Source organism: Poecilia reticulata, chromosome 7, assembly GCF_904066995.2.
Source record: "Poecilia reticulata chromosome 7, P_reticulata-male-v2, whole genome shotgun sequence".
Taxonomy (NCBI): Eukaryota; Metazoa; Chordata; class Actinopteri; order Cyprinodontiformes; family Poeciliidae; genus Poecilia; species Poecilia reticulata.
In genome coordinates, this window is record NC_088836.1 from 11855843 (window position 1) to 12131772 (window position 275930).

Genomic DNA, 275930 nt, shown 5'->3' on the forward strand with positions numbered 1-275930 from the left:
AGACTGAGGAACAAGACAGAGTGTGGGGATGTGGCTGGTAGCTACTTTTTTCTGTGTTTCTGGAGACTTTGGTAACAACATGTGAAAGTACAGTGAGTTAAAGCTCAAATGGCTTCAGCACACATGGTAAACATGAGGTCAAAGTGAAACTAGGTTATTCCTGTGATCAGTAATTTATTTTTCATCCAAAAAACAAAATTAAGACAATTGTGGCATATCACATGCAGGAAAATCCTTACACAGATTTATGGTTGATCGCTACTGACGTGAGGCAGAAAACGAGCGTCTAAAAAGGATATTCTTTGTGTAACTGTATTTGCTAATACTAAGATCACATTTACATTTAAGTTCAAAAAAATATTTATTCAAAATTATTATAACCTTTAGATATGTTTTGATAAGAAAGCTTGAATTTACTTTTGCCCATTTGAAAATTTACTTTTCTGAAAAGATATTTTGACCTGAGAACAAATTTTGTCTTGTTTTTTTTATTATAGTTTTTGCATGATACTAGTTAACATTTTGTGTCATTTTGTCTGTTTTAGCGCAAGAGGCTAAGCTGAAGGAGTTGGAATTGCAAAAAATTGAGTTGGACAAGCTAAAGCTGGAGTACCAAGGTAGCTTAGTTATAATTATTTCGGTGTCCAAATCCATCCATTTTCTTACACCCTGGTCCCCTAGTGGGGTCGGGAGGGTTGTTGGTGCCTATCTCCAGCTAACGTTCCGGGCGAGAGGCGGGGTTCACCCTGGACAGGTCGCCAGTCTGTCACAGGGCAACACAGAGACACACAGGACAAACAACCATGCACACACACACGCGCACCAAGTGAGAATTAAGAGAAACCAATTAACCTTACAGTCATGTTTTTGAACTGTGGGAGGAAGACTGAGGACCCAGAGAGAACCCACGCATGCACAGGGAGAACATGCAAACTCCATGCAGAAAGATTGAAGGCTGGGAATTGAACACATAATCTTCTTGCTGGAAGGCAACTGCTCTACCAACTGTGCCACTGCGCAGCCCAGTGTCCAAATCAAATATTAAAAACAAAGAGAACAATTAGGATTTTCTTCCATCTTTACAATATCTAAGCTATTTTTCATTTGGTGTACCAGGGTAAAGTTTTTCATTTTAATTGTGGTGCTGGTAAATTTTCCATAAAACAACATTACTTGCAGTAAATTCACTGATTTATTTCTCAGTACCTTTTATCATTCTCATTCCAGTACAGGGGGACGAACTGCAGCAAATTAAGATCAGGACAAACTTAACACAAAAGCAGGTGGAGGTTCTGAAGAGAGAAGGAGAAGGTTTGTTCAAGTTCTGACAGTCATATCACTGGAGCAAACTCATAACTGTCTCTAGAGCTGTTGTACACAACAATATTTTTCCTCTTCAGTGAGACAAGTGGCTTTCTCAGCCTCCTTACTGGCCTCAGGTAGAGCGGACATTGGACCTTTCAATGCATACACTTCTTTGGTCTTCAGAAATGTTGTCTCAAATATTGGGAATGCCTACAACCCAAATACAGGTATTGCAATTTTATTAACAAAACACTTATTTATGCAATATTAACATCAAAGTGAACTGAATTTAAAATAAAATACAATTTCCTACAGGGTTTTTCACAGCTCCAGTTAGAGGCGTCTACCACTTTAATTACCACATCTATGGACATGGACATCCTTCACATGGTTCAGGTGCTGTGCTGGTCAAGAATGGGAAGTTCATTTACATGGCATATGAACATCAAACTACATACGGCGCTAACTCTGCTAATACTGTCACAATGCTGTTAGAGGTTGGAGATGTTGTACATTTGCTTCAAAGGGAACACTCAAGGATTTATGATGATCAGTTACATTATACCACGTTCAGTGGTCTTCTACTTTTTCCTTTGTGCAATGATGCATGCTAAGTGATTTGGAGAAGTGTTAAAGTGCAGTGTAACGCAAACGATAAACATACTGCTCAGAAGACAAAATGGCAGAAATAAAATGTATATTCACTTTACAAAAAGGTGTTTTCTGCAGAGAACTTTTATATCATCAGAATGACAAAATATTCATCTTAAATCATGTACATCAAAGTATAACTCACTATAACAGTGGGACTTTTGTACTGCATGCTGTATTTGATTGAATTTGAAATAAATTGCATTAATGATTGAATTAAAAAAATTAAAATGGGCTGACTTTCTCAATGGTCACACTGAGCTTGATCTGGAGGGAAGGTTGATCTGTGTACAAATATGAACAACACACACAACGTTCACTTTAAAGCAAGACTGACATGTTTGAACACAACTGACTCCTTTTGAAAACTGAAAACTGAACTTACCGTGATATTTAATACCCAGTAGTTCAGTTAATCCTTTGATGAAACCATTCAAACAAAACGAGTTGCCTCAGAAAAGTAACATACGGACCTGGAGAGCAGCAGGACACTGTGAATTCTATACCATTAATTTCCAGCACATTTTAACTTTAACACTGGAAGCATATCAGAAGCAAAACTCAGAAACCTGACAGGAATTAGCAATCTACAGAATATCTTTCATTTCCTCACCTTTTGACCCACATAAAGGGGATTTTCTCAAAACCCTAGCGTGCATTGCAAGATAGGAAATGGTGAGACAGCAGCTTTTTAAATATACATAAAGGACAATAACCAGGGACTAAATATGTGCCAAACAATTGGTCAGCCTGTGAACAACTCCTTAACCTGTGGAGAAGAAATAGCTAGCATTCAAACAGAGCAGGTCATAAAGGCTGTTAACACTTACAGCTACATTTGCTTACAACCATATAAAATATACAATTCTACAAAAGTGCAGCTTGATTTTTAGGAAAACAAGTATGACCAACTCAGACTTAAAAAAAATTAGTACTTAGATGATCTGACTTTATTAGATACTTCTGCAATATGACATTTATTTTTAAATCATTTTACCTCTGAATCAAAAGACTATAATTAAATTAAAGTATGTTATAAATTCCCTGGTCCAAAAGGTTTATTGTCTACTTTTAAGAATCTAGAATTAAAAGCATCACAAATCGTAAAAAGCACACAGGTTTTATTGCATATCAATTTCATGTATAAATTCTTCATAGCATTGGAAAGATTACATTTGGTATACATTGCTATTCTACAGAATTAACATCAGAGTCATATCTTTTCAATGAAATTTCTCTAAAGTACATCTGCAATAATCACAAGCATCAAAAGAACTGCAATTCCAGAATTGTTCAATATTATTCTACAATCCTTTATTGTTTTTCATTAGGTCTTCTCCCGTGAGTCGTTTCTATGTCTTTCAGAACCTGCCCACACATCTGCCAGGCAGTCAGAACTTGAAGTCAAACCTACTAACCTAAACACATTTACAATAAGTGCATCTACAATTTTTTTTTTCTCTTACTTTTTTTTTCTGTTTTTGAATTGATACACATTTCACAAATGGACATCATTATGACTGCTAAACACGTCATGCACGATAACTTTTTTTTTTTCATTTGTTTTCAATAAACATAACAGAGGCGATATACAACTCAGATTTTAAACAAAACAAGCACCATCCATTAAAACCCATATTTTTCAAAGGTTTTTTTTTTCTTCTTCAGACAAATGCACCATTGTTTTTCATTCTTTAAAATACTATACAGTTAAAAAGAAACCGTGTATTTTTTTTTTTTTGACTTTCTTCTGTAACAGTTGGGCAAAGAGCAACCATGTTTTATTACGCTGAAAAAAAGAGAAAAATTTCAGTGACCAGAACATTTTGTGAAGTTGCCAAAATGGAATACTTCAACGCTTTCAATTCAGTTGCTTCGCACAGCGCGTGATTATTACAGTAGTCCATGACATGAATAACTACACATAGTCAACCAAAAACCTTAGTGACCCAAGTCTTTACATTTTCTAAGCACAAATTGAAAAATAATGTGTTTACAATGAATGGAATTTCATTCAGTAGAATTATATATATGTATATATAAAAGAGACTTTAGTCTTAAGAAAATGAGATGACGCAGCAGTCCTAGCATCACACTACCACCTGCTGTTGTGAATAAAAATTACAGTGCTTTAGTTTTATTCTCATCTCTCCTTGTTGAGTCCAGCTGGCTCATCTATTGAAAGTCAAATCAGCTTTAAAAAAAATTGATCTGGAATCTAAGTTTAACCAAAAGACCAAACTATATCCAGTTGACGGTCTGGTCCCAGTTGCTTTAAGTGCTTGTAAAAAAAAGAGAGAAAAAAACAGCATCAGGCCTGATTATGAAAGTCTAGAAGGGATGAAAAGTGATCCATAAGGCTAAAACCCAGCTGCCTTCAAGTACCGACTGTTAATGTTTTCTGCTGTCTATGACACAGCCGTCTTCGCAGACTTAACAGAATGGGGGTCTCAAAGCAATTTATATGGAGTCTAACAAGTCTGACCAACAAATTTCAGGATGACCACTCTGCTCTTTAACAATCACGAGTCAAATCTCTTCATATATAATCAGTGACACTGTCACCTTCACGCCGTTTTGACTGGATGCTGTGAGAATTTCCGACCAGACATCTAACCTGAGACAAAATCATTTTAAGATGACAACTTGCAGGCTAAGCTACAAGCGATGCATGCCAAAAAGAAAAAAAATTAATATAACATGAGCCGACGGTGGAAGAAATCCAGATTCAGTAATGATAACGTAATGCCCTTTAACTGACATTCAAAATGATATTTGTACAATTATGCCACTAGGCAGAGAGGGAAAGAAAACAGCATATTGAGTTAACTGTTAAAGTGAAACAGTAAAAGGAAAACCAGGGTTAACCTGCCCACTATGTTCCAATGCCAAACAGGACTCTAAAACTAACTACACTTGCATTTAACTATAAATAATAACAATAAAAAAAAACAACTAATTAACTCGTGGGGTCTTTTAATTTTGGCACACTAATCCGTCAAAACCAGAGATTCAGAATCTCCCCCTGTGCTTTGACAGGCGATCCTTTTTCCTTCTTCAAGAAAAACAGGGATGAAAAGACCTTTTCTGTTTCTTCATTTTCTCTTCTTGAGTCTCAACAAAACAACATAGAAATAAATACATGCACACACTTCTGAAATTAAACATATAATGTTATTAGGGAAAAAGAAACGTGACAGCAAATGTGAGGCCTCTTGGAAATGAAATGATTGTCAAAGAAAAGAAAAAGACTTCTAGCGGTTATTTGGCACATACCACTCTGAATATGAACGTCTAGGCTATTATCATTTTTACATCATGTGACAGCAAATTTGGTCCTTCTCTAAAAGTAATTAAATTAATAGTTGAGTACTCTTGTGCCTAAAAAGAAGCAATACTGTGGTATCTATAGTAAAGAAAGTAAATACATTTAATTGATGATGCAATAAACAAAACAGAAAAACACACTCTTTTTTTTAGTATAATTTAAATTTCAACATGAACAAATTTAGTAGCCAATTTAATAGTTATTGGCCCACATAGCTCATTACATCATCACATTTGAACGTTGGACATCATTCTCCATGTAATCAGTGAAAAATCAACAGTCTACTGGTTCTGAGGATTTGTTTATTTTGTCTGGTGCTTTTGATTCTGAAATTAAATAAAAATGTAAAAAAAAATAAAAAATAAAAATAGTCGCCATGACTGGTGGAGGGAAAAAACAAACAAACCTGGAGAGAATCACTCACGAGTCCTCTATTTCTGCTGAAACAGTGCCACCTGGTGGACATGCAGTGCCAGTGCTGCAATGCTTGCGTCGGGCATTGTGCACAGACTTTAGAGACATTATCAGTTCAGTAAGTGTCTTTTAGGGAGCCGTTTTACAGGGTGACTGTGATGCTGCTGGGAGCATTGTGCACTGGGGGGAGGATCAGAGTGACGCAGAGTTTCAATGCTCTGGAGAAGCATTCATCATGTCCTTCACATCAACAGGAGCTTCGCAGTGCTTTCTCTTCGACAGTCTTGCAGGACGCCTCACAGGGGGACACGTCCCCCCAACCCACTCTCCTCCTCCGTCGTACTCGCACAAACACATAACATGTGAACACAGGCGTAGCCGCGCAAACTCGTCCGCTCTGCCTTGAATGTGTGTGACAATGAAATCCTTCACGGCCTTTCTCGTCTTCCCGATGTCCAGCCGGTCTCTTGTTTCTGTCTGTTTGTGAGACTAAATGTTCCCCCTACTTTTCCTTCCGTCTTTCCCCGGCCTCTCTTTGCCTAGATATGGTTGAGTGGGTGAAAGCTGCTCGTCTCAGACGGTCCGCCTCCCATGCTCAGCCAAGCGTCCAGAGAGTTCTGAGAGGGTGCGTGCAAAGGGTTGTTCTCCGAGAGAGACAGCATCATTGCATAAGCCTGCAAACGAACAACAGTTGGATATTAATTAAGAGAAAATCTGCAAGGTTTGCCTACATGGACATGTTTAGCAATCTCTCTCTTTCCCACATAGTTTCTCATTTTCAGAGATTGTGTTTGACATTCATGAAATAATATATAATACAGTGATAAACGTTGCTGACTAATTTAGGAACAACTACTTAAGAAAATGCAGCAACCTTAAACATGACTAATGTTTGTGCTTCATGATTTGACACAATTCACTTCAGTCATCTGGGGAAAATCACAAAACTCTGCATCTATTTACAAATGATAAAAAATATTTTTCTTAATTTTATAATTGGTACTTTTTCAAAATGTTGCTTTACACTTTGGGCTTTTTTCAGAACTCCACAAATCGTCCCTTACACTAAGGCGTATGGCCCACTGCAGTTTTATACCCCCTTCACAATATTGTACATGGACATCTAGATTTAATTCTAACTCAAGTATTGCCTTTCTACATGCTCTTTGGATGACAATATGACCTGCTGCAGCATGTTTTATGTCACTTGTTGAAGGTTTCCTGGACTAAGTTTTGCAGCTCAAAGATGCCATTTACAGGACTCTGGTAATGTGTTTTCCACCTTAAAGATTTCTTCTTTTTCTGATCCTTTTGTCACACTTCTATGCTCCAGATCATATAACTAATGTTAATATCGGATAAAAATAACTTTAGTAAAAACAAAACATTTCCAAATGATGTTTCTCATATAAACATTTAACACATGTATAAATGAGCCCTTGTAAAATCCCTATTTATATTTGACTAACCACATTATTTTTGGTTTATTGTTATAAGCCACAACCAGGCTGGATTACAATAGACCCACTGAATTAAGAAACCACTTAAATAGAATTTATCTAAAAATATAAAATAGGTTAGAAAGTCTCACAAAAAACAAACAAAAAAACAATTTAAATAAATTTAAGAACAAATAAAAAGCAAACTTGTTCACAACTACATGTTTGGAAAGGGTTACAAAGTTCCACTTCTGTGGGAATTTAGCAAGCCACGGTGAGAACCATTATTCACTAATGCAAGAGAAACATGAAACCGTGGTAAACTTTCAGAGGAGATGTGAACCAAACATAAAGTTCCCCCAGAAACAACTACTGTACAACTACTGTAAAAATGTACTCATTTTTAATTTTTTTTACACTTCTCTGAATATATTATGTCGTGTTGTTTCAAATGATTTCACTTCAATTTTTAGAGTTATTATTTTTAGGAAAACAAAGCCCATCTAGGGACAAGTGCTGCGAATTAGCTGTTGCTATTGCACCATGATGCTAACATGGGACTGCTGTTTCATTCAGTTTGTCTATGTAAATGTGTGTCTGTCCCTATCAAATAAACTTTGAAAAAAAAAAAAACTTGCTAAGCTTGGTGGTTGGGTGCCAGGGAGGTCATTCATCCAGTGGCCCATCATGTTTTTGAGTTAAAATTTTTTTAAAGTTGACAGGACATTTGAAAATATCACTTGATTACTATGTGTTACTGAAATATTGGAAGATTAATACCTGAACACCAACTATAACATCTTAAAAAAATGTAAACATTTTAAAAAGACTTAAATAAATAAGCAATGCTTAGCCTGATGGGGGCACAAGTAAAGCCTGGTGGCCCGTCAGGCTTATAATACACTGGAGGAAACCCTGAAACAAAATTACTCAAACAGCTCATTGATGACTTATCCAGGAGGTCACAAATGGACTCCACAGCAAATCGTCACAGACAAGGGGAGTCTTCATGGTTCAACGATAAGATAGAGACTGGGCACAACGGTCCATGTTAGATTTGTCAATCTTGATGATCCCAAGATTATCAAGGAAATATTTTGTGGGTTGACAAGTCCCATTTCATCTACTGCAAAAAGAAAACTAACAGCATTTCAGGAAAAAAAATGCAATTCTGAGACTGAGTCAAACCTGGAGGTGGCAGTGTGATGGTTGAAAATCGCTTTGCTGCTTTAGGACCTTCATGACTTCATGACCATAATTAACAGAACCATGAATTCTGCTCTATCAGAAAATAATAGGAGAATGTTTGACCATAAGTTAAGCTCATGTGGAACAATGTTCCAAGGTACACAGACAATTTCACTCATGAAAGGCTAAAATGAAAAATGAAAAATGAAAGATTTCTGAACAACCTACTCTGAGATCAAATTTAAACTTGACTGAATGCGTTTAGCACAACCTAAAATAGGTTTTGTGTGGTTGAACCCGCCCTGTACTATGATCTGAAACATTTAAGTGTGACAAAAAACAATACATATGATATAAATAACCAGGAAATATCATAAACAACACAAACAATGAATACAAGTCACAGGAAATGGCATGGTATAGTATACACTTTGTTTCTTGAAACCTAAACTTGTGTATGTTGATGGTCTCAAAGTCCCATCCCTATTTTAAACAGATAACCCAAAATCCAGCAACATACCTGGGTTTTAGCCTGCCTGTACAATGTTTCTTTCAATGCTTCAGACTCTAGTGAAGTGTTAAATATGTCTTTAACGTCAAAGGACTGCTCATCAATGGCTGCTTTACGTAAACCGTCCAGGCTCTTAGGGAAGCTGGGCAGACCCTCCAGATCCAAGAGAGAGCCCTCCTCCTCTATACACCTGCACACCGACCCAGGGGTGAATGAAAGGATGGAGCAGTATGGAGGGATTGGATGGATGGATGGATGGATGAGTAAAAGGAGGAAAAGACAAAGATTTGGATGAGACGGAGGGAGCGTTAATGGGATTTGAGAAGGGGGAAATGTTACAAACAGGAAGTAAAATGGGGAAAGGTGAGGTGGAGATAAACAGAAGAAAGGTACAGTTAATTAAAGGTTAGAAAGGCAGACGGGACAAACTGACAAAGTAATAAAAAGCTTTAGGGAAAAGATAGGAAGCTGACCTAACATGAATAAAAGAGGAAGTGAAGCTAAAGAGAATCTGAAACTCAAGCCCGTCTCCCCCTCCATACCTTATAAACAAATTCATATCCCTTACACTTTTTCCACATTTTGTCACATTATACTGGATATCCCAATATATTTTGGGAGGATTCTACTGTACGTACTACTAGACCAACACAAAATAAGGCACATTTATAACATGGGAAAAAAAGTATAACTTGTTAAGTTTATTTGTATACAAAAATCTGAAAAGTGTGGCAGGCATGTGTTTTCAGCTGTCTTTACTTTAATACACCCAAATCAATTTCAAAACAGACGTTTTTAGCCGAATTGCAAAATGCTTGTCTTTGGGGAAAACAAACGGAATGCAACACAAGAAAATGAAAAAAATGAGAGGCAGCAAAAAGACTTGAATAAAAAAGTAAGTAGGACTGGTGAAAACATGTTCGAAATACTTCCAGCTATTATTGAAGCCAATGTGGTTCTGCTGACTTTTAGGTTTTTTTTTATTTGTGAGAAATGTTACTTATGCACAGACATGTACAGTTTAAAGCACTGTATGTAGCAGTTTTAGTAGTTGAATAAATTGTTTTGCAGTGCTTGAAATAATAACCATGGACATTAACTGAATGAATTCTTTGTTTTGTTCAGTTTTGTTTTTGCTCAGGTTACTAAACACCTACCTGCGAGTGTGTTCATAGCTCATAGCTAACGGAGCCGTCTCCGTGTCTTCCTCTTCCTCGTCCTCCTCGTAGACTCCCGTCGTGACTGGAGATGGGGACTCCGGCGCCTCGTCGTGCGACTTCTCCGTCAGGCTGCCTTCTTCCTCCTCCTCGTCGTCCCCTTCCACCTCCTCTTCCTCTTCCTCCAGCCCTTGCAACCCTAGTTTGGAGTTGGACAAACTGTGGCTGGGCGGGCGCTCCTCTTCGGGCTGCTCTGACCTGCGGCGTTAGGAGAAGTGAGAAAATGTTGCTAGCTTCAACTTTTATAAGCTTATGTTGTCAAAGCAGAATATAGTTTTGCTTTTTCTATGTAGAAGAGGGAAAAAAAAAACCCTTTCAATCATAGTTTGAAAATATTTCTCACATTCTGAGAAGTAGATTAAAACATTTACTCGTTCCAAGAGCTTTGGATGCTTTTTTTTGTTGCTAATTTTAGTTGTTATAAAAATATGACACAAACAGTCTGGCCCTGGTTACTGTTACCAATTTCCTACCCGTCCAAAAGCATGACTCATCTTTCAGAAAAAGACGTAATCTGATGACAACGTGAACAGTACAACTCCAGTGTCCACACAAACAACATGGGTGCCGACAGTTTGCCCGGAGCTCTTTTCAAACAACCCGGCAGATGATTAATTGGCCAGCAACCCCCCAAACAGAGACGGAGACGGCCCCACCTCAGACCCGGTCCTCCACAAGCCGCTTCACACCGTAATGGTGGAATGTAAGCTGGCGTGGCTGAGGGAAGATGTCGGCTCGGCTGTGAACGGACTATCAGCACGCTACCATTACAGACTGCCATCTGTACATTTTCCAGCCTGCGTCTCAACAACGTGCCGTTCCTCCATCACCCCCCAACCACAATGTCATGGCTCATGATATCATTTCCTTTGGGATGGCAAATTTACCCTTTGCATTTTTTTTTTTCGCCGAACTGCGGACATTCATCAAATCGGACAGGGTTACCTCTGGGAAGGGGCGCACGGGGAGAGGATTGGGTCACACGCAGAGGGTCGGTCCAAGCGGGTCGAGAGGCTTTAGGGGGAGAAAAGTTCTTCTCTTTCAATCTAGATTAAATATCACCATAATCAAATTGCAGAGCTACTCGGCGGCGCTTGTGAATGGGGAAAGAAGCGTAGCTCGAACACAGGGGGGGGCCTGGGTTTTGTCATTTAGTCTAAACACGTCAGTTGGGTGTTTGTGTTAGTGGGCTGGGGGTATGGGTACCGCAGGCAGATTGGGGGAAGAGCTCAATCATCGGTGGATCTCCCAGATAAATGCCTAAACCAAATTCCCCCTCAGGGTCCTCTCTGTCGTAGACAAGAAACCAGACCCGATTGGGTTTTATCCAACTCTAAAGCCAAAGCCGTGACCTGAGGATTAAGGTATGGAGGTAACTTCCTTCCCCCTAAAAGATGCCTTGCTGGACATATATCCATGAAGATCCATACTCTGTTATGGTTGTTTCAAACTTTTGCCTCGGAATCAGCAGCATCTCCAACATGGAAACACTTCAAAAGTTTTCATGAGCTTCCAGGAATTCTTGTTTTGACTGGCTGGAGTTTTGAAGGAAGGGGAACTACGGTTGCTGGGGCGGTTAAAAATGATTACAAATAGCCATCCATAAATGTGTGTTTGTGTTCCCAGTTTTGCTTCAGTCACTCAGAGGGAGAATAAACAGCAGGCTGTCTGGTAGGAGGACAGAAAGCATAACACATAGTCTGAATTACAGATATTAAAATGTCAGGCCATGGCTGTTGTAGATGAGACTCTGTATTGATCCCAGATGGCAGAGGGGGCTAATTTGCCACTGGGCCTGCTGGACGTAATGTGTGTTGACAAGAAGAAAACGGGGAGGGGGGTTTATATGATGGAAGAATGGAAAGACAAAATGTGAGACTGCCAGAAGGGAATTCACAGCAAGAATGAAAGTGAGAGAGTCAATAAAAGAAGGCAAACCACTGATTAAGAGAAAACATTTCATCCCTTCTATTTTTTCTGTCAGTCAGTCTTTGGAAGAGTCCCACAAACTGAGCATTGGTAATCTAGAAGTCGATCCAACGTGACATTTGTGGGTGGAGATAGACGGATGGGCCTTAAAAAAACTGTGATTGAGCTAAAGCAACAGATCTGCAAAAGATCTTAACAATATGGGAACAAATTTGAAGAACATATGGCAGATACAGCTTTGAAGGTGATGGAGACTAATGGCAGACATGTTTAAACCACTAGGGAGCACTGTGTACCCAATGCTAACACTGATAGCGTCTTCCAAAAGTATGTATACCCCCTGAACCTGTTCACAGAATGTTACAATTGCAGAATTCTTTGAATTATATTAAGGTATAATGTGACAGATTGACATAAATAGCATGATCGTAAAGAAGAAAAGGGACACATGGCTTCAGTGTTTCCTTTTACGTATAAAAAAGCAACTGAAAGAGTGACATGATTGTATCTATTGTACTTTAATTTGTTGAACCTCCAAAAAGCCATTCAAACAAACTACTTGAGAAGTTTATTATTTATTAAACAGAGTATGCCTACGGGTAATTTCATTCTCAAATGAACATAGTTGCTCTGTGAAGGCCTCAGAGAATGATTAGAAGACATTTGCGAAGAAGCAGCATCACAAAGACTAAGGGACACATCAGAAATGTCAGGGAATAAAAGTTATGAAGCAGTTTAAAGCAGAGTTATGTTAGAAAAACAATGTTTCATATTTTAAACATATCACAGGGGAACATTTAATAGAGTAAGGCACAATTGATCATACATGCCCATGAACTGAACTGAACTGAATAATTTATTTTATTATAAATTTTATTAGAACATGTACAATAAAGGTGTGTAATTCCGCAAGGCGCACAACCGTAAGGCAGAAGACCTAAAACAGCTCCATTACTCTGTTTAAATTACTACTTCTCTTTTTCTTTCTTCAAATTTAAATCCACAGCTATCTGTACATGTAAATAAATTAAGAGCGATCACAACATGTAAAACACACGGTGTAAATGAAATAAGTATACTTTTGTCTAACCTTTTATCTGTGGAGCTGGAGGCCTGGTTCATCTCACTGTTGGAAATAAAGTTGCGAATTTCAGAGAAGTACGAGTCCTCCTTCTCGTCTAAAAGTGCGTGATTGTCTGGCTCGGAGTTTGGAGAGGAGATGGTGGTTCCTAGGTTGGAAAGCATCCCGGACTGCTGGCTGACTGTGACGGAAAAAAGAAAAAAAAATTCATGTTCAAAGGTAAAACTAAGAAGTTTGACAAAGAAAAGAAACAGCTGCTGAAGAAATGTGTAATTCGTTTAAAAAATGTCAGTGTGAAAGCCTTAGTATATTTTGCCAGAAGGAAATACGATATTTTTAACGAGGAACGCCATTTTCAATCTGAAAAAAACAACTATTTCAAAAGGCTTATAAAATTATATAACATTGTTCTATTCCAGTTTTACACTCTTATTGGGCAACAGTGGTTGAGATACAGCAAATAGAAGTATAAGTTATTATGATCCTTAAAAACTGATCAATGCTTACTAGCTTCATGTAAACTTGGTCAAAGTGGTAAAAGCTCGTTGCATTGTCTCCTTTCAGGTTGTCATATTAACCACATATTAAATCATGTGTAATTTAGATGTTAACGCAAACAGGCATTTGCTCCTTTCATAATGTTTGTATTCCTTCTATAATCAGTGGCATACCACCACACTACACAGCAAGCCCCTCTTTCAATAGGTTTTACCCATTTCAAATCATTCAAACATTTATCTGGGTGATGATTTTAAATTTCTGCACATGTTATGGTGAGCCATTTATCATTCGAAACCTTTAGCCAAGCGGTCCCTGTTTACTAACTACTTTCAACGTGCTTTGCCTCGGTTTTGTCAGAGAAGCAGCCGCAGATGTGGCAGCCTCACCAGGAATGTTCTCGTGCTCGTGCTTCTTGAGATGGCGGTCGAGGTTGGTTTGCTGACCGAAGCAGCGGTTGCACAGGTGACACTTGAAGGGTTTTTCCTTGTTGTGGATGTTGCGGACGTGACGCTGAAGGTTCGAGGAGATGCTGAATGAGCGGTCACAGTATTTACACCTGCCAAAGACCAACAGAGTCATTGAAATACAGGTTAGAGGTGCAGCAGCGCGATCGGGACGCTTCATTCAAATGATGCAGTCAGAATTGTTACTGTCATTTTTATAAATGTATCTGCTTAAGTGGGAAGGGAATAAAACAAACAGTAAATTGTTCTTGTTTCAGACATAAGATTTACGGTTTTAGATAAATAATGTGTTTAAAGTAAAAAATGGATCATTTCTAAAAGAAGGGTATTTGAAGAATAAGAATACTCTAAACCATGAGCTAAAACTATATGAAAAATAAGAAAACAGAAACAACAACAATAAATAGATAAAAAATAGAAACCTGTAGGGCTGCTCCCCTGTGTGTGTCCGCAAGTGCCTGGTGAGGTTTGCTGAGCGGGGAAAAATCTTCCCACAGTACCTGAAGGGAAGGATGGATATTGAAGGCACATTATCATTATAAAAGAGTTAATTTTTACCTTCATAACCAGCGCAACATCCATGGTGTACTAACCTGCAAGCATAACGTTCCTTGCCCTTTCGAAGGATTGCTTCTGAGAGGGAAGGTGGTGGTGAGCGGAAATTGAACAGTGGATGGGTTGGGTGTTGCAGCGTATTGGGCGGCATGTCCAGTTTTAGGGCACCAAAACTCTCCAGCTTCTCTGTCATATTTTCCATGGCTGACATCTGAAATATGTCAAAAGAATACGTTTTTTTTTTTTTTTTAAATGCATTTAGTTGGATGCTATTTTGTATTTGGCTCAACGCCCATGAATAATGTATAGTAGATCATTACATGCATATTTATGATAAATTTTACACCAGGATTTTTTGATGTGAGATTCCATGTTCAGTTAATGTCTTTCCTGTTCATAAACCTTTAAGCTGTTATCACATTTTCATGGGAAAGCCAATTAGACAGAAGACACAACATGGAGGTGATGATCCTTCTGTATGGAAGATGAACTGAGAACAGAACTGAGAATGTGAGGTTTTTACCATTAAATACCAAAGCCAAAAGCAGTCCAGACTGAAATTACAAAAATGGGCACAAGTTCACCTGAACTTGTGCAGGTGAACAAGTTCAGTCTTTTTTGTCCCTTTTAAGCCATTCCCAACTCCATGACCAATTAAAAATCTAAACTGACAATTTAACTATGTATCTTTTGTCATCCCTTGTTTGTATTTGTTAAAGTTGCAGAGCAAGTTTCTGAAATCAATTGTGTGTCACCTAGCAACTAACTCACAAAACAGGTTAAGTGAACTTTAGACCATGTCTGTTTAAAAATGTGGTCAGTGTGGTCATTGCCTAATTTGTAAAAGTGCCTTCTTGTGGTCAAACAATAATACTGCTGGTAGCAGTCAATATACAGGAGATGCAGAGTAACATATGGGTAGAACCAAGTTTTCCCTTCATACAGGAGACTGATGTCCTGGTTAAAACTAGGCAGTTAGCAACCAAGTTATAATAACTAATAAAAACATGAAAGAGTTATGTACCTGAAGCATTGCCAAGGGTATAATATTGTTGTTTCTAAAGACCACTAACCCAACTGACTTAAGCGCCCCTTCTCCTTTGAATCAATTTAAACCAGTGTTTTGTTCTTTACCTCTTACTTTTTGTGACAAAGCTGCTGTTTTAGACTAGCAAACTAGCAAACAATATAGTTTGTGATACCCCCTGCTGATAGCTGCTTTCCTTCCCCCTAGAAGCCTGCGAACAAAAGAGGCCAGCCACGTAGAAGTTTATTTGCCAAAACAGGCTTACATCCTTCCTTTTATTAGTGAATATGGGATGGGAGAGACACGGGGACAGACACTCCGTCGCTATGTGTTTATTCGTAGTCTGAGAAACGGGTATAGGGGGTGTGGGGAGATTCCGTCATGCGACTGAATTAGAGGTGGCATTGTGTTTGGATCGCTGGGAGGATCACAGCTGGGACACTCCCATATGAGAAGTTTTTACGTGGAGGCCTGTGAAAACATTTTATCAGGGGTATAGCAATAAATTACGAGGCGATGTATTCAAATGGGAGCCAGGGAAATCCCTGTTGTAGACTTAAATCGTAATCCCACAGGAATAGCAATTTGCTCGCAAATTTAATCAAGAGCAGTACATTTATAGTACGTGTAAATATATATGGATCTATCTGGATATTTACGAGATGAGAGTATTGCAAAGTCATGCTTAATAGAGGACACAGATTTCCAGGTCAGATTAAACTGCTTCCCCAATGAGAGGCCCCTATTCTCCTGGACACAAACACAGGATGTCCTTGATGGACACAGTGCTATTATCTAGCCAGCCAGCCAGTCACTGAGAAAAACTCCTGAAGGGTATTGACTTATTGGCTGGCCTTTGGACTCTCAGTACATAAAACAATGCCACGAATAACAGTGGCATGGCCAACTGAGGCAATCTGTTCAATTCAAGCGGGTATTTTACTTTATTAATAATATTATCATTCTTTGTAATCAAGATTTGTAGAGGTGGGGAAGGTCTTGAGACAGTCAAACAATGTTGCTGATTATCAAAGGACGTGCTATAACACACCGTGTCTTCTGAGAAAAAAAAAAACAAAAACGTGAAGTTGACAAAGTACACAGGCGCCATTTGGTAAACAAAGGAAGAAATCACAGAACCCTTGAGAAAATACATGAGCACAGAGGAGTGACGGAGCAAAGGGGCTTATTAATTCTGGTTCTGTGTTGTGGGAGGCAGAAGCTCAGTATTTCAATGTAATTCAAGTTAAACACCTTCTTATTTAAGACACAATATAAAATAAATAAAAGTTAATCCCTTCCAGGAACAATATGTTCATTTGTAACATGTTTAGGCCATTTGCTTGCTTTGATGTCAGCGTGTTGAAATCTCTCTCTCCAATAAGGTACGTACAACATATTGAGTCTAGTTTACCTGTGGATGGAAGAGTGGTGGGGAGGGCCTCAGGATCTTCTCCTTCAGAGCTCCAACCGGATCAAGTAGCTTCCTCTTCTCCACCCTGCTGGACCAACAACAAGGCAGAGGGTTACGTACCAAGGTCAGAGTTTCCTTAATGTCTTTAAACCTGACATCAAGTTCTACCTTGTTGATTATGTGGAAATGTTAGGTCCTGGTCTAATTGGGGCTGAAATACCTGTAGATGGGATCCATGAAGAATGCGGAGGGCTTGGCATAGTGCAGTGGCGGAGGCTGATGCGGCTGTGCCTGCGGCTGCTGGTGCTGGGTTATGGAGGGTTGGTGCAATGACTGCGAGTGAGGATGAAGGAATCCCACCGAGGTTTCGTCTTTATGGGAGATCACCTTGCCGGTGCCAAAGATATGATTCTTTCGATTTTGGGGCTCAACTGGCAGGCCGTTGTGACCACTTCGATTTCTGCTGCCAATGCTGAGGTCCAGTGGCTGCTCTTCATTGTTAGATATCACTACAGGACCACTGCTGTTCCCAGTGCTGCTTGGGTTGGATGGGTTTGTTGGAGCGGGAGGAGTTAACTTGACCTCCTTGGGTTTCGTTGTGAGATCAAAAGGTGACTCTGTGGTGGGAGCAGGAGCTGTGGGGGAACTTGAAACCATCTTGTGCAGCTGTTCACGAGGGGATTTGGGCTCTGCCTTCAGGAATATGCTAGGATTGAGAGTGCCTCGATCAGCGCCGAAAGGGTAAAGGGAGTTGTGGAAGTTGGGTAGAAACTGAAAGGGAAACATGGAATGGTAGGGCAGTGGACCCATCTTTTTCTCCTGATGAAGTCCCATCAAAGCAGGACCGAAATATTTCTCAGCAATGTTAGCAATTGCTTTAATGGAATCGGTGGTGACTGCATTGGCATTTGTGGTGGTAGGAGGCAGGGCTTGCTCATCAGGTGGAGGAAAGAAGGAGTGCTGGGAAGAAGCAGGATGAAAAGGGCGATCTATAGAAAGTGTTCCTGAACTAGACACTGCTGATATCAATGCGCTACTTGAGTCCTCTAGCTGGTTTCCATCTTGACTCGACACAGTGCCAGACGGCTTCCTCCTTTTACCACTCCTCTCACGTTCACTATCACCTTCGCTCTCCAGGTCAGAACCGTCACCTGAAACAGTACCAGTGGTGGTGTCCAAATCTGTTCCACTTGTGGTATTAACATCTTCAAGGTCACTTCCATCCGACATGTCTGCCAGTTTAGATTTAGGTTTAGTTTCTCCACTAGAAGACAAATCAAACTTACTGTCCTTTTCCTTGTCTTCCAGTGGACTCAAACCACTAATGCCGTTGCTGTTTGTGGAGTTGACAAGTGACAATGGTGGGGCATCTAAGGGGCTCCGAGGGAGCTTAACCTCCTGACTGCTGCCTGCTAGTGGGCTCTTTAATAAAGGACTGGGAGGTAATAAAGGTGGCCGTGGATAAAGCGTAGGGGGAAAGATACCTGGGAACCCATGTGGGAGGGACGGGAAGCCATGAGGTCCTGTGGAGAAGGGCAAGCCGGCATGAGGGTGAGGTCTCGAGGGAAAGTAGTCAGTGAAGCCTAAACCTGACTGGTTCAGTCCAGATAGGTGGGGATGGTGGGACTTGGCTTTAGCCATGATGGGGCTAGAGCTCATGGCAATTCCAGGGGTGAACATCCCAGCTGGAGTGCCGTAATGATTTTTGCCCTCGCAAAAGCGCCGATGCTTGTTGAGGGAGGAGGTAGTGCTGAATAACTGCCCACAGTCCTTACACTTGATCTGGGTACGACAGTCAGCATGCATTCTCTTGTGACGGCAGAGGTTGGAGAACTGGGTGTAGGATTTGTGGCACACCTCACCTGGGGACGCAAAAAGACGTAGCCCATCAGGGCCTGGTTAAACCCATTTTAACACTGTCTCTAACTATGCATACCAAATCAATAGCATACAACACAGACTACAGATGCAACACTAACAACAAATTGTAGTTTTTTTAGTTTGTTTTGTACAGCATCAGTCACTTGGCGTGTCTTATTTCCAATTAATAAAAAATATGTATCAAACAGATTGTAAAAAGATGCAAATATGTAATAACTACATGATTGGAACCTTAATCCCTTATTTTGCTCTTGATTATAACTATTCATGACCTAGGCTGACATAGATTTAAGACAATATTTGAATATTGCCTTGTTTCTTCTGACTGGACTTAATATTAGCATTTTGGAGACCCAGTCAGAGACTTTGATCTAATACAGAATATCTGGGAGGAAGTTCAGGATTAGAGGCTTTCCAACTTCAAACACATGGAGCCCATCACCAGAGATAAATTAAGAAAACATAGAGGAAACCTGGGAAAAGCTGGTCAGCGTTTATATTAAGGGTTTTATTTCTGCAATGCTGACAAAGATTTTCATGCTTAAGTGTAAGAAAGTCTACAACATGACTTTAAAGATTGTTCACCTAAAAAAAGAAAAGTAGTTCATGTTATTTTCAACCACTGATTCATTTAACGTCCAACAAACGTTAAATAAAAAAAAAATCTTGCTTCAGAAATAAAAGTTGATTAATTGAGATTAAGTAATTACAAAACCTCTAATCAAATTGATATTTGTTGAAGGAGACAATCCAAATGAAAAACAATAGTGTCACCAGCTGATATCCAACACTATTACATATGTAAACAACTCAGTTAAATCCCAACACATATGAAATCCCAGGGCCTTTACGATTGGGTCGCAAGTTGTACATTAAGACCCACAGACCATATGGGGATGATCTATTAAAATATAAGGGGAAAAAAAGTGTAAAATAAATTAACTATTAGAAATTTTGATATATGCCATAAGCTCTTACTTACAGATAAAAGGTTTGACACTGCTGTGGATGTGCTTATGCTGTTTGAGTCCTGACGAGGTGGCAAAGGTCTTGCCACATTCAGGACACGTGTGAGCCCGCGCTCCCACGTGCTGGGAGCGGATGTGCCGCTGAAGGTTACTGGGATCTGTGAACACCTGAAAATGCAAAATAAGAGCATGACAACACAATGTTTGCCATCGCCGAAGCCACAAAATATGTATATCCATTGAAATATGGCTTGCTGTCTGAATGACCAAAAACTGTGTATAGTACAATAAAGATTTAGCTCAAACAGGTCAAAACAGAAAAAAAAAGCCTGTGTGTCCAGTGCACAACTTACGTGCCGGGTATGCTGTACCTTATCACAGTTTTCACACTCAAAGCGCTTGCCACTGTCATGAGACATCTGGTGGCGGATGAGGTTCGATTTCCAGTTGAAGGCTTTGGGACACTGGTCACACTTGTACTCCCTCTCCTCTGTGTGGACTATCATGTGTTGCCCCAGACTTTAGTTTAAAAAAAAAATAACAAGGATTTGAATGCATCAGATGTGCAATATATGTTTTTTTCTGAAAAAAATAAAATAAATAAAAAAAGAAGAGCATCCTGTGCACCTGTACTCGTTTGGGAAGATCTTTTCGCAGTCCTTGCACTCGTGGATGGGCTCATCGCTGTCCTCCCGCTCCTGTTTGAAGTCCTCTCTCAGCGCATCAAAGATGGATCCTGCACTCGAGCAGGAGTACTTCTGATGCCGTCGCAACTCAAGGGTTGAGGAGAACAGCTCATCGCAGTCTTCACAGCGGTACATTTGCTCGTCTGCAAAAGCACATTTAGACAGACATTTTCAGATACAATTTAAAAATGTAACCGTAATCAAATCTGAAGTATGAAGTGGTAGGATTTCTTTTTCCAGATTCCTTTTTTCTACTGAAATACAACAGTAGAGTGTACAGACTCGTGTTATATTAAAAGCTTTTCTGCATGTCATTTTATAAATTACTGAAACATACATTTTTTTTTATATTTATAAAGAATAAATATGAAATCTATTTGTTTCTGGGTTTATGCAAGTGCTTGGCTGTGCACAAAGTACCAGCGTTTAGTACCTATCGAGGCTCTCAAGGATCCGAAAAAAAAGTATCTATTTCCACCTTTAAAAATTGCTCTCGTTACTCATCAAGAAACCTATGCTGTTTTGCGCTTTAGTTACAGCTAAACAAACTTGTTTTTCCCAAAAGGTAAATGTAAACAATCCTGCAATTGACAGCTACATAAAATGGAAATCAATTACCAGTAAAATGTGGGCTTCATTAACACACTTAATTACTCATTGAACTAAGTGTTCGCCTCAGACTGCAAGGGTAATAGCACGCAGGGGAAACAATGGGGGCAGGTCTTCCTCTTCCATGCTGATAACCTTTACAATACTTCTCACAGGCAAGGTCAAACACATAAAACCTAGACCACCTTTCTCAACAGCCAATTCCTGAGTCGGACGCCAAGTTCAACAGACAGAAAGCCCAGCGGAGGGACTTTGTGCATGGACGTGTGAATGCGTGCGCGAGCCTTTGCTCCTGTGAACATTTTCCAAAGTGAGCCGCGAGGAGCGGAGTGTAAGCAGGGCCGCGGCGGCGCCAGCCCAGTGGTGATTTCAGCGTCAACCTGCCATGCCTTCTTTGCCATGACACCGAGCACCCGCTGCCCACGTCGCCCCTCAACCCCCTTTTCCCTTTCCTCCAATATGCCACACGCACTCATCCATCAGTTCAAGCCCTGCTAAATGAGTTTATCCAAAATGACTTACAGTGCATGGCTCACCTGCTTTCTACTCCATGTGACCGTTTATCCAGCTGGAACTTCTTGGAAACATTAAAAGAGCATTAGAGCACCGACATCCAGTGTTTCTAACCTTCACGAGATGCATGAGTGACCGTCTGGTCAATGGAGCATTACGCCAAGCTCAAACGCCACACTAACTAGCTCGCTTCTGACACTGATGTGTGCATGTACACCTTAAAGAATGGATATAAAAACGCCTCACCGTTTAGGTGATTTCAGAGTGGAAAATGTTGAAAAAACATGACTGGCGTCCACTCGCGTTAGACTTTGGAGGATCTTAATAGGTGGAAAAGCTTCTGTTTATGTTAAAGGTAGTGAAACAGGCGCTCTGGTAAAAGCAACACAAGTGTCCATTGTGAGAGCGGGTCTGTGTGTCAGAATAGGCATAAACAAAGGCGTTTGCTCGGTGCATATCAGTGTACATGTGTTTTTTCAGTTAGTCTGCTGTGTGCGAGTGGGCTGGGGTGGGATTGGGGTGGTGGAGGTTATAAAGTGGAGACTAATAGCTCTCTGGGAGACGAAGGGAGGCACAATTATGTGCAGTTTAGCAGCTAATCTGGGAGCATGGGTGAGGTCTCGGGGGACTCCTCAAGTCCTTTACTTCAAATTCCTTCTTCGATAAGCCAGACGCAGAGAGCAGGGCTGCACTGCCAGGCGCTGCCTTTCTGTCTCAGTCACACAAACAAGGGGAGACCAGAACACAGAACGTCTTGGAAGGTGGACTTTGTCTGTGTCCTCCTTCTAGTTGTCTCAAAATAAAGTATTTTCCAATAAAAATGCACCTGTAATATATTGTTTCAGCTTCAATCCTTCTCTCACACCAATACACAAAGCCATAGGTTTTAGCTTTTATGCACATATTTTGGCAGGCTACCTCATTCTTATATCTTGTATTCTGTCTGTACACACACACACACACATACAGACACAGATGAAAAGAACAAATATCTATGCCCACTTAATCTTTGACCTCCACTTAAAGCACACCGGTTTCCCTCTTTACAACAATCAAACTGTTTTGAGTCGTTATTTCCCTCACTTAATTTGGCAACGACGTCTCTGTACATCACGGAGACATGGAAACTTAATGAGCTGCAGAACATCTTACAAACATCCTGTTCTCCCTTCAGCAAAGCGATGTAAAATCATTGATGAGTAAAAGGTGTCTTTTCTTTTAAAATCCAAACAAAACAAAAACAAAACAATGTTACCTGACAACAGCGCTTCACTACAATAAGTCCAAGATGTTCAAAGAGGAAGAAAAAAGGCCAAGTTCTACACCAAATAAAGCGGTCTAAATTAGATTATGAGAGAAAGTACTGGACATGTTTACTCTGATGCACAGCACAGTTCAAAGGAATGGCAAGATCTCAAGGAACATCAAGACAAAAATATAAGGGAATATCAGGATTTTCTTTTCACAACTTACAATTTATGTCGGAAATGAAGTCTAAATAAAAAGTAGAGATGATTGTATTTTTGAAATCATAATAAAAACAAAATGTTGTAACATAAGCAATAAGCTTGATTCAATAACTAAATGCAATGTGTGTCCATAGCACACAGAAGAAACAGAACGAGAGAACATAAATACACCATAAGCAGCAAAAAATGATTTATTGCAAAGGTTTGGCTCAACCTGTTGATTGGATTTTTTTTTTGAGGGATTAAAGGCTACAAGCTGCAAGTTTAAAACAATTTAAATGTAAAACTGTGCTTTAGTTTCAGCTTTTATTGAAAAAAAAATCTTATAGAAAACATAAATAATCATGTTTCATTGTAAAATTGCTGTATTAATTTATAGCACTTCTTTGGTTTGAAGTTATGAAGGCCTCAGTGTGGTACTGAGAAGGTTTGCAGTAAAACCCAACGTCGTCAGCAATTCAGTAGCTTATAATCGGTTCACACTTTGATACAGTAAATTTTCAATGTATCCCAGAAAACAAATAAAAAGGACTGGAACGTGCATTAGAGTGATTATTTATTGCAGTTTATGCTGTCTTTTCAGTATTGGGCCTGTAAATTAATATTGGCCAATTTTATTGTAATACTGCAGTAGTACAGTAGTTAGCTGTACAGTCCTGATGTTTTAATGTTTGTTAGTTTGACTTTAATTTGACTAAAAACTGAGATACTATGTTTTCAGAGAGATGTACAACACAATTCTTATCATTCATAATATTATTGTCACTATCATTAACAAAAATTTCACATGAAATAATAGATATTTTGTATTTATTGTAATTATTACGTAATGCAGGTATCAGATGTAAAGACATAATGGATAGTTTCACCAAACATGATTGGATCAGAATTGAAGCCGTCCTGAATAAATGCTTTTATTACTTCTCCCTCTCTGTTTTTGTTTAAAAAGTGTTTCACAATGTGGTTTCGATATGCGGCGCTACCGAACAGGCAGGTTCCAATTTCACACAGGGTTTCCTTACAAAAAGGAAAAAAAAAAAAAGGGTCAATTGACGCCCCAGTGTTCCGGCAGAGAGCTGAAGTTTTTTTTTTTTGTTTTTTTTTTTTGCAGTGCATTACAATAAAAGATCAGACCAGACCTCTCCATGTTCTGCCTGTTGTTATTTTAAATTAAAGTTCCTTTAAGTATAAGTGATTCATTAGTTTTTATCCCCATCATTGACATTAATTATTTTTTCAGAAATTCACATTGATTGAGGACAGAAGAATATTTTGGAAGGAGACAATGTGTGTTTTTTTTAAATATTTTTTTCCCTCTCTCTCCTTCTTTTTTGGTCCGTTAGGGAGTCGTGAAAGCAGCACAGGATGCGAGTTGGAGTTTGTTTAAAGTGTGCTCTAATGACGCGCATTAATCTTACCTTGTAGGTTGGGTGCCATGGATCCCTCGGGGAAAATCCCGTCCTTCATATACACCAGGAGCTCCTCCCCTGCTTCAATATCCCGAACAGCTTTATAATAAATCTAAGGAGAGGAGGGGGGATAAGGGGAAAAAAAAACACAGAGGGAGACTTTAAGTTCCGGTCAAGATGAAATAAATGAAAAATACATTTCTGAAAATTATTTTTTTTCTTTTCCTTTACCTGTTCCAATTTGCATATCAGCAAGATTAGACATCCCATTGAGGCAATTGTTTAATTTTAATCTTACTCGTTAGAAGAATAAAATGGAATAAATTGACTAAGCCGTTTTACTCCTGAAAAAACTAGATTTTCTGAAAAAAAAATTAACAGATGATAAAATGTAGTTTTACCGCTAGAAAACAAATAAAATGTAAAAAAAAAAAAAAAGAAGTCGACACTCATATTCATTCATAGATAAAAAGTGAGAAAAAAAACATAAGCCACAGATGTCAAGCTGAGAGAAGAGAGAGAGCACGTTACGTTAATATCAACGTATTAAATGCTGATTAAATTAATCGATCGAATTTGTTTTCGACATGCTCATTGTTATTACTAAAAGCATAAAAAAGAAGATGAAGAACGTCACAGACAAAGGCCGTTCTGATCCGAGGCCTTATTTCTTAGATCTACCAGGTGAAATAGTCTCACAGACTAATTGACAATTTCATAAAAATTACAAACATAACGAAAAATAATCATTCATGTGATATTATAAAAAGTAAAACAAATATACTACTTTTAAACAACACCGTATCCAATCACACATGCTGATTACAATGATTTTGACCACATGGGGGCGCTCTGCACCAAGTGAAACTGCAGCGCAGCAAGGCAGCCGAAAACTCCCCTTCATACACACACACATACACACACACACACACACGCACACACACACAGCACAAAGCTATATAGGTAACAGAGGCTGGACAACTCAACTCTCAAGTTTTAGTTCGTTTAACATAGAAAACAAAGAGAAGAAAATTATTATTATTATTATTATTATTATTATTATTATTATTATTATTAGGGCTTACTTCTTCTATTTCTTTTGTTTTTTTACAACACTTAGATAACACACACACACACACACATAATCTCTGCGGGAGCCTCGCGACGCGGTTTTCGGCCTGACCTTTCTTTTCTCCGTGAGACGAAAGAGTTGAGAAAGTTGCGCGGCGCTGCGGAGAGCCTCCAGCTGCAGTAGCACTTCAGTCCCGGAGGAGTTGGCGACGCAACCCATAGTAAGTTTACCGCAGAGGGAGAGTGGGAGAGCGAGAGAGGGAGAGGGAAAGGGGAGACAGAGCGGGACGCTGCTGCGGCTAGGGCCGGGAACAGCAGGTCGCGGGTCGGCCGGCGGCGCTGAGTTCGCTCGGTGTTGATTCCCTCCGGCTGGGTGGGTGAAGCCTCGACGCTCCTCTGCTGGGTTACTCTCTAATCTAGTCACCGAGCGCGTCTTTGATGATGATGATGATGAGCCTCTCTCTCTCTCTTTCTCTCTCTCTCTTTCTCTTTTACTCTCTCTCTGTTTCAGACTCCCTCCTCTCTCTCTCTCATTAGTGATTCCCCATTGCCCCTTGGTGCTCTCTCGGTTACCCGTCGGCCACTCCTCCTCGTCTTATCTCCAGCCAAAAGGATTGAGGGATCTGCGGCGCAGACCCCTCCCCGCATCTTCCAACTCAGTGGCCGCTTCGGCCGCCTGATAAATCTGTTACTGATGTAAATAATGGATAAAGAAGCCCGACCAGACTTGAACTCACTCTATCAGGCATTCACACCAATAACACACACACTCACACGCACACACACACACACGTTATGTAGGCCAGAAATGAAAAAGGCCTTTTTGCTATTCGAACTTTCTTTCCCAGGAGGCGATATTATTTCTCTCGCTTTCGGATCAGCTGTTCATAGAGGTATTGTGTCTTGAAACTCAATAAAATTATTTGGCATTGTAGATAAACAATTATTAACATTATTAACATTATTTTTTTTCCCCCAACAAAAGAATTTGTCTCCTACTTGAAACAATTATAATAATTTGCACATATTTCATTTTTCTCCAAATCAAACAAACAAAAAAAATAAATACTTGGCATTACTTAAATACTGTGATTACATAGATATTTTAAAACGAGCATTATTTGTAATTATTCTATAATATATCTTTGGCCCCATTTTTTTTTTTTTTTACAAAAACAAACAAAAGTGATTATTTAATAAAACGAGATGAAATGTAACATTTTATGAATTCCATCAAGCAAATTTCTTTCTTTTTTTAAAAACCTTTAGTGAATATTAAAAATCAAAAATAAATTACAATGTAAGCAAATATCAGGCTAGATTTTCCTTTAAATAAACACAGCCAGCTGCTAATCAAATGATCTCCATTATATATGCTTAATTTTTACTGTAATAAAACATATTGGAGCATGGACTTGTTTGGATTCTACATTAAGACCTCAACCCTCTCTTGACTTCTTCCCTTCACTGTCCAGTGTTTAGGAGACAGATGCCTCATCGATCAATGCCAGCCCGTGGGGCCTGCAATAATCTCCTACTGTGGCCTCACACACACACACACGCACACACGCGGACGCACACGCACACACACACACACACACACACACCCTCGCAACAGTCTGTACGAATTGATGGATCCATCCGAGGGTAGAAGGGCAGATCAAACAGCGCCAGAAAGGGCCTCCACTTCGAAACACAAAAGATGAAGGGTTGACAAGAAGGTGGACAAGGTTCATCTTCTCTTTAAAGCCCCATCAACTCTTAACCCAACACACACAGACACACACACACGCAGACACACACACACACACACACACACACACACACACACACACACACACACACACACACACACACACACACGCACCCACGCACACTAGTAGCACTCATTGCACTCTCTCAGGCGTATAAATCACTAGATGCAACTGGGCCTTATGCGGCCCCTGAATGGGCTCACTTGCACACCATGTTTTGTGCATCTATTTGGCATTCTGAGTAGATCTCAACTCATTCATTTGAAGCGAAACACACACACAATCACCTACACAATCGTAGGAAACTGTTAATTTCTTTTGTTTGTTTTGCCATCATTTAAAAGTGTGTGAATATTGCATGAGAATACAATTGCAAGCTGACTTAAGTGAGAAAAGTTGCTTGACATAAGTGTGTGGAAAATTGAGCAAATGCTCTCCCACCACATCCACGCAAACACGCATACACACACACACGCACGCACTAACCTTGCTGGAAATTTTTTTCACAAACTCCGCATTGTTTCTTGCTCCACGAAACAATGCCAAATCACCACCTGATAAATATCTAAATGATGCATGATTGTGCACACGTGTGTTCCTATCTTACATCATTAATGACAAACAAATAAATTTGCAGCTTCCCTTTTAAAAGGCCACTGGCAGCGTTTGAAGTTGCTTTGTGCGCACATATTTCCATAAATCCTCATGCATTGTGCATGTCGATACAGGAAAAAAGAGAGAAAAAAAAAAAGGGAAAATAAAAATTGCGGAATGGCCTCTTAAATTATATATTTTACCACTAAGTGGCTGCATGTACGTGAGTGTGTGCATGTGTGGTTGGGCTATGTTTGTAAATAAATTATAGGGTCATACCAGCAAGCCTCTATCCCAAGCAACTGGTCAGGCAAACAAAAGCAAAGCCTTTTCGATAAGAACAAACAAGTGCAAAACACATCAAAAAGCAATGGAGCACGTGGGCCCCTTTCTTTCGCCAATAATTCTCCACAATTTTCTCCGGTGCCCTGATTCTTTCTTTGACATTACGTGGCAGTAACAGGGGGCACCGATGTGAAAATCTTTAAAGGATTAGGCGGGTTGGTGTTGCCAGCCTATTGGTGCTTGTCAATCTTGGGAGGCCCCAAGATTGCGTTCCGCCCCCCCCCTCCCGGTCTCTTTTGCGTGGTCTCTTTTCTTCACTGGTCAGACTTTAGTGTCTAAGGCCTTAGTGGAAGCTCTGGCCTGTTCCCCCCGGTGTGTCACAGTGACAAGCGGCAGATCAAGACATGAAGACGGAGGGAAGTCAACAAGTAGCAGGCGACGAGAGGCTGCGACAGGAAGGGGAGTGAGCCATGTAGGCAGGGATTAGAAAACAAATAAGAGTGGAGTGACAGGAATGAAGGAACACAAAGCCAAGTCATATGGATTCATTTGGCTACTGTCATGCGGTTGTCACTTATTATTTTCCACTCTGTTGTCATATATATATATATATATATATATATATATATATATATATATATATATATATATATATATATAATTACTTTTTTTTGCCTTACTCACACAAGCTTCAAAGTAAGATTCCTCAATCCCATTTAACATAAGCCACTAATGGTGTGTTCAAGTGAAAATGGAAATTGACCCGAAAAGGCAGACGCAGAGCAAAGGCAGAGTAATACCGTCAGTGTGTCAGCACAGATATGCTAATCCATTGCAGCAGTAAGTTGCGATCCACACATTGCATGGGGTTATTGTTAGTGCCTAGTTAAGCAGTTGGAGTTTTATGGGCAATGGCTGGGCATCTATCCAAAAACATCCACTGTGCCTTGGCCAAGTTTCTTTAAACAGAAACTCCTCATAAAGAAAGAGCACGCCTTGAATAATGGTTATCATGGAAATCAGGAGTGTCTTAATATTCCTTAGCCTCTTCAGTCGGGTAATTTCTTCACAGCTTTGGCAACTGGCCCAGCTTTAGACTAACAAAGCAATCTGTGGTCATTACAGCACACACACACGAGTGTGCTCACTCACACACATCAACCCCACAATTAATGGACTGAAAGCTTTAACTGCTTCTCCCCCCCCCTACTCGCTGCTTTCCAGTGAAATGTTTTTTTTTTTGTCTGTTTTTTGTTTTTTACATGAAGACGAACAGAGATTCAAGCAGAACAACTCTGGAATGCGACTTACCTGGTCTCCTGTGAGGTGACAGGCGGTGAGGTTCTGCTCCTCAAACGACGGCGCTGAGCGGACGTACTTGAGCCAGCTGTTGCTGGTCGCGTCTGGGCCAGTGTCCAACGCAAACTTGACATTGCCCATGTCGTCCACCACCTGTTAAAGAGTACAAGTTCAGACCATTACAGAAAGCGCTAAGAATTTACCTGACGATTTTAACTGAAACCGGATTTTACATCAAAACAGGATTGTTTTGGTTTGGTCTAGGATCATACAACAGATTGGTGTAAAATGGATTAAAATTGATAAGCCACCACATAGAGACACAAAATTGCTAAAAAAGTGATAAAATAATTGCAACAATACAACAAGCATTATCCTGCAAGAAAGTTGTGTATCAGTCTGACGTATTTAAAAGCTAATTCTACTACACAGGTTTAAACACAGGGAAATAAGAGGAGTTTTTATTCCTTGATTCATGAGATCATCTGCTTCACCTTCATTCTGAATAGCTCAGGTCTATTGGGATCAAGAGTGAGAAACTCACAGTGAACCACCAGGATGGGGTGCATTACTTTGCTGTGATGTGACTATTTTGTTTTAATATATATATATATATATATATATATATATATATATATATATATATATATACACGAGATCAGCACACTGTCTAGGAATGAAATTATAATGTACTTTGTGTGTCCCCAAACAGTCAAGTAATTATGTGTCAAATTACTCAGAGATTTGGTCAAGCAGTTACTTTCACTTTCAGTTTTAGGCATCATACGCGCTGAGATGAGTGAATCCTTACATGTGCAAACAGCGTAGCATAGAATGAGATCAAATCACGATATTATAGGGTAAGTTGTGCAATATTGCAGTAAAATAATATGCTGATTCTAGTAGATTCTTGTGATTCTGTATAGCAGTGGCACACATCTGTGCTACATATGACTTGTGAGAGCTGTTGTGCTAATGTGGTAGAATTTTTGAACATATTAAAAAAATAAATAAAAATAAAAAATCCCAAGCAGCCTGCCTTATCTGGGGATCGAATTGCATGTCAAATGCATAGCTAGGTCTTTTTGGAGCATTATTATCATATCGCATTTGTTCTTCCAGCATTGGGGAGGGAAAAAAGTCAGATGTGCAATAGTTTTTAAGAAAACTTAATTTTGTTTTTGAGCTAAAAAGAATAATCCTTCCAAAACCACAGTGTGGAGATTAAGATGGCAGTTGAACATTTAAGTTGCAGAGAGCCAACATGTCAATGGGTGTTAAGGCCAGCTAACGTTGCTGGTCCTAACAAGGGAAGGAAAGACGATAAGGAGGAGGGAGTATACAAACTGGGGCTTCTTTCACTTGTCTAATGACTTTCTCTGGCATGTATTGATCACCCTTTGTAACCCCTGTAGCCCCCAGAGACTCAGAGAACGGGTTTCAAGTTACCCGCTTTCATAGAGAATGGAGGCGGACGTAAGGTTGCGGCGAAGGAGGAAGAGCAGAAGAATAGAAGAAGGCCTTATTGTTAGCTGAGAAGCGTACAGATAAGTACAACCTTGTTCTCAACCTGCAACATCTCTGACTAATATTCTGAGTGATAAATTTACAAAAGAGTAATTTGGAACTTTTTGCAACTTGACAACACAGAATGCCAAAGGTATAGCGCATTTATCAGAGGGAGATAGCGGCGAGTTTGGAGTGAGCTAAACCACCTTGGGATCTGAGTCTTCAGCAATTTGGGCTCTGATTTCGCTCCGCTACTGCTGCTGATACTGATACCGGGGAGCCAGCGTGAATCCTCTGGGGGAGAACTGGCCTGAGACAGAGCAAAACTCCTCTAATTACAACAACCAATCAACCTCGTCTGAATGCAGCGCTGACCTTTGGCTTGACTCTCTGCACTCCTAATCACAGTCAAATGTCTGCGTAAGGAAGTCGAGGTGCGATGGAGAAGAACCAACGAGCCAGCTGACATTTTTAGACGTGCAAAGTTTGTGAACTTCTCCGGCTTGGCGAAGGCACGGTCACGTTTTGTTTATTTTCAACCGCTCGTAAAGTGTGAATGACCGCGTTCTTGCTTTTTGAGTTAGCATGTGCAGAAGGTGCTTTTTTTTTTTTTTTTTTTTTGTGGGTGGGTACAGGTGCCAAGTTTAGTGAGTAAATATGTTCTGGGTCTGGATCAAGGTGTGGAAGCGTGGCTTGCATAAGAGCGGCAACAGTTTGGGGCGAAGGCAGGCACGCATGGTTGAAGTAATAACAGCGTTGTGCCTCTTTTGAGCCGAGGTGTGAGCTTACCCGCCTTGTTAGCGGGGCGTTTTTTTTAGAATAACAATGTCTCCTGGAACTTTGGGTAAAAATAATTGTTCAACCCTTCAACAAGTGATGAAAAACCCCAACCAAAGTGGGAAAAAAAGGTCAGATTCTGCTTGTGCACATCCATTTGCTGATCTTCAAACCAAACCTGTAGGCAAATTGGCTCCTTCCTTTGTGTTTTCCCTGAATCCATTTAGATATGTTTAAAGGCTTATAACGGGGTGTAGCCCCACATCCCTCACACCTCTGCCCACTGTCCATTCTGCTCCCAATTTTACAACCCAGCCTGATAAAGTCCAGACCTTTTTTTTATGTGCTAAAACAGACTCTGAAAACTAACCAGGCAGACCCTCTCAACACACACATGCTCACCCACTCCTTAGCCTAATATCCTCTCTGCAGCTGGTGGAGTCAGAGTGCACTTGTCATATCGTTACTGGGGAGCTACAACAGGTATTATAGATATTTTATTAACATATGTTAAAAATGAAGCTAAGCTCCAGATGGAGACTGGGTGCACACACTTTTATGTAGTTAAGCCAACATACTAGCTTTGGATTTTCCACACACTCTTATTTTACCTCCTCCTACCAGCAAAGCTCTTGTCCGATGTTTCTTAACATGAACTTAATGAGCAGCAGACCGGTGCTTGGTTGTGTGCTTTCTTTTTTTTTTTTTTTGTATCTTGGTTGGCACACGTGTGTCTTACTCTGCGTGTGTGTGTGTGTGTGTGTTGTCTCGGAGGCCCACTAACACCCTGTCTCTGGTTGGAAACCTGATTTATAAGGCCTTAAATGAGGGGCAACAGAGAAGGAGAGCCAGAACAAGCTTGTGGCTGATTGTTTGTTTATTTACCTTTACCTTTTTTTTTTCATTCACTCCACCTCCCTCCGTCTACACATGTCACATGGAGCAGGAGAAGGAGGAGAACCCGGCTGGAAATCATCAGCTCTCCATGTGTAAAAGGGTTTTTAACAAAAGTAAACTTAGCTACCCTGAATTTTACACCCCCCCCCAGCCGCTCAAACTTTACAGACTGGAAATAAAACCTGAAACTGAAATATCCTGTTAGTAAAAGAACTCACCATCAAGTTCATATTTTTGTCCCGTTGCAGCTTTAAGCTTGGATATATTTTGGGAGGATTTTATGCCATAGCAACACCAGACGTGACGTGTGGGTTGCATTTGTACTCAGCCTTCCTGAGTCAGTTTTTTTTAGATCCATCTTTTGCTGCAATTGTGGCGGCAAGTCTTTGAGGAATGTCTGTATCAACTTTGCGCAACCAGATCAAATATTGCCAATACGTCTTTGCAAATAGCTCCAGCTCAGTCAGATTTGGATGGATCTGACTGATCCATCCAAATCGGATGTGCATCTTTCCACATATTCCTCTTTGGGTGTTGGTGTGAACTTTAACTTTGAGCGGGACTTGTTTTTTTTCCTACGCAATTTCCTTTTTCTCACCAGAGTTATCTTACCCCACTTGTCTTCGTATGCTTGGAAGCATGCTATTCTCTCTTAATGTTCAGATGACCGATTCAACAGTTCTTTCCAAAATAAACAGATAATTTAATCCTGTTCTAAAACTCTCCACAACCGTATCCCTGACCTGTCAGGTGTTCCTCACCCTTTGTTTTGCTGTATGTTCACTAATGTTCTCTCGGCCTCCACAAATAGGTAGAGGTATTAACACTGCCACCACAAACCTGAGGCAGTGCTAATACTAACACTGCCTCAGGTGGAGCCTATTAAATAACTAGAGAACATCTGAAGGCAACTGATTGCACTAAAGTTTATTAAGGGGTGTTAACGTAAAGACAGCTTGATGCAGGTAGCATTGAATATAGCTTCAATAACCAGTGGAGCTGCAACAGACTGGTGACCTGTCCAGGGTGAACCCCGCCTCTCGCCTGGAACGTTAGCTGGAGATGGGCACCAGCAACCCTCCTCACCCCACTAAGGGATAAGACTGTAAAGAAGATGGATGGATGGATGGATGGATGGATGGATGGATGGATGGATGGATAACCAGTGGAGATGGTCACCAGATCCCCTGTGACCCCGCAAGGAAAGAAAGACATTGACTGGACGCTTTTTCGGATACTTGTTGTTCATTATACTTTAATTTGTCAAATGTTCTTGTTATTACATGACCAAATTCAACAGAAAGTAGAAGCAGCATGAATCCTTTTGGAGCAGGCTGTAATATTAAAGCCATTTCTGTCTTCAGCTTGCTAAAATTCTCTTCTTTTATTCCCCCCAAAGGAGTCGATTTCCTCATTCTTGTTCTGCACACTGAGGTTAAACATTCATTTAGATCTTATTTTTAAGCATCAGTTTGCCAAGCTCTGTCATTCTTGCCTTCCCACTAAATTTAAAACATAATCAACGTGACAATCACTGGGATCAACAGCTCACATCAGTCAAAGTTAATTACTTAGATCTAAACCCACAAACAACTTTGAAAGGTCAAGACACAGCAGTGCTCAAGCGATTATGGAGGGTTTTATTCAGACGCACTGTGGGACAGGAAGGTAAACAGAAGTTGCATATTTCAAATCATATTTTCTCTTTTTAAATGAGCTCGTCTCCCCGATTTTCACCAAGCAGACTCGCAAGCGTCGTCGTTGTGTCACAAACGAGAAAACAAAAGACAAGAAAAATGGATGAGAGTCAATGAAATGAAGAAGTTTATTTACCATCCTCCTTTTCTATTTCAAAACTTGATCTGTAGTTTGGCTTGATTAAACACAGTCAAAAAATATGACTCACTTGACATTACACACACGCACACCCTCAGAGACGTACCATTGCGCACACACAACCACACACACGCACACACACATACACTCGCACAAAGACACAATAAGATTTCTCTGAAAGAGGAGCGGCTCTAAGTGGACAGGATGCAGAGCAAACTCCACAGGAAGCCCTGATAAGAGCACGACACTTATATCGCCCCTCACAACACAAAGGGGAACCTTTGACAGCTAGGAACCTTTAATGGCTGTCTCGGCATGCCCTCTCCTCCGCCAGTTATATCTGACGGATGTCTGTGGAGCGCTGGGCTGAATTAGTAGAGCGAAGTTGCCTGTACGGGTAGACATTGGTGACAAGGTACATATTATTTTCCCTTTGACGGAGGGCAGAAAATGGAAATGGCTGCTCGGAGCGTCGCGGTGATTGTGATTTTGATGGGAGATGAAGATAGGAGCAGACTTATAGCATCTGAGACGTAACTGCCAGGTTATTGTGTGTGTGAGGGAATATTTTTATAAGGTGTGATCGTGGCGCTTTTGTTGTACAAGCCTCAGTTTTTCAATGTGTGAACACACCCTAGTTTGCATTCATTTGTATACATGTGGGGTAGAGAGCAAAGCAGGTTTTGTCATTTTAAGAAGGGACTGCTTTGAGTATCGTAGAGTGAAACAAAGAGAAAATATGCTTTTTAACAGGAAATATCATGGAGAATGTGAAAAAAGAAGCATTTTCTTCTAGTGAAAAACAGGAAATAGAGCTAAGAAAACATGCAGAGGGAAAACTTATTCTGCCCCGGTTTACCTGAACGTATCCTGGGGAAGCAGCAGACTAATAAAATATGTTATTTGGAGATGGAAGAGAACAATGGAGAAATGTTTATTTTTTTATACCAAGACTTTTTGATTTTTTTTTTTTTATTCTAGCTTCAGCACATTTGCAAAGTAAACCCCCAAAAAAGAGAGAGAGAAAAAAACAATAAAACTGGCGGTTGCAGGACGGGATGCATTTCCTTTTAAGGGAGCCAGGGGGCAGCCTGGCATGAGAACTCCTCAGAGGTGGGAAATGAAACTTCCCTTGCTCTCTGCAGCTGCAGACTTATACTGTAAATATACATAAACACAAGGCCGGTGTGGCTGTGTAGAGAATATATGAGAGTGGCTGTTGGAGAATGGCATGCACTCACACATACACACGCACACACACACTCGTACACTGTGTTCTACCTCGGCCCAAAAAGACAGACATGGAAACGCGGCAGCGACAGTGACAGATTGAGTGGCTGTGAAGCGGGCTGCAGAGTTGGTTGTTAGAAGTGTTGCAAATTAAGGTGCAGCGCGACTGAAAGGAAATAAAGAGGTGTGTGTTGGAGTTTGTATCCTTTCTGGAAATGGCTCTGTTTCCAGTTGGGAGGCCCCTTTAACATGCTCACACGCGTGCACACACACACACACACACACACACACACGCACGCACGCACGCATGCATACACACCCACAGGCAGACTAATAAAGAGACTGATAGAGTGCAGATCATGAAAACACTCCAGTGTGTTTGTAAGTCCTCATTCGGATGAGTGTGTGTATGTGTGTGTGATGGATGGGGTCCTGCAGAGAAGACCATAGCCCCACCATATCACTCAGCAGTCTAAATGAGTGTGTCTTTGCACTCATTTGTGTATGTGCGTGCGTTTGTGTGCGCGTGTGCGTGTGTGGAGGTGAGAGGTGGACGGGCTCACAAGGGGTCCTGCCATTAAAGTTTGTCCCACAGAAACTGGAGGGGAAGGCGGCATAAAGGAGATTATTCTTATTTTAATAACTTTAGTGGACTGTAGCTCTGATTAAAGGTGACATGGAAAGGATGTAAATTATGACTGGATGATGTAAAAGAGAATGATGGGGAAAAAAAGTGTGCTAAGGGGAAAATGCCTGAAGAAAATGGTTAAATGTTTTGCATCAGCAATTTGCTTTATTTCTGCACCGGATTCACTTGGCATGTTGAACGAGGAGCATCAGTTCACAAACACGCTCATCAGGTTGCAGTCTGGACAACATGAGGTCCTGACCTGATGGGGTATTCCTCAAAACTTTAGGTAAAACAGCAGGAACTGTCTCTAAACAGCTTTTCAAAATAAATAAGAAGCATTTCAATTTGTAGAAAAAAACAAAAACAACGAAATGATGCATCCCTTTAATGATTAATTCCAAGATTTAAAAAAAAACATATATTGAAATAAAAGATGCATAAAATTTCCAGGGTTGTACAAAGAAATTGTCACGTGAAAAGGTTTACAATTGCATACATTTAATCTCCCTTTAAAATATTTATGCTTCTATTACAGGAAGTGATATCAGATGGTGGAAGATGGTGAACTTGACCTTCACTGAAATCACTTGATGTGTTTTTATTTTCTTCTGCTCAGAAATGACAATCGGAAGAAACATTTTTTTTCACACAAATTTATTTAAATAAGGACTTTTGTGAATTCATCCTGATGCAATTTTTGGAAGCTTTTGAAACTACGTGTTCAATGTTAATACTTGTGAACGAAACTGATTGTACAGGCATGTATAAATGACTAATAACAGGTGATAAATATGAGCTTATAAAACAGGATGATAAAGCATCTTTTATGGTGTGACGCAGACAAAACTGGTAATATCGGTTGTAAATTATAGGTCATATTTATTCCAGTGAACTCTAAAAACAAATAGATATATAAACTGTGATTAAGCCTTTAAGATAACACCGAAGGGAGAAATTGCTAAAAAATTACAACCTCACAGCCAACTCTGTTTTATCATTTAACAAAAAAAAAATGCTTCATGTACAACCATATACCTTCTTTCATTGTAGTTGCTAAAAGAGAAACTGGACGCAACAAGAAAGGATGGTCAAAGCTCTACAAAAACTGTAGATCGGAAATTGTAGCTCAAAACTGACTGGCACACCTCTGCTGCCTTCACACCTGTACCGGGTTTCATCTTTCATACATGTTTATTTACGCACTTTAACATTCAAATATTGTTGTTTAGCTGGATCCTTGGCCTTACTCTGAAATCAGTGAAAACACATTGAGTCCAAATAAAGAGAATGAGCAGCTGAGTTAAAGTGTTTCATCAGGAGGAGTCACGCTGCGAGGAACGATTGGACCTTTAAAAATAAAGTGGATCGGAATATGTGTGTGTGTGTGTGTGCGCGTGCGTGTGTGTGTGTGAGTATAAAGCCTATTACTAATGCTGGTAACAGTACACCTGTGTAGCCATGTCTGGCAGTCTAATGACAGCTAAAAAGGAAGCAGGCTGTAAATCCACACACAGTCGCACACACACACACACCAGCACAGCTCAAACACACACATCACAGGGGCAACGGTGATTAGGTTAAAATATATAACCCGTTTACCGTTTGTCTCTGTGAAATACTGCGACGAAAGCTCCGTGTCTTCCTTTTCCATTGTCAAGCAGATAAAGTAGATGCACGCAAGGTGACTGAGAGGGTATGCGGCGTGAGGGTGAAGGTGAGTGAAGGCGTGTTAAACGTGACCCATTTTATCAGACCAGGGCAGCCTTCGACATAATTAAAACCCAGGCAGGGAGGCGGGCGGGCGGGCCGGGGAGGGCCTTGTAAAAGCCATCTGGGTTGTTGCATGAGTGTGAATGTGCTTGCAAACGTGTGTCTACACACTGAACCGAGAGTGTCAGAATGCGGCCTCGCTCACTAATGACACAACTCCTTTAACTCATATTAGATGAGAGTGGCACAGCTACCATCTCTGGTGAGTGCACTGAAAACAGGCTTGTCAAACACACCACGCCACCGTCAGTAAAAGTTTCATTAGGAGTTTTTAAGTTTTGCTTGATATAGCCAGCTATGAAATATCATCTTTTAAAAGAAATCGAGCGATCTTTTTATGTAATACAAAAGCAAATTAACCTGCAGCCGATGCGGGTTAGTTTTAGCGTCGTGCTTCTGCATCCACCTGAAGATCGTCTGAAAGAGCAGGTTGCCATGTGCAGAGTTGCCAGGTTGGGGTAACTTACAACAGGAAGTGTGTGGGCTTTAAGGGAGGAGAGTCGGAGAGTTTTTAGGCTGGACCTCGTTAATGAAATGGCTTTGTGTTATTTACAGCCTCCTGTTAAAAGGCTGGACAAGTGTGTGCAGGAGTGTTTGCGTGTGTGTGTGTGTATGCTTTTTTTAGAGGAAATTTATTTTATTCTGTGACAGCAAGCACACGAACGATACTTGAAGTGTATGTATGTGCCTTCTGCTTATTATGTGTGATACTTTTAATTAAAAAAAATATATATATACATATATGTACATATAGATGCCGCCATGGCCTATATCTGTTTTACCATTCCTCCTGCTTTTACAGGCAGGTTTTTATGATATGTATTCAAGGCAATTAGTGAGCAGATATATTGGCTCATTATACTGAAACAGGTGCAGTGTAAATGGGGAAATATGAACTGTACATCAGGGTCACATACACACTCTAACCGCAGTGTTTGAAGTGGAACAACCAGATTTATAAGTGTGACAAAAAAAGTCACTCAAAGCCAAAATAAGGCCCTACTTCTGACTTGAATGAAGGCCTTTTTTCTGAAAATCAAAGTTATAACTGAGAAATTTAAACTGCAAAAAAAAAAAAAGTCTTTAATTGTTACCATGCTCAACACTCTAAGTGGTGACAAAATAAACTCTATTCCTTAAGTTCTTTTAATGTTACCAACATTTTTACAAGGAACAAAGTTATTGGCTGTCCTAGAAGTTTATTTAAATCCATAGATGATGTCATAAATGATAATGTACATAGCTGTAATGGAGACTTTGGTAAAGAAGAAATGATGCCACCAGATCCATTGACTACCATTGACCATTATTGTGTTGATTTGTGTTTATATTTAATGTCACCAGTAAACTTGCTAAATGACTGCTTACTATAATAAAACATTTATTATTTCAAGACCTTTAACACATATTTAGCAGTGAAGTCAACAAATGCGAACCGTGTTACATTTGCCTAAATAAACACATGGTTACATAGATTTATGTTGTCTCATCTAATGAAACTACAGGCATGCTGATAGAATTTTACAAGTTTAAGAAGCTTTATTCAAGCGTAGTTTCAAATTAAACAAAAATGAAACTATTCATCCAACACCACAAAACGAGAACAGCAAAACACGTTTCTTTAAAGTTGAGCCTATAAAAACGCAGCGCTCATCGCAATGTTCCTCTCTGGCTCTTGCACGGCGCTGAAAACACAAAGCAACATTTCCTGCGCTCAGGCAAAGGGGCTAAATCACTCAAGTTGCACGAATCCAGTCCATGAGTAATGACAAATAATAATGAGGCGAGGAAGCACACATTCAACGCCGACACAACTTGACCTCCACTCTGCTCGACTGACATGAGAAGGGAGACACAGAGAGGGACAATTCCTGGAACTGTGCAAAAACAAACAGAGAAGTAGAAGTGCTGCTCGGGACAACGTTGCAAAAGAATGCAACTCTGACAATTATTTATTAATATTCAAGTGTAGGAGAGCTTCTGAAGCTGGCCACAGAACGAGGAGATGTGAAAAACAATGTTATGTTGGGAGCTTTTAACGGAGTGCCGCAAATGAAAACATCCTCATTTTGCTGTTTAGGGCAGAATGAAAAGTGGCAGAAGGTAGGAGAAGTAAATCTATTTATGGTCATATGATCCAAATTCACCATGCTTAACATAAATTCCAAAAGATCCATTTTGAATCTCGGAGATGTGCGTCGGCATAAAACAGAAGATGTCGCATCAACCTTCAGTGATCCTCCTTAGATTTTATACTTAGCAATAAGAAGTTGCTGAAACGAGATCAAACACATGAACTCTGCGATGTGCAGAACGTGCCACTCAAAGCCGAGGCGGTCAGAAAACGACAGCTACACACATTCCTCCTCTCGTCTTCGTAGCTCTTATCTCGGTTCTGATCACCTGTAGTCCTCCCAAGTTTCTGCAGGGGACTTAAATTCGAGACGTAGAATGAACAAGAAATGCTAAGTGGTTGAATTTGGTGCCAAGAAAAGGGATTGTAGTGTGGTTGGGCAGGACAGCATGTGGCAGAGCCCCTGCATGGCTGCAGGCTGGGAGGCTTATTGGAACCATCTGAGCAGAAGGTTTCATTATAAAAACCAGACTCCGCTTTTTCCTCTTTCTCTCTCTGTCTCTCTCTCTCCCTCCATCTCCTCTTCTTGCTCTGCCATGGCATATGGCCAGCAGTTACTGATGACCCGAGATTAAAAGATTTACCTCTGAATGAAATGACTTTAAAAAGTCAAATGTCTCGTTATTTAATGATAGTGCAACTCTTAGTATTCAAAGAGTTGCGACATGTATAGCGACGTATAGCGACAGAAAAAGAGAAACATTTTTGTTTTAAAGCCTTTCTTACTTGAAACTTTTTGTTATTGTAAAACTGTTATTGAAAAATTGTTCATACCTTATAATTGTTTTCACATTTTGTGATGATATTTTGTTAAGCCTTTTTGTGACAGACCAACAAAAAATCTACATAATTGTGAAGTGAATGAAAAATTATCCACTTTTTTAAAACGCTTTACACTAAAGTTTGGAAAGTTTGTATTCACCCTGTTTACTATGTTTCAGGTAAATAAATGTCGCAAGCCATGTAGGAAACAAAGCAAACATTTGGTAAGAAGCTGTTATTGTTAGAAAAAGTGAAAGGAAACGATACAAGATATTTTTATATCTCATATTGGAGCTATTGCTAAATATTCGTAAGCTGTACAAAACTTATTGGTATACCCACAGAGTAGATCGAGCTCCCAAGACAAAACACTTTATTATGAGAAAAAGTATTTCTAGCAAAGTAACAAAGGAAGAAAGTAGTAAATAAATTCTGCCCCAAAACGTTCTGGAATATATGACATGCAATTTTAATTAGACCTCTAAACTCAGAGGCCCCTAAATAAATGCCAGTGCCTTCATAAAGGATATGAAGGCACCAAAGTGGTGCTACCTGTATATTATTCAAACTCTGTCTGAATACCGTTTCGGTTAAGTGAGCTTTCCACTACATCACCATGCTTCCTGCAGGTGGAGGTGATATTAATGTTTTCCTGCTGGAGAATCTGCAGGGGGAACTGAAGCTTAAGACTTCCAACATCAAATACTTGAAGTTTATTGGCAAAGATAAATCATCGAAATACAGGTTCAAACATACAAAAAGCTGCCCTGCTGTCATGAAAAGAGTTGACAAGATGTTTTATCCTGAAGTTTAAAAATAACTTTTGCCATTCTCTCTGCTAAAATCTAGACAAAACGGAGCAATTAAAAAATTGTTTTTCCATCATCTTTTGGGAGAAGTCTGGTTCGTCTACTATTTTAAACAAACGTTTTGGATAAATGTATATATTTTAACTCTTAAACTGTTAACAGTATCAGTATTTTTGAGCATAACTCTGCATATTTTGTTTGCTGAACAGTGAAGTTTTTAGATAACATTTGAAGTAAAAGCCATAAGTATTTAAATTACTTCCTTGCAACATTTGAGAAAAAATATATTTTTTGTAAGGTAAAAACAGATGTACAAATAGAGTTGTTTTACTCAAACTGAAGGCTTGTATTTACTGATGAGACTCCTACTTTCACCTACATTGTCATTGCACTTGTATACTATAGAAATGAGTGATTTCTATAGGATACAAGGCTTCTTATTTTATATGAGACTGTTTATTTTGACAAGTTGTAGAAGCCAAATGTGTTAATATTTTTCATCAATTCTATGTCAACAAGATGAAATGCAAGAAACCAAAACAACAAAAAAAGAACTAATAACAACCTTCCATTTAACTAATTTTACAGAAAATGCAATCTATATTTTTTCCTGTGTAGAAATATTTATTGAAAATAACTTATTTGTCTCTGGTAGATGTGTGTGGGACAGCTTGATTAGGTATAAATTAACTGCATATATGATGAGCTTCAGCTCATTCTGAAATGGATGTAAACTTTTAGAAAAGTCTGTCGTCTGTTCTCTGTATAAAATTAGCATGATGGCTAAACGTGCTGCATGTGTTTCTGAGCATGTGCACTCCACCTCTTCTTCTCCCCCACCACGGCCTGCGATTAGCCAGGACACGAGGGCCAGTAAAGCTCTCTCTTTTAAGGCCTGCTGGGAAGAAAAGAGGAAAAGCCCTATTTCACTGTTGTGTAAACCATTGTTTCATTTCCACACTTCTCTCTACCTCTCTTGGCTCAAATACTTCACAGGCTTTTTGGCTCCCGTTCAAGTGTGAACACAATGCAGCCATAGAGATCACAGTTCGCACCTCTCGGCCGGCGAGGAGCACCCACAGCTACCGCTTTTTGGTCAGACTATGATTACAGCCATCACAACAACCATAACTACCGCTTTCTGTTCTGTAATCTTAATTTGTACAGACGACACTGTACAGATGGTCACTGCTGGGATCCATCCTACATCCCATCGTCTGAACCTTTGCCCTTACTTTGGCTCTCTGGGTCCCCAATGTGTCAGTAATGGATCCTGCTTGAATACTCTCCCTCTACCACCAAGGGGCCTATATGTCTAACGTTTAATTAGGAAAGCTCATCCCCTGTCCTGAGAAAGAGGTAAATGGTTGGGGTACCTATAGGGAAAGAGTGTGTATGCGTGTGTGTGTGTGCGTGTCACTGGAGAGGTCCTCATCCATCTGGTTTGTGTTAAACTGAATGTTATGAGTGTCAGTGGCCAAGGCCTGCTTGATGGCTATCAATCTGGCTTTTAATGTATGGAGAAATGAATGCATATGGGATTCCTTTGGTGAAGGTAACAACTCAGCAAGCACATTTAGGTGATTAAGGCATGTGGATGAAATGAGGCCCATGTGGAGCAACAAAAGGACCTCATGGGCTCTCTGTAAACAGCACTTATTAGTGTTTATGACAATTTATACGCTGCATAAAGATTTTGCTCAAATAAGATATAGACCTGTCAAACGAGAATGACTCAACCACAGATGAGAGTAATTAAACGCGGGGCTTGGTGTCGTGCGACGTAAATGAGACAGAGGAGGAGATGAGGTGACGGAAGAAGACGAATGGCAAAGAGGAGCAGCTGTTGACACAGGCCTTCCCCTCTCTGTCAGATAAGAGATAACCAGGCTGCCTGTGTTTACGTACTCCATTAGTGGCGTCATCAATCACGCCAGCTCGCATCCGCGCTCAAAGCGAGGGGTGCGGAGGATTACTGGAGGGTGACTCCACACGGTGCTCCATCACTGGTTCGAGCATCTCCTTTTCTCCACTCTGAGGCCATATTGAGTGGCATCTGTAACATGCAGTGCCCAATTATTTGCTCCCCGATTAAAGCATCCACAGCATGAATGATTGTGGAGGGAATGATGGCCCAAAATGCTCTGCTTTGCTGCAGTTTGCCAACACTGAGCTTTGGAGATTTTTGTGTCCCGCCTGTCATATTCCCAGCTGGGCACATTGGCAAGAAATTACTGGGTCCTTCTTTGGCCCTATCCATCAAAGTTTCGTCAATCTATTTGGAGAAACCTCAACTACAACCAGTGATAATTCAGTGCAGGGTTGACCTACTGATATAGACTCAAAAAGTATTTTTCTGTGTTTAATTAATTTCCAGCTAAACAAAAAAATTAAGATTTTGAACTAGTAATATGCAGCCCAGTCTCCCTAAAGAACACAGAAAAGGGCCCCTTTAATTTAATCAATCAATCAAATTTTATTTGTATAGCACATTTCAGAAGCAAGGCATTTCGAGGTGCTTTACATAACTAAAGAAAAAATAAAAACAGCATGTGACATTGAATAAACAGTAAGAAAGAGAAAGAGATTTTGAAAAAAAAAAGATTAAAATAGATAAAAGCATTACAATGACAAGTCCAAACACCAACTTCAGTGTACATAGCCAACCACTCACTATATATCTTTTCCATTGTTCTATTCCCATAGGACATGCCACTCATAAAAGTCCAACAATTTAGTGACAATAAATATTTCTAGTTTTTTTTTTTCTAAAGTTTTTTACGTTTTTTGTTTATTACACATCCTAACTATGAATGCCAATCACTATCCCATTGACTTTGCCACTTCGTGTGTCAAGGTTTTGGTTTCTATACACAAGTAAAATACTTTTAGAAATTATTCATGATCCTAATAGGGTTTCCATCACAGGTGCAATAAATATCACAAGCTACCAAAGTCACCTTTAGCACATGGAGTTGGGTTTGGTATGTTCGGGTCATGAAGGGGGACAAAAACGGGGCAGCCACCCAACTTCTGATCCCACCTGAAAACTTCTCATTAATGCACAAACAGCCCAAGGGGGCCTAAGTCACTAATAAAGTCAACCCAGTACAAAACAATGACTTTCAAACTATCCTTTGATCAACAGAGTAATGTAATGTTGTTTTAGAAGTTTTATCGTAGCTTTGCAGAGAGCAAAGAAAAACTTTTTTTTTTTTTTTGGATTGGTCCTAGGTTCCCTGTGGTCACATTAAAAGCTAAGGCATAATTTGGCTATTCACTAACAACTCTTGGAGAATGCTTCCCTAAAGGAGCACAATCAGGCATAATTGGCCAATCAGCAATGGGAACAAACACAACGATATACCTCACACGGCGAGGCAGTTGGACACAGGCATGAGGACAAGAACACAAACATAAAAATAAAGAGCGCACTGTATTACTGTTATTCTCATTTTTGTTGAAAGGTTGGATGACTAAACACTTACATTGTCATATTTCCAGAGTTAAATAATGCCACCCCCCCTTTTTTTTGCAAGGCATGTTAACAGTATAAGCTGTTTAGATGCAACAAGGTAACCTGAGTAACTTTCAAAACATGAAGCACAAATCATTATAGGGTGCAAAGAAATATTTATGAGATACATTTATTATCGTATTTTCCGCACTAGAAGGCGCACTGGATTATAAGGAGCACCTCCAATGAATGGCCTATTTTAAAACTTTTTTCATATAAAAGGCGCACCACATTATAAGGAACATAGAATAGACGCTACAGTAGAAGCTGGAGTTACGTTGTGCATCCACTAGATGGAGCTGCACTGAAGGATGAATGTCTAAAGCCACTTTGTTGACATAAAGAATGTCAACAAAACAGTCCAACTCCGGTTGGCGAGGAAAGCCTTCCGCGACTGGGCCGGGGCGTGGCCGGACGATGGTCACCCTTCTCCGTTCGTGCTCAGCATGTTCGTGGAGAACGTGGTGCTAAATGACCTGCAGACGACCTGATTATCAGGTCGGTAGGTAGATAGGTCAGTCAAACTTTATTAATAGATTACCAACCAGCGTTCTGACAATTATCCCAGCATGCACCGCGCGCTTCTTCTTCTACGGGCGAAAATGAAGTCGGAGGCTGCTTACCGTAGTTGCTAGACCTGTTGTGGCTCAATATTGGTCCATATATAAGGCGCATCGGATTATATTGCGTACTGTCGGCTTTTGAGGAAATTGAAGGTTTTTAGGTGCACCTTATAGTGAGGAAAATACAGTAAATTGTTGTAGCAACGTTTGTAAATGGTTAGTGTTGGAATAAGTGTGCACAAAACTCATCATTATATAGGCAACTTTCTATGGCCTTGCATCCTCTTTTAAATCATGTATTTATGTAGTTGCCTCCGTTTGATAAATTTATTAAGCCTTTCCAACAGTATAACCACACATTTCCATGTATTATATTTGAATTTTAAGTGATAAACACAAATTCAGTACACAACTATTTAGTTAAACAGTATTGTGCATTTGCTGAACCAATACTTTACATAATTCCCTTTCTCTGAAATCACACCTTGCAAGACTTTTGGGAAACGCCTCGACTGACTTTGCAAATCTAGACTGGAAACTGCTTATACGAAAAGTTAAGCCAGATTGAATGTAAAGCCATGTGAACTATTATTTTTTTTACGTTTTACCACAGATTCTTAAATGGATTTATGTCTGTGCTCAACACACACCACACCACTGTAGCTCTCCCTGGGGTTTTGGGGCCATTGTCCTGGAAAGTGAACCTCCACTGCAGTCTCAAGTCTTTTTAAGACTAAACAGGATTTCTCCCAGGACTGAGCTGCTCTTATCAACAGTCATTCTTTCCATAAACACCTACTTGCTCCTCTATTCGCATTGAAGAAAGGTGCCCACAGTATGATGCTGCCCCCACCTTACTTTACTGCAAGGCTTTAAGAGAGGACTTTATACAAATACAATGCATACAATGCAATCAGCTTTTGCCATTTCTCTCATTCAGCTTTAGGTTGGGAAAATGATTTGGTACAGGACAGAAATGTGAAACTTTTTCTTAAAATTTGACGCATTTACCGAGTTAAATAAAAGGTTTCCCATGAATTAGGAGCAAAAGTTTTGACATTTACAACTTTTGGACATAAACAGAAATTTAAAACTGCGCGCTAACAGAAGCTGCAAAATGTATAGTGTGTATTTGAGAGTGATCAATAACACTGGGGACGACGGGTCCAGCGGGTCACCTCTCAGCACTTAGGCGTCATCATCCGTTATTGGAGGATTATTGATCCGATCAGCCAAATGGGATCAATATAACCGCAGAAAACTTAATTTGATAGACTTTGCAAAGCCAATAGGACATAATTTAAGAAAGAAGACGCGCTTTGGATTTCTGCGACAATAATTATTTAAAACGGTTCGCACCCGTTTAGGTTGCATTTAAGACTTTAAATTCATAAGTTTGGGGGTAATCTGTAAAGAGTATTTAATGGACTGTTATTGTCTCCTCCAATGTGGGATTGAGCTTGTTGGTTGCACTAATTACACCAAACATCTCATTGATTCTCTCTTCGCCTGAAGAGTGTATTCACTGTGACCTCCCCATGTGCTGGAGCTCAGGGGTCCTGGGGGGTATTTAGGAGGTAAACATGTTGACTGCACCTCCACCCCGCCGCACCACCAGCCATTTACTTCCCCACACGTGCAATTAACGAGGCGCTGGCTAATTTGGGGTTGCTGCGTATATGCAAATGAAAGGCAAACAAAGGCAAACGAGTGATGGATGACAAGAAAGGGACGGGGGTTTGAATGGGTTCATAAAGGACACTTAGCACCACAACACTAATTAAAAAGCCATGGCCGCGAGTGCGCTGAGGTAACTCATTAGCTGCAACCTGCTTCTGTGCCACACAGTGCAGGTGAGCGCCGCCGCTACCTAGCTGAGGAAGAAGGAGAGCTACTTAAAGATGGAAAAAAAACACAAAAAAAAGATTGATATATGTGCGCATTGTTGCTTTGGTAAAGAGTCCATAAGGACATATAAGGCCAGCCAAGTGAGCCTGGCATTAGCTTTTCTGAACTAATGCTCATTAGTTTAGTGCGGAGGGCCGCAAGCTGAAGAAAGGTTACCATAAGCATGGCAATTAGGACAGTAATAGGGTAAACAACAACCTGGCGACTGGAGGGAGTGAAGCAGAACACGGCACAGGAATGATTACAGAGGCCGGCCATGTGGAGGTGGGTGACTTTAGCTATATTGATCTGTGCTTGTGTTGTGGAGGAAACTCAAAGTGGCACCCGCTGAGCCCGCACGGCTTCTCCCCTCAACTGAGACTCCTTTTTGTTTAGCTGTGCACACTATCTGTATGCGATTTGCACATATACACCGCGTAACGTTGCCCAGGCGGTGCGGAGGCCTTTTCTTTTGGTGCCCCTGTGTGGCAGTTCTGACAATTCATTTCATCTCAGCGGGAATTGTCACACCTTTTCCCCCCAATGCCTTTTGTATAACGCCGACAATTCTTTACATTTAATTCAGCGCCAAACAATAAACGGACCAGAAGTAACATTCTTCGTAGGGACCACGAGGAACGTACGCCGTGAGATCAATGGTGCAAAAAATTATTTTTTATCGAATCCTCGCGTTTTCCTGCAGACACAGATAAGAGCATGAGATCGAGCACAACCTCCTGCATTTGTGTGTGTGTGTGTGTGTGTGCGTGTGCGTGCGTGTGCGTGGGTGTGTTGGGGGGTTGGGGGGGGTATGTTAGGTGAGAGAAAGAAAGGGAGTGGAGGGTGTGAGGGCCAGGAAAATAAATGAGATTATCGATGTTACATGTCAAATATAATTGCTGAGATTTGAGCAAAGAGGAGGAGAGGGTAGGCTGATGGGCTTGCTGATCCGTGGAATGCTTCATTCGGGAGAAAGGCCAACGACTCACAGAACTTGGATTGCGACCTCGGGTGCGGGTGTTCTGCGCAAGCATGTGTGCGTCAGATCGCTGCAGGAGAATGAGATCGTTTAGCCTCAGGGAGTGAGTTGTTAACATTTAAACTCTCGCGCTGATCAAACGCAGAAGCGAAGCCCATAGTCAGCCTTGTCTGCAGACTTCATGTCATAATATCAGCACAAGGTGACAAAGTCTTAGTCTGTCAGATCTAATACAGTCTGATGTCTGCCTGCCCGTGCACTCGGATTTTTCTTTAGCCTCTCAGGTCAAAACTTTTGGAAAGACAATCCATGTGAAATTCACCAAGGCCTTCAAAAATGCACACTCTACAGCCCCCCGCAGCAGAGTGGGGTTTAAGTTGTGAAGATCTGAATGATGAGAGGACCTGTCTGCAAACAAAGACCTCACAGCAGAACTGGATGAATGTATATATTTAAACTGTACAGAGTGATGCTGTCTGTAGGGGTGAGTGAAAATATCAGTTTCCAGAATATGCCAGAAGAATGCATATCAAATCAGACAGACTTTTCCAATGGTTGTGAAGCAAAAAGTGTTATAGATTAAAAAAGTGGAAATGATACAAGAAAGTTTGTATTGAGAAGTCTCACAGCTGGTGACTGCTATCCCAAGGAAAAGAAAGATGTTCAAAAACTGCAAAATTGCATGAAATTAGAGAAGAAGGCCAAATGGACATCTGGTGCGAGTGTGTGATTGTGTGTGTGGGCGTGGGTGTGTGTGTGCATCCACTGACAATGACACATTCAGAAGACACCTGGTTCAGGAGAGGCATGGGCTTCTTGATGGGAGTCAGAGATCTCATCATAATTCTCAAAGTAAACATTTCAACTTTACTTGCTTTTCAACACTTTCCACTAATTCCGCTCATTCCCTCCATGCATCATCTTCCTAACTAAAAAAGTTTATTTTCTGAGGGGCAAACCATAAAATATTTGAAAAGAAAAATAATTATCCTCTCTCAAAATTTATATTTTCCAGATCAAAGGAAAAAACAGCCCCCTAGAATTGCAAACATTCAAGCAGTTTTGTTTAGGAAAAAAGCCAAATGACTTGCCCTTCTCTCTCTTTGTAGTATAGTCCATATCTGTAAGTTCATAGGGAGAAGGAAGGTTTGGGTATTAGCTAAGAGAAAAAAAAAACAATCTTCAGGAATAAAAAAAATATCCCATACACTTATGTCCCACTATATTCTTTTATTTTCACTTTTTCTTTTCCACATGTGCAGAAGCTGTGCTACGCAAGACTAGTTAGCAAACAGTGGCTGTATCATGCACATTGATTCCTTCATTTTACCACAGAAAAAATTATTTAAAATTTGAACTAAAAAAAAACAATAACAATAACAATAACAACAGAAATCATTGCAACACATGTTCTTATCAAAGAAATCAGGCCTAATTATGGGTGATATTTTTTGCAAATTCAGCTGAGCTGAATTCTTTTCATCCATATATTGCCTATTTGCAACAAATGCCATATCAATCAATATCAATAACCTTTATCGTAGCTATAGAAACCATGTAATAAAAATTACATGGACTGTAACAAAATTGGGCAAAAAATACCATTAGGTAGCATTTTAGATGCTTGCATCGTCTCATCTTTACAGCAATCTCTTACACAGAGCATGTATGTAACGACAGTCTAGCGGAAAAAGTCCCATTTAACCGGGAGAAACCTGGCTCAGCACGAGCCGCCATCTGCCACGTCTGAGTAGGAGTTGTTTGAGAAGACAAGGTCAAGCCTAGTGTGGACGGAAAAGAACCAACTGAAACAGGGACTATGCAGAAACAGGGCTGGTGTGAATACTTTCTATGTCAATGAGAAGTAAAAAGTCAAACTCAAGCAAGTATAAAAATATCTAATTATGTGACACATTTTAGGTCATACGAAATACTGACCTAAATTCTGTCTTTAAAAGAAGAGGACATTTTCATTGCTACATCATGGACAGAAAAAAAGTAAATGAAGGTACTTTCCTCAGCTGTCCAAAATAAAAGCAATGCGAAAACAACTGTTGTGTCCAGAATCTCAGTGACCCATCTGGTTGTTTTTAATTCAGCAGCGTGCCGAAATCACAGACTTCCAACATCGCATGTGTAAAACAGACACTGAGAACAAGATGTGTAACAAATTTCCAGACAACACTTGTGCAAATCAGCAAAAATAAGCTGCTCAAATATTTTTGCTCACGGTTATTTATGCCGAAATAGCCTTCAAAAAAACCACCGAGACTTCAGACACAGGAAGTCTACTTCAAAGAAGTTGTTAAATGTTGCCCCCCGAAACAACTAAGAGACTTTAAACAAAAGGAAGATGATAGTGCTACTTTTAGAGAGTTATGTTATGCAGATATGAACTTTACTTTAAGGCCAAGGAGATTAAAACACAGACTTTGTCAATGCTCTTCTTCTCTAAATCAAGCTTTTGTTTTGACATTTAAATTATTTGGATAAAAAAATGAATTAAATGTTTTGATCACGCCCTTGTGTTTGTTTGCTATATCACAGCCTCAAACCCGAGCTGTATATCAAACCATGACTTACAAAATATCATGTCAATCTCTGAAAGTGTCAAAATGCAGTAAACCCTTCAGATCTGAGCCTGTGGATGGCTCTTGCATCTTTTGGGGGAACACCACGTCCATCCTTACTCACTGTAGAACCACTCCGACCAGAAACACGATCCTGAAGGTAGTCAAGTCTTCCCGCTGCCAGGTTCCTCACATTTTCAAGCTGATCATTTTACGATGAGATCTGTAAAGTAAGTCTTCCAGCCTGGCCCTGGGTTCACACCACCTCTATAAATACTGATCGTTGGACAGTGAGGCACAAGGGTCAAGCTAGACTCAAGGACATTTTTTTGACACCATCAACTAAACTGTTTGGTCCAATTCTTATTTGTCATATTTCTTAACCTCTGTTAACACAAGTGATCATATAATATTCATTCATGCAAGTAATGTCCCCAAATATGCATTTTTTTGCATTGCTACCCATTCCCCCCACCTGAATCTTTCTCTGCATATCTAAGTGTGTGTGTGTGTGTGTTGAGATGCTGTTTGAGATTGCATCTAATGACTCCTGCACTGCCCTATCAATCAAGAGCCTAGTGTGGACAGTGAAAATCAATAGTTCCACACAGAGCTACCTGAGGTCCCCCACACTTCATTTGTCATAAGCGCTCAATATGTCAATACGGAGAAACAACAACTCATTTTAGTCAGGAGGCTACCGGTGAGCGTGGTGGGTGTAAATCTTTTTGGTCTTTTCCAATGATTGTGAACTTCTCTCTTTCACAGCAGCTTTGGGTCATGTCAAAGATCGCCTATTCAAGTGTTTGCGTGCATTTTTTTCCCCATTGATAATTCATTCATTCTGTTTTCTTTGTTTACCACCGCCTCTCATATTTTGATTATGTGATCCTTTTTTGATAGATTCAGTTTTTCTTCCTCCCGTTTTATTTTTTTTCTTTCAGCATGTCTCGCTCACGTTCTCTACTTCTTTGAGTCTCTCTTCTCTCTGGGCACTTATTGACATTTCCCTGCTAACCTTCTCTTTTACGCTCACCTCAGTGTGTGCAGCCTTATCAGATGCGCGGGTGGTTTGGAGTTTCATCCACCCCAACTCCTTACTCTTTTCCATTCTTCCGGGTTATTCATCCCTCCTTCCTGTGCTCTGAAAGTCAAGCTTCCCTTTACAAAACCCCTGCTGTCTTATCAGGGAGACCCCGCGACCCCTGCAGTCAGCGCAACAGCCAGTGGGGGAGAATGGACACCACGATTCCCCCAGGAGGAGGACAACAGAACCGAGGTGTGTGTGCGTGGGCGTGTGCGCGCGCGTGTGTGTGTGTGCGTGTGTGTGTGTGCGTGTGTGTGCGTGTGTGTGCGTGTGTTTGTGTGGGTGCATGTGTGTTAGAGCAGGGTCCGATGCCATTACATTAGTCTATTTACTGTCCAACTGTCTAAACAGTTGTGATAACATACACTGGTGAAGCAACAGACAAGAGCACTCCGGGGACAGTGCGGATGCTGCTCTGCATGGAGGAAAAAGGACTGAAATAGATAGTCATTTATAATTTTAACAAGGTTATTTGTTTGTTGTGTTTTTTACTCAAGTGATTTTTTAAAAACCTATATGTTTTAATTACAATAGTATAATTTGAAACTGAAAAAGTTGCTTTACTTTTCCAGATTTTAGAGTTTTTTTTTGTTTTTTTTTTCAATTTCTTACCATCCTTCTCACTTGGTGGGAAAGGTAAACTTTAAACTTTGGTCCACATCCTGCCTTGTTCAAGACGCCTGGAGTTTTATTGGTTGTTCTGATTGTAGATTTAGGAAAGGTATATCACTGACATATGAAGATTATCAAGACCTTGTGGATGTTCTGCTGTGTTTCCCATTTTGAAGAGTGACATATTTATGCTTGTGAGAAACAGAAAGTCAGTCCCGATTGGTGCGGTATGCGACTCACTCGTGTCTGGAGCTGTGTCACAGCGTGAATGGATCAGGTCCTGATTTGCAGTACAGCTGCTGCTGCATCTCTCGTTGAGTGAATCTCCGTCATACATTCAGTGAGTCACAGAACATCGAAGCTCCATCCGACCGGCACGCTTTCTCTGACTTCATCTGAACTGAGAGATGAATGCATCGGTTAATGAAGTGACTCGCTCCCGGTCGGTCATTCAAACGATTCATTCATTTGGACGAATCGGTCATAAATGCCACAGCACTAAACTAAGGCTAAACTAGAACAAGTCAAGCCTTACCACTTGTCTGACACTGTTTCTCATTCAGTTCTTCAGCTTGAAATTTAAAGTTGATCAAGAACTAAATCAGGACAAACCGAAATGTGGGCAGAAAAAAATATAAAACCACTCTGCTTTAGAACAAAAATGAATGTGGATGTGCACACTGAGCCTCTGTGTGTGTTTTTAGATATTCAGTTCACAGAGTTTGTTGAAAATCTCCACTTTGGAAGAGCTTGCCAGTAGAAGCATGCATTAAACATGCTCCTGGAAAACCTGTTTTATAGAAATTCCTAGGGGTACCACTAATTGCTGCGACTGCTTGTAATGAATGATTTTTATTTTGTGTGGATTTTTGTGTGTGTGTGGGTGTGTGTATGTGTGTGTGAGATGAAAGTATTTTAATGAGATATTTACAAACCTTTGCCATGGATACCAATCAATCGGGAAGCCAGTAGGTCTTTAAGATCACAATTCTTTAGAAAGCTCCAATAACGGTTTCTCAAAGTAACCCAAAAACAAATAAAAATAAACTCACACCATGATGATACAAACAGGGTAGCAGTCCTAAAAGTCATATATTCAACAAGTTAAGCAAAAAAAAAAAAAAAAAAACTGCGAATAAGTGTAGCTGCAGGGCTGCAGTAGCTGGGTTAAAGTGTTCAAGCTCCATTGTCATGTTTCTCATTGAATTATTTTTTTTGGGTTCCTATTTGTAAATGAGTCAATAAAGTGGCTGTATTTTGTATTTCCTTCCCATATCCTGTGCGTATGCAGGCTTGTGTTTGTGTGGTCTTTGTCACAATCTTTGCAGGTGCAAAACACATCCTATATTCATATCCTCATCCTTTGGTCTGAAGGACTCCCTAAGGAAAGCACCTGCCACAGGAGCACAAGCAAACACACACACACACACACACACACACACACACACACACACACACACACACACACACACACACACACACACACGCACACACGCACGCACACACACCCCTACACACACACACATTTGTAACCTCACAGTGTTTCTGAGAGTTCCTGCTCACTTCCTTAGAGTCTGGCGTTCTCATGTTCTCTCTTTAGTAACTTCACTGACAGCTAGAAGATGTTTAATGGAGAGAACAATGGGCAAAATATTCCCAGAGACACAGGCAAGAAGCTTATGCAAGAAGGAATATAATAGGAAAAGGAGTGATTTAATATGTATTTAAAACACACCTGTCCATTTTCAAAAGCTACACAAATAATTGTAATAATAATACAGTACTGTAATATAGATATGGTGATGTACTACTAAAGGAATTGTAATTTCAGAAAGGAAACATCCTTTAAGGATTAATTAGGGTGTTATCTTTCTGTTCTCATAACAATTTCTTCTTTACAAAGTGGACCGATTCCTCCGGGCTCTCACTAAAACGGCCCCATAGCATGATGCTGCCACCCCCATACTTCAAAGTTGGGATGGGTCTTCCAGGTGCACAAGCTCCCCCTCCTTCCTCTAAGCATAACAATGGTCATTATGGGCAAACGTTAGTTTCATCAGACCACAGGATATGTTTCTAGAAGTGAAAGCCATTGTTCTCTTATGCATTTTCAAACTGCAGTATGGCTTTTTTGTGTTTCTTCAGCAGACTTCTTCCTCACTAAGTTGCCTTTAAGTCCATGCCAAAACAAGACACATTTCAGTATGAATAATGACACTGTCTCACCAGCACCTACACAAAGTCTTTGGATTTTGTTTAGAAGTTCATTTTCACATTTCAAACCAAAACCTGTCCCCTCCAGAGAGGTATGATGATTGTACATTCCCATCATGCCTATGCTTTCCTATACCTTTTTTTAAATGGATGAACCTTCACACATCTGGAAATGTGAACCAGAATGAACCGGACTTGCAGCTACACAGTTCTTTTCTTGACATCTTAACTGATTTTCTTTGACTTGCCCATCATGTCAGACAAAGAGGCAACGTGTTTGAGGTGTGACCTTGAAATACATCCACAGGTGTGACTCTGGTTTACTCAACTGTGCCAGATCCATCAGAAGTTTAGAAAGACAATGCATCATCATCATCAACTGGTCTTCCCTAGTTGTTCAAAGAAATGATCGTTTAAAGAGATATCTGTCTGTCTGCCTCTCTACCTCTCTGCCTGCCTGTCTTACAAACTATAAAACATGTAATCCAAAATCAATACAGTAAACTCAGTCTGTATTGGGCAAACCAGCTCTGTTATCCCATGTCTTCATATATGACTATTTAAGGTCATACATTCCAAAATGGTGAGATGGATAGAGATAGACAGACAGGGCTTGGCCGCTGCTGCAGAGTATATTTATAGGTATTATCATCTGTACTGCCAGACAATCTGCACTTTAAGGCACGATATAAAGTTACATCAGGAGAATGACATCACATCAAAATAGGAGTGACAGATGATCAAGACATTGCGGTTGCTCACAAAACGTGCCCTTTTGTGGAGCAAAACATCCTCACTTTTGGGCCTGATGTCAGATCTTTTCTGAAAACTGAATTTGGGAAGAATGTTATGAGCTCATTGTTACAGATGCTATCCAGTTCCCGCTCAGCTTCCTACATGCCTTTATTTTCTTTTTTATTACATTTATACAGCTCACTGTCTTCACCCAGTTTCAGCCAAGTACACATTAAAAGGCAGTAACTCTGGCTAACAAAAGGAGAAAAAAAAAAACTTGGGTCCATGACATCTTCATAAAAACACACTGTGTTCACTTTAGCTATGTTCAATCTAAAACCGGTTTCCATAACAGGAAGAATTAATTGGGATTATCGACATGACTGTTTTAGATTGTGGGGATGTTAATATAGTTCTTCTGAAACACTGAAACATAGACTTCTCAGTGGTGCATTTGGTAGCACTGTTGCCTTGCATCAAGGAGGCCCTAGGCTCAAATCCTGACCAGGGGTCTCCCTGCATGAAGAGAGAATCCACACAAACACACAGAGAACATGCAAACCCCATGCAGAAACACCCCAGACCAGAGTTCAAACTCAGGACTTGATTCCTTCCAATTTGCCAATAAACACTACGTTGTAGTGAACAGTCACATAAAACTCCAATAAAGCACATAGGACACCATGCTCACCCGCTATTTGAAGTGCTACCCTCTGGGACATGTTTTAGGTCTGCCAGGTCACACACACCACCAGACTGACCAACAGCTGCTTTCTCTAGCCATTAGAACTGCTAACACTCACAAACACACACACACACATGGACAGAATCCCATAACACAACAACAAACACAATCTACCTCTTCCCACTTCCTCTTTGAACTTTTAATCTCTGCAATGTCCACACTCCTCCAGTTTTAAATTTTTTACTAATACATTATTTATATATTATTTGGTTGTGTATTTTATTCTCTATGTATTCTTCCATGGTACTTGGCCTTCATGTACATTTGTTTGCTTTGCATTTTTTACTAATAAGTAATATGATACTGATATGCAATGTTTGGTTTGCAGGTACGAAATAGTTTATGGTTCGGAAATAGAAGTAGACTGGACCAAACTGGAAGTAACTGGTTGCAAAAGTAGTTTTTAAATTGTTGAATTTGCCTGGAATCATGTTGGCACAGATGTTTGTCATTGTCACACTTTGCTATTTCCTTACTTTGTAGTTTTGGTTGTTTTGTGGCCAAATTTCTTAATACTTCTGTAAGTGTCTACTTGTAGAGAAACAGTTTGGTCTTCTTGAATAGACTAAAAGGCAGGACTATAAATGTATTTTTTATTTATTTATTTATTTTATTTTTTAAGGCCACAAACTTTAAATACTTTAGAGTGTGAATGGGCTGCTCTTCTTTTCGTCAGTTTCATTCCTTCTGGCTCTACATTGATTATTATTGGGAAGTTCTGATACACATTCACACTGATGTTAAATTCTTAACATTTATGCACACATTAATAGCACATTCGAGTTATTTGTGATAAAATGGTTTGTCTTTGTTGCTGGGCTAAGCTTTCCACTGCAAACTTTTTAACATCTGCAGATCCACATTTTAAATGCTCGCTGTAACATCACTGCATGTCCACTGTAAAACTGCTCCTAAGTTTTTTACACATGTTACAGTTCATTCCAATATCACTGAGCTGTACTTTACTTGTCAGAATCTTCTCAGATGCGTTTTGGAAACTGTGCTCATGTCCGTGTGAATAAAGGGCTCTCTGTTACTTCAAATGCTAACACCCTTGTGTTTGAGTGCAGACTCCTGCTGAGAGAATCTGTATCACAGCCAAGATAAAAGCGCGCACGTACACGCAGGAGAGAGGAGCCGAGTGAAGGAATAGTTCAGGTTTCACAACAAAAAGAGCCCGTGCTAACAATGCGGACGATACAGGGAGGCCGTGTCGCTGCTGTGCGGCGAAATTCAACAAACAAGCGTTTGTATGTGTTTGATTGTTTGGGAACAAGAACACTCACGTAAGCAAGAATTCGTTTAAAAAGGACAACAGTAGCTAACTCTTAACACAAGCCCCGCTCTTAAAGGCTGTCTGACTTTTCAGCCCAGAGGCCAACAGATATGTTGTTAATGGCTAAAGTCACCGTACTCCAGTCATGGACAGCAAGCAGAGGAGGTTATCCGTTCTGGTGTAGACAGCGACGGCCTAATTCATTCCAGCTGTAAGGCTTTCAGTGTGTGCGTGTGTGTACGTGTGTGTGCGAATGACTGACTTTTCTATGGTTAAAATGACAGATTTACCTGGCCCCTAAAATGTACCAGACAGGCAAGGCTGAATTCGCTGTAAGAGAGCTCTTGTTGTGAAAAGATGAGACCCTGCAGACCAGATTACGCTCCTGAGTGTGAGTTCGATTTGGTAATTTATTGATTTCACTAAACATACTGACTTATTTCACATGCCGCTCCATGTGAAAATCCTATTTACTTCTTGCATTTGCCACTGTTTTTGTAAGTGCGCACTCCGTTCAAAAACCGCAACCTTCCACTATGTACTTACAGTAGCGGGTTCAGAACATCCTTTCATGCAAAAGTCCACCTTGTGGCCAGAGGCACCAAGTCTGATGCCTTAGATAAATATATAAACACATACTAAGTGAGATCTCCAGACCTACACTCACAGAAAGGAAGCCAGGCAGGATTGAAAGAGGAAAAGAATGTCGAGATTGAGGATGAGGAGGGACATCAAAAGCTGGATGTTTGGATAAACTTCACCCAAAAACTTCACCTAATTTGATTCCCTAGAGTTCAGTTACTCAAATGCCAGAGAAAAACACACAAAATACACAGACGCCTATTGAACAAAATCAAAGCCCACACACAAGAAGACAAAAGAGAAGTCAAAGCGCATGTGGCCTATCAGCATATGTGCATATCTGTGGACACAAAGAAAATGAAATAAGGTGGAGGGGGGAGCATGGAAGAAAAAGGGTATAATTTTCAACAATCACCCTCTGCTTGAAACAAGCAATTAGGGGGAATGTGCAGAGCATCCCCTTGCACTGGGGGGTGGGGGGGGAAATCTGTGTGTGCATGTGTGTTTGTTCATGCTTGTGTAGACCTTTCGCCTCCTCCTCCTGGCCTTTCTTGTGGTTGTGTGGGGTGGTTCAGGGGCAATGCACAGCAAATTTGATAATTCCACTGGCAGGTTGACCGGGGCATGCCCTCCTGCAGCATCACATTGCCGTTTATCTGATTTATCGACCAGAGAACACTCACGCTAATGTTGACGATATTGTGACTTTTTAATGTTGGGAATTAAAGTAAATAAAGTTGCTGGTCACTAATGTTGCAGTATTTTGATTTCTTGATATGAGCTGATGTAAGCAGCAAACTGTCAAACCAAAGAGAGCAGAAACATAAATACTCTTTCAACTTTGCAATCATTTATAACAGCGTAAACTGAGAATAACCGCATGGATGAGGTGTTTATAAGGCCACAAATGTTTATTTTTTTTCTCTCAATTATATTAAAATTGATTCAAATTAACTTGCAGAATTCAATTATATAGAATCTAGTGACTAAAATCCTGAAACTCATAGAAGAGAGGAAATGGAAGAAAATATGTGTAAATCAGAACTAATATTGTCATTACAATAAGCCATAAGGATATTGAAATCACAAGATTTTTGTATTATTGTGTAAAAGTCTATTTTACACAAAGAAGTGGATGAACTGTTATCTGAAGGTTTTTTTTTGTAAGGTGGGATATCAGAGTACATGACCATCAATGAACGGGACAGAAGCAATTATAAAAGATGAGCTGAACAGACATTTATTGTCTGAGACAGCCATGGCAAATAAGGGAAACACAAGCCTTAATCCCGAAGGTGGAGTTTCCTCCTTCAGGTTCCTTGAAGGGGAAAAAGAACAGAGCACACTCTTTTATCTGTGTGGTCCGCCAGCTCAGCTTTCTTTCTCTGTCTGTCTGCCTCGCCCCCTCTTTCCCTCCTTGTTCACGGCCCACAGATGTGAATTGTTCTCCTTCAGGTAGTCTGTGTGCGTGTGTGCGCACGTGAAGTTCGATCTTCTCCCTCGAGATGCCCCCTTTCGCCCCCACCCCGCACCCCAATGTCACTACACGATCTGTCCTTCATCTTAGCACCAGCTATAGGGTTTATGCAAAACCCTAAATTCAGTTTAGGATGTCCTCACATCTGAAGGTATAACAGTTTATTTTACGATGCAAGTTTTACCTCTTCCTCCAATCAGCCACTTTCAGCAGCCACCTACTGAAACTGCAGAACATGTAAGGGAGCTTGATGGTCACTGCTATCAGCTTACAGCTTGTGTGTCTATAAAATACAGTGAATTGCTAGCCTGGTAAAAAAAACAGCCTCTTGTCCTGCGCTACTTGCTTCGTCCTGAGGATCTGGACTCTAGGTTACTGAAAAAATATTGCTTCCTGGAGGCGTTGGCTGTTGAAGTTTTAAATTTGACCCAATCGCTAACGTTTGGCCGTGACGTATGCCACACACCGGTTCAGCCATATGAAGCTTACCGGAAATCTCCTGTGCTGTAAACTACCACCCTCCACTGTGAAGAGAGAAGTGCCAAGTCGGACAAGATGGATGTTAATGTTAAACAAAGCGATGGATAGGACAGTGCATTGCAGAAATAATCATACCTTTTAACATTCAGTCAAAACACTTTGGCTGAAAGTAATGCGACTATTGGAGTTTATTTTTTAGTGACATAGCAACAAAAAACAGCTTTTAGTTCTGAAGTGGAATCATGAAGACTTTAACAATCATTTAACTCTACTGAGTTTATCATTTTTACATCCACCTTTTGTCTCTTTGGCGGTTTGCCTCCAGCTTTTCACATTAGGAGATTGAAACTTTTGCCCATTGTTCTTTCCAAAATAGCTCAAGCTCAGTCAGAGTGAGTGAGTCTGGGTCTGTCTGGGTCAACGCAACACAAAAACAGACTTTGATCTAAACTATTGTATTCCAGCTCTGGTTGTATGCTCAGGATCATCGTCCTTACGAGAGGTGACTCTCCACCCCGTTTTTAAGTCGTTTGCAGCCTCCAACGGGTTTTCTTCCGGGACTGCCCTGTAATTAGCTCCCTTCATCTTTTCTTCAGCTCTGTTCAGTTTTCCTGTTGATAGCTGAAGAAAAGCATCACCACCACATGATGCTGCAACCACCACCCACGATCAAGATCAAGGCGCTGTGAAGTGTGTTTTCCTCTAGTATTTTTAGTAAAGGGATAACGTTCCCATCTTCTTCTGTTTGCTGTATGTCTAAATAATTTAATCTGACCTTTTTTTTTTCAGCAGCACCTTTCTGTAAAGACCAGATCTGTGGCGTGCACGACTAATAGTTGTCCTGCTGAGAGAGTCTTCCACCTCTCTGCAGCTTTAGCCCATTTTCACGTTTCGAGGAGATGGTGGCAGAATCTTAAGTTGCTTTAAAAAACACTATTCTCTTGGTGTGATTATTTTCCTACAGGTTTCTTCTGCCTAACACATGTGCAATGTGCGAAGCGGGGTGCTTATCTTAGATTAATTACAAAGGTCTGCGTGTCCGTCAGAAGAAGCCAGATAAAGCCATCTCTCAGATAAACATACAAGCACAGACAAGATTTTGTGGGGGGAAAAAGAGGAACAAGGTGTCACGGGAGATGAAGGGAAAACAATCGGAGTTCAGAGGTGGAAAAGAGGTGAAGAGAAGCGAAAGCAACAACGAAGGAAAAATAAACGGCAGGTGTTTGGGGAGATTTAGTGTAGCGCTTGCAAAAATGGGAAAAGGGGGTTCATGCAGAGGAGGGGGAGGAATTCCACACACTCAGGAAAAGACTGGGTGTCAGGAAGCAGCATAACAGACCGGGAGAGACGACATGTAAACTTCACTCTGTTGTTATGCTGCGATTCTGTTTTTCTCGTGAAAACCGCAAAGTAAGTCAAGAAACATTTGCAGGTCGAACAACAGGCGAGTCGCTCTGACTGTGGTCCGCAGAGCTGTGGCAAAACGGCACTCTGACATGGAAACTAAAGCGAGGCCGGGGCCTGGGCTCTGCTTAGTGGGGTAAGTATTAAAATGAAGTGCTTGTGACTGGTGTGCAGAGACCGAAGCATCTGATACGGGGTCTGCAAATGTGCGCCGTAAAGTAGGGGAGACTCATTCCGCCTACTCATTTGGAGGAATTATGGTGACACAAAGCAGGCCTAGCAGGAGCGGCCGGCGCTCTGCCCCGCATGTGTGTGCATATTTGCACAAATGTGCACAAGAAAACAGACTCAAAACAGAGGAAATCCCCGCCATCTTTGCTTAGGTGTGTCACTCATTGACTGCGTGCAGCATAGCAAGCGTGGAAATGTTTTAACAGCACTTCCAAGCAGAGGGGAAAAGGATTTAAATAAGGACACCTAACACACCACAAATTTGCTTTCTTGGTGAGAAGTTTCCAGAAACTAGAGAGAGAGAGAGGGAAAGAGAGAGAGAAAGAGAAAAAGGGTCATGTTTAGGAAGCTCTTTCCCTGCCGCCATGGCAGCAGAGGCCGCAGAGCAGCAGCCGTACCTGCTTCCCAAGACTAGGAATAAAAGCTCTCCTAAAATAAAAACCTTTAACTCTCAACCATCGGGGCAAAAAAAAAAACAACAAAAAAACGAGGGTGCTCGGTGAGGTTTTGAAAACAGCGATGGCTAAAAATATATTTTTGGTGGAGCAAGAAAGCAAACAGCTGTGTGTGTGTCTGTGCGGAGCAAAAGAGTTACAGCTGGCATTTCTGTGGCGGGCCCTATAGCATGAGCCAAGGGACCTGAGGCAGGCTGGCCGCCGGAATGCTCAGGCCAACCACCAGCTTCCTTGTAACAGCTATTGACAAGTTACTGCTGGCACCTGCTGGACGTGCCCGCGGGACATCCCTCTTCCTTCTTCGGAAGAGATAGCAATTATTCTGACAATCGTTTCACGTGTAAATAGGAGAAAAATAACAATTAAAATACTAGCTTTACTTTGATTAGTTATTGCTGATTGTTAACTGGTAAAACGGTTGCCGTGTCACATCTCTTTAGTGATGGCAACGTAATGCAAGGCATCAAACAGCCTGAAGTAAGACGTTTCTCCAGAAGATATGTGGAAAATTCTGCTGGAAAGCCAAAAGGAGGATAACAGGAGACATTTGCTGGATTAGAGGTTAGCAAATGAAAACGCTGTCAGCGTCTGGCATCGCTTCTTTCCTTGTTTTAGACACCACGATGTGTGTGTGTGTATATGTACGTGCGTGTATGCCTCTTCTGGGCCTGTTTCCAGAACCAATGTATTACAAGAGCTCCTGCTGTAAGATTATATTTGGATTCTCTAGGCCCTCTTCCAATTATTGCTGGCACTTAATACTTTTCACACCATTCACAGATCCCTTTACCCCTACTGCTTCTCAGCCCTCCTCACTTTCCTCACTCTTGATTTCTTGCCTTCTGAAACACACTTACGTGTATCTGCACACCCCCACAAAGACACACTCAGTTCTTCTGGGGGATTTGGCTTAAATCAAAACTTTTTATTGGTTTATTTGCAGGAAGGTATATAGGCAGGAGGCTGCTTAAGTGAAGGAGAAAGTGATTCAGTGCTTTTATGGAAAATGTTACTGACTCCCCACGCACGACATCAAGCACAAGAAGACACTCAATTTTTTATGGGACGTAAGAATGCAAGTATCTAAGGAGAATGGATTCATGTCAAACGCTGCTTCAGGAAAGAGCGCTGGTTCTTTTTTTAAAAAAGTTTTCAAAAGGATTCATATACCTTGAACTTCTAACTTGTCTTGTTTGTTTGCAGTGAATCCCAACACAGATTTTACGGTTTTAGGAAAAAGAAGTTGTCATGTTCAGACTGTGCTTGAATTGCTCCTGCCAGAGTCAAATAAGATGCGTGTTAGGCTAAATGGAGTTTCTGAATGTTTGTGTGTGAACGTTTCGTCCTGTGACAGGCTGGCAACCTTTCCAGAGTACCGACTGAATTATGGAGAGAGACACTGTATTGATCTTTATCCATTTCTGTGATTGCGAACTAAATTTTCTGAGCTTAATACAGACATTCTTGGGAATTGAGTTAGTCTGTGGCACAAAAAAAGAAAACAGAAGAACAAAAGACAACATAAGAGGATGTAAGAGTAGAGATATTCAAAGAATCTATGATTTATATGAAGTTCTGCAACAAAACACAGTGTTTATTTATATATCCAAGAGGAGTGTGTTCTGTGTGTGACTCAACACACACAGGTTTCCTGGTTCAAATCAGTGTGCTTTTTGAACAGTGATGCAATAATGTCTTATAAATGGAATTCACAAATGTAAAAACCTACCACTGACCAACTGCTTCCAGAAATGCAAAGGTTACAGACTTCTTAACGGTCAACAAATGAAAGTCCTCTAACAATCGTGTTTGACTGGCACTCTACTGAATGAGAACAGCAAGAGTGCATTTTTGGATTTAGAGTAATGGACCATCACCTTTCCCCTAATTTTCTTTCCACTGATGCCAGGCCCGCATCTGACACAAAACAAAAACTTTCCTGAACCAGTGGTTGGCTCAGAGGGCTCAGAGCTCTACGCTCTCCAATAGACATAAAAGCATAATCATGTGACACATACGTTAAGGTATGATTATAAAGACGTATTCGGTGCACTTCAGCACACAGATGCTCAAGCACTCACAGTGCAGTCAATTGGCCCTCCCGCCCCCAGGAGAGCCCACATTTCGTGCAAGAAAACGTATTGTAATAATTCAATAAATAAACTAATGTAATTCCAAGTCAGCAAAAAAAAAAAAAAAATGCATATATGTGGGTAAGATTTCATTTATTTATTTTTTTTTTAGGCTCACAAGGATTCAACACCCCAGATATCAAACAAACACACACAGACACACGCACACACACACCCATACACACACACTGGTTGTGTCTCATCATCTGTGAAGAAATAATGGAATTATATATATTTTCTCCCCTGCACGCGATGAAGCATCAAAGTTCAGTGTTGTGATAAGTTGCCTGTGTGCTTTGCCCCCGGCCATAACGGTGTGTGGTGTTTTCCTATTACTGGCATGTCCTGTTTCATAGATGGATGGACCTCAGGCTGACGTCTGCCACTGCCTCTGCTCTGCTCTCCGTGTTATTAACAAAATCGATGTCCATGTCTGCCGCTATTTATTATCCCCCACCACCCAAACACACACAACACACACACACACACACACATCCCCACACATACATGTACACACACACACACACGCACACACACGCACACGCACACACACACACACACACACCCCTACACGCACACAGGGGCAAATACACGTTCTTGCAGCTGAAACTAAAGTAAAATGAGATGAAAAGGGGGCTACTGGGAAGTTCTATTGCATGGAAATACTGCTTGGCTTGTGAATCTCTGAGCCTTTCTGCCTGTGTGTGTGATCAGCAATTTTGAAAAGTAATCAGCATTATTTGTCTTTTGACGTGTTTATCCTTCCGAGTTATATTTTCTTCAGAATGTATACATGAAGTTGTTCTATTGTTTCTCGTTATCCATAAGCGTCAGTAGGAATTAAGGAATACACATCGAAAATACTGCAAAAAAAAAAGAAATACATAAAAAAATACAAGAAAACAAATTTTTCTCGAGCAAGTTCAGTGTAGCGTATATTTTCAATTGCCAAAAAAGATAAATACATTTAGAGAATAACTTCAGGGAAGGAGGTAAATATCTAATTTGTGATTTAGTTTTGTGGTCATTTCACAATTTTCTTATTCTCCAGTGTTCTGTTCAACAGTACTTTAATAGCAAATTGTCTTCTGCTCCTTTATGTAAACTTGAGTTATCTTGAGAAAACACAGTTGGGTGCTATGATTGGACAATATCTATTACTACTCAGTGGCTTGCAGAAGACTGCACACCATAGTTTAAAACTGCACGCTTTTGACATATTGCAATATAATAATAAGCTATGTTTACATCAACATATACAGCATATATGTCAAAAATGTTTTATATGCATTGTGTGCCATGTGTCCTCTGCAGTTCTACTGAAAAACAGTAACCTGGTTGTATAAGTATCCACTGCCTAAAATTATCCTGGAAACCAGAGCTTTTAACAGCCATGTGAACAATTTAAAGTTGTACAATTCCCTGAATGATTCATTCAGCATACTGTAGAAGATTGCATGAGAAAAAACAACTCACAAATAACGACGAGTTACATTTTTTTCTGTCTTTTGTACATTTAAGGGGGGAAAGGGTGAAGTTTTTGGCTAAGTAATGTCATATTAACTTGAGATCTTCCGATCCAAAGAATCTGCTCGGCGTCCACTCCAGGCCTTTTCGAATGGCTGGCATTAGACTCCATGAGGAAACTCAGTACTGTCTGTGACTTTAAATCAGCTGCACTGCCAGCAAACCGTAGCACAAAAGATCTACCCAGCTATTAAAACTTACAACTTAATTTCATGTGCATGGCTTTCTAAGCCTTATTATAAACTGTGTACTTTTTTATTGCCGTTCATCTAACAAATTTGCACATTCTTCCTAACAACTGAAGTGTTTTACACCATTTATAATGACGTTTACAGTGAGAGAGAGGCCATCTTGGCTGCCACTGCTCCTCGTCTGTGCCATGTGAAAGACTCTATTTACTTAAGTTTTAATCACCTTCAAAAACCCATTGCTAAGGTTTACAAATAATAATAATAATAATAATAAAAATTTCTCTGGAAGCTTACTCCGCAAATGGTTATAGTTATGTTGCTAGACAAATTATCAACATCTTAAGAAAACAAAGAGTAACTAACCTTCGTCCAGCACTTCACCAAACTGCTCTGCGTAAAAATGTCTGCTGGAGCAAAACTCAGATTTACTGAAGGCCATAGCTGGGTGTATTTCAGGAAACACATCATCAGTTACTGTCTTAACCATGCTAACACATGTTGTTGTGGCAACATGTGTTATCATGAAGGGCTATCGAGATAAGCTGAGCATCCAGAACAAAACTGGTACGTTTTCAAGCACATACTTAAAACTTATTTGATTAACTTTAACGTAGAACCATGTTGGGACTCACTATTGTCAGGTTCTATGAGTTAAATGGCAAACCAGGAGTGAGAGACAACAGATTGCACATTTACATTTGCCAAGCTTGAAAGCGTGAGCTGCCCAAATTAAAAAAAGAGAGCAGTCTTAAAGTCGAATGGACCTAAATCCACTTTATTTTACAAAATTGTCACACTGATGATGAAAAATAAATATTGTCCACAAGACCTTGACTTTTGTGTAGAAAAAAATAACTTTACCTCTGAAGCCAGTGATATTTGCATTCAAACAAATGTCAATGATAATTCTGTTTAAAGAGTTCCTATCTGTTTTATTAGCAATGATGAAGTTTCACTTGTAATCTATGGAATCACTAAACAAACTTGACTTTCTTCATTGTCTAGAGTCAGCTTAGTTAGACATCTTGGAAAATTTTGTATCACTCAAATACTTAATATCAAGACTAGTGCTTCTATTGGTACATCTGCATAAGTGTGTGTTATTCCATTTATCGAGATAATTGTCTGTCTGTTTGCACAACCCTGTTCATTTGGATGTGTGTCTGCGTCAAGGTAGTGTCCCCGCCGAGCCCCCGCGGCACTCTGGGCCTTCTGTCCTCCCCTCATAACCTCACAAAGACACTAATAAGCCCTCCGATGATGGATGCTTATGGATTTCTGCGCCGCTAATTTCCGTAACTATCACTGTTTGAAAGATAGCTGAGGGATTTAGCAGAGGGGGCCAAGAGAAGGCCCCCTTGTATTCTGTGGGAACACAAGAGCTGTATTATGTGATATAAAAAAAAAAAAAAAAGGAGGAACGTCCCTCTCTTTTCTCTCCCCCAGGCTGGGTCGGTGATATTTATCTACACGTGGTCACATGAGACCATTATGTTTATGGAATATCAAATGCAGGGCCGGCTCTGTCGTATTGGGTTGAGCCTTCGAAATTGCCAGAGGTATGCACAGGTTTTCCGCGACAATTCACTCTTTCAGAAGTGACATTTGAACTTTGGTTAATGGCCTGAGATAAATTTGTGTGGCCCAGTAAGTGAAAAGTGAAGCAGCTTACTAGTGTTACAGTTTATTGTAGCTGCTGCATACAAGTTCATGCAACACCAGCTTTCGATGATAAACAAATATTTAAAGAGACATCATGTAAAATTGACTTTTTTTAGCTTCACATGATGTAACAGTGGTATTCCCTCATCAAAAACATATCTGGAGTGTTGCCTTGATTCTTTCATGTTTCAGAAATCCTTAAATCTCCCGTGGCAACCAAAATGCCTGGGTGGACGTAGCCCTGCCTTAAAGACACAGCTCCTCCTCGGAGCTGCAGTTTCCAAGCTTCCGTCTCAAGGAGCAGCCCTCCTCTAAAACTCCCCCACTCAGCTCCTTCAGACTAGCCAGCAGTAATCAGCAAACACCTTGTGGAACTCTCCTGAGCTCATTATAAGAGCTACTTCAAAGTTGAAGGGTTAAAAGAGAAGTGTTTCTGTGATGGCTTCCTGAAGGCAGAGTTTCAGAAAGACCAGGTGTCTTTAAAGCACAGAACACCAAATTCAAGATAAACTACAAAGTCATGTTCATTTTGAATGATATTTGATGTATGTAGCATTTTTATAACAACTGAAACTAACTTAGTTACTAAACTGTGCTGTAGAATTTGCACTGTGTGCCTGGAAAATACATATACTCCTTTTTTTTTTTTTTAAATGAAGCTTTAATCGAAGAAACAATAAGTATAGTGATGCATTACTTTTCTGTTCGCAAATGGATTTCATATTAAATCTCTACCTCTCCAAGCAGGAGAGGTTTGTCATTTTGAGGCCGCGAGGATGAAAAATCCCTTAATTACATTGTAAAGACAAATGCTGGCAAACTCCTGTAACCCTATCCCACGCAGCTGAAGCACACTCTGGCCCACAAAACACAACACCTAAAAAAAACAAAAAAGCCAGAAAGAATCACTTTCCAATAATGTCTTCAACTCTTTCAGCCCACCACATTTGCTGAATCACAGTTTACACATTTCTCTCTCTCTCTCTCTCCATTTGGACCAAAACTTTTAAATTTTGTTTATTTATTCTGCCTTTTAATCACTAGAAATTTTACTGTCGCTTTTGCTGAGCATCAGCGCAGAGAGGTACGCCCGAGCTGAAGTCTGTAAAACGGGAGTGAGCTGCAGACCCCACCCCAACCCCTTCGCCACTTACTGCTGAGAACAGCATTAAACACCATCCATCACTGCCTGTCATAACAGCGCCCTGCACAGCTCACTGGGTACACCGGTGAATGTAAAGGGTGGGCCACCGAAACTCGAATCTGTGTTGCGCACGCATTTCCCCCTCTGCTTGCATAAATTAATTTATCGTCACAACAAGCCGCCCGTCTTTCTCCCTCGCCCCGTCTACCTCCGACGGCGCATGAGTCCTTCGGTCATGCCGTACGAGGGGATTCGCTACCTGGGCCTTTCGTGAGGGTGGTCGGGGGCCAAGTTTCTGTCAGTGAGGAATGTAATTAGGGAGAATTAAGCGGTATGGGGCTACAAGGGAGGTCAGGAAGAGCTGGCAGGGTCGAGGCGGGTCACTACCAAGTATTCTGTCTCTTTCTCCTTTCCTCTGTGTCTTATTTTTTTCCTTGTAAGACAGCGCTGGGGTGAAGAGGTGTCATATTTAGCCCTACGCTGCGGGAGGCTGTCAGATTAGGCCATGGATCTTTTCTGTCTCCATCCTCTCTCTTCCTCTGGTTGTCGTCCCCACTTATGTGTCCACTTTAAGATTGTCCTCTTTTGCCAGGTCTTAACGTCAAAAGTTCATCTTTCACTGCTGGTGAAACATAAGAAGTGTGGCTGTAAGGCATCTGAAAGAGTTCTCAACAAGAGGTAAAGGTTTCGGTTTGTGTGGGATGTCCAAAGCTAAAATTTGGGATTGCAGAAACTAATATTAAAGTTGAAGAATGGCGTTCAGACAATTAATGACCCATTTTACATCCAATCCTATTTTCTCAGAGCAAAATGCTCGTACTTACTTTCTGCATTATTATTAAATTCTAAGGTCCTAAAACAGTTAATTAAGGCTGAAAATATTATACGGTAGGAATAGCATTTTCCACAAATATGGAAACTTTTTCTACATCTGAGTAGAAAAAGTAATTTTGCTATCAAATTCTTTTAAATCTCATTCATTTTCTTCTTTTGAATCAGTTCAGTTTAATTACATTCAGTTCAGTTAAAGTAAATTAAATGTATTTAATAGTAACATATTCTTATTTAATTTAAATTCAGTTCAGTTTATTCAACAAGACAATCGGGTCCAACTTCAATGAAATCCAGTTTAGTCTGAGCTCCCCAAAATTAATCTAAATAGAAAGAATCCATTTAAAATCTATGGATAGTTTTGGTAAAAACAAAAAAAAAAATAAACAGAAGAAAATATGCTTTCATTTTCTTAAAAATTAATTACAAACTTTAATTGGCAACATTTTCTTCAGCTTTTTTCTTGCTTAAACGTATATCTTTGACAGTTTGTCTTTGGTGAGGAGCTCCAAATCGTTGAGGATGGATGATCTCCTGTCAATCACCCTGATCTTTCTCCCTCTCTATCAGATTTAAACTGGGACTCTGCTAGACACATTCTAAAACATTCATTTTACTTCTAGTCATAAGAAATATGTTATTTAATTTTTTTTACATTCCACACAGAATGTTCAGGTCTCCCCAAAAAAGTCAACGTTTTACTTCTTTTAAGTGAGAAAAAAGGTTCAGCTTTTCTTTTATTCAGTGTTGAGTCACAGTTTGGTTTTGCACAAACCGTGATGCGAATTCTGCTGCTCTCTGCTTCATCTGCAGAAGACAGCAGTGAGTAGAGGGAAGCGTTTGAGACATTAAAACCACATGTTTATAAAAGACATTGGATACTGAATGATATTAAGACAAAAATAATGTAGGAAAATTCAGCCTGAACACATCCAAGTTAGAAGAGCTCCTGGCCATCTGACAATGTTGGAGGACTATGAATTTGAATAAATTTGGGGCCATTCGTATGTGTGTGTGTGTGTGTCCCAACAGAGAGTCCATATAGCTGATTTTGCATGATAGTACAAAGATGGGGAGTGTTTGGGGTAGAATGCACTGCATAAAGTGAATACACCTATCTGACTGTCTCAGTTACACTGTCTGCATATACACAAGCAAACACAGATTGACAGAGGAAAAACACAGAGTGCAGCTGGTTGATTTTATTGAATGTGTGCACAGAGGGAATTTCCCCAATCATCTCCGGTGCAGTCTGTCTGTCAGTGGGCTACTTACTCGCTTACTCGCCCTACCCATCTCCCCCTGGGGACGTCTCCTCTTGCGCTGCCTCTGCATCTCCTCGTTTCCTTCCTTCCTTGTTTTTGGCTCTCATTCTTTCCTCTTTGGCTCTGGCTGGGATTTTCCTCCCTGTCTTTCTCATGCTTGTCCTCTATCTTGACTCTTCATCTGTTGCTTCATCTGTATTTTATCTTGGAGTCTTTTTCTTTTCTGTCATCAAGTTTTGTCTCTGTGCCTTTCATGACTAATTAAGGACGCTTTGTTGTTCTGTGACTTTTTTTTTCTCTCTCCACCAATTCTTCGACTGAGAAGCTTTTGAGCTGTGTTGGATAAATAGTTCATCTTCAGCTTAATGGCTAAACATTTTTCTTTTTAAAGTAACTATAATCTTGTTTCTCGATAACAAATGGTTTTTATGTGTTAACATTTTGATGGAAGATAATTTAACTATAAATCTTGATTCACTCTTTGTTGGTGTAATGTTCTTTAATATAGTGAGGATTAATATTCTATGTCAAAGGAGGGAAATAATCACAAACTCTGAAAGATTAATAAAACAGAAGTTTTTGCAGTTTTGAAGGAAATGATAACTGAGTAAAGAAGAATCAAACATTTTTACTACAATTGAGGAATTAAAAATGAAGTCTGAGGATACAGAAAGTAGAAACGATTCATTGACCTTTAAGAGACTATTTTTGACAAAAGTCTGTTGGCAACTCATGCTGCTTTTAAACAAGGGCTTAATGCACTTTATACTCATCACAGTAAAGTATTTTTTTGACAACTGCACTGTTAGTATTGCTGATTAAGCTGTTAATGCAAATCATTCTAAGCACTAATAGGAATTCTGAAATGATTTTCTTTCAAACAACAGCTAAATACTGTTTAACTACAAAGCAAAGCAACACAGACCTGTTGTGTTTTTGCAGGCATAAATACATCAGACCTGGAGAGAAGTTTGATATATTTGTAGAGTTTAAGTGACAGAGACAGCTTGGCAAACTGAGTTTTCTTTTTGCTGAAAATTATATATATTTTCTAATAGAAATTGGAAGCTGCTAAAACTCTTTATCAGCACAGAGTGTTATAAAACTGGTGGTGTGAAATTGACCACAAGGTTTTTGATTTTGTCTTAGTTTTTTTCTACATTTATAAAACTAGTCTACATTCAAACACTGCCTGGGGAGACCATTTGGCTAATCAACTTTATTAAGTTAATCTGACCCAAAATAATCAAACAGCAACACTTTGAGATGTTTCAAATATCATTTAATCAAACGCTGCTGACCAAAAAGAATGTCTTTAATGCAGCAAAACTGAAAGCTTTGCTCTTCTTCACGACACAATGTATCACTCTCTCGTTCTTATGAAACTGCTGAGCCTGACGGTCAGCAGTGTCCTCTGCCCTCTTCGGTTTCTACAGACAGCAAGTAAGACATTTCTTGAGGAAAAGTGAAGGCAGAAGGAAGATTGGAGAAAGTGAAAGTATCAGAGATTGAGTCGTCTCCGCTGAATCACTATGGATGAGGAGAAATGAAAACTGGACTAAAAGAATTAAATAACATTATTTTACTGTGTTTTACTGGAGAACTATTAGTTTCGCAAGACTGTTGTTTGTATCGTATCACTTGTGCTTGAATTTTCTACCTGGAACGCAAAATGCTGCCAAATAAACTCCTTCTTAAGCATTGATTTGTCACTTCCTCAAGTCAAAAATAACTTTTTTTGCTTCAAAATAAAAGTGTTGGGAATAGACAGTGTGACAAAGTTGAGCTTCCCTCCTTAAATCTGAGAGCTCACAGTAAAAGTTCAGCTTTATTTCACCAGCTCAAGTCCTGATAGCTTCTGAACAGAGAAACATTCAAGTTCACAACAAATGTCGCAAGATAATTTTCCACTAGATCTTGTTTCACCACTATGTGAAAACCTATTTCTTTTATGGAACAAGTCAACGTTAAGAAAAACCTGTCGGATCATTAGTTTGTGAAGAGAGCAGCAAATACGTTTTAGATCTAACTAAACGTTGTGATTGTTTTTGAATATCTGTACCATAAACATGTCCATTTTCAAACCATTTTTGCACCTCTCTCGTTCTGAAAGGTTTATTACTCTGGCTGCTTCATTCATGTAATGAGGCAAGCATTACATTAGAAACCGTACATAACACTACCAAGAGCAAAGTATTAAAAACTATTTTAGTTGTTGCACCAGATCTTCAAACCCCTCCACAAGTTTTATGCCACAGCTGGAGAGAATTACAGCTCAGTAAGATCTTGGTTTTCACAAGACAAGCCAGATTTAAACTTAACATATAGTATTTTAGACCATAATTATATATGTATACTATGTCAATCTAAAATAGAAAATGCCTGGTAAAAAGCATAATTAGGACAAAGTGCTGTTGGGTGCCCGCATGTGGTGCAGAGAAGGGGATGTTATTTTTAATTGGTTGCAGAAAGTGTGCTTTCAACTTACTAGTTTCCTTATATTATAAAATAAAAATCCCTATGAATATTTGAGAGTGTGATTCGGGTTCTTCCACTTTATTCCACTCTTTGATTACAACTTATATAAATTTTTTGTTTCTTTCTTCATTTTATGTGCTTTTCAGCAAATTAACTCATTCCAAGTTTTATCTTTCAATTTGGAGGCACATTTACAAACCGTGTTTCAGTTTTTAATTTCCTGTTTTTGCACGGAAACTGGCAGATATTTGTCTGCGTTGTTATATGTTACTGCTCAAACATAGGTAATGATTCACACACACACACACACACACACACGCACACACACACACACACACACACACACACACACACACACACACACACACACACGCAGACACACATGCACATGCACGCGCTCAAACGAACACTAACAAGTATCACGATGCAGCGGTTGCATGGGATGGTGTTTCCGCAGAAACAGCGGGGGGATATTGGAGCCAGACGTACGGAGCTGTCAGGGTATAGTGATAGGGATGGGTGTCAGTCACATCCCAGGGGTCCACACACATACACACACACACAAACGCACTCGTTAACGTTAACCCTTTTACTCTCCTTTGCACACAGATGAGTGTGATTTGATGAGCTGTAGCAGATGTAAGTGGACACCCCTCTCCTTCCCAATGAAGATATATTCCTGGCCGAGGGTGGATGTGGGGGCCTGACTCTGCACCTTTACCGTGCAGGGCCCAGTCCACATCTGCTTTCCATCAGCCACAAGGCTTACCTTTTTAAGGCAGGGGCGGGGAGGGCAGTCCAAGAAACGAAACAAGGGGTTGTGAGTGTGGAGTTGGAGGCGAGGAGTTGAGCAAAGTTCGGTTCTTGGCTTGATTCAATTACTAGCACCACCGCCATGAGAGAACATTCCCCCCCGGGTGTCTCTCAGTGTGTGTGTGTGTGTGCGTGTGCATGTGTGTGTGTGCGTGTGTGTGTGTGTTTGTGCTGCAAAAAAAGACACTTTGTGTTGTTTTTAGGTAAGGGTGTGTGTTTAGTGCTTGACAACCCAGGGTCACTGAGATGTTTGCTGGTCACTCAGTGACCCAGCAAGGCCACTTAAAGAGTATTTCCTTCACTTCTCACCTGGTTAGCAGCTTTTCCATGTTTTCTCCTTTGTACTTGTTGCCATTTCTGACTTTTTCTCACAATCAAAGTTTAACTAGTAAAAAAAATAAAAAATAAAAAGGCTGTGCTCATTAGTGGGATTAGTTGCATAAAAAGCTTTATCAATATCCTACTTTAAGGTAAAAAAAATAAAAAGAATAAATCCCAGCTTGCACCAATTCAACAGTTTCATAACAGTTAAAAGCTGGCGGATGTTTTTTCTTAGAGTGCTTTCAGTCCAAATAACAGTCAAACAGACATTGTTAGTAGTTAGGAGGTAGCTGACGACCACTCATCATGACTGTTTAACAAAAAAGTGAATAAATACGAAGCAGACAGATCTCTGCTTCTGGTTTATGTACGTTTATGTAGCTGCTGGTTACAATTACAGAGAGCTTGAGTTACCGAGGCTCGTGTTTGACTGTAAACATTCTTGTTCATATGGAGTATTTATTAGGGCTGTAACGGTGGACCAAAACTTTCAGCACGGACCTTTTCGCTTGCACAGACAACCGAAGAGTCGCAGCACCGTTTTGAAGCTGCACAGGCGCAGAACGTTAATTTGCAGAACTGAAGAGTGAAGCTCCATCGGTCACCATGCAACTTTTAAAAGGTGGCGCATAAAGCAACTCAGCAATAAAGGTTCATGGTCTACGCAGAAAATAAGAGGTTGTCACCTAATGGATGCTGGAGATACAGCTCATAACCTTCCACAACTCTGCAGGGATAAACAAGCAGGCATCGGCAATGGATGGATGGAATAGTTTCGATTCACTGCTCAACAGTGATGAGGTACGTCACCAACTCGGTTAATCACTTTGAACAGTCGAGATTCAGCAATCTCGAAAAGTTATAATTTCAAAACCGCTAAGATATTCTGTCACAACACTTCCATTCCTAAAGACCTTTTACCCAACTCCAGTACAGGACAGAGCTACTAACCTACAACTCTTACATGAGTCCCTTGTCCAGAACTCCTGAATCAAATGGCTGATTTCCCTCCTTTGGCATGTCACTCAGCTCTGCAGAAACCTGATAACGAGTCATTCATTTGATTCAGGAATGTAATGAGACGAGATGCATCTAGAGATTGCAGGCTAGTCGCTCTTGAGGACTGGACTTGGGCACCCCTTGTTTTATTTAACAGCAAAGAAAGTTCCTGAATGTTTGGAACATAGTTATTCCACATTTATCCTCCTTCACCTGCTTCCAGCATGGACAGGTGTTGGGAAAATCGTGGCAAGGAAAGGGTGCTGATTGCTGTCGTCAAGGTAATGTTTTGTCAAAGTACAGAAGGCGAAGTGAGAGGTTTGTTAAACAGCAGAGTTCAGGCTAGCTAGCCAAACCTTTAGCCAAGTTAAAAAAAACAACAAATGTCAGCTGATCAGACTCCCAGTGTCATGTTATGAAGAACAGTCTCGATATTCTCTTACATAAAAACATCTGCTAAATTCATTGTGCTTGTTGCACCTTTTCTTCCAATTCTAAGTATATCTATTAAAATAGATACAGAAACACAGCAGCTATTAGTTTCACCACAAAGTTATTAGCACAACCATTTTAATGGTGAATTAAAAATATGAATTTTCTTCTAATATACAAAGTATACATACCTTTACGTTCGTTTCTCCTCTCTGTGACATGCTGTGAGTTTTACTGAGTGCCTGTCTGATGGGTTCTTCACTTTTTTTATTTTATTTAAGGGGCACCCGAGACAGTGAACAATGGGCAAACTGTTGAGCGGCGACTCAACTCAGCCTAAAGGATTTCCTTCTCAGCCCTGGATCACCTAACTCTACATGACACGCTGCATCAGCGGCGAGAAGAGGCATTCATTAAAAAAGCAAGAAAAAGGAAAACAGGAAAGCTGAAAGTGTGATACATTGAAGCAAATACTGAGGTTCAGAAAATAAGAGATTTAATAGTTCTATCTTTTTTTTGGCGTTTCTTTTTTCATGATGCAGGCAGCAAAAAAACAAACAAAAAAAAACGTTTTGGTATACTCATTTTTCATATTTTGGCTGTATAATCAGGCAGTGAAGAGCTTGTGTGTGTGTGTGTGTGTGTGCGTGTGTGTGTGTGTGTGTGTGTGGGTGTGTGTGTGTGTGTGTGTGTGATTTTAAAGGGGAGACTTGCAGGCAGAGTGAGTTGCACAATTCATTATAAATAGACCCTTCATTTCTGCCCACTGCCACTTATTAGACTGTTTGACTCGCACCTGGATCATCTTCCATCGCTTCCTCAGCTCAAGTGCTTTTACATCATAAATCTGCAGTAAAAACATCTCTTTGTGCAGCAGCCCCACTCGTCACATAACTAGCTTTGACCTTCTTCATCAGATATCTCTCACCTCAGCCTACTGTAGCCTTCAGAGACACCCCTAACCAGACACAGATGGACATACACCAGTGACAGCAGATGGAAAAGTCCTAACTCCAAATCTAACCAATATCATGTGTGGGCTGCTATGTGTAAAATAAAGAAAGATCTTGTTTTTTCTTTTTATTAATGCTATAAGGAGAGTTTTATGATAAGCAAATGTGTAAAATAAAATAGACTTATTCTTATTCATGATTTTCAAAAGTCATTTTGCAACATGTTGCAAAGAAGTCGTGTTTCATTCAGATGTTGGGTAAAAAACTCAAGTTGAATCCAAGTTTTTATTTCAGAAATAAATCCCGTTTGTCTTATGTCTAAAAGAGGCTTGTTGCTCCTGCTTTTATGTGTGTTTTGAATTATGGGGGATGTGATTTATGTGTATGCCTCTTCTTACAGCTCTGGATAAAGTTTGTTGTGGAGCTAGCTACGTTCATAACATGTTGTCTGTTGCTTGATTGCGTTGGACTGCCTTACTCCGCCTAATCTCTAAAGCTATTGTGGGCCTATCTTCAGACCAGAACTCGTAAACAATCTGCTGTTTATCCTCGTCAGTCCAAGTTCACTCGTTGTTGGTACCAAAATGTTTTACAGAATTCATTAAAAAAAATTAATTGAAACATGACCTACTGGATGTATTGCTTCCAGAACAACCTAAAATTCATAACACAATCTTTTAATACTTTCATTTATTAATCACTTGGAGGCAGATAGATTTATTGCCTAATTTATTTTGATCACAATGCTGATCATGTGCAAAAGAGTCTTTGGGAGATTTTAATTTAAGCTTCTTTTTTTTTTTCCTTTGACGTAAATTTGTTTCTGATAAAAAGGCATCACTCCAAAAAAAAAGATTGGTTTCAAATAAAATCCAACAAAGTTCTAAAATCGCATCTTTCCAATTTTGACAAAGTATCTTTGGCGATGAGTTCCAAGTCTAGTCCAAGTTAGGGGACCGTTACACTCAGATTCAAGTCTGGACTCAATGTTGCTATTACTTTCCATTCAGACAAATCACGATTGTAAAATTTAAATATCACTTTAAATCAAAATCAGAGGTAATTGTACGAATTGCCATACGTGGTTTTGATCATCATGAGCTGTTCTGTCACAATCTCTTAAACAAGAGCAGAGCTGAGTGTGGTGCTGGGCTGTAGCGCCTTAATTAGGGATAAAAGTTCCCAGTTATTCTTGAATTTATAGTCTTGCTTTTTTATTATTATTATTATTTCTCCTCACTGCTCCCTTCTAGTAACTTCTCCGGTCTCTCTAAACCCACCCAGGGTTCTCCCACACTGAGCAGACGCGGGCTTAGGCCGGGGATAAGAGAAAGTGCTTGGTAGACAACACTGGCTAATTTGTAAAAGATACAGCGACTGCACGGCTTTCCAAGGCACCGTGGGGGAACCAAAACATTCAGCAGTTGTCCAAACAGATTCCTCGCTCCTCTCAGCAGCGTGCGACGCAGCGCTGCTCCGACCACTACACTCGCGCAAACACACACGCAGAATACACACAAACTCTCTCTATCCTCTGGCGCTGGAATTTATTTTTGCTTGGGGTGATTGCTGTGTCTGCAAGTTCTGAAGTCTTGTTAATGAATTTGAAATGGGGTCATGTTGGGATTGATGGGTGAGAACTGTGTGTGCGTGTGTGCTGTGTGTGAAAAAAAAAGAAAAAAAAGGGAAATGATGTGGGGCGTTTTTATGAGATCACACAAGCTAAGCACCTTTTGTTTCACCGAACCGCCGGACCTCGTTTGGCAACGATTATCTACTGCGAATAATGTGTTCGATGTCAAAAAATCTGCAAAGCAAGTAACAACAACTTGGTCGTTGCTGGACACATTTGGGTGAGGGCCTGTGTGTCCTCTTGTGTAGCTGTCAGTGAGGTTTCACTCTGTGTGAAAAATAAGCAACAGGGGGCGCCTGCACGCACCCAGACATTTAAGTAAGCGCTGCATTCACAGTCAGGTGGCATGTACTGCAAAGAAAAGAAGTATAGGATTCATTCACTGCTCCCTGCTGCCGATTTGATCAAACACACAAACATCTACTATGAATGTGTTCACCTGCTCTGCTTCCTGGGCAGAAGCCGGCTCTGTGAGAGCGTGACCGCCGCTGCCCTTCCCATATCTATCTCCCATCGTCTTGTCTTATCACACCACACACATTCCGCGGCGTTGCCTCCTGTGATTGTGTGAAAAAGCCCGGGGCTTTTTTCTCCCCCCACCACGAAGACGGCGGGGGGAGAGGAAAAGTGAGTCTAGTTGTTTGTGACAATACCAAGGCGAGTGGGCGCAGCAGTGCTGGAGAGATTCTGTTGTTATAGGGACAAAACAAATAAAGTGTCAGGCCATTCAAAAGATGGCTTGGCTCAAGAGGGTCAGGCCGGGCTAATTCCTTTGAAAAACAATCAACTGCCATTTCTCTTCTCTTTCTCTCTCTCTCCCTCTCCCCCTCCGTCTCGGCAGCTGTCTCGGCTTTTCCTGACACTGATGGACATTTTGGGAAACTCTCTTGCAGTGGCACCAAGGTCAGGGGTCGCATTACCCTTTAAAATATACAAACTATTACATGTCAAGAGGATCACGCTTTGAAATGAGAGAGAGAGAGAGAGAAAAAAAAACGATTTTCATCCTGTGGATTAAATCTCGTTGAAATTTTTCCAAAATTCATAAATATTGCTTTTTCACTTGCTACAATGCACTTTTAATGGCAAAAGTATGATTAAAGGCAGCTAACTTTATCATATTGGGATTGCATGAAAAAATATTGTATAAACATAAACTGATAGTCGGTTTGCAGTACAGTGTAATCATTGCATAAAGAGGTTTGTGAGGCCACAGAAGTGAACAAACAGAATTAAGAAGACCAAGAGAGACAGCAGCTAGGTGAAGGAGAATGAAGCGGCGATTAAAATGACAAATCTAGGATGACATGGGCGTTCACCTAAACTGATTGGCAGCGAAGGAAGAGTGTCAGCTAAAGAAGAAAAGATTCCCATGATGATGCTACAGAAGCTGCAGACATCCAGAGTTCAGTTTGGGGAATCAGTGAGTTCCTGTACATACGAGTGCTTCGAAACAAAGTTAAGAAATTCATCACATAGAGGACAAAGCAAACACTTGGAAGAAAACTCATCTTTCAGAAGAAAACTAACACCACAAGACACCAAAATCTGTCTCTTCCATTGCACAAAGCGTGACAGCTGCATTGACAAATGGCCCTACAAGGTGTTTAAGAGTGATTCAGATTTTAATTGGTGGAAATTAATGTTAAAAAACATATATTTTACCTCACAATTATATACTACTTTATGTCGATCCATCAAATAAAATCCAGTTAAATGCAGTCACCATAACATTTGTAATGTGAACAAAATGTGTAAAAAAGCTCAAAAGGTATGAACACTTTTGCGATGCACTTTATACTGTATGTAATCAGAGATAAACTTTTGAAAAAATACTACCATGACATTCTCTTCCTGAAGACATTTTATGTCACTGAGGGCTTAATATGAACAATTTAGGTCCTTTCTGTTATGCTAGATCTATTTTTGTTTTTTTTTAGCAGTGCTTTTTGTTAAGACTGGAAATGGCTGCACTAGAGGGCTCAATACGCAGGTCAGGCAGGATAACCCCCATATCCTGATTACTGACACAGAGTGGCCTCTGGAACACAGGGCAGCAATAAAAAGGTTTCAGTGAGCTGCTGCAAACCCGCCTGCATGGCTGGTGTAGCTGTCTGAGAGTGCAGCTCTCCCTGTGAGGAGAGACATTAATCTGCGATGCCGTATTTCCCAAATGCGAGTGTGGAGCTATGCTCACGTATTGACAGAAAACTCAACTATGAATACAGAAAGAGAAATCCATGAAAAATGTTGTGAACAAAAAGTGCATATTCATGGCTGTGGAAATCAATAGCAGTTTTGAATGGAAGCTTTTTGCATCCACTTTGTCTGAACAGGTTGAAAGACTGAAAGAGGGAGAGGGAGGGGAAAGAAAAGGGGGCTTTTAAATCTTCGACTGATACAGCAAAGTGAGAGGCCCCCCATGTGACTATGAATATCTCCCTTTTTATTACTATTGAGTGGTGTGTGGAGAAAAGCAGCGGAGCTTCATTCAAGCCTCAAAATATCGAAGGACAAAAGACTCTCTGACACACAAACAAATGGATACGTACAGCACACAGAGAGAAGTGGCAACTCAAAGCACTGCTCCAAGACCTGACAGCAAGGTCTCAGATGGGAAAATATTTAAACTTTGTCATTGTAAATCTTAAAACTGAAGAGGATTTTTATCAAATGTTTAATCGTGTTGTATCGCCATAATTGCTTTGAGCAGCTACATTAATAACGCATATATAGTAGAATTGTTAAACTAGTTACAATCAGGGCTAATTAGCTCTTGAGACAAGGTATTCAACAGTCTTAGATTATAAAGAACAATTCATAACCATATATTTTTTAAGGCTTATACAGTGAACCCTCACATTTGTGCTTCAGTTTTAGTGGATTTACCTTTTCAGTAAAGGTGACTCTAAATTATTTGCAAAAAAATGTCAATTTGTCAATCCTTTTTTTTCTTTTTTGGTGGAGAATATCTAAAATATATGTATAAAAAAATATACCTCTGCTTGTGAAGCCTATGCACAATGATACTTAACATGCTATTGGGTGACATTTGCAAAGCAGACAATCCAGGAGCACCATTTATTTTCCTTAACTGGGTGTACCTTTAAGAGTGGAAGTAAGAAAGATCATGGCTTGTACCTAAAACAGTTTTCACACTTAATATTTATTAAGTGTGTACATAATACATATTAACGTATATTTGGAGATTGAACTATTCAAATAAGCAGTTACAAGGGTTTTTAGAAACGGTTTCGAGTATTTGCACATTTTAGCCATTCAAAGGCAGCTGTGGTCCCTAAAAACCCCCAAATGATGGGGTTCACTCTAATTCTAGTTTCTTTGTTTAGCAAATAGACCAAAGATCCCACAAAACTGTGTTCTTAAGCACTAAACTCCAGACGCCTACGCTAGCATTGCTAGCGGCTAACAGCTGGTTGTGGTATTCTGTGAAACAAAAATCTTTGTCATTTGTTGGTCAGCGAAACAGCATCTGCTTTAATAACTGATTCTGTCAAGGTCACTCATTAAATATTTACATTTTGTTTCAAAATTAGAGTGTCCACATTAGATAAAGCATCAAGTTTAAAGCACACAAGTTTGTATGCAGGGCTAATAACAATAGCAACAACAGAAAAACAAAGGGAAGAAGTTTTGTGCCTGAACTTGTCATAAAATGGGAGTTGGGAGAAAAAAAACCCGTTAAATTCTGAGGAACCAACATTGTTCAGTGAACATGGCAATAAACTGTATAACTGAGGGGAATCAACTGAGGCAAAGAAACAAACCAGGCTGTGGTATTTGGGATGAGTTGGATTTAACTGCCTGATCAGGGGCGAATGAGGGAAAACTAATTATTTCCAAAAAATTATTTCTTCTTGAACTAGACTTCACATTTTTTTATGATCAATTACACTTATGTCTGTCTGTGTGGGAGTGGAGAATTAAATAGCTTTATAATTGTCCTATATTGTAAAATTTAGCAAAGTAGGACTTTGGCTTTGCTATGTTATCCAAACTTAATCTCAGGGTAATCGGGTGGAGAAATTCGGAAGCTGAAAAGTTACACTTCAATTTTTACGTCCATGCAAACATTCTCAGCTCCAGGACAGCCTGATAATGCACAACTAAGACAAAGCCTTGGTACTATTTCTTTAATCTCAATGTGTGTGTGCGTGTGTGTGTGTGTGTGTGATTGAGTCCCTTTGAGCGTGCATGTACTGGGGGGACACTTTGATAAATGGCCAGTTTATGGTGCTGTCACACTGAGTACGTCTATGGGGAAATACTTCCCCACAAGCACCAGAGTGTGAGGGTGAGGGTGGGTGTGTGCATGTGTGCGTGTGTGTGTGTGCGTGTGTGTGTGTGTGTGGAGAGGGATACAATGCTCTGGTCATCTGATTGCAAGCCTGTGGCCTGGCGCATGATTAATCAAACTGATTGGATGGGGCAAATATGGTTTGTAATAGCTCAGAAACGGAACAGGTCAGAGGAAGGGTCTGGATTACTCCGTTTGTACCTGAAGATGTGTGCATGGAGGGGTGTGAATGTTTGCACATGTGCGATGTGTTTGTATGTGAAGGTGCAGAGGTGTGTGTGTACGCCTGGGTGGGGGGAGTGTGTGAAGTGAGGCTGCTGTTTGTTTGAAGGTCAGAGGTCAAATAAATGGAACATGAAAGACTAAAAACACAGCGCAGCGTTGCTGACACAGCCGCAGCTCGGTTAATATCTTACTGCTGCTCCGGCGCTCACCGCGGGTGTGCGGGGCTCCTCATGGCGCACGAGCGCGGCCGGCTTCACCTACAAACACACGTACCTCAGCGTGGTACAAAGCAGCATTTGAGTAATTGAGCTGCGCCATTGTATCTTTGTAAACGCTGACGTGTCTCTACATCGTCTTTGTGCCTGAACAATGGAGGGCCAAGACTAAGTTGTCGCTGGTCACAAGGAAAGCGGAAGAGAGAGACATAGGAAGCAAGAAAGAAAAAAGATAGAGGGAGAAAAATAAACAGATCAGCCAATATATATATATATATATATATATATATATATATATATATATGAATGGCACCTGGTTTTAGATCAATGCACAGACAGAGAATCTGCATTTAATTTGCTTCAAACTGTCATGTGAAGCGTGGTAGACGGTGTAGGAAGTGCTATCAAGCACGTCTTGTTTTACCACCAGGATATGCCACGGTAACTATCAAATCATCCCTTTAACAGCCCCATCCTTCTTCAATCATTGTCTGTCCGACTGACTCCCTGGAGACACAGACAACGAGACAAAGATAGACTAACAAATTGAGAAGAGAGATAATTTGTTGTTTTGTTGTCATCAGTTGTTTCTTTTACCTATTTGAAAACTACCTGAAGTGACGTAGCACCAAAAGACATGCAGGAGGTTCGGCAGGATCACATATAAAGTGTAGTGTAATGGAAAACCTCCAAAAACTTGCAAAAATTGAATTTATATTGGCTGGAATGATTAGTGGGAAAGTGAACAAAGTGAGTCTGATTAACTGAATGAGATGCAGCTGTGGGGTCCATGAAGCAGTGAGGGAGAAATGCTAGATGGGACAGAGAACATATTAACACCTTAAAGGAGCACAAGAAAAAAGAAGTAACTGAGAAAGGGCAACACACAGGGATCAGTGGACCTACAACTGAACATAAGAAAGGTGCAAAAGAAATGTCGACTATTGATAAAACTGAACTCAAAGAATCTAATTTTCTTCTTTTTTTATGAAACGTTGTATTTTAAGTCAAATTGGTGTAATTCAAAGACCAAACAAAGAGAGCTCAGATAGGCATCCTTCAAAATTTCTGGTCTTTTCCACAGTTATACAAACACAAACTATTAATCACAGTCAATCTCACTTCTCCCAACCTCGCATTCTTCACACCTTGTGCCACGCCGCTCTCGTCAATCATCGAGCCCCGAATGAGGCGGGGGGAGGAGGGGGGGGGCAAAAACAACTCCTAATTGTAAGGAAGAGGTTGCGGCACACAAGAGCATCCCAGGGTTTAGTGATTCATTGCACCCCAATCAGAAAGACATGAGGATAATAGCCCCCACATTCTCCAGCTTTCTTTCATTTTCTTGTCTCTTTCTCTCCATCCCTTCTCGCTCATTAAATCGGTTCCAGCCTTTAACCCTGTGGGCAGGTGCTACTGTAATTAGCCATTATTTGACTATCAAAAGTCAGGAGTTGATTAAATGGCCACGAACCAGCGCAGCGGAGCACTTTCCCCTCCGAGCCCCAGCCCCGTAATTTCAAAAGCTTCTTGCGACCTGCTGAGGGCCTTTCAGGTCTGTGAGACGCCGCTTCCGACTGCTGGTAAGAGCCTGTTGCCGGCGGTAATCAAAACTGATAATCTTACAGGAGAGAAAGGGAGGAGGGGAAGGGGGAGTGGGGAGGGGAGCCTGCAGTGGGTTGTGGGTGGAGGAGAGAAAAGAGAGTGAAAGAAAGAAATGGTCGGGGGCTTTCGGGAAGTTGGAGCTCAAGCAGAGAGCCTTCCATTAGAAATGTGTTGTGGCTCCGAGGGGGTCTGTGGCCAGCAAGCGGTGAAAAATGCTGCCTTCTTAAGGCAAGTGAATGGCATCTCTTTAGTGATTAGGAGCTGTAATAATGGGCACCCCTGCCTGTTAACCCTAAGTCCATTTTATTGCTAATTCATTTACCTGTTATTTCAGACATACTTGACGGGAGTCACCTGCTAAGAAGTCATGTTTGTCAGGCAGGTATGCCCATTAGCTGGGGATCTTAAATCAGCCTCACAATGGTGCAGGTAGGGGAGCAGAGGCCGGCCTTGTTGTCCGCAGATAACACCACACCGCAGTTATCCTGACCGACACGGAAAATCTTTTCTGCTCCAAAAATAATTAGACTTCATCCCTGGAGTGTTTTTTAATTAATGCATATATTTCTTTCTTTTTTTCCACTCTCTTCCACCATTGTAAGTAGATTTAAAGCCTAGCTGATCTGCTTTTGAGCTCTGCAGTGAAAATCCTGTACACGTGGAAAACTAAAAATAAAAAATTACATCTTACCTAGTGCATTAAGGAAAAACAGGTGAACAAAAAGTAAGTTATGAAAACATGTAATAATTACAGTTTTGTGAGTGTAAAAATTAGAGCTGACTCTGGGACTAAAAGTGTTTCATTTAGCTTCGGGCCTACCTTCCACGTCTTCGTGACTGGATGTCTTCTCACAAAGCAAAGCCATCAATATCAACATAAATATTTGACTAGATATATTTTACATCGGAATAAATCATGTCTGCTCTATTCCCCGGGGAGAGTCGGGTAACATAATCACTCTCTGGTTAATGTTCTGGATAATTCTCCCTAAAGGTAACACTCCCTGTGATAATATCCTTGCATATGAGGATTCTGATCCGAAATGTCACAGTGGAGATTAAAACGGGGTTGACCCCACAAACAGACTCCAGAACTGCAACAAAATATGTAAATATATACACGTCTCTGATTGGATTATTGTATTTGGGCACTGATTTTTTATTTATTTTTTTTCATGAAAGTCAGGCACTTTAGACGGTTATCACCACTGGAATAAAAAAAAAAAAAAGATAGAAAAGAAAAGAAATGCATGTAATTGCATTTAAATCAAGCACTTTGCCTCAGCCTCGTCGGTGTCCAGCCACCAGCTGGAAGGGTTAACGTCAGCTGTGTCGGTCACGCTCCACGACTGCTTTAAGCAAGTTTCGGTTTTGTTAGTCGAATAAAAGGATTATCCAGTATGAATTAGTGCTAAGACACAGAAAACCTCTCTTGGGATGATGCTCTTTGTGTGTGTATTTGTGTGTGTGTGTGATGCTTTCACATATTGGGCCTCTCCTGGGATCCCCCACTCTGCCTAATCATTGTTTCTCTAACAGATAATTCCCCATGTCCTCACGCGTGTCCCTGTGTGTACTTGTGGACGCGTTAATTAGCACTGTGCCGGCCGAGGGTGCTCTTCCTTGTAATCACTTAATTAGGGGTGACGGCCCTGGTGCTTGTTTACTCAATTAGCTATCCTCTTTAATTATCTAATTCGCAGAGAGGAAATGTCCTCGTTAGCAAGCTCAGCGGCAAAGTGATACAGTACGACTTTTTCCGTTTGTCTGAAACTGCATGATAGATAAAAATGATATACCGCAGTTTTTTTTTTTTTTTTTTGTATTTCGAGAGTCAGCACCAAACCAGATTAGCTATATGTTTTAAGACAAACCTCATAAACATAAAAAAAGACATATGCTGTTTCTGACACTAGGCCATGCTCACGGACTACATATGAGCCACATGCGTAAGATTACTGTCGCTCTAAATCCGCTTGTATTTAGTCAATAATGATAGAATTCTTGAAAAAAAAAAAAACCCAAAGAAAGAAAGTGAAGTCTCATGGTGAGTATGATTGATGGTTGCTTTAAATGAAGGCGTCCAGGACCGACTCCATTGTTTCTCCTGACCAGCCTCGCCATCTACTCTGCCACCTCCACCCCCCCACCCCCCACCTGCCCCACATCACACTCTCCTTCATGTGGATTAAAGCCCCGTCGTTTTATTTAACAGTTCATTTGAGCGAAGGGGCGACCAAGGTGAAGCCGGTGGGAGGCATGAGGGGTTGGCAGGGTGTCTGTGCCGCGCCGTGGCAGGACGTCCCCTGTGGGACAGTGCCAGGCTGTGCTGCGGGGCGACGAGACAGGGCCTCCCCGGTGGACTAATGCCCCGTAATGAAGATTAAGACTCAGTCAAAGACCGTACTGTTTTCGGCTAAGACTGGGAGGAAGGATTGAGGGATGAAAAGAAGGGCGAGAGGGAAGGAAGTGAGGATAAAGGATAAAGAAAGGATGGAGCACACTAAGAACCCGTGTTTGGGTGATTTTGGTTTGGAGTAGATTATTCAAATTAAAAATGCATCAAATCCAAAGAGGAGGAGATAAGGGATGAAAAACAATACATGATCTCTTATTGCTATTTATAGTGGTCAGTTTGATAATGACCTTTCAAAAACTTAGCTAGAAATTATTTCAAGACACCATTATATCTATATTTTAAAAAAAAACACTTTTGTGAACATGGCCCTCCCTTTTGACCTTTTGACCAAAAATAACCAGGTTTAATCTCAAATCCTAAGTCAAGCAATTAAAGATTGCTTCACTTATTTCTCCACCTCTGATATACCTAAATAAAATGCTTTGCAGCCAAGTTCATATGAATGTCAACAAAACTAAATGATGTGTGTGTTATTTGGCCTCACTCTGACAATCACTGTAATGTGGAGGCTTTGGATGTTTTCGAAGAGTTTACGATGTTTGTGAACAAGTATCCTCATGAAGTTCAAGTAAGACAGGTCAGAAATAAAGTTGTGGAAAACTTTAAACCTCAAACAAATACAATTCATCTGGTCTGTAGACAAATAAATATTCCCAGTGGACTGGAACCTTATTGCAAGAGAAACGCTTCCACTGAATACAACTGAATACATACTTTTCAGATTTTATTTTGTAAAGAAAATCTGAAGAGAATGAATCAGTTTTCCTCCACTTCAAAATGATGTTGTGCGTTGTTGCGTTTCACAAAATCCAAATGAATCCAGTGTAGTTATAAAATGACAAAATTTGAAAAAGTGATGCATTGCACTCTGGTGAGAAGACTGAAGGTTGGTTTGCTCCTAAGCATTTCTGCTATTTTCTTGGGTCTTAAAATACCCCAAAAAATCAAGTTTTCTGGTTGCGACTTTTTCTTCCGGTTTTTGAATATTGTCGCGGGCGACTTTTGACACCTAACCAAACAGAAGCACTTTCTGCTTTATCTGGGGCCGATCAAACTGTGACTCTCATTCCTCAGAGTGAAGCGAGTTAAACAGACCAGCCTGAACACAAGGCTCGCTTCACTTACCACTCTGATGCTAACAGCTCCCCCAGGACTTGTTGCTCATAGACACACTCTTACTGTCTCCTACCATCTCCCAATCATTCTCCCTAAGTTCCCCTAATTCATACCATTCTCTTTCTATTTTTTTCTCTGAATTTTTAAGATGTTTACTTTCCTTCCCAACTACCACGCGTGGACATAAGGATAGATGGAGGGATGGATGGATGGATGGATAGATGTAGGGTGGGTGGCTGGAAAGGCAGGGCCTTTTTTTTCACATGACCTTGTGTTGACGGGGCCAGCCTCCCCCCCACTACTCTCTGTCTCTCTTCCCCAGACGGGCTGTGTCTGTGACTGGCCTGGCAGCTCCAGCCTCTCTTGGGCATTCTGGCATTCCTCCCTGTCATGCCCCCCCCCGTCCCCCTGCCTCCGGCTGTCTCCTGCCCTCTGAACGGTTCCATCTTTACTGACTCTTGGTTCGACTTCGTCTTTTGCCTGTCTAACTATCGGGACCCCCGATTCTGCTCGCAGCATCCCCGTTTCTTGTTTTTGTTTCATTAAGTCCTCGTTTTGGCTACATTGAAGACGCGTTGCTTGAAATAGCAACACGAAAACGACACACGTATGTAATTGGTTTTAGAAAGTTGAATTAGAATTATATTATTGTTCATAAACTGTGCAACTATTTAATTATCCTGAATTTCTCATATTCAGAACCGACTGAAGAATAGAGAAGAAAGAATCTTCTACACACACAATATAAACATGGAGTACGCACAAAACGTGGTCTGAAAGTGCTGTACGTTACTTTCCACGCAAAGATTGTGATCTATTAACAAACTCTGACCCATATGTACGCTCATTTTTGAGATAGGGGAAACTGGTGACAAGGTGATCTGCATCATGATTCCTCTCTGTAGCTTAATTTCACTCGATAACAAAACTTTAATCATAGATTGACGTTATAAGTACTCAAGACGGTTGTGTTGTTTACGCTTCCACTGGTGAGCCGTATCTATACAAAAGAACCCTAATAAAAGGCTTATCTTTAATCAAAGTGCACACATTTCATCAGTTTTCCTCAGATGATCATCAGGGTGATGTATATGGTTACATCACCCTGATGTCAGAAAAATGTCAGAAAGTATGAAGCAATCAGACTGATTGCTTTAAACATGTGACACTTGTATGTAATTCTGCTCGACTGATGCACTGGCAATGCTGGGAGATCTTCCAAATGGAAGAATCATTAAGGAAATTGTAACTTTTTGGGCCTGGTATTGATGCATTCTTCCACCATAACATGCAGGGAACAGTGGCTACCTCAAATCTTGACCATTGTGAAGCATAAAATCTGTCAGGCGCTCTGATGAACACATGAAGTTTCTTTCTCTGGGAAATGTTTAAGTTGCAGGACCACACAACTACATACCGTCACTCTCTCTGTGGCAACAACATCTGAATCCTTACCCTGTAATCACCAATCCTTGTTTTATTCAGTTCTGTATGCAGCTGCCTTTCAGTAATACAAAAAAACAAATCACAAAAATTTGGAACATGCAACATTTCACTTAAACAGAATTAAGCGTAAGGATTAAAGGCCTTAAAGGTCTTCAAGATCATGTTTTTAATTCATGTGTTTATCGAAGACATGGAACAGCAATAAAATTAAGCTCTAGGTTTAATTTTAAGTAAGAAGGGAATCAACTGGCTCAATGTAATGTGCTGGGCTCCCTTCAACAAGTTTAAATTATAAAACAAGACTAACTAAATTTGATCCTGCTGCTTTGACGTTGCAATGTATTGGTGTGTTTTATTAGCTCTGAAACAATTTAATTGTATTGTAAAGTAATAAAATTAAACGTGGGCTCATTTGGATTTTAAAGATTTGGACATGAATTTAAATTGTCTTGTAAAGTGCCTTGAGGAGACGTTTGTACTGGTATACGAACAAACGACACGGATTGAACTAAACTGAACCGAGCTGAAAAGAATCAAACTAAATAGAACTGTGTTCATGTGAACTGAATTGAGTTAAAAACTTAATTGAAATTAACTTAAATGAATTACATCAAGCTGGATTATAATTAGGAATGAATTCAATTGTACTTAATTGAACTGAACCAACTGTGATTTAAGTGAACAGAACTAAGTCCAGCAGTCTTGAAATATGAACTGAACTGAACAGACTCTAATATCGAGTGAGTCGAGCAGAGCTAACTTGAATCACATATTTAACTGAATTTATCTGATGGGAACTGAATGTAAATTAACAGAACTAGACGAAAAGAACTGAATTAATTCAAACTGAACTGAATCACGTGCACTTTACTTGATTTGAACTGATCTGGATTTAAATGAATTGAGCACTGTGGTTTTGGTGCAACGTGACTCTCTAGGACTGCTGATACAAAAAACACAAAACATGCAAGCTGCTGAGGCCTTTTTACTTTTCTAGTGGCGTGTCATGATAACCGCTATGATTCATAACATAAAACATGAACCACATATTTAAAGTCGCTACCTTGTTCATTGTAAGCACTCATTTCTGCCTTTACACTCTTATTGAATAAAAATCATTGCTAAAAAAAAAAAAAAAAACACCAAAAAAAGTTTTACTTCAAGTATTTTGAAGGATCTTTTTGTTCAAATGTGCAATTTAGAAGGAAGCCCTGTAGCCACAACACAACGTCTTAATACTGATGGCTGAAAACAAAAAAATAAATAAAAAAATGGAAGTGACTGTGTGTATGTCCGTGTGAGGAAACTCATATGACAGCCCCCACGACTGTCTATAACCCGTCTTCTTTTGTCGGGTGACCCCAGAGAATGTGGTGGGAACGGCCACTGAGAGAGAGATTATTTAGAGACAAAGAGTGCAAGAGCGAACGAGAGAAGATAGAAGGAGTGAAAAGGCCGAAGGGAAGAAAGAAAAGGATAGAGCGAGAGGGAGATGGGGGTCAGAGAGCCGGCTGATGTGAAAGTGCCTCTGATCACCTCGTGCTTCTCCTCCGCCCCCTCGCTCTGTCGCTCTCTATCTGTTCCACTCTTTCTTTCTTTCATTCCCACTTGAATTCCTCTCCCAGCGCTTCACTACGACGTGACGTTGGTTTTTGATCGACGATAACAACAGAGATGCGTCAGTGAAGGCCCACACACACACGCACGCACGCATTCACACACAAGGACGCTGGATGTGCACACAAGTTAAAAGTGCCCAATGGAAGTTAAAAGTGGCACTCAAGGGAGCACATTCACACACACATGGCTGAACACACTTCCAACACAGGGCAGGCCTTTGAGTGAAAGCTGCTCACAAGGCATAATGACAGCATTCTGCAGAAACCATGGTCGGGACAGTTCCCACAGACAAGACAGGCAGCGAAAGAAAAAAAGACCATTTCTTTCTGTCTTCACCTCTCCTCCTACTCTCCACCTCCTCTTCAACAGCCCTGACTTTGTTTGGAGCATGTGACCTGCCACCAATCAACCCTATTGGCTAAAAGAGGCTGGATACAAGGATACTCATTTTTACCAACAGCCTATACTTCAGCCAATATGCTTTTGTGCAAGGAGTTTCCCTAAGATGGCAGAAGCTTGCTTCATCTTGAATAGTGACCGTGAGACGCAGCCTCTGGGACTAATTCTTCTGCATTGATACTAAATTAACTTTAAAACCCTCAAGTATTCCTTACGTGAAAAATGTAACCTCCAGTGTTGTCATACACTTAGAATAACAAAAGAGATTTAATGATTCACGTGCCACTCGCACCCCATTCCTCCAAAAGGCCCTCAAACGGACACAAAACCTGAACGTCAAATCCTGCCTGTCTTAACTTTCACGTCACTTTTTCCCCCTGCCGTCAGAGCTGACACGATGCGGCGTTTCGCGGTGTATGTTGAAGGGGGTGACGGTGGTGGTAGCACCGGGTAAAGGGAGGCAAATGAAAACATGTCACTCAGGACCCATTAAAATGTAACCCTGCCCGGCAGAAGAAAGAGACTGGTCTCATCATTAAGTCATCTCGGGGCGAAGCAAAAACCGCAAATATTATTCCTTACACCCCCATGTCTCTCTTCCGCACACATGGACTCCACCAGTACTCACACATGCACATATAGTTGACCCTTTTTTTTTGGTTTAGATGGAAGGAAAGGACAGCATGACTGGAGGTCCAGTGTGTTTGTTCACCATCTGAAAGTTACAAGAAGATGTTTGGATCGTTCAGATCACATTTGTTTTTCCAAAAATAATTACCCCCCATGTGTTTTCTTTTCTTTTTCTGTATGTTTTTTGTCAGGTCAGTCGATCAAAAGCACGATCAGATGGTGGAGAATGTTTTATGTTCCTCCAAAAGGTTCCAAACCAATCAGCAGCTTCTTCTTCGAGGCTTATTACAGAAATGACCGGATGGAGAAGCATTCTTTTTAAGCAACTGTATTTCTTGATTGTTAAAGTAGTAAAAACTGACTAAAATTATTAAAATCAGAGTGAATATCATTTATGCCACTAGTACACTCATGAAATGAGGCAGAATAACAAAGATCAACATGCATAATAAAAAGATTTGCGTGCGCGCGAGTGTGAGTGTGTGTGTGTGTGTGTGTGTGTGTGTGTGTGTGTGTGTGTGTGCAACCATGGGGTGTGCGTAAGGTTCACTGTTATTGAAAATGACTTGCCCCTGCTGCACATGCTGGGGTGGCAGTGATTATAATATCCAGATAATCATTTCAAGCAAATTATTGTAATTATCAATCAATCATGGCCTATTTAAACAGGGTGAGGGAGGGAGAAGTGTGGTGCTGCTGGCAGAAGGTAAACTATGGCCTGAAGCGCTGGATCACTTCTGTGACCCATGAGCCTCCCTGTGTCCACATAATAGCCCTCATACATTTGGGCCCATTTATGCTGTGCATTTAGAAGCTCAATTCTCCAGCTTGATACTGAGGGAGTGGAGTTGGGAACCTCCTGGCTGCATTCGCAGTTGGGAGAAATATGTGAGTAAACTTTAGTGTATTCTGTTTGGAGCTTAAGTAGAACATTTTAAAGAATGTATTCAGCCAGCCATTCCCCAAAAAATATATCAGCCCATAAAATATTATCCAGAGGATTTAATTGCTTTTTCAAGTCATGTTGTCAGGGAAGGGATTGTATTTGTGTGTAATTGAATATTAATCAAAGTCCAATGTTTCTGTGGAGGCCTTGTGAGTTTGTTTGTTGGACAACATATATGAAGAACAAAAAGCACAGTAGACTGGTCAGCGATAAAGTTGTGAAGAAATTTATTTTAGGGTTCGAATACAACACCTAAAATATATAAAACTGACGGAATGAATAAGGAAACATTGGTAACAGACGCAGGCAAACACACCTCGTGCCAACTCTATCGAAGCTGGAAATATCCAGCAGCTCAGGTGAGAGAATCTGTCGATAAGAAACCCATTGGCCGTGCGCTGCACAAATCTCGCTGAGTTTATATTGGAAGACTGGGAGGAAGAAGAAATTGTTAAAAGAAACGAGCCCCATTTAAAGTTTGCAGACTCAGCAAAAGTGTGAAAAAAAGTTGTGAAAGAAACAGACACTGCTGACTCCACATACCCTATAGGGAAACATGGTGGTGGCAGCATCTTGAGCAAAAACAAGATGCTAGCCAGATTTGATGCAATCGTGGATGAAGATAGACTACAATCCTAAAAGTAATCATGTAGGAGTTTACGCAGACATCGCAGCCAATCTAATTTTTTAGTCTCTAAAAGTATAACATTTATAAAGACATTCAAGCTTAATTTGCTGCATGAACTGGGTTCTAACAAATAGTGACCGATAGGGAGGCTGGAGGGTGTTAACACATGATACGTTTCTGATTTTTGTTTGTAGCACAATATCATAAAACATGTGCAGTTCTCCTTCTGCTACACAACTGTGCATTACTTTGTCTTGGTCCACCACAAATTGCATGTTACACTGAATTCAGTTGTAGTGCAGCAAGAAATATTTTTTTTAAGTATGTGAATACCTTTACAAGGTGCTACCCAATTCATACCAAATGTAAGTTCTATTAGGTATACAGCAAATAAACACTGTGCTGCAGATGATTACCGTCGAGGGCTTAATGGTAAGTAAAAGTGCTTTAGACACGACTACATGGAATCAATGAATGGAGAAAACACGTCCCTCTTAAGTCAGACAAATCGCAGAAGAGGAACGCAGCTGACAGGCGGCGGGACCTGATCGTCTCAAAGAGATATTTCTCTGTATCTATTCACAGTAAATCCCCGGTGAAAAGCGGCATGAATTGATTCGATCTCAGCGGTATTGAGAGCCGAATGAATGTGGCTCGAAGGGTAGAGACTGAGAAATTGCGAGAGAAGTAGATATATAAAGAGGGAGAGACAGATAGTAGCCTTCGGGTGAGAGATGATCGTCTTGGGAAAAAAGCAATCAGGGCTCATTGATTTTTCTCAGCTGCTTGAATAGAGGGTGTCTATCTGGAAGTCATTATCTGTCATCTGATCTGCCGGAGTGTTTACACGCGTTGGCGTGGACAGCAGCGCTCCTCTGAAGATGAGGATTAACACACAGGACAAACACTCACACACACAGAGCATAGACTGTCCACTTTTTTCTGCACGTCTCTGTAGCCTCGACTCTCAATTCCAAATCCAGGGATTCTTAAACAAAACTTTGGTCCTCCGATACCCCTGGCAGCTTTAACATCACACGTAACCTTCAGACTTAAGCGAATACCCTGTGTGTGTCTGTAAAAATATACATGCGCAGGGTCTAGACAGCTAAACAGAAAGATAGTCTTGTTTTGTATAGCCAAACCAGACTAAATCAAACAATCCCTGATCCTATCACTAATAGCCACCGATAACAATCTTTAGCTCCAACAACACCGTCCTGTCTGCTTGAAAAGCAAGGAGGGATGAAATAAGTGGAAGAAGATGGAGGGAAGTAAACAGAGAGAGGATTCAGATAACAGACATTTTTCATTTTCTGACTGCGTGTGGCATGAAGATGCATAAAACTTGATTTTGCATGTGCCTAAGCCACAGAGGCTCAGAAAGCCCAGGTTATGAATCCGGGGCTTTACATTTCACAGATGGACACATAAAAAGAGGAATATCTGCACACACACACACACACACACACGCACGCACACACACACACACACACACACACACACACACACACACACACACACACACACACACACACACACACACTTAGCTCTGAAGGGCATTTCTGGGCAGCTTTCAGTAAGTGAGGCTGGAGAAGCTGAGGTATTATCTTTGCTCCATTTTATCTGGTGCTTTATCTCAGACAGAGTCTCACATTTGGTTTTATTCTCTTCAGACATGGGACAAACACCGTGGCTGGCTTCATCTGTTTGTTAGGGTGATAAAATTCAGTTCTTCAGGTACCGGCTACTTTTAAAGTAGCTTTTTCCAGAGCTTCTCATCGTGATGACAAAAGGTGGCTGATAAACGGTTACAGTATTTGGGAAATAACACACACACAACCTTTACTTTTTCAGTAACATTAAAGTCAGCCAGGTTGCAAAGTGAATTTCAGCCTGTGGTTAGTATATAATAAAAAATAAATAACAATATATTTTCAACATAAAAAGGATTTAAAAATTGACTGTCAGCACACATTTCTATCTGCTGAAGTTAGTTTAAGCTTTTGTTGTGAGCGCTAGATATACAAAAAAACAACAACAAATGAGCATGGATAACTCATTATAACACAAATGTACCTTTAAGCAATGAACTGGTTTATTTGCGAGCTGCAACTCAATTAACTTTGAGTCTTAATCAAGCGGCGAATGGTAGCGAGACAGTGGAGAACGATGGAGTCAGTGTTGCTGCCCCTGTTGCTGTGTTTGTGAGCGCCTGCCTGTGGATGAATGAGTCATGTCATACGAAATGGCTCATGGATAATTTCATTCATATTCATAACAAGCATGTGGTCTGCCACCGCCCATCGAGGGCCCACCACAACTCACACTCTGCATAATGAGATACAGCCAGTGTGTCTTCACTTACGGCTGACAGGCGTACAGTAAGTCCATGTTTCCGGTGAGGACATGCAGAGTGCAACTCTTACGCTGCTGCTATGTGACAATTATCAACGCTTATGACAGTGCGACTGAAGTGAATGCTTTAGGGAATACATGTGGAAGGTGGTCAGGTTAGTTTATAAAACCAAGTAGGTTTTTCCACATTGCACAAAATGTGGGGAACTCCAAACAGCCTAAAACAGCTGTGGTCAGCTCTTAAAATAAGCTCATTGACTAATGTAGGATTTCACATCAACCAAGCAGTCTGTGATTTACATGCTGGTCTGCCTGTTTATACAAGGAGCAGCAAGACCCTTGACCTGAAATGCAAATGATAAAATTTAAGTGATTTTGTTTTTTCGAAGCCGGATTTGTCGCAGCCATAAATTAAAGTTGGAGCGAGTGTAAGCGCATGTTTAGCTCACGAGGCATCTTCGCAGCCCAACCACTGCTTTGACTTTCATCTGCTGCTGTGGTCAAAATGAACAGTCTCATAAAAAATCCAAAAATAATTTTGGCACAGTTTACCCCCTTTCTGTCATGGTAATTTATAGTGTCTTGCATGTCTTGAGTTTTTCAGATGTCACAACTTTATGTGTAATTTCCTGGGATTTTATGTGATACCGATTATGAAATGAAAAAAAGATACATGGATTTTTTTTTTTTTTTTGCAAATAAATGTAATGCATTCATTCATTCATTCATTCATTCCAACCTAACCCAATGCTGCACATCTAAAGACTGACAGCATCTGAGCTGAGTGATTTCCATACACTGCCACAAACTTTCTGTTGTGTTTAGTTCTGGAGTTTGAGTCATCCCATTCAAACACATGAATATGTTTACATCTAAACCACTCCATTGTAGCTCTGACTGTATGTTTTAGGGTCATTGTCATTTTTGAAGCCCTGCTGCTGTTCCAAGTCTTTTGCTGCTTCTAACAAATTTTCTTCCAGGAATTGCTGTATGTTTAGTTCCCGTCAACTCTGGCCAACTTCTTTATCCCTGCAGCAAAATGCTGCACACATGGTGGTGGATGGAGTTGCCACCACACATAGCAAATTCCCTGGCATTTAATTCTGATGCCATTTAATCAGAGGATCATTTTGTTACATTTCCAAATTTGAAATGGGACTTCTTACGTCAATTTGTAGAGTTTTTCTTTTGATAGATTACCAAACCAGAGCTGTGAAGATGTGCAGCTCTCCCAGAGACGCCATGAATTATTCTGGTTCCTTGTCTTATTACCAAACTTTGACCAGCATAAGTTTAGGTGGACACTCATGCCTACATGTGCACATGGTTGTACTCTGACATTTTTAAAGCTTGTGATATTCTTTTATAAACTGACCTTCTCCAAAGTGTTCTTTCTGGTTTGTTTCATTTTTATTATTTGTAAAAATACAAATAAAAAATATGTCATTCACATATTTTTTTTTACTCGCCATCACATAAATTGCGAGAAATTACAATAAAATATATTCTTGTAACATGACAAAATACAAGAAAAACCAAGAGTATTCAAGGCAGCGTGAGATTAATCAGTTAATGCTTAAAAGAATAAGTTGTTTTTTTTGGTGTCCCTGCGATTTAAGTTATTGTTGCATTTCATTTAACCTTCAGTTCAAATCCCCTCTTCTGTCATTAACTCAAGTTGGAGCTGTGCCTGCATACTTTCAGCATTTCCCAGAAAGTTCCTCCTCGGTGTGCCCTCTGCAGCGGCCATTGTTCTTTCATGGACCATTAGATGGACATGAACTCTCTCACCGTCGCGTTTTGACCCGGTGACACTGGCCGTAAAAACAAACTGCACTGCCTCTTCAATAAATTCATCACCTCATAAAGTGGTCAGTGACTGGTCAATGAGACGTGTCGGTCACAGCGCGTGCATTAGTCAAGAGGGGACTTATTAGATCACAGATCACTGCAGGTCCTTTCTGATAAGCAAGGCTTATTAGATACATAATTGCTCACTGACAAATAGCACAAAATCTAAACGCTGGACTTGGACTTTATTTATAGACGCAGTATCGATCGTCTAGGAAAAATATCGTAGTTGCTAGGAAAAATAGAAGATGTAGACAAAGGGCTTGAAAAACAGTAGAGAAAGATGGTGATTATCCTACCTTTTTGATGCAGCTGTCTGGGGAGTCATCTTCATGGTCGTTTATCATCTGCTGTAAAAAAAAAAAAAAAGAAAAGAAAAAAAAGCAGAAACATATATTCATAATTACATTTTTGACACCAAGACCACATATTTGTTCTACATTTATCACAAAATCATGCAACTCTGAATTTTTCCTGAGAAGAAATCTGCCTGAAGATCCATTAAAACCACGTGATTGATTCCAGCTCTTGAGAGGCCCTCAGTCTGTTGGTACAGCCGACGCCGCCCGATGACAAAAGCGAGGCATGTTCATAGTTCATCACACAAACCCGGCGGGATACAAATATAAAGGAAGACATCTCATAATGGGGCAAGAGGTCACCAAAACACAACCAGAAGCAAAACACAACATGAAGCACGTTTGAATGAATGAGTTCCCCACATTTGATGTTAATTCCTGGCTTCGGCGTGGCGGGGAAGTTCACTGAGAACATATTCGTCAGTGAGAGTGTGCATAATTAAGCCTTCAAGCAATATTTACAAGGGGGCAGATGGGTGGCAGAATGCTCCCAGTGTCTGCCAGAGGAAATGAAGGAAGTGGGGGCATGATGAAGAGACGGGGTGGCCCCTGCTGCAATGAGTTGGTGTTTCACGCAGTGGAAAGCTAGAGTATCCACTCCTCTGCTCGTCTCTGTCCAGACAGGGATCGGGAAAGAGATGCCGACTGTTCAGAGCGGTCTTACATGGGGGGATCGGTAAACTGAGTTTAAGTGAAATTGCGTCTAAATCTTTCTCCACACAGCATATTTGGGCCTTGCCTTTCCTGCACCATATCCTCCCCATCTGCCCTTTAACAGTAGACCGGTTGTATGGGCGTTGTGACAGGACTGTTAGCCTTTATATTAGAGCTGACATATTAAAGGTTTGTATTTCCTTAACCAGTGTGGTCCACCATGATTGGGAAAGAGACATTTATCTGTTGTGGAATCTCCCATAGAGACTATGGGGCTATTCTTTAAATTCTGCCATACAGTCACTTCTTTTTATGTGAGAGCAAGGCCTCAATTTATAGTAAATTATAATGATCTGTGTGTATGATCTCAAGGTTGTGCACGCCCCATTGAATCTCTAGAGAAAAGTGTTTGTAACTTTGTCCAGACTGGTAAAGCTATTGGAAAACATAGTGGCACAAAAACAGTTTATTCTATCCTCTAGCTTAAAACCAAACGTGTTCAGTTTCACCAATGTTTTTAATAGCAACGCAGATACTTGAAACCCTGTTCTCCACCTACTCACTGCACATCTAAAGCATTAAAGATTAATATTTCTTCTTAAAATATCAGTGTTTTACTTAATATCTACATAGAAAAATTTATCTTTAACAAACTAAGCCATGGATTGTTAAAGGTGTATCACCTGACAGAAGTTTTCTGTCATCTTTTTGGATACAGCAGCACTCTAAGATTATTTGAAGAAGCACTCAACTGTTCAAATATGAAATATTGGTCCAGATTAGAGCATCCTCCATAGTCCCTGCTTCACCTTGATAAGATTTCCAATGAAGTAAAAAATAATTAAGATAAATTAATCCTTTTATCTCAAGGATAAAATTTACTTCTTTTTTTTTTTTACCAAACCTTTCATTTGAGTTACTTTATCACATATGGAAATTATTATTGACTGGAGTATATACCTTTAATTTAGACAAGCAAACATACTTGATTTCAAGTATGTTTCAATTACAATAATTTCTTCAATTATTGCAGTTGAAAAAATTGGTAATATGGCCATTTCAAAGCGCTGCTTTGCTGCAATATTAGATACATCTGAACAACTTGACTGATTTTTACTATTTTTTATGTCCCCTTTCTACATACTTATCAGTGACTGATGGGTAAACAAGAGTTATGGACATAGTGATCATAAGAAAAGAAATGAAAAAAATAAGGGAATGTGGGTTTAATGGACCAACATCATCAATTAAATTGCCATATTTTTTTTACAAACTCACTAGTGTCACCGTTACCAATCACTTGGTGACCATTTGGTGTCTTTGAACCAAATGGTCACCATTTGGTTCAAATGCACTTCACTTTTCCCCCTAAGTGAAGTGCATGTGTCTCTTTATAAGTCAGCACATGGTTAGCAGAATCTCCTTGTCTAAATTTTTCAAAATCTATGTCAGAGCAGCACTTCAGTTTTTAAAACAGCTGGAACACAAATTTGAAAGAGAACCCAAGTTAGTTCTTTTACCAAAGCATAGTAAAGAGGTAGGTAACAGTCATAAAACAAAAACCTTCAAAATATTGAAAACAATTAACTCACATTTCCTGACTGTTTGCTTACTTTTCCTTTGTCATATTCAACCCCCGAGTCTGTAAACTTTAGCATTTTTATTTTATTTTATTTTTTTTCATTAGTTTTCAGGGTAGCTATACATTACACATTCATCAGCTGTTGAAAACATTTTCATATGACAACTAGAAAAAAAAACTGCATTAGTGTTTCTGGTCTGGAAACGAAGCAAATAAATGGGAAGGGGAAACATGGGAATGCCATTGATGGTAACATGGAGACAGTACGTAGGAGAAAGAGGGGCTGGGGTTGGCTTCTGTTTCTTGTAATGCACCAAGCCAGCTGTAACAGTTTACAAAATGAACAGCTTGGCTGGGTCATCTAAAATGCTACCAGGCGCTCAACAACTATACAACAATTTCTGCCTCCAACCCCCGTACACACACACACACACACACATACAGAGTATCCGACTCTACTTAGCTGCATGCCGAGTGTAAATATGTGTATGTGTATCAAATTGTTCAAGAGTAACATAAAACTCCACAAGTCATGCAAGCAGGCATCAGTGGTTACGCTGATGCCCTAATGTGTTTCAGCTTTAGGTGGTCCAGTGAGTGCTGTGTGGGCATTCAGTTCTCCAAACCTCAGGTTGCTGAGCTCATTGTAAGACATTAACTAATTGTGACACTTTCTGACCATGACATAAATGAAGTTTTGATCAAAGCAATTCAAAACAGTGGAGAAGTGACCAAATGACAAGCAAAGGCATCGCCAAAGACGTTGATGGAATTAACACGAGGTCAGGTTGGGATGGTTTTTGACCATAGTTGACTGCAGATACATACAGATGCACAAGTAGCACAAACACCAACAAATAATCTTCTGCCCTTGCAGCACAACCCACTAATTAGCTATGGAAAATCTGATTGGCCACAGACGACAGAGCAATGATTTATAGCACGTGTCAACGTCTCCTCAAAGTGACTTTTACTCTGGGGTGGTGAGACGGGTCCAAATACAGACCGGCCTATGTTGAGACGGATAGATTTTCCACTACACAGAGGGAGGGTAAATTGTCCATTTGTTCTGTATCTAGCTAGCTAAATGCTGACATGTCAATATGTCTTATGGAAAAGAAAAAAAAACACTGAAGTGAGGGTAATTAGACAGAGTGTGTAAATGTGTGTCTGGGCACACAGCTTCTCTCGCTGGCCCACATGACCTCAAATGTAAACAAATCTAGACGTGGCTCGATGAAAGTGCAGCCACCTGCAGAATCCTTCCACTGAGAGTTGTACAGACCCTCTTTGGGAACCCGATTTTACCAGCTTGTGTTTTTGTATCTCATCATGTCTGCGGTGTGAGCTTACACGCTGGGCATCGGAGACGGAAAACCCCGCCATTATTAGTGCTTCATAGGACACCTTTTGTTGTTGGACATGGTGAGGGAGTTTTTTTTTGTTGTTTTTTTTTTTTCTTTCAGAACTTTAGGACCATACCTGTTGCTGATGACTAAGCAGACAAATGGAAACACGGTCTGCAGATAGACACTCGCTGAAAAGACTGAACTCACTGTTTTTACAAGGAATGTCGGAACAGAAAGCATACACGAGAAAGCAAAATTGGTCAGAACCTTCTATGCAGAAAAATCAAAGCAACCCTCAGAGAAGTCTCTATTTAGGCCCCATTAAGAAAGGGAAGCAGCTAGTTTTGCACACTCAGCTAAAGTCAATCCTTGAAAGCATAGAGACAAAAGGACAGAAGGAGGTCAGAGCTTGCTCATCATCAGCCAGAGAGGAGAGAGAGACGAAGACGAGGGTCCCACTTGGAAGTTTTGTGCCATAGGAAAATGTAAGTCTTCTGTTGCCAAAAACAATTCTCCTCGCCTCCAGATAATGTGAGGCAATACAACAGCATGGCCGAATGGATGACTGTGGATGTCACAAAGCCGCAAGTTTCCAAAAAGAACCAGCAGCAAGCAAACCTCAAGGCTTGAATCGGGGCCCTGACTGACAACTCATTGGCTGCAGGAGCCACACCAAGAAAGCCACAAATTGAAAGTTTTGCTACACATTTATTGGGAACTTTTGCAGCGTCTTGGCCCATTGACAGACCTTCATTGTGGTGGCAATGCCTTGGAAGGGTCATTGATCTTTTTGACATATAGATGGGAGAGGAAGCGGTCTTTCACAATGGGTTGTGTTGAATAATAAACTGCACAGAAAGTCAATTTGTATCAAAAGCGAGAAAAACACACGCACACACACTAAATGCAAGGGAAGAATTTAGTTTCTCATCACTGACGGCCTTTGAAATAGGAGGCAACCATTATGTCAAACATAATCGCAAAAAATGGATCTGACTGCTAGATACTGGCAAGATCGGTGCACTTCCAATCAATAAAACAACACCAATGACCCCATAAAAGGAAGAAAAAGAAAAAGGAAAACAAGTCTACAGTATGTTTTGCCTATAGTTTCTTGCTATCAAATCAAATCCCCCTGATAACAAACCTTTTTCACTGACTTGCCAGAGACCGCTTGACTGGGGATACATGTCTGATTCGGTGTGCCTTTTAGCATTAAGTCAGATAGTGTCTGCTCGTGGCTCCACGTCTTTTCTCAGGCATGTCCTTTAAAAGGGTGTAAAATAAAGCTATTTTTGGACTTCCCTGAGATAGGGCGTTTGCCAGCTAACCCAAAGCAAGACCTGGACTATGGCTGCTTGAAAACATGCCACAACAATGAGGTTTCTCACAGAGATTAAGAAGCGAAGTGAGAAGACTAAGGCATGATAAGGTAAAGAAAAGGGCTGAATTTTGCACCACTAAATGGTAGGAAGTTGGGCGTCCATCAAACCGAATGTATCTGTGATTACTTCAATAGTTGTGGAACTTGTGGGGACTTTTGCGCAAGGCAAACCTTAACAAGTGTAGGAAACTTTCACACTCTGGGCTCTGATAGTTATCACAAGTAATAATTTTCCAAACTGGTGCTAATATAATCACTGATTACATAGTGTTGTTTGTAGTTTCTTGGGAATTTTCTTAGGGGACCCAATGTTGTTCGCTGGTAGAAGCAAAAGGAAGATCAGATTTGGGTAGATTTTTATTACACTGCAAAAAAAAAAAAAAAGGTAACTATGTTACCCAACCTTGCATCCAGATGGGTCTGGGTGCGGCCTGCGACGGAGCTCTGCACTGTCGGTGAGATAGAGCTTAGTGCACAAAGGTTAGATTTGGAAGGCAAACAGTCAGAACTATTGTGCGACTCTGGAAAGTCATGGCCACTTGTCAAATACAAGCAGCTAATATTTACAGAACAAGCTTTGACCCCGTATGTCCCCAGAGTCTTTGTGTGATTTATTAAGAAAATGCCATAGTGAAATATCCCGGCAGGGCTTGCATTGACCCCGGACGGGCTTGTCTCATCATTTCAGTGTCCTGCATGATTCACAGGTCTTGCACAGACACGTAATTCAGTGTCAAACATTTGGCATTCATGTGTAAATCAAATATTTGCATTCATACACCCGACAATTGAAGGAGTTAGAATGATTTCCATCAGAGGAATGTGATGTTACAAATTGAAGTTTGCACTTCCTCAGCAAACCTTGGGAAAGACGTTCATTTTCATGAGAAGAGATCGAGAGGAATGCGAAAATAAGAGATGGCGGGAGGAGGAGAGAAAAGGATATTGCAAATTTATTAAGAGGGTCGTATTTTCATGGGAGCCGCGTGCAATCATCCATCACCAAACGTCCTTACCCTTTTAAGGCAGCTGATTCAGAACCTACTATTGACAGAAGCGTGCAGATAAATTATCTACTTGGCCTCCGCTTTATTGATAAGTCATTTGGGAAGATGATCAGTAATAATCATAAGTGAATAAGGGTGGACTCATAGATCTTCTGCTAGCAGATGTTATGACATCTGCAAGGTTGAAGTTCAATAAATTACCCTACTTTTGGACTAAGAGGATTGCCTACGCAGCATCGGCACCGGCCGTAGCGTGCCGTTCGAGTGATGATATATCGCATCTCGCCTCTTCATTTTGATAAAAGTTGACATTTATTGACACGTGACTGCAGAGAAAAAAATAATAATATTGCTTTATTTCTCATGACCTCTATTATATCCGTGACACATATTGCCTCTTAGCAAGCAGGAGGTTATGGTTCAGAGATTTAAGGTCTTGACTTTGGGTCAGATAGATCCAATCAAAGGTCACACAGCGACAGCTTTTCATTTCTCACTCCTCATCCAAGCAAGATGTTTATGCATCCATTGCATAAATGAATGTCTGGATTTATGCACCGCATAAATCAGCTCCCAAGTCCTTTGCACTGTAATGTCAAGACAAAAGTCTTTCAGTATTATCAATACAAATCTCAAATTTAAAACAAGAGTGTTATTTAGTCAATTGAATATGACACAAACAGAGAGGGTGGGGTCTCTTTATGTGGGAGGATTTTTCTGGTCAGCAACTCCTGAGATGTTGCTTAACAATTGACAACTGACAGATAAATTGCAAATTGTTTAACAGTTAGACAATATTATTTGCACCTTTTTCCCCCCACAGACAAAACGGATGTGTCAGGTTTTCATCTCTTGACAGATGTGCAAAATCTTAATAGACAAAAAGAAAATTAGGACAAATATTTTTTTAATTTAGTCTTGTTTTTTAAATGACTTCAAGCTATAATCTATGCTGTGTGTGCTTCGTGGTCAGACATCCTCCTGAAAGTCCATGCTGTGGTTTCGATGCATTTTTTGGGATCACACGCAGTTATTCACACATACATAGAAAGAGTTTGGGCGCAGGGCCAAACATAGGATAAAAAGTCTCAAGTGGCTTTGAGGCTAAGTGCAGCAACATATGGGTTAGTGGATAAGACAACCAGGGCCTTTCTTCAATATTCTGAGGGTTTACACCGAGGTCAGTTCCTGTGATGCCACTATTACAATGCTGGAGAAGACAAAAGTTATGCAGATTGACTCACCAATGATATTTCTCCTGCAAATACACAAACACGACTGACCTGGACCGACTGAATATTCGTTTCTGTTGATCTTTTAAAATTTTTCGCATTATAACTCCAAGCTTTAATACATTTTTGGGAAGATTTATGTAACATTAAATGCAGCACAAGTTTGAGAACAAAATTTAATAATTGTGATGTACAATTGTTCCAAGACAAGAATTTTAAATTGTAGCCTTTTTTTTTGTTAAAGCACCTAAACTCAGACAAATTGGATGTGAATGTGAACATATATATTCAATACCTTACACAAATCCTCTTAGATTGAGGTTTCTAATACATCAACACCCTGCTGTTAATAAAAACCCTTTGTCAGTCTGTTTTTCAGTCCCCGTGTTAGCAGCTCATTAAATGCAACATCAGATAAACATTGTTGCCTGTTTTTTTTTTGTTTTGTTTTTTTTGAGGAAATTCATGCAGTCGTGATCAAAAATGTGTTTTTGCCCGACAGTGTCACAAGCAAGTAAAAAGCCTGGAACTTTTTTTTAAATTTTCATAAAGATAATATCGAGAGCTCTTACAACTCACGTCCACGATATAAATACCAGAAAATAATAATGTTGGCCTAATTGTCCTGATGGGTGCTATTAGGCTGTGTATTATTTTGAGAATTACTTGCTGATACAGCACAGAAAAGCGTTTGTGTTAAACAAATGGACCGTAACTGGTGAACTGTTTATCCCCATGATTTCCTTTTGGTGGCCCATCAGATTATTTGCACAGTGGAAACATATAAAGACCAGAGTAGTTAGGCCAGCTGCTACTGCCAACAGAGATTGTCTGGTGATACTGGCCCTAAATGGTTTCTCTAGCTGTTATGACAATGGATTTTGCAATGCTCTTTTACAAAGTTTGAAAAAAAAAAGAAAACAATTCTGATTACCAAATGCATATAATCACATTTGAATTATGATGACTGCTCTTTTTTTGTTAGGTTTCTTAAATCCAACAGCAATTAAGTGATTGCACTGTTGAATTTATTCCAAACAATTGCACAAAGCCTTCCATTGTTTCCCTGAGACAATAACCAAATAATAAGGGACAAAGTTGTAACTCTCTTTTTCTGATATTTGCTGAAGTAAAAAGTAAATTGGCACAAAATTCATAAATATATATATATATGGATGAATACAGTAAAAATGGTACAAGGGACATAATCACAAACTAATTTGTACAGCGCTTTTCCAACAGACAAGTTCAACATAAGGTGCTTTTGAGTGGGTAAAAATTAGACTCCATTTATATAACAACATACAATAAAACAGAGCCAACTTGGAAAATATAATTTCAATCATTTTCAGGCACAAGAAAATTGTATTTCTGTACATGTCGACTCAGGTAAACAAAATGGTTCTTGTTTTAAAACAAATTGTACAGCGGCTGTGGCAACACATTTTACAAATCTCTAATACTGAGTAGTGCAAATAATAAAAAAATTAGCCTCTCCTCTGCGTATGCAAATATACATGCAATTTACCTGCTGTAAGAGTTTATGAATCCAAGGGTTAAAAAAACACATCACATGTTCAGGGTGCAGTCATTAATTCATTTATTTTAAAAAAAAGAAAAATAATATTATATATATATATATATATATATATATATATATATATATATATATATAATATTATATATATACTTTGGGTTAATTTTTAAGCTCATGAGTTTAAAATGATCAGTACATCTGACCCCAACCCGAAATGCCTGTAACTCATATTCAAAATATAAATAAATGTCAAAAGTTCTTTATTTTCAGAAAGGGTCTGGAAATTTAAACTATCAATACAGATTTTTACTTATTCTGTACTCGGAAATTGATCAAATCTAAATCCTTGCTATGGCTGGGATTGCTGGTACAGATAGATATTGATGATAAAGTATGAATACATTCAAAAACAACATATGAATATAATACTTTGTTAGATTGAAACAAATAAAATAAAAAGTTTGTAATTATGTTCACCTAAAAAAATAAAAAATATATAGTGTTCCACTTTTCGCCTACAGATGAACACTTGTGTTATTTATTATCTCTGTATTTATTTCATGGCACAACAGCTTGTTTGAATCTGTAATTTTCCTACTTGTCCCCCTCAGTCTTCCTGTACTCCGTGCCCGCTCTTAAAAGATAGCAACATTTATCGCCAGAGGAGCTGTCTCCAAGTCCTTAGGATAAACCCATCACCTGCACAATAAACGTCAAGCCGTCATGATTTATATGGCTAATGAAATTGATTGTGGCTGCAGTGTCTCAGGCCGTTGTATTAGCATGATTCAGTGCTCTCCTGTTCCAACAGCTGTAAACCGTGCGAGGCTGCTGGGTGAACTGGCTTCAGGTTGTTTGCTTCTTGAAAACGATACAGTATCATCTTTGGCCTTGAAGAGTCTTAAAAAAAAATAAAAAAATAAAGTAGCACTTCTAATCTGAATCCAGTAGCTCTGCTGCCTTTGATCACTTGACGGGACGGTTTTAGTCTTCAAAGAAACAATAATGTTGCTAAAAGCGCAAAGTGGCATTGCTGATCTTTCTGAGGCTCTGACTGGACAACTTCTTTCTAATAATGGACTTTGCAGCCTGAGGAACCTGCCAAGCATTTCAGTTACTGACAGATACATCATATCATTTCAAAGTGCAGCTACTGGTGCGTAGAATAACTGTAACAGAGTTTTAGTTGTTTTAGTCAAGACAGACGCCCCCCTCTCGACGTTCACCTGAAAATAGATTTCCATTATTAAGTTGAACTTCAGGCTCGTCACAAATGACTTTATTAGTCCGGCCATATAAGGCGACGGTTCTTTACAGCGCTATTAGTGTGAAGCCCCATCTATCTTGGTCTCTGGGACTGACTGATGTCCTGTGGCTTATCAAGCTCTTCCGTTATCAGTAAACGGATACCATGTCCCTATTACATGCCGAAGACTCCACCAGGCCGCATGAGGTTATGAATTTATCACTGGCATCATCAGCTGTGAGCGACTGCTATCTTAATCTTCAATGGTGTTTTATTCCTTAATATCCAGTTATCGCTCTTTTCTTGGCCGCTAGCGAAGCAAAGGATCACCATATACAGATAGGATGCGCTGTCTTAGCCTCTGAACCCAAGTTTATAGCTGTCTGTCTGTCTAGCATGTCCGTGGGATGATGACGGATGACTTTATTGGGGGGTGGGGTGTTGCATGGTCACAGCTTGAAGCTGGGACTTTCCATTAGTCATCTAACAAGAGTAATCAGAAAGGAAAATATTTGCAAATACCCTCTTGACTCCTTTTTTGTTGCTGTTGTTATTATATCTGCAAAGATAAAATGTGTCCTGATATTCTGCTAGTGTGCTCTACCTTTCCTTGCTCCCCCTTCCGCACCCCCCCCCACCCCCTTCCAATAATAGAAAAATAACTGGGAAGATTTGGGTTTTAGACTCCCTTAATAAATCTAAATCCCATTTTGTCTATTGCAATTCAAAGAAATGACTTATGGGAGAGTTATCAGACAAAGGAGGAGGGAGAGCTCTGGCGAGCTTAGCGAGGGGAGACTTATCTGTCCTTGGGCTGAGCAGCAGAACACAGTGTTGGCTTTATTCGGTGTCTCGGCCCTGTCGTTAAGGAATGATGACACACTCCTCCAGGCTCACATTAATCTTTAACAGTGTGATTTCTAAAATAACACCAGAATTTTCCCTCAGGCACAGAGGGAGAGAAGGCACTGTTCAGCCCCTCCCAGTTTGGTTGTTTTTTTTTTTTTGTTTTTTTTTCCTCTCTTCTCACTATGAACGCAGGAAAGCAGAGGACTAAAGGGGGAAAAAAAAGGGACTGAAACCAAAAAAAGATGAACAGAAGATACGGTGCATTCGGTGCATCGTCACTAGGTGATAAAAGTCCTTGACCTCACTTACTCACCCTGACAGGGGCAGTTCCAGTGGCTCCTTTGCGCTGCACATTATTGTTGTTAACAGTGTGTTATCACAGAGCTGCCCTAGGGAAGATAAATACTGCGGCCGCCGATGGGCCTTAAGTGAATGAAGGACTGGCTACAGATGCACATCGGTGGGTTGTGTCAGTCAAGCCGGCCTCTGGCTAATGCCAGTGAGCAGATAAAAGCAAAACATTTTGAAGGGGAAAATATGCATGTTTAATAGCAGCCTGGGAAAGCGAGCATAGGAGAGCCAGGGCGCTGCAAGCTAAAGTTGTTTGGGTTCTAGGAAACAGACGAGACTTCCCCTTCCCTCCTCTTTTCAAGCAGCTCTGCTAGCATTTGCATGAAGCCATTACTCAGTATCACAGCTCTGTGTTTTCCAGGTTTCCCATCAAGGCGAGGAGCAAGAAACAAATTTTCTGATTTTTGGAGACAGCAACCAAAAGCTCGCAAACTTTTTGACAAACAATTAACAGTTGTCCACGAAACTGGCTCCTCTTCTCTGAATTTGTAATGGTAAAAGTGTCTTAACACCAGAACAGTGTTACTCATATTCTAAATGGGTATTTTAAGAGTTGGCATAGTCATAGCATGGGCATAGTAACAAGAATCAACAGAATCAAACGTTAATAAAAAAATTAAATAATTTTAAAAAAAGTCGTAGCTCGTAATAGCTGTATAGAAACAGTGTATGATTTGTTTTAAACATCTAAAATAAGGCATAATAAGGTAGATTTACCCTTTTCGACTTCAAACTCAGCAATTGGACAACTTTCCGTTACAGGTAAAGCAACTGTTATAATAACTTTAGTTTATTCGAGCTACTCTTAGCTGTACATGACTACAACCACTGGAGTTTGGTTCTTCCAATTTTCATACCGACAGTAGACAGCGGTTAGAACTTGTCTAGAAAAATGCAAAAGGTTTCCTATAGAAAAACACAACTCAACAACAATCTTAACTGGGATGTGAAAGAAGCAAAAAATAAAAAATAAAACATTTGCAAGCTACAATAAATGAAACCACAAAAATGTTTTTGTGGTCTGCGATTGTATAATGTCGATTTTAAACACAGTGTTACTTTCGCACTGACAGCTTCACGGGCCAGATTACACAAATCGGCCTGTGCAACACAATCCGATTTGCCATGCTGTGTTGCAGGGGTACTGTTAAACAGATCATGGACCGTGTTGCAGCACAGCGCTCTACCAGGTAAATAACTGCCTGAAACATGATGCAATTTAAAAGTAAGCATCATGGAGCCACTATGACATTGTTTTGGAGTCACATATATGTTTCAGTTGTCTTACATGTACTCTTATTGGTGCCTCAATGGTGAACGTTGGTTATGTTTAACATAAATGTCCCCTTGCTTCTTGAGACCAGTCAGACTGCTGTATGCTGGAGGTTAGACAATATCGACCACATTTCCAGTCTACACTGTTTGTTAGGACGTCGGATAGGCCTGTCCATTTTGTGGCTTCCACTGATTTCCATATGCATTTCATTTCCCATCTGCCCTCCCCCCCACCACTCCCCCTCTGGCTTCTTCTGTCTCCTCTCTGCTTCATACACAGTATATAGAATATACAGAGTATCAAGCCAAGGCTAACATGTATCCACAATATGCATGTGTCTATGCAGCTCCCTGAGGAACAGAGCTCTGCTCCAGCTCACTGGGGCAGCGGACAATGTGGTTGTTGTGTGGGGGGTAGCTTGGCTGGCTGTCCACTCTGAGACAAGTCAATCTGGGGACATGACAGAGATGCCGTCTGTCTCGCTGCTCTTCAGTAAGACTCCTTTTCACATTATTATTATTTTTTTTAAAGTGTGCTTTACTCGTTTGCTCAGTTCATTAAAACTCCTACTCGTACTATTATATTTCAACCTTTAGGCACAGCTTCATTTCTTTATGGGTCTCCGCAAGTGTGTAAGTGTGTGTCTGCGCCTTCGTGGGTACAGAGCGCTGCTTTTCACAGCGCTGACACTGGGCAGATTGAGACGTCAGGCGCCTGCATGCTGTGGTAAATTAGCTATTCTTCTCTGTAGCTAATTGGAAATCTAAATGTTTTGAGGGGCAGAGAGGAGCTGTAATGGAATGCGGTTTCCTTTGAAGCGGAAAATCTGATTAAAGATCACTCTGGCGTATTAAAGAAGATGTTATTTAATAATATTTTTGATATCAGGTTACAAAATGTATGCTTGGTAAAAATGAAAATAGAACTATGACAATTTTTTTTGTTTTTTTTTTTAGAGATGTGCTCCCATCGTAACATGCCACTTACAGCGAGCTGGCGTTCAAAACTCAGAAACAGGCAAATACATTTCCATGCATAATGATCTCGACAAATACGCATTCAAAACATTAATTATGGCGCCTCCATCTACATAATTCGCAATAAAACATGAAACAAATAATGCCACAAACACTAATTGACTAATTCGTCATAAAACCTTGTGGGTAAATGTTTTTATTTTTCAATGCCTGAGCAGTTTCAGTGGAATGAAACAATTTGCATAAAGTTAAGGTTTGAAGTTTTTGGTACGCCAGTTGAAGGCACTAGATTGTAACAATTGCAGTTTAATATCTTGAGCAGGCTTCTGTGATAGTCACACCGTGGTCTGTTTTGCAATTACTGTCATAAATCATCTTTGCATTATATAGCTGCAATGCTAAAAATAAATACTGAGATGTGTTTCAAACATTTACAAAATCTTTTTTTTTTTTAGCTTAGTCTTTTAAATGAGGCTGGAGGTTTGGTCTTCATGCTGTTCTGCATTTTGCTCCTTGTTGTTGACGTAACTTGGAGATGATGGGAAAAAGGTCTTGTGCATTCACAGCAAATAAAGCTGCGTAATGAAGGTCTTCCTCCACGCTTCCTAACTGATGAGACTGGAGACAATTTCCCAAAATATTCTTTACCTCGTGAAGACAGTCACATTGCTCAAGGCCTTTGGTCTTTTTTTTTTTTTTTTCTTTTTAGAGGAAACCACAGAAAGCCATTAAATAGATTAGTTTTAGCTTCAGTCATGAAAACAAATCAAAACACCATGAATTAAGTTTTGCTTCATTCTTCTTAATTAGCATCAGTAGGTTTTTGCCTCTTTGTCTTCTTAGTTCAATATGAATAAATGCAACAAGTTTCTGATCCCTGCTTTTCAGCCTATGACTGTTTATCTATTTCAACTACATCCACGGGTACAAAAGGCATGCAGAATGGCCCCTGACAGCCATGTCGAATATCTCTTTCTGCCAAATCTGGCTGTTTTCTCTCGCTGCTGTCACTTGATGTCTTTATGCGAGCCTGAGAGTTCAGCGCGATGAAAAGCGTGGGGTGTGAGCTGAGCGAGTGACCCCACAGGAGGGGAGTATTAAAAAGTATAAAAAGAGAGCGAGAGCGAGGGATGGATGAAACAGAGGGCGGGAGGAAAGTAGAAAGGGGCTCGGGGGGCACCCCTGCCGGGTCCCAGGCATCTCGGTTGGCAGCCCCATCTTGGCTTCAGACGTCTTTTGTCAAGGAGGGGAAAAGAGGGTCTCTTCTTCACTTGGGCATGGGACAAAAGATGTTTTGTCTGTCTGGGAAGGGGTGTCTCTGGGGAGTATGGATGGATGCCGAAAGAGGAATAAAGCCAAAGACCCATCTTCACAAGGGTTGGGGTGGTGGCCGTGGGCAGCCAATTGGGGCCGGACAGATGTTGAAACGAGGATGATTTATTATCCTGGGTGTCCTCGGTGGCACTTGGCCACCATCCCAGATTTAGTAGTGAGAGGGAGGGTGACTGAAGAGGGCAGACATGTATCAGAGACATCTTAATACCATCTTTGGGCATGGGGTTCTTCTTGCTCTTCCACCGTCATGGTATTTTTGCTCAATTCTCTCAAAGGAAAATAACTTGGTTGGAAGTCATCTGCATCACCAAGCTGGACATTGTCTGCCAGAGTTACACTCCACCTCTTCCACAAGTTCCCCCTGGCATACAAACACACTGACTACGTGTGCAGCCTTCACTATGCCTCCCCAGCTTATATAAAACAACAAATTACCAAATTAACATTCCCAACAGCCCTCACTCTCCCCTCACTGTTCTCGGCAGAGACTTTTGAAACTTGCCAGAGAGCAAGTTTCTGGCAAAAGGAGCCTGACGAGTGCATGCGGTTGTTCGTATGCGTGTTTGCATACTTTTCTTTGTGAAGAGTCAGAGCCCATTGGCTGTTTTGCTGCAGAATGACAAATAAAAAGTGTTCCTGTGTATTTTATGAAATATGTTAACCGCCTCGGGGTAAGCATGAAATCGTGATGGTTCAAAGATGTGCGCCTGAAGTGTGTGCGTCAGAAGCCCCTGAGCCTTAACTGAGAAGAAATAAGATGCATTCCTAAGAGCAAATCTTCCTTAGCAGCTATGTTGTTCAGCTTTCTGTGTCCACTGAGCATCTCTCTTGTTTCTGTAACTCAAGTTTTGTACTTCAAGTCTTGATCTTGACCTCTATGTTTCTCTTTCATTCTCCTTTCCTTTCTCCTTGCAGCAAAATTTAATCTTGCCATTGTTTGTCAATCGTTTTTTTTTTTTTTTTTTCTTACTGAGCTCCCCACTGACAAATTGTATGGGGGTTACTTAGTACTTGGGGAAAGTTTGGACAGCTTTCATCAAGGGTACCTGGGGGGAAGATTGATTGGCAAAGTAATTTACTGCTCAGTGTCTGTTCTCAACTTCTTGTTCTCAACCTCTTTCTGTGCCCTTTTCTTAATCTATCTATCCATCCATTCTTTCTGCTTCACCAAATCCATACTCGTTGCCTGGAGGTAAAAAGTATCAGTGAGAGTGACGGTGAGTGTGTCTGTCTGTATATATATATATATGATTATGACACAGGCAGAAGGTAAGGTGGACAGGTTAAAGTCAAAGCAACCACCAACAGAGAGTAAAAAGGACTTGAGCGGACAATTGACTTTACTGTAACACAGCATGAGTTTTGTGTGAAGCTGTTTCCTTCTTTAGAGGCTCTGACTACTAAAAAAATTACTCTTCTCTCTCCCAGATCGTTCTTCCACTTGACAGCTCTCCAAAAACTCTAGTTCTGTTTGTTTTCACAATGATTTTTATCTTAATTTCAAAATAGATTTCTGATCACACTTTCTCAAATGTTCTTGCTGATTTTGAGGTTACGTCCATCTTTGTAAACAGATGCTCATGACCTCATGAGGTCATTTCACCCACTTTGAAGTTTGGGGCGTTCTATCACCAACTTGCCTTAATTCAAACCCACCTTTCAGCACACTCTCGGAAAAACCAATGGTTAAAAGTAATTTTGTAAAATATACTTAGTAAGACAACATGGTTATCTTACTCCACAAAAAGATATTTATCGTGAGTAGGTCGCTTTTTTCTCTCCGTCTGATCAGAAGCCGTATTTTCACGTTTCATTCGTACATTTGGATTTAGAGGTAAAACAATGCCACCCCGTGATGGCTGCGTCTAAAAATTTTCTTCTCCCATTAATTATGTACGCATCCTTTTTTGACCCCATCTTGACAAAACGAAGACCCGGAAGGATTTTTTCTTTCTGTTGCTGGAGAAAATTTAACACAGACAAAGTAAGCCTTCATTTCAATCCTACGGCTGACGGTGGGCGCTAAGTTGGCGGAGGAACACAATGAGATACAGAAGAAAAAAAAACTAAAGAAGCCAGGCAGAGAAAAGAATGCTAGCCTTGTTGTTGGGCAGCTTGACATTGATTAATGAGAAAGAGTGACACACACAGAGAGAGAAGAGCAAAAATAAGAAGGGAGAGGGGTGGCACTGGTGTAGTAGTCCACACGAGGGAGGGGGCAGCTGGACTCTTGTTAGGGCGAGGGACTCCGGAAGAGCCCCAGGCTGCAGACTTGATGCATTGCCAATGTCTGTGCTTATGTGTCTTGTGATATGCTTACCATTTGGCCCGTTTGGTTGTTTTTCCTTAAACAATGCAGTGCATGCACCGATAAACTCAGGTCACAACTCAGGTTCACCATCAAACCAAGATTTCTTCTCTTACGCAACGTCAAAGGTACTTTAAGCTTTTAGCAGAAAATCAGAACGAATGACTACAGTGTTTTGCTCAAATTCAACTCAGAATAAGTACACAAGGAAAGCAAAATCAGCTTATAAAAAATAAGAAATATCAAATTAAGAAGGTGCAATTTTGGTAAAAGAGGATCGGAGTATTTCTGGGAAAACATGACCTATAGCACCTTAAAGGCAAGGACTCGAACAGATAATAGAAATAAAGTTGACCTGGGATGCTATTAAATCAAAAATTACATTTAAGTTCCTTTCAGGTTACAATTTGTGTTTCTAGGTAAACTCTACCTATGTGCATATTTTCCATTGTTACAAAGCAATGCTAAATCTCAATTTCCATTTGGTGTCGAACACTCACTGAGTACGGCTGACCACTGCTGTCAACACCAGGAGCCACTCCAAACCGCCTACGACTCTTGCCGAGAGTTATTTCAAAGTCTCTCCTGGATGTCCTGGGACCCTTTGTCTCCGCTCTCATCTGTAGGTGAGTGCAGTGTGAAGCCCCCTCCTCGCCAGCAGCCTCTTCAAAACTCTGCACAATAGCCAGATTTCCTCCCAATTTGCTGGCAGAGAATGGGAGGCTCAGGAACTCCTTTCAGTTGCTTTGAATAGCGAGGCTAATTCAAACTCAATCCTTGAGTTTGACAGGCCTCACCCCGACCAAAGTTTGGCTCACTTAGGGCCTCCTGACGGTGGCTAATGCTAAGCCGGGATGTAAATGAATTTTGCTTTTTTCCAAATCTTCTACACAAGTTTGTCTGCATCACAAGACAATTGTTTTTTTTTTGTTTTTTTTTGTGTGAATGTCTTCTTGCAAGATTACTATGGCACACACATATTTACATATCTGTCTCTCTCTCTGTATATATAAATACAGCTCCTCACATTTTGCGATCTCTCACCTCAAATATGCATGTGAATTTGTGTGACTTTATACACTTACAGTGCTCACTCCGCTGACCATGTGTTCTACTTGACCTTCCAACACTACTCTCTGCCCCAATTATGCAAGCACACATGCTCACTTTTCATTTTTGCAGTTCTTTTCTTCCCGACACTCTTGAGGTCAGTTCTAATCAACCACCTCTTGGTAGTACACAGTACAAACATGCCATTTTTACCAGAGTTCCTTAAAGACGCCCACCTTCCACGTCCAGGGACTGCTATTAAAGCAATCAGGAGCTTTCTAAGCTAGGTCAAGAGCAAGGTACTCACATGGGAACTCTGATTTGAATTATGCAAAAGGGGAGCAGCAGATGAGGGAAGAAAATACCTAGAGAGGAAGATGGGAAAGAAAACAACCAAGACCCCCTGTCGTCACACAGTAGCAAAACGTTGCAAAGAAAACTGCAGACCAGAAAGTGATAATACATGGTCAGGGGACTTTCTGATGAGATAAACGAGTATCTATCAAAAATGATGAGTCCTTCTATAAGCTGCCTGTGGTCATTCATAAATTACCAGCCAAGCTAGCCATTATTTACACAGATGTGAGATTTATTACATGTAGCTGCTCCCGCAAAACCTCAGGAAATATGGAAAGGAACTCAGCTGGGTCGATCCTCAGTGCTATGCATAAAATGTGTGTCAGAAATGTCCCTACTCTAAAGGGTGAAACATCAGAAGGCATGCAACGCGCATAAAAAAACATGACTATATTACCCTATTTATAACATCTCACACCACAGGCATCTGGCTTGTGACCACTCGTAACTACCATGGCTCAACTCCACATATTGGTTATGATTCTGCGAACTTCATCATAAAACGTCCAATATGTGTTAATTTTGAGAAATCACAAGCATAACATGGCACAGTGCAGTCCGACTTAATACGTTTTTGGCTAAAGTATCTCAGTCGGCTGGTCTCATGAACAATTTGTCATCCCACCTTTCAGCCACAATATTCACTCACTTTCTTTTACATACGTCTACGTTTATACTACTGGCAGTAGCTCCATTGGTGAGGTTTAAAAGCAGCTGCTTGACTTCCACTACCATTGTCACCATTGTGCTTTTTTGAAATCACACAGAGACAAACAGAAGGCGTCTGAGACCCAACTTGAAGTATTTTGTGAACGATGTGCCTTAGCATGGACTCTGACAAAACACTAACAGACTGAGCTACTGTGATGAGACAAACGATTTCTATAGTGTGTTTTTGATTGATTTCATCTATATCCTCCTGACTACCAGGAAAAAAAATTATGTCCAATCACCATTTTTTTTAAAACCCACAGTCTTTGTAAGGTAATAAAAGGTTTTATGCACTTACTTTGTCTCTTCCCATAAAATGTGTTATTATTGATAAATGCCATTTTTATGAATTAGAAAAAGGTAAGTAAAAAAGTCTCACCCCTTCACATGTGGTATCATTGAAAAGCCCTAAATGTCCTCTCCAGATACCAAAAGGAATTAATCCATGTTAATCATGAATTTACCAAAATAATTTACCAAGAATACTGTACTTTATTTTAGCACTTACTGTGGCATGCAAATAAAATTAGAGTGCACAACTTAGCAACTCTAAATATTGACTGCCACTCATGAAATTAATTTGTTCAAAAAATATATAATTTAATATGATCAGACACAATTTAGGCAGGTTGTAAAATTTTTACTAAAGATTTCATCTCAAACGGTCTTATACAGAATGACTATATATTTAAAACTTTGAGAAATGTACACTGACAATTACTCTGATATCTGCATATGTCATTGTATGTGAGGCCCTTTGTGTGCATACATGAGTTTCCTCTGGCCAAGTCTACCCTGCAGAGAACATAATCATGGCCCTGTCGTCTTCAGGTTAAAGGCTCACCGCTGGGTCTTTTGGCACTAATGTGGTTCCAAACTATAGGGGTCGCATTGCCTCAGCTACCTCTCTGCGCATTACAGTAGAAAGAATTCCATTCCCCATTAAAAGCCACCAGCAGGCTATCATGTGGGCCTACCTGTGATGGCATAAATGAGTCACTTAATGATAGCCATGCTGCAGGGAAGCAGTACTCAGACAAAGAAAAACTGATTGGATACTGATTTAGTGTGAGGGTCATAAGAATATGAATCAGTGTATCATATCTGGAGCTTATCATGTGGACAATGGGCGATAGGCGGGAAACACACTGCACAGGTTGCCAGTCAATCACATAGACACAGAAAAGCATTTGCACTCAAATTCACACCCACGCCATTTGGAGTCGCCAATTAACCCCACATGCATGTCTCAGGGCTTTTTTTGCGGAAGTTAGAAAGCGCTGCACTAACTTCTTGTTCGTTCCTAAAGATTGACATCATTTTTGAGGTGAAAAACAAACAAACAAAAAAAACACCCATTAATTGTGGGATTCTTGAGGAATATGATATCCTTCAGGAAAGAACTGAATTCCTATATTCCCTCGGCTGCCAAAAGCAAGGTCAAGAGCACATAAAACAGGTTCTTCGTGGAGTCTGGCCCATAAGGCTTGTAAGCAACATGATTAATGACAAATCTGAGCGAGTGTTAGAACTAATTTGCTGTGCTACTCACCTCTTCATTGTGCTCTGTGATTTAGTGTTGCTGAGAGTTTGTTGACTTAATTTAAGAAATGGGAATTAAAAAATTACTGATCAGGGTTCCTCCCTTATTTACCCGTAGCATTCTTTGTGTTGCTTTTGTTTTACACCTGATGACACATTGTAACTTGCAACATTTAGCTCCAAAGGAAACTCAGCAAAAAATTGGAAGTCCAACTGGTGTAAAAATGTTAGAACACATACGATCTAGAAGATGGTTCAAAACAGCCTTTAGATAAGTGATAAAATAACTTCAAATTTTCTAAGTAACTTTTCCATGGTTCTTTTTATACTAAAACAGTGCAAGACAATCTTTTCAGATTTTTTTTGGTATGCCATTAAAAATTTGATGCGTTGGCGCTGCAAGATTTTACAGCATGATGTTTAATTATTGGTTCCATTTTCCTTAAAAGTTCAATAAAATTCACAATTGCCACCCTTCATATGAAACAATGATTGCTGAAGTGAAAGTCATGTACAAAGTACTACAATCATATTTATATTTAATAAATAAGATTACACAAAAATATTTGTTTCCTCTTAGTTCACTCAAACACTTTCTACAGTTCAATTACACACAGAGAGATGTTTAAAGTCTTCATTTCTGTTCATTATAATGATTTCTGGCATTCAGATATTGAAAGTCTGACATTTAGAATAAAAATATATCAAACCAATGAAAAGATTAAGAGACAAATGTGAGGTTAATGAAAATAATCTTCAGCACCTGCTTAATTGTTATTATTTTCTCTTAATCGCATAACCAACCCTTTGATGGAATTCATATTCAGATGTTTTGAACATGACAGTATACTAATTCATTAACTGAGTTTAAATGCGAAAGTGCACAACGCAGAGGAATGCATTGTTATCAGATTGTTTTACCAATAGCATTTATTCCCATCATTGAACACATCATTTAGCAAATCTCTCTGATTTGTAGATTTTGAAATGCAACACAGAGAAGGGTGATTTAACGTCATTCTGAATTAAAATTTTCAGTCAAAAACGCCTCTTCCTAGTTCATCGTTATCATCTACAATCGCAGTCAATATGATTTATTACTAATTGACAACAAAATTTCTGCCTAAACCAACGTACCGCCACTGGCACCTGTATCAAAAGTCGCAGAACCGTACCGTCACAAAAAGCCTACATGACAACATTCTCAATGAATGTTTGTACCCTCCTGTTTAAGGGGTGGGAAGACAGGATGAGTGTATCCCAGTCATGGGGATGAGAAGAGGGTAAGCGAGCCATGTAGAGGAAGCCAGGGGGTGAGTGGTGATCTGAAAACTGACACCCTGCTACCTTCCCTGACCTCCCTGTTGGGCCACTCTGTTACCTGGACAAGATGGGAGGTATTAAGTGGCTCGCTGTCCCGCTAGGTTGAGTTGCTGATCCGTTAGCCAGGGAGGAAAGCCTACCCGACTCCCATCTTCACTTCAGTGGGAGCATTTGTTTTGATTTTTGTCCTCTCTTTCTCACAGACAAACCTGAGATGCCCAATTTATCTGGGGTAGAGTGAGGGGAAATAGGGCGCCTTGCCACTTGAACACTAGAACTTTAAGTCGGCAATGGTTCGCCGACTCTCTCAGCTAAAGTCTTCCTCGACTGTAATGGAATGCTGAAATATTTAAAACAACTGATTAATCAAAGTAGTTACCAACAATTAAACCGTAATTATATTTGTGATACGATCATCAATATAGATAACTTGAACTTGATCTTTTTTTTTTAAGCTGACGACTGCTAAATTCTTCTCTGCTGTATAGAAAAAAAATGCATCCTGATTTTGAATTAATAATTTTAGGAAAATGAAAGGCCTAATGTAAGGAATCAAAAATGTGTGCAGGTGCCCACCCACATCTTCAAGCTGAGCAGCACAAGGGCTGGTGAGAGAACAGAAGGAACAATTTGCTCATTCTCAACCAAGACATGGGGGCTTTAGACGAAGGAAAAAAAAAGACACCCAATATCCAAAATCCCTCTCTCAGGGCCATCATGTGAAGAATTCCCCCTCCTCTCCTCCAAACTATACCCTTTCACCCACCCTTTCCTCCTCTCTTCTTTGCTTTTTTAATCAAGCCGTCTGGGGTTGTCAGGTCTTTTGAGACGAGGACTCCCAACCATGTGAAAAGTTAATCCCTTGTGGGCCTTCTTCTCCGTGGCGCTCATCTCCCTGGGAACACTGGTGGTGGCTTTCAGGCAGGTGGCAGTGGGTGATGGGGTAGGGAGGGGGCGGGGGGGAGAAAAGGGAAGAGCCATAGATGGAATGATGGAGAGTGAGATGCATTCTGGGCCACCCCTTGACCAGCGAATCAAGACAGAGAAAGGTACGGATTTTCTCCAATCCTCAATCGCCAACGCTAAACCCTACACCTGTGCTGGTGGCCCTGTCTCTGCCAACAGCGAGCCCTCGGCGTGTCTACCGCAGCAACCAGGCAGAACACACTTCATTTCTCCCTTCCCTTCCCCTCCACTGCTCTGTCTCCCTCTGTACTCTCTCACAATTCCCAGCATCAAGACTTTTCGATGAGCCTCCTTGCCTCAGTGACAGACAGCGTGAACAGAGAGCCAAGAGGATTTGCGATGTGAAGAGCAAGTTGAGTGGCTTCTGAAGGAAGACAGTGCTTCACAATGAAGAGCCCAAAACCCCTCTGCTGCAGAACTGCCCCCCCTCCTCCTCCCAAGCCACTCAGCTTTAAGCGTTATGCTCCAGTCATCTTGCTGTGGGTCAAAGCAAAAATCTCAACAGACTCCTCGAGGGTGTCCTGCACAGAGATGGAGCACACAATAAATACCAAACGATATAGGAAAAAAGGCCACAGTTTCTCCCAATCAGCTGTTTCAGAGAACACAGATAAAGACAGGCTTATACATTTGCATCAGTATAGTAAGTTTTTTTTTTCTTTCTTTGTTTTCAAATAACCGATGGAGGATGGACAGAGAATATGACTCCCCCAAACCTCCTTCGGTAGACTGAAGGAGAAGGAACAATACACTCTTGAATGCTTTGTTTGCAGTGCACTTTTTCGCTCTCTGCAACCCTCTCAGAGCAAAGTGCCATTGGAAATATAGACAGACTCGGTCAGCCATCTTAAGCCCTCTCTCTTGTCCATCCCGCTCTCGCTATATCCACCGTGACCCCACACACTCTGTCTTTCACACACACAGACTCCTTCCTCTTCTTCCTCTCATTGGGTAAGCTCGGAGCCCCGCCACCTGGAAAAAAAAAAAAAAAAAAGAGCTGTGGAGGCAGAGAGAATCCTAGTCGGAGGGGGTGTGCACGGTAAGATTTGGGAGTCTGTAAAGGTCAGCACGGACTTTGTTCAATCTGAGGGTTTATCTCAGCAACAGCAAGGGCCGGACAATGGGGCCACTCGCCGCGCGACAGAAACCCAAGCTGCGGCAGCTAAATTACTTCACTGATAAGGCCAAATTAGAAGCACTGGGACCCCGGAGGCCAGGAAAAAGAGTAGGACGGAGCGAAAAAGAAAGGAAGCAGAGCAGCAAAAGAGGGAGAGGCCACATAAGGTTGAGTGAGAGGGTTGAAAAATCAATGGCTAACAAAAGAATAGATTTAAGTGTGTGATCTTGGTAGAATTAAAGCTCATGTTGTGTATTTTGACACGCAGGCGCATAAAGGCTCGTGGATGAACACTTGGCATTTAAAAAAAGAAAAAAGAGTGCTAAAAGGACGAAGTGTGACAGCATTTTAAGACCGATGTTGATTAATAAAAACACACAGGTCATGTGGAGTTGTTTTATTACATTCAAGAGCAAATCATACGGAAAAGAAAGTCTATCAAATGCTTCAGATTTTGGAAAAAGTCACAAATTGAATGCAATATTATTTATCTATTTTTTTGTTAATTATTTAGTTAAGCAATAATAATAATAATAATAATAATAATAATAATAATAATAATAATAATAATTCCTTATCATAGGTGTACCAGGTCTTATTGACATAATCAAGCAGTGATTAACTTATAGTAACTTTAAATTGCTCAATAATGTTTTTTTACAACGACACACAAACGGAGAAAAAAAAAATCAATGATATGTTGAACAAATAATATATAGAACAGATTGACTTCTGCACCCACAGAGACTCCACAGGACTAGAACATGAGAAGTTGCAAAAAAAAAATATTGACATGTTCTTCTTGAATACCTTGCCAGGTAGGCATTGTGCTTCAAAGTGCATCTGAAGCACGTCACAAACCCTTTGTCTACTTCCTGATGTGCTCTTACACAACGCAGTTACATGTTTTGTGTAGCTGCAAGTCTTTAAAAGCACTCTGCAGCATTGTGAGCTCCCGGCCAGCAGAGGGGAGCACGCTTTGTTACAGGAATAGCTCAGACTCCATAAAGTGACATCAAACAAAGCCTTATATAAATAGTTAATCATGAACAAGGTTTATAGCTTTTAATAGGTTTAATATTTCATTGTCTAAGATTAAGTAGTTACTCTACATCGCTACAGAAGTGCTGGGGAAAAAAGTGTAAGTCTAAAGATAGAGATGCTTTTTATACACTGAGAAGTAACTACCCTATAATTTAAAAAACAAACATTATTTGTACATCAGTCATAGGCACAGTAGTCCCTGCAGATGTACAGTATAATCACTCACTTCCCCCACAGGAATATACTGTTGTTCTGTTATTTGGCCATAATTTCTGCATCACATGCCTCCAAGCAAAGCGTTTCAAGGTGGCAGATCATTTTCCTGATTCTTTTTCGTCTTTCAGAGGTTGCATGCTGGGTACCACTGGGTACCAGCTTCCTTGATGTCTGCTCACCTCCTCTCTGGAAAAGGGGGCACAGAGCAGAATCATATGACATCTGCTGAGGACAGATGATGGAGAGAATTGGGACGCAATGTTGCAAGCATTAAAAGATTTGCACTGATTAAGTGGGACTCTTTGGCCTCACTTTCTCTAAGGACTTTTTCAAACTAACTTTAGTGTTGCCAATGTTGAAACAAATTAAGCCAAACACATTCATAGTAATTTGCACGTCTAGTTCACTAAGTTCTACAATCTTCCCTTGCTGAACCCGAGTGTAGCTTGTACATCCTCAACTAAGGAGGATGTACCTATCCTGGCTGTTATTGTGAAATGAAAGTGTGGCATGCATTTACATTCACTTTCACTTCAAAATGATGCAATACATTATGTTGGTCTACACCACAAAAAGACAGCAGACTATAATAAAGATGTGGTCCTAACATGATGAAATGTGAAACAGTTTATCAAGGGGTATGGACACTTTTGCAAGTCAATTTACATATTAGAAATGTACGCATGCACATATTAAAATGCATCTACCAATCCACACTGCCTCTAAATCCACCTTGTTGTCTAATGTGGATAACAGGCCAGGTGTTGTTCTCAGTGACAGTAGAGGAGAAAAACGATGAAAATCACTTGAGCAATTGTGGAGACTTTCCGAAGCAAAGCGGTCCCTGGCATGTTTGACACGTCAACAGTTCAACACTGTTTATAGACCTGATGTCATCATTGCACTTTAGGTTCTCACTCTACCATGTTTTTTTAAATGACCAGTCGAGGAAAGAAAAACATGGGAGAAGTCACTCTCCTGCATGCTTGTCTCTGTCTTGCGTAGGTTTTGGTGACTATAACTGCATCTCTTACAAGCCTGCATAACTTCAAGCTGAATCACCTTTTTTAGATTCATACATACACCCATATACTGTATTAATATTGTGCTTTCCTGAGGTTTTCAATGGCTGGACTTGCAAAATAACATCAGTGCGTCTTCTGCAGAGCCTACTTTTACTTGCCCCCATTTTCCTCAGACAAAGACACAGACTGTGCCAAAGCACAAGTCTTTGCACCTTATAAAATGTAATTAAAAGGCGCAGCAATGTGTCGTGCTTTCCTTTTGCTGCGCCGTTCACACAGGATAATAATTTCTACAGCCATGCGGTTTTTGGTCCAAATTGTGTATCCGAATATAGAAGATGGCAAATGCAACGACCACAGGATCCTGCTTAATAGGTCCCCACCTCATGCTTAAGTCAAAGAAATGTTATTGCACAAAGGATTAACATTCAAAGAAGTTACAAGTGTGTGCATGTATCTGGCTTTCAAAGATGGGGGAGAAAGGAAAGGATGCTTCTTAGTAAGAGGAAAAATCAGTATGAACAACACTTGACAAATATCATCTTCCACGCCAGCAAAGAGCAATGTCACTGTCTGGTGCCGCCTCAAGGCACTCAGTGATGGAACTATTCATCAGGGCTATGATGAACGATGAGGTTTCACTATACACACACAGTGCGGGCTTGAAGGAAGACTGGATACAAGTTACCTGTGCTTCACCACAGAGGACTGATGGCCTGACATAAGGGTTTTTAAATTAATGTTTAAAGCATGTCTGCAGAAGGGAAACCTCATGCTAATAAAGGGTCGCATTGTGGCGGGGATGCGAGAGGAGACTGTGGGGGTGCCATTCGGGCAAACAAGAGGTTCCATTCAGAATGCTTGGCTAGAGTGGCCGAGGTCTTAAAACCAGTGACCAAGCAATAACAGTCCAAATCCCTGGGACAATATTTGTTGAGTTCTACTCCCTTCAAAGATGGATGACTTTAGCCTCGTGTGCTTCCTCAAAAGCCCACACCTTTCATCTGCCCTGTGGATTAATTTATTAACTAATTAACAGATGCTGGTAACGAGTTATGAACAAATGATAAGGCATCAGGATACTAATCAAACCTGACATTTAATTTGCTGCCTTGCATACTTGTTATCAATTACAGAGTTCGTTGAAAATAATTGACAATGGTTTTCGCAGGGACACAGGAGGCTTGTCTTTAAGGTTAATAAAAAAGCGTTGCGCTGCTGCACCGTTACCAGGGGCAACGGCGACCATATGTTTAATATTAGAGGAAATCTGTTCCACTGGAGTGCTCCGAAAGCTGGGAAAATTGGATTAAATTGGCTAATGGCATGTTTAAAACCGACATAAAATGAATGTGAATGGAAGATATTACAGCACCCAAACCCCGGACTTGTGGTGTTATAAACTTTCTGTGGTGTTTTCGCTCTGTGTATAAACTTGGGGTTTCTGTCAAAGTCAAATAATGATGACAGAAACCACATATTGTTGGTCAATACTGTTATTAGAACCCACATGTTCAATGTCCCTTTCATTACCATCTGAGACTAGGCAAATATCCCAAATCAACTTTGTATGTTTAATAAATACTTTTATATATAACTCCCCCCAGAAGAATTGGCAATCCTGGTAAAGATGTTTTAAAATTCTTAAAACAAATGCATCCAGTATAGCAGCAGCAGTGTAATCACTGTGAACAGTTTGGAAAATGCCAACCTTTGATATTTGCTCTGTGGGGAAGAACTCCATTGTTATGAAACAACACTGTAACATAATAACCGGTTGTACATACATTGGTACCCCCAAACAATCCGTTCAAACTAGCATAAATAAAACATTTAAAAAAATATATTTTACCCCTAACATCAGTCTTGTTTGGCATTGTCTCTATATTATAAAAGATAAATATGTAATATATTTCTAAATATGTCATTTAGAAAGATCAAAAAATAATTACCATAAAAACAAAATCAAGCTTCTCAAACAATCTTCACTCTTTGGAGCAGCAAAAGTTTCCTTATTTTGTACAAACAAAAACCTGTTACATTTATTTGCATCTGCTGAAGATAGTTTAACATGTAATTACAATACTGCAAAAAAAAGTACACTAACACAGGTAACTGAATATCTGCAGACATTTTTGTCTCGATTCTCCGTTGTATGTTCATCACAGATAAAAACTCCCACTGTGCTTTGCTGGAAGCCCAAAGCCTTAATAATTGCTGTGAAGCCATTTCCAATGACAGATTTCTGTTACTTTGGGGGGTAAATGTGTTACTTTCTGAACTAGTTTGACCTAGTTCAGCCTAAAAAAGCTCTTCAATCTGTACCATTAGATCTGTAGTGACTAGATAATGTGGTTAGTTACAATAAATTTCTGGTAAAATAGTAAATGGAGTAAATTTATTTAGCACTTCATAGTCCTGCTCTCCACTCTAAACAATTTACAGTAGATCCACATTAACCCATGTGTCTCTATGCACAGCACACAGCCTGGGTAAATGCCTTGCAGGACACATCAACATATTACATGTAAAACCTGGAATCAAACCCACAACCTTTTGAAAGCAATACTCGACTCGCTGATTTACAAGAATTATAAATTAGACAAAGATAAATTTACTCAATGTATCTTTGTCTAATCATCTGACATATTTAAGTACAACAAAGCAAAAACAAACAAAACAATACTTTTTTTTTTTTACGATACTAAAAGGCTGAGGCGGCCTTTTAATATAACCTGAATCTTTCTCTTTTCTGCTAAACTAGATATAAATGGGTACAACTTAAAAGACCTGCTGTGTTTCATTCTGATTGCCTTTAGATGAAGGACTCTCAGCTCAGGTAAAAGCACACCAGAGTAGGGTCTTGATTTGATTACTAAAATACATAATAATGACCCCATTTACATGAAAAACAACCCCCACCACCACAGATGCCATAAGTCAATACGATATATGATGCGGGCTTCGATTAACCACAAACAATACGTTATATAATGAATTATGTTACAATGAAACATTAGAATAACTCTGATCTGCCGCTATGTTTTATCGTTGTTTCATCAGCCTGGTATCAGTCAACTAAAGGGTCAAGGATCAGGAAGAAAAAAAGAGAACTTTCTTGTGAGCATAAACAGATTGCCCAGGATGCAAGCAGAACCTTTGAAAGACATTGGGAATATCTTGCAGCATAGGAACTTGGCCATCTGCCCCCCTCAGTCAGAACACAAAAGCTGAACAAACACTTCAGGATAGAGGAGGTGGACCAGGACAGATATGTGTCGGGGTGTGCCAGGGCTTCTCCACTCAAATGAATATATAAAAACAGACTTAAACAAAAGCAACATGGCATCCGTTTGAAAAGAGAGCTGTCAAAGCAGAGCAGAGTAAGGGAGATACATGATGCCATGTATGGATAAGTATTTGTCACATGGGAACATGGCGACATAAGAGTGCCCGCCAGACGTCTTGGTCTATCATTAAGTCAACAACTGGGCAAACAGAAGAGCTCGCATTTTTCCCCCCTCTTTCCACACATCACTGAATGAATGATACTGATATGGAAAATCACCCCACAAAAAGTAAACAGAGAAGGAACATTGGGACAGTGTGGAAGAGGTTTGCCAAGAAACAATGTCATCCCAAGGTGTTCAAGTGCACACAGACATGACTGCAGGGCTGACATGGACTCTATGATACATGTTTTCGGGGTGACCTATGGTGACCTTGTACAAAAGGACCATATCAATGGACATCTCTAAATAAAGCTCTATTATATGCCCTTGTTTTTTCCAGTGTAACAAAATACCCTTAAGGCATTTTACTACTTTTCATAAGCTGAAAAATTGCCAAGGAAGTAATTTTACCTTTCCACACTTAGTAAGACTTTTCTGTAAAACCTAATGAGTGGCATTCATGATGAGGCCAGACAGCGGTAAAAAAAATATAAATTAAAAAAAAAATTAAAAAAAAACAACAGTCACAAAGCAGGCTTAGATACAATCAGACACACATGAAGAAGACCTAGCTAATCTGTTTCTTTAAGATACCCACAGATCTCTTTCTGTAGCATATATTGCTTCGTGAGCACCTAAGAAACATCAGGCGAGTGAAACTAGTAAGGTAGTCAATGAGGAGCGCAAAACCTCAAGCCACTGTACGTTGACATGCCTCTATCAATAAACAAGTCAGGTCAATCTACCAGCCTGATAATAGCAGCAGTCACTCTTGCACTTAGATCCCTTTGCTGTACTCTCTGTGGGTCGTGCCTCTCTCGGCTTGCTAAGACCTTCCTATCCACAGGGGTAACCAGCCCTGCACACACAGCTAGAAAAAGACAGAGAGACACAAATGAACACACACTGAAGACTGGGGGCCTGACGTTCTATCATGTTGTGCTAAGGGGGGGGCATAATGGTTTTTAAATGGATGACTCAGTGCAGGCCCAGAGAGGGCGTCTGAGACAGAAGAGAATGGCCATGGCCTGCAGCAAAGCAGCTCGCAGATTGAGCTGTCCGTCTTGCTAAAATGAGCCAGAGTTAACACCTTAGCCAGTTCCCTAAGCCGCGGGACAGACAATAGTCGACTTCCTCTCTGCCTCTTTCCTTTTTTCCCTGTCAGTTCTACTCTTTCACTCTCACTTTGTATTATTCCATTTTTCTTTTCATCGGTCTGCACTTCCACTCTGGCTTCCAGAAAGCCTCAAAGCACCCAACATATTGTTGAGCTTCTTTGATTCATCTAAAGGCTAGAGTGCTTGAAAAAGCAATATGGTTTACTGCAAACGTGGATTGTAAGTGGCTTGTATAAACTATAGCCTGTCTAGTACATATAGTACATACACTCCCACGCTAGTTCTGTGTTGGACTCAATTTTGTCTTTAGAAAGGTCTTAATTCTCTGTGGCACAGATCTTACAACAATGGCTTCCATGATACAAATCTCCCTTTCCCTATACTAGAATAAAATCTGGTGGATGTCCATTTCACTGGACAACAGTGTTTTTACTGTCATGTTTCAAAAACAGTTTGAGAAGTTACAGTTACCTCACCACCTTACCACTACACCACCACAACCAGCCTGAACTGTAGATATGGGGCAGGTTGGGTCTTTGCCTTCATGTGGTTTATCCCAAATTTTGAACTTTACACGTGAACGTGACCATATAAATGAGGCCTTTTTCTTATATGACATTGTCCAATTTTAGCCAATTTGTATAAACCATACAGCCTCAGTTTCCTGAGGCTTTCCTGGATGACAGGAATGGTAGTGTATGTTGTCTTCTGTTGGTGCAGACCTTCTGTTTCTAGATGATGATGATCTTTCATCTGCCACTCAATCGATGGTTTCTGTATTTCAGATCATCTCTAAACTCCAGAGATGGTCATGTGAAAAGCCCTACACATTTCTGATCTATTCCATGCCATGTTCAAAGTTCCCTTAGATTATCATTACTTTCTTTTCTCTTCTTTCTTTTTTTTAAAAACGATTTTTTACTCTTTCTAGTGACCTTTATTTGACAGTTGTCTGACAGGAAAGCGGGTTATGAAAGAGGGTCACCGCTGCATCCTGCATTTATTACCATTGTTTGACCTGGCGCCATTGTTGACCATGTCTAGATACCTAAATGCATTGATTTGGCTAATTTGCTACCCCACTCAGCTCCACCAGATTAGCAGCAGCAGCACTAATTAGCCAATACATGTTGGAACTGCAACTCTGCTAAGATTATCATATGAACTACTTCTCAGAAACATTATTATGATGGCACACTGAAGAAGCACAGTTGGAAAGAGTAGCTTCTTAAAGAAGTATAAGTCCAATGAAATTGACATTTAAATTGAAATGTAGGAGGTCCTCCACTACCCAAACAACAAAAACTGAACTTGAATGCACAACCAATAAATAGAGGAGAGTGGAAGTGGTTGGTCGGACAGTATGTTGTAGAAAAATGCTTCCCGTTTACTCACCTTGGTAGTCATTTTTATTTTAACGCAGCTGTTGTTGGCAGCTGCTGATGGTAACTAGCAATATAGCTGGTAATCTAAATCTGTTACCTTTAATATTAAATATTCAGTTAAATAAGTTTTTTTTTTTTCAAGGAATAATCAGTAATTGAGTTAGTTTATTTTGTCAAAGGCTGAAAAAATAAAACATTTACACAAACATTACTCTCAAACGTTTAATGCTGCAACAGAACTATGCATTTTATATCATCAATCCACCTATTTTTCTCTCACCTTGCTCTTCATTCGTTATGAACCAGAATTCACAAGTCACTCTTTCGGTCTGTCTATTTATCTAAGACCAGAGGCAGTAGATGGGTAGAGGAGCTGATGGTGAAAGGGAAGAAATATGGGCTTTAAGGGACTCCTAAGGGAGTCTCTTGATGACTATCAACAGGCCCACTGTTATGACTGTCTGTGATAAGAGTCTGTGAGAGGAGAGCCTCTGAAGGTTTCCAGCCTCAGTCCAGACAGGACATTTTAAAAAACAGAACCTTAGCCAGAGTCAGTACTGCTATTATCATTTACAAAAGAAAACAGATCAGTTACTCTTTACTCAAAAGCTCGGAAGAAAAGACCAAATGCATAACACTGGAAGGAAATCAAACTTAAACAAAAATTGACCCAGAGTTTTAATTTTTATTTGAAAATAGTAAGTTCAAACTGCTATAAAATAACATTAAATGTGCAAACGTCATAGCAGAAATTGATTTCTAAGCATTCAAACGCATTTTTCTTACTAATTTAAGGAGCCAAACACATAGTCGCCTTTTAAAATTTAGATCTCCCAAGTTGATCCTTCCGATTATGTCTTCTTTAAGTGATCAACATCAACAATCCCAGAAAAAATCTGTTCAAGTTTATATGTGAATATGTTAGCCTCACTCCCTGTCATCACCCATTTCTACCTATTTCATTCTTTGCAGCGTGTAAAACTTTCCCATAGTTTGTACACATTGCATGCTACTCTCAGAATGTTGACATTTTTCATTATGATAGTTGTGCTTATAACAACTTGAACAATAGTCTTTCTCACAACTTTAAAGACAATCTGCAAACTTTATGAAAAAAGACATTGGGGCAGCTTCCTAAATCAGTTCAACCTGTGTTGGAACAGCTTATTGAGATGTCCTAGTCCAAACTCACGTTGGATCAAACGTGAGTTGAAACAGCACCCTGTCAAGAAACAGCACCCTGAGAGTCACTGGTGTGTGAGAATGTACTTGTGAAATGTTGTGGGTTATATTTCTGCCCGTTAAAGCTACTGCATTTTAAAGGATAAATATGAGATCCAATTTATTCATCTAAAAAGGTCTCAGATTGTGACGCAGTGTGAACTAATAGTCTTGAATTCTCAAAGAACTAGCCAAATTTGACTAAATATCTCCCTCTTCTGAAATATGTAAGTATTTATGCCCACATACTTGTTTGTTGAAACTCAAGGTGGCCTTTTCCTGCAACCCAAAGACTTATAGCATAACTGTTGTATATGCATTAGTCAGATGACTGGAGAAAGATGGAAAGGAGGAAGAAAACAGAGAAAACTCGAGAGCTACGGGAGGGTGTAGCTTTTGGAAGTAAGCCCTGCGCACCCCAAATGGCTAGCCATGATGTGAACTTTAAAAAGAAAAATGTTGCACCTGGCATGTTGCCACTTAGAGTGTGCCTGTGTACTTTAATAGCCTGCATACTGCTTAAACTGGTGGGAAGAAAAGAGTGTAAAAAGTGAGAAAAAAAAGTTACTGGAACTGAAACTATGAAAATCACCCTCTTTGGTTTTCTTTAACCCTGTCAGCTAGAGATTTGTGAAAATTGTTTAAAACTATAATACTATTTGAATCTGTAATGGGAAATAAATTCTAAATTCTCACGGCACATAATAGGGAGGTAAATATGGGTTCTTTCTAACAATTGTTTCTTTGAAATAACTACTTTCTTATAGCCATTCCAGACCTACGAAGAGCAACACACATTTTGAGAGTGAGGTAAGGCCTGCTGTAGTAAAAGAGGAATTTATTTTAAGGCATTTAAACATCTTCAGCAGGCATTCCAATAAATGTCAGTGACACTGATTGATTGTGCCTTATTTTTTAAGTTTTGAACGTCAATAGAATATTGGGAATACATTCAGGCAACAATATGTCCACAAAACAATCTAAAATAGGGGCGCCACATGGGTCCGTGGTAGATCGGGAGGCTATGTACTTATTGCAGTTGTCACCGGTTCGATTCCCATCCATTGATTGCATCTCCCTTCTCTCTCTTCTCTTCTTCCTGTCCATCTATTGTTTAATAAAAGCCTGTAGTCCCACAAAAACATTTAAGACAAAGCAAAATCTAAGAAAGCTGGTGTTGTTTAAAGCTCATGCAGCAACAGCTATCAAGAGCCAAGATTAGGACATCTATGTCTGGGTCCTTTGTCACTCACAACAGTAATCTGAGACTATGTGAGGCTATGGTCTCTAACAGTGAACAGTGATGGACTCAGTAAGAATGAGAAGCAGGCCAGTAGATTTCATCCCTGATTTGGCTCGTGAGAAAGAGAGACAGACACCAGGAGTTCCATCCTGCCCCCAATGAGCTCACTGAAGCAACTTCAATATCCTCTAATGTCATGTTGAAATGAAAATTAATAGTTCAATATGCCGCTGCCGCGCTGGACCACGCGTCTACCATTTCCATATCAGATGGCGTGACCAAATGAGTGTGCTTGCTTCAGACCGACGCCCATAAAAGCTGATACCTCCACTAATCAGACAGATTTTTCCATCTGACATTGCGGTGCGGCTGCAGATGAGCGTATTACGCATACGTAGATGTGTGGGAGTGTCTCACCGCACGGGTATCAAGGATGAGGTCAGATCATAAAGGGAATGCAAATTGAGTGATCATTGAGCTTCTACACTAATGACGAGATGTATGCTGCTGAGAATCAGCAGTGATAGGTGGAAATGTGAATAGAGAGCTGCTTATGTAGTCAACAAATATCCACAGTGTGGCTTCGTTTCTGTGTCTGTTCCACAGAATACATGTATGGCAAGAGCTATAACAGATGAAAATGATTCAAAAAGGCAATTAATATGGACTCCTTAGTGGCTCCTACCTCCCATCCAAAGGAGCTGTCTTTGCCCGTGGACCCATGATGCTTTGTGCTGTGCAGGCCAAACCTTTCACCGGCACAAATGCGAGCCTTGGCCCATATACCCAGGCCTGCGCCGGGCACAGAGGACTCCCGCAGCTCCAGCTCAGCGGGAATGGGAATGTCATCGGGAATGTAGACGGGCGCCTCGTAGGGCGAGCCCTCCTTAGGTGTGGTGAAGTCCTGGTCGTTGCTGCTGCTGTTGTTGTTGTGGAGATGGTGTGACGTGTAGATGTGGGGGTGCAGCAGGTGGTGGTGATGGTTGTTTTGATGCAAAGGAGTCGGGGAGGGCAGAGGTGACATGTTGATGATGCCGTCTTCTGCGTCTTCTTCTGGGCTATCGGCACTGCCAGCTGCTAAACCCGGGAGGTCGGCTTCTGCGTCGTACATGCTGTCAACTGGCTCACTGTCATCTAGGGGAAACGAGACAAACACAGGTCTGTCATTAACGTCTCGAGGGCAACCGTTGTTCAGCCACTTCTTGCTTCTGAAAACAGAAACTGAAACTCTTGGTCACAGTTCACTCCAAGTGGGGCTAAACTTATTAGAAAACAAAAAGATTTTGAATGTGTTTGGTCAAAAACTGCCAGTCGCGTAGAAGCCCTGTGCTTGCTATTGCTTCATGGAAACAATTTGATTTTATTATGGTCACTGTGTCCTGCCAGGACTCATCTTACACATACTGAATGAATCTATCACTGACTTGGTTGGTCTCTTCACCTACTATTATTGTCACAGCCAAGGACTGACAAAATGATTGTGCCTGAACCAAAGTGGAAATGATGATGAGTATTATGTAGGGATGGATGTACTTAACTTTTGGCTCCAAGTTCTAGCCCCGTTCACTCGGCTTGTTAAGGGTATTGGTGTAGACACTGAAAGTTTGCAACTGTGCTCAAGCGAATGCATGTAGGTGAGTGATAGAGTGATGTGTGACATTATCTATGACTGTGTTTTGTTTTGTTGTTAAACTATACCAACATATACCATTTTCTGGACAAATCAAACATGGCTGCCATACAAAGTCATTAACTGAACTGTTGCTACCATTAAATATTTGTGCTCTTTTTTTTTCTATCATGACTCAGTGCATCAAAGTGTTTATTTTCTGTGCTTTCTTTCTGTTCTCATCTTTTTGTCAGTTGCAGCTAAATGCTGCTTATGTCATGTCTAGTTCTGCTGGATGTTTCTCCTGTTGAAAGGGAGTGGTTCCTCTCCACTGTCCCCTTGACATACTTTTCCTCGACTGGCACTACATGATGAACTGAATGACATGATGAATTCAGTTGACTTTGGTACTTTGAGCTGACGTTCCTTGTAATTTGGTGCCATATCAACATATTAATGAAATATAGATTTTTAAAACAGCATAAAAATGCCAGATTACAAGTAAAGTCACCACCACAAACTTATAGAATTTCCATTGTCCCATCTAGACAAATTCTGGTATGTTTAATCAATCGACCACTATGCATTCTCTATCCCTACAAATCTGCAAGCAGGCTGGATTCATACTTACAGCAGAAATAGTTTAAACAATGCATGTCAATTGCAAACTGTGGTGCTGTTCAGATTTTAACTGTAGTTCTAAGATGACATCGTTACTATATTACACTATATTTTTACGCTATATTTTTATATTTTGGGTGGAGAAGCAAAAATACAGCATTTGAAAGAAAGTTGGGCAAGTAAAACTGATCACTCATCTAAGACAAAGGAGAGTCCGGTTTGTTCTTTGACACATATATGAGGTTTTTCTTCTTCATGTTAACGGTTAAAGTTGTAAACTGACATATTAGTTTCAAATGTGAAATGCTGAACCTTGGAAGCATGAGCTATGCTCTCTTTAGCACCTGGCAAACTAAGCTGCATGTCCACATAAAAACTGGGAAACTTATCATATAAGTCTGAGGCCGTAAAGCCAACCGTTTATGACTGATTTTGCGTCATTCAGCAATTTTTAATGGAAAAGAAACCCTTTTTTTTTGTTAATGATCACCACTTTGGAGGGGTTTAGAGGGGGCATGCAACTAAGCACTGGAACATGCAGGCCAGCAGTAGCTTCCACACTTTACGCAGATCAATTAAAGTTTTATAACTCGGCTCTATCTGCTGCTCTCCCTTTACACAATCAGAAGTGTTCTCAGGTTGTTAAACACTCTCTCTCACCTGCAAACCCTCCTCCCCAAAACTGTCACTGGCACTTGACCCATTGAGAGTCATTTTTGACAAGCAGAGAGAAAGACTTGGAAAAATCTATCAAACACCATTTGTGCACAGAAAATGTACAGAGGCATAACCTAAAACAAACGTTGCGTTGTTAAAGCGTTCAGGTGTAAATCTTTTATTTTCTGGTATAGAACCGCTTGTGTATACTTTTACGAAAAGAGACAAGTCAAGGGAATAAAAAAGTAAGTAGGGATATGATAATAGCATCCTGAAAGAAGATGGAGAGAAAAAGGTAAAGAATGTATTCAGTGATGACAGAATCGCTTTAAAAAAAAAAAAAGAAGCTGCATGTTAGTTCTGAGTCTCCAGAGACCCGGAGAGAGATGTTGAGTTCGCCTCCCTGTGGGTTTTCCAAAAAAAAAAAAGAGAGAAGGCCAGATAGTGCCTTCCTCTCCCTGGCTCCTCATGTTGTTCTTTCTCTTACCGTTCCTCTGGCCCATATCCTTCCTTTTTTTACGGGGAGCTATTTATCCTGATTACATCAGGGGTCAATCATTAATTCGCACCTTGGGGGTCCCCGCGCTGGCTGCGGCTACAATGGTCTGCTTGTTCGAGCGGCTGTTATTCCAGTGGAAAACTACTCTGCTCTGCCTGAGAGGCAGGCTCAGGCCACATGAAGGCATCCCATTTATTTGATAAATTGTAAATGCATGCTATAAGCGGCGCTCTTTGCTTTGTAGCATCGCTCGCAATAGACCGAGATCTTGGGGCAACTTACAAATGCAGACGCGGGCCGTTACACAAACACACATCTGTTTGCAACTGAAGGAGCTGTTACTGTACTCTAAACACATGTGCGCCCCATCAGATGGTGTTAATGGTAAAGATGATATCTTATAATTGCTGCATGTCTTCTGGAAATCGGGCAGGACGTAATGCGACGTTTAGAGCGAGCGAGGTAAAAATGTGTTCAGGAATATACAAACAGCTAATGAAATTCCTTCTTTCATCATTTTCTTTCAATAACCTGTATTTGGAAAAAAGAAAAAAAGAAAACAAAAATTGAGATGTAGATAGCAACGCAATCAGCGTTGCCATGGCAAAATAACTTGACACAGCACCGAAAATCAGAGGTTTAATCGAAAGCCTTACAACGGGTAAATTATTCTGTGGTTGTGTTTAATCAGAGTGTTCTAGACTTAAACGCTGAAAGATAAAATCTGGAGTCATTTTCTGCCGTCTGCCTGGACGCGCACAAACACATGTGCCTTGTGGCGCGCAGACTGAGCCGTATTGTTGCCGTCCTCCGTGCGTACAGGAACAACACAGACTGCATGCAAGAAATCTGAGGTGGAGATCTGTAAATCATTCATGAAATATGGACCAAGCTGAAGTCTTGCAAAGTAGGTATCAATGCGTGTTTTAAGGAAAATGACACAAAGAAGGATTCCTGTCAGGTTGTTCAGAAAGGGATCTATGATATTACTGGAGGACTTGTAAAAATCTACAGCCCTGGTGATAGAAATAGCTGACACGACAACTATTTACCGTTCACCTCGTAAATCGGGCCTTTGTGGGGAAGTGACTTTCATTTTAACAATGAAAATGTACATTTAAAACATGGAAAATTATGTGTGACGGAAAACTAACACTGCATGCAGCATCCGCAGTGAAGAACGGTGAAGGCAGCATCATGTTGTAGGGCTGATTTTCTCAGCGAGGAAGGGGAAGCTGGTTACAGAAAATGGGATGTTTATGAAAAATCAGCTTTTGTTCTGGAATAGAAGCTGCTGGAGGCAGTAAAAGACTTCAGACCTGAGCAGAGGTTCATCCTCCAGCAAGACAACAACTCTAACATACCTGGAGCTACAACAGAATGATTTAGATCAGATTATCCCAGTCCAATCCCAGAGGACCAATGTTCTGCTACTGTAAGAATTGCCGCATACGACATACTAGAATCAGATAGGTGAATTACCCCATTTAAAAACTGCAAAGTATCGGCTTTTTAAGGACTAAGGTGATAAATCACAGACTTAAAAACTGATGTTTTAGATATTAGTCTGACTAACTTTAAGAAATTTTTTGCTAAGAAAGAAAATAACTAGTGAAAGATGGTGAAGCGATTGAGTCTGCAGAGCAAACGATCACCGTTTTCTTTCCTCATCACAATTATGCTCAACTTTACAGTAGTTTATCACATAAAACTGCAATAAATCACAATTTAGTTTATGGCTGCAATGTAAAAAAAAAATTGAAAATAGCCGGTACTACCCCAGTATTTTTGCAAAGCACCATAATTAACAGAAAGAAGTACAAACGCAATGATGCATTATTAAATGATTTGTGATTCTGGTACCAGGTGCATCGAAGCAGGCATTTTGGAGTCACGGTCGTCACTGTAATAACTTTAAAAGGAGAACTGGAAATGGGACGTATGTGCCATTGATGGCTATCATAAAACGCACACAAACGCATGTCCTTTCCTTCTCTTCAACGCACACGTAGAGAGACTGTATCTTTGTCTGACCGTAAACTGATCTGGTTCAATTCAAAACGAAAGCCAGCCACTGATGAAAAGACAGTATCCAGGGAAAAAAGGCAAAACTATGCAAAATCCAGCACAGGCTCCAAATATGGGGAGGAAAAAAAAATCATCTGGTAAAAGAAAAAAAAAATGAGGCAGAAGGAGAGTGTGTGGATCATGACAGATATGAAAAATGGGTAGGTGGTTGAGCAATAAATGGCCAAACATTTTGATGTGGGAGCTCTGCGCGAGCATGTGTGCAAAGCCTGCGAAAGCCAACCCCAAATCTGCTGTTGGTGCCACTATATTTATCAATATGGTCCCACTTTTGCTGTTTTACGGGACCACTAGATACCTGCTCCCGCTCTAGCAAGCAGGCCTTTGATGATTCTCTCTACAACAACCCAAACACCCCCCATCAATCCCGCATGACATAAAACAGGAGGGATGCAGTTGTAAAAATCAAAATGAGGGCAACTCAAACATGCAGAACTGTACAATAGTTCTTTTCTACAGTGGCACTGGGGTACCATATAGCCAAAATGACGCACAGATTTAAGGATTGCGAAGGAGCTGCCAGGGTGGGGGAGGGCGTGGGGTTGGAAGCAGTGAGTGAGCAAGGCGAACACGGTCAGCTGCAATACCAGAAAGCCTCTCAGACTGAGAAACGCTGCGCCGCTTCTCCCAGCGAAGGCACCACAGAGGATTTCCAAGCAACACTTCAAACTGCGATACGACTTCGGCTCGGTGAGAAAAAAGACGGCGAGCGAGAAAGAATGCGAGACGGCGAGAGAGAAAGAAACCACAGTTGCATAAGCACAGCTGCTTTACATAATAATTCCACAATAGCCATGACATGCTCTAATTGTAGTCGTGCTTATGTTGTGTTACATGCTATCATGAGTCACGTTCCGCACTTCTTGTGAGTAGGAAAATGTGCAATGAAATCATGGCTTTTCATGATCTAATTTGACGCAGTGACTTAAAACGACAATAATTTAGCAGTTAAAATCCGAAGGCAGCACATCTCCACCCCCTATACTCCCACCCTCACACACACACACACACGTAGTATGTTTGGCTATCTTCACAAGGACTTTGCATTGACTTTCATTCGTTTTTCATTTATTTCTATAGCCTAACTCTGCCAGTTACTTTCGACCCAGCCTTTACAAGTGCATGCCTAACCCAAAAACAGAACGTTTTCCTTTAGGGCCCAGGCCCTGGGGCTCATAAGCAGCAGCGGGTTCTCACAAAGTAGAATTTGTTGGAAAAACAAGCTAATCAAGATGATGCTGCAACACATACACTTCCTGATAAATACACCATGCAGGGAATGGCTATTGAATCTATCCTTGAACATACTTGATTACGCTGATTAACATATACACCATTATCTGTTTGTCCATGCAAGATTCAATGTGACAAGGAAAACTAGCACTGAATGTTACTCTGAACTCACCAGTCCCAGAGGTTAAAAAAAAAGAACACACACTGCGCCAGAGGTTCATCTTCATCCACCAGTACAACCCTACACAGAGCTGCAATGACAGCTTAGCACAAAGCATAATCATCCTTGTTAAAATAGCCTTGTCAAAGACTCGTTTTAATTTGTTTCATCCCAACCGATTACACAATAAGAAAGAAAATGACAATAATTCAGCAACATCTTAGCGGTTTTTCAGATCCAAACACACAATCTTGGCCACTGTAAGCTAAGTGTAGAGTGCTTATGCAATTTTTGTTTGTGTTGGGTGTCAGTACATCACGGCCGATTTATTGACGTGTCATTTGGAGCAGCCTGGAGCCATTCCATCCTCCGATATAGTGCATGTGTCGCGTGCATGCTAAGTTCAACCCTCAAGGCAGGCAAGAGGACAGCAGGCAGCCTCTTGCAGCTGAGAGCAGGTGTGTGTGAGGGTGTGTGTGTGTGTGTTTGTTTCGTGGTGATATAGTCCCACAGGGATTCTGGCCCAGGGCTGCAGCAGACATTTATTAACAGGGCAGATTAATAGCACTGGAGGAAAACATGTTCACAAACATGATAAATATTAATAATAATCAATACTGAGTTACATTTGCCAAATTGAGTTGCAAACATCACCCATGGGGGAAGGCGGGGTAGGGAGGAGGAGGGTGTCAGGGTTGATAGGAGCTGATTAAAAATGGAAGAGTTTCAGGAGGAGAGAAGACAGAGAGAGAAAATGAGAAAAGAAAAACAATACAGGAGGAGAGGAAGGGAATGAGCGTAATGTCATTACATCATAACAGAGAGGAGAATCATCACGAGGGGGAGCTCGGATTTGTTTTTGTTTTATTTTATAAATTATCACATTTCATCTTTCCTTTTAAAGAGCTGCAATGGCTAGCAAAAATATTCATGTCCCTTTAACTTTCTTTTTCCTCTCAATTCAAAACTTCAATGGATTTTATTGGGATTTTATGTGATAAACTGAACATAACTTTCAAGCAGGGGGACTTATATTTGACTTCATCCCAAGTCTGAAAAGATAAGATATATCAGCTCTGATCAACTTATTTGTCTTTGCCTTTGCATAAGAAAAAAAAACATCCCCATTCTACCACATTTTCCTATTTTACAAATGAAATATAATTTTTTGCACTTCGCAATTGTTAAGTATTTTCTCTTCGCCTAGCAAGTAAAATCCCACTAAAAATATAATGGAGCTTGTGGTTTGAAAAGACAAAATGTGAAAAAGTTGTATACACACTTTGGCAAAGTAACTGTTAATAGGTATAGGACATGAAGGTTATTTTCTCATCTCAGTATTAAAACCTCAGTATGGCTCAAGTACAGTTTTATACATAGGAGTACGTTCAACAGATATCTCTAGCTGTCAAAACGACTTGATTTTGATCGATGATTGAAGGATTAATCAAAGCAATTTTTGAAACAAAATTATCTTGAAAAATTTCAGACTCTTAGCTTTGCTGTTTTCAGTCTGTACTGATGCTTATCCAAATAAGATAAAAACAACAGAAACTAATCCAACACCCCACATAGTAGTCATATCACTATTGCTGAATTGTGTGTGCATACATGCATCGGTGCATTTCTGTGAGAAAGTGTAACTTTAAGCAGCATTCACCACATCAGTCTTTTGCACTCCATGCCTCCTCTCCTCTCCTCTCCTCTCCTCTCCTCTCCTCTCCTCTCCTCTCCTCTCCTCTCCTCTCCTCTCCTCTCCTCTCCTCTCCTCTCCTCTCCTCTCCTCTCCTCTCCTCTCCTCTCCTCTCCTCTCCTCTCCTCTCACCTACTCCCTCTAGTCATTAGCCAGCAAATTAACGACAATCGGGCATGCTATTAATCACCCTGACAAAAGTGTTAGCTTTGCCTGGGTAGGCCAGCACGAGACTGAGGAATGAGGATGGCAGTGGGGGAGGAAAGAAAGAGAAAGAGTGAGTTGACTTGGTGGGTCACAGAGTATTGTGAATTTGTGGGTAAAGGAAAGAATTACACTAAATGAAAAGACAGTGAGTCAGGATGTTAAGGAAGTGAAGGAAATGTGAACAGAAGATGACAATAAGAGTATGGATGACAGAAAATATGATGAAAGAAGAAGAAATATAGAGAGTATGTTAATGTAACAGAAAGGAATGGATCCCACGTATACTTTCGCCTAAGTAAAACAACTTCTCTGACCACTAATTGTCTTGTAAGGGTAATCGCATAAAAGTGACGCAAAACTCTTCAACAGTAGAAATACAATCTGTCATTTAATTTTCACAAGTGATCTCTAAAATATACAACTGCACTATAACTTTGTTCGTTTCTATCAATCACTGCAAAGACTGTACAACTGTAATTTTAGGGGTGTAAAAATGTCTCCGGGTGATGTAGGGATTCGTTTTCGAGCAAAGGTTGTTCTAATGATATGTTTCAGTGAAACATGTCGTTTTTATGTGTTCGGGATGGATTTGCGCAAGACTGGCTGACTTACACCGTCTGGTTACGATGCGCGACGAGAGAACGGCTGCAGCACTGAGAGCAGAAGCTGTTCGACTTTACATTTTGTTTAATTCAGTCAATAAGAATCGAGGCAAGGCAAACGTTTGTGGTATAGAGTTTGTTATACTCTATAACAGCATACAGGATGGCAGAATCACCTCTAGAATCATTTAGCTCAATGTTTTGACAGAAATCCAGTCATAACAAACCAGTATAGATCATTTTACGCACCTTTGAGGTTTTGGTTATTTATTTAAACTTGACTTCCTTTCAGTCAAAAAGAAGTCATCTCCTGATCTGATTCTCATTTTCTTTAAGAAATATGTCACTCCAATAAATATCACCTATTAGCAAGAAGTAGCTCATAGTTATTTTGGGTTAATCAGGGGTCCTAATCTCTCTCATATTTCAAAAGCGTCAACTTGGACGTCAAAACCATCAGTAGAATCAGTAGAGTTGTAAATAACTCACAAATAAATAACAGGGGAGATTTAAGGGTTTTTGTGATATTTCGACTGCATTGTTGATCAAATGTAACTTGCTGGGGGAAAAAATCCTTCCCACACCGAGAGACTGCCAACATCACTAAGTTTTCTTTTTAGTCATTTTAACTTGTGTTGAGCACAAACATTGTAGAAAAAACGGATTAACAAACATAAAATACATCCTGGATAATAAATATGTCTATATAACTCTATTGATAGCAACTCCCAAGTCACGTATAGCAAACGCTACGAGACAAAGAAGTGATGAGATCTAGAGAGAAAATCCACCACATCTACTCTCACACACAAAAAAGAGGCTGAAAAAAAATGTGTGCTGCCCTTTAGCCTCAGCTCAAAATGAGAACTCCTTCATCTCTGCCCTTCCCCAGAGCAGAGACCACCTGCTAGGAGGCCTAAACTCGGGACGTCAGGTGGGTCGAGACCGTCACACAGTCCCATGTCATCAGGCTGTCACGGTGAAAGGAGCTGACATGGGAGATATGCTAATCCACTTAGCTTCAAACCCGGCCAGGAGGCCCGAACGCAGTGCCGTCTCAGTCCGCGACGAGCGGAACACACACAGACACACTAAGCCGTGTACCTCTGAACTCTGCAAAATATGTGTTGCAGGATTAGATCAGTTGAGGCTAAATTATCCCTGTGGGGATTTTAATCTGGCCCTAAAAGAAATACATTTTTTTTAAAAAAGTACAGGTATGAAAAAAACAAACAAAAAAAAACTAGGCTGAATTTGTTTTACAATAAAAATGTGTTTCAGTCATCTAAAAAAAGACAACTGTTTCTTAATCTGGATTAAGTGGACTTAATGATATTTGACATTTGGAAATAATAATGGTCATTGGTATCCCTAATAGGAATTTCAACACAGAATGGATGCAGAGAGATTTAGGCTTTTCATAAAATATATACATATACAATACATGTTTATTGATAGATCTCTATCAATAAACAAAATAACTTGCAGGCAAGCAAAAAGGGTTTTACTGCCGATAAAGAAATTAAAAAGCAGGTTGTTGCATTCAAAATGTAGGAGAATGTGCCTCGGGCTTTGAAGTATTGTAGCCTAAATTCTGTCAAGCAGCTAAATGTAAATATGCCACAATACATTAATAAAATGAAAACTGCAAGCAGTTCTTTTCACTTTAACTAAAACATGCATTGAGCAAACCGAACCCGAACAAACCTCGGCGCAACTTTCAACAACACAAATGTGTGAGGGAAACATATCTGATTCATGAATCACTAAGGACGTGATAAAAGTTAAATTAACCTTGTTGCACCCATGTTATCGCCAGCAGTCAACAGCAGGTGCTATGAATTTACTAGCAGCTGGTGGAGTTTATAACAAGCTACTAACAACAGATTTCTGTGTTTACAAGATGAGCGAAATGGCAGAAAACACACAATTACAACAATCCCCCGCTCGCTTTACAAGTTGCGCAGACGTCGAGACGCTCGTTCGCTCGGCAACCGAGTGATCAAAGTCGGCCTGCCAGCAGCGAGGTGTCAGAGTTCAAAACTATTGCCCCACTCGGACAGATGATATCTCAAACTGATTCGTTGTATTTTCCCGGCCATGACTTCCCCTATTAGGAGCTGCAGTGGAGCTCTTAGTAATCTGCTCATTATCCCACAGAAACAGGAAGGAAGAGAAGGAAACAGATGGGAAGGCAGGAGAATGGTAAGCGAGAGACACAATGCTCCCTTCCTCCTCTTCATCCTCTCTGCCTTGGTCTCCCTCCTCCGCGCTGCTTGCTCTCTGGTCGTCCTCGGGGCGAGGGAGCGCCGAGGCCCACAATCGCTCTGACAATACTGTATACAAGTGGTGGCGAACAATGAAGGCTGACCACAAAGAATTCTGGGAACAGGGGCACAGCCTTCTTCTCCGGCGGGTGGCTCCTGAATGCCGGACCCGTCGATACACATCGGAGGCCTGCTGAGACTCACCGGTGCCAAAGAGGCCGAGAGCCGGAGAGTGGGAGGATCAGACACAGAAGACGGTGACACAATGATATAAAGTTGCCCGCGCAGCAATCCTCTTGATGATTTACCACCTAGTGTGAACACCTAGAAGCAAGGATACAAAGGGAGAGCGAGGCAACAATAGGCTCTAACTGCTGAAATGAGAGAAAAGAAAGGTGGAAAAGAAAGGCAGGGCCGGGCAGAAATAAAGAGAAAGACAGAAAGAGACAGGCAATTTTCTTCCTCTTCTTTTTTAAGTGATTAGGGCGTGGGGTGAGCGTGGTCCATTTGGAAATAATTGGTGGGTAATTAGGTGGGGGTCGACAGGTCGATTTTGGAACAAATGGCAGTCTTTAGCTCAGGTGGCCCTCCACATGAGATAATGGGGGCTTTGCTTCCCCACCTCCACCCCGCCTCCTCCTCTCTCTCTCTATCTCCGCTACCTCTGGTACTGCTCGTGTATCCGCTACTTCTTATATGGGACATGTCCAAAGATGGTACGAACCGTTAGATACAAGAGCAATGAATGACGCACACACAACAAAAATCAAATCTTGCGCTGTACTTTCTTTGGTAGCGTGTGGCACTCAGTGCTGCTCAAACGTTTCACAGCACTTTTTGATATTTGGCTGAAATTACTCCTAGGAGAGTCTTAGGGTTTGCCTTCACCTACTTTGCACATCTAGAGACTTAAAATGTTGCTCATTTTTGTCTTTTTGCAGCTTAAGCTTTGTTAGTTTTCTATGCACAAAGTATTTTGCAGGTTGACCAAAAAGTTCAGTTTTGGTCTCATTTGACCAGAGCACCATCTTCCAGATGTTTGCTAGGTAATCTACATGGCTTGTGGTAACTCTAGAGGGGATTTCTATTTTTTATTTATTTTTTCCAACAATAACATTTTTCTTGCTACTCTCTCAAAAAGCCCATTTGTAGACTGCATATATAATAGTGGTCTTGTAAACAGATTGTTCCACATGAGTTGTTTGTCTCTGCAGCTCCTCTAGAGTTCTCATGGGCCTCTTGGCTATTCTTGAATTGATTTTCAGTTTAAGATGGAAAGCACATGTTATGAAGTTTGGAAATGTTTCAAGTTCTTTCCATTTTCACATCTCCTGCCCAGGAGATGTTCAAAGCTTCAGGTATTATTTTACAACACAATGTTGCTTTGTACTTCTCCATAACATCATACCTTATTTAAAAAAAATTTTTAAAACTATGAGAAGTTCACTTCCACCCCGAGTGTTGCTCAGTCTTTATTTAGAACATTGAGTACAGATCATGCTGAGGCAAATTCATTTATAATGCTGAAGGTATTAGCATAATAGGGAAAAAAGTGAACAAATAAATTATAATCAGGGGAAAATATTAATAATTCATATACAAATGTGAATACGTAACAGTATTTTTGTTTGTTTGTTTGTTTGTTTTGAAGACAGAAGCTCATTTAAACAAAATCCAGATCTACAACTTTTTTTTTTTCATATAACAAGAAGGCACAAACAAAACTTCTTCAGCACCACCACAGTGTGTATGGCTCCCCCCTTCACCCAGCCAACAACAATCTCTCACCCACTCTTTCAGGCCCTTTCTGTCTCTCGTTCCCTCTCCCCGTCCTCCCATTCAGCAGCACTGGGGTTCTTGTTTGGCTTCCTGCTGTTTGTGTCCAGACAAGGTCTAGTTTTGAATACTGATTCCCCATTGATAGGCCCGCACTTCCGATCTCATTAACTTGTTTTGTCTTTGGCTAAATGGAAACGTCCGAGGGAGGGTGAGAGAAGGAGAGAAAGAAAAAAAGGGGCGAGCCAACAGCAAACAATGTGACAGATCTTTTACAGGAGACACACCGTAAATAACAACAAGTAAATACAAACAGGATGGAGGATGAGGGAGGATTTCCAAAAGGGGAAAAAAAAGTCTGGACATCTAAAACGGTGCCTCTGAGGACGAGCTTTGATAATAAAAAAACACAAAAGGAAAAGGAAAGGAAATGATCTGCATTCACAGCAATGCTTCAACGTTGAAAAAGAAGCATAGCTGCTCATTGAGATGTGCAAGTTAACAAGTAGAGGTATTATTTGTTGTTAAGTCTTAATAATAATAATAATAAAAAAGTACATGTCACTTTGGTTAAATAATGTAAACCGTGTCTTGTGAAAGTGTCAGGATGCAGAGTGACAGACCAACACGGCACTATTTTTCTTTGGAAAACAGCCTTTGTTCAGTTAGATTGTATGGAGAATGTGAGCAACAATTTTCATGTTTTGCCACAGATTCTCAATTTAAGCTTCAGCTTTGACTAGGTCATTTGACCAACTATTACTGTCTAAACTATTCCACTACAGATCTTCATATGTTTCTGAAAGATAAACCCCCTCTCCAGTCTAAAGTCTTATATGTTCAAAAAACTTTTTGTTCCAGGAATACTCATTATTTAGTTCCATCCATTCTCCTGTGTGACCTGCTTGCCTCCCTGCGGTGAAGAAAACATTCCCACAACACTAAAACAAAGATGTATTTGCTGTTACTTTCTCTTTTATATAACCCAAAGAGTTAGATTTTGGTTTCACCTGACCGAAAGGCTTTCTTCTATGTTTGCTGCATTGGCTAGGAATACGCCAACTAAGCTGTACTTACATAGATATTAAATGACTACACTTAGGTGGTTACAAGAGATTTAATTTATGGGCATCAGAGTAGCAGGGGCTCAGTATTAATACATCACACAGCTTTACTTGTAGACATGTATAGTTTGACTTCTACCACACAATTATCCATCTGTTTTTGTTGGAGTGCAAAAGAAAATCTGTAAATAGGATTAAGTTTGTGCTTGTAATGTGTCAAAACATGGAAAGGTTAAAGTGATACAAATACTTTTGTGAAGCCCTGATTACAGTAGAAGAAACATGGCAATTTTATTTATTTATTTATTTCAAAATGCTGCATTATTTACATTTGTTTCTTTTGTTTTATAGTCTGTTTGTAAGACCATCGGTTAAATAGTTGGTTTACGTCACAAGCTGCAAAACCATCCTCCATGTGAGAGTGATTCCTTCTGTGAATTACTCTCCGGTCACCTATGTGCAGCCATGTATGCATGTATTTAGCTCTGGCAGCTAGTTGGTCTCAGCTACCTCAAAAAGAAAAGGAGGGCACCGGAAGAAAACCCCCACAACGCAAGAAGGAAGAGAATGGAGACAGACGGAGACATCAGAGCATACTGAGAGAAAGATAAGGAATCAGTCTACTGCGACAAGGAGAGACATGAAGTCAGAAAGGGACATTTGACCCAAAAATAAGCTACATAAACACAAGAAAGATTGGCTGAGATGGGAAAGAAGAAGCAGACTGAGGGAGGATCAAAGGGGATGTCCGCCGCTGATATGGCACCTCGGATAATGTGTGGTGCAATTAGTGCACAGTGACGATTTCCATTAGGGCTAATCAAATATTTATATTGCCTCCTGAGCATGTCACAATGCCGCCCCGGTCCCTCATATCAATATGACAAACGGCTAATGAGAGAGTGGGTGTGTAGGGGACGCAGACAGATAGGAAAGGAGAAAAAGAAAGACAGGATGTGTGGAAAAGGGCTACAAGTGGAGTTTGCTCTGTCTTCCTCTTCCACATTTGGCTTGCAAATGCATGGCTTCTGCCATCAATTACAGGACAGCAGTGGTGGAAACGAGTGGCTGTCTGTGTGGGTGCCTGCGTGTGTGTGTGTGAGCATCAGAGTTTGTCCATAAGTGTGTGAAGAACATGAGGACAAGGCATTGCTGATGCTTCCTCATAGAGTCATTAATCAAGCTGGGCTGGAATGGAACCAGTCCAAATTGGACTCATTGATCTAGATTTACAAAGGAAACAAGAATGGGATGAAAACCAAATAGAAAGAGAGAGAGAAAAAAAGAGCAGAGTAAAAAGCAAAATAAACTCAATGATAATAGTATATCAGATCATTTTAGTAACCTAATCCCAAAATGCAGACTAATATTGCAGATTAATTGTAATTTTAGTCATTCTTTTCTGTTAGAGGCGATTACATGAATTCAGAATAGAGACTAGAGGAGTAAGATGGTGGAATTTTTAATAATATAATTAACCTTACAAGCATTGCTCAGTTGTTAACTTATTGTAAAATATGCAATAAGCTCATATTAAAAATTCTGTGGACTGAAATACTCCTAAAACCAACTAAATCTCAATTATTTGTAACTAAGCACAATTTTGTTGTTGAAAAAACCTTTAAATGAAACCTTTATTATGCAAAGTACATTATGTCATCATATAACACTATTCATTTGTATAGGATGCAAAGACCTTTCCTGTAGTTTTACCTAAATTAAAGCATCTAAAAACAGAAAAAAGAAAACGTCCATGGCCACGGTTGGCAGAGACACAATCAACAGAAGGTTAGGGGTAACAAGATGGGCGGTCCTCCAAAGGTGAGAGGTCAAGTCGTGGTCTGACAGACGGATGGAGGAGAGTGGTCAGGGCTTGAAAGATGAGAAACGGATGAAAGATGGATCTGGTCGGGCGCTGTGACAGTCTGGGAAATGAATGACCCTCCGCAGCAGCATGACAGAGCAAAAGGCCCGTCAAAAGGGACTGTTAACTGCCCCGTGAGTGAAAAAGAGGAAGTAGAAGAGAATGACTATGAAGTACAAAACACATTGTAAATGCTCTATGTGGAAAGTGTTGATGGAAAATATCTATAATTTAACAAAGCAGCAACATGGGTAGCTTAAACCTATTAAAGGTACCCAATGTACTAAAACTAGGCTCAATGTCTCCAAAGGGAATAACTTCAGTAAGTAGAAAAATGTGTGGATAAGATGCTGTGGAGGGCTAATCTCTAGGACAAGTGATAACATTCAGTGGTTAAACCATGACAGATGAGTATTGATTTTCTCCCTGTTAGAGAAGAGGAAAATAGATAACTAGACTGTTTTATTGACATTGATTGAAGAGTCAAAAGACAAAAATAAATATGTCCCTGCAAAAGAAAAAAGCTACGAGCTGATTCTAATGCAACAAATTAGATTAGCATCAACAGGGTACGACAGGAGCAAAGTTTGCAAGCGACGGTTTTAAAACTTGACAAATTTGTTTTTGCTCGGCTGTTTCACGTGCCTATGCGCTCCATGACGAACTATCTCCTGGACAAACACCACGACAAGCAAATATTTAGAGTTCACCCATCTGGTCGGCATTTTAATGCAAGACAGCCATCCGTATCGGAAAACGTCGACAGTGACCGCAGACCAAGCTCACACTTAATCAAGCATGCCTTTAACCTCAATCATACACCACGCCGCAAACAAAATGCCGAACGCTCACACCGGGCAGTCACAACTCACCGAACGCCGACATGCTATCTCGTGTGTCTTCAAAGAGGACAGTCGAACTATGAGTTCCCCGCTACCCATAAAGTTTAGTTACCAATTAACAGTGTCTCTCTGCGTGCTGGAAAGATACTAGGAGAGTGCAGGGGGGCGTCTGGCAGGCCTATCTGCAGCGCTGCGATGCGCTAACGTGAAAGAATGCCAGTGTCAACGGGACACAGATATGGGAAGTGCAGGGTGCCGATGAGCCAAGTGAAGGTCGATGATGAGGTCAACTCCTGAAGTGGCAGAAACTCAAACATACTGCCCTCATATGGTCATCCTCCATTAAAAGCGGACTTATTGTACAATATGATGTTGAGATGACTTCTGAAACTCATGTGAGTAATGTGTCTTTTGAGTTTTTTCACCTTTTGTCAACAGTTTCACACATTTTCTGATCCACTTTCAACAAGGTCTTTCCTTACTATTCTTACTTTCTTGCATTACATCTTTGCTCATCTAAACCTGACAAAGCATCTGCTCTCTGTGTCAGCGCCTTTGCACTCAGACTGTCGTAACTTAGCTTCTTGTGCTGGAAAAAGGACTGTGAATTTTTTTATTTATTTCACATGTCCTACAAACACAAAAAATAACCACAAACGTTCTATGACGTTTTTAGAAATGGTTTAAAATGATTTTATTTCTTAAAATAAAGTCAATCTGAGAAAACAAATTAAGGAAATAGTCTTCATTTTCGTGAATTCATTTGACTTGAGACTACATCAGGAGAACAGAATAGAGAAAGGGGTGAATGGTGGGTAAATCCATCCGCCATTGCGGCTGGAGAAGAGCATCGAGCATTTCCTTTTTTTTTTTTTTTCTGTGCAAGGATGATGCCAACCAGGAAGAACCAACGAGATGTGTGTCTAAGAAGAGTGGGTAGCAGGGGGTATGTGCAGAAGGGGCGAAGCATAAAATGCAGTGGGAGTCATTAGCGCCTAATCTGTTCCATATGACACACACTCACATGGCCTCTGTCTGGACACTGTCTGATCATCGTCTCCCCACCTCTCTCTAAGCTGGTGATGAGGGAAAGTGGGGTTAACAGGAGGGGCTAGGGGTGGAGATTTCTCAGCCCCAACAGGAGCTCTCTGATGACAAGAGCCGGGGCTTGTCACACAACAGGGACTCTGGGGATTTCTTATCATGCAGAAAAAGGCTTCAGTAAACGCTCTTCTTCTTGCAGACTATCACTTCTTTTTCTCTGTAACTGTACAAAAACATCTGAGAATGACTGAGCAAGGCAGAATATAAAGAACAATCGACCTACAGTTCAATTACCATTGGTTTACAAGCAAAATTAGAACCTTGTATGAAGGAATACAGATGGAAATGTGGAGTTTCCATTATTCAAGGTTAAGTATTTTTGCTGCACAAAGCCATCACCCCTGGAGATGACTTTGTGGGTGGCCATTCAGTCAGATTCATGGTTTTACTAAAAGTATGAAAATGTGTTGTCCAGGTGTGAACTGTCTCTTTGCTGTTTCCCATAAAGAGGGAGTGATTTTGCTTCTAGGCACGTTGCTCTTTAGTGTAGTTTAACGGTTGCTGTGGTGTGTTGGGAAGAGACTGATCAGATCTCTTTCTTGCGGTTCTTTCACAAGAGTAAGCAAAACGTGTTTTTCAAGAATCTTCATTCCAAGGGAAATAATACGCGTTAGTCTAACCAGTCTCAATGCATTTGTTTTAACTGGGAAACTGTCTTTACATTTACGATTTATTAGGAAACGTCAAATATCAAATTGACCACATCAGTGGTCCGCTGGTGATTAGCCATATTTTCTGTCTGTGGAAACACACATTGTCCACAAACTCTGGATGCAAATTTATTGTAACTTTTTTCGTCGCCCCATGACATAAAGGCATCCCAGGTGGTGAACCATATAAACCTAGTCAAATTCTGCCACTTTATGTCCTATTTAAAGTTTTTTCGAGATATGGGACAACTGAAACTCCATTATCAGAATTTATCTCGTTTATGTACTTAGTAGGTCACATCCGAATTGAATGATGCAAACATCGACATCCATTTAAAAATATACACAATGGCGACAGAGACGTTTACGCATTCGCACATATGTGTTTATACTGCAGTATGTTTAACAGAAGCACACTAATCTGGACTTTACCTTAAGAAATGCTAATGAATTTAAGCAACAAACTGACTCATATAGTCTAGTCGTGATAGTTTGGAGATTATGCTTTTCCGGCTTTCTAAAGCTGTCGAACAAGTAATGTAAAATAAATTGTTCTTATCGGCTTTTTACTGGCAACGCTTTTTTTTTTTTATTGTGCTTTCGGTTTACTTACAGAGCAATAAAACAATGGTACTTGTTCCCAACTGAGGAAAAATGATTTCCGTTTTGGAGACGCTTGTCCACCAGTACCACTGTCACCTCTTTGCTATCCCTCGTAAACCTGCCAATCACGAAGAAGATCGTTTTGTAAAATATATAATTATACGTAATTATATGTGGAGTGCTTGTGTATTAATTGCAGATCAGACTGGTGCCGATATTGGCCTCTTTTTTTATGGTCTAATAAACACTGAAATGCACACACGCACACACATTAATTGGCCTGTAATCCATGCCTCTGTCAATGAAACAAAAGCAGGCCTTGTCCACACACCCAGCTCTTGTACAAGAAGCTTAAAGACATTTTTCTCATTTTTGAACAGCTAATATCTTGCAAAAGTTGTCTAATCTCTATGCGTTTAAGTCGAGATTTGTGCACCCCCCAGCCAGCAACACCTCCCCTCTTTCACATGCTTAACTGCCACCCCTGCTACGCCCTAACGTATAAGCAGGCCATTTTAATTAGGTTAAAGGTGTGTTTGTGTGTGTACGGATGAGAGAGAGAGAGTGTGTGCCTGTATTTTGTCAGCATCAAGGCCCAGACGTGCAAGCTTATTTAATGAAACACAGCAGGTGATGAGAAAGAAATCAGAGTCTCTTTGAAATTAACCCAAGTTTTTTACAGAGGCCAAAAAGGCGACTGAAAAAAGTTGCTTTTGGATGAGAACTTTATAAGAAAGGCTTGTTTGCAGACTTTGTCTATTATCCAGCTAATTGTCCAGAAATTTTATAAGTAGTTATGATCAAGCTAATTACAGTTATAAAGGACATTTATAATGTCAGCCTTTGACTGAAGAACGTTTCAATACTTGCAAAAAAGAATACACACAAACACTTTGAGAACATTTAAAATAAATAAAAAATTGAAACAATACATGTATCTAGCGATACAAAACTAGACATACAAATATGTTTTAGCTTTTGTTTTTTCCTCTGTGAGACAGCCTATATGTCAGGATATTTAAAGTATAGAAACTCACAGGTACGTTTTTTTTAGCATCTTATACATCAAAATGAGGTTGTTCCAGTCCACTGTTGCCACAAGCTTGCTCAGGATTAAACATGTGTGCATTACAACTTGAATTCACTTGTTTCTATGTAGTTGAAAATGAATTGAACCTGTCAGTTTGACAGAAGGGCCATTTTGAGTGAATTTGCACATTTCTACTGAAGTAAAATGAATTAAATAAATCCTAATATTGTGAATTGTTTAAAAGACAGAAGTGCCACAGAGATGTGCTCACACAGAAACAACCAGCTGTGACTATTAAAAGTGAAGCTCCTTCTTAACTCCAGTGATGTAGCATTGCACTAATCAACTTGGGATTTTATAGAAGTGTCATTATGAAATCATAATTCAATTATAAAAGTGAATTTGAACTTGAGTCAATGATGGGAGGTCAAGTCTGCAACTTTGACTCAAAGAACACTCATGTCAATAATGCAAAGACTTTGACTAGACTAAGACCCTTTAAGACCTGAATCTCAAAATCTGCACTTCAGTCTCATTGACATTTTCTATCTTATGTAATCAGAGGTGAAGAAAACCTGGTAAGTTTACATCAACTGTGTAAATTATTAATATTGTCTTCTGAGCTACCGCATTGTCCCACAGATGCCTCTTGAGCTGAAGTCTATTTTGAGCTTTACTTACTTTTAACATCATATTCTCTCTCTTAAAAGCACTATGAACACATCACATTAACATGTGACAACCCATTGCTGCTGGTTTTCTTATAACATGAATGCTTGTGTATTGTATGTTTTGTGGGTTAACCTGTTGCCTTATGAATTTTCACAATATTTGTGCAGCAAATTTTTTATTTGTAGAACAAAAATATTTAGAAAAAATTTTTTCTGTTAAATTTGAACTATGGAAATGCTATATTTTGGACAAATTCAAAGCAGCATATATATCCAAGGTAAGAAGGAGAATTTGTGGGACTTGAATTTGCCCCTCAAAGACATCTGAACTAAAGATGCAGTATTATGGGTTTTCCAGCCACACAGTCCAATTACATAGCACAATCAAGTAACTATGTTCCCCTCTGTTGTTGAGAAAATCCAAAATATATGACCTAAAAGAAATTTGACTTTGTGATTTACGCTCTGTCTCTTCAAAAACTCCTGGTCTTTCTGAAACTCTGCTTTCAGGAAGTCATCATTTACTCCTTTATCAAAGCTTTAACAATGTTTTTACCAGTGTTGCATTGAGAAGTAGCTCAGCAGATGCACAGTTCTGCCAGGTATTTGCTAATTGCTGCTGGTTAGTCTGAAGGAACTGAGGGGAGGAATCATGTTTTTTTTTTTTTTTTTCACTTTTTGTTTATAACAGAAAGTCCCAAAATATTTAATAGAATTTGATATTTCTTTATCTTATTATTATTATTATTATTATTATTATTATTATTATTATTATCTAAATTGAGTTTGTATTTTACATATTTACAGAAAAGCTTTTATTCATACAACTCATGTTAAAAATCACTGCATTGAAATAAATAACACAAAAAATAACTTTTAAACTGTGCATTTTCTTTTGAAAACTACAGTAAAAATTAATTACCACAGATTCATTTGTGTACACTTTTATACTGATTTTACACCCTTTAAGAAAAACTTGGGTTTATTTCAAACAGTAAAAAGACAAACCTGTTCATTTTATGCTATGTTCAAAAACACATGTTGTTCATTTGGTATTCACACATTTGTTTAAACAGGACTGAGAGAAAGACGGTGGTGAATGAACGTTGGTCCATTTTTCTGCCCACAGCATGAAAGGACCATAGACACTAAACACTAAAGCAAGACGACTCAATAGGCGCTGCAAAGCAAGTACAAACTAATTCTTTTAACGAAAAGAATAAAGGCTACCCGGGTTACAGGAAGTACAACTGAGTTGGAGAGTGATAAAGAGATGTGGAACAAGGAGACAAAAGAAAAGAGACAGAGACGAAGAGATGCTTTTAAGACCCGAGTAATGGACAAAGCGTTTTCCAACGTTTGGCCATGCCAACTCTAAATGTGCCGACGGCTTCGATTCCTTCTGGATTTTAAGAGGGTCATTTTCAGGACTCAGCTTCTCTTTGTCTGTCTACCTTTTTTTATCTGTCTTCCTGTATTTGTCATTCTTAATGCCAGTCTGTCTGCGACACTATCTCACGGTCTGTATGTGCACAAGATTGTGTGCACATGCCTATTTTTATCTGCGAGACAAGACAGAGGTAGAGCAAGATGATAGGATGGAGAAAGAGAGAAAAGGTGGGACATTATATGTATTTTTTTTTTACAAATGTTCCAAAAGTGTTCCTTTTCTCCTCATGTGTCAGTGTTGCCGGGGTGAACTGTGTTCTGCTGCTGTGGCACTACAAAGGCAGCTGATTAGAAACAGTAGGTGAGCTTCGCTGACAATTCTCAGAGAATATGCAAAAAGAGACAGAATGAAAAGAGATGGAGATGAAATAATAAGGACGGAGAAGAAAGGAATCAGGAAGAAATATTCAGGATAAATCCCTGGAACAGGACTCGCCTCATGTCTCCCTTCTTTCTAAGAAAGTTTTACTCCTAATTCTGTTTTAAAAAAAAAAAAACTAATGTGGAAACCACTTGGATTTGTACAAACACAAACCCATTTCTATAAACACAGATCCAAGACACGAACAACGTTGTATGGTCAGCCTGATCTCCAGAATTGAATCATAGTCTCACAAATAACAGTTTGCAAACGCATTTAAGCACGGCTGCCTTTGATGCCGTCCTCTTTAGCATCATAAATCTGGGTTTACAAAATACGCTAAAACCTTTCGATACATTTGTTCTAATGAACGCTGAAAGAAGACTCCTCTTGATCCTCGATGCATGAAAGTTTTAACTGAGAACCATGAAAGAGACAGCTGGGATTATTACACACAGATCCTGCTCCCAAAAATAACATATTTTCCTGTAACTATCGTGATACGCAGAAGTGCTGCCAGAGGCCTCTCCGAGCCCTCTTTGATTGTCATAACAATTCTAGAAAAACAATTACATTTTAAAGAGCTCAACTTGCAGGGCCCTGTACACTCACCCACTACGTTTTGGGCGCACCCTTCAACTATCCAGATGTACTGCAGTCAGATCTGTCAGATTTATGTGTGACATAAATTCAACATGGTGTTGAAATCATTAACATGATATATTGTTCCTTACTTTTTGTCACCAACATGGAGTTGCAGTTTGACTGTGGATGGTACTGGAATGGATTGAACCTACTGTGCTGTTCAAGAAACTAGCTTGAGATTAATGGAGGTTAGCTATGAAGTGCATTGTCCTGCTCGATATCCCCAAAAACGGAAAGGTACACTGTGGCCATATACCGAAGGTACCGGCATGACCACCAACAATATTCAGCTTATATTCAGATAGCTTGTGGTGTTTAAACAATGCTTACGTGGTTTTAAGAGTTTCAACGTGCATCAAGACGAAGCAGTCTAAACTATTGATCGAGGGCAGTTTGAATCCATGCTTTGAATCTTAACCTACTATCTGAATGTTTCAACTGAAATAGAGACACATCAGACCAGGGGAACACCCCACAGCTAACCCCCCCAGCCCCAATATGTAAATACCCAGTCAATGTGAATTGTAGCCTCAGCTTCCTGTCTTAAACGGAAACACAGGAAACAGGACAACAGGTGTACGCAGGGAGATGCTCTGGGTTCACTGTGATCATGATGGGATGAACAACAATACACAGGTGTTGTCGTTCAATACATATCCAACAACAATGGATATGTATTTTGATACATATCCATCCTAATGCACACAAATGGTGCTCAATTCACATATGGTGTCCAAAGGAAGCCAAGAAAATATTGCCCACAGCATTATGCCATTAGCAGCAACCTGAGCCACTGGGTTCACCACATCTAAATACCTAAAATGGATGGAGCTTCTACCATGAATTTTGCTGATCTGCCAATTATGTTAATAGGGAATTGAACAAATCGGTGAATCTCTTTGTTCTATCTGGTTGGAAATCTGTAGAAAACGCAAAGCTCAAATCTGAAGAATAAGGATTTTACAAGCACTATGCTTATATCTAGGACAACAAAGTAATAAATTATGTACATGTGTATTAACTGATTGCTTTTTGTCTTTTCCCCCGTGACCGACGTTAACCGGTCTATGCATTCTCAGTCGAATAGTCAAAGTCCTCTCTGCATAATAAAAATACCAGTTTTTCCCTCTCGGCTTGGGAAGTTGGCAGGGTGCTCAAATAGACATTCTCTTCCTGTTGCTTCATGTTTTTGGATAGAGGCAACATGTACCCTTGACTCACTGCCTTTGAGATTCTAAATAAAAGATTTTGGCGCTGCTATTTTAGGGGCCAGATCTGTTTTCAGCCCTCTCTGCTGGGTCAGACAGGTCCTGGGTCAACAATAAAAAATAAAAAGGCGAGGTGGAGGAGAAAATAAGAAAGGAAGCTGGGTAAGGAATGAGCGTCTCTTAAAATGGAAACATATCCTCTCCCATGGAGCCAACTTTCTTTCTCTGAAGAGTGATTGAGAGTTTCTGCGTGTCGGGATTGTAAATCTATGCACGGGCAGTGTTGCTTCTAGTCATCGGTTGGTCTGATTAAAAAACACAATTTAAAGCCTGGCTAATTGGTGTTGAGGCTAGCATTGGCCACACAGTTCATTAAAATACCTTAACCCAATCCTGGATTCCACTGAAGGGAACAAACAGGCATTTTAAACGCGCCATATACCCAGGAGACACGCCACCAGTGCGAGGGAGAGAGAATGACTAAGAGAGAAACAACAGTCAAACAAAGAGCGAGAAGAAAGGAGAGCTCTTTCTAAATTAATCAAGTTGATCCCTAGTTGGTCAATATTTGAATAGGAAAGGTGATAGATTGGTGCAAACTGAAGAGAGGTGAAAAGTTCATCTTCTAAATGTACAAAAAAGTTAAAGGAATCATCGAGGGAGGTCTGCAGCTCGCAACGCTGAAACGCCTTGTTAGTTTTTGTTGACTAGAAAGAGAAAAATTACAATTACTGTTACCGTTAGTACTATTAGAAATTTTAGCAGAAGTTAGTTATACTAAGTTTTGAGGGGTAACAGAATAAAAAAAGCCGATAACGAATGCGCACAAAGCCTTTGCGTTTGTGTAGAGTTTTACAAAAAACCACGTCTCATTTTTTTATCTTTCCTCAAATTCTACTGCAATAACAAACAAGCAGAACCAGCCATTCGTAATATACGTGAGCTGGTAAAAAGTTCAACTTCTGAGTAAGCCAGCAGATAAGTTGTTAAATCTCTACTTCTTACGGAGACCCCCCATCTCATCGTGAGCGAGCAGCGAGTGGCAGGCGGCGCTGGAGGGGAGCAACTTCCTACTGTAGGCTTTACAGATCATTGGTTCAAATGTAAATAAAGCACTGAATTCAGCAACGGGGAGAGCAGGAAAAGCCCAGTCCATTCATTGACAAGCTTACAGAGCCGCTTTCAGTGTCTATATTAACCCCCGATCTGATTTCGCTAATTGGCCTCAAGTGCCAAGTTACTTCTGGTTACATTACCAACCTTTCTTTCCTCCAAATTACTAATCGAGATCTAAGACACAATTACTCCTCTCTGTTTCAGAGCTGAAAAGTGGGAGGCTGATTTTTTCTTTTTTTTTTTCTTTATGCGGTCCTTGGCCACACCTTACCCATTCTAGTGTATGTGTGTGAGTGTGTATTTAGACAGAGAACATATTGTTACAAACTCTGGAGATGCTTTAAAGAGTTTTTGATTCTTTTTTGACGTGTGGAGAACATGATCTAAAACTCATCTCTGCTCGTTTGAACTTGGCGTCTTAAAGGAACAGTGATTTAATTTTTCCCCTCTTTCTTGTAACTAGGAAATCACAGCACTCATTGATGACCAAAGCGTTGCTTTTACTGAGTAAAAATGAACTCTGTGTCGTAGGTTTCTTTGTCGTCTGTAAATAGTCTCTCGACTGTGCTCCCTTCTCCCTCGTGGAGCCAATCAGCCATGATGTTGACACTACGAATCCCTCGCAATCACACTTCTGTTTTTGCACCCTCTGCGGCCATGTTTACATTCACCCAAGCTCAAAGACAAGGAAGCCGCCGAGCGCCCAATGACCGAAGCGTCTGCGTCCACATGCGATGGAAGTGGGAGGAGAACGCGGAAGCGGGGCACGGGAGGAGGGTGCTTTCCCACTCCTTTTTTTTCTTTTTGACATCACTACGACTGGAACAACAGGTACGAGGCGGAGAAAGAGAGAACAAACAGAAGAGGAAAAACGAGGAAGGAGGAGCTTTTCTCATGCGCCCGACGTTTAGACGTGGCGGAGGCGGCTCGGGTTTCAGCCACCCGTCTCAAGGTCAGACGCTGTTTTTCATGCCGAAACAAACACCTGGCACACTCCTGTGACAGGCCACTGCCCATGCCCAGCATTCGTTAGTCATTACTCCCTCGGCAACATGGCCACACCATTCTCATGTAAATGTCCGCACTGGTCTGCATTTTGCATGGAGGTCTGTGATTAATGGTCTGAGCCAAAGAAAATAATGCGCCAATAGGTACGCCGAAATTACACAACAAACACAAAGGTAATTAGAGAAAAAGGGTGAAGCCAAATGCAGCATTGTTTAACACACACTTAGGCTGAAGCTCCATCATGTCTGAATGAAATGCTAACCAGAACCCATTCTCATACATTAAACAAACACAAGCCAGCATTCCTGTGTGTCTGCCATTTTAGCTCCAGTCAAACAACATCGACGTGAGGGCATTAAAGCATTAGCGGCTAATGTTTTTAAAAGTGTACGGTATCTTGGAGGGGATTCGGGAGGTGGGCGCGTTATGTGTGTGTGTGTGTGTGTGTGTGCGTGTGTGTGTGTGTGTGTGTAATGGTGGGTGAGATGGGTCCGCACATGGCAACCATTACACACACAGGCCCTCTAATCGCTGCCGACCTGCCTCCTCGCCTGCAGCTATCCCACCTCCGACTCAAGTTTGAGTTTGTGTGTGTATGTGTGTCAGGGGGCATCCCAGGTTCAGGAGGGCACAGTGTTCACACAGATGCATATTTAGCCACATTAGCACAACCTTCACAGATCCACACATAAGCAAACACACAACTCTGCGCGTTTCGAGCTGCTTCTTTAAAACAAAAATATGTAATAGCGCCTATAAATAAATTGCTGTTGCTACTGGTGTTTAACTGATCATATGAATTTATTCTTTAGCAAAAAATAAAGTCGTGAAAATATATATTAAAAAAAATAGGTGAGAGAAGAATTACATCAAGAAATTGATTTGGACAGTTTTCAGTTTAGGCTTATGTAAAAAAAAAAAATCTGATCAATGAACAGAGTATACCGGAGTAATTACAAGTGGTGAAATACACAAATAAATTTAAGACTAAAATTAAATAACCAAGTCAAAAAATAGGTGTGTCCTTCTTGGCTGTCATTTTGACCAAAAAAAGCTTTTAGTTATTCCCTCTAGTCTGGAATTTTATGCAAGAAAATGAAAAAGACAATTCTGCTTAAAGGCCTCTGTAAAGTATTAAGTCATCTTCAGAACTCATAAAGAAATACCATGTTTAATATATACATTTTTTTCTTAGGTAAGACACAAATATGTCCAAACAGTTCAACTTGATGTGTGTGCACATGCCTAAAGTTGTGTGTGTGTGTGTGTGCGTGCGTGCGTGTGTGTGTAGGTCAACATGTAAATATTATGGAAGCATTGTTGTAATGTTTATAGCTTGAATCGTTGTGTATACGTGTGGGTATACAGTATTTGTACGCTGCAACATACATGCGCTGTACTTTACAAGACGATAAAGGCACCTCAAAAATTTAGACAGATGTGTCACACGTTTGACCAACATCTACACGAGCGCGCGCGCGAACCCGTGCGTAATGAACACGCACACCAATGCCTCAGGTGAGCATGTGTGCGATCTGAAGGAGGGATATAACTCCGTCAGGAGACCACACAGGAGACAGCTTTCAACTGAGTAAACACCACATCAAATGGACGGACTCTTTCTCACACAGACACACACACACACACACTGTTGGATACAGTTTGCCTGCCTCCCTCTTGTGTAATTGGAAAAAGCTGCCATCCATTAAAACTTGCTGACATCACTTAGATGAGTAAATATGCAGGGAGCTAATGACCTATTGGGGCCTTTGATTGAGCTTCTAAACAGGTTCAGACTTTATCGTTTGCTAGCCGCGGGACAGGACACAGGCCTGCCAAACACTCTCAATTGAGCATCGCAAACAAACAATCGTAGGCACCACCGTCAGAGGTAAATATCTGCACAGTGGAAGTGGGAGATCTCTCTATTGTCTGCAGTGCCCTGCAAAACTATTCGTAAACTAGTGCATTTTCTGCGGCAGACCAGCACGATGTAGTTTATATTTTTGGAGAGCGAGGAAAAGGGTAGATGGTTTTTAGTTATTATTAGGAATGATCATCTGAAAATTGCGATATGCATTTGTGGCCAGCACCTGAGTTAATGGGTTGAACAACTTGTCGCTGAAATCAAATCTTTTGTGGTACGTGGACACCCTTCCTCGCAAATGCTTAAAGAATGTGAGATGAAGAATTTCTGTGTGCATTTCCAAAGTTTCTCAATTGGACTTATTTTTTTTTACTTTGACTAGGCAATTGCAGCATACGTATGATCTCTAATCTGAAGTGTTGCATTGTAGCCCTGGTTGTATTTTTAGGGACATGACCTGCTGGAAGGTGAATAAAACCAGCCTCAAGTCCATTGCAGAGACTAACAGGTTTTCTTCCACGACTGCCTTCTGTTTAGCTCCATCTATCTTCCCATTAACTCTCACCATCTTCTCTGTTCCTGCTGAAGAAAGGTGACCCCACATCATGACACTGCAACTACTACGTTTAGTTGTATGGATGTTGTGTTCAGGGTAATAATGTACTGTGTTAATTTCACCCTATGCCAGACAAAAAAGGTGAATTTTAGCCTAACTGGACCATGGCATCTTCTTCTCCATGCTGGCTGTGTTTCATTCATGGCTTGTGGCAAAACTACAAAGGGTTCATTTAAGGCTATCTTTGAGCAATGACTTCCTTGTTCCCACTCTTTCATAAATACCACATTTGTACTCCGGTAGTTTTAATGTTAACGGATCTCTACAGCTCCTCTGAAGTTATGATGAGTCTCTTGGCTGCGTGTGTGAATTATATAATGTTCTCCTTACCTGTCCTTCTTTTGGAGTGGGCTACTGTCTTGGTACAGCCTTTACTAGTTGTTTTAGAGTAAAGGCTAAACACAAATGCATGCTGGATTTTTCTTTTCTTGTATTTTTTTTTTAAAGCCAATTTTACTTCTACTTCACAATTATGCACTACTTTGTTTTGGCCAATGAAATGCAGTGTAGGTTAGGAATGTAATGTCACAAAATGTGAAAAAAGGTCAAAGGGCATCAAAAGTTTACATAGTACTGAATATGTGAATACTCTAAACTACTGATTAAAAAAATGTAATCAGATTAATCAGTCACTAGTGCTGCGATTAATGACTGTTCGTAACTCTCCACGTTTGAAATTTGAAAATGCATTAAAAATATATATATATTCAAGACAATGCTTTATTGTTTTAAACCAAACATCTCAGTTTTCCCCAGGTTATCATATTCAGGAAGGTTTTAACAAAAACCCTTCAAGATCTCATGTGTTAAAGGCATTAAAATAAATAAAAGGCATTATTATTTTAACAAAGGAAACCTCCACGGGAGAGAGACTGTTAAATGAAAAGAGGTAATGTGATTAATCTGTGTTATGCAATATTAAAGTGTTAAACTTTTTAGAATAATCGCATGCGGGAATGCATTAGAGGTGCCAGCCCAACTCTAAACATAGTACCAAATTCAACTTTTGTGAACTTGCTTGTGTTTCAGTCAGTCTTGAGCATTCAACTGGCCCGAACATAAAAGTTTTTCTCCTGCATCCCTCCGTCTAAATCCCACCACATCACCTTCAACAGTGGAGAAGGAACTGTGCTGCGCTTGCGGCCGCCTAACCATGCCTAATTCAGTCTGCTTAACTTAACTCTGAGACTTCTATTACATGCAAGCACGGCGTGTGTACACACACACACACACATACCCAAGCAGACGCAGACGCACATGTGCTTGCTCTGTCTCCCTCCTCTCTTTATTAACACCTGCTTCTTTTCCAATTAGCCCCCCAAATAGAGACAAATGGGCCAGAGGGGTCTGATTAATTCACTTCTGTCAAGGACTCTGCTGCTCAATGGCGTCAGGGCGCTCAGGCAGGCGTGGACTCCTGCACATGCAGACGCACACGTACACATTCGCACTTAAATTCAAACTAAACTATGGCAAACCAATAATTCTGCTTTAGATAAAAACAAAAACATCAGACATTTTGATAACGTGCTTGAAATATGGCATTTACCTGCTTCGTTACTCGCAGGGGAAAAAGAACAGGTGGGATGAAACAATTTAAAAATAGATCGCCCGTCTATCTCGGCCGCTCCTCTTCCGGGGACAAATTCCTCTCATCCTTGCTCCAGTGAGTGTCAACGTGAATCGGCGAATGCTTGTGCCTATACATGTGTTTGTAAGCTGCGTGAATCCCATCATTAGTCTTGCTCTCCTGTCCTCCCCTGTTTGTTTAGGCAGAGCTGTGTTTGCTTGGAGCGGCACGTCCTCCAAAGAGATGGCTACAACGCTCCGTCTTAAAACTTAACCTGGTCTTTCATACGCGCGCGCATGCACACACGCACACACACGCATGCACGCACACTCACCTTGCAAATAAAAATAAGGAGGTGGCACAAAAGACAGGCTTTGACTTGTTTAAGCGGGACACCGGCTTCATAAAGTACGTGTCTAGATGATATAAATAAAATATTTAAATTTTTGATCTGAGCTGTCAGATCAAAAATTCCTGGTTGTATTTGAACACCTGCAGTAACCTGAATATCACATAACCACATGGGCTAATATGAATTTCACAAAATAGATTTTTAAACTTTTTTAAAGGTTAAAGTCAAGACAGATTTCTTTTTTTTTATTTTAGAAATTCCACAGATGATTTGCTTTAAAGGCTAAAAACAAAAGGATGACTTCATAACAGTCTCCCTAGAGTCGATGTAGAAGGACTTGACAATCTCACCTTTGAACTATGAGTGATGAGGACCTTTTTTTATAAAGATTACCACTGTTTACCGAGTGGGTGGAGGCCCAGATCTCCAAATGATGAAATGATCTTCAGTCTTCAAAAAAGAAAAGGAGCTAAGCATGCCTTCCTTAGGCTTAAAACAGAAAAAAATAGTTTACCTGGAGATTCAGACAGTAAACAAAACCTACTTTCTGTGTGACTGGTAGAAATGGGCTACTATCATATTCTCATGGACTGATGACTTGGAGAAAAAGCAGAGAGATTTCATGGATTCTGGGTATATTATTAAAAAATAAAAATAAAAAAAAAATAAAAATTGTACGACGGAAATTATTATCTGCTTCGGTAACTGACCCATATCTAGAGTGAAAACTGTAAAAATAATCACGTGTTTCCTTGTGTGGGCGTTTATCGTATCGTTTAGCATTTATCAGAAAAAATTCTTATCATGATAATAATTTTGATTTATCACCGTCATAATAAATTGCAGCTATTAATGGGAAGCAAAAAAAGCAAACCTGACAGTATGATTGGATGGGTTGTTTTTTCTATTTTCTCCTCTGTTTGTTCTACAAGATCAACAAAAAAATATATATCAATACATATAAAAAATATGATTACATATAGTTAATGTGTGCAGTTTAGTTATATAAGTCACACATTTTTAACTAAGTGATGTCTTAAGGAAGCCTATTTCAAATGTTTTCCAAGAACAATATTTGTGGTTGTGGCGCTATGAGTGCTGTACCATGCAGTCACTGTTACCTAAAAAACAGTACTAAACAATGTTTTAATCATACTTGTTATTATAATGGTGCAACAAAATATTGCAAGAAAATTCTAAATTGAGCTGAATGGGAATAAATTAAGTAAATATTGATCCAGTCAACTGAGCAGCCTAGTGAACTGATTCTTTAAATATATCACAAGCCAGTCTTGGTGGCACAATTTTAAAAGGACAAGTAGATGAAAATTAACGTTGATGGAAAAAAACACTAATCACAAATCCAACAGGAGGAAACCTTATTCGAAGGAACAACAACAACAAAAGCCAAGCTCGTCCTTCTGCCATAACTTTAGCCATTAACTGACAAATGACAATTCAATCAACCCCAGCATTGAGATAGTATTAGCACAGCTGACCACCAGCTTATCCAAGCACACACAGCAACTCAAACACAATGCTAACATCGCCTTGAAAGCTGTGCACAAAAGCGAGGCTACACATTAGTTCCACACCAAATAAATAGCTGCCGCTTCAGTTCATAAACTCTGGGTTCAGAGGTCGCGCTATGTCAAGTAGGGTCCTCAATGAGACGCCATGGGATAAAAGAAAGAGGGAGAGAAAGGGATTTAGATGAGAAGGTGGTGGTGGCGATGGAGGGTGGGGGGTTCTTATAGAATACCCCGGCATCTCCCTTTCTCCCGTCCACCCGTTGAGTCTCAAATGCCACTCTACCGTTGGCTCCATTGTGTGTCCGTCTCAAAGAGCTTGTCTTCAATTAGGCTGATAAGAAGAGAGAGGATGAGGACGGGGCAGAATTCGGAGGGCGTTACCTGGGAGGCCTTTAATTGCCTTGATGCCACCGGACTCTTGGTCCTTTTGTCTTTTTTGCTCCCTGCGACCATCTTAATTTTCAGTATACAATTTATCCCATGGCTGGGGCAAAAGTTGTGTTGTTTTAACGACGCTGTTTGGGTCACGCAGGACCCATACGCAGGCATACGCATGACTGAACAGGAAACGGCAAAGTTATTGCGCATCAATTCATTCAAAAAATACTACTTAGAAGAAGTCCTCAAAAAATTATGTGATAAGCTTAACTTCTACTGCTTCATAGCAGTTCTGTGTTTACCTCTTTATAAAAAAAAATGTAATGGATTTTCTTTAGATTTCATCTGCTGATGTTAAAACAAAGCAAAATAAAAATAATAATGAAAAAAATCAATTTTTATTGTTGTTTTTCATTTTGTTTCAGACAGTCCATCTCACCCTGAGACAGCTTTTGCTTATGCTGATATCTCAAGTGGAGTACTGGGATTATATATATATATATATATATATATATATATATATAATTTTTTCTAGATTACAGTGAATGCCAGCCTTTATTTATAATGCCAGCTTCTCATAAACAGTTCCTCATTTTGCCAACTAGTGATAATTTTGCCAACTAGTAATAATTTACATAGATATTTACACAGGACATTTACACAGATATAACTACCATAAGTAACTTTTTCAGAAAAAAATGCCCTTTTAGGAGTAACCTTGCTAGACTGTACTTTTTACTTCAACTTGAGTAATATTTTTAAAAATTATTGCTCCTGAGTAACATTTCTGGATACTCTACCCAGTGTAAGTAACTTTGATAAATCAACTAAACAAAATAAAAAGCCTAAAATGCAGCCACATCTACAGTTTAAGTGAAAGTGAGTTTTGTTATTCTAATGCTACTTTCCACCTGTTGAGCCCAAAGTCCCGTTTAGCACTGGAAGTACTTCAGAATCAGAATCAACATTATTTGCCAAGATAAAGATCTCCAGTCCCTCACAATTCAAAACAAGAAGCCGAAAATGGATTCAAGTGACTCGTTCCAGTTCTCAGGAGGAATGCAAAACAAACCACCACAGCACTTAAGGCCTCAGAAGTGTTGGGAAACCCATTGATGCTCAAAATAATTTGTCAATTAATCAAAAAAATGGAACTTAAAAAAGGGTAGAAAACCATATTTCAAAATTCTAGCAAGATCTCACTACAGTGAATCAAAGAAAAGATCATGTTTCTTTGTGATGGAAAAAAAATAAGGCTTCTTTTTGAAAGACTTGAGAGTTTATTAACAGCAAAATAAAAAAAGCCATATTTTTTTAAGTTATGCAATACACCAGAACTTCTGAAATATAATACATATTCTAGAAGAGACACAGAGTATTTATTCCTGAGAGGTCTGTGGTTATTTCAGCAAAACAATGAAACAATGCTTCATGTCATTTTAGATGAGTTATAACAAGAAGATTCAAAGACACAGAGTGCACGGGATTGAATGGCCTTCCTTCTTTTGAAATTATACTCTGCATCATGAATTGGACACCAGCTAACGCAAAGTCTACATTTTGAACTGCTGTTTTCTCACATTCAGAAATGTTTTTGTCCCATCTATTTTATTATTTTTTTACTACATTTCTGAATGAAAAGCCAATGTCAAGCGTTGTTTATATTACCGACCTCTTATAAACAGCTACTCGTCACTTTCAGTACCAAAGAAATAAAATCAGAGACAGGCGACGTAGGAGATGTGAAAGGGAACGAAGGAGGGAGCCAAGAGGAGGAGATAGTGGAGGAAAAAGTGTACTAGTGAAAGTTATTACCAGCAGTGTCTGCTGATTGCATTCAGCAGGGGATGGGGAAATGGGCAGCCAATGAACCATCTAAACTCTGCTTGCAAAGACTGGAGCAATGCAGCAGGGGGAAAGGAAGACTAAGAGAAAGCTTCAAAGAAAGTAAGTCTAGGAAAGTTTAGGAGGCACAGACCGGGTACAGAGTGGCACAGAAACTCTGGACCTAAGTGCCATCAGAATTATTGTTAAGCTTTTTTTTCCCTTTAGGCAATCTTAGTTTTCCTAAAAAAAAAAAAAAAAGGACAGTAATAAAAATGCTGTTTTTAGGTTTCATCTACAAATGTGAGATATGCGCCTTGTTTGCAAAATGCTGTCACGCCCTCTGTGATCTAAAATCTTTGCACATTTTTATTTCCTCAGCCTGACATGCCTGCTTACTTAAAGTATGTCGTGAAATTGACTATTTTGAGCTCAACATCATGATACAATGTCATTCCCTCATCTAAAACAAACCTGGATTGTCGTTTTGATTCTTTCAGGCGTGTTTGAGAAATCCTTGAATCTCCCGCGGCAACCGTCCGGGGGTGCCTCAATGCTTGCTCCCACAAAGTGCCACCTATTTCCACAAAGCTCCTCCTTGGAGGAGCAGTCTCCAGCCGAGCTTCAACCATTCTCAGCTGCTTAAAAAGTGACTGAGAACGACTGTAAATGACATAATGGTCGAACATTGTTGGGGATGATGTGTAAGAGCAGGAGCTTTTTAAAGAGTCAGAGGCCCGATTTCAAGACATAAATTTACAAAGTCAAATTTCTTTTTACTTTTGTTTGATGCATGTTGCGTTTTATAACAACTGAAGGTAAAACAGTTACTTTAAGTTGCTGATGATCACTTATTTTTATTTTATTTTTTGCCTCATTAGTTTTGATGGAAGGCAATTAGAGCTCATATACTTTATCACGTACTACTTCCAAAGTAAAACATCTTGCTTTAATGTTAGGGTGTCTTATGAATACATCCCACTTAAATATACGTCACTAGGCAAAACCTTAAAAAATAAATAAACAAATGTGAATTTTCTTTTTACCATGTGTTTTGTTGCTGACCCACAGTCTTTTTTTGCTGCCTCTGCGCTGCACCTGTTAGAGGAATAAGTCTGTCACAATCAACCAACACTGTCTGCCGGTATCTTGTCAGTGTTATCTGTATGAGACCTGATTTGGCAATGCTTCTGTCACAGCCGTGAACTTTCCCACACACACGCACACACACACACACACGCGCGCGCGCACGCACCCACACGCACTCACACCTACATCTACTGCAACCTGTAACATCTCTCATGAAGAAGGAAACAGTTTATACGAGTATAATAATCAAGGATTTTTTATCCCCTACATATTCATTGTTCTGTTTAAATAAATCAGCAAAAGCACCTAATAACAGTCTGCTTATCCAATTGAACCTCTTGTCTTACGGAAACACAGCTCAGTCAGTCCAGCGGAGCAGCAATCCACCTGCTACGCTTTGCACATGGTTAAAAACACAGAGTGTGCTGTATTACAAACAAGTATCAGAAAGCAAAAGTTAAGCTGTTTGCTAATGCAGGTACGGAATGTGCTAAGCCTGGCAGTGTTAGGGTCAGACTGAAGGGGGTTGAGTCTGTGTGTGTCTCTCTTAGCTTTTTTTCGTGTGTGTGTGTGTTCAGTGTGTGATGGCAGAGCAAGGATCTACAGGCATTACGGCCTTCCTGCGTAATCACTGTCATATGGAAGGGATTGCAGTGACCACGCGAAAGCCTGGACAACACCACATTTGTTTCCCTGTCCTGTATGTGAGTGCTGTGTAAAAAATAAAAAAAAATAAAAATAAAACTCCTACTTTAAGCCAGCAGTCATTATCAACCTTATAAAAAACAGAAAGCGAGAAGGCAGAATAAAAAAAAAACAAAAAACACTTATATTTCCACTTATAAGCAGATCTGCTGCAAAAATTGTTGTATGTGACAGTTGCTGCTGCACAGACAATTCTGTGTGAATCTCTTAAGGCAAATATTCCCCATTGTTTAAGTTCAAAGCCTTAAAGTCGATGTTGACAGACACTCAGATTATCCTCTCTCTACAATTCAAACAAAACTCTAACGTTGTCAGTCCTGTGGCAGCGTGATTGACATGCTCTACATGTAAGGGACGCACTGTTTGTCTCCATACACCTACCGATCTCATTTCGCCTCTTTGTAGATCCCGTCGTACAAACACAAGCACATTGTCGTGTAAACTTCAAAAAGAAAACAAGCCCAGTGTGCTGGGATGATGGCGCTCATTCAGACCCATCTGCAAGTGCTTATCATGATGGATCCAGGCCTCTAACCGCACATCTATAGCTGCCCGAGAAAGACAGAAATAGAGGGATACGGAGACGACTGAGGTCATGAGAAATGAGACAGATGACTGAGGACAGCACAGTCTATGCTGTGGTCTGTGCTGTTCTATAAAACCATCTTGATGTAGGCTCTATAAAACAATGTACACTAGGTAAACTGAAGTGAGCTCACCAGAGGTTTTGCTAAAGAAAACTGTCCTAAACTTTAGAATGACAAGGGGAAGTTATTTTGTTTCATCTTTGTCTTTTCCAGTAGTTTCCGATTCCTGTGTTCCTACGTCTTTAATGATGTTTGTTCTCTAACGTTCTCCAACAAACCTCTAAGGCCGTCACAGAACAGCTGCATTCGTGCTCAAAATAATTTGCACACATGTTGATTGTGTCTACTAATTAGGTAACCGTTTTTCAAAGTTAATTCGGTGCTATCAAAGTGAAAGGGGGTTGTACATCTTAACTGCTTTTGCAGTGAGCTGTGCAACATTTGAAAATGATTTGATAAAAGATCCTTCTTTTTACAAATGAAGATGAAGTATTGGCTTTGGAACAGCCGAGCAGTTGACTCACATAGTACACACCTAAATGTGGCTCAGGAGGCAACATTGTCACACACTAAAGAGAGGCTGTCTCTTTAACCAAACTTGTTTGGTCTGTGGAAAATAATCCATCTCCCCTTCCACAATAGATCACCCACTGAAGAATCTGCTAGAACATGTGCATGGTCTTCCAAGCAGCTTATTCGTGCCCTTTTTCCTGCTTCAGTTTTTCTCCTGAGCCCCCACCTCTTCCTCTTGTTCTCTGCAACCGATCCCTGTTTCATACTAATCAATTTAATCCTGTAAGCAGGTGAAGGCCGCATCATTAAGTGGTGCCATGTCATTAGGGGGGTAAAGGAAAAATTGAAAGGGTGGAATGTGAAGGGAAACAGGCAGCTGGTATAACTACAGCATGGGTAGTATTTGGGTAGTTTTTCAAATCACATAAACACTGTTTCTCTACTTCTTAAGTAGTTACCAAGATAAAGGAGAGACGAACGGCGTTGAGGGTCTTGTGTTTAAATTTTCTATGGAGAGAAATGGGAAATCGAGGAGACATTCAGGAAATGATATCAATCCACCCCTCTCCGGCCGTCAGTTTCTCCTGCTTTCTTTTTGTGTCTTATTCCCGAAGATATCTTCCAAAGGGTGGCATGAAAGAAAAAAAAAGGGGGACTAAAAGGGGTGAAAAATAGGGACGCAACGCTTGTTTTTCCCCTGGTCCTCACAGAGTCGAGCTATGGGTCTGAGCCTGCACAAGTTCTTTTAATTTGCCAGCCATCCTTTCTCTTTGCATGTCTATCCCTTTTCTTGAGCTCTGAATCGAGTCTGTTTGGAGCGGTTGTGGGGTGTCCAAGTGTTGCAGAGGAGTGGGTCTTAGCAACTGGTGATGCCCCCCGGACTGCAGTGAGAGATGCTGCTGTAGCAATAGAGGACAAAAGCAGAAAGCTAAAGAAGAGAAGGAGGTGTGAAGGTGGCATCATGACAGCATTCGAGGAGTTACCAAGTGCTTTCTTCCGCTGTGGCTCCTCTGTTCGTCCTTAGAATGGTGCAGTAGTTTACCATGCTGCTCGCAACCTCAGTGTTGCAGTTGAGCAGGCCTCTATTCTCCTGCCCTGGCTTCAATCCCCACCCTACCCCCGGCAGCAGTCAATCAATTCTGCCCCGCAATCCTTTCTCTCTCTCCGTCAGTCTATCTGTGCCTCAATCTGATTCCCAGCGCACATCCTCTGGCAAAGTAGAGGTCACGATTCAGGCGCCCACTTTCCCTCACTCTCTCTTTTTCAGACCCTAATTCCTTTTTAACTCAGCGAGCGGGTGTCAGGGATACAACCCGGTGCATTCCTGCCTGGCTTGTAGCGCAACAAGCTATTGAGTGGGAGATAAGCCTCTCTTTTAGGAAGGGTTGAGGAGAATTGAATTCAGCCCCTGAGTGACGGGAGGAGGAAGATTTATCCCCGTCAAAGGACAATGCTGCCTTTTCGGAGACTTTAATCTCCGGCGGACAATAAAGCTGGTTTTCCAACTAAAACGACCAACATCGGGCCTGCATCCCTCTGTGCTTTTCCCACGACGACTGCTGATTAGCACTACAGACTAATTGAACATGAGTCACTATCGCAATGTTGTTGATGTTTTCTCTTTTTATTTCAGCAAAGGAGGAAAAAAGAAGAAGTTCAGAGGTAAGACTGAAGGCATGCAGCAAGAATATAAAGGTTTTGTCTGGTAATAAGTAGAGTAATCAGAAAAAAGAAAGACGGAGAATGGGATATGTAAAGCAGTAAATGGTTGCTAAGTTCTCTCATTGTGCAAAGGAAAGACGGTGACTTCTGGGAAGACACTCATGAACATGCGTGCACGCACATGCACACACGCACACACACGCAAACACACAGAGAGACTAGTCTAATGACCATAGCTGGCATAACACAGAGGAAAATCAGAAAGGTAATAAAGAGACGCTAATCTCAAGAACTGGCAGGATTTTGATTGGGGTGTGGTTTGGATAAGTAAACTAGCAGAGACAATAAACAGCTATAGCAAGCCAACAAAATTTTCTGCTGTTGCATGGCTCATCACATTTAATTGTTAGAGCACTTAAAAAGAGACAGATTATAAATAAAACTCTAAGATCTGGTGAATGTGAGTCAAATCAAAATATCATGAGTCTGGAGTCTGAAGAAAACAACAAAGTTCTCTTCGGAAAAATGTGCTGCAGCATGAGACAGTACCCATGATTCCTGTGAAATACATCTAAAAATGATCACTAAATACAGTACTATATATATATATATATATATATATATATATATATATATATATATATATATATATATATATATATATATATATATATATATATATATATATTACACCAGGAAATGTGTCAAGTGATACTGCAGTTGTGCTTTTGGCCACTTTTCTTCTCAGTGACTCTCTGCATGAAGGTATTAGCAGTAAAATAAACTCATTAAATATTTTTATTGATATTTAAGGATTTAAAATCTAAAATAACAGATAAGAAAATAGTATAGCATGCAGTCGTAGCATCAGTTAGTGTATATATTTGAAAGCTCAGAATCATCCTGATCTACTCCATGTACAAAACAATGCAGTCAAGTTCAGTTTTGTCTGTATATCTATGGAAATCCATCAACTGCAGCAAGTCACTAACTTTTAACAGCTACTCATCTTAAGAAGAAATGCATTATCATTACAAAAAGAAAGCTAAGTTTTACCAAGAAGAAACTTACAGCAGAACCTTGAGAAAATATACTGCATACTTTTTAATGATATTAAAAAGTACGCAGTGATGATATTAATGATATTAAAAAGTATGCAGGAGCCGGTTAATGGGATGTATGTCAGGGCTTTTTTTTTAAAGGTACAATTTCAAAACTGCTAGGGTTTCCCATGCCTGCCTTTAAATGACATGTCAGAAAAAGTGTTGGAGTAACTAGAATTTTCTCTGGTTGCACAGAGCAAGAAGTAACAGCAACACAACTTCCCCACCTGTTGCTGCACACTGTTGACTTGGCTGGTTGAAAGAAAAACAAAAGTAGCACTTCTAATGATTGTAATTAAGGTAGTATTTTTTTATAAGCTACTTAACAACCAGTTAACATGAACTTGTCATACAAGTGGTGGCAGCAATTAATAACTAGTACTACATTTAGCTGATATTTATGTCATTTTTTTGCTGAAGTACATGCCTCAAAACAATTGCTAAAAATGCTGCTTTTAACATCAGTAGGGGCTTTTCTGTTTTAATCAAACTAATTTGATCCATTGTTGTTGAAACTGTGTGTGTCAGTGCTGTGATACAGTGAAACAGTATTTCTCATAGTAAGTTTTATAATGGACTATGCATGAATTTTGATCTCAGACAAAGAAAAGAAAAGAAAAAAAATAAGAAGCTGAGTGTTGTATGTTTAGTAACTGTTTGCTTATTATAAAATGTGGGTTGAACAAAGTAATGGATTTATAGAGCCCGGTTGGACATGCTCATGCCATCAACTATAACCAATGAAAGTGACCGCTCAAACTACTAGAAGTGCCACAGTTGAGCATGCCTTGCATTTTGGAAAGGTGAAACAGAACAAATGAGGAGAAATGTTGATTTTTAACAATCCTATGAGACTGAATAAGTATTCACTTCAGAGTAAGAAGACCTTTTACATGGATAAGGAAATTGTTTAAACAATGGCAGTCACCACTTTCCAAATACCAAAGCAGTGTGTAACAACATTTCTGTGAACAACATGGTTTGGGTTTACATATGTGTCACACTTGCAAATTCTGCTACAAAGTCAGGCATTATGGGTGGGTCATAAGTGTTATGTGATGGAATGGGGCATTATGGTATCAGTTCACTACTAGTCTGCTTGTGTCTACAGCTGGGAACCAACTGTCACACACACATTTAATACACATCCACACATCCTTAAGAGAAAAAAAAAACATCTCATATTACATTAAATGTTTGAATTATGGGTTGGCAATCTCAAGCCTGTGTGCAATGCTCCTTTTTTTTCTTTCTGTTAAGCGGGATCGCTCAAATGTTGTGTGTTTCCATCTCCAAACCACACCGCGGGACGCTCCTAACTCAGTGGGATAGTCTGAAAAAATAAATACTGCCATAATTACAGAAGAGAGAGACATGGTCCATGTCTGACATGACAAATCCCAGATGGATATCTCCGGCTGACCCCTGCCGGAGTGTGTGTATTCATGTGATTGGTATGTTTTAGACCCCCCTTTTTCTTTTTGGTGGAAACACTGAAGGTGCTCCACATCAAGGTGAGCATTTACAGTCTACGTTTCTCTGTATTTTGTCGACCCGACAACGAAAGTCTCGACGTCCGCTCGAACGTGCAGAGAAAAAGACACATAGACAAGGACAAACATGTCGACTGTCACAAACGGAGGCTTAGAAACCAAGGAAGGGCTGAAAGAAGAGATTCACAGCGCCAGGAAGAATCTCTGGATGTGATTTGGGGAAGCTTAAAGTAAATATTTATTTCCCATTGCAGGGCCTGTCAGTGGTAACATGATGGATTCACCGCCCGACTTCTTCCAACACACACCGATGCTATTCAAAGACGCCTGTCCCCCTTATGTTTATGGTGGCATGACTTACACTGCGGCAGACCTCTACACAATACAAACGCAGAGTGAGATCCTTACAGTGTGGGCATGCAAATACACAGTCATAGCCAAGCACACACACAAACACACACTTACGGGCACAGACATACAGCTCAGCACACGTGTCTCCGAAAGGCATTTCTTTGTTGAACAGCAGATTACCAGCTCAGCTTAACCCCAGCTTGTGTTGCACTGCTTCCATTCTCCGTGTTTGATTGCAACACTTAATACCCGTGTTTGTGGCTACACAATATGCCGAAATGAGATTTTTCTTTTTGAGTTTTCGTCGAGCGTTAACACCTAAACACATATAATTTGCGTTTGCGTGATGTCTCGAGCTCGGCCCGACAGAGAGCAGAGAGCAAATACGAGACAGAGTGAGAAAATAAAATGTGATTGAAAGTATAGAACTCCTGAGGTGTAAACATAGAAATAGCTCAGGTTACATTTTCGCATGCATTACGGTGCCTTTCGAAAGTATTTGTACCCTTTGTACTTTTTCCACATTTTGTTACGTTTGACACAAACACAGCTCAGTGGTTTACATGTAATGCTTCCCCTCCAAAAATTAAAAAATTGTTACTTGAATTTGTATTCAGTTACTTGGAAAAGCACTTTAAATACAACCTTTCGAAGCAATTACAGTCAATTGCAGCTTTGGACATCTAGGAGATCAATTGTTCTGTCTTTCAAAATAGTTCTAGATCAGTCAAGGAACATCAAAGCTTCCTGGTTTGATTTAGGTCTAGATGTTGGGAGGAGCTACCAAAACAATGAAAAGGCTTTGGTCTAAACCATTACATTGTCTCTCTTACTGCATGCATACGGTTAGTGACCTGTCACAAGGTAAACCTCTGCCAGTCCTGACTTTTTGTGCATACTGTAAGAGGTTCATCATTGTGTATGGAAGGCAATGAGCGTATTTTTGCACATGTTCAATGATCTTTCTCCTGTAAGTAGCTTTCAGCTTGCTGAAAACAGGAATTCTTACGGCTTTCTTTCAACAATGGCTTCACACTCGCCACCCTCCCAGAAAAGCCCTAATATATATAAAGGACAGATTTGTGGAGTGAATAACAAGCAACTGTTCCATCAGTGGATTCTCCTATCTGAGCTGTTGACATCCGCAGCTCCTCCAGACCTCTCGCCAGGTTATTGATTTTCTTATCTAGATGAGCGACCATGTCTTGGTACAGCTGCAGTTCTTCCATACTTTCTCCAGTCTTAAATGAGTGCTCTGTTAAATGTTCTTGTTTTATAACCGAACCCTATTATAAGATTCTCCATAGCTTCATCTCTTATCCATCTGGTGTGTTCCTTGAGACCCACGATGCTGTTTGTGTACCAATGTTCTCTAACAAACCTTTACAGACAAATATCGCTGGAATACTTATACTTCAAATTTAGGGCTGTGTAATAATATCGATTTTGCGATATATATTGATATTTTCTTTCCTAGAAAAAAAATTTATATTTATCCGCAAGTATAACATCCAACTGTCACCTTGCTCACTCACTGCTTGCTTCGCCGGGAAAGTGATTAGGTCATCAGGCTTAGAGTGATTCCTTCAGATGTTAAGTGTCAAGGTTAAAAAGGTATCAAACTATTCAGAGCAGGGTACTTGGTGCACTTTATTTACTTTACAAATGCATGTAAGCTACAGTTTGTACTGTTCCAATTAAAAGAAACATGTTTTCTCACCACTTCTTTGACTCATTTTGTCCAGCTGTCGACTTTAAGTCTGTGTCCATGTCCAACCAGAACCAGGTATTGTGTAGTTGGTGCTTTTAATCAGTTTTCAGTTATATTAATTCAATCCAACTCTATAACAGTCACAAAATGTCACCAAAATCACCCTGTCCCTCTAAAATTTTTCAGAAAATCTCAAGAGTATTGAATTGTATTGTTTGCTGAATATCACAATATATATCGTATCGTGAGCAGAATATCATGTATCGTATCATATCATCAGATTATTGTATCACTACAGCCCTATTCGAATTGCACTTCAGTTTCTATTTGCTAATTACTTCTGTGTTCTCTGCATTTGTGAATGCATGGAGCTGAATACATAGCATGCCACACTTTTTTGATTGTTTTTGTTAAAAGCAATCACGTCCTTTTCACTTCAAAGTTCAACGGGTGTGAATACTTTTGCACAGCACTGTTTGCGATGATTGTTAGTCAACTGTCTCTGTTACTCCTCAAGATGCTTTCTCACTCAGTAAGAATTGTGAAATCCTGTCCGGGAAGCTTAATCTCAGGAGGCCATTTTCTCAGGGAAAAACCAAATCCTTGGCTCATCTCCGTGATTGGATGGGCCAGTCAGTGAGCCTGCGGGCTCTCTGTCCTTCTGCACAACCTCGTCTAGTCATCCTGCGCCCCTTAAGTCCTTCTTTTTTCTTTTTTTTTCCCTCTCCCATCTTCTGAAATAGTCTCCCTAACGAGGAAGCCCTTCCCTATTCCCAGCTACAAAAACAGGCGTTGGTGGCAGAAGATGCTTAGGGAATGTGGTTATTATTGCATATACGCACACACACGTTTTCAGGGGCCCCTCTCCAGTAGTTTGCTAAATGATGCCCCAAACTTAGCTGTGAGCACGAATGAGTCCAATGTTTCTTCTCATCATTCTCATCATCATCATTATTCCTTAGCTGGCTTATGACTCAGTCACATCATTTTTCCAGAAAAAACTCATTTTCTCTGTCTAGTTTCACTCTCGATCCCACAGTTTTCTTTCCTGCTAACTTAACTCATTATTTTCCTTTCCGTGTTGTCCAACGTCCCTTTTTTTCCCCCCAACATGGTCTCCAAATATCTCTCTTCAGTTTTTGGTTCCCAAAGTTTCACTCAGTTTGCATCTTACCTGTCTCCTCGGTATACAATCTGCATCCATTTTTTTTTTTTCTTTTTGAAGCCAGAGTTTTAAGAAGCAGCCGGGAATAATTCAAACATCATGGCTGTAATTTGCAAAGACATGTGTCATTTCTGACCTCACTTCAGATAACCATCTTGCTCACTCTGGCTCCTTCTGCGTTTCCCATCCTCGCTCCCACGTCCAGCAGCACGCTGCGGACGAGCCAGGCCATTTCTCAATGGTTTCCGCCAAATATGTGCTCACACTAACAGCTCTGTGGCTACTTAATAAGACCAAAATGTTTGCTCATGCTTTGTAGGTCATTTAAACAAATGTGCTCCTCTGGAGACAAAGCCGCCCAAAATCTCCAAAATGCTGTCTATCATGTTTATACCTACATTCAATATGTTTTTAATGATTTCATTCATGCTGAGGCAATTTTTTTTTCTTCATAAATAAGCACAGGCAATTTTAACTCTGAGTAAAATGGACCACAGGAAAAGTTATGACACTATTGGCAACCTTGGCGAAGGATGATGGTTAAGCCGGGGGATGACAGGAAGTGACCAAACAGTTCAATTTGGGTACTTGGGTAAGCTGGAGTGAGAGAGAAGGAAAAAAAGATTTACAGGCACAGCACACTCTGCTGCCAACCCCAAAAGCCACAAATATGAACGTGTTCCCTGAGAAGTCGACCATGTGAAAACAAAAGTGCCTGGCAGTGGGCAGCGGAAAGAGAGGTTGAGGGAAAGGGGGCGGGGGGGGGAGAAGGCAGAGAACGGTTGAAGTTTAATTTGGGTGAGAGGTCAACATGAAGCCAGATCTGGGGACACAAACCCAAGATAGCATGTCCTTTTGCTGCCCCGTGCCAAAGCACACACATATAGAACACATGGATGCTCTCTTTGTGCACATATAAAAAAGTTGGGAGCTTAATTTTATGTCACACTCCAATCTGCCACAGACTTGAAGGCTAGTCGGAGGAAGTATCTGCCACAAACATCATTACCACAACCTCAGAAAGGAAAACATTCATATAAAACTTGCTTGGTCACAGCAAATTGTTGACTTTTTTTCCCTGTTATTTACCTATTTAAATTTTGGCACAATTTTCTGTGAGAAGGAAAAAAAAACAAAGATGCTGAATTAGTTGGTTGAGAAACATATATATATATATATATGTATTTTTTTTTATGTATTTGATGAATGTTTAATGCATGCATTTAAATATGTTTAACACAACACACGTAGAACTTGCCGTAAAACAGCAATGACGCTAAACCAGGTTGATTTCTTTAACGAATTTAGTGTTTAAAAAATTAAAAAACATATTTTTTAAAAATATGACTATTTTCATATTTAAAATATAATTTTTTTAATGAAAGTTCAAATATTTTGTGGTATTTCTGATATATTTTACAGAGAAATTATTCTCCATTTAATTAAATATAACAAATAAATAAATTACAGAATTTTTAAATATATTTTACTGCATGTTTCTTCAATTTAGAGTTAAATGCCGGTTCAACAATCCATAATAGAAATGTTTTTGTTTGTGAATAGGAGCTGGCTGTTCACAAACTCTAATTTAAAGGAAACCGCTTCAAAAGAGAACACATGTATTTAAAGCCATCACAAAACACATAAATACACCAATTCTTATAAGATCAGTTTTATATCCACATGTTGATGACGGCAGTATGTAAATACCCTGAACAATTAAGTTCACATTCAACTCTGTGAGGCAAAAATGCACAACTATCTTTCAAAGTGATTTAAAATGTGACATGTTTCCCCGACAACCAATGTACAACTGCACAGATGCTCACACTTTATCAACTTCTACGCATTCCCTTTCGGAAACCCAAGTACTCAGCAAATGGCTACCGACACTCATAACAAAGACAGCACCCTTCAAAACCTGCTCACTTAGCCAGTTTTAAAGCTGCTGAAGTGTACCAACTGATCCCTTTGGCTGCTTCAACAGCTGCAGCTCCCTGCCTCCAACCTCATGTGCATCAACAAGTGATGTGTGTGGATGCGCGTGCGTGTGTGTGTAGACGTGTGGGGGCTTTTTGCTGGACGAGGGTTGCTACGTGCACACGCTTTTCCTGAATATGTGTGCGAGCGTAATGAGAATTTGCATAGGAGCGGTCATCAGAAAGGCCTCATTCACAGCTTCTGCAAAGCTGGCCAAAGGCTAACCTCAAGATGTTCACACTCCAGACCTGCCAACTGCGGACAGACTCCTCTCTGTCTCTCTGAAATTATCTACACTGACTTATTGAGTTATTCTGTTGTTGTTGTTGTTAATGGAGGTACCTCAATTTTTCATTTTTTGTATTTTTTTGGCTATTCTGCCTAACAACAAGTGAAAATGTATTTTATTCTAGGCATCAAAGGCTGCCTTTTCAACAAGTGAAACAAAGACGCCAAGCCCTCTCTGCTAACAAATCTGTTTCTAGCTCTGTCAGGTCCATGCAGAGTTGCCCTCATGCCAGCTGACTCAGTCCCTACAGTAAGTCCTGGAGGTTCCTGTCCAGCTGGCTATTCAAGTTACACTTCTAATCCCCAAAGACAAACCTTTTTTTTCTCTGCTCAGTGTTGAAAGCAAGCCTGGATAGATCCCAATTTAGCCCACAGATTCAAAGAATAATAACAGAAACTACAAAATTAAAACAAATTTTCCTCATAAGTACAGGATTGCTTGCGATGCCTCCTGCTGCCAAAGTGCCCCCAAAAGATATATAGGAGAATTTTTTCAAGTCTACAGAACACATGTAAACTGAATTTGCAAACTCCTATGGCAATGGTAAAACCTACATTATTTCACTGTTTTTTTATTAGCTATTTATGTTCTTTACAAAAAATATGTTTTCTGTTGATAAAAGTTATCGTTTTTCAAAATTATAGCCTAAATCTATTTTTTACACTTCCAGTGCAGAACTTACAAAATAAAATGCTCTTTTACATAGGTAATATGTCACTTGCACTTGTGTCTAGTTTATGTCAGTGTCTATGTTTTGGGGTATTTGATGATTTATTAATTTACATGCAGATTCTGATATATGTACGTTTCCTCCTCCCCCATCACTGACTGACTGGATAGATCCAAGTGAGTTGATGTGATGTCTATTTACAAATCAGACAATGGGGTCTAAAGGACTGAATCAACTCAAAGGTGAACAAGAAAAGTGCAAAAAGTAGTATTTATAATATAATTCTAAAAAAGCATAATATGAGAATTATTACAGCCTGAAAACACACAAAATAAACTGTTAATCATAGCTACCAGAATCGTTGCATTTCAGCCAAATTTCTGGCTATCTCCTGAACTCTGAGGCAGATCCCAGCAGTGCATGCTGCTTCCTATTTACGGTGTCCGCTTTATCTTTTTTTGAAGAGTCCAATTACGAATTTTGAGTGATATGTTGAATCAGAAAATCTTAACTCTACATACGGTACAGACAGCGACTACTATTATTATTGCTAATCCCCCAAAAATGACACTGTGATGATGTCTGACACGTTAAAATGTCAACCCTGTATGTATTTGATGTGTTTTAAAGTGATTTTAAAATCCTGTTTTATCGCAGAGCTGTGTAAAAGTACCCGTTCTCTCTCACACCGCACATCTGGTCCAAATGTAAATAATGAATCACTGATCACAACAGAAGGTTGCTAAAGGCTCCTGTAGAATTGCTGCAAATGATGACTTAGAAATTTAACACAAAACAGCAAATAAGGTTTTTTCTTCTTTTCCCTTGAGCATTAGGTTGAACTACAACTGTAGTTTATTTGTGCATAAATTTGTAGAAAATAATCCTTTTTAGCTTAGGTTTTGTTTTCATACAGAAAATAGTTCTGATCAATAACTGATTGATTGATTGATTGATTGATTGATTGATTGATTGATTGATTGATTGATTGATTGATTGATTGATTGATTGATTGATTGATTGAAAATAATAGCTTGCTTGGAGCTATTATTATAATAACATTTTGCTTTACCATTTCATTAGTAAGGCTGGTCAATTTTCACTTCACTACAGTAGAAAACAGAAAAAGGATGTCGCTGTAGTTCTTTAAGAGAAATCGAAAGACGTTTCCATGGGAACTGGCAGGTTAGAGGTTAAAAACTGGTGATCACAAATCAACAACAACAAAAAAATCTTAGAAATCTGCAGTTGATTTTTATCCAGGAACTTCTGGTGAGTTTTGTGCTATTTGTGGAGCCTGGAGTTGAACCAGTGACCCCTCAATGGCCAGGATTTCCTCTGATGGCAGAAAACTAGAGTCAATTTGATTAGCCGCCACTCAGCACAGCCTCAGGTAATGAGGTATGTCTGAAAGTTGAGGAGAGAGATAAGGTGGTGGTCGTGGAACGGAGGGGTCCGGGTGACACAGACATGTGGAAGGGCAAGAGGAACTTTCAAACTTCAAAAGGGTTCAGATTAGAAACAAACACACACATTACAAAGACAAGAAGGAGGAGGAGGGACCGCACAAATTAAATTTTCCTCCTCAAAAAAGGGGGAAATGTAGACAATAAGGTATCTCGTTCTAAAATATGTTTGACCCCACATTTACCTGGTTACCCCCCACCTCCCTTTTTTTCCCCCCCTCATCCTTCCCTCCCATCTTACCAGATCTAATTAAACCACAGTGGAAAGGGAGCCTTCGCTCACCGAGAGAAACCCTGTCATGACAAAGAGAAACACAAAGCATGACCTGCATTCAATTGGAAACGGATCCACAGCAAAAGGGCAAACAGGGAGATCGCCAGATGAAGAGAAAGGCATATCTTGATGTATAAGAATACTGATGAAGTATTAATTCAGTAATTAAATTCAAAAAGTGACGCTCATTTATAGTGTTTTCCTTTTACAGCTAATGCATTTTTCTCAGAAAATCAGAATATTATTTTAGACAGAAAAAATGGATTTGACTATATTGAAAACTATGTTCATTCAGATTCAAATATAGAAATACTCACATAATTTAAAAGGTTCTACTATACCAGGGGTCCCCAAACTATGGCCCGCGGGCCGGATCCGACCCACCTCCACATTTGGTCCGGCCCCCTGAACAATACCAGAGAGCTTTCAGATTGTTTTACTTAAACCATATTTTCCGGACTATAAGCCGTTTATAAGTGGATTTTTCTTCAACCACCAGGGGGCTCTTTAGCAGGAAGTGAATCATTGGAAGTCAAAATTGGAAATAAAAGAAGAACGCGCCCATTAAAATGGAATTAGGTTTTAATAGGGAACTGAAATTTGAGAATGTTGTTGATCAGTTAAATAGCATTGAGGGGAAAAAGAAGATTTTTTGTTTTTTTTAAATAATACTGGGATCATTATGAGAATTTGAGATATAGATATTAGGATCCAGTAGATGGCCGTAGTGCAACAATAATGGATGTAAGCTGCTGTTGAAATCTAAAGAAGAAGAAGAAGAAGCCCATTTTCATTTTGCACATGGTAGTAGCAACACGAAGGATCAGTACTTTTAGTGTTACAGTTACTGTTCGGAAACTACTGTAATCAGTTCTGTTAAATCTAATCTTGGCAACTATTTCTTTATGAACCGTAATAAATATGATATTCAATTGACCTGTTATTACTCAAATTTTGGGTGTCCGCCCCCCTCTGCTGCTGCTGCATTGCTGTGGAAAACCTGGAGAGGCACAGAAATCTGTGGCTTATATGTGTATGTTTACTGGTTTAAAAAAACAAAAACGTTGGGGTTGTGGCTTATAGTCCGGTGCGGCTAAAAGTTTGGAAAATACAGACTAATCCTTCCTGAATTTCTTCTGTGAAGAACCCGGAGAGAGTTATTTGGTTATTATTTATTTCATTAATAGTGCTATTTATTTCCTGACTTTTGTTCTGTGAAGAACCCAGAGAATGTTATTTGATTGTGCTTTCTGGAAAACAATATATTTTTACATTTAGGCACTCCTACAATTGTCACACTTTTTCTGTTACAAACTGACTCCGGCCCCCCACCAGAGAAGGGAAAAGTTATGTGGCCCTCACAGGAAAAAGTTTGGGGACCCCTGTACTATACCCTTAAAATATTGCACTATACTCTACACTCCGTCTGAGTCAAGGTTAGGTCAGAGCTCAATTTGCATGAATGCAGAGTAGCATGGAGGCGATCAGCCTGTAGAGCTACTGAACTTTTTAAATGTTTGATATGAGCCTTGAGCTGCTCTCCACTGTTGGATCCTTGTTTTTTTTTTTTAAAAAAAAGACTTTTAGTCCAATCAGTCACATTGATGCTGTGGTCATCAAACCAGGTACCTCTTGCACTGAGGGTAGGTGAAAGGTCTTGCTGCTAAATAAACTCATGAACAGTCTTGTCGTTTCTGTCCTTGGCTCGGGATAGGCGCTGATGTTGCCTATAGTTTGGGAGTGACCTAACAACGACAGGCCACTGTAGTTGCCAGGCACATTCAGGACATTTAGTACACTTGTAGCCAGTGTCCTGAATGTGTCTGTGTGGTAGCTCTGGAAGCTCTGTTCATGGATTCTGTGTCCTCAACTTTTGAATGGCATTTATAATCATTTGAAGGCTGTGGTTACCTTTGTTGGTCTTTCAATTACTTTATTCAACCATTTGTTTTCCTTCCACCAAGCTTTCAATTAATATTCTTGATTACACCACTCTGTAAACACCCGGATGCTTTAGCAAATACCTTTAGTACCTTACCTTCCTCCTGGAGGGTCTCTGACTTTATGATAGACAAATGCCATGCCTACACTATTTTCCTCTGATTTCGTATGCCACAAAAAGCATTTCTGTTAAAATATGCTTTTTTTATTGTATTCTGCAATATTCTTTGTCTTACTACAAAAATGAATTTCAGGTTTTCATTAGTTCTAAGTCATAAAATGACATAAAATGTATCATATTGATTTGTTTCTCTGTATGTAATCAGTTGAATTTGAATCACTGTCATACTTTTACTTCCATTCAGTTTTACAGAATATAAGCAATGCAAGAAATATTACTGGTTTTAAGTCAAAACCAAAACTTCTTCCCCTAAGTCCTACATGATTATGTTTCTGTGGAAAACAAGCATAATCATTTTTCTCTTTAAATTGGAATCATCTGTAAAACAAATGAGGAGCAAAAACACAGCAAAAATATTAATTTCCAGCTTTTCCAATGGACTGATCTGCTCATATTACTATTTCAGCTTCAGAACGGTTCCAAGTAAAACAGCAATTGTCCTGGAAACAGTGCTCAGAGATAAGGCAGAAGGAGCAGTTTCTGTTTTTTTTTTTTCTTTCTCTTTCTCACTGGACAGCGGATATTTAGCCTGAGGTTCAGGAAACAAACAACACACTTACAGTCTTTTGTGTCAGTCTGTGTGTGTTCGAGCGCGAGGAGCTTGTGCGTTTCATCGGACCTAGCACTCGACTTAGTAGTAACAGGAAAACATTACACAAGTGTGTAAATTATAGCACTGACAGATTGTGCTCACCACTGGTCAGGTCTGCCACAATTGTGAGCTCATTTCACAAATAAACACACTAACACACTCAGAAAGCAGCGGGAACCTTTGGATTGGTCATTGAGGAAAACTTTGGAAGCGAATATGCTACAATTCATTAAATGAACACTTGATTCCAACAAACAAATCTCAATAATGCGGAGTCTGAATCTTTGACAAATTCTTGTGAAAAAAATTAAAAATTAAAATGCAACCTGGGAAGGGAAGCAATTGAAACATGACATTTACTTTGCTTAACTTATAATGACTGCTGGTTGGTGTGAATAAATGTTGTCAATAATCCATGAGACAGACAGCAAGGACGCCTACACCTATGTGGAAGCGTCCCACTTCCCTTATCTCCTCCGTTTCTCCCCATCCCTCCGCCATTATTGCTCACATGCAAACACATACTGGACAGTACAGATGGCATGTTCGTACGAGAGCAAACACCGGCTAAACGCAACCACGCATGTACACACGCAGATACGGAAACACCCTCGCAGAAAGGACAGGGGGTTGGGGGAGCTGGTCGGCATTCGAAACATTATGTTGTGTAAATAAACACCTGAGAGATTTCTGGCCAAACAAAACCAATTTTCAAAGCTCTGCAAAACACACCGCGGGGCCAATCGTCAAATTCGCCTTTCTTTTCTTTGGAGAAACCGCTCAATTAATGTGTCACCACAAGTCACCGCCACAAGTCCCGGCTCAAACAAGTGAGCCACTTCAGTCCGAGCCTCTGGAGGGAGACGAGAAAGAGACATAAATTGGCCTCTTTAAAGTAAAAGAGTCATCCAAAAAAACCATTAAGCTGTGGGCACCTGCAACACTTAAAAATAAACACCTTGCTTTTTTTTTTTTTTTAACATTCCAACCCTGCTTACACTCTCATCACTTAATGAGCGTGCTGTAAATACACTTCTGTTTATCCACTTCCATCACATATCCCTTGCTTCTGCGAAGTCACACGTGATTTTCTTTCCCACTTAAAGACAGCCACCTCGTCTTAGACTCAGAGCAATCAGACGCAAATAATGTTTCACTACATAAATCGCTTTTACTTAAAACACACATTCATCTTTATCCATAGTACCAGAACAATAACTTTTAATCAAGATAAGAAATAATAAAAATATTTTTGAGAATTGTCATTTCCTTGCAAGAAAGACTTTAGATTTCAATTACAGAAATGACAAAATTCAATTAATTTAGTTAAAAAAAAGAACTAGATAAATAGCTCTATATTTTAAAGCCCTTTTCAAAACGTCATATAAGCCACAGGATGTATACAGACAAAGAAAGCAAGGATGAAATGAACAATATTGTGAAATATCTTTAAAAAGTAGTTTTAGTTGCTTCATACCTGACTTTGAATTAATGTTAATCCAAACCAATCTTGGGAAAGTAACTGATAGTTTGATTAATTTATTTTAACAATCAATTAATGTAATCTAAAATTGTGAAAATGTGGTTATAATACTAGAAAGAGTAAGTAAGTTTGTGGCTCGTCACTAGAACAGTTAGAAAAGTCATTGAATACAGTGTAAAAAAGAACTCTAAATTGGAAAAGTGGTTTAAATGCAAAATCAGACACAAAAATACTAGAATGGAAAAAAAAATGGTTGGTTTATAATGTTTTCAGAAAAAAAATGTACAAATTAAGCTAAACTGCAGGTGGGCTTTAAACATTTTATAAATTTCCTAAACTACCACCAGGAGAAATTAACCCATTTGCAATGGAAACAAAATGGTTAATATATGTGTAAAAATGGAAACAAAGCTTTCATACAGTTAGGAGTATGAACTGATGGAACCTGAACTGACCCAGAACTGTTTCTGTAATTTTACGTAAACCACAATGTCATGCAAAAATGAAAAGTTTTACTGTTCAAACATTGGTATGGAAATCCATAGATGCTCTGATTCATCTTTCTGCACCCCTCCCTGGACAGTGAAGGTAGACAAAGATTCAGCTGTAACTTAGTCGAGTCAGGAGAAAGTTCAACAAAATCCGACCTCAACAGGAAGGTTCTACTTACTGCTACGAAACACTGGTAGAAACATTACCTTTGTAGATAAAGTTAGATTCAATATAGTAACTAAACCACCCAGTCACAACGTCCTCACACACTTCATTACTGTATGTATAAAAGGAGAGGAGCAGCTTTGATGTGCGCACGCCCGCTGTCACTGTCACAGACACCGTGTTGGCTTGCTGCTAAGCATCCCGCCATTGTCCCACTGCTACACCTGACACTGACTCACGGGCCGGCTGCATGTGTGCGTGTGTATGTGTGTGCGTGAGTAGGGGTGTGCATGCGTGTGTGTGTGTGCGTGTGTGTGTGTGTGTGTGTGTGTGGGGGGGGTGTGCGTGTGTGTGTGTGTGTGTGTGTGTGTGTGTGTGTGTGTGTGTGTCCACCTGTGATGTGATCTCCACTCTCAGTGAAGGTATGAAGAGAGTAGGAAGTGATCAAAGTATCAACTAGAATCCCTGATAGAGAAAACCAGCAGTGCCCTCTGCTCGGAAATGTTATCTCCTCAGGAACGTAATTTAGATACTCCTACAAGGCTTTGATGTTAGTTTAATGCTGGATTAAGTTTTAAGGCAGACTACTATGCCCTCCATTGCTAGTTCTTCTTCACACAGCTGAAAGGAATAATTACAGAGTAACACACTTTTGGAACCAGATGCCATTTGGAACCATAAACCATTTTTTAAAAACATTAAACTTTTATTTTGCAGCTTAATTTTGAATGGATACATGTAGACCAGGGGAATTAAAAAGAAGCTATGTAGCAATGTTGTGATAAATTACTCAAAGGAGGGTGGATGGTTTTGTGCTCAGGTTTTTTTTTGGAAAGCTTTGACCTGCTTGTATGGGTTTAGCCAATTCCAGTTTCTCTTTAAGAACAACAGTATAAGGACATAGAAGCATCATCTTATGTTTCTATGTCCTCATAATGTTCAAAATGTCTGTTAACTTTCAGCTGAGAGCAGCCAGTAATTAAATTTTACAAGATTGTTGTATTTTTTTTAATATTTTTCACTCATGGAGGTAGCCATTTTTCACTTCTGCAATGCATGCTGGACTGATGATGTTAGGGTTCGGTCTGGTCTGTAATAGAATCTACAGAGGTAACACAGTAAGCATCATTTCACGCTATTTGTTTATCATATTGAATGTGAACTGCATCACTGTTTGCTGTCATTTCAAAGCAAACAAAAAACCAGACCTGACACAGAGCACGACAACAAGTCCAGGATCACACAGTCCAGCCAGAAGTATGCGTCATTCATTGTTTCGTTTACGAAGCTAAAGGTGGCAGCAGCACAAACACAAGCTCCTCCAGCCAACTCATTCCTTTTCCTCCATTTGGTCCTCCTCATCATTACACCTTGTGATTTCTACAGTCCCATCAATTTCAATGTGCTCCAATTCAAACAATAAAAAAAACTCTTTTAAAGAAAAATTTGACCATTTGAGCAAAATCAAAACAAACACTGAGCAATTGCATTTTAGGTCCCCTTCTAAATTTCAAAGGCGTATAGCTTCAAGTAGAAGATGCAGGTTTAAGCTTGACCAGCACCGTCTTGGTTATGATGTGTGCAGCGAAAGTGTGTGTCTCCTGGCAGACCCAGATGGCAGGCGGGCAAGGGGGCAACTGAACATGAAGCAGTAAAGGGCAGTTCTGGTTACGAGGATCAGACGGCAGCACTACAGACCCGGCTCAAAGTGGCTGCCGCTACCAAAGTCAAGGTGTGGGTTACACTGCTGAGTACAAAGGACACACATACTCCTAGTTCCTCAAATGGATAGTCTGTGTCTCTCCATAAAAGTCAACGTGCACCAACTTTCACCTCATCACAGAAGATTTAAAGAGTTTGTATCAATTATCAATGGCTACATTCACTTCAGACATTGTTCCCAGGGGCTAAAAAAAAAAAGAAGTTACTTCTTATACTGAGCCAACAAAATGGAACAAAAGCAACAAAACACAACACAGAAAGTAAAAAAAAAATAAAAAATCCTAGCAGCAAAGTCAGAAGCACGGACGAAAAGAGAAATAATGCAGAGGAGCCTGCTTGCGAGAAACCATGCAGCAGCTTTAGAGAAGGAAGGGAAGCGTGTGGGCCTGCTGCTAATTTCCCACCCCAAGCGCAGTAATCTGAAGGCAAGATTAAGGTAAAGGAGTTATTCTTGACTATTTTATTAAGAGGTGCTTTAGGCACTGGAAGAAGGGGCTTTAGTGCTCCTCCAGCAGCGTGCCATACAATACAAAACAAACATTTGCTGTTATTGCACCAAAGTACTCTCAGATGTGCTAGGTCGGGGGCCTCCCGTTTTGCTGCGGAGGAACTTGGCATCAAAGTTTTCTTAAATTCAGTGGAAAACAAAAATATAAAACTATTAAAAAAAAATTAAAAAAAAGATATTTCTCTGGTGAAATGGCAGGTAACATAAGAATGGATGGCAATTGTTCCATCAAGGTTTAATTCAACTGAGTTAAACAATCAATACAACTGCTCTTTCTGTTGTTGTGCATGAAAGCTGAATATCTGCCAAAAGGAATTAAAGGCATATAGCAATTGGCCAAAAGCAATTTCACACACTTTTTGAAATACAATGACCAAATAAACATCTACATAAAACAAAAGCAAAATATGTCATTGGACAGCTGATTCAGTTGAGTGTAAAGTGTTGTTTGGAATAACTTCCCTAATAAAAGTGCTAAACTGACATGTCTGGAAACCTCAGGAACTTTAAATGGAACGGTCATCATGGACACACGAAAACCACTGAAGTGGCTCGTTTTAACCTCTCGTAAAACACAATTGAGAAACCAGCTCTTCCTCTTTCTTTTTCTGTGCCCAAAACAGAGGATGTGGCAAGGCCTGAAGAGGAGAAAACTAAGAGTGGAGGAAGATATAAGACTTTGGAAGTTTGTCCACGAGCACGATTAGAAATAGACTGCAGAGGATATGTTCACATTGTGATATATTTTAAACTTTGAAGTCTCTAAAAGTGTGACCTGATGAAGGTTTAAAACTCTTTTTTTAAAATATTTGAATATTTACACACAAAAAAAAGTTACAAATGATCATTTAGTTGTTACTGTTGATATCCTGTGCCAGGAAAAAAAAAAAAAAGTTCAGAAGTGTATCTATCAGGGGCTTGGCTGAATCCACACCAATCCAAGATGTTTCAATGCAAAGATGTTTCTAAAAGTAAAATCTGTTAGGCTTTACCGAATCTATAAAGTCATAAATTATGTTTTCTTCCTAAATAATCTCATAAAAAGCTGCTTAACTAAGATAAAGTTTTGTACTTTGTTAACTCAACTATGGACTTTAGTTCATTCAGACATTGAAAGTTTCTTTAAAATAAGCTTAAATATTTCTCAATGTTTGCTGTATACAACTACTCTCAAGGTTTGCTGTGACATACATAAATAACTACAGGTTGATACACAGATTTTGCATAACACCATCATTATATGTGCTAATCTGGAGTATTGCTGTGGTAATAAAGAATCTGATGAAGACAATCTTTGGTCAGTTTGTACCTGCAATGCAACTTAACGCAAGATCACAAATTCCTAAATGGGAACCTGTCGCCATTGTGATGATGTTTCAGCAACTTTCATATGCTATTGAACTGGATTTGCTGATATTGTGCAAATAGTGCCTATACTAAGGCTATTCATAAAGCACTGCCAAACAAGTGTAACTGGTCTAGGTGTGCTCAGCACCCAGTATCACCCAGCGCCTCTGCCTGACTTTTTGAAATGTAGATACAAAGGATGCACCAATCACTTTGCTGAACAGATGTTTGAGTTTGTGTTAGGTACAAGAACACAAAAGTAGGAATGTGTGGAAATGGACATATTAAACAGCAGCTGGAGTCTCGAGAAAACATTCACGTTGGTGACTGACACATATCTCTTTGTCTTCTGCCCAATGGCTGGTGAAGCTGTACCAAAGACGTTCAATTAATAAATGCTGCCTGCTTTGCCTTTGGGAGGCTGAGCATCACAGATACGCCGGTTTGTAATAGAGCTATTTGTTTTCCTCAGAAAGCTGTCCAAATGCTCTCGCTGGGGACAGCAGACTACAACAAAGGCCGGCTATGAATTGGTCAAATCCACAGGGGCAAGATATTGATCAGGCCTGCAGCTAGTGAAACACAAATATGCAACTAAATTAGATACTGGTGCGATCGCACAAATGTGCATGGTGTCCGTACATAACACTTGCAAAGAAATCAAATTAATCTGCAGTGACAGCCGCTTGGTTTTACAAACCAGAACATTTTAAAATGGTTGACATGATTATAATCAAATCTTTTTTTTATTGGTGACGTAGACAGTCAAAAGGATATGGATACTTACTTCTATTTATGAACTGGTACAGACAAATGTACCAAAAATTTAAAAAAATAACAGATATAGTTGACAAAGTACAGAATGTAAAACATAAGTACACTACATACATCTTTGTCCTGGCCCCTCTTCCATATTTCATTCCTTCTTCGTGTTCTTTTTGACATCTCCTTTTCCAACAAGAGCAGTGTGTCAGGGTCAGAAAGCAATTTAAAACCTTTGCTAATGAGAGTCAAAGAGAGAGAGAGAGAGAAAGTGGGCGACAGAAGGGGAAGTTAAAGGCTTGGAGAAAAAGAAAGATGGTGTAGTAGGGCCAGAGAGAGGAAGAGGATGAAGGAGGGAGGGGTAAGGCTGGGGTGTCAACCATCAAAGCCGCCCAGGAGAAAAGAAGGCCAGGTGCTGGTTGTGGGAATGTGCCGTCCATGGTTCCAGAGACCAGAGAGCTGTGGCGGTGGCGGTGCTGGGGTGGGGGCTGCAGGGTGGTAATTAGCCAAGCCTGGAGGAGAGCAAGGGCCCTCGAGGGCCCGTGGGGATAGCCCCTCCGAGAGGATACCATTTGCACTTCTACAGGAGCCGCCAGCCTCCAGGCCACAAAGAAGGGGAAAAGGGGAACTATGGCATCCTTTATCAGGCCGGACAAAGACGCCGCATCTTTTCAAAGGAGACCGGAGAGAGAGAGAAAGAGAGAGAGAGAGAGAGAGAGAGAGACGGAGAGAAACTCCAGTGTTCCAGAAAAAGAGGGGAAGAAGAGGAAGAAAGAAGAAGGGGGGGAAAAGTATCCTCAGACCAGTCAGGAGAGACGCAGAGTGAGATGCCTGTGTTTGCTAGCAAAGCCAGACAGGAGGGTACAGTCATGCCTTGACCCTGTCAGTCCTCTGAGACATCAGAAATTCACTAACATCCCCCAGACAGCAACATAGTGTTAAGTTGCACAGGTATATTCCCAATATAATGCAACTGAGACTGTGAATATGTTTTTTTTTTTCAAACATATAATTTTACTTCTTAGTTAGCAGAAACCTGTAAAAGATTGCCATCTTGAAAAAGAATAAAAGTCCAGAGTTTAGTTCACCTTTAATGTAATCTAAAATGATCCAAGCACACGGAGTGAATACGGCAAAACAGCCACCCCTCTACCTTTGACATTATCAAGGGATCTTAAGAGTTTTGCCCTCCTGCAGAGTGGTGGAAAGTGAAGGTCACTGACATTACTTCTACCTATTACCTTTGGAGAAACAGCTGTAAACGGGGGGTCAGTGGTGCCCTCTGAGGCTATGTGGCTTTGTGCTGGAGAACAGCCTGACAGCTTTGGCTGAGCAGGTCAGAGGTCAGATGGGGCCATGTGATAAGGCATTAGAAAGCTGCATATAAGGACCCTCAACTGAAGAGTCCTGAAAAATTTCAAACTCTTCCCCCCGTTCCCTCCGTTTCTCCTCCTTTTCTTTCTCTTCCTCTCTCCTCTCCGGCTCTGGACACAAAATGCCATTTGTTGTCCATCAGTCAGTAGCACAAGGCTCGGGTCGGACCTGGTGCTGAAAGCTCCATTCACACACCCTCTCACCCAGGGATGTTTTTGCAATTCAATATTTTCACACGCAGGCAGCTTCATCACTGCTTTGGAACCATACACTTGGCAAGATGAGGCTGTGGAGGGGGGGCTCTGGGACAGAGGGCCTTAGAGAGGCTCGGGGGGGAGAGTAGGGTCAGGAGAGAAGAATCCTGGTGTCAGGAGAGAACAGGCCCACGCCAGCTAATGGGCCATCTTGAAATGTTTTACCATGACCCTCTCCAACACCTACGCTCACACAAATAAGTGGGCACCCACTCGCCGATGGTTACACACACATTCCACTTGACTCATCACTTTACCTCTACTCTGACTCTAGGTTAACAAGTGGGGGCTCGTCTTTTCTCTATCAAAATCTCTGTGCTAATATAATGACACTCTGCTGCTAAGCTGTGTCTTGTCTGCCTTCCTCTCAAACCATACAACGTCCTGTGAGGCTGTGTCGTGCTGACTTCACGAGCCACATTTGCTTTGCTTTCAGTGTTGCCAACACTGCTACTGCATGTACTGAGAAGAACTCGTACCTGACCGGCCATTTTCTGCTTAGGGATGCTGCTGCCAGCATGGTGTGGGTCAAGGGTGAACTGTTCTGCCTCCATCATTCCTGTTCAACAGGAACAATGATCGTCACCCGTGTAGCGTTGTTTTTGTGATTATAGACACCGACAACACCAAACAAACAAACAAACAAAAAAAGCCTAAACCAAACATGAAGCGGATCAAAGAACTTTCCTGGTGTGAATACACCCTTAATTACATGGGTGGATTCTTCTAGTCAGGCGACTTTTGGAAGTAGCTGATTGGACTAGATTTGATCTCTTTTAACTTCAGTATTACTTGCTCCCACATTACATTTAAGTTCGTGGTTTGGGTATGAGTCCTTATTGCACATTTTTACATATTATGACTAAAGAAGTCTGGCAACCAACAACCGATAAATACTTGCTTTATGTCGATTTTAAACAGAACCAACACAAAGACTACCAGCAGCAAGAGGAAATGCAAAATCTGCATAATTAAAACCAAAACATTTCAGGTAATTTGTTCCAATTCTACAACTGTTACACCTCAAGATTTGCTTAGCATACAGAGTGGCTGAGGTAAACATGGATGGCGGGGAAGGGGAAGGAGACGGGATGCGGGGGAATTTCTAACATATTTATCCTGTGCGCCACACTCTACTTAATGAAATGAAACCACACCAGTAGTGGCCCTTTGTCTCTGGAGAATTCAGTAATCAACATGCCACCAGTTTTCATTTTGTATGAAAATAAATGGCAGCTGGTGAATATGGGCCTAATTGTGCTGCACCGTAGAGAGGAGCTAGGAGAGTGGGGGCTGGGGGGTTGGGGGGAACTTGTAGCACCACTGTAGCACAGCCAATTTTCATGGACAGCAGTGCTCGAGAGAGGTGGTTGAGTAAGCAGAGGCATTCATCTGGGGGGCTGGAACCCTGCTTCCACTCTCTCCTCCCTGTTCTATCCATCATATTCACAAAGAAAGTTAGCCAAGTATTAAGCAAATAGAGAACCGGTGAGCCCTCTGCACTCGCGCCTGGCAGGGTCACTGGATAATGACAGCTCAATTACTGGGAATCTCCTTGTATAGCCTCCTCCCCAATACAATCCCAGCGCACCCGTCCCACCCTGCATGGCAAATTTGTCAAACTCGACCAAAACGACGGGTCTGACAGTGTAATCGCTAACCGTCCCGACCGACATGAAAGAGGTCTTTATCTGGCCAAATCAAAGAACCTGATCTCTGAGAGAAAAGGGTGGAGGAGCAGAGGGGGGGGGGAGAAGAGGAGAGGAGCGAAATGTCCCAAACAACTCTGAGTGAGACGCAGAGATGTCTCTAATCCTCTTTAATGAGACACCGCTTGCCTATCTTTCGCTTTAACGACGACACACAGAGACAGTGAGGAGGGATGGAAAGCGGAGGAGGAAGAGGAGGGGGAAGAGGGGGGAAGTAGCCAAAGCTTTGAACTGCCGGCCTGATGAAAGGAGGAGCAGCGGAGGGAGTTTAGAGCCGTGCTGCCCCTGTACACCACTGTCTGTTTGGGAGGACAGCTAAACCGCCCAGGGGACGGAGCAGTTTGTCCGCTTATCATATCTGAACAGGATGAGCCATCATCAGCACGGCCGCTGAGGGACTAAAGATGGACGGTGGTGAGACTGAAGAAATGTGCTGCAATGACAACTGAGGCACTCAAATCCAAAATAAATTCATTTCAGAGACTGGGATTTTTTAATTGGCTTTTTTTTTGTCTAACTATAAGCTTTTAACTCATTTAACAACTTCATGTTAAATAAATGAGCCATATCATTTATGGGCCCTTTTGTGGTCAAAATGAACATCTTTAGAAGCATTTTTTTTTTAAGATTTTCAAAGTGAGATTGTTGTTAAACAGTTAATAGATAATTCCATTAGCTGTTCTTGGCATCTTAAACAATACATTAAAAGCACAATATGAAGTTCTACAAGTTCAGGAATGCACAAACGCAAAAGCTTATTAGAGATGTAAGAGGGTGAACAAGGGACAAAGTGAGGGGGCTAATACCAAATAAATCTGGATTAGTACCAGATAAGACTAGTCACAATGTTTAGCAATCCCTCGATTATCACGATGCAATAAACAAAAAAAAGAAAGGGTGGGGGCAGAGGGAGTCATGAGGGCTGCAAAACGGGCTAATTGGGGACTTGACACATTTGTGCCCTTGTTTTGCAAACAACACACAGTGTTTAGCAGCAGGTGGTGTAAAATCACAGCAGACACACATAGAGATCATCATTTAGCGTTAATCAGCAGACCCAGAAGCGAAGATGACTGAACGGAGTCCACTGCACACTGCAAAGTAGCAGGGCAGATCATAATCGGATGAGTAGTCACACTCGAAGACAAAATGCATGTAACGTCAGAGTAATGGCTTTTTATTTTAGTAACCCTCCCCATCACTCCACCATGGACCGCTCTCTAATTTTTACTGATGTATTTTTAACAATTCCCCTGCCCCCTATCTGCAGGCTGCAGACGCATGGGAGATGAAAAACAGGGGGACTGCTATAAAAATAAAACATCAGCGATATTTCTGAAACTCTCCCAGTCATGTCATACCCTGCACAAACGATGTGATAGGGAGGCTGTTTTTTCTTGTTTTTTTTTTTTTCCTTTTTTGCAAACATGGAACATGAGGTCACACTGAAAAGGAGGGAAAACAGCCGCATTTGCCAACTGGATAATGCGAGGTCGACGTATCGGTGGAATGAATAGGATTTGGAGCCATGTGCAAGAGCTTAGAGCAGCCATGTTTGTGTGTCAACTCAAAAATGTGACAAAGCCGGCATGAGAGTCGGCAGGAAACACGGGGGTCCGCGTCGCTGCGAGTTCGTCTGCGTGTGTCCAGGTGCCCACCCATTGCCGTGGCCAAGGTCATGGCTCAGAACGTTGACAGGGCCTCCAACACGCTGTACAAAAACGGTGTGAGCGCAGACTCGAGCACACATTCAGCCTGAGCCAGCAGTGCCAGCCCCTACTGTTTGGATGACATTTACACTCAACCTTTCTAGTTTGTGATTGATTGGGGTTAAATCATACCAATGCACAAAAAATCTGTCACCACCGTGTGCAGATGTGTGTCCATGCATGGTCCCTGTATGCGTGTGTGCGTGTGTGTGTGTGTGTGTGTGGGGTGGAGAATGAGGAAAAGCCAGTCAAGTGTATTCAAGCCTTCAGCGAGACTCAGTAGGCACTGACGGGTCAGTGTGACTTCATAATTTTGTTGAACTTTAACTGAAGTCATTTCAGCTTACCTGGTGGATGAAAGGCAAAGTGTTCGTTTTGGTGTGTTTGTGTTTAGAGGGAGACTGTTTCTGATGATTTGATAAATTAAAGCAACAGAAACTTTATAGTCAAAACGACGTCTGCTTAGAGGGAAAACTGGCACTGATGTTATAAAACACAATGTTGGAGTTCGCAATAGAATTTGAGGCATTTCCAAACATTACAAGGCATGTGCTCTGTTTACTTCCTGGTTTTCAGAGTACATTAGGATGGAAACTGTGCAGAACTGTATAGTGAAAAAGTTCATAAGAATTCAAAAACCTCTGGTGCAAGTTCAACAGGCACGAGATTCAGTCAAAGAGGGTAAAATGACTGTAATATAGATGTTATATCCTACCTAGATTATTAATAGTTTTCTGATCGATGCAAAACTTTGAAGCAAGAATAAAAACAGTTTAACCTAAATTTAATTGATATTCTTTGGTTTAACGCCTGCTTGATGAAAGCTAATTTTCTCTATTATTCTTTAGTTTTAAACATTTGGATAAGAACTTCTAACACCTTTTTAGATAAGTTATTTCTTAGCAATTTGCTTTGACTGTGTTCCAGTATTTTAATGGGACATATATGTCCCATTAAGTAGACATATATAATGGGAAATATGTAGGGCACATCTTATTTTATAAATTATATAGTCATCTTTAAAACCCTTTGTAAAATTTGTCTAATTTCAATGGCCATCTGTGATTTTATATGTGCAATAAAAGCAAAATTTGAAAGATAGACAACACATTTGATAAACAGATTCAAATTCACTCTGCCGCCATTTTACTGTGGTTGATAAAAATTGGATAAAGGTTTGGGACACATGCTTTCCTGGATCGATGGCTGTAATGCTGTGATTCATTAGTTTTCTGATGAATTCTAACTTCTTATATTAAATTGGCAGGTTAAACCTCAATGAAAAATGGTAAATTGGTACTGGGGAGGAAAAGTGTGATCAGTGCATGTCAAAAATGTATTATTTAAAAATACTCCGCACCGCACAATTAGAAACTATCATCCAACCAACCAGTTTCCATATACTTGTGCTGCAGATTTGGTCATGCCAAATTGTTACAGCTGCACAATGAACAAAAGCAAAGGAAATTGAAAAACACTGCTTGGATGTAGTACCTGTTAGGTTTTAATATTTCAGGTGTCAGACAATTTAACTCAGCCTGACAATAATACACTTGAGTATTTCAATGTACTTCAGTGACCATTAGAAGCTTGGTTGAAATGGGTCTTAATAAACAAAAACAAAAACTCAAGTCAAGTGAAGGATTAACTGTGATGATGAAAAAGTGGATCAAGAAAACTATGCATTAGTAGCAAAACATTCAACAACCTTGAATGTTTTTCTATTACAACCCTTTATGGTCTGGACTGCTGAACTTAGTCTGTTAGAACAAAAAACAAAAAAAAACAAAAACAATGTTAACGTAAATTTCCCTGAAAAACACTTTAAATACTTAGAACAGTTCCAAAACCCGCATAATAATATGATGCCGACTGTAAAATTTGTGACACAAACATTTCTAAGTGTTTAAGAACTTGCTCTATCTAGTAAATGTGTTCAGTCATCCATTTTCTTATGATATTGCTAAATACATCTTACACAAAGTGCATAGGTTTTTAAATCTATTTGGTTATGAGTATATCAGTATCAATTTTGATGCAATGACAGTTGAGAAAATCAAGTGATGCCTACAATTGTTGTGGTTGTTACATATCTGTGACAACAGATATGTAACAGTTCAATTCTTGATAGCCATTGTATCAGGTTAAGCTTTATTTCTCAATCCACTAAAATACTTAATCATTTGTAAAAATTTTAAAAAAGCAGTTACTCAATACAAAAGCTATTCCTGTCAGGTTTGCAGCTAAATTCAACTGAGCACGAGAAGAAAATTGGGCTATTATTATAATTTCAAAAATGAGAAGCTGGAACGGTGGTAATTCCATTAAACAGGAGCAAAGGGGAAAAAAAACACTCAAGTCTAAAACTCTGATTTTACACATATCTGTGGTTTTAAAAATATGTGTATACATATGCAACAATACTCTTGAATGAATTCTCAAAAGGAAAAACGTGTAAAAATGACCTATACGAAGGTTAATAATACAATTTCAAAATAAAAGCACAGCAAAAAAAAAAAACATTTGATGATCCTATCATTTATAGGACCAGGCTCTAATCTGTGAATGTGAAAGGGAGCTGTGTGACACATTACAGCTGCGTGGCAGCGATACATGGGAGACCCTAAACGTTTAGCCAGAAGTTAAACATAGCGACCATTGTTGGTTTTCAAGTGTTATGGGTTGGGTTTTATTACTTCTGTCAAAACATAAGAAGCTGTTGAGCCGGGCCAAGTTCATGACTGGGGAGTATACATTCTAATAATGGGCCTTTAACGCAAAGATCACAGGGATATGTGGAAATGTGTAAAGACAGCGCAGAGGTCAGAGAGGTGGGAAGTGGTGGAGAATGTGTGCGTTTCTTCAGCGACCTGAATCAGCAGAGGAGTGAGAAGGATTAAAATAAATAAATAAATAAACGGAGGTAGTCTGAAAACACACGGCATTACCTTTGTTTTTATTGCTATTATTGTAGCCACTGAAAATGCAAAAAAAAAAAAGAAAAAAAAAGGAAAAAGAAGAAAGAAAAAGGTGACGATAATCAATGAAGTGTGTAAGCTGCCTTATTAAAAAAAATGTCTGTCTCTGCGTGTAGAGCTCGTTTCGTGCTTCCATTTACATTATATTTCTTTTGGCTTCGGTGCAGAGGTCACCGGTCGCATATTTACAGCAGCGCGCGCATGTGTGCATGCTCTCTGGATGTGTGCGCGTGCGGCTGTTTTGTCCGCACACGTGCCCCGAAAAAAAGAGAGAGAGAGAGAGAAAAAAAAAAAGAATACTGGGGAAAATAAATCTCCTCTCACTCAAGCGGAAGCCCTTAATTGATCCAAAACCAATTTAAAAGCTACAAATGGGCCCAGAAGAATACCACAATAAAACAGCCGCAAGGTGTTAAGATTTTTTTTCTTCTTCTTCTTTTGACTTCAAACGGTGCACGGCCGCACCGCTCACACACAGAAACAAATAAAACTTTAATCTGCGTGAGCAATCAAGATTCGGGAGTGTTATGCGTTTTATTATGAAGACACAAATGAATTAACTTTAAATAAATTAAACTGTTATTCGTCATGGCTCGAAAAATGTTAGCTAATTATTTAAAAATTAAGATTGCAAATATAAATCAGAATTAAACTATTCTTCCCATGTCAAGATAACTAAAATTTATTATGAACCATAACAATTAAAACATATTGAAATACACAAACAATTGCAGCTGCACGTTTTTAAAAATCCATGCTCGTCATTGTAGCACCCCGCAGTTCAGTCAGATGATATATCTGATGTGTCTAAAGGAGAAATCACTCATGGAGGTTAAAAATAAAATCATAAAACAGCTGGTGGACATTTGCTGCGGGGCCTACTGTACTCGGAGAGGTCAGAAAAGGGAAGGAAAACGAGAAAAAAAAAAAACGAGACGTGCACGTCCACTGTACGTCATATTCAAAATCTGCGGGCCCGTGTGTTTTGAATGTTTGAGGAGAACAAGATATTTTTCATGCCAGCTGTCTGCTCGTGTTTTCCCTATAGCTACGGCTGCAACACAACAAGATCCGAGGCCTGCAGAGAGGCTGCCTGCCAGTGCGGCGACGCGACTGCTCCCAAAGCCAGGCATTTGTGTTCATTAGCACCCGGATCAACAGACTATCAGGGCTGTTTGGAGATCAAGACCAAGTGTAATTACCTCCTGGCAAAAGGACCCCCAATTCTCAACGTGTTTGGAGTATTTCATTCAATAAAAGCAGCCTAATTAGACTTCTGCTTTTTTTGTTCTTTTTTTTTTCCTCCACCTTTTCTATCTGCCATTAGGTTTGCACAAGAATCCGATCTCTGCATGGTGAGCCATAAGCCCGATAATTATTATTTTTTTTCTATTTAATTGTCCCGTTTCATAGCAGTAGCACTGTAACGACAACAACAACAAACCAAGAATAAAAGACTAAATACAATTCAAATAAACTGTTTTTTTTTTATCTGTGTAGTATGTAATTTCACTTTAGCCTACTTAAAAACATTTTATTTATGTATTTACTTTTTTGTCAATAAAATCAGTAGGGACGTGTTTAATCATTGTAAGGCTACAAATAATTGTGTGCAAACCGCCAAAAATATTAAATAAAAAAAATATATATTTTAAAAATTCATTGTAATCCTTAGATGAAATAAATTAAGTAAAATAACACAGTAAATGCAGCTGAAATAAACTACTAAAAATGTAAAATGTAAAAATAGCAACAGGCCTTCTTCACAGGTCGAAATGGGGTTGAAGTAAACTGTGGCCAAAAATAAAATAAAATAATAAAAAAATCACACTGACCCAAACAGAACACGCAGTTTGAAATAAAGTTCATTCATGCAAGAATAAACATGATTCATGAATCAATGCACCATCAATAAACAAATGTCAAACAATAAACACGCTCCATGCCTGACAACAAAACTGTTCATGTTCAACAGGAAAAAAAACAAAAAAGGAAACACGAATACATGAATTTTTCCGTGTGACGCGAACAGCAGTCCGTTCAGAAACAGCAGCAGCAGCAGCAGCAGTGCATGGGCGCTTGCAGGACGTATTATTGATTGGCATTCCCATGAGAAGGAACCAGTCAGCAGCAGCGGCCCCGGTGGCCCTGGCATAAAAAAAAAAAAACGAGGCAAATATCTTCTGCGATTTCAAATACGCGTGCATTACAGATCTCGCTTGCTTTCTTTCTCGTCCAAATACGCATCTCGGCGTCTCCCAGTCGTTTTTTTTTTCTTTTTCTTTTTTTTTTCAAAAGGAGCGAAATGAGTGCGTCCAGAGCGGCGTGAGCTGCGAAGGCAGCTCGCAGCAGAGCAGAGCGGTGCCACAGCGCCCACTACATTTCAATTGCACCAAAACCTGGAACGACTCTCGCTATATACAAAAAGTTACTCTGCGATTCGACAACTTTTTTTTTTCTTTTTTTTTTTCCTTTTTCTGTTTTGCTTTTTTTTGTTGTTGTTGTTGTTGTTTTGGAGAAAAGGACAGATTTGCGCCTGTGTTTAAACGACCGACAACAGAACCGAACTGAAACAGGGGATAAAATACGATATGACCGACGGTGTTTATTTCTGCTTTTACAGAAGAAGTGTGATCAGGTCTAAAGCACCGGCGGCGTTTCTCATCACGCGTGAAACTTTGCGGACGCAGGGATCAGCGAAACCGTGAGCGCAGCATGCGGGGGGTGGGGGGGACAACATCCAAACAGCCAAATAACTGAGACGTAAAGTTATCTGTGGACAAAAGAGTCCCCCATCCTCTTTTTTTTTAAGGCTCTACTGCAATTGACAAGGACACTTTGGACCGGGACAAAGCCGGCGGAGTTTTAGAAGCCGGCGGCTGGAAGCGGTAAGAAATAAAAATCATTTTAAAAACCACAGAAGAAGAAGACCTACTTTTAGCCAGTTTTCTCGCCCTCGCCTTGGATCTCATCTTGTCGGCTTGTAGATTCCTCTCGTCGTCCTCCGTGAGCCCAGAAGCAGCAACAACACTATCTTCATCTCACCAGCATTGTCAGTTTGGACACCTTCGCACATGCGCACAGGCCATTCAATCTGACACCCTCGCCCGGGCCAAAAAACTTTCCAATGTATTCATCATCATCACTTTTTTTTTTGTCCTATCGTCTCCCCTTTAGATCACTTATCTCTTCCCCTCCTCCTCCTCCACCTCCTCCTCCTCCTCTTCCTCCTCCTCCTTCTCCTTCTGCTCGCTCTTCACCCGTTCCCCCCGCCGCCACCCCCATGTCATCCCCCTCACTCTCGTCCCCCCTTCTCACCCATGCAACCCCCCACCCCCACCCTTCTACCCCATCCGCCCCATTCAGTTCCTGCCAGCAGCGCCGTCCTGGATTTTTTTTTTTACCCCTTTAAACAGAGGCTGCTTGGTTTTCTGCAGCGCGACGGCGGGACACACAGTGAGGTACGGTGCCGGGGTCAAGGTCGCATTTTAAATACAAAACAAAAACAAACCCTTTGTATTTTTACCGTGCAATAAATAGCAGTTATTACAAAGAATCTTTCCGTTATTTCGTTTTTTTTTTAATTGCAATTGTTTTTGTCATAAATTACAACAATTTCCTTCCCTCTCTCTTTCTCTCTTTTTTTATTTGAATTTACAGATTTATAGAAAGTCGTCGGCTCAGCTGATGCGTCATGGTAGCTTTCGTGCCAAAAAGCGCTCAACTTCCAGGCGTTATTTTTAACTTCATTAATGCACACGTGGGAGAGAAAAAAAAAAGGAGCAAGGCTCGATTGCTGTAACACGCTTCCAGGGTATGATTTGGTCTTGTGAAGAGTATGTTGGAGTGTGTGATTCCCTCTCTCTGTGTGTGTGTACGGGTGTGTATGCGGTGTGTGTGTGTGTGTGTGTTTGAGAGAGAGTGTTTCCCTCAGTGTGTGTAAAACCTTGTTGCCCTCAGGACAGGCAGCAGCCAGCAGCTGTTTGACGGAGGCATGGACCCTCCACCAGCAACCAGGGAAAACTCCTGGCTTTTCCCCCTTTTTTTCCAGTGTTATTTTCCCATTTGTTACAATTGTATATGGAGCACTTTGCTTCTTGCAGGAGTGTTTTGCGCATGTTGCACGAGAGCAGAAGCGCACCTGGATGACGGTGGACAGGCTGCTGTCTCAGCTTTGCGCAACGCCGACTGTTGACTTGCACATGTCTGCTGCTTTGCTTGTTTGTTTGTTTGTTTGTTTGTTTGCTGCAGGCACGCGGAGATCGTTTTCTTTTGATGTTGGTCTGCGGGCTTCTAAGCGCGAGGTTTGAAGAACAACAAGGTACATATTTTCAGATCTGTGTGAGAGGTGTCAATTAGACACTGAGGTGACCCAGATTATTTGGAGTATATTATTATTTATAGTTATTATTTAAAAAAATAATAATTGTAGCATTTAAAATGTATTACATTTGTAACATATTATTATTATTATTATTATTATTATTATTATTATTATTGTAATATTGGTGGTGTAACTGAGGCGCATGTGCATCAAGGGGAATTTTATATTTAATGAATCAAGCTGTTTATTATTATTATTATTATTATTATTATTATTATTATTATTATTATTATTATTATTGTTATTATGTGTTTTTGCTTTCTTTTCTTTTTAAGAGACTAAGTCGCCTTTTTTTTTCTTTTTTTTTTTCTAATGCTGTCAGGCTGCTCGTTATATTCATGTGGTGCCGGGCCTCCAGCCCACATGTCATATGGGAATGGTTTCCGTCTAGTTTGGCTGAATAAAGGCGGCTCTATATGCTGGAGCCTATTAAGGATCGGTGGTGACGGAGCAACTGAAGTCTGCAGGGAGAGCGGCGCGGATCAGTTTGCTCGGAGGGGAAAATAAAGTCAAACCGTATTTTGTTCGAATTAGTTGTCATTCGAAGAAAAATAACATGCTTATTATTATTATTACAATTATTATTATTATTATTATTATTATTATTACTATTATTGTTATTGTTATTATTATTAGTAGTAGTAGTAGTAGTAGTAGTAGTAGTATTAGTAGTAAATGTAGTAATTATATGTATTTATTAGCTGTCACGAGATAACTGATTTGAATAAATGCCATTCTCCAGCACCAGTCCACCGCTGCTGGCGAACAATCGCCGTGGGATGTTTTACTCGCGAGGGGAAGTGCAACGAAATCCCGATTATTAATCAATAATAATCAGAAGTAATTAGCCTGCATTCACTGGATATTTTGGGGAAGATTGTCTCGCCTCCCTATGAGCAGAATGAGGAGGAGGAGGAGGAGCAGTGGTGATGGAGGATTTTTTTATTGACTTGAAGGAGGGAGGTGGGTGAAAAATGTTTTTTTTTTTTTTTATGTACCTGTTGCGCGGATGGGGCTCAGGGGTGAGCACCTTGTTATTTTTTTTTAAATAATTAATTCTTTTTTTTAATAATCTATTTGTCATGCTTCGGGTGAACAGGGATCATTAAAGGTGAACTTTTTAAAGGCAAGTTAAAAGCGGAAGCTCAGAAGGACTGCTGGTGGTAGACGATTAAAAAGTGAAATTAGATGAATGCCAGCCAGGTCAGTTATTATTATTATTATTATTATTATTATTATTATTATTATTATTATTATATCCTTAAATGGCTGGCTTACCTTAAAAAGAAAAGAGTATTTTGACTGACTTTATATACCTGAATTACCTCCACAGACCGACCCGATACAGATGAGGCCTTTAAATAATTCCCGCACCTCATTGACTTGGACAAATGATTCCACAAACTGCAACACCTTTTTTTTTCTTCTTTTTCTTACAGGCGCAATTAACAGCAATTAGGCTACGGAAAGGAAAGTCTTGCTGTCCAACGCCAGCCAGCCTGGGGAATTAGCTATAGTTTATCCTGCATCGTTTAAATGCCGATATATAAAAAAAAAAAGTGTGTGTGGGGGGGGGGGGGGGGGGGGGGGCGGTCGGCGTAGGGGAAACCTCTTGTTTTCTCTCGCAGACTGGAGAGAGCTGCGCCGCTGGCTCCGGCCCAGGAACAGAGGTGGAGAGGTGCGCTGCTTGTTCTGAGCAGGGTCCCCACTCGTTTTTATTAAGCCCTTTAATTGGACTAAACGGGAGCAGACCAAATTCATTATCAGCTCAAAGGGGATCACAGACAGAAGAAAAAGCAACGTTGGGATGCAAATTTGTTTTACTTGCTGTCAGTGGCGCCACCAAGGGGTGAGGGCATCTCTAAAATTTGTTGAGCCACTCTGTCCAGTGTTTTTTGTTGTTGTTGTTGTTGTTATTTTGCCAACATTCATATAAATATGGGAATTTTATTTAGGAAAACATTTATTCATGTATTTATTTATCTGACAGTGTAATTTTAAGATTAATTTTTGTATTTCTGTGTTAGCCTGCAAGATCATCAGTGGCCCCCCTCTGATGTCCTTTGATACACGTGTGGACGCCCCTGTGTACCTTTAGTTTAATCACCTTATTTGGAGCTTATGTGTTAATATGTTGTCACTTTTACAATGTAAAAGGCTGACACGTGCCCTTTATGAGCACGTGTCAGCCTTTTACATTGTAAACAACACGTTTACACCAATCACTTTCAGTTCCTAAATCACTTTGATGAAGCAAAAGCAAAGATGCTCAAGCTGATCAGAAAGACGTGGAAAGCCTTGAGGATAAAAAAATTGACTAATATATTATGCTGCACTCTGTGTTGTAGTTCTGTCCTCCATATTGTAAATCCAAGGAGTAGTCCATTAATAAAAATGATTTCAGGAGTATTATCAAGTAATTTAGCTCTGATTAAAAATAAAACAACCAGTTTCAACACTTAATTATAAGTAGGCTGATTCGACACGTTAGATTATGATTTTTTTTTTTTTATTAATTTTTTTTACCGCTGGCATTTAAAAAATAAAATATGGTAGCTCTCATAAGTTAGCAAGCAACATTTCAAAAATAGGGCATTTATTACAAACAAATAAAAGCAGATTAAGTTTAATAAACAAATGGAATCAAATTTGAAATGGTGGCTATTGCCTCTTTGTGTTTTCTTTTCAGAATCGCCACTGCTAGACATCCGTACATAATATATATATATATATATATATATATATATATATATATATATATATATATATATATATATATCTTTTTTTAAAATGCATATGAAATATTTAGCATAAATAAGACTCAGGGCGGCGGGGTCACCGTGGTGGCGCCACAGCCATCACAATTTTACATCAAACCCCCGCAATTCGATGATTAACTGAAAAATATTCACTTCAAAATGTAACTCACTGTATTTTTTTCACTCATTTTTTGCGTGTATACTTTGAGGCGGGGTTCTGACACTGTGGACTGGTGTGGTGTGGTCGGCCTGTGGTGACTCTACCTCCCACTCCTACTCCCACACACACACGCATACACACACACACACACACACACACACACACACACACACACACACACACGCACGCACACACACGCACACACACACACACACACACACACACACACACACACACACACACACACACACACACACACACACACACACACACGCACGCACACAGAGAAACAGAGAAACATATGCACAAAGCCCGCTGAAACACAAGCTTTATCCGCGATGGAGAGGGGCTTTGGGTCTGTGGATTAGACGTTGTGCGCAGATAACATCGGCGCATATCAGAAATGTGAAATGGAGCACCTCGCGGCGCGGCGCGCGGGGGAACATCAAAAAGCCGCAGCGGGCCTTTCTTGTGGGCGCGGTGAGTATTGTAAATTTGCGAACTGTAGTTCTGACCCACTTGATGTAACGGGAGAGTAAACACACTCAGTACAGCTGGGAGCAGGCAGCCGCTTGGAGTGAAACTATAACGCCATCAGCCGCAGAATGACCCACCTCTTGACGCCTCTTACATGACAAAGAAGTGTTTTGTTTTTTTTGTCAAAAATTGATCAAAAGTCAAAAAATAAAAAATAAAATCACCCAGATTCCAGCAGCTAATCAATCACAAAATCCATTTGTCCCTATAAGTCTCGAGAGGAGCCCCTCTGCAGCCTCCTTCCCTTCTCCTTTAATGAAGCAGCACCCAGGAGCGGTCACGGTGAAGTCGCCCTGGTAATTATTAGACATTAATTGGGTTCAGGACCTTGTGCGTCTATGGGAAATGGGAAATCTGACCGCTAATCCAAGACATTTCTTTGGGGCCTTTTTTTTTTTGCAGTGTTGTTAACATGCTGTCAGAAGCTGCAGCGCTGCAACTACCGAGCGGGGAAATGGGCGAGGTTAGAGGGCAGCCGGTGCACAGGCACCAAAACTTGCAAGAGCAAGGTCTGGGCTGCAGAAATGTTTCCAACCAAAGCATTTCACACCTGAGAGTGCGCGGGTTGGACGTCTCCTGATTCCTGGTGTATCACGAAACAGAGATTGCGGGGTCTATTTCGGAGCGTGAGATATTTATGTAAGAATGGATAAAATGGAGGCTCCAATCTACAACCAGAAACATGATTACATTCGTTTTTAATACATTTTTTTTTAAAACGCTAGTCTATAATTGGGTGTCATTTCTTGTCAGATTTGATTTTCTAACTGCTGCTAATTTCTGCTGGTCATATTTGTCGTTTTTCGTCAGAGCAGATAGGCCCAAACCAGGATCAGAGTCCCAATTAGAGGAAACAATTCAAAGCATTAAAAATAAATACAATTAAAAATGAAAGTTATTTTTTTTAATGATTGTTTATCTCCACATTTCGCCATGAAATACGTAGCAACGAAGAAATAAATTGCAACAGGTTGGGTAGATATGACTACGAAAGAGGTTTGCTCTCCGACACGAAATGGAAGTCGGAAGGTACGAAATGGGGGATTTGAGCTCATATTAAAACTTTGTGACGTGACGTCAGCCCAAATCCCGCAAACACACCCAGTGGTCTGAATATACTGAACCATTTTTTTCGGTTTTATGTTTGCATAATTTCGTTGGAACACTTTCAGTGAAAACTGCGAAACAAATAAACAAATACGGAAGTGATGGGTAAGAAGGGGGTGAGGTTACAGGTTTTCCTGTTTCCATGTGGGGAAAAAAACGCGAATTAAGACCAAACCATGATGCATCGCGTAATTTCGTAATAATTTAGAATGAAATGACTACTATTTCCAATATGTAAACAGTTGAAAAGAAAAAAAAAATCTGATTATGAAAGCCCCCCCCCCATTTCTGAGCCATCATCGCTAATGTTGTTGCTTTTAATTAATCGCTCGTTAATGTCGCCATCCATTTCCCCGCTGATCAGAGAAGCGAGGAAACCCTCGACAGCCCCCGCCAAACAAATGCACATTAAAATATCGCCGGGAGGCTTGAGTGAAAATTACCCCGACGTAGAAATGACCTTAATATGATGTAATCAATCACGCTGTCTGCTGGGACACTGGGAATCACAATGTTAATCTTTAGTTTGGAGTGGAGGGGGTGGCGGGAGATGAGGGGGAGGGGGGGGGGGGGGAGGGGTGGCCTGTCATATTTTACTCAGCCAAGGAGCGCACCGTTTGTACGAATGCAGGGATATCGACTGTGAGGAACCTTAAAGTCACAAAATAATGTCGGGCAAGTGTCATTATTTATTTAAACGGAAACACGTGAAAGCTCTCACATACAAGAGCCAGAAAGGCAGGTGTTAATGCCGCGTTTAAAGTGATGAATTCAGATCAGAAAGAGCTGCTTTAACACTTTATTTCATTTTGAATTAATAATAATAATAATAATAATAATAATAATAATAATAATAAATTATTTTGAGAATATGGCAAACAGAGTTCTCTTTCATCTTAAATACAGGGAAAGCATATTAATTTAATTAAAAGAAGCCTTAATGTGTTTTTTTTTCTTAAGGCTAAAACCTAAGTAGTGAAAAACACACGCACACACACACACGCACACGCGCACACATACACGCACACACACACACACACACACACGCACACACGCACGCACACACACACGCACCCTCCCCCCCCCCCCCCCACACACACACACACACACACACACATAATTATACTAATTTGGGAGTCAAATACTACTTAAGGACGCAATTTCCGAAGTTGGTGAGAGCCAATATGTCGCAGATGTATTAGCACCAAGAACATGCGCAGCACTTGGCAGGCTGCACGAGGCCCATGCGGGCAGCATCAGGTGCCGAGGCCAGCGCATGTTATCATTAACAACTGTGGACAGACGGAACAGGCCGAGCCCACAAGTGTCCATTTCACACCAGCCTGGCATGGCGGCTGCGGGCTGGTCATCAGAAAACAGCGGTTCACTGCGGCTTCTGGGGATTTCTGCTTCTCAACTGTGATGTTTCACAGTCTGACCCGAGGTCTTTCATCTCCTCAAATATTTGAGTGGGGATGCTATCATAAATCCAGTCATTAAAAAAAAAAAAAATGTAGGAAGATCTAAGATAATGGCGCAGTTTTCAATTATAATAATAGTATATGAGCCTTACCACTGAACTATTACTAGACTAATTTGAGACTCTATACTACAAACGTGTTTTAGCCAGTAGGTCTAAGCTTGGAATGTTTAAAAAGGGCAATCTTCTCTCATTTTTATCTTCAAAAACTTACAAAAAATAATATCTATTTTGATTTCCAAACACCTTTACTTTCTCCACATCACCAGGGAAGCAGCCATGATGCACTATGGTGTGATTCGTTTGGAGTGATGTGGTGTGAGTAGCTATAATGGTGCTTGAGGCCGCAGCATTCACATACTCAGTGGTGAAAGTGCTCAAGGGGTGACTGAGGGCTTTGCCTGCACGATGCTGAAGTACAAACATATTACGGTACAGCAGTGGACGTCTAGTTTCTTTGGTCAAAACCACAATCTGCATGTATCTGCATGCATTCTGTTTAAGTGTGGTGTCTGCAACCTGTGGCTCTTCATCCTATCCACTGAAAATTAGATGGAGATTAGCAAGAACTTCAGATGTAAAGATGATAGGAAAATACAATTTTGGTTCAGGAGGTATATTTGTCATCCTTCTACATATCACATAGAAATTATTTGCCCGTTTCACATTTTGTAATGTTTTGTGTTTTATTTGAATATTTATGCGACAGAACAATGCAAAGCACTGCATGATTACGGAGTGGAAGAAACAGAACGTCGTGTCCTTCCCTTTTTATTTAATACAAACAAAAATCAGAATAGTGTGCATTCACAGGTCAACCTCCTGAGTCCTGAGTCAACACACTGTAAAAAAAAAAAAAAAAAAGTTTACTGCAATTACACCTGCAACTCTTTAGGCGAATGTCTCTTACCGGTTTTGCATATTTAGAGGCTCAACATTTTCTTTGCAAAATAGGCCAAGCTCAGTCCGAACAGACGGAAAGCATCCGTGAAAAGCAATTTTTGAGTGTTGCCGTAGAATCTCATTTGGATTCGGGTATGGAAATTGGCAGGCAATGTGAGATTCCTTTGTCGTTTTGCTTGTAATCTCGTTGTTCCATGGGACGGCTCTCGTATGTTTTCTTCCTGCATTTAGTTCCATGTATTCTCTCTTCTAATCTCACCAGTTTCCATGTTCCTGCTGAAGAAAAGCATCCCCACAGCATGATGCTACCACCACTGACATTAAAGACGTCCTGTGAAGCCTACATGAAATGTCTTTATTTGCACGATTAAATTGGGCTATTTACCAATCTGAAAGCATCTTCGTGTAGCTTGATGCTTTTTTTAAGGACCACAGAGTGAGGAGAGTTAAATATGGTCACACAACATGTACCATTTTCTTTTTAAATTAAATTAAAAAAGATTATTTTACTCCCACTTCATCATTGTGCACTGGTTTGGATTGGGTTATCGCAATAAAGCCCAATAAGCTCACTGTAGGTTCTGGTGGTGACATAAAACACGGAAAAGTAAAACTACTTTTTTTTATTTGAAACAATTAAAAAAAAATGCAGCTCGTCTTGTTCTATTGCAGAAAGTGATTTTGTTCCTTCACTATAAAAGTTTAATATATCTTCATTTTGCAAACTAATGATACAAATATAAACAATCTGTTTATGGATAATCTCGGCAAGTTATCCTGGTTGAAGCAGATGATGCCATGTTGGACCAGAAGATGGTCTTACCGTTTACCCTCAAGTGGGATGGATTTTCAGCAATGTTTCCACTGTCAAGAAATCCAGGCCTGCGCTGTGGGAGACTTCAGCTTCAACAACTTCTTGCTAAAGCGAATCTTTCCATTCCCATACACACACACACACACACACACCCCCACACGCAAACATATACATACACACGCACACACTCATATACCTACGCTGTCCGGTGCTCTTGCTGCTGAGTGGCGCTCCATATTGGGCTCTGAGGAAAACATTTTCAACTTAGCTTCTTTTCCCCACAGGAGTGGATGGCTTCCCAGCATGAGGAAAAAAAATAAAAAAATAAAGTTAGGCCAAGCTGAACACTTACACTATAAGCCTGACATCGTGGGGGAAACAAACCATAAAACACCAAACACTCCACAACCCAACAAAGACCAATAAAGGTTTCAACAACTGCAGCACAAACACTGAGCAGCAAACAAATCTGGCAGCTCTCAGGCGTTTTTCTTTTCTTTTCCTCTCTCTCTCTCTCTCTCTCTCTCTCTCTCTCTCTCTCTCTCTCTCTCTCTCTCTCTCCTATTTCCATTGAGATTATTCTCTCGTTGCCTCTTTAGGCTGCTGCCCAGCAGTGACCAACTGCATTATTTATTTGTTTATGTGTTTTCGCCAAGTGTATATGTGTGTCTGCTGCTGCTGCAAAAAAAAAGAAAAAGCAAATGCATGTGTTGCTGCGACTGACAGGATGATTAATAGGATCTCCACTAAGGGATGGGGGCATAGCGACGATCACGGGAGGAGGTGGGGGTGGTGGTTGCCGGGTGGGATTGTCGGCAACACATCAAAAACAACAGTACTTCCCAGGGTTTGCCACCACTTCCTCTGTAGGACCCCCCACCCCCCTCTCCTTCCCTGCACCCTCACAGGAGTTGCTGCACAGAAAACACACAACCCTGGGGTGGCTCGACGACGGGGGGGCAGAGAAGGGGGGGGAAGAGTTAATGAAGAATGTCTTTAAGACATGCTCACCCAGAGTACCAACTGAATAATTAGTTGGACTTCTGCACGAACAGCAGAGTAAGAAGGATGAAGGAAGGGAGAGAGAGGTTTGAGAAATACACGGGGAGGAATATCAATGTGCATCAGAGCTGCGTGTTGTTTGTCGAAGGGGCACAGCAAGTGCTGAAGCGGCAGATAGCTCCATGCACAACCTGGACAAATATTGACGTTGGACATTTTTCAATTATGACAGCTCAAAAGAAAAGATATGCAAGCATTTCCAACAGAAAAGCTTTGCAGAGGGCGACGATGAAAATGAGAAGGAAACGGAGAGCGAGCGAGAAAATAAGTGGGAAGCCACTGGTAAAGAGGCAATAAAAAAATAAATAAAAAAAACAGAGGGAAGAAAACGCACTCAACCTAAATGAAGTTGTACCAGTTACCGTGCCTTATATGAAATAACTACATAATATTAAGCTTGGGATCGATCCCGATCTCTAAGAGAGTTCTCAGGGTGAATGGCTGGTTTAGAGTGACGCGTTGAAAGACTGCCCTCCTGTGTCAAATGCACAAACACATGTTGTACAATAACCTCCGTCTTTGTTGCTGTCTTTCAACTATTTTTGACCAGAGAAGTAAAAATGACTTTGTGTGACCGTATGATTTTTCAGACAAAATATCAGCATAAAAAAAAAGTGATGGAGTGGAGTTGTGTTAATCAATGTTACGTCACAACAAACAGGACTTCTGTCACCATCCAAAAGCATCCACTTTATGTTAACTGACCAATATAAATCGCCACATGAGTGTGTTGCATGTGTGTTTGCTGACTTGCACATAGTGCAACCTCTGGGGACAGTCAGCTGCTTCCTCAGCAACCCTCAAAATATTAAAAGATGATTGAAAATGCATGGATGAAATGAGACTAACAGAGGATGGATGTACAGTTTTTGTTTCTACTGCCAGGAAGGTTAGGGGATGCTAACAGCACGTGCAATAAACACATTTTACACGAGTGTTTGTGTGTGTTCCTATTTCTTAACCCTGAGAGATGAAAGAAACAACCAATTATTTTAACAGGCCATCATTCTTCTCTCAAGCTCTTTTCCAAACAAAGCTGGATGTCAAATCTCGGAGAAAAATTTTATTGCAACTGCGTGGGACACCCACACGACTTCTGGACTATCTCAGATCGAAATTTACTGACATCACACTGTTGCCGTTTGCACGCTCTATCCCCTTTTCCTCATCTCATATCCCCAACTTGTTTATTTAGAGCAGCAGTTGCTCAATCGGACGCCGCCGCGACAACGTCAGTCTGTGCATTGATGTTTGAATGCTCATCACTGGAAGGCTTTTATTTTAGCGGCGTGGTTTCTGTTAACATTGTTCTACAATAGAGCTCATCTGTGAACCAAATGTGTCGCACTGTGCGGTGGGAAATATTCAGCCTCTCTGGAAGAACTAATAAAGTGTGTCTGACAAGCGGATCAAAGATACGCACTGTCGTCACATTTCATCTTCATAAGCTCATAAATGTCACGCGATGCAGTAAACTGCTGGTCAACTTGTCGTTATGTGTCAAGTACTTCTTTTTTCCGCCCCTCTCTGCATCATCACATCACATGTACTTCTGAAAAGAGAATAGCAGAGTAACGGTTTGAAGTTGTCGTTGGGGAAAATGCTGCTGTGAGACACTTAGCAGTATGCGACCTATTAGCGAGACAACTGAAGACATGTTGGCACATCTCAGCTGTCAGAGTCCCGTCAAACGTTGTGCCCTCCCATCTGTGTAGCTCAGTAGCCTCACTCAGTACAGCGCTTAAGTTTCGAACCGCCATTCATTCGTATTTCAGATTTTTGTGTCGTCTTTTCAAGCGGTCTTGATCTCTGATCTCCATCCAAGACTTTTGGAGTCGTTTACAACTCTTCTGTTCAGTCCTCGAGCTCTGACCATAGCAACACCTTGTGCAGTATGTGCTAAAAAGCTCATGGAAGTGAACAAGTGAACAAAGCGATTGTTATGTCTAAGGAAACCATTGTGGTTTGTTGGAGCTGAGGTTGTGGGAGTTGCAGTGGCAGCATGGGGGAGCAAGGATCCTTTTAAGGGCGAGTACCAGAAGTAAGAGTTTTGCACATAGTTGAGCCTATTTTAAGTGCTAATTAATCCACCAAAACTGCTAAATCTCAACAACCCCGTTTGCAGTGTTAATTGACAGGAAGTCAAGGTTTAAGCGAGCGGAAGGTGGTTGCTTTAGGAACCTCAGATTTTCATCTTTACATCTTTGACGATGATTTGGTTCTGTCGAAGTCTTGAAAGCTACTGAGGTTTAGTGGACTCTGAAGGGGTTTGGAGTTGAGCAAAAAGTGGCTGCAACAAGACATAACTCCTGTAAGTTTGAGGCTGTGGTTGTCAATTGGACACAGGTAGACTCCTCTGCCAAACTCAAGGGTCCATCTGCCTCAAAAGAGGAGCTAGTGTCCCTTTGTCTTGTTCGGTAGCAATGGTGGGATAACTCCAGGATGCATCGGAGTGTAAATCGGGAGAGGATATGCATTTCACTCCTAAATCTGTTGTGCTCTCAACCTGTTCTCTGATAAATAAAGGTAGACACACACACACACACAGGTACACAGTGTCGTAAACTGACCTGCTGTACAGCACTTTGGAGGAAAATTCTAACTTCTGTTGAGAGTTCTTAGAAATAAAAAAAAAAAAACATATCAACCCAAATCACTGATGTCAAAAATTTTTATAGTCAGTGTCAATAACTTGTGTCAGCCCTATTTAAAATAAAGAGCTGTCTGATTTCTGTTCGCTATGAACGAACCTAAACTTTACAGCAGTTACACAGTTAAAACCATTAAGTTGTTTTTCACCACTCCATCTTGGAAAGCAAACTATGACAGCATGTGTGACTAAAAGAAAAAACACACACACACAAGGACAAAATGTTTTTTCACTAAGCTGGGTCCCTAAGAAAGTTTCCATGAGATGATGAGCAAGAGATTTCCCCCCCGCCCCAAATCTGAATAAATCCTTTCAGAACAGACTGCCTGGGATTTATCTTTCAGCTCTCAATACAGACGAGTCAGCCTCATTATGCATACATGTTTTTTTTTTTCCTCCCTTCCTCTTCCCTTCCTCTACTTGAGACTCAAAGAGCAAACTGCAAAATATTCAAAAGCAAAAAAAAAAAGATCAAAGCAATTTCAAAAAAATATGTTCACAGTGCTTGGCCGCTCTCGTTCCCGGCATGTGAGGTTTGCTGAATATAAGTCCATTTGCACGTACTGGAAGACGGGTGGCGATGTGTTGGCATCGGTCATCATTTCCGTGTCACTCACAGACAGGCCAGCTGCTCTGTTTCCTCGCATTTGCAACTGGTTGCTGTCTTGTTCCCCAGTGGGCTCCGACTGGCTGCCTGCCCACGCAGAGAACTCAAGACTTTCCTTTAGAGTGTGCGCAAGCTGAAAATCATTTCTATCTTTGTTTGATTCCTCTGACCATTTGGGGTCAAGACAGATGAGACGCCATGTAAAAGGTAATTGTGTATACGTGTCTGCGGGGGTCAGGGGGCGAGGGGTCTCTCTGCTCCTAGGTGAGCTTATCCAGAGGATCTGTTCTACTTCAAGAGGGGAGAGGGCTCTGATAGGAATGGAGTGTGCCACACACTTGCAAGGAGACACGCACACGGCCCGGGACTTCGTCAACCTTACCTACCGCTGAGTGTTTAAGCTCCCCCGGTCCAAAATCAGAGCTCCAAAAACAAACTCCACTGGCTCTTCTGATTGGTGCTGACGAATGCGCTTTGCGCGCCGCTCTCAGGTAACGTCTGCTGCAAAGGATCCGACAGTCCGTCACCTTGATTTTGTACGAGACAGACTGCGTACGAGTGTATGTTGCCTGTCAAAGCGTATAGCAGAAAGTCAGAACATCATGTTTGTTTCAGATCTGCAAAGACGAAAGAAATTTGCGACGGAACAAAGAAGTCGTCAAGAAGACAACGGAGAAACAAAAGAACCTTTATTGGGGGGGAGGAGGCCCATCTATTTATTCAAGCTGGTTTGCCCCAGCTTTAATTAATATGCACTTTGTTTCTTAGTAGACAGTGGGCAGGGGGGCTGAGGAGGTCTTTATGCCGATCGCCACCATTTTGAGTTAGCAAAGCCAGTGGGAGTCGAACGGCAAAGCCTGTCGGATTATTATTTGAGTGTCAAAACGGTTGGAGAGGGAAAGGCAGCAGAAAGCCGGTGATTAACATTCCTGCCACCTTGTTGACTGAATCTCCCAGACTAGGTTTCATCTACCTCTTGGGGCTTAGCGGCACTGCAATACATATTTTTAGAAATTAATATGACAGAGGAACACATGGCAGTACATGGCTGTGGAGTGAGAAGAAAAGGATATGTTGGGACTTCTAATTTTGTTACAAATAAAAAATATTTCAAAAATATGATGTGAATGTGTATCCTTCCCCCTGAGTCAATAGTCTAAGCATTTCACTCTGCAGGGACAGCTGCAAGGCTTTTAGTGGCATGTTTCTTACAGGACTGTACATCTAGGGATATTATTTTTGCCATAATGAACTTAATCCTGACATATGTGAACATCACTACAAGTCTTTCCGCTGTATACTCTCAGTGACATTACAGTCTGGACTTTGACTGCGCCTTTAAACTCTGTTTTCATCTTTAAACCACTCCATCATAGCTCTGGATGTTTTTTAGGGTTCTTCTCCTGCTGGAAGGAAAACCTTTAACTCGGTTTCCGTTCATTTAAAGTTTCCACCAGTTTTATATACAATATTCTTATCAACTATAACCAGCTTCACATTTTTTGCCAAAAAAAAAAAAAATCTCCACAAGATAATATTTTCACTACCACGTTTCGCTCTGGTAACGTTGGGTTCAGGATTATGTGCAGTGTTAGTTTTCCTCCATACATAGTCATAGGACCTTCCACATGTTTACTGTTGCACTGGATAGTTGAAATATCATAGGATGAATAGAAATGCATGCCGTTTTTTTTTCAGATTATTACAAAAATCGCAACCACTTTACATTCTTCTTATATTTATAGGCATAGATTTCTTTGTGTTTTTAAATTATTCTGTGAATTTGCAATGAAATATATTGACTTTTGTAGTTGTAATGTTACAAAGAGAGAAAAAAAATCAAAAGGGGATGAATACTTTGCTGAGTACTGTGAAAAATAAGGCTGACCACCAAAGAGTAAAATAAAACCTCAGGCTTGCAGAGGTTTTGGAGCTTAAAAACTATGCAAATATGCAAGAAAACATCTTGCCAATGCTTGATGTTTAACTCTATAAACAAGAGGGGAGACAGAAAAGTAAAAAAAAAATGGCTCTGAAGACCTTTTCCTACACAAAGCTTTGATTATTGAAGTCGGGATCAAGTACCACATGGATGAGTGCTCCCGATCCGTATTTTATCACAGAATAGAGAACGAGCAGAGAGAGAAGCAATCTAAACTGCTATCCTGAGTCCTTGCGAAGATACAGGATATGTGGAAAAAAGGAGCACATGAGATAGAGTTGTCAGCTCTCTTTACTCTTTCCTCCTTATTTTCAGTCGTGAACAGAGGACCACACACTGAGCTGAGGGCAGGTCATCGGGGTGTACGAAGGAAACGGTTGGAGCAAGAAGGGATTTGTCTGCTGGACCCTTCTATGTCTGGTGATCCTTTATGCTACTGAACAGAAGGGCCGCAACACAAGGCCCTCATATTTCAACTGACTAGTATGATTTACAGTGCAGCCAAAAAATACATTTAAGATCAAAACAGCGCTCTAAATTAAACTGCTACTTACTAATCTGACATAAATTCAACCCCTTGATACATAGGGAAGGATAGAAAACTAATTTATGTTTCCCTGAAGAAGTGTTGGAAACAGACAACATGGACATTGTACTTAAGCAGATATTAAGACTCGTTTTTAGAATAATCTTAAGTAATTATTTTTGGTAACACTTTATTCGAAGGGGTGTGTAAAAGACTGATACGACACTGTCATAAATACGACATAATACCTGTCATGAACACGAAGGAGTCTTTATGCATGTTTGACAGGTGTCATGAAGTGTCATTCGCTAAATAATGACACTTTTAATGCAAAGTTGGCACTTTTAATGGAAGGTAAATTCTGAAAAATGGAAGGCACATCATATGTTACATTGTTACCACCTATCAGAATTGCTATCAAAGCAAGACACAGTAAAAGTGTGACATGCTTTTATTTAAGAAGGTTGGATTATTGTAATGTATCGATACTAGTCTGTGTAAGAAAAACAAAACAAACAAAAGAATCTGTCTCAGAGTTGCAGTTCATCCAAAATCCTCGATGAACTGCAGGGTTCTGGATGAACTGCAGTTCTTCAATTTTAAAGCTAAAGTCCTAACACTAGTGCTCAGATGAAGCCACCTCAACCAAGCGTTGAGCTCCACACAATCTTTATGTATTATAAACCCCGCATGTTCATAGCCAACAATGCTTTTAACAATGTACAGTCTGGACTTTACCACAGTCATGACAGGTTCTTTCTCATCTTTTCTTTTTACAGTTGCTCCATCCTGATTGGTCCTCTTCAGTTCCACGGGCACATGTCCATTTCCCTGGCAACTTAACACTCAATCACGACGACTACACATCTGTTTCCCTGGCAACACTCGCAACTATCCATTTGTTTTCTCGCCACAAGAGGTGAGATCCTTCAAGTTCTGACCAGAATTTAATGCCACAAAGCATAACCCGTTGCAAACCCTTGTTGTTTAATGCAATGTTTTGCTTATCCCTTATTGTACTCCTCACTTTATGCTTCAATATATACTTCATGTAATCATGTAGTCCAAAATGCATTTCCAAATACCTGATCAAGTATAAATGATGTAGACTCCACTGAGACCTGGCGTGTTTCCAGAAGTAGGACTATGCAGGGAAGGCAGATTTTTTTCTCTTTTTAAGAATATAAAAAAAAACTGCGCATTTACTACTTTTATGCTATATAAAAGTAAAGTATTACTACTTTTATAATCGGTAGTAAAAACATTACTATTTACTTGATATGTTTGTAATATCAATTTTTTTAATGTGATACGTACATTTTACTATTGTTTTCACAAATTTTATGTTTGAAGATAAATTCCTTTATATTTCCATTGTTTTTCCCTGTATGCACTTCAAATTACTTTGTATATAATTGGTGCTCTGCAAAATACCTTTCCTTGTCTAGACTTGTGTAGTAACACAAGGTTAACTTCTCGAAAAAAAAACATTGCCAAAGAATAATCACATTTTCAACTTCACGTGGACTTGAGCAAGAAGCTATTCCATCATAAAAAAAAGAAAGCCGGTAGGAATTTTTCCCAAAATATGACATGGGGAAAACAATATTCTAATGATACAAAGACTGAACCCTTCAATTGCACTTCTCCATTTTACCTAAAAACAAAATCAAGTAACAAACCTTTCAGCCACAGCACTTCACAGTCCATTAAAAGAGAGCAAGTTTCATTCTGCTGGGATCTTTCAAAATTCACAGTTCTCAGGATTTCAGCAAGAAAACCAAACCCAGAGAAAATATCACAGCAGCGAAGTGAGGAAAACTCTGCAGAGTGAGCCAACTGGAGTCTGCACTAGGCCATGACAGCACATCTGTCATCCCATCAAACCAATATTTACCCCGGGAGCCAATGTAAAACTCATGAAACCATTTTTAATTATAGATACTATTTACCGTTTCTCACACTGAGATGCTGCTGGGAAATGCAGCAGACAAGCAGAAATATACACTGAAAACTAACTATCTCCTTTTCCATAGCTATGTGTGAGTGCATGTGTGCGTGTGTGTGTGTGTGTGTATAAAGTCCCCCTCCAGTCTAAATGACCTGCTGACAGATGAGCTGATGGTCGTCAGTGATGATGTGCAACCCAATGACACACTCCCCCCCCCCGCGCCGTTGCCACCCGTCCCATCCGCCGTTCCTCTCTCCTTCGCTTTAGCTGTTCCTCTGTGCTGCGCTGTGCGCTGCGGTAGGTCAGTTAGGTAGAGGCGCTGAGCAACAGAGCTAAAGACAGAGCAGCAAAGAGTGAAAGGGGAGACTTTTACTATCACCAGTGTTTCAAACTCCCTGACCACCCTTCGTCTTCCTCCCTCCCCCCCGCCATCAATGACTCCTCAAATATCATGTCTTTTCGGCACACCTGAGCTCTCCTCATCGTCTCGGCCCCTCCCTCTCTCCGGTGATGCTTCAGTTCATCTCGGATCTTACTCGGCTGATCTCCCCCGCCCCCTGCCCGTCTCTCCCCGTGCAAACCCCTCCGCTCCTCATTTGCTCCTCTCTCTTTCTGTTCCTTTTTGGTCTGAATGGACTCACGCTGGGCTTGGGACTGTTGGTGGAAAAGAAGGGGAGAGAGGCCAAAAGAGCGAGGAGGAGAAAGGAGGGAGAGCGGCAGGCCTCCGGCTCTCTGAGGGAGAGTGCACCTGGATGGGCAGGCTTCCTGGACACGCTGTGAGGGGCTTTTGTCCTGCATGTCAGCAGCCCTTCTCTTTTAATGGGGCCCGTATATCATCATTCTGATTATGGCAGATGACTGGGACCTGGGGGGCATTAAGGGGCGAATGGGAAGAAACATTTATATGTATGCGTGTGTATGTGTGTGTGTATGCGTGTGTATGTGTGCGTGGACAGAAAGAGTGTGTCTTGAGAGAGGTGGATATGGCAAGGTTTGGGGGATAGAGGCTTAAAAACACAGGGATCCCCAAATCCCCCATCGAGTGAAATCCTAGCACTTAACCCAGCTACAGCATTGTTTGGTACCTTGGGGAATTTTTTTTTTTTTTCTGGTTAGTTTTAATGGACTCTCAAGCTCTATAAACTCCTCTCCCAATCCATTCACTCAAGATTTTCTTAGATTCTTGTTCAGAAGGAGAGGTTGTTCACCTTCTCTAGGCTCTATATATCTATCCCCACTCAATAAATTAGGTAGTTATTGTAACATCATTTTATTTTGGAAACTTTTTCACTAAGTGAACCACTTTATATACATTAATTACACAAATTGATGTCTAGAAGCCTTTGTTTATGTTAATAATGGTGATTTTTTATTTTTTGCTTAAAGCTAAATAAAACATTTAAAATTAGAATATTACATCAGATAATAAAAACATTTTGTGGGCTTAATGAAAAAAAAAAGAATAGCAAATTTAAAAGTAATAATACATCTTCTGTCATTTTATATACACTGTGCTTTATTTCATACATATTTATAGCAACACCAAATATAACCAGCATAAAGTATAGTTTTTCAATTAAAAATTCACGCATTAAGGGAATAAAGCTGGTAGTGGAAAACTGTGATAAAATGCATATTTGGGAGCTGAATTTTCTCAGCCACACTCAGGTTTTCACAACTTAAATGAAACCTGCCCAACAACATGAAGCAGGTGAAAAAAATCTCAAAAACAACAGGTATTGTCTTAAATAAAGGAAAAAGGAAACAAAGTAATTTAAGTATCAGTCTGGAAATGATTACAAAGACATTTCTAATAAAAAAAACGGGGAATCCAGCAAAGCACAATGAAAATCATTATACACAAATGGTTCACCGTGGTGAACCTACCTAGCCAGAGCAGCTCGCCTGCCAAAATTAGAGCACTGATGACTTATCCAGCAGGTCACAAAAGAGCCCAGAACAACATGTAAAACACTGCAGGCCTCAGTAAAGGTCAGTGTTCATAATTTTTTACAACTGAGTGACTGGGCATCCATGGGAGAGTTCCAGGGCTGCTGAACTAAAGAGACTTACCTACTAAATAAAACATGTTGATAATCCCCAAGACTTTTAGGAACATAACGTGCTAATGACACAAAAGTGGAACTTTTTTTTTTTTTTTGGGGGGGGGGGGGGGGGGGGGGATGTGTGTCCCATTACATCTGGCATAAAAACGATAATTGTAGTAAAAGAACATAATGCTAACATGTAAACATGGTGGTGATAATGTGATGTGCTTGGTCTGCTTTGCCTCTTGAGGACCTTAAATGATTTTCACATTACCGATGGAACCATTAATTCTACTCTTTCCCAGAAAATCATGAAGGGGAATCTGTCGTCGCCAGTTTGTGACCTGAACTGGTCCCCCACCCCTCTACTTTCCTTTCTCTTGCTTTTACTTTCCAACATTTATCGTCTGGTTGCTACTGACAAGGCAATTATCTGTTAAATATAGAAGACCAAAGAGCACTTTATTTAGGAGGGGAGCAGCACCCGTTACATTTAGCAAACGGCTTTGCTGCCTAGCCTCTTTCTCCTAGCATGCCGCTTTCTGCGTCTCTTTACTCAGACAGTTCAGACAGCAGGCTGCCTCCCTCCACGGATGATTTTACAATTTCTAATCCTAATCACCACTTTAAAAAAAAAAACACTTAGAAACACTTATCACAGTGCACAGAGCCAAATATAAACATACTGTACTTCTGCGGCAGCACGTCCAGGCTTGCGTGCAACTGTTCTTTAAACGATTTAGAAAGTTTGCACGTTAAAGCTGTTAAGTCACCGTGCGCCCACCTTTTCCACTGATGAAACATTTTGAGTGTTAAGTGTTTCATCACTTCACTTGGGGAGGACCTGATCTAACTCACCCGCGGTTTAAAGAGTGTATCCATGCTTTTTAATGAGTAAGGACTGAGAGCCCTCCATTCATGGCATGGTGACACATGACAGCTGAATCGAGGTGCTGTAAGAGGGTCAGTTATCCTTACCGAGTTAAACAAGATTCTGCAGTGTCTGCAAAGTGTGGAAAGTGTGAAGACACAAATGTCCATCCTTACCATCGCTGACATTTCTTGAAATCAACAAGTGTGTGTGTGTGCGTGTGTATGCGTGTGTGTGTGTGTGTGCGTGTGCGTGTGTGTGTCTGCACCTGAGCTCATTTCCCTCAATTAGACAGAAGCATCAACACATCATAATTTGACCTGCAGAGCTGGGCAGCAAAACTCAGGTTTAATAGTGCTGCTAATAAAGATGGAAAAATAAATAAATCAAATGATTATGTTACGGCAAGAACATGATCTCCCACTGAAAAATTATATATATATATATATATACTGGAATTTAAAAAACAAAAATGTATAGATTCCTTTTCCAAAAGCCCGGGACACACTGTTAGAGACCATGGCATGAAATGCTAAAAAAAAGAAAAGAAAAAGAGAAAGAATAAGGCAAAATCTATAAGATCATTCCATAGATGAGATATTAGCTGAGTCTAGTTGACGAAAAGAAAGCACAGAGAACTCAGGACTATTCAGAGAGATTAGGCAAGAAGGAATGGTTAAAAAAAAAAAAAAGCTGCTCTCTGTAACGTTTTTGAAATGTTACAGGAAAGGACAAGTTGTGCTACTGGCAAATGACATTGGACATAGTAAAAACAGCAAGAGTGTGGTTATGTTAAAAACAGTTGTTTCTTCACAACTGGATTACTTTTTCCACACACACAAAAAAGAAGTACTCAAAGTAATTGATGGAATTTTCTAAAATCCCCATCTTCACAAAAAAAAAAAAAAAAAAGGGAATTTTTTTTTTTCAAAGGGTGCCAATAAATTTGTCGTTCTCTGGCTTTTTTTTTTACTCATGGAAAAAAAGCTACTATCAGCGTGATGACGAGCCACACATGGCCAAAGCCGCAACTCACCACTTGTTTGTTTCACTTTTGTCTTCCTCTCGTGTGTAATGTGTTTTTTTCTAAAGCAGTATTTAAAGAGGAAATAACCCCCCTGTGATAGGGTCACCACACCCCCAGAAGAAAATGTTGAAAAATCCCACCTAAGTGGGCGGAACCAAGAGACACTGAAGGGCCTAGTGTGGGGATGAGTGGGTGAGCCGGGCTGTGGTCGCTTATTTAGCAACATTTTATCAAACAACAACGAAGCAACTTTTTTCTGTTATTGGAGACTTGTATTGTGACATGTGAAAGCAGCACTACTGTCATCTTTCACACAAAATGTTAAAATTCACACATAAACCACACAGAATCCCAAATAACCTATTTAAAACAGTTTACAAACAAATGAAAACTGATTTCAGGGTTAATTACATTACATGTCCCTGTATAGATCAGTTTGTTTGGTGTTTTGTTACTTAAGATTTTGAGTCTAGTTTGTTGAGTTGAACTCTTTTTTTTTAGGACTGTCCAAGTCTTGAATTTGCTATTAATTTTTTCCTGCATTTTTGTAAATAAAAATCTATCTTTTTTTCATTTGTCTCTAGTATGATTTATTGCTTGGTCCTGACAGTCAAAATTCCATAAACATAAAGTGTTGAAAAGAGTTTTCTAGGTATTCAGTCTTTCAGTTTCAGTCAGGCAGCTTAAGCTGAAACAGTGGCAAAAAATTGATTTAGGAACCAGTAAAACATTCACCATTTTCTGTATGTCTCTTTAAATAATGCTCTTACAGAAAAAAAATACAAAACATAAAAAAAAACAAAAAACATCTGACATATTTTCTTCTTAAATACAAAGCATGAAGTGAGGGATTTACAAAGTGTGAGCACATGTCAAAGAATTTCCTTTTCAAACCAAGGCAGCTTTCTGCAGGGCAGCGAGAAACTTATAATCCTTTATTGCAGCTTCAGGAGAGTCATTCTGAAAACAGTGGGTTAGTGTCTGCCTGATGTGTGGGGTGTCAGATGAGAAGCAGTTAATGTGTCAGTAATTGGATGAGCCATTTATTTTGGGGAAAGCCCTTTACAAAAATATCCACCCACCGATTCAGAGTGTGCGTGTGTGTGTGTCTGTGTGTGCGTGCGTGGGTGGGTGTGTGTGTGTGTGTGTGTGCGCGTGGGGGCGTGTGTGTGTGTGTGTGTGTGGTACAAACAGAAATCCTCTCAACAGCCTGCAGGATAAACAACCAAACAAAAAAAAAAAGAAAAAAGAAAGACGTAAAAAATAAAAGACGGAATAAAGCTGTATTATTGGTGCGGCTGGCTGGCAGCTCTCGAGGGATTGGCAAGATTAAGTGCGAGCCGAGGATGACATCACGGGCAAGCACGGCCACTTGACTCGTAAAGTGCCCCTCGGTATGTGCATCAGCAGGCGGGGTTCCAGAGCCAGGGTGTGGGCAAGGGGGTTGAGGGGATCATTAGTGGGCTTTTATTGGAGCACTGGGAAGGAACCACTGGTACATGGGTGCAGACTCACAGGAAAACAAGAATCGGCCTGGCTGTGTACTGCAGCTATTTGATTGGTCCCAGATGCGAACTGCAGCGTGTGTATGTATGCGTGTACGATTTAGCAATACAAGGAGAACACAGTGCTTGTTTGATTCATGACCAACGTTCATGCTGCATAGCCCAATGTGGGTATGTTGGCACATGTGCAGAAATGTTCATTTATGTATGCATGTGCATGTTCATGCAAGCTTTTTTTTTTTTTTTTGCATGATGGAAACCAGATACATCTAATAGTCATGAGCGCCCGGGCAGCAAGTGGGTTGTCCAATGACGTTTGCCATGAGTTCCCATAAAATGCACAAACCAAAAGCCAGATTTTTTTTTTCTTCTTCTCTTCAGTTCCCAGAGCCACTCAGCCCTCTGTGAGCTCCTCCTCCTTCGCCTCTTTCATCTCATATAAAACAGGACAGCAATGATATCCAGTAACGGCTGATGCAAATCCCATTTGGTCACCTCCAGATGGGGATGGCTGCCATTTTTTTTTCCTCTGAACTGAGCAGTAGCCCATCTTAACTCATTGTTTCACTCCATATAAAATGAAATCAACCACATCTTCTGGGGCTGGTGGAATTAAAGCTACCTTCTTGCCCCAGTTACAGTGGAAGAAACCCTTTACAGAGACTTGTTTCTTCTGTGAAGAGACTTGTCTCAGTGAATCAACTCATAATGACCCATGTGGTGTTGAGTACATGAAGCAGGAGCAGAGAGTGGTTTGACACGCTCTTTAAGGCTTGCTCTGTTTCTGACGGCCAGGAAGGGAAGAATGGAGGAACTGTATCCCCTCCATCATGCCACGGCTAGGAAATGAGCCATTTATTTTGACCACTGGAGCGGGGCCTGACCTCTCAGGGCTGTAAAGCCCACAGTGGTCTCATAAAAAAAATGCCAGTTATAAAACGGCTAAAGGGGGCTGCGCTATTAGCTTGTGATACTCGATGAGATTTCAGGAGGTGTCGGGGTGTAAGATTGGATGATGCTAGGAGGCAGGCTCGTATCTCAGAAATGCCAGCTCATGAGGTGGTGAGAAGCTACAAACTTGATCATTACTGTATAGGCATTTTATTCCCACAACAAAATAAACCAAAAAGGGGAACAGAAAGGGCCTTTAAAATTAACCCTAATTGCGCCATTAATTCACACTCGGCATCAAACAAATCGCATCCCACATGAAGTCTATAGGCACTAAATGCTCTCATTATCAATCGGGGAAAGGCGCTATTACCTATTCGCTTTTTTAATGGTGCAAACAGGGGCAGGAAAAATAAATACTGAGGTTTACAACTTCCCACACTCAAGAAAAGCACATGTTTGATTGTGGTTGCTAATGTTCGAGCATTTAGGGAGGTCTTGGCTAAAATGCTACGCAGAACTTTCACAAGTTAAGTGTGGGTAAAGTGGCAAAAAATCCATGCTTATTAGAAAAAAAAGGTCTATCGCACTGTGTACACAAATAATCAGTTCAAAGAATCTCCTTGCAAGCAAAAAGTATTAGGTAAAGTAAATTTGTTTTCTAAATGCCAAGATCATAAGGAAGATATATACATGCTTCATTTAAGTTCAGAACTTTGCATGGGTTTACTTAGTGTTAGTATTTTTGTAGAATTACCTTTTAAACATTCATTTCCTTACGTTGGATTGCTGGAACTTTGGCCCATTCCTCCAAGCAGAACTGGTATGAATCATTGTTTAAGCTATTTGATCGGTCAAATAACTGACCAATCAAAACTCTGATCTTTGGGGGTGATATTAGATCTTTATATAGTAACTCCAAAACCTTGTTTTTGTTGCATTTAATTTGGGGGTACCATTGTGCATTTCAAAGAATCACTGGTGCCCAAGTTTTAATTTCCATGGTTCTGAGCTTTGCTTCTGCCCTCTAAATCAGTGTTTTTCAACCACTGTGCCGCGGCACACTAGTGTACCGTAAGTGATTGTCAGGTGTGCCGTGGAAATTATCCAATTTCACCTACCGTATTTTCTGAACTACAAGCTGCTACTTCTTTCCTACACTTTGAACCGTGAAGCCCGGTGCAGCTTTTCTGTGGATTTTTCTTCAACCACCAGGGGGCTCTTTAGCAGGAAGTGAATCATTGGAAGTCAAAATTGGAAATAAAAGAAGAACGCACTAATTTTCATTTAGAACAAGCACATGCTAGCAGCCATGCTAGAAGCAGGCACGACGGAGAAATGTTTTCAAACTCATACAATGCAGCTTCTAAGTTGAGGAGTATCAACCTGGCAGTACAGGAAGGAAATAAAGCCGCTGCACGTAAACTTGGCGTGAACAAAACCGGTTTTGGAGACGGAGGACTGCGTCCTTAATATATCCAGCAGTTATTAGGGTGCAGCCCTCTGCTGCCCTCTGCTGGGTCCTTATGGGAAACAGAGAGCTAGAGATACCAGCGGCCTGTAGCCCGGTGCAGCTAGTTTCCGGGGGGGAAGGTTAAAAAAATTTGATGGTACGATTTATAGTATGGTGCGCTCATAGTCTGGAAAATACGGTAATTAGTCTTAAAAGATTTTTGGAAAACGAATTAATTATCTGCAAATAATGCCATCTTTGAGTGTCTTTGCTTAGTAGTGACTAGCGGCATAATCATGTAATTTTATCACTAGATGGCAGTAGGTACAGAGCATTTTACATTAAAACAAGAGAATTAGTGATGCATGAATGTTACTACAGCCATGCATCACACACGACAGTGTGTTCAGGTGTATTTTTAAAGTGGACATGTTAAGTGCAATTTGAAATAAGAAATTTAAAATATGATAAAAATAAATGTTTGTGTTATTTGATTCTTATTCAAGACACGGATAAGAATGACTATATATGTAATATAGGCGGCTACAGAGTATCTTTGGTTACATTTTTGGTTGGTGGTGTGCCTCGTGATTTTTTTCAATTAAAACAATGTACCTTGGCTCAAAAAAGGTTGAACAACACTGATCTAAATATAATAATAATAATGAATGAATTGATATGCTATATGATATAGGGTAAGATTTGACCTGGGTGTTCAGCCTCTTGCCCTTAAGGAATGACATAAACAATGATGGAATCTCAAGTAAGAGAAATCCTTTCATAAGCCCAAATTATTCTGCTCAGCAGAAAAAAAAATACGTTTATGTTGTGGGTCAGCTAGTCACACATCCATTCCCTGTCCCATTTTCTTAATCCTATAAATGTTTCTTTAAGTTGATGTGCCTCTCACAGACCTGGACACCGAAGTGTTTACATTAGACTCTTTGATATCACTTAACACTGCATGTTCATCCAGGATGAAAATCCTTTCATAAACACTCCTAATTACGCTGCGCTTTATTTTTATTTAGGCCACAGATCATTAACTTAGAGTAAACTGACACATTAGGCTGTGATTAGTCTGACTGTTTTAATAATGTTTTTATCATTTATCATAGCACAGAACATTCATCACACGGTGATGTTTAGGTCCAGTGGAGTTCCTCTTACTAAAACATTTGTTTAATATAATGACCCACTTTTAAAATAATAGCTCTTGGAGAAAACCCAGCCTATAAATTGATCAAATATCAAAAAAAGAGAGAGAAGGAAAGAAAGAAACAAGGAAGGAAAGGAAGAAATAAAGAGTTAGAAAGAAAGACAAAGAAGCAAAAAAAGACAGACTGATAGACCTGACTTGTGTAGACAAGGAAAGACTGTTAGAATATCATGATGCGACTAAATATTGTAGCCAGGTAAATCTGTAAAATATTATCAGGAGGATCGTTCATCATAGTTAGATGTCTGATAGCTGGAAAATGTTATTTTGTTCTGCTTGTTCAAGGAAAGAAAGTTGTAAAAGGATTCATGGAAAAGGGAAAACTTGACATAAGTGAAATGCATACCTTACTTTTTAAAAGTGTTGTTATTTAAAATAATCAAAAACCTATATCATGGACTTGACAAAGTAGAGCTTTGATTTCACAAATACTGTTCAATAGCAGTTTCATTTCTTAAAAGTTAAACCTAAAATCCTGGTTTGCATGCATTTGCTGTTCCTCTGCATGCACACGACTGAAGAGACTGTTAATCATAATTTATTGAACTAATTTGACAGAGTCTAATAAATGGAGTGAACATGCAAAGTCACAAAAAGTCTATTATGTTCTGTTCCTCTGCATGGACTTGGATGAAGGAAAAGAAAAACTGTGGTTCCTGTCTCTTTATACTAGAATTTTGCAAAAAAACAAAGCTCCACATAATAAACCCTCCATATTCATGTAGCACCCGTCTATCTTTTCTAAAAACCATAATCAACATCCTTGCAAAACCTAAATCTACCAGCGACCAAAGTTCAGGCTGATAATGCTCCATCATCAGCCCTGGTTTCAATCCATCTGAATACGTCTCGTAAAATCAGCATCAATTTCAGTGTTGTTTACATCCATGTGCTACACCACGGTAGATTGAAAAAATAAAAAATTATAGTCATGATGCCTGCTTACTGTTTTGCGAGCCATTATCAAGTTCACATTTTCCATCTTCCAAAACAATAAAATCCAAAATTTGACAAACGGATTACCAGAAATCCTGCCAACATTTAAGTGATTACTATAACGACCTGGAATAGCCCCTGATGTTTGCCACAGAGGAGCATTATACAGCAGGAAAAAAGCTGGAGGGCAGAAATCTTTCCGAGGAGTATTACTGTTGACATCACCCTGCTCATGTTTTCTACGGTCATCTTCATTATCCCATGTTGGAGTCGAAGATAATACAAGCGGGGCTTCGGTTTGTGCGAATGCGCACAAACACGCACATCCATGTAGGTACGAGGAGGCAGACTGCGTGGTGGAGCCGATCGTTGCGTGAGTGTCTGTAATTGGCAGCAGAGGCAGAACCTGTGAGTTGACATCTGCAGCTGATTCTTTCGGTGATAATAAATCTGGTTTCTCTCTCCATTAGTGTACGTCTACACGGCTCTCACTCTCCGCTTGTCAAGGTATCACACACACACACATGCACGTGTGCGCACACGCCCACGCACACACACAAACAGACGGGCTCCTCCTTATTTCCTCAGGCCTGCAGAAAACCCAAGGTCTATCCTGCGTGGAGTTTCCTGCAAAACTTTGGACTCAGGCCTCAAGTTTTGGGAGGCCACACAAGTCGAGTTGCGAAAGCTCCTTCCTTGCAAGAGCTGCGGAGGGAGAGGAGGTAAAAGGAGTGTAAAAAAAAGGAAAGACCTGTCGTGTGATTATCAGCAAGTGGAGGTGGATGGAGACAACCAAGTGCGAACAGACTGGTGAAGTCTGCAACTGCATGTGTGGAGGCCAATTTTTGCTGAGTGTACCGACTGTGGGTTCCTGAGTTAACCATTTCTCGTTTCTCTCTACATCAATTTCCTGTCCAGCCACAGCCATGACACCTGAATCTGAGCTCTGTGGCTGCTGCTTTTATTATAATTGTTCTTGTTTCATTAAACATTATAAAAGAAAAAGGGTGAAAAGCAAAGAGTTTAACCTTTTTTACTTTTTTTCGGATCATGGTGTGTTACATTAATTTAAAAATCTACACTCAAATAGTTTTACTATAAATTATGTCCAATCATAAAACTGATATAAAACAGTGCATTTCTTTCAGGAAGGATGTCTGAGTTAACATTAAAATTATGGATATGAAACATGTTCCCTTGTCTAGGGTATGAAAACATGCCAGGCATCATTAATAACAGAAAAAGGAAAGAGTGTCAACGATTCAATATTTTAATACACTCTGGGACGACGAAAATAAAGTCAACGATAGATTTTCATCAGTGTGAAATTGTTGAGCTCTGCACACTTTGATGTTCTGTTGTAATTATTCACACCCACCGAGTTCTCTTCTGTGATATTTACTGTTTTTTACAATCTTATCACATAAGCTTGAGTTTCTGAAAAGATGTCTTTAAATGCATCTTGAAGGGAGGAAACTAAGAAGATTTTGTGAAAACATCAAGTCTTGTACAGTCCGGGCAGTCTGTGCGTCGGTTTTTATTAGTCTCTGTTTTATATTGTGTGTATGTAAATATATATTTACAAACATACTCGACTCACTGGAGGGACTATGTTTTTCAGCTGACTTGGGAATGTCGCGGGCTTCCCCTGGAGGATCTGGCCCAAGTGGCTGGGGAGTGGGAAGTCTGGGTCTCTTTACTTAGGCTGCGACCAGACACCGGATAAATGGAAGCTATTGAATGGATGGACTGGATGAACATAAGACTGGTCATCAGGGGATTTAGGTTCAATGTCTAAACACTGTTTGCGAGGGCCAACAGCTTGTCTAAAATTTATTAGCTAAGTTAATCAGAAAAGGGCTTGAACAGCCCTCCTCTTGGACCCACTTCAAGCATCATGCATGCTGAGGTGAACGAAAATCCGGAGATGAATTATTTTTATTAGCAGTTCTCTCCTGCAACGTTATTTTGAAGCACTTATGTAACAACCCGACCCAAACTACAGAGTTACAGGGAGATTAATTAAACAAAACGCTGACTAGGTCATAGGTAGTGAGTGCACCAAGCTCATTTCGGTTTAGGTGAAGGATATAGCCAGCAAACGGAAAACTAATAATAGATCGGCAACAAAGGATAACAATTAATGCAGTTTACACATTTGTGGGGGTGTTTGGTTTCTTCGCCCCCACAAACAAACCAAACGCATACATCTCCAAATCCCCCCAAAAAAAACATTGATCAAAAAGGCAAGAGGTAGAAGCATTTTTATGCGAAAGCTTTCACCCCAAAAGGGAGTCATTTTGAGCACATTTGAGGTCAAACCCTGATGCTGGACCAAAAGGCCTGAATCACAGACGCCACTCAAATTCGTCCTTGTGGTATTTTGTCTGGTTGAGGTCTTGAAATCAGTCTTGCTTATCCGTGTCTTTATGGACATCGCTTTATGCACAGGTGCGTAAAACAGTCATGTTGGCGCAAGACGGGTGCAGCTCAAACTAATGTATTCCTGTATAATTAGGAGCATCAGAGTGCCCTAAATGTCAGAGTTTCTTCAACTGAAAGCAAGGCGCGAAGCCCAACACCATAATCTACTCTACACTAAACTTTACATTTTACACAATGCAGGCAGGAAAGCGCTGTTTTCCTTGAAACTGCCAAATCACACTCGTCCATTGGACTGCAAGTCAGAGAGGCATGAGTCATCACTCCAGAGAATACAAACCTCTACACTCTCCAGAGTCCAGTGGTGGTGTGCTTTACACCATTGCATCTCAAGCTTCTAATTGCCCTTGGTGATGTAAATGCAGCTGCTCACCCATGGTAACACACTCTATGAAGCTGCCTATTCACTGCTCTGGAGCTAATGTGAAGGCTACATGAAGTTTGGACGTCTGTAGCTGTTGAGCTGTTAGATTGCATAAGACATTTCTATTAGCAGAAATTACAGTCAATGTTGTAAGTGGCATCATGATAGCACAATGAAATTATTTTATGTGATGCATTTTTGCTTCAAATGTCTACACTGATCCCTCAAATCCATGAAACAGTGGTAATTTTACTCAAAGTTATCATACAAAGAGAATTCTTTCTAATTTGATGTACCGTAAAATATTTAAATATGGGAATACAAAAATGCAATTACGGGGTAACAAATTAAAAAGTACCATAAAAAACCAAAAGGATTTCATGTCTTGGAAGCTTTGCTACCAAACATATATCACTTGCTTAGAAATCGTAACTCCAGTTTAATTTACTTTCATTTCTATTTTATACTACTTGCAACTTTATGACTGTTGGTGTAATTGTGCAGCATTTTGGTCAACCATTTTTAAATGTACTACAAAAATACATTTGACATTGCTCTGATTGAGTTATTGCCTGTGAAGGTTTGGGTGCTCCATTTCCTGACTAATATCTATTCTGAGCCCCCGTTCTCTAAAATCCCCAAAACGTCTCAATTAACACGGAGGAAGTAACATCCTCACTCGGTATCTAGGCGATGTTTAGTTCACGCAGCCAACTATAAACACCGAACCCTCATGCTGTCAGCGCTGTTGTGTGTTTAGACATCTGCTTCGACCGCAGCGCCGCACTGATCGTCAGTATCATGTGGCTGCAGGCTGGAGTTACATCTGCGCTTCCAAATAAATGTTGTCTGTTGCCACATTTGGATCTCATTGTATGGAGTGTTTAGCGGTTGCGGTGGTGAAAGACCTATCCTCTCTTGTTGTTGTCAAATTTGTACGAGGTGGTTAGCATGAGTCTGCGTGCAGTGCAGGGTGAAAGATTTAGTCATGTGTTTTCTGAAAGATAAAAGCACATACGTTTGACTTACAAGAATTTCCCCTCGCACAGCTTGCACTGAGGTTAAAATTGTTCTGTAAACACTGTATTTTTTAGGTCGTGTTGTAAATCTTCGGGGCCTGTCTGTTTAAAGCACTGTTTTGATTAGTCGAGACTTGATATTTGTTCCTCCATCAAACACCTTATTCATGTGGTTATGTGTTGGAGATCTGCAGTAGGAGCCTTCCTGAAAACATGGCGGCATGATTTTTCAGATTTTCTGAATTTCTTGATCATTTTCATTGCAGAAAGACAACTTGTAAAGTTAAATGAACATCTTCCTAGTTAATAAAACACATACAGTTTCTCCAACTCAAACATACAAGGATGCAAACATTATTCCATACATGATTTTCGAGTTCCCACTTAAAGAGTCGTGTTTTTGGACTTTGGGACGAAGTCAGAGTACCTGGAGAGAACACAGGCATCCTCGAGGAGTATGGAATTTCACACTCTTATTAAGTTTTCTCTTTTGTTTTTAAGGATATATCTGATTTGCATGTTTTTTCCCGGTTGTTTTTTACAATTATACAACATACTACAACATATTCAGTGTGTTGCGGGTGTCCTGTGAGTCACACTGGGTCAAAATTGTACCCTCGGACTCAAATATATACACTTTGTTTCTATTAAGAAATGAGACCTCAAAGATAAAACTTTGAGTAGGATCCATTTTTAATTTTTAATAAAAGACTGGTGGTGAAAATTTATTTCTACTCTTTTATATAATTAATGGAAAAGTCCTTGCAGCCATTATCACAATCAAACCCTTCTTTTAATAGCTGGCCAGTTTTTCACATAGTAATTTTTTTTTTCAATTCATCTTTTATCCTACAAAACATGCTCTATCCTTGCAGTGCAATGCATTTGTACCAGCAGCAGACAAGCATAATGGTACACACCGTAACTATTTAAAACATTGAGTTCTATTCATTGTGGCTAAATGGCTCAATCTTTGTCTTGTCTGATTATAAAAACTTTTCTCCATAAGGTAATTTGAGTCAAACTTCAGTCAAGTTTAAAGGTATGAATGTCCAATTTGATGTCTATACTGGTGATCCATTATCTTCCAGTTTAAGACGAGTCTTAATGTGGTCCATGAGTGTTTCCCTGAATATCCTGACTATCTTACATTTGTAAGATGTAAGATAGTCCATCTATCTTTAACCATCTGACAGTTTTGGTCAGATGGTTAAAACTTGGTCAGGATGGTGTGTTCTTACAGCCAATGGTCCCAAACATGTATCAAAATGTACAGCGTATTTATTCAAATATTTATTCAAAGTTTAATTTATTCTTGTTTACCTTTGAGGTGTCTGACTGTACATACACTGAAGCCAACTTGTGAGAACAGAAACTTTCTTAAGCACTATAAAGCGCCCCTTGACTTTTAGTGCTCATATAAACAATAATTATTAATTTATCTAACGGCAGGAGATTTTCAGTAACCTGAGTCAGTCAGAAACAATACTATGTAAAATCCCTTTTTTATATCTATTCAGTTCAGGACCTGGAGCTTAATAGCAAGATTTAGGCTGATCTATCTAGGTTAATCTATATGGAGCTAAATCAATACCGGGGGTTTCTGCAGGGGATCACTTCCTTGAGGGGGAGGCCAGCCACTGAACATGACACCACGGGACGAGCGTGCCTAATCCACGTTTGAACTCTGAGGGAGTGTAGGCCTCTCTCCTCTGAACATGACAACCACATGCTTCCCGACCCTCCGAGGCTGATTCAAACACGGTCGCTAATGATCACATGAAAGACGGGAGTAGCCATGACTCTACCAGGCCGGCCTCTGTTTTCTACCAAACTGATCAGCCAAGCCCTGGCAGCCCCTCTCTCTGAGATAAAAAAGATGCTTTGCATACACTCCCACACTTCCAGGTGTTTAGCTCATTAAGGCTGCTGGCCATTAGAGGCACAACGGCACTTGCTTAACGGCTATAAGCTGAGCCGTTGTGCTCGGATCACACCTCCGCAGCTGTAAAGGGCAGCAAGGGAGGGGTGGCAGCCGGAGAGGCATGCGCGGGGAGGGACTGGGCTAGAAACGCCCGCTTTGTTCTTTGGGGGCTCTGGTTACCCCCAGCGCTCCCCCACCCACTGCCCACTGCGACATTCAATACAGCAACTGTAAATTTTACATTAAGCGTGCAAAATCGCAGATGCACATGTCACAGCAGTGTCATAAAGTGAATTTACTTAGCTTCACTTTAGCACGCACCTTAACGCTTTAAGTCTCTGTAGGGGGTGGATATTAGGTGGGCACTGCAGACAAAATTACAGCAATTAATTCAGATAATAGTCCCCCAAAAAGTGCACTCTGGGTTTAATGTGCACACCTGGTGCAGTTCGCTTTTATAGCAACAGACCTTTCTGCCAGCTTGTTTTTTTGTTGTTGTTTTTTTTTTTGTATTGGACATACATTTTTTTTTATAATATTCAGGTTTTGCAGCAAGGTTTCAGTGTGTGTTAATGTGAATATTTACTACACCCAAGAGGATAAAATTATCTTAGGAACATATAAACAGCAGAAATATAATAAATGCATGTAAAAAAGAAAGGGCATGCTAAACTAAGTGCACAGACTAACTTACAAACAATAATGTACTTTAAATAGACAGTTTTTATTCGAAGTGAATGTCTTGAAAATATTTGTAATAGTTCAATAGTTCAAGTTTCATATTTCCATGAGTCTATAGAAAATTAAACAAATCCTCAGTGTGGTTATGTGTCCAAAATCTGATGGACTTTTTTTTTTTCAACTGGTTTAAGCAATTTCAAAGATCTCAAATTGAAAATATATACTTACCAAGCACTTTATTAAGTACACATTGCTAATTCCGTGTTGGACTTTTTGCCCTCAGAATGGATTTCCTTGGTGGCATAGATCCAACGAGGTGTTGGAAACACACTTCAGATTTTTTTTTTGCCTGAAAATTCACAATGCATAAGTAAAAGTAATTTATAAAGGACTTTTAACAGACACAGTCACCAAGCGACGTACAACATAAATCAGGTTCACCAATTCCACCACATCCTAAAGCTGCTCTGTCTGATTCAGAGTTAGTGACTGTAGAGGTCTTTGGATTACAGCAAACAGATTGGGAAGTCCAAGGATCCACTTTAGGTTTAGATAAGTTTTGTGACAGGATGCACTATTCTGCTGGAAGTAGTCACCAGAAAATGAACGGTCATAAAGGTTTCGGTGCTGGCTGTGGTGTCTGAATAATGCTCAATAATTACTAAGTATCACCTGCACCATTACTCCAACCCCACCAGCCTGAGTGTGTGCCTCTGCTTTCATGTTGGGTAGGGTTTTATGTTGTTTATGTGAAATTCTAACTTGTCATCTGAATGTCGCAGCTGGAATCTAAATAGAAACGGTAAACTTTTTTTTCTAATCTCCAATTGTCCAGTGTTGATGAGTTTTTTTTTTAACTGTAGCCTGTGATTCTTGTTCTGAGTGGAAAGGAGTCACACCCAGTGCGGTCTTCTACGGCTGCAGCCCATTTGGTTCACTATTCAATTTGTTGCTAATTTGGACATGGTATTCTGCATACATTGGAACAAAAGAAATTTTTACTTTCTGCTATTTTAAACAACTATTCCCATCATCCTCTGACATCAAGTGCTTACTTTAGTAACCAGGTAATCCATTGAGTAATCAAATAAAAAGTTTTAATCAAATAAAATATTAGTAAATTCTGCCAGAACAGCAGTATTGATAACAGATAAACACTGGCCCAAATTTTCATATCTGTGCATCTCAAACAATTACTTTTCTCTAGCTTAAAAAAATTCACCTGTAACTAAAATACCGCTATGATGCGCTTCGCCACCCATTTGTTTTGACCAGATGGTTGTAAATTTATTTTCCGGTTCGTCTATAAAGCTACACAGACAAACCTGATTTGTAGCTTTCTTTGTTCTGTCTATCTGCTCCATCTGTATTCATAAACCCGCCGCGCACTTTACTCTGAGCCAATCGCAGCAGCTTTGGGAGAAAGGCTGTTGCATTATTTAGTATTATTCCATGCATCGTACCAAGGTTGCACGAAAATAGATGAAAACCCGGACATATCTGGTGAAAAGAAGTCATTCGGTCACTCCTGTGTTGTGATAATAGGACTTGGCTCTTGTCAAGTCCAAGTTGCCAATGAATCGTTACAGCTCTACATACCACATTCAAAGTCCTTAAAGTCCTGTTTGTTTCTCTTTCTGGTTTGAACTTCAGTATGTTGTCTCCTCTGTTTCATTGCAGGAGAGTTGGTCCACCTTAAGTGTAACTTCAATGAGTGAACTGAAACTTTTACTATGCTTGAAAGTAAAAAACATTTTAAACGCCACTAATGTTGCCCTATTTAACAACTCTTTATGACAGAGAAAGGCGTTATAAGGTTATTAAACTGAATCATCATTTTAAAGTCGCATACACCAAAGAAGGACAAGTTTTCCCCCTTGGTGTGGACAAAGCATTTGGTCCACCTGTTAACGTATTATCCCTGTAATAAAATTTAAGAGGATTCAGAAATCCATTAAAGTTTCAGCCGTAAACAGCAGCTGACTGAGAACCATAAATGTTGCTTTTACCTTTTCACAACAGTTTTTTGTTTTATGTTTTTAATACAAAACCAACGCGTTAGTTGTGGCAGGAAAAATTGAGAATCCGTTAATCCACAGTATGATATTATATGTACAGAAATATAAAATGCAACAACAGCAAAGAAAAAAAGCATCAATCTTGAGAAAATGTGGCTGCTTTCTATGGATAAAAGATAAATATGACTAATTCACTTCCCCAAGCCCCTGCAGTTCCTACAGCAATGGCTAAATAAATTTTGCAGAGCACCCTGCCAGAGTATCACCCGTCTCGAAGGGGTGAGGGAAAGCCAACATTAGGTCTGGTGGCTTGTAAAGTGAGATGGGAAGTTTAATTGATCTAAAAGAATTTAATGTGGCGTAGTGAATCGCAGCAGACAGCATGGATTTATTTCTCAGCCCAGGAGAACCGAACATAATATTGCCGGAGTTTTATAGCAGAAGGGGATTCTTTTTAATTATGGCCACAAAAATGATTTACTTTCTGCTGGGTAAAAACCACAATTTAATGACAACTCCAAACGCCCGTTTTAATTCCATGTCCTGCAGAAGAAGTGTAAGACAATTCACTTAAACTCAACGGTTTAGACTTTTTTTCTTCCTTTTTTTTTTAAGACAAAAAAAATGCACTCGATTTTCAAGTAGTAATGAAAGCCACCTTTCTTGCAGTAAAAAAAAAAAAAAAGAAAAACATTTTTGGCAATGACCCATTTCATACATTACAAATGAATTTTCACATCTGAAATGTATCACTTAATACTTAAGTCTCTCCAACACGGACTTCCATAAAAGCAAAAGAAAAAAAAAAAAGGAACTCTGCAATGTGTTAGAGATTTTGAACGTAAAACCAAGATTACCACACAGCCACAGGGAAATGGATTCAGCAAAATCCCCACAGGATGTGTAGTGGCCAAGTCAAACATGAGCACAGATATTTACCAATATGTTCAGGATACTGTGGCCACATAGAAAAAGAGATGCACACAACGCATAACAGATGGGTATGAAAAGTTTTTCACATTTTTTAAAAATGTTTTTATGTGCAGCACATCGATACTGCTTGATGTTAAGTTGAGAACATATAAAGTACATCAGCCTCAAATATGAATTATTCCAGGACAGAAAATCTGAAAAATGGAAGCTTTTGTTAAAAATGTACATACTGGATTGGTTTTTTTTTAAATCCGACTTTTTGTTTTTACCTGTGTTGAAAAAAAAAATTACAAGTTAAATTTTGGAACATGAAAAGGCATTTCACACAAAATATTTTTATGAAGAGACATTTTTTAACCCTCAGCAATATCTTAAAAGGTTTTCTGAACCTTTTGTAATCTGATATCAGAAGAAAACAAACTCAGCAATCCTTAAAAAAAAAACAACAACAAAAAAACCTGTCATATTCCTGATTATGAAATCAACAACTCTGCTTTTGTGTTCCTGATTTGCACAGACACTGGACATCATATATGGAGATATTAACAGAAGTGAAACAACAAATAGTGAGTCAGGGGTGTTTGGTTTGTTTACTGCTTATTTCAAACTAGCTAAGACCAAAACCTCTGAACATGAAAGTAATCTTAACTTAACCAAAACATGACAAGAATGAGGAAGACATTGTCTTTCTATATAATATGAATTTTGTGGTGTTTTGACAGCAGACTTTAAATATCAGAGCTATTACATTAGCACATTAGATTTTTATGATGTAGAGCACATTGAACTGCTTTGTTGCTGAAATGTGCTATGCAAATACAATTTGATTTGATGATTTAATTTGATTTAGCATCACTTTTTCTGGCTTAAGAAAACCTGATTCACTCAACATGATGTTTCACGTCCATCTAGTCAAGTCTAGTTGTACGTTTCAGCAACAAGGCAGTGCAAAGTTCTGAACACAATAAAAAAACAAAACATTTATCAATTAATTATGAAACAAGCAACAAACTTTAAATTTTCTCAAATGCCACCATCAAGAATAATCAACAAAAATACATATGAAATACATTGATCAATGTTCCAGTCATTAATAAAAAGGCCACTCTAAACCTTTGGGGTTTAGTCTTGGTTTAAAGGAACTAACTTAGTGTGTTGGATGTTTTGGATTTTTCTGTAAGTTTGTTCCTGATCAGCATAAAGACTGAATGGTGCTTCTCCATGTTTGGTTCTGGGGATGAAGAGCATAGTTTGACAAGAAGACCTGAGAGTCCTGGAAGGTTGATACAACAACAAAAGATCTTTAGTGTATTATGGTGCTGAGCCATTCAGTGACTTATAAACTAACAACAGTATTTTAGAGTCTACTCTTTGCGCTACAGGGAGCCATGTAGGGACTTTAGAACTGAGGTGATGTGCTCCATCTTCCTGGTTTTAGTGAGAACGTGAGCAGCAGCATTCTGGATCAGCTGTCTGACTTTTTAGGCAAACCTGTAAAAACAGTTACAGTATTCAGTGTGACTAAAGATAAATTTTCTTAGATCAATGGTCCTCAAATTCAGGCATGACGGGTCAGTTTCTTGCAAATTTTACATGCATCTCTGCTTCGACACAGGAGTCAAAAAATTAAGTCATTAACAGAACTCTGGAGAACTTGACTGAGGATATTATTCAGCCATTTGATTCTGTTCTATCAGACAAAGGACACATCTAAAGGTTGCAGGACACCGGCCGCCAAGACCTGGATTTGAGAAACCCTGCTCTAGGTCTTGCTTGGACATTAGTCTGTTAGTCCTAGAAACAAGGCTGACGGGGCGATAAGAAATCTCAGCTTGATTTCACTGATACAATGCAGCCACGACATTAGTTTACAGTTTCCCATTTGTAATTATGTCAGTCTAGTATCCATTCATGTAACCACATATTTATGTATATTTTAAAATTTCATTGTTTAGATATTTTTAAAAAATATGCAGATTCATAATAGTAGAATAGTTACTTTCCCTGGGAATTAGTTACTTTTACAATATACTTACTCCATTATTAACTCAGTTACTTTTCTGATAAAGTAACTAGTAACTAATTACTTTTTTAAGAGTAACTTGCCCAACGCTCACTATTTCTCACAATTTTATTACATTCAAATCTCAACAGGATGTATAGTCTTGGTTCTCTCTCCTACTACACCAAAGCCCAAGTGAATCATAAGGTTAAGCAGTTGGGAAAGCCATTATATTACAGCTTTGTTTTGGTTGAGCTTGGTGCAAAGCTAAAAATGAACTTAAGTGACAAGTGGCTGATGTGTTTAAGAATGATACCAAGCATAATCTAAAGCTTTACCAATGCTTTTGTTGATTTAGCTTAGCCATCCTGGGAAAAATAATACCACAGCTCAGCAGAATGTATTTACATTACAGTAGGGTGCACCGGATGAGGAGGATTGAGTCAGGAAAAAGTATGATGTATTATAAAAGATGTGATTCTTCTCCAAAGGAAAAAAAAAAAAAAGGTTCCACTGCAACTTCCCGTTGGAAGGATTTTTCAGACAGACACAAGCTCATGGGAGGAAACCGAGCACTTGTTAAAACGTACCAAACCTGGCTCAGTCCTCACCTAGACCTGGCCATCCATCAGAGTGACTGGACTGAATTTACAGTGTGACCTGATCGGTCATCATTTATAACTTTTACTGGCCCTAAGTGGAGGCAATCACGAACTGGTGTTTGTGTAAGAGGAAACCTCCACCTATGAGGGTCTCCCATTAACATAAACCTAACTTGGAGGGAGATATGTCATCTGTCGGCATACTCTGGGGGCCGGAGTTGGGCCTGAAAGAATTCTGCAAGGAGGACTTTTCCTTCTCAAATGAGCTGTGGTGTTTCTTTAAACAAAATAGATCAATGACTAACGTCAGTGTGTGTTACTTTGGATTCCAGGAATTTCAAAGAACTGCGACTTTTAAACCTCGGGAGAACGTTAAAAAAACAGAGATGAGTATCTGAATTTCCATATCTTGGCATTTTGTTTCGAGGCAACAGAAGACAGTTCAAAGAAACTGAGTGACTGAGCAAAAAAGCAACCACGTGTGTCAAACAGATCCCGGTGCCGTCTTATCTTGTTGATCAGAGAAAGATCTAAAAGCAAAGTTGAAGAGTTGTTGCTCAAGCTGGATAATGAGACCACACTAATGAAGAAAACCCTGCAGCTACAGTCGCCTTAGGGGGCACGGGCAGCGTGTGGCTTTGAAAGACTGCCGAAACTGGCTTCTGTTCAAGCTTCCTTTGGACGCTCCATTGAACTTGATCACCCAGCAAATAAATGTTCAACCAAAGAGATGGACATAAAGAGGACAGATTAAGAGGACCAGCAAAGAAAGACTAAAGTAATATAACAAAATATGGGCTAGATGTGTGAAAATGTTTACACAGGATCATGACTTTCTCCGTTAACAATGTTTTTGTTAAGCACAGTTCATGTTTGGGTTATGGTGATAATGTTTCATCATTGGAAAACGGGGAAAAGACAAAAACAGAGCGAGAACCGCAGCATCTGATGAAAATATGTTTGGCCCAGCACCATATCCCTGATTTGGATGCTCATCAGTTAGGCAAATGTGATCAAACTCCAGCGGTGAAGCACAACACTGTGTGCGCCCACGCATCCACCTTTCAAGCACGAGACACATTTTGCATAACAGGACTCCGAGAGATGTGCGAGAGTTGAAAAAGAGGGTTTCAAAGAGAGGCATAACAGAGTTAACCTGAGGATTTAATTTACTTCCTGGTCAAATCACAACCACATGCTGATGATACTCATAACTTTCCAAAAACACACATTCTTTTTCATTTGCTTCCCATGTCAATCTGGACATTACAAATGGTTGTGTACTTGCTGGGAATCTTATGCGAGTCATAACTATTGTTATTGCTATTATGTCATCTTAAAAAGAAGATTCCTAAAAACTCTTGTGTAACTAAAATTAGGTCTATGTCACCTATGTCCAAAGTTACGTCAGTTCCTCATTTTGGCTCTTTTTTATATGTTTTTGCTCACGTTTGAATCTTGTATAAAATGACTGAATACAAGAAGATTATGTCGGGTCTAAGACATTGTCGGATGAATTGGGGGCTCTGCGGCTTTGTAGGGGTGCAATGTGATGCTCAACAACTTCTCTGTGCAAATTTGTACATTCATGTGCACAGACAAATCCATGTACACTTTATCTGTACAAATGGAAGCAAGTACAATCACATAAAAGCTGCAACCTTTCTACTGGTATGACTGTTGGTGCTGTAGGAACAACAGTCATCTTTATTACTACTAATCCTGTTATCCTGTTTTATATTATTGTGTTTCTCTCTTTACAATTGTTGCAGCCTCTTCAATTTGAATTCTTACATAGCATGTTTAAAAAATTAACTAGAATGTTCATTTTTCTTCCCATTTTATAAAGCAATTCTGCTACAGGAAGTGCAACGCAGCCTAGATCCACCATGCAGGTGGCCTTTGTGCCAGAACAGGGCACTTGAAAAAAAAAAGAACAGAATTAGAACAAAACCTTTATCTTACAATAACTTCGCTGTAATATATTCGACTAGTTGCATTGTGTTCAGATCAAATGTCTGTTTTTGGCTGTGACATAAATAAACACACCAAAAACAACCTTAACCATCAAAGTCAAAGCGTGGGAATACCAACCGAAAGCTGGCAAGTACACAGCTGACAAATAAATAGCATTCCCTACCTCAACGCTCCTCTAATTACAGGTATGGTTTACCAGCCACGGCCTATTAGTGTTTCCTTCAAAAACTATAAAAACTAATGACACCATCGTCTCGTTGCCTTGGTTTTCTTGAGCCTCCCTTTTTTTCCCTTTCCATGTTCTTGGACAGTGCAGATTATTTTTAGCTCCGAGTGGTGAGAGTTGTACTCTTACAGCCAAAGCCAACGTCGGGTTTCTCCTTTGGTCAGCAATTATCGTCCTTCAGCTTAGCTCTGACTTTTTAGAAGGGCCCGAATGGCCGCACATTTCAGTTAAAATAATCCTGAGATTCGGGAAGTGGTAGAGTGTAATAAATGTCAGGGGGAAGAAAAAAAAATCAAAATCATGTTGCAGAAGTGGCCTGGTGAAGTTAGAACACAAATACATATAAGCTTCAAACACACCATTGTAAGTGGTACGACCTTACACAGCTGTTTAGAGGTGAGTACTTCTGGTAGAGTTGCTCCCCCTTGTGTTACCGGCTATGACTGCAGGCAGAGCAGATCTTAAACTTCAGCAAAACACAGATTTCACACATTTCAAAACATTTGGTAAGTCACTCCTGTTGGTTATTTTGAACTGCATAGGTGAAGCTGTGCCTTCACTATTTACTACTTTGATACTTTGGCCACGCATAAAAGACGAGGAGACCACGTTGGTGATCTGAGAACAGTTTCGCTGCCACAGGCCACACTTAAGATGGTTATGACTGTTCACACACTAGAACAGGCTTCAGTGAGTTTAGTGCTGTCCTCAGGGCAGTGCTGACCTTCTAAAATGTAGTTTACGGACAGTACTACTGAATGCTTTGAGGGCATATCTGTTAATGTTCAGTTCTTCTCTGCAGGGACAGATGCAAAACAACAGAGAATAAGGGATTCAACTACAATACATTATCAGATTTTAACCAACATTTGTGTCATTTTTGTCTTCAATGCAGTGTGCAAGTTCAATGCAGAGGACATTTTTAACACAGTGCTCTTTTGTGTACAAAGTGCTGAATAGCTGGTTTAAAAATGCACCAAAGATTAGTAGAGCATCATCAAGAAATCGACAAGACAGCAAAACTGTCAGAGCCGTTTTGTCCGGCAAGCCGTGTGCATGTCGTCCTACATCCATTAAAACATCTTGTTTGCTTGTTTGTTTACCTGCCACTCGACTCTATTCGGCCGATTCAGTGGTGCTTTGGTATTCACAGCGATGTAAAACATGCACATCTAATATATTATTTAGTCATATTTGCCCTCTGTAATAAAGCATATTTTTGAATCTTCCGAATATGACATTGTATTTCCATTATTTTCTCTTTAAACATTAACCACTGGCTGTAACAGGGATGCATTCCACGTTCTCTTCTGTGCTTAAAGATTCAAATGCCTTACCATGGGTTGGGATAGGCAGACAGCGATGTTTAAACAGAGCTGACAGAGGAAGCAGGGGAAGGAATGTTTTCGCCTAAAATCTGCTGAAAATACAATCTTTACAAGTCCCCCCCCCCCTCGCTTTCTCTCCGCTGCTCCCCCCCCATTACATTACCGTGCTAGGCCTGCAGTTTGATCCTCACCAGGTGCTGAGTGGGGATTTCTTCCTCATACAGGGTGATAATAACCTCACATATGACACATACACACATACGAAATCAATGTATGCCCGTTGAATGAATGCAGTTTCTTTATGAGTAGACTTTACTGTATCGATAAAGAATATTCTATTCAATTCTACTGACCCGATTATATGTAGTTTAGCTGGATGCAAAGTGGATCTGTGGAAATTGGGAAGGACCTTCAGGTGGCATTTGTTGTTAATCGCCGCAACATAAATAAACTTACCGGAACCAAATTAATTCTGGAAAACAAGGGTTTCACACATGTTGAAATATATATATATATATATATATATATATATATATATATATATATATATATATATATACACACTTCACACACACACACACACACATCTGATTTGTTGTGTTAGTTTTATTATGATTCCTGAATTTGATCATTAATGTCTGCCATTTTTTTAAGGCTGTTGACGATAGTCATTTGCATGAACGTCACTTTAATTCCTTAAATGAATACATGCTCTGTCACTTAATCAAAAAATTATAATTGCTAAAATTGGGTCCACTATTTAGCTATTACACAAAACTCTCCAAAATTGCATATGCTCAAAGGGAATAAAAGACTGGTTTGGAGATATTTCTTTTAGTTCTAACCATGTTATTACATCACCGTTTTCATTGTGGTGTTCCAAAGATATCCCTCTGTTCTGTAAAACAATGTTATTTCCCGAATAGGTCGGCTGAGGTAAGCCTTAAAAGTGTCAAGACCACCTGGCAGGTAGAAAAAAAGGAGCCTTGTTATCCCCAAAAGTTCCCATTCTGTCTCAGTGATTATAGAAAGCCACGACTCCACACCAGTAGTGCTGGATGCCCCACTTGCTGCTAGTTGGCTGATTGGCGTGCGGCTCGAAAAGCTACTCTCTCACATGGTGTCTTGACTGAATCTGAATCAGTCGCTGATTAGATCAAATTGCAGAGAGAAACCTGTGTACCCCTGTGTGCCCACCTTTATATATCGCCTCAGTGCCAGCAGTTAAATTGGACATTTGGAGGCAGAGAAGCGATGTATTTGATTATACGCCGGCTTCTCTACCAGACTGTCATGGCTGGAGGAGCTGAGACTTCCTACCAGCAACCACCAATTTGATTCGTGTTGGTAGGAGAGAACAAAAGAAGTTACAATGTCGCCACACCGCAGAAAGATTCTGATTTTTATTCTTTGTCTTGGGCTCTCTTTTAATCCATACTAACATCCATACACATTCAGTAGCATAGAAAAGTACATCTGACAAGCCTGGGAAGTCTCAAGGGTCTTCATCTTATCATTTATCTGTCAAGATGGATGTTGGTTGTGATAGAAAAAAATCTCATTTAATAGACTGAAAATGCTAATGGACATAAGAGAAAATGAAAAGACAGATGAACAGGGGGCAGGACAGGAGTGTAGCAGTGAATATGTCCCCTCTAATTGTTTTATTATAGGAGCAGCTCATTATTGGAACGGGAGGGAAATGAATGACACAAATGGATGCGATGGTTGACAGCTGTGCCAAGATGAAGAGCCGTCTCCTTGAAACAGAGGCAGAGATCAAAAAAGTGTGTGTGTGCAATGCCTACCACCAGAAGTTGTGGACTCCTTTGGTATCCTTTCTCCAGATATGATTGGGAAACTCACTTATTTCTAAGTGATTAAAACATCATCATACATATATAACAGATTGACCCTCTATGGAATGGCGCTGCCCTCAGGCAATAAACCATATATCTGTACCTCACGTTGCTCCTTTATTTTATTTTTGGGGATTGATGATTTAAAATAACTCCAGACATATTTTTGTCCAAATAAAAGAGGTATTGAGGTTCATGTGACCTTTTACTTAGAAGAGGAGCAGTCCTTTTTATGAAGCAGAGGTGCATGCTACACCTTGCCTCCTACTTGTAAGTTATACATCATTTTTCTTCATGTTTCAATTTGGGTCACTCCAACTAAAAATATTTTCATATCTGTGAGTATGTAAAGAATCATTGTAGATCATTTCAAGACAATTTTTTTTAAAACGATGTTTTTTTTGTTTGTTGCCTCAGAGCAATGTTGCGCAGTTAGGGCCCTTCTGCTCAGACAATATTATTCTAATGCGATGATATTAAATTGATTACAAAATAATTATCACAGCCATTTTTTTTAACTTTATTATTGACTAACAGCAACAGGAGATGGATGCAAGATCATTTCATGGACAAAATGTGCATGGTTCATAAGTTGGGGTCATTCCCAATGACAACATGAGGATCCACTGTACAACCATTATTTCATTGTTTGTTTATCCTCAAAACTGACTTCAGACCCAAAGAGTGATAAACTGGTCATCAATGAACAAATGGCCCCATTCCAAGGCAGGCAAAGACTGAAGCAATACCTGCCAAACCCAAAAATGTGGGTCTGCAGGGTACATTTCCAAGCAAAGGAAATGTTATCCTTTGCTTGGCTCAAATTCTAACAAAGAATCAGAACTACAAACATCATACAAAAAGAACCTGCATCCCTAAGTCCATTCTCTGATGCGAATCTGGTTGCTACAACCCAGAGATAATCAGATAAACAGATGGTGAGTCCCAGATCCGCCAATAATCAAGTGCCAAAAATGTGATATACACTCTTTTTCACATCAGCAATTCCTTCCTGATGTTTAACATATAATAGGGAAAAAGATTGATTTCAACATCCTATGTGATTCTAACTCTGCCAAACATACACATGCACAAACACACAAATGCTTGTTTTAGAAATGTGCTTAAATGTACCATTCATTAATGAAAGTTAGTTGTTTATTTTATATTTGGTGAGTTGGAACCATGTCTGATTTATATTTGTCAAAAAAAGTTATTTTATGAATATAGTTTTGGTTTGATTTCTATTTCATTTCTCATAATCACTGTAGAAAACTTGGCGTTCTAGACCCCTTGCAGCGCACTGTTGCCCTGAGGCAACAAACCCAAATCCGGTTCCGAGAGGTGTCAGGGTCCAATTTTATGATTGATATGTAATTAAGGGCCAACAAGCTCCCAAAGAATGCAGGAAAATATTTTTTTTCCCCCAAAAAATAAAAATTCATGCCATAGAGGGTAAAGGTAAATAGTTAAACAGGGATCTAAAAACCCAAGTCTTTTACTTCTAATTTGTTTGGAGAGTTTGTCATCTTTGACTGACTGGGGTTTTCAAGTTCCTCGCAACATTTTTCACACCTCTCAATGTTTTTTTTTATATACTTGTAACATTACAACCACAAACATCTTGGAGTGACATTTGTTCATAATTAGTCATCTTTACACGGTTCAATTATTTCGAGATGAAAACCTTAGATTAACAGTGTAGCAATATATATTTTTTTGCATTTTCCCCAAATAATTTTCTTAGATTAAAAACATAAGAATTGGGATATTTCATTTAACCACAAAAAACTAGATAAAACAATTGTTTTACAAAGGGTTATCAAAGTTTTTGTCAGCTCTAGGTAAAAAAAAGGCTAATCTCTGACCCAAGCTGACAGAAAAAAGCTTTAATCAGAGTCAAAGTAGCAGACAGAAAGGCCACGGCTCAGATGGACAGGTATGGTTGACCACACAACAAACCTGGTCTTTATAGACCAGTAGCAAAATTCTTCTAATTCATGATTCAGCAAACCAGATTATAAACATGCACCAATTTGTGTTGGTCTATCACAAATACAAGCCAAATAAAACATACTAAACACATGACACAATGGGACATTTTATGCATACGAGTACTTCTGGAAGGAATTATTATTTCTTCTAAGCATGGTCGCAGCACTGCATCATGCAGGAAAACAAGAGACAGAAATATAGGTAATGGATAATGTGTTTGCTTTTGACTAACCTAATGATGGTGTGGATTTATGTAAAGCTCAGATGGATAATGGAAAAGAGGCACAAGCAAGGATATTATCATTTGGTAGAGGAGGGGTGGATATATATTGCATGATTGATAAGGGGGTAACAACATCAAGCTGAGATGCATCAAAACTGGAGTTATAAATCAAACTAAGATATAATGTTCTGAAGAACACTGCATGTCAAAGTGGGGGAAAAATATATATTTTCTTCATACATACTCAGGGGAGAAGATTGGATGTTTTGTGTGTGTTTATGTGTCTATTAGGGGGGCACTGAGAGAAAGTCACATAAACTAGTGGCAACATCTCTCCCTAGAGGACCGGCAGTGATGATGAGGAGAGGAGGCGCCACTGGAGTCTAGTCGAGCCGGGGGAACGGCAGGACGCGCTCAGGCAGCATCTCTCTTTCTCTCGGTGGCTAAAAAATAAAAGTCAACAAGAAAAGGGCTCGGAGCGCGGGTGCCGGCATGATGGCCTTCATCTGTTATGGTTAAATTGAACTGTCAGCTGCTTGGTGTCATTTCCATGGCTGGATGAGGGGCAGAGGCAGAGGCAGAGAGAATTATGGGGGTATTCACTGGGTGATCACAGTGTGCAACGAGACTGTTCCGCCAAATTAACTCCCGACAGAGATGGGGAACACGGCGTTAGGCTGTCAGAGAGACAGAAGGATGGCAGGATAAACAGGCAGAGAGGGAAGCAGAGAGAACTGTTGTAGTGGATTTTAAGAGGAGGTATACTTTTATTTATTTATTTCCCCCCAAAAGTTACAGTGTTAAAACACATTTCATAGATTGATGAAGTTCATGGAGTTCACGATAAGAACCCAAATGCAGCAAACACTTTAGAATAAGAGATCCAAAGTCAAGAATGACAGGCTCTGAAATCAAAGAAGCTGTGTACACAACAGTATATAATTTAATACATAATCTAAACAATATGGAAATAAAGATATTGAGAAAATTATTCATACCCTATTAATTTTTCCACGTCGCCAAGTTGGTACCCCAAACTTCAATGAATTTTGTAGGATGTCATTTGATAGACCGATAAAAGTAGTGCACCACTGAAGTGAAAGGAACACAATACATGGGTTTCAAAGCCTTTACAAAGAAGCAGAAAAGTGTGGCCTGCATTTATTTTACTAACTTTAGACAGGCAGAGAAGGAAATGTTTCCTCGTCTATATTAGCAAAATATCTTGGTTGGACAGAAAGCATAAGCAGACGTCGATTTTAAATTCATAATTATGCGCTTGTCCATGTCATCACAAAATGCCAGAGCAACCAATTGAATTTTGTCCCTGAAAATTGTAAAAGAAATAAAATTTGTTACTTTTGCAAAGCAGCATAAAGAGGAGCTCTGACTTATATTAAAAATTGCTTCAAATTACTGTCACAAAATCGATTTTTTATTTTTTTTTCTGAGTTTCTCAGATAGTGTTTTAGTGTATACCATGTGCACTCAGGAACACACTTGCTCCCCCTCATCCCCTCCCAATCCTCATACTTAAATATTTATACAGATTCCTATTATTGTATTAACTATTTATTGATTTTTTAATTTAAAAGATTTATACCAGGCACTGGGAACTGCAGGGGACAGTGACTTTCACCTATAGACATCCATGGCTGTTTGCTGACTTTTAATGTTAAATCAGTACCTGAATGTCTCTTGGCATTCAGACACGGAGAGCGAGAGAAACGGAGAAACGCCCTGAAAGACACAACAATACATAAAAAGATAGAAACGGGGGGAGAAAAAATGAGCAGGAAGGGCAATCTGGTTCAATATTGCTCCTGGTTAGGTATTGGTGAGCTGTGCTCCATCTCCCTCTGGAGCGGGTCACGCGCTGGCAGTTCGCACAGAGACTCGGCAATGAAAATGCATTGCTCTGCTCCATCTCTTATTGATTTACATCTTAAGGCTCTTTGCATGTGAAGCACTTTTCTATAAAGCTTCAGCTGTCAGAGGGCCAAACTATGGGCCCATTGGAAACCAGTGAAGAATCTAATCCAAACTTTCAGCTAGGGAAAAAAAAAAAAAATATTTAGAATGCAGTCAATATCCATCAGTTGTTAAATTAAATGTAACAACATTTAAAAGACCTTTCATTCAATTTGTCCAAAAGAGACAATTTCAAAGAGATTTTTGTCATAAGTTCTCTGGTTTTCAAAATTGTTTTTACTTTTTATTCCTGAGTTTTAAACAATCGACAGTATAAGAGCGGAGTAAACAAAAATCCAGTCAGTCGAGAACAAACTGGATTAGCACGAAAACATGAATACTCACTTTGAACAATATGTGAGTAATCACTTCTATTGCTTTACCAGAAGATGGATTGAGGGACAGATTTATCTTTATTGGGAGGTTCAATCAAACAACGACCAGGCCAGAAAGCAAAGAATAAAAGAAGACCTGTTGTGGTCAGCAGGAGGATGGATGTGTGTGGAATGGCGGGTGGGGGAAAAAAGGTTCAACGATGGAAAGGAAAAAAAAAATAAAAAAACGGAAGGTGTTGGAAGTGAAAAGCAAATCGTGCTTTCACATAGTACCCCATGAGTGACAAGGAAACCATTAACAGAGCAGAGTTAGGCATAGGGATTAAGTCTACACATGCGTGGCTATTATTCAAGCTAATTAAAAGTCTTTTTTTCTCTCTCTCTCTCTAGGAGGCCAAGTCCACTTCAGCAACAAAGCCAGCAGAGAATGAAGCAGGAAATGGCTCGAGCAGTTTTTGCTTAGCTTGCAAATGCCAATCCATGAGGGACAAAGATGGATCGGTTGAAGAGCCTTGTTTGGAATGTGGCTAAAAATGCAATAAATGACGAGCAGTTTTGAAAGATCGCCCCCCCAAAGCACGCAAGCAAAGCAATCAACTATTTAAAAAAAATAAAAATCCTAAAAAAAATGTTTGTATTCTAGTTAGACGAGGCTGTTTTGTTGAAGAGAAACTCCTAGATTGTCTTCTTCTACAGAAGATCACAGAAAAAAAGAGTTATGAAGGGTTCGGTTTGTGACAATAAGAATTTAGGGTAACACTTACAGCTTAGCTGCCTCTGGTATATGAGGACTAAAACAATGGAAGTTTAAGGCCATGGATTAGGTCCCTTTAACGTGATATAACCTGATTGTGAAAGTATTATTGAAAATAATTCCATTACCTTTAGTAGAATGATGTCATATCACCATGAGCCTGTTTAAAACTTAATACATAAAACCTAATACTGCCTCCCTGCTGATTTGGTGACAGTTTGTGTTTCACAATAATTAGACAGCTAAAGGACCTAGAAAGCAAAGAAATGATAATTGCTGCACAACCAGCCCAAAATTCTAAACTTTCTTGGCAAAACCAAAGCATGGTGGTGAGTTGCAGCTGATCTGCCATATCCATACAGCTCAACCAATGTGATTTCAGAGAAACAAGGATTACTTTTGAGGCGCAGAACATCAGACTTAACATTTATTACACTGATGTGCAGCTGGTTGCCATCCACCACACAGAGGACCAATTTCATTTCCAAAAACCTTACAGTTCACAACTTAGTGTTTTGAATACAACAAACTTGGTCAAGTTGAACATTTGTTGATAATTTTGTGTTAATATCGTAAAACTGTGGTATTTTTATGTAAGGATATCATAAACATGAGAACCTCATTCTGGTCCAAGTGTGAACAGGAACACAAAAAGTTCAACTATAAAATCAGCAATTTCAAGAAACGACAATGTAAAAAGCAAACATTCAAATTTGCTTTTTAAACACTCACTTGAGTAAAGCTCTTGTTGAAATAAATGTGATTCTACTCAAATCTGGACTGTGTTCGCTTCTCTCACCGAAATCTCTTTAACAGGTCAAAAATAATTGTGTGGTCCACTGCCACAAAGGGAGCTCTATATGAATCTTTCACACATGTTTGCACAATCAGGGCTGACCAGACCACATAAAAGGGCTGCAAATGGCCTACTTAGAGCTGGAATAAGCTGGAGTAACGTCACCTTGTGAACAAATGTCAGTCAATAAATGATTGAACGTTTGCAGCAACTGTATCACACCACTGAGCCTGCTGCAGATCGACCCCATGGAGGTCAGCCGAGCTGCCGTTTCGCAGGATCAACTAAATTTTACCCTTTTTCACTGGCAGAGCAAATTTCAGGAACAGTTGTTGCTGAAACAATGACATTATTTTTTCTAAAGACGACATTTATTGTGAATTGGTGTTACATACATCAAATTTAATTGGAAATAAAGTCATGTAAAGTCAGAAATCACTGTTGACTTTTCACAGATTTCTCACAAAACAATGTAAGATGTAGCATTGGTTATGGTCACAAAAATAAGCAAGATAAACATGTTTAATTTGACATGTACAATCTTTATATCTTTGTCTTAAGTCAAGACAGAGTTTGGATAATGAATGTAGGCCCAGGGTAAACACACACATGTGAGTGCATAATTATATCAGGCTCAACATGATAAAATAGATATGATGTAAAAGAATCTCATTCTTTTAGTCACAATCCGTATCTCGTAATCAGAAGTCAAGGAGACAGAGAAAATTGACAGTTTTGCTTTCTGGCTCCTTTCTTTCTGCACCGTGAAACTTGGGCAGTGCCCCATTACTGCAGATGAAGCCTCAATTGAGGCTTTAAAACTTGTGAACCTGACTACCAGTCTTGTCAAACTGGCTCATCTCTACCTGCTTGATCTGTTTCTAACACATCGACTTTGAGGACAGAACATGTACTTGATACCTGAAGTATTCAAGCTAATATGCTGCCACGATGAAGTGATAGTTACTGACTTCACCTGTCAATAGTTGTAATGCTTTGCCTTACTGAATTTGCATCAAAATCTCCAGTTTCGTCTATAAATACATTGACTATAAATACACTAAATTTAACCAAAGACATTTATTAAAATTAAAGTTAAATTTGTGTCCATAAACAGTCCCACTTCATGGACCACAAACCTTGAATTAACACACCTAAATACTGGAACAAACCCAGCCCAGCATGAGAGGTGACTGACACCCATGTTCGCCTGTCAATCAGCAGCAGCTTTGGTCTAACAATTGGAACCAGCAAAGGCTCTGTCCCGAGCGGCTGTAAATAGCTGCCAAGTATCTAAGCTGAGGGGAGTTCACCCAACAACTCCTAAGAGACCAAAAGAGGGGCTGCCAGCCTCTAAACAGACAAACAGAAGCATTACCAATGCAGACAGCCACCAGGAAGGAGGCTGGGATGTGGGAGAACAAGGAGCCAGTGAGGGACACGTCACTTTGCTGCTTTTACACCCACACGCATGCAACAGCGGATCAGTCAGACGGGATTGCACCTGACGCTTGACATGCCGCCAACATGGCAGACAGGCACGGAGAGATGAGAGCGTGTGCCGGTGAAAGCGAGACCCGAGGAGAAAGAGAGGGAGGGTGCAGATGTTGGGAGTGCGGTGAATGACAGACGACGCACTGATAGGAAGAGACGGGTGTAATGGGCTGTGAAGTGGAAGACCTCAGGAGACAGTGCGAGAGACCATCTGCCTGTCAGCACGGAACAGCCTGTCGTCTTCCTCTCTCTCTGCTCTGACAGCTTCTCGTTACTGTGCAAACACACACAGAGGGAAAGAGGTGCAAACGTGCAATTCCGGCGAAGAAGATACATTAACAGTTAAAGCCCCATTTGTCACCATAACTAGATGACACTTGTTGGAAAACGACTGTCAGTCACAAAATGGCAACAAGTGAACAGTAGTAGACTAGGGGGAGCGAGAGAAATGTGCATAAGGCCTTGTCTTGTCCTGATGCACTTTTAAGTACGTCTTTATTTTCGCATCCCGACACTCCCACACGCACATAAACACATCCAAGCATCTGGATTTACATCCCATTATACCTTCCGTTAACTTTATCTTCAATAAATGTTAATTTTATGCAACTTTACCCATGTATCGGTCTTCTGTTTTTATTATGGATTCTCTCACTTCGGCCCCACCAATATTTTTTTTTTCACCAGCCGCCATTGATTCAGACTTTCTATTAGTAATATGTCTGGTGGCAGGTGTTTGATGCAGCATTAAAAGGTTTAAAGGGCAAAGGAGTAATAAGACGGGAGAAATTCCAGCTAAGTTTGTTCTGTACCAAACCAGCAGTAGCCGTATTTTTTTATTGCAATCTTCCTATAAGTCAACTATTAAACATTGATGTACAAAACCTTTAAAAAATATATTTTGAACTCTCTCTACATCATATTTGGTTTGCCTCATATAAGCTCGCCTTCTTCCTTGCAACTTATTAAAGTGGCCTAAAGTGACACAGATCAGGGTTTTCTGAAACCCTGTCAGGTTTTCTGTAAAAGTTGGCTGCTTTTCACTTACTGACACATTAGTATATCAGACCTAGTTAGCAATCACTTTAACTAAATTTATGTTTAAAGACTTAAAGAAATATGATGTGAATAATGATCAAGTATTTCACTCGACTGGGAGAAAAATCCAGGCCTTTTGATGAGATGTCAGAGTGAATTCAGCCTAGAGTGACAGAATAGCTAGGTTTATATATCCTTGATCAGATTGAAATGTGTTCAGATTCAATCATTTAAAAATATTTTTTATACTTTCAAAATTAAATAATCTGATCATGAAGTGGATCTTACATGCGGAGAAGCACTGACATGCGAAGTTGTAAAATTTTTCTACAAAAAAAAACACAGTAGAAGAAGTTGTTCTTCTGTTTGTGCTGAACATAAAAACAAGAGCAGCAGTGTTTGTTCTGTGTTTCCTGAGCGGCAGAACTGAACCCAGCAGGAAATAAGAGTTGAGACGTTACGGCATTCACAAATTAAGCTACCGGCTCAGCAGTCTGCTGTTAGTCTTCCTGCATTGTAGGATGAGAGATCAACAGTTTTTCTTCCCCATCAATATACAGAATGGAGTCCGTGGTTTTCCAATTTCTTCCGATCAGAATATTAGGGGGTTTACATAACGCATTTTTAGTCTGATTGGCCAGTTATTCTGATTGCTTATGTCCATATAAACGTCTGAATTCACCAGCAGCTAGGCAAAACAATGCCCTTACCATTCTTTCCTTTCTTGCAAGACAGACAAAATTGGACTGGTTGAAAATATTTTCTGATGAAAAACACAGTATATTTCATGCTATGGGATCAAAAGAAGCATCACCCGAACCTCTTAAGGTTTCAAATTCAGGCAGCTGGCCTGTATGCAAGATACCCAAGCAGACAGTCTGACAAGTTACCCTCACCATGCAGTATCACATAGAATAGTATTATTGAAATATATTTCTTAATGTATTGCAGTGCAACTCCTAGTTTATTGCAACATACTAGAAGTTAGACTGCAACACATTAAGAAATATATTTAAAAAATGTTATTTTATGTGATACCGCATGGTAAAAATGCGAACATGTGAGGCTTGTAAAGTGCTTATTGTTGTGCCAGACATCCAGATATAACTGGGATAAACAGCACAGCCTAAACTGCCTCAGTTCAATCCTTCGCCCATCTGTGGCTTCAGCTGATCCAGCTGTTTTCGTTGCCCAATTACCCTTGCCTATCTCCTGTTTGGTCTCATCTTGCACTCGCTGCATGTGATAAAAAACAGCAACACAGTTGGGGGAACCAAGCTGCTTCTTAATTTTCCCTGACAACCACCTTTAAACACGCAGACCCAAATCCACACTCTAATTGAAAGCACATTCCTATTCCAAACAAATTAAGCACAATTAAGGCCCCTGAGTTATGAGTATCTATCACTGTGAGATGTTTTCGTAAAAATCACTGTGCTCTAGATCAAAGTCTCTCGACCCCTCGGCTTAATTGCCTCATTAAGAGCTCCCTTCTTTGTGCTACGGGCTTCATAAATACAGGGTCTGCTCGTTTCATTTGGGAATTACACTAAAAGACGCCCCTTAAACTAATCGCTTCCACGTTTTCAATAAAAGTTCAGCTGTTTTTAGGTAGGGAGCAAAATGAAATTTTCTTCCATTTATAGGGCATAATTTGCTGGGCCTTTCTGACCCAGAGTGGGATATATCATTTTCACTGCGTCCGTGACGAGGCACAAACTTGTAGTTAGTTAAAGCTTCCGCAACGCTCCAAAGCAGGGCTAACTTAAATAAAACTCAAGCGCTTAGAACACATTAGCTTGGCCTATTAGGTGTGGCGTTTGACACATCATAACAGGTGACAGAATGAAAGGTGTCACCACCAGGAACCAGAAAATCACATGACAGGAAGATGATTGTGTGCAGCTGAAACAGAAAAGCAACCCCCGCATCCCTCCTACTCCTTCTCCTCCTTTCCTCATTGTCGCAAAATACCATCTGAGCATGGCTGGCTTTTAATTTAATCTTATAAATGAGGTGCTCACTCCTAGACAACATGCTGTTCCAATTTCGAATGGTTGCTTTATTAGGGGGACAGCGACACAGAGGAGGGAAAGCTGAAGAGTGGGAGACGGAGAAGAGGAGGGGGCGACATAGAGAAAAAAAATGCGAGAGAGGCCAGGGGAAAGACGGTGGTATGGAACATTTGTTAGTAATCCAATTCCACATACCATATGGCTTCATTACCATTATGCGGGAGAGAAGACTTCAGTCAGTCTGAAAATAAAGGCCTACTTAGCCCCATCCAAACTGACCCCAAATGAGACATGTTTGTCTCCGTGTGACAGTGTTAGTGTTATTGCCCTGCTTTTGAATTCTTTGCGGTCGGCTCAGATGGAGCGTGCAGCTGTGCGCGGTTTCGCCATGCGTGTCCGTGCGCACTCGTGCACGTGGCCGTCTGTGTCTGGGTGTGCATGAGATAGGGATCGGGCGGTTTCCCAGTGACTGATTATCACGGAAGAGAGTCCTTACTCATTACTGTGCGGAGAGGCAAAGGGAAGAGAGAAGGCCCATAAGCCAGCTCCATTCAGATGTGAAGATGACTGATAATGCAGGAGCAGCAGGACCCCTCACTGGGTTCATTGGCCCCTAAGTGCTCCTTTGCTGAATGTGTCCCTTATCTTGCCCTGACAGCAGTAATAGAATATGCATAGCTCTATTAGCATACAAGGTAATGGCACCCTTGAGGGAGGGCACTGACATAAAACTTTAAGTAGAAATCAAAACATTGGTAAAGGCAGAAGCAGAATAAAAAGGGGTTATTGTCACCCTGCGCAAACACGCCCCGAGGCCTCGGCTGTGACTGCGTGCAAGGTATGCTGCCGTCACGCTTCCATGCACATCTGTCTGCACTCACGGATACGCAGAAAATTTAATAATCTCCGTACGGCAGAACATACAAATATGTGTCATTTTATCATTTACAAAGAACAAGTTACATATTATGCTCGCATGCTGCACGGAGGTATGCGCGGACACACTGCTGAATTGCCTTCCTCGGGGCATCCGAGGAAATGAAATGAAGCTTGGAGCCAAAACAAATTTCACTGTACCATCGCAACCGAGTGTCCAGACACAAGAGGACATTAAGGAGAAAAACGACATTTCATAGTTATCAATAATGTTTCTAGTTAAGGTTTTTGAAAGCATCACATTGAAAGATCTTTAATAAGGTAGCAAAAGAAAATGTTAAGGTTTTGTTGAATTAAAAAAAAGTCATATGAGATTTTAGAAAAGAGCACTCATTAATAGTTTAAATCTTGTTAAAAATGTGTACAAAAGGATTCAAATAAATGGTTGTTATGCAGACTAGAAGACCCCAATATTAAACTGTTTACAGCAGCACTTCTACATAGGCATCTGAATTTTCTTCTTGATCTAACATTAGTATAATAAACTGAAGACTTTATATAGCCTTGTTCGTCACAGCTATGGCTGTGCCAATACAATTTACCGATACTGCAGCTTTGAGTATTTGTCGATACCGATGTTGACCCAATACGATATCAGCACAAATTATACTGTTATTACTTTTTTGCATTATGAGAAAAGGCTTGATCAAGTAATATTATGCAGAGAAAAATAGTCAACAACAACAGGTATGAGATTAACTGACCCATTTAGTTTTACCAATGGGTCAGCATGCAGGATACAAAGTGCTGCTGCACCGAAATGCTGTAGTGAAGTTCTGGAGCGAAGTGCTTCTATCTCTGTGCTTTTATTGGATATTTTACATGCAGGGTGATATAATCTAATACTTGTTGCTTGGCTGATATCGGACCGTCACGGTTCCAGTTGTTTAAAACATTTCAATTATTTTTATGCCTGTACTTATGACCATGTTGTGTTGAGGAGCTATTTTCTTACATCTTATGTATTTTCTCACATGTCTGGCTTACTTGAACAGCAATTACTCTTGTCTTTCCAATCCTGAAGAGAAATAAGTCCGCATGCAGGGAATCACAATGACATGGATTAATAATTAAAAGTGTGTGGTTAAAAAACTTGATCAGAGGGAAAATGAAAAGAATTTCACTTTTTCAAGACATGCATCTCACCGGTGATTTTGTTCTTTTGCAAAATGTATGGACCGCCTAAACTTTTGAATCATCTACCCTTTCATGTATGGACCGCTGAGATTGATAAGACATTTAAAATCTTTGCTCAAGACCCATCTTGATCCTTTGGCTTTTTATTCTAGCGGTTTCAGATTCTTCCTTAGTGATAGTTTATGGTGTGCATTTGCAATTTTTTACTTTTTCAAATGTTTCTTTGTTCTCTTGTTCTTATTGTTGTTTATCTTATTTCACCTTATTGAGTTGGAAGGCACTTTGGTCTGCGTCTGTTAATTCTAGATTTATTTTTGTATCTTATTTGAATGCATTGTATTTTGAAGCGGTTTCGATTTATCCATCAAAGATGATATAAAAACAAATTTAACACACTTGTTTGATTTTTTTCTTTCTTTATTTTCCATTTTTTGTCAGCAAGGTTTTAGCTAGCAACCTCAGCACCGCCCAACATGTACTACTAGCTATGAATTTTTCCACATGTCAAATTGAAATGTGCAATGTTGCATAAATCTCTATTAAATCATTTTGGTTGACAGCTCACAAAAATTCCTTACAAGACAGCTGCTTTTGGATAAAGTCATGACTTATCTCTGTTATGTTAACTTTACCTTCTGCGGTTTGAAACATTTTTTTCTAAAATTTCGCAATTAGCTTCTCATATCTTTGCTAACAAGGAATACTTTAGAATAATGCAACAAATCAGAACAAAATCTTAAACTCTCTGCTAATGTAATAAAATCAACTTTAATCAACGAGTAGCCACCACAGGAAATGTAAAATGTCCTGTTAATGTAATTAAATAAGAAAGGTGAAAACAGCGAGGACCTGAAAGAATGGCAGGCTGCTAGCTGCATGACAATCCTTGGCTGTAGCCAGAAGATTTTAAGACAAAGCAGGACAGACAAAACCACAAAGAACAATTTGCAGTCTGCAGTGCGAACATTCAACATAAGAAAGCAATTTACCGGTCCACACATGTCACCGTCGAGAGCAGAAAGAAGAAAAAGAAGAAAAAAAGGACACAGAGAGAGGCCGAGTCCAGTGAGAAGCTTAATTCAGTCTGGTGGGACAAACCAGGCTAGAAAGAGCTTTTCTAAATTATTAACTTTTATTATATATATTAACCCTGAGGAAGAGGCCAAGGAAGTGGTGTCAGTGCAGGTTAAGAATTAACACCACCAAGGTGAACAGTTAAATAAGTATAATTCTCACATTCGGCACAATCTCTTCCATTTCTCTTCCCTTTCCTCCACTCTGGTAAGCATGGAAAACAAAATCAACAGTAATAACGTAATAATATGCCTAATTGCATCCTCACGTGCAATTATGGTGATTATAAAGTCCTCTTTGATATGCAGTTCTGCTCTACTATCGATATGAGCCATATGGGAACACGGGACAATTATGCTAATCATTCCACATGCAAGCATGTAAGTGAAATAAAGTTCACCACCCCGAGTCGGAAAGGCCAGTGAAGAATGGGCCATATGTTGAAACTTGGACCATTAGAAAATAAAAATTAGGCTAAGGCCGGTCGTCAGTGTAGGTCTTTGATGGAGGAAATATCCCAGCGAGTCACCACTTACTGGCTGTTTTATGTTAATTACCATGAAAAATGTAGGTTAGATATCACTAAAAGATATATATGTTGACGCTTTCCAAAATACTTTACATTATAAAGTCTCATAATTAGACTTGGCCCAACTTTTATGGCCCATTTTGGCCCCTAGTAATGGCTCGGCGCTTGGACCCAAACAGACCTATAAAGCACAGCCTTGCATTGTACACAGGGCATTATTAAAAAGAGGCAGACACAATTAGAAGCCATCAAATCTATCTCAAACTGGGCAGCATAATTTCTTTGCTTAGGGTCTGGTAAAACAAAGACCTGCCTTCTCTAATGTGCACTTTATTTAATATGCTGATTACATGGGTGGCCAGTTTAATGATCATTCTATGGGCTACATCTGTTAAGAGGCAAAACAGTGAATCTAGGCTAACACAAATCCACCAAACAAACACGGCACTACACCTTCATAATGTCAAAAACACCCACCTCCATCGGAACCTCACACCATAGGTACAGCTAGTGAGGAATGATTAAAAGTGACTCCTTCACCGCTCAGGATTTCGGTATTTATTGCAGCCTGTGCGTCCTACCTGGAAGCCTGTGCCTCTAGTTGGTCATTTCATTTAAGGAGGAATGTGTGTAAAATGCACACTGTTCTTAGTTTTCCTCTTTCCCTGCATTGTTGGTTTGGCTGAGTGACGAGAGAAACTGATTCCTGGCATCAAACCCTCACTCTCTATTTTATGGTGGCTAAACAGTTTCTCTTTCACTCCATCACACATTTCGAGGATATAAATCCCAAACACTTATTTACCAGTCCAACAATCAATTCTTTTTTTTCTTTCTTTTTTCTACCTATTATTCTGGGAAGGTTGTATAAGGAGAACACATAATGATCTTTGATGCCATTGTCCAAGTCACTCCAAAAGTCTTCTTTCTTAAAAGCCACTGCAGTTTTTCTTGAGGGTTTGGTGCTGATAACCAGAAAGATGTGTTGATTAGAGCCGTAACTGCAGCAACAGTGTGGACTTGACACAGTGAGAACAGGCTGTGTACTGCAGCACATGCTGTGTGTGCCTGTTTGACTGTGAGCTTCTCTCAACTACAGCTTTTCTTCTTAGTCCATGGAAGGAACGAAAATTCATTCAACCAAAAAATACAAAATCAAATAAAACAAAAATGTGTTATATAGAGATGATAGAGTTAGAAATGGTTACAAAACAGAGTGAAACTGATTTGCAGAACTTGGTTTATAGCTATTGATCATTTTCAACTCTTATCCTTAATTTGCACAATGATTGTGCATAAGTAGTGCACAACACAGAAAGTCAGCACAGGACTACTAATATAGAGTATGTGTACTCAATGTAAAAATGTGCATTTGTAACAGAAATCAAAATAAAGAAGTGGTAGGAAAGCTGGCTGTAAAAATCCATTAATCAACTGTGCCACAAGCTGCCATAGATAAGTTTGTATTTTGGTGTGATTCATAAACTACAGATAAACACCTCGAAAACTGTTGAATTATTTCTGGATCCTAAATTAATATATATATGGCTATAATATATAGCCATACATGGCTATAATATATAGCCATACATGGCTATATATTATGTATAGCCATGTATGGCTATACATAATATTAACCATGTACAGTATAGCCATACATGGTTAATATTTAAGATGGCGATTTGAGTTGGCGCACACATGTGACAAGTGTAGCCACAAAGGTGCACCAGCGTCTCTATTTTCTTAGACAACTTTGATTGTGTGGCGTCTCCAAAATGATTATGTTGATCTTCTATAGAGCAACTGTCAAGTCTAATCTGAGCTATGGCATTACTGGATGGTTTTGAAATTTTACTGTTAAATTAAAAACCCAAAGTCTGGTGAAGATGGCATATAAGATCATTAACACTCTGGATCTATCCTCTCCACAACACCTGTTTGAGCAGGTTACCATCATGCAAGCTCAGAACATCTTGTCTGACAGGTCACATGTGCTCATATCAGAATATGTTCTCATGAATTCAGGGAGAAGGTGCAGGGTTCCTTTGTGTCAATATAACCGTCTGAAACATTTGTTTGTACCACTCTCCATTAGCCTGATAACGGGCCGACTAGCAGGGCCTGGACAGACTGATAGGAGGCCCCGATGTTGATCAAGAGTAGCATGTAGAGGATGTAAAGGAAATTGTTATTGGGATGTACTGCTGATCTGACATTTGTATTTTTACGTATTTTTTGTTTTTATGTATTTATTAATGGCTATTGTCCTTTGTAGATGTTCTGTTCTTATTGTTGTACTGCAGTTTTTGCCCCTGCTTTCTAGACAAATTTCTCCTATGAGAGACTAATAAATTATGCTATCTAAGCAGCATAATTTTATACAAGTATAAATGTGTCTCACACTTTATCATCGCAAAATGTTTCCATATTAAATGTATTAAGTATCACTTGTTAGACCAGCGAAGAAAGCTTCAGTCTCTATATTTGTGCAAAACTCTTTAAGTTAACTTTCTGTCATTTAACTCTAACACTCTGATAATGACAAGTAGAGCTTAATTAAGTGAAAGCTACATTATTTTCTCATGTGCAGCTTGTAGCTTTAATATATCTGTCAGTCGATGTGTTCTTGCTATCTGGAACAGCGATATTTACCAGTGTAGCTAGGTGAAAAGGAAAAGATTTTTCCACTTTTGCAGAGCATTAATTGGCAAAAAGGCAATATCATCATGGTACTGAGTCAGTTCTGGAGCCATTCAGGTTTTCATTGTAAGTGACCATGGTAACAACAGACCCAGGTAAGATGTGAACCCACTTTTTTAATATAGATTTCATAATTTGCCAGTGAAGTTAAAATTGAAGAAATGTGATGTATCCTAAAAACTCTGAAAATGGTCTGGATTAAAAATCATAGGAAAAATAGCAACTTTCCAAATATAAAAGTTAAGACACTTTTAGAAGTTAAGAATTAATGTTTCATGACAATATTCTGTCTTTTTTCTTCATCACAATAGTCAAATATCTGAAGGAGGTTCCACTAAATCAAAGATAAAGTTCACGTAACCATTAGATTGGACTGAATACTCAAACAGAGAAGGACCTATTTTGATTACTTATTACTTAATCTTTAATGTATTCAATCAGTTTTCTGGCTGCTTCCCCCTCACTCTTCTTCTCCACTCTCCGTAAATAAATGGAAAAATATTCAGTGCCCAGGGCTACTGCTGAACTTCTCACTCTCTGCATCCAATTTGAAGCGGAGTTGCTGTGATGTCACCGGATCGTCCAAACACAGAGAAAGAGAAAAAGGGGAAGAAAGGGGAAGAAAGCAACCAGAGAGCGAGAAGCTGACAACCTTCAGACCTTCAAGGTCATGCTTCTTAACCCCACCAGTGAAAAGAAAAAATCCAATAGCACTTTATGAATGTTTGAGTTAGAGGTCATTAATGCAAAAGAGCATCTGTTTCCAAAAGAATACAAATGAGGTGCTGTCCTGCTCCGCACCTTTCCCAGCTTAACTGCAATATGCCCCCCGGCACAACATCCTGAGTGTTGAGTGGGAAAGTGGGCCCTGAGATGTGGATTGCACAAAACATTGTCCAACCATCTCTTTGGGTTTTCTGGTTGCATATTTATAGACACTAGTCAGGTCAAACATCTGGCCTTCCGCTATTGAACCATAGAGCAGCAAGAACATACAATCAGACGTCTAAGTGATTCTTAAACTGAGGTACAGGTCCATGTTTGAGTATTTGCTCATTTGTCTGTAAACGGATAAATGTTTACAGACAATGTAGACAAAGATGTGTTAAAAGTTTGAAAATTTCACTCTCATTTGTGGCCGCTTAGTTACTGGTGGCAGTCGATCATAAAACAGATGTGTAGTCTACTTCAGAGTGGATGTAGCCTCCTGCGACATAGTCACCGCTGGGTGCGCAAAAGTCTTTATTCTGGCACCAATACCACAACGTAAAAAAGTACCTCATGCCCACTGTTAATTGTGGTGGAGTGTCCATGTGTCTATGAGTGTGTTTGTACCGTTGCTGATGGGTAGCATCAATTCTTTGGAACACAAGGAAATGTTAAACTAAAACTCAGGTGAATCATAAGGTCTATCAATTGAAAAACTGTCCAAAACAACATAGGAATAGTTCACATTACCATCTCAGTTCCCAGACCTAAACCCAGTAGACAATATAAGGGCTGAGCTTGGGAGGAGACACACAGAGGGGCAACCAGGAAGATCCATCCAGATTTTGCAAAGAGGAATAATAAAAAATTCATCTTTGCGCGGTCCACTCATTTAGAAAGTGAAAGAAAAAGTACTCTCCAAAGAGGAAACGTAAAATTGCAATAAACTTGCAATTATAAGACAAAATTGACAGCTTGCATTTTCCTGATTCTTTTTAATGTTGTCCATAATAACATCTCTGCCATTCTGAGATTCTGACATTTTGGCCAGCATATACTCATATAAAAAAATTAGCATCAAAAAGAGGGAAAGATTAGCCAACAGGCCTGATATATCATTTGAATTCAAAATTTGCATGCATAGCACTTGAAATGCCATTACAACCAAATATTGCATCCAAGCAGTGCTTTGGAAATGCAAAATTGAACACACTTGTATAATGACTGCAAATGAAGGTAGTAAAATATTAAATGAAGAAGTACCAACAAATTTGCAACAAATATTTAAGAGGGATTTTTTTAACTACTAAACAAATACAAGTTCATGAATAAAGGATTGAGTTTTTAGCTTTCAGTGCAAGATTATGTTACTGCAATAAAATCAAAAATTGTTGCACAATTTTTTCCCAGGAGTACCAATTAATGTGGCCGACAGCGTATTTTATGCATTTAAAGACTAACAGAACATTTGCATACATTTCAAGGTCAAGTGCAATCTTCTTAAATGTTAAAATCTTCACAAAGTTTTCGGTGAAACAAGTGTCCTGATTTAGCCTGCAAATTTCATGTGTGATTAAGTGTCAGGCCTATATTTCCAAATCAAATACTTTCACAAGGATAACTCGATATCTTAACAGCCCTTGAAACTCTCTAAGAGCTGCACGCTTCATCTGCTAGAAATAAATCCAATACAACACCAAGACCCGCTGCATTAGAGGAAAGAGTGTGCGCATTTTCTACATGAATATCTTCTGCACAAAAAGTAAGTAGAAGGGCTGGTCGGTTTAAATAAAGCAACAGTGCTGCTCACCCTCCTATTTACCTGTGTTGGACCATGTGACCATGCGAGAAAAAGAAAAGGCCGCGGGGAGGCAGGGCATTGAATAGTGTTGTCGCAGCAGCCATGATGATGATGGAGCGTCTACAAATATGACTCCAAACAGGGTCATTTTGATGTACCGGCAGTAGGCAAAGGCTCGCCCGTTAACTCCTGACCTTTTCAGCATGACCTGTGGGGGGTAGGGGGTCTATCTGCCAGGGGAGGATGGAGGAAAAAGGGAGAAACAGAGAGTGGGGCTGTGCAGTGTCACGCCCATTATGACCCGTTAAAAACTTGGACTGCTCTTTGGCGAGGAGCCATCCATCATCGGGGCCTCTCTAATCAGCATGTTTGTCACTGTAACTAAACAGTGGGCTGAGCCACATCGGCTCGCTATTGGCCCTGACAGGGAGAAATAAATCTGCTGCCGGCCAATGGGCTGCAGGCAGCCGAGCGTGACAGGAAAGGTGACAGACTCTTGAGGTCTCAACTAGTGCGAGATTAAGGGGAACTAGTCCAGACTCTGGGGTGGAGGAAACATTTGAACAGTTTTACTGGTCTTTAGCCAGGGGCTGACGTTGGGGCTGCGGCGGTGTGGGTGTTGAAAGTGAGAATGCCTTTGTCTTCGCTCTCGCTAAAGACAGGTCCATTTGTTCAGTTAGGAGGAACTCGAGTTCCCTATGTACAATGCTAACAAATAGGTGCTCTGCTTGCTTTTCCTCGTGACATCTCACAAAGGAAAAGTCTTTCCTTTCGTAGTCGTACTGGATTTATTCTGACACATTCTTAGGGGAAGATGTCTTCTCTAACTACAGATTCTCTTTATAGGTGGAAGTAAATTTGGACTTGGTTTCTTTTAAAAACTACATATTTCAGATAAATGTCAGGAAGCTTTGCCAATAATGAAAAAAAAAACAATCTGCAAACTAAATTCTCCCTGAAACAAGTCATGTTTAAGTGAAATGTTGGTCTCTGCATTAACAACCCTGCTTGTTGAGCCAGCTTGCTGTTGTTTTGTTATGTTATGACTGGCCCCCTTGCTTACATCTCAGCAGGCGGGCTGTACACAGAAGCTGAAAAGCTGTGGTTACTTTACCACTTGGAGCAGGAATCCTTTTTCCACAACAGCTAGTGGCTTGCAAACAGGGAAAAACAAAGTTTTCTTGACAACGCAATGACGTTTGCTACCAGAGGCTTGGAGGAAAAACAAAACAATAACAAAAAAAAACCTTCTGGGAACCCACAGGAAATCACAACTGGCACTATTATTTTTTAAGGTTTTATGTCTGACTTCATATCACTGTAATCCTTGCTTTCTGCGCTGGTCTTCAGCAGATTTGGTTAGTGTCTAATCTAACTGTATTGTATGGATATCAGATTCAAACACATATCTTTTGTTTCTAAAGTTTGAGAAGACAGTTCAAGACATGGTTTTGGATACGACCAGAATGACTCTATGCCCAGGGCAGTATGGCCCAGGGTTGCCATTTGCATCCAAATAAAGACAACTGTTATCGGTCTATTAACTACTTCTTTGCGTCTTCAGTCTTAAATCCAACTTAAGATTCACCAAACCTTTATTCTATTTCCAATGTCTTAGTTTTTCACTTTTGGTAAGAGACAAGCATGGGAAGTATCTCTCAAGTAGAGCACGACTAGAAAAAAATCAGCTTTTTTTAAGGGCAATATTTAGAGTAAGTACAGTAAAACATTATTATGGAAAGTATGAGCAGCAAGCCTGGCTACTGGTGGAGACCTCAAGGGATCAGGTTGCAGGAGGAGGAGCTTGCCCAGGAAGTGTTTATAGAAAAAAAAATTGCTACTGGTTCAAGGTTAAAACAAAAGTACAACTTCACTTTGGGATTTAAGAGCTGCTGATGCTGCAAAGTTTGCATTTAATAATTACAGTTTGAAGTCTGAAAAGGTGACACTAAAACTGAAAGACTGAGCATGTTTCCATGAATTAGGAATTAACATTTTAAGTTAAAATAATATATGGGTTCTGTGCTTCTATGTGAACACTGGTATTCACTATTTGAAATTTGGAGTTCATAAAAAGTAATTGTAGATCTCTTAAAAGTTTGTTTTTTTTTCTTTTAAAGCTTGTTATCGTCTATGTAGATGCATGCAATATTTCACTCATCATGCTAAAATGTAAAAAAAAGTTTATTTGGTTAAAACAACTTTTTTTTCAATTTTGTATACAGCAATATAATTTTTAAAGTTCAATTCAATTACATATTTTGTTTTAAGGAGATTATTGAAATGCACTAAAGTGTACTGGTAATTTCCCTTTATAAATGGTCAGAGTGGCAGAATTGATTGATTAATTATTTGTAAGCACTGTGATAATACCATTGTGAGCAGTGGCGCAAAAAGTGGGTATGCAGCACATGCAATGCATAGGGGCGCAGCACCAGAGGGGGCGTCAAAACCCAGTCTGGAGGGGCCGGCGCGCCGATTATGTTTTGTCACCTCGCGCACGTGACGAGGTAAATGTGGCTAGTTTTACCCTTCACGTATCGTCGTCTCGGGGGGGGGTTGAGCGATGTTTACCGCGCTCCTTCAACCTTCTTTAGGGGGTGCTGGGGGGGGGGGTGATTTATGTTTTCGCATCCACCTGAATAATGCGTTGTTGCGCCACTGATTGTGAGTAGCATTAGCTACTAATGATGCTTAAGTTGCTGCTTCCCGTTTTCGATCTACACAAAACTAATGAGTGGTTAATTTTTTCAGCAGGTCTGGTCTGAATTTGATCATCTCCAGTTCAAAATCTAAAACAGAATGATGAAACCCAAATTGCAGATCCTTGAAATGTTTTTTTTTAATGAAAACACAGAAATTGGGATACTTTGTTTGCCCACTAAATATTTTATGAAAGTCTTGACTTGAAAACCCAGTATTGTGCATTATTGCCTTAGCTGGATGTATTCTTACACCCCTACCATTTACAAAACATATTGCTCACATAATCAAAGCTCTTAGGTAAGATCAATGTCCTGTCTGATATCCTCCACTTAGGTGCACAGGCACAGATTCTTAGTTTAAATGAATATCTTCAGTTTCATTGTGTAAGTGGACACATCAAATAGGAAACATGTTCATTCTTAACAACACTGGTAGTAACCTTGGGTCACATTTCAAGCTCTCCGGATTATAGTAGTGGTGGCGTCTGAGTGCGGAAAAGGGGGAGCACATGCATATACTCATTTCTGCCAAGTAAAATGACACTATATCAAATCAAGCATTTCCATATGTGGACTGGCCCTTAGTGCAACTATGTAGGGAGCATGGCAATGCACCAAGAGATGGGCTGTGCTCTCCTGTTCAGTAGCATTTTATGATCTTTGGAGCCTCCTACTGAGAGGAGAAAGAACTTGTCTCCCACTGGATATGCTACTGTGTGTTAGATATGATGAAGAAAAAAAAAAAGCTGCAACTGTCCTCAATGTTGACATACATGTTAATCAGTTCAGTGTCTTGCAAAAGTATTCACACCCTTCGAGGTTTATTTTTAATTTTCTCAAATTAAAACCACAAAAGTTTCAATGATTTATTGAGATGTGCGTGATAGACCAACACAATGTAAGGTCAAATTTTCAAGCAAAGAGAAAAAACTACAAATACTTTCAACATTTTTTACAAATGAACATCTAAAACGTATTTTATGATACAATTGCTTTTTGATGCAGTTAAAACTGCCAACTTTGAATGTGCCAATTCTTCAGTGCATAATGGCTTTAGCTCTGCAAGATTGGATGGAGATCTGTGGATGGACATTTACGTTTGAACAAAGACTTTCCCCATTATAAAATACATTATGATTTCATTTAAATCATTCTATTGGAAATCTGACTGCAAGTTGATTGTTGTTTTCCTCCTGGATAATAAATAATAATTGTGTTTCCCTTTCCACCAGAGCAGACTTAAAAACGTACAGGACTAGAAGCCAACCAGTGTTTTTTTTTTCTGTACATGCCAGGTTACATAATGGTGGAGCAATTTCTCCACACTTACTAATGTTTAGACGTGTACCTTCTCCATGATGCAATATTTGATTGCATCTTACTAATCATACTTACTTACAAAGTATATGAACGTTAATCGTCTTACCTTGTATAAAATGTTCACTACAAATACACTATTATGCCGAGGACTGCCAGTCATTATGATTGACGGCTGCTATCCATCGCCGCCGTATCATTCCTCATTAAAAGTTCTGCAATAAAATGACAAGTCTGATTTGCATCCTTGTCAGTTTGTGCAGTCAACCACGCAGCATCCTATGTCAAATTTTAAGGTGAAATCAATGACATAAAAGCGATATGAGGTTACAAGCTATCTGTTTTTTTGACTAGCTTTACAGGAGCACAGGTTGGTTTGGCGTTTGTCATGGCAGAGTGGGCCACATTCTGAAGAGAGTGACGTCACATGGAAAACGGTAAATACAGGATGTCTAGTATGTTGGCCAGAAAGTTCAGTTTTTGTCCGATCAAAAGTCATTGGTTGCACTAGATTTGAAAAATAAGTACGAGACAAAATACAAATGCACAGCACACTTTTTTAGATAAAAAAGTGTACCAATTGATACATAAAGTACAAATAAGTTTGTTGTTTTAACATGACAGAACTTGGAAAGGTACGAAGAGTGTAAATATTTTTGCATGGCTTTCCGTGTAACATTATCATGTAAATGCAGCTGTTGAAAAAAAAAATCAATTTTGTCTACATCATCAGTTCTTTAAAGTGGCTTTAGTCATTGCTGAGCAGGCACTAAGACTAAGCTTGTGCAGACACAAAATGCAGGGGGACATATGGATCATGAGTACGGGAGACAGCCTCACTTTCCAGAAGTTAATGACTTCTACTTCACCATTAGACGTGGGAACTCAGGCCATAAATCTCAAGACCTCTCTGGACTTGTCTGAAGGCCAGCTTAGATAATTGAGCAGTGGTCTGCAGCGCTGGCCTTCCTAATGTAAGTTTGTGTAGTATATCAGAAAGTCCCATTTTGTCAGCTGCTGCAGATTCATAGGAAAGGTCAACAAACCTTCTCATCAAAACACTAAACTACACTAAACAATCACGTGTGCGCCCCCAAATTTTCCAAGATGGCACTTTTTTCTTTCCATGGTTAGTAGATCCCCTCCTCCTCTCAAAAGAAATTAAATTAGCCAGACTGCCACAGCGTGGGTCAATGGCTCAGGCAGTGGCCTTTTCCTGAAAGCTGCACTTCACCAAGCTTGTCTTTACATACATAAATTAGTCCAGGAGTGCTGGGTTAAAACATGTCAGGGTCTAAACGAAGATTGAGTGATGAGGTCGAACAGGGGAGACAAAGGACCACTAGGAGTGGAGCAACTCTTGTCCTTCACCGTTTCATCGCTGACCCCCACCTCTCCCTGCTTCTCTCATCAAAAATGGAGGAGGAGGGGACGTCAAGTTCTCTGGTACATGAGTTGGCACAAGTTATAGCTCAGGAAGTCCAGGAGACGTCTCTGCCTGCCCCTAGAGTGAAACCCAAAACCTGCGACACAGCCAATACATGTCATATTCTTGCCGTTGAAAACAGTTTATTTTCCAGGGAATTTCAGCCTGAAACTGGTCTTCAAAATTATCTGGATTTGTTTGGAAAAAAAATAAAAAATCAAGGTAGAGAGAGTTGGCCCAACTGCAAACAAAAGACCACTATACATATTCATGTACTGTATATATTATATATCTTCAGTTGATAAGTTTACGTCAAATATTCAACAATTTTGTTTAAAAAAAGAACAAACATACGATATAGCCCGTGCATGGTGCATAAACTTAAGTTCTGTACATGTTTCCTACCTACACGTGAGCTTCATTTACTACTAAATACAGGAAACACACGTGAACATTTGCAACTGAATTAAATTGTAGCTCTTGCATTGCTATGAAATCTGATTCTTCTCATTTTCAGTTTGTATACATGAGTAATATTTTAAACCATTGCCTTTGACAATATGTCAGTCAATAAAAATCTTCTGAGCTTTAGCTAGAGTAACTTCAATGACACAAATTATATATCCTTTTCAACAAGGAAGTATTTACTAAATTTTCAGTTATTTCTGGCTTTTCTGTTCATTTTAGTGTCAAATCTGATTATTTTTTTCTTGTCAAAGACAATTTTTGATTCAGTAAATTGTTTTATCACAAATTAGTTATATGCAGCTCTGCATAATTAGTAAATTAACTTTAGCAGCCAGGTTAAAGATAGATAAGTTAATTTGTTTCATTAACTCTATCTTCATATGTACTTTTACGTCCGGATCTGATCCCAGGTACCGGCTTGAAGTCTTTATGGAGGAATTTTCAAACAATCTGCATCAAAGACCCTGAGAAACCAGAACTCATTATATCTATTCTTGTTCTACAATGTTCTGCCAGTTTATCCTTAGCAAGAAATAGTTCTGAACTCTTAGTTCAAGTAGGTTAATATGAATCGATTCATGTTCACATTTGACCACCAAAACATTTTCAATAAGTATCTCAGCTTCTTTACCATACCACATTTTTGTTCATTCATTATAATTTATCTGAAATAACATTTATAAAACTATATACGTTTGTTATGTTGTCATCCATAAATTGGGATATAGACCAAGTCCTTGCCTTAGTTTATCCTTT

General features: G+C 40.0%; 1 protein-coding gene and 1 long non-coding RNA gene across 10 annotated transcripts; one reads left to right on the forward strand and one right to left on the reverse strand.

Annotated features, from left to right (window-relative positions):
- Positions 1 to 3060: 3060 nt before the first annotated feature.
- On the reverse strand, positions 3061 to 204773 carry prdm16 (PR domain containing 16). 9 transcript variants are annotated; one of them, XM_008414753.3, is made up of 17 exons: positions 204481 to 204773; positions 134790 to 135238; positions 99188 to 99238; positions 29575 to 29715; positions 24569 to 24671; positions 20501 to 20702; positions 20227 to 20392; positions 19888 to 20041; positions 17245 to 18919; positions 17025 to 17109; positions 14622 to 14794; positions 14451 to 14528; positions 13951 to 14120; positions 13073 to 13244; positions 9994 to 10251; positions 8846 to 9026; positions 3061 to 6372 (listed from the first exon to the last, which is right to left on the reverse strand). In XM_008414753.3, the coding sequence occupies exons 1-17, from the start codon at positions 204515 to 204517 to the stop codon at positions 6238 to 6240; spliced, it is 4230 nt and encodes a 1409-aa protein (XP_008412975.1). In that variant the 5' UTR covers positions 204518 to 204773; the 3' UTR covers positions 3061 to 6237. The 9 variants fall into 9 exon arrangements, with proteins under 9 accessions (XP_008412975.1, XP_081465012.1, XP_008412983.1 ...); XM_081608886.1 differs by having other exon boundaries at positions 17025 to 17112; positions 99188 to 99235; positions 204481 to 204772; XM_008414761.3 differs by having other exon boundaries at positions 17245 to 18886; positions 20245 to 20392; positions 204481 to 204772.
- A 550-nt stretch (positions 204774 to 205323) lies between these two features.
- LOC103467986 (uncharacterized) lies at positions 205324 to 213273 on the forward strand. Its single transcript, XR_014088172.1, has 2 exons — positions 205324 to 205866; positions 213138 to 213273. It is a non-coding gene; the product is annotated as an uncharacterized LOC103467986 (long non-coding RNA).
- Positions 213274 to 275930: the final 62657 nt, after the last annotated feature.

Excerpts from the sequence above, each read along its gene's own strand:
- prdm16 (XM_017305896.2), bottom strand. The coding sequence starts at position 204,517 with ATGAGATCCAAGGCGAGGGCGAGAAAACTGGCTAAAA. Across the intron at positions 14,121-14,450 it reads ACAGGGGAGCAGCCCTACAG|GTGTAAATACTGTGACCGCT; the intron begins GTTTCTATTTTT and ends GGTCTTTGGCAG. Across the intron at positions 10,252-13,072 it reads TCCAGCTCCACAGATAAAAG|GTCAGAGCAGCCCGAAGAGG; the intron begins GTTAGACAAAAG and ends CTAACGCCGCAG.